This window comes from Meleagris gallopavo, chromosome 3 (assembly GCF_905368555.1).
Source record: "Meleagris gallopavo chromosome 3, MGAL_WU_HG_1.1, whole genome shotgun sequence".
Taxonomy (NCBI): domain Eukaryota; kingdom Metazoa; phylum Chordata; class Aves; order Galliformes; family Phasianidae; genus Meleagris; species Meleagris gallopavo.
In genome coordinates, this window is record NC_139406.1 from 56,008,727 (window position 1) to 56,230,426 (window position 221,700).

The window sequence follows — 221,700 nt, forward strand, 5'->3', positions numbered from 1 at the left end:
TGGCAGTTTAGGGCCATGACTGCTGCCCTGAGGAGCCTGTTCCAGATCCCAACCTCTCTCTGGTGACGAATCTTTCCCTAACACCCAACCTGACTCTTACCTGGTGCTATTCCATGCTGTTCATTCACCGGCAGCCATCATTAGTCTCAGATACTCTTTATCTTCCCAAGAACACCTGTACAGGAGCAGGCACCTGCCCTTGCTAGTGGTAGAGAAGGAGCTGTGCAGTTCATGTGGTGATGGATAATTTGGTGGAAATCAGTTTGATAAATTGCTCCTAAAGTATTTCACAAAGATAGCCATGTGATGTTTAATCACTGTCTTTTCATCCTGTAACATACTTTCCATTACTCCATGTTATAATAGCATTTTCATTATTGTTAATATTTTGATATTAATATTTTAATTTGAAGAATCATGCATACAGGGCCACATCTTGTCCTCAAGGCATGCATAAATTCAACCATCTCTGTCGTGTGTAGTTAGAAAGCTAAACTCATGTACTGCACAATCTTTTTTTGCTAATTTAGAGTGACAATTTTTCTAAAGCAAAGATTTAGTTTTAATCACAGGATCATTAAGGTTGGAAAAGACCATTAAGATCATCTTGTACAACCACTGAGCAAGTACAGCAACTGCAAAATTGTCAAAAAAAAAAAGGCTTGGATTTTACATTTCCATTATATAACATATCTAATGGTTTGAAAATTGTCTGCATTGTGATTCTGTAACAAAGCAATGGCTCCATACCAGATACTGTAGATACACAATATAAGAGTACCTCACTTGGCGTTAAGAGGCCAGCTGTAACAGATGACTGAAATATGAGTGTCAATGAAGCTTAGAGGTTTAAGTGAAAGAGAAATAATACTCAGTTCATAGTTAGTGAAGAGGAGGAGTGAGATTTGGAATCATTTATAGAGCAAAACAAAGTGTCTCGAGTTTTGTCTGTGCATCATGATGATAAGGAGTGTGTTTAAAAACCATTTTAAAAAAGTATCTTTCATATATATAAAATTGTGAATGACAGGGGTAAATATGATGGTTCTAGTCCACTGCCGTTAACTGCCCATCTAGGATGTTTTTCTTTACTCTGCAGTGCCATGTGTCTGTGAATTTTTTTTGATAGTCATGCTTAGTGAATAGATTGAGAAACTGAGGTCACTTACTGTATTTTATTCAGTTGATTATATGTCACAACAGGAGATCTCACCTTGCCTTGTAAACTCTACTATAAAGTATAATTATAGCTGTAGGTGAGCATGCAGGCAGCAATCATTGGAAATCAGATGGCTGTGCACTATTTTGTGACATGAGAAAAGGAATGTGGAAAAGCTGTACTTGGGCTGTGCAAAATCCTCCTGTCTACTGAAGGTGATGGTATTACCGTGAGCAGAACTAATCCTAAAAGCATACACAGACCTGATAATCCGTGTGCACCTCAGACAAGGAAGGAAGATCTTAAGTGGTGAGAAAATAGAAGAAAATGTAATTAGCTTGCCTCAAGATTTACTTGTTTCCACTACTAAAAACTCTCAAATTTTTTATTTGAACACTCAGGACATCAGGTTACCATGTTATGTTCCTGGTTGCCAACTTCACTGCAGTAGTGAGCAAGTCTCTGAATCAAACAGGGCAATTGATTCATACTAGAAAACTATGATGTAATCAAGTATTTGGCATGACCAATTGCAATTGAATACTGAAGTTGGAGACAGTGCAAATCAAAAGTACGCTTCCTTAAGTGTAACTCAAATATTTCAGATTGAATTAGTTCAGCTCTTTTCATCACAGATACTTTGGCAGAAATATGCAGAGATTTATGTAGTGAGGATTACTTCAGTTAGAAACAGGACTTTGCAATATCTGACTCCATTTAAAAGCAAAACAAAATTTTTTTTGCCTTTCTTTTTTTCTTTTAAATAAAAAAGAATACTATTTTCTGGAAGTTATTATTTAAAACAATATAATCTGCAAATAGCAGATCTTGTGCTAAAAAGCTTCACTGAAAACTAACCTTCTAATTAAAGCCTATTAAGAAGAATTAGGAGGTAAAACTTCTATTAATTTTCAAGTATTCTCACCTACATTTAGGCCATAAATATGTGGAAATGATTTTGATTAGTTCTTTTCAAAAATAAATGCTTGGTCTCTTGAAAGTGAAACACTAAATTGATACAACTAACCTAAAAATTGCCAGTCAGTTTTGAAAGCTTTGGTCTATGTGTAACTATTTTCACATGGACATACATATTTAATTATAATACCATATCTTTAAAAAGCTTTATAATGCTTATGCTAAATCCAAATCTGGCAAAATACATTTTGTATTATTTGAAATACAGTAAGAGTAAATGCTTATCTTGTATACCTTCATTTATTTTCTGTTATCCAGCCAACCTTCTGTAATGTTCTTCATTTGAATAGTGGCCACCTGTGGTGTCTATTTGTCCTGATGTGTACACCCATATGTAGGCAGTGTCAGTCTGTAATCCAAACAGAAATTTCATTTGACCAAACCCAAGTCTGCTGATCCTATCTCAGTAGGTGTAAATTAAGAAACTTGTGGAGCTAATGATGGCTTGGGCTCACAGACTCCAGAGCTAAAATGCTTGGCAAGACTGTATTACAGAGCTATTTTAATTAACAAGGGATATGGTAGCCCAATATAAGGGTGTAATTGATGACAAATCATATTTAATTGGTTTGAAAACATATTTCAAGATGATAGCATAATGTAAAATAGGACACCAATACATAGTACCACAAATCTAGAATCACTGCACAACCTGTTGATTATTGGAACTGTTACTTCTACTTTAAAGAGGAGATGAGATGTTTGTGCAGAGTGTGTGTGTAGGGCCACTGGGAGGAGACACAGCAAAAATTATTCAGCATTTATGAATCAAATTATGGTTCTTAAGTTTATAAAGTTTGTCTTCCTCCTCCGCCAGACATCTTAGAGAGCAAATGTGACTGTTCATGCTTTGCAAGCCCTGTCCCTAAATACCACAATTGTGTCTGCCTTTAATAAGGTAACAGTTGAAAAGAGTATTACTGTGTTCAAAATGGGAAATTTTTCAGTGAGTTAACTCCTCTGTGTTGTATCTTTGACAGTATTTCTTCCTTTTGGTTTGAGCTCAGTACAGTTAAGCAAGATAAAGCCTGTTAGTTTGGTCTGTAAATCCTTACCTTCAGAGGAAATTTTTCTGATGCCTTCAGCCGAATATGGCAACCAAATCAAGACCTTCAGTACAATGGACAGCTGGCATGGAAAAGAAGGAGCACGTGTGCTACTGGTCCACCACATTTGGGAGTTCCTTAGTATTCAGTTGTGTTTTAGGGAAACCCCATGCACACTCTGAGCTGATGCTGGAGCAGTGCAGTTGGCCATGGTTGTGGTTGGCTTTCATTGTTAAAGCTGACTCAACATTATGACTTAAGAACAGTACTTTCTGCTGCTCTGCATCCTTTCATTAAAGTTAGGGGCAAGAGAGTGTTTCTGCAATGTAATTTGGGTCATACTGACACCAAACATTGTGTTGCATATTACATTCCTAGTTCATGCCTAAATGAGGAAGCTGAGAGAATTAGATGCAATCTAGGCACAGTAGCTGCACGTAGATTGATGTTACCTGTTTCTGCTACTATCCCAGGTTCCAGATAACTCCCACAGACTTAGGTGACCTATCTCCACGCTATCTTGCCTGCACAAGGACAAACTGTGCTTTGTTTGCAGAATCACTCCACCTTATCAGGATACAAGGAGCGTGGCATTAAGTACCGGCAACCTCCTGGAGGTGGCTGACATGCTGGAGAGTCCCAGACTTTGGTTTATGGCTGCCTGGGGACAGTATTGGCATGCACAGCACATGCATTGAGCCAGATGGTGATGTACAGAGCTCATAGTTAACGGCTTGTTAGTGAATGAAAAGAGTGATACTTAATGGAAGATTAACTAAAGCAGTTACATTATTATTGATAGCTTAATAGGACGAAGAGAGGACTGGTGTGTCTTAAGTATGCTAAAAACATGTAAGGACAAACAGTGTTTGTGTGGTCAGTAGGGATGCCTGAATAAACATACATTCCTCATTTCCTTGTGTAACTTCCTGGGAGAGGAGCTTTGGGAAACGGTGAATGTGCTGCCTGTCTCTGTCAGGAAGAAGAGCTGCTCTGCAAGAAAGCTTTTCTGATCAGTGTTTCCCTATCCTGTTGCACAGCTGTTTTTGTAGCTTTAATAAAATAGGGTAAAGTGAGAAAATACTCTGATTCCTCATGATCTTCTACAAAATACTAAAAAAAAAAAAAAAAAAAAATGTTTAGGTTTCAGGCTTCTGCTAGGCCACCTGTCTTGGTTTCCTAGCCTTCTGGCCTCTGTCTGCCCTTTAGATGACAGATTAGCTGTGAACATCCTCTATAAAAGGAAATAGTGTTCTATAAAATTCACACCAGGGTTTCCAATTTAGTATCAGAGTCAGGACGTCCTAAAATAAGATTCGTTTCAAAAATAGGTCAGGGGGATGTCAGGGTTAAAAGCAAACAATCTACTGATGTCAGATTATTCTGTGAGAAAACATGCATGGAAAAGGGGTTTAGAGTCTTGTTCAGGTGCAGTAGTTTTTTTGCTGATGGGGAGTAAAGCAAAGCAAAACAATAATAGCGTGTTCCTTGAATCAAGTGTGATAAAGAAGAGTTCCTATATAGCAAAACAGGAAGTTTAAAAAAGGCCAAACAATTGATCTTTGAGGACAGGAATGATATTTTAATTTTAACTTTTTTGTTTTGACTTTAATTTAGTTTACAAAGTGGTGCAGATCAATGTCAGTAAACAAGTATATATGCTTAGACATGAAGAGATATTAAAATATCTTTCTACAGAAGAAATACTGAGAACTTCAACTGTCTGAGGTGTGTAAATCACATTGTTTATCTACTTACATGACTTGCTATCTCCCCAACATGTTTTTTGTGTGAGTAGTGCAGCAAACCCTTTATCTGAGCTTTCCCAAGAATATAATTCTAAGGATCTTTTCTCCCTTCCTTTGTTTAAATATATATTTTGGAGGTACTATATTGCAGATCCTGTTTGTGATTGAGAATGTTTTGTTTTGAAAGTCTAAGAAAAAAAACTATCAACTCTCTAACATGTATAACTTTTGGCCCAAAATCAAACTCTATCTTAACAGAGACCTGACTTAAGCATTTGCATCTTTAATCCATTAAAAAAAAACAAACAAATTTTATTACTTGGTTTGCATTTTAATAAAATAGGCCAGATTTATGTACTTAGTAATTATTTATAATAAAATCTGATGATGTTAATCTAATCTGAGGGGATTTAAAAATAGTCCTATTGTGAATTCTTTTTACTAATATAATTGAATGATACAAGGACAAACCTAATATTTTTTTTGTGTGTGTGCATCAGTTTTGATATTCAGAATAAGCTTAGGTGTTAACTATTAAATATTGGGGGAAAAAATAACAAATTGGTAAACACTGCTATTATTAAAGTTTGTGTCCTATCTTTTCTAAATTTCTGGCTTCAACTTCTAACCATTGAGTTTTGCTTTATCTTTGCTCCTGAAGTGAAGAACATTGTAGTCCCAGCACTCTGTGTCTGGGTACTTAAAGAATGTGATCAAGTCATTGCTTCAGTTTTTCCTTTGTTAAGCTAAGAAGATTGAATTTCTGGAGTCCTGCACCATCAAATGTCTGAATCATTCCTGTACTCATTTTTGATGTCGCTGTAGTTTGTCTATGTTCGTCTTAACATAGTACCTTGAGATCTGGCTATGCCTTTCTACAAGAAAATGCAGCATTGCCAAAAACAGATTATAAGAGAGCAGAGCTTCTGTTATATCTTTTCCTGCTTCATATTGCTCCTCTTAAACACCCCAGATTCACATAAGCCTCTCTGGGCACACAATTCTCAAGAACCCATGTTCAGTTGGTTATCCTTTCCTGGTTACCAGAACAGAAGTCGTCTTTGTTCCTGTGCATGACTTTACATTTTCTTATCTTCAAATACACTGGGATTGCTTGTGTCCACATCACCATGCAACTTAGATTGCTCTGCAACAGTGAACTCTACCCTTCTTGTTATTTGCCTCTTCCCTAACATTTGTCTTCTGTCAAGACTTTATTTTCTTCCAGAAGTGTTATATTGAAGGAGATAAGAACTGATTCTATGGATTCCCATTAAAAATACGTGATTTCTTGTCAGCTTATGTCCAATATTACGTGACCATGTTAGTCCCATGCTGAGCAGCATCCTGCCTGTAATGACGTGCTATAGCTTTTGGACTGGAATTGCACAGTAAATTCAACTGTAGTTGACCAGCACAGAGTATGGATGGCACAGGACTTGAAGCCTTCATTTGTTGATGTGAATGTGATTAGCATATATTGCATTGACACTGTTTATTATTATCAGCCAGACTTGTAATACCATCAGAAATTTTACTGTTGGTTGCCATTATCTAATGTAAGTGCACTCATTAAAGTTAATATTATCAATGTTTTATTGACTGAATCCTGCGGTAGGCAGTTTTGTTTTATCTAGCACTCTTATGTGGTTGGCAGGCCCTATAAGATGGAAGTTTGCCCATTTACACATTCTAATTGTGATGCAGACTGACTTTCATTTATTGTCCTAACTCTTCCAGAGTACTCTGATCTTCTGGAAATTCTTCAGAGTTCTTCTGCCACTTGTTTTTCAAGTTGATAGGTCAAATTTCTTGATTTAAAAAATATCAAACTTCAGTAAGTTCCTTATAGGATTCTCCTTACTTACTGCTGAAATAAAGTAGAATTTCATCAACCTTATTGTCTGTCTGCACCTGATTATCCATGCGTAAAACAGTTAAATGAACTGCTCATTGAACACTTCTGCTGTGCCCTCATTATTTCTGAGGATTTAATAGTGATACAGTTATACTGTTTTTATTAGTTACTTAAACTCTTTCCTCATAGCTGTTCTACAATGCTTTTATTCCTGGTTCTTACAGCTGTCATAAGCGTTCTTCTGTGTAATTTTGCTTACTTCTTAAATTACTTTTCTCTCAGATTGCAGCTTCTTGAGCAAGTGGCTTATCTCCTAAGCATTACATGTTTTATTTAAATATTTCTTTTCCTTAGCTTTCTGTTCCTCTAAAATAGCTGATACGTCTATATACCTCTATACGGATATATATATTGATATGTGTACATAAGTATGTATATTTTTGCAGATGACTGTATTATGTTGCCTCTGGCAGCATAAAATATGAAGTTTCCAACCAGCTTCATCTGTACTTGATGTATGGTCTTTAATTTATGAAAATAAATTTCATAGCATTATTTATATTTATTATCACTGAAGGCAATGTGGTGAATATAACATTTCTAAGCTGAAAGCTTTTGTTTTCAGGGTCTAGAAAAAACAAAGCCAATATTGGTAATACTTGCTAGTCAGATTTAAGGTTTCTAAACACTCTTGCAAGATTTTGTAAACCATCATTTCCTAACTTTAGGAGAAATTTTTACAATCTTCCTGCCTCTTGATGATGTGTGGGATTTGGAGGAGAGTGGATAAATAGAAGAAGACCTGTAGCCTCTTCATTTGCATCCTTGACCTGCTCAAGGCTTGGGCAGTACCTTGGTGAAGGACTGTTGGTGGTGGTCTCAGAGGAACAACCAGTTAAGAAGTATACTGGAGTTTTGAAAGAACTACATGGACTGAAGTGAAGATCATGTTCCCAAACTTCTGATTCAATGGAAAGCATCCTTTAGCTTGATACAGAGCTATACACTGTCAAAAGGCTTTTTCACATCTCTTTGGGAGACAGATTCAGCCACATGCTCTCGTCATTCACAGTGGAACTTCTGAAGTTCCATGGGTAGGCAGAGGACCTCTCCCTCCGGGCTGATCTGGATGGGGAATGCCCACGGTACCTGGCACCTGGTCTGAGGCTGCTGGGGGACATGGGGATTTGGTAATGCTCAGCTGGTTTAGCATGACAGAATATGTGATATTCTCATTTAAGCCTCCGTCTGAGCTGAACAAGAAAGACAAAGGAGGATATATTTCTACTTGCCTTATTAAGGCACTTATCAATCCAGAACAGCAAAAAAGGCAGAAGACTTTTAGATTCAAGTAGTGCAAATCCTCTGTAAAAAGAAAAGACCTTGTAGAGAAGACCTTATTAAAAGAAAAATATTGGGAAATACTCAATCTCTTTGTATCTTTTTTTAATCAGCTGGCTGCATTTTCACCTTTGTTGGTTTACTTAATGCACTTAGACAAGTAGAAGGGAATCTTGATTTTTTTCTTTTTTCTTTTTTTTTGTTTTCATCGCAGATATTTGTTACATCTGTTTCCTCTTAAGGAGAGTTAATGCTGCCTTTTGTCCAGCAGGTGGAAGACTTGCTGCAGTGTATATAGCTCAGCAGCCTGTCTATATAGAAACGTTTTAGAAAGAAATCAGGTTTTTTAGGCTGCCACAGCAAACAGATGTTGTTAAACACAGTTCTTAATTGATGTGTTATTTGCAATGACTCTATTAGTCAAGGAAACATAATGGTAAGTAAAAGAGAAGGCTATCTCTGTGCTACAAAATTTAAAACCATAGCAACTGAATCTGGGAGATGCCACTAGGGTAAATCCCAGCTCTAAAAATAGCTGCACTAGGCCTGCTGGGTTTTGTTCTATATTCACATTATCATCATATCTGTAAAAAGTATTTCCTCTTGAGTTCAAGGCACACGCTTCCCTAAAGCTCTGCATCTGGGATATTCAGAAAGACTTAAAGTTTGGTGGGACAGTGGTATTAATGTTTGCCTTTTTCATCAGGGAAATTTATTTCAAGGAGCCATGAGTTACAGTAAATCATGTGTAATATACATTGTACATATTACAGTAAATGAATGTTTGGAGAGGTGAAATAGAGCCTGGAGTGATTTATTGACAGTGTACGTGTTAAGCATTCTTATGTGATTGGTATGAGTTACAGTAAGAGAAAAGGACACTGGATAGAGTGATGTTAAAATTGCCTGTGCTAACTAGGCAGTTATTTTGCTGAAGCATGCCTTAGGATTTTACACAAACAGGCTTGTCTTTGCCAAGCATAACCTGTGAAAAAAATGAAATTGAATACATTTCAGAATTACTGTATTGTGGTTTTGAAGTGCACAGATACGTTGATGGATGTAATCCTAGCACAAGCACAGAGTTGTCTTTTACTTTCATACTACTGCTGTAATGCTTAAGTGTTTCTCCTCCTGCCCACGTGTGTCTGCTATTGCCAAACACAGCTGACTTTTTTTTAAAATCCCCAAACCCTAAGTATCTGCTCAGCTCATGTCTCTGTTGAAGAGAAAATCTTACCATCTTTCACTTGTCACTGAAGTGGTCAAAGGTTGGTCTTGGGCATCCCAGGGAAGTCCTTGGTGTTATGTGGAGTACAGTAATGAGAATGAAGAAATAATTAATGGACTTACTAATGTATGCAAATTTTGGAGAACCAAAACAGAGGAATATACTAAAAGCTGTAATCTTCATATGACTTCAGAGCTCAGTGCCTTTCTGTGTTTCATTGACTTGTTGATTTGTCCTAGAAATAACAACGACAGACAGAGATTTTCTTATGATAGTTAGGGTATGGTTTAGAAGATGAGAATGGTAGGGTTGATTTCAGGTGTACTGTAACAGTTACTACATAGGAACAGGATTGTGGCCACCAGTGATGTTTGAAAGGCTCTTTTCAAGAAAGCAAAAAAACAAGGATATATTTCCATTAAACTGAAGAGCTTGGATGAAATCATATGACTGAATCTGTCAAACAGTAGGTTGTGAAATTCTATCATAACTCAACAAAGCATATTTGTTTGCTGAGCCTGGATCTTTTTATCAAATTATTCCTGAGGAACTTCAGAAGTAGGACTAATAAATTTCCCTACTGAACGTCCTGGCTGCAAGCTAGATGTTTTTCAGCTTATGCTGGTTATACAGAAGTGCTATCTAAATCATCAGTGGTAGTGTGTCTAAAATTATAACATCAATTTTGTGCTGCCAATGCTACTATTCCCTCCCCGCCATCAAAACAAACAAACCAACAACCAAACAAAACAATTTTTGCCCTTTAGATTCTGCTTTCCTGACGTAGCAAAAATGATGAAATTATATGTAATAGAAAAAGAAATGTTATGAGGAGAATTCATAAGAGATGCTCCTAGCATTTATTGCAATTCATTATGTAAATGTTGACTCTTGTCAAATTCTCAACGTTATTAATTCAGATGAATTACTGTTAATTTTTAAATGTAGTTGCTGTTAGACTTTAAAATTTTGCTTAGTTGCTGTTTTTGATGCGGTGATAACATCCTGCAGCTGACCAAGCTATTGTGCTCGGGCAGGCCCGCTACTCACAGGGTCATAGAGTCTTACAATAGAATGACTTAGGTTGGAGGCCCATCCAGTTCCAACCCTTTGCTATGGGCAGGGCTGCCCTCCAGCTGCTCGGCTGCCCAGGGCCATCCAACCTGGCTTTGAGCTCCTCCAGGAATGGGGCTCCCACAGCTTCTCTGTGCAGCCTGTGCTAGGGCCTCACCACTCTTAGTAAAGAATTTCCTCCTAGTATCTACAATAAATCACCCTTCTTTTAGTTTCAAACCTTTCCCCCTTGTCCTGTCACTGTAAGACAGTGTAAAAAGTCAGTCTTCCTCCTGTATGTAAGTTCCTTTTAAGTTTGGAAAGGCCGCAGTGAGCTCTCCCTGAAGCCTTCTCTTCTCCATGGTCACAACGGTGAGGCTGTGTATACACGAAGGCTCAGTGATTCTCAGAGCATTGAGTATTGCTGCTATTAGTTTTGTTTAAAAGGGGAAAATTGTAAAGGTCTGCCCTGCTGTGGTCAAACGTAGTCACAGAAACTTTCACTTTTTGCTTGCTGTATCTGATGGCAGCTGTTCAGCTGTGCTCAGATGACTTGCAGCATGTTCCAATACAAGGAGATGTAAACAGTCACTGCAAATAACTGTGCTAAAGTGATATGTACACCTTTAATAACAGCACAGTGTAGCAGCTGTTAGTGATTTCATCTAACTGCATCACAGCTGAACTCCATGAGGCAGAAGGTGCTGTAATGCAAAGAACAAAACTGGATGGTAGTTGCCTGTGGAAGCTTTGTGAGCTAATCTATAGCTATGGAAGACAATTGTTGTTTCTCAGAAAAAGTTTCTGTTCAGTGGTAGTTCTGCCTTTTCTGAAATGAATAAGCAGAATCTCATACTAGATTTTGAGAATCATGCAATGGGATTTTAGAGTTGGAACATAATTTTTCCTTTGCTTGTCTTGGCATTAAGCTCTAAGGATGTATGATTGATATCTGTGATACGGATTTCTTCTAAAGAGAAAAAAAGAGGCATTCAGATTGGCATTTTTATCCAACCCAATGTTTTCTCTGAAACAAAGATATTTAAGAAGAGGAAGCATTTGTACTTCCCCCACACCTTCACCTTAAAACAGTGCTAATATAGCAGTGTATTGTTCCTCTGGCAGTGAAGGGAGATGTTTTTTCTTTGCCTGCTCTATGCTCTAGAGATCAGTGTGATGGAGGAGAGGCTTTGGAAGAGCTATAAGGAATTCTGTGTGGTTCTGCTGTGTGGAGCTGAGTTAAGCATCCTTACAGAGCTTAGCATTCCCTAGATGGTTAGATCTGTTCTAAAAATTGAAATAGGAGGATGGGACCTCTATAGAAATAGGTAGGGAGTAACAAAGTATTTGGAAGCAGGTTTTTCAGAATGCTACATTCTCCCTTCTCTCTTATTTATTCTTCTATTAATCCAGTATACTCTGCTCCTTCTATTTTATTCATCAGCAATAAGAGAGAAAAGGAATAATTTTCTTTCGTGGAACAGAAAGCCTGGGGTTGCAGAATTTGCTATTTCCATTCATTGTGTCACTGGACACATATCTGCAACTGCAGATTTCAAATGGCACGTTGCTGATCTTACTACTTAAAAAGGGGAAATAGCATTAATGCTTACTACAGAGGTGATGCTAATGTAAATTTTGAAATCTTTGTAAATCTGCACTTTGTAGTGACAAAGAAGAGATGTTTTAAAGCCATATAAAACAAATCTGGTTTGGTGGGACTTGAGACTGTGAATTTAAATATTTTTGGTTTAGGTCTAATGCTCTTTTAGAAGTAGATTTCTCCCACTGCTCTGGAAGTCTGTACCGTATGGGCCCATCTTAGTTTTTCTCTTTTTTTATACTTTCTTTGTGATGTAGGAGGACCTTCAGAACATAATTAACACGTTTATTTTTGGTGGTGTACTTGCACAGGATTGTAGAAACAGGCTGTCTTATAGAGCTGCCTACACTGCAGGGTGAGCCAGAAAACTTTTTCAGTAAACAACTGTAGGGTTCAAGAGAATATCTGTAAAGATTAAATAGTATTGTAAACAAATAATTTTCCCTCCATCTAGCCTACTTTTGTGGGTTTGAGATTTGTCTCTTGATGCATAATCATGCATTATATATTATGCTTAAGTATCAAAGTGCTGAGTTTTCTGGGAGTTCAGAACTTGGATCTGGGAGAAGATGGAAGAAAGGTGGTCAGAGACAGTGAGATCTGTTAGTCCCCTCAGTGCCCGGACATCAAAAGGCTTGGCAATCATTTTCTTTTTTCCTATTTTTTTGTGAAGTTTTGTACTGTTGCAGTTCACAGGGTAAGCTTGTTAAAAATACATGGGAAGAATTAGATTTAGAAATCACTTTCAAAACCATCTGGAAGTTTTGGAACATGGGAGAAAGAACAATTCACTGCATTTTTTGGTAACATACTGAAAATGCAGGTTGTTTCTTTTATAAGTGTAAAGTCTTGCACCTGAGAAGGAATAACAGCATTTATCAGTACAGGTTGGGACATGACGTACTGGAGAGGAGCTCTGCATTGGAGGACCTGGGTGTCCTGGTGGAAGACAGGTTGGCCATGAACCAGCAGTGTGCCCTGGTGGCCAAGAAGGCTGAGGGGATGGTGGGGTGCATTAAAAGGAGTGTGGCCACCAGGTCAAGGGAAGTGATCCTACCCCTCTACTCTGCCCTGGTCAGGCCTCACCTGGAGTACTGTATCCACTTCTGGTACAAAAAAAGACAGAGATCTCCTGGAGACAGTCCAGCAGTGGACCACAAAGATGATGAAGGGCCTGGAGCATCTTTCCTGTGAGGAAAGGCTAAGTGACCTGGGCTTGTTCAGCCTTGAGAGAAGATGACGCAGAGGGGTTCTTATTAATGTTTATAAATATCTTAAGTGTGGGAGTCAAAGAGACATAGCCAACCTCTTCTCAGCGGTCTTTGGGGACAGGACAAGGGGAAACGGCCATAAACTGGAGTGTAGGAAGGAACTTGTGTTAAATGTGTGTCCAGATACCCATTCATAGGGTGTAATTCCTTTACAGGCTTTGAACCCAATTTGTTGTGTCACCATATTACTCAGTATGTACACACTCTGTCCTTTCTCCTGTATGCTCATTAAAGGGACTCTAATACAAGAGTGATATCAGTAAACTGGTGTGTGTTCAGTGGAGGTTCATTAAGGCAGTTTGGGGACTTTATATGGACAGAGTGCTTGAATGGTGGGCTTTCTGTAGTACAGCACAAATGCATGCTCTCCACCAGAGCACAGGGATTTATGCCATGGGTGGCTTGCTGAAACCTGTGAGATGTTGCCCTTACCATAGCTGTGGGACCTGTAAAGATGCAGCTCTGTACTTGGGAGATGGCTCAGTGCCGCACACCTCTCCTCATACCACTAGCTGGATGCTTGGAAGGGCTAGATCCATTACAGGGCTCTAAGACCGCTAAGGGACCACTGGGCAAAGCTCTCAGTTATACAGTCTTATTTTTGGGAGGTCTTATGTGGAGCCAGAAGTTGAACTCAGTGATTCATGTATGTCCCTTCCAACTTGGGATATTCTGTGATCTAGGACTTCTGCATAGCTACAGCTGGTGTAAAAGGCAGAAGTCAGATGTGACGTCAAGCTTGTCTTGCAAATATGGGAGATGAAAATCTCTCTTCCACCTCCGGGTGGCACTGCTGAAAAACAGCTTTATGTGCTTTCAGGGTCTTTGCTACAGAAGGTCGCTTTTAACTCCAGCATTGTGCTTCAGTGCTGGTAGTCTGGTCAGCAAGGGAAGCACAGCCTTTTCGTGGAGGGCTCTGCTCACTCCTCAGGGCAGTGGTCACAGCCCTAAGCTGCCGGAGTTCAAGGAGTGCTTGCATAATCCTCTCAGACATAGAATTTGATTTTTTGGGTGCTCTTGGGTGGATCCAGGAGTTGGACTCAATAATCCTTATGGATCCCTTCTAACTTGGGGCATTCTATGGTTCTATGAAATCAGCACCTTAAAATCTTGATATTAGAAAGAAGGTTAATTTATTCTTGTTTGAAATAGTCTGTTTCTGACCTCTGGATGGGATGCAGATGTAGGATGTAGTGGAGAAGATCAGAAACACAGTGTGAGAAGAATCCTTTTTTTAGAGATAAATTTTTATGAGCAGAGTCTCCTAACTGTCATCCTACTTATTTATTTTCACAGTTGATCATTGTTAATTCTGGAATTCATTTTTACATTTTTCATATAGTTTTAATTTACTTTCTGCTGCTCTGAATTATGTATTACGGGGCTGAGAAGTCCAGCAAAGTATGCTGAAGAGAAGAAAAAAAAAAAAAACCCTCATAATTTGGCCAGGATATATGCTTCAGTGTTTTCGTTTCAAAATCACTTTCTATTTCAGACAAATATTTCTTTTTTCATATACACACTGAAATATGAATATATTATGTGTTGTATTTTAGGCATTGTGTTATGTCCTGATTCGCAAGAGCATTATTCCATTTTCGTATAACTGCAGCAATTTAAATGAAACAATATTCTAAACTGCAGTGTTTCTCAGTAAGGTTCCCTGTAATATGTTACTGCATCTGTCATGTAATTTAAAATGAGTAATATAACACAGTTTTTCATTACATAATTTGATAATTTGCATAGAATTTTGGCCTGGGAACGGAATTTGGAACTACTCCTAAACTCTCCTAAATCTAGTGCTGGATTTCCACGGTTTCTGAACATTAAGCAAGTCCTGTATTATTGAAACAACAAAACCCTTTACCTGGTATCTAACTTAAGCAAATGAATTGGTGACCCCGTTTCAGGGATTACTTTGCCTCTCTGGTGCATTAATCTCTGCCTTTCTTTTGCCCTGTTTAATACACCTAACATAGTGATTTCTTGAGAAAATGTTTGCATAATAATGTTTGCACAATGTTTTGCATGCTGTCTTTGCTACTGTAGTTGATCCCTAAATTACCCTAAAAGGTAACTTCAGATTCCAAGAGGTGACCAACTTGTGATACACATAAGCTATTATGTGGGCATTGGAGACATAAAATGAGATCTTAAATACACTTTTTTTTTTTTAAAGCTTATATAAAATGTTTCTCTGCAGTGTTGAACTGTCTTATGAATGAAAATGTTTCTACCGGGGGAAGTTTGCCATATGGAAGATGCTACAGAATATCTGTACATACAGTTCAAAGAGACTGAGACTGTGGTAAGGGAGTGGTCAGCCTGTTGCTGAAGTTCTACAGTGTGTTTGCTGTTGCTATAGGTACAATAGAAAATGGTATTACACTAACATCAGTGTTTGCTTTAAGCTTGGGCCATAGTGACTGAAGCAAACTGTAGCTGGAACACGTTTCAGCTGAAAGAAGCAGTAACCGTCACCTAAGTATCATCTATGTGGCTCTGATTTTTCTTTCACGTACTGTTTTAGCCCTTCAAAGGTTTTGGATCAGGTAAAACAGCTTTTATTTCTGTCCTGATAATTCTTTCTATACAGTGATGATATAAAAGAATGAAATCATCTTCTGATTACACTGCAGCATATTATATTTCGTTTTAATTTTAGTTTGAGCCAAAAATATTTGTTTGCGGCGTTTTAACAAATATCGAATTTTTCTTTTTGTTTATTTGAAATCTTGTCTTTGTGCCAATTGTAAACATTTTCTAGAAAAGTTAATCACATTTCCTTATACATGTGCTTATTGCTAGTTAATTCCTTCTACTTTTAATTTTTTTCTTTTTTTTACTAAGAAGCTTAATATCAAACCTCTGTATTTGGGGAAAAAAAGTGATTATGAATACATGTTCAAAATAGATCATATTAAGAGATACCACTTTTAAAAGTTATGGTGCATGCTTAGGAGTAGCACAATCTGTTGGAGTATAAAATTGTGAAAAATACGCAGATGAGAATGAAGAGCTTCATAATTCCCTTTGTAACTGTCAGCTGCAGTCCTCCCTGCTCTTTGTGCTTTTAATCCAGATGGAAAAATTTGTGCTTGTGAAAAATATTTTTTCTGAGTTGTTACCAACTTCACTGCTTGCACAACTCAGGTGAAGTTGAAAGGATTTAGCTGACAGAAATCTTGATTTTTAAACTCTTGAAAAAGCCCATAAATCACATTGAGATAGAGAAACCAAAACCACTTACCAGTTTACATGATCTGTCTTGTAAATTTTCTCCCAGTTAATGAAAAGCACCATTTCTTGTATTTATGGTGCTGGCCATGAGCCCAAGCACAGTCATTGTCAACTTTGCCATCTACTACTCTTGCCTCTTGGCTGAATGTGCGGTATACATTACCAAGCAGTTTTAGTATATATATTTATATAATATATAAATATTGTATGCTTTCTGTACTTTAAGTTCAGGTTCATGGATTTTTCCATAGTGGCAGAATATATGAAGAGCACTCTGTCCAGAGTCTATGAAAAAGGGCACTAGAGTGTTGTTGGATGGCCAAATACATCTTCAAAACGTTGCTTGTGACATTAGAGAAAAAGTGCTTGGCATCTCTTTCTTTCTAAAAAGAGATCAAAATATTCCACTTCTAAAGCTCCTAAGCTCTAATTCTGGATGACTGTTACCTGCGGCTATGCAGATCTTCTAGGAATAAGAGGGACAAAAAAGGTTGTGGCTGTTGTGATGGGTGGAGAAAAAGCCATGAAGCTCTTGAGATGCAAAATTTTTGGTTCATAAACTTCTGAGTTCAAACACCATGTTTAGCCTGCTGTACTGGTTAGCCTTCATCATCTATCTCCAGTGGTTTCCTGAAGGTGTTCTGTATTAAGCAGCAGCAGTCGCATTCTTTCCATAAAAAATCAAATTATACAGTTCAAACTTCCAAATGTTCCCAGCAAAACCTATGCATTACCAGTGAAAACAGAATCTTACCGTTCTTAGGACTGTATGAACAAGTTGTTGAACATGGTTTCTGCCTTAGTACCTGCTGTTTTTATATAGAGTGGCAAAATGCAGTGAGGGAATTGAACCTTTTTATCTGTCATACCCTCTGTATCCCACCTTTCTGCCTAAGTGACATAGTATAGAAAAAGCTTCAGTTATAAGATTAAGGATTAAGGCTGCAGTGGATGCTAGCTCATGCAGTCTGGAACATCTTCAGGCAGTTTCTCTAGTTTTGTTTCATAGTTTCTCAAGTCAGTTCACCTTAAATCTGTGAAGTATCAACTCATAGCTAGTAGAGTTACTTCTCAAGATGAAAGACATTTGATTGAGTTTTTTTTAATAAAAACGTTGCTAATTTTAATGTGGCCAAATGTTGCAATGAATTCTCATATACCAGCCTATAAAGTCTAAGCCTGGGAAAACTATGACTTTCTATACATTAAGATGCGTTCAGATCACTCTTTCATGAAGATATTTCTGTATCGTTATTCGCAACGTTGAAGAGCAAAGATGAAAGGACGTGCTTGGATGATGTGATCATTGCTCTGTCTTTTAGATTCAGTAAATTAAAGTGAAAATCAACACACAAATATTCTATTTTTTTCATATTGTTTTTGGTAGTCAGGAACCAGACTTGAATTTAGTTTGAAAGTCTGAGAAGCTGATAACTGCTCCAGAATAAGCAGTAGTGAATGTATCTTATTGGGATGTAGGATGGCCTGGAGCTGCCTTATTGAAGAAGTGAGCTTGATGCTACATTGTTTTTGAACTGTTCTCAAACTGTGCTTTGCAGACATACTGGGCTGAGTTGGGTCTGAAAGCTGAGCATGTAAACACAGCAAGTTTGTGTTTATTTCTAAAGAAAAAAAAAACAAAAAAACAAAAAAAAAAAGAACAGCAAACCTACAGATAATTCTGGAAATGCTAAACTCTCTCATGGGGTTCTTTGATGGAGTTCCTTGAACTAAGTCAGAACTGCAGAGTCAGTGGCTGGTTGGATTTAACTTATCAATGTGCTTCTGAGGGAAATATATTCTACTTTTCTTCTTTGTGTCTGCGGGTAATTGCTAGTGCTAAGGGGAATTACATAGCTATATCAATATTTATTGCACTGACATTAACTTAATTATCCTATGGTAGCATAACACGCAAATGTTGGTTATCTGATACTAATTTTATTTGCACATTAAAAAACGAGTTATTTGTCTAGTTATACTCTTTTGAATGTTTTAATGTGCTTCTCCCTGTTGAAGTGAATGTTCAATATGTTTACTCTTTGTGCCATGGCAATACATGTTTTTTGTTTGTTTGTGTGCTCTCTACTGCCTTGGTATCACTTTTATCAGAAGATCATGTAAAATAAACAGTATCCTTAGTAACTGCAAACTAAACATGGGAATTGTTGCCAATTGAACAATTGCTGCCATATAGTTTGTGATTGCATTTAGCATTTTGAAATATGATAAAGATCACTTGGGAATGACTTTCAAGTCATAGCTGTACAATACTTGGTGATAAAAATTGCCATCTGTGAGATCTTACCTGAATGATGAAACAGCACAGGAAAAGTATTTGCTGTTGTGCAAGGAACCAAGTGTGTTGTGCCAAGTGGCATATGAGGAAAATATAGTTATGATATAGGCTGTAAGATCGGGCTCTGTTTCCTTGACTTCAAAAGAGTAAATGGCTGTAGAATGTCCTTTTCTTTCCTTCTAACATGCACATTTTGTATGGACAGTTCAAAGAGAGATCTCAAACCAAAGCAGACAAAACTTGAGGTAACTTGTGATGACTCAGAAGAGATTTTGTAAAATAGAAACTGAAGATATGCACTGCATCTTCATTGAAGAAGTGTATTTTAGAGCATAAAGTATTTAATAACTTTGACCTCACAATTCCTTTCTGTTTGTCTGTTCTGTTCTGCAGAATTGTGCTGGTTACACTTCTCCAGTGATTAAATTTAGAGATGTATTTCAGGAATTCTTTTCTTGTTCATTTAATGCATTCATTTTTCACTGTACTGGAGAGTAGTAGGTGATCTGTGCATCACTTCAGTCTGTCTTCAGCTCCACTGATATTATTTAGTAGAAAGCAAATAAGAACAAAAAGAATGAAATAGGAAATTCTACGCAATCAGGAATGATGATTAATTGCTGTTTCTCGTTACTAATACAGTTTCTTATTACTAATGTAGGTCAGTATAGTTTTAGGGAAGTAGATTTGAAAGAGGAAAGGACAAAATCAGAAATGGTTGAAATCTTTATCATAGGTTGTCATGGTAAAAAGTATTAACACGCTAAGGAAGGAACAGAAATAGCTAAGGGGGAATAAACTTATCAACAGCTGTTGAATTGTATGGTCTGAAAGCAACCTCAAGTTCAGGATACCACTCACTGATGAGATTTGGTGAGTGAACCAGAGAAAGGAGCTATAGAAACAGTGTTTATGTACTTTCTCTCTAAATTCTACTGCTGACTGTGGTCAGAGATTCTGGCTAAGTTGATATTTGCTTGGATTAGCCCAAGAGTTCTTAAGTTCAGGTATTTTTCTTCACAATGATGAAAATCCTGTATTTGCTGTCCTGGTATAGAAGGATAGTAATGCACAAAATTGTGACTGTGGGGATCTAACTCAGTCATGGCAATTTTATCATGCTGACTTAAAGCATACTCTCCTTCCTCCATCTCCAGTTCTCTTGCTGACAGATTACCCAACAGGAATGTTTTATTCCATCCACATACCCGAAGTTTCTGCTGCAGGATTAATGAAGACTATATGTCAAAGCAGGGCTGTCTAGTGGATATGTTCTACCACAAGTTGTCAGAGTGAGTTCTTTGAGACACAAGGCAGCGGAAGACTTTGAGAATTACATTTCAAGAAGCAATACTTTCTGCATAATTTCTGTTCTCTACCAAATTCCTCTGCCTCTTCACCAAAGTGTATTCTTCTGTACTTTGCGGCATTGTTGTTCACTGTCGTGACTAAACTTCAGATTTTTAATCTTATTAATCACTTGTGCATTTATCTCCCATCGGTTTTGACTACAAAAGTCCTGTAGCAAGCCAGGCTATTACCTACAAGATAATTAAGTGTTTATTCCACTGAATGTTCTAACAGAAGTTAAACTATTCAGATCATAGAATTCTTAAGGCTGGAAAAGAGCCTTAAGATTATCTAGTCCAACAGTCAACCCATCACTACCTTGCCCACTAACCATGTCCATCAGTGCTACATCTACATGTTTCTTATAATAGGATCATTTAAGTCGAAAGGGACCCTTAAAGATCATCTGGTCCAGCTGCCCTGCAGTGAACGGAGATGCCTACAGCTACATCAGATTGCTCAGAGCCCTGTCCTTCCTGACCTGGAGTGTCTCCAGGAATGGGGTGTCCACTGCCTCTCTGGGCAACCAGTTCCTGTTCCTCACCTCCCTTAATTATATATATTAAAAAAAAAAAAAAAAAAAAGCCCTTTTCCTTATATCAGAAATAATTGTTCTTGAATGACTCTAGGGATGGTGACTCCACCACTTCCCTGGGAAGCCTGTTCCAATGACTACCACTTTTTCTGAGAACAAAGTTGTCTTAACATCCAACCTGAATCTGCCCTGGTACAACTTAAGGCCTCTTATCTGAATGAGAAATGCTAGGAGCTAGCAACTTTTGGCATAGTTCCATGTGTTTTGGTCATTTACAACTGTACAGTTATTACCACTTTGCCCCAGAAGACTTTAGATAAATTGAAAAGACTTTAGACAAGCCATCTCTAGACAAACCAAAATATATTTGGGACTTAGAATGTGATTTTAAGCAGTTGGCCTCTGTTCTACAGAAAAAAAATTAAAGAAATAAGACTGTTTCATTACAAGGAAAAGTGTCCAGATGGCTTACTGAGGTTATCAATAGAACACTACAGCACCAATGGAGAGAGAATCTCTCCTCACTTTGCACTTCAGGCAGATCTGACTCTTTGCTTGTTTCTGTTATCCTGGAACCTTGACCCTGACCTGATGATATATCTGCAGCAGCAAAGGACAAGTAAATGTATTACCTCCCTTCTAAACTGTTGCCTGGACACAGATGAACAAGAGAATGGCTTAAAGCAGTGTGCTCTGCTGTATTGTTGTGATTACTTCAATATTTTTTGTTTCCTTTCAGTTACTTCCTGGGATAAAATTCTACCAGCTATCTCGCCAAGAGCTTTTATCTTTTGTAGCCTAAGGGGGTAAAAACCTTAGGAGCAAAGTTTACTCTGCTGTATTTTGTATGAGATACATCTTTCTAAATATAAAAGTACAAGGCAAAAAGTACAAGAAGAAGAACAATTCCCAGCACGAGTGAGGCATGAATGTCCTGGAGTCACTCCAGCAGAGAAGGGTCACTAAGGTGATTAAAGGATTGGAGTATCTAACATACAAGGAGAGGTAGAGAGACAGCTGGGATTGTTTAGCCTTGAGAAAACTCAGGAGGGATGTTGTCACTGCATATAAGTAGCTGATGGGATGAAGATGATGGTTAGACTCTGCTGAGCATATCTAGTGAAATGGCAATAGGTAATGGGTATAAATGAAAATGCAGGAAATTCTACTGGAACAGAAGAGAAAATATTTTATTTTTCCTCTGGGAATGAACAAGTAATGGTGGGGGTTGCCCAGAGGCGGCTCCTTGGAGATCTCCAAAAGCTGTCTGGATTTGGGCCTGGGCGCCCTGCCCTGGGTGGACCAGAGGATCTCGAGATGTCTTTTAATTTAGCTGTTATGTGATTCTAAGCCAAAATCCTTATAAACTATGCCTTAAAAGTCTATTTATAATGATCTCCAGAGTTGTTCAAGAACCATGTGGATATGGCACTGAGGGACACGGTTAGTGGGCATGGTGGGGATGGGATCACAGCTGCACTTAGTGATCTCAGCTGTCTTTTCCAGCCTTAATGGTTCTATGATTCTTTCTCGACCATTGTTCACAAATGTACATACTGACAAAAAATGATGACGTGAATAAGATGTGGCTGTGAAGTGAAGGGTATTTATCTCTGGTAAGAGACGGGTTATGAAATTCTGGGAAAGAGACATGATCAGGTTTTTGAGTTGAATATGTGTATGCAATTCTATACATTCAATTTGAAAAATGTGCAGATCATGTATACGTGGAGTCTGCATGTATGTGCAATGTCTATTTATAATGATCTGATATCTGCTTGTTCTCAAGATACACTTGTAATGAATAAATGAATTTTTACTGGACAGAAAATTTAGTCAGATATAAAGGAATTAATTGACACTCTCTATTGAAAATAAGAGCAATATTCTTGTATTGATAAAGTAAATATATATAGAAGAAGTGTATTCTATCTATATTCATTATGTATAATTTAGAACATTTGACTGTTGCCTCTAGTTTAACTTTTAGCATCTATTTTTGAACAGTGAACTCTTAAAAAATGAAGGACAATGACCTTTAAAATTCAAGAATTTGCACAGCTTTCACTGAAGTAGAGAAAGATATCTGCACTGGAACCCTGGGAGTTAGAGAGCTGGAATATTTCTAGAGGTTTGTGGAATTTGTGTTTGTAGTATAATATTCACACATAGAATCATATATGTACATTTACAACTTTGCAGTACAAACAGTTATCATTTAAACTTAAACTGTTGGTTTAGTCTGAACACATGCATGTCTTTTCTTCCTTTTTGTCTGGTTCAAAAAAAAATAATTAATTAAAAACTTGTGAAACAAGTAAACAATTATTTGCTTATAAAAAATACAAAACAAGTAATAGTTGCTACTTTATTCACATGCTGTTAAAGAGTAATGCTACCAATTGCTGGTTTTAAGTTTATATCAGGCAAGTGTTAGTTATCTTGAAACTCACATTGCTTTATAGATCTAGTCAGAGTAAAAGATCTCGTATGTTAAAGTCTGCAAGTAAAAACACAGGGAAGTGATTTATCTCAGCAGGGAGGGAGCTAATCTTTTTCCAGATTTTTGTCCGGAAACTGATGGGTTTGTTTCGTAGATAAGGCTCTGCTACCAAAGCCAAACTGATATGAGGCATTGCAAAAAAACCTATGGGTGGGGGACGGCATTAGTCAGTTGCACATGAGCAACTTTGTCATCAGTTATAAATATCTTACTTGATGAAGTGATATGAATGATTTTATATGGCATTTCAAAAGTGCCTATTTGCAGCTGTTCTGTCAATCTGATATTAAAAAATGAGCAAATACAGAATCCCAAATGACTGTGAAATGAAACTGATCAGATTTGTGTTTTAAAGTGCCTTTTTGTCAGAGGTTGGGGACTAAGAGCACTGTGAAATAGAATGTATCCCAGAAATATTGCAGGCTTTATGCTTTACGAATCACTTTGCTTCTTAGACGTTAACAGAGAGCTCTTGGAAGCACTAAGCCAAATTCAGCTGTGGTACCTCAACTGATTTTTGTAAAGGAACAGTGGAAATTGGAGATAAACTCAATTGACTAATTTTACTTATACAGATTTTATATCGAAAATTTATTTTCCTTGAAGTGAATTTTCTTTAGCTTTATCTTCCTAGTATGGATGTGATCACTCCCTCATGTCACATCTCTCAGGGCTTTGTGGTCTTTTCTGTCCCATGGAGCAGCGTGTTCTGATATAACCCTCTCTTTTGTGAATAGTTATGTCATAGGAATTTCTACATTAGAATACTAATGATGGGACAAAAGCTTAGGAAATATGATGTTACGACTTTATAAAAAACATTAGCGCAAAGACTTTCTGCTCTGTACTTGTCCATTGAGCTCACACGAGGATTCTGGACTGAGAAGTTGTTCTTATTGCACATCTTCTCATTTATTTCTTTGTGGGAGATAATGATTTGAGTAGAATACACCACCTATAAATAAAGAATGAACGAACTCTTTAATGATTTAGAATTACCATTTTTAAAAATATAAAATGATTTAAACCATTTGTGATCAAAATATAATATTAAGTAGACTGGATTTTTCATTAAATTGGTGTTTTGGTTTATAAAGATTTTGGACATAGCTATGATTACTTTAAAGCAAATGTAACAGCTAAATTTTATTCTTAGGTGGATACTTACTGGTTACGCACTGGTTTCATGTGGCCTTGAAATCAATTTACTTTAAATATCAGGGGAGTCCTTTTTTAATTGCAATATGTTGTCTAATTACTTACATTGTTGCAAAGAGAATAGGATTGAAGAAGTGCTTTGACAGGCACTTTTTTCATACAAGAGACATTCTTGTTTGCCAACATAAAGATGTTAATCTGTCATTCAACAATGCAGTAAGTTTTTCATGAGAGTACTTTCAATACTGATTGGCACTTGCTTATTTTCTTTTGAGCATCTCTGTTACTATAAGTATGTGCTTTTAAAATCATGTTTGAGTTATTTATGCATCAGTACTATTGAACTGTATGTAGACTTTAATTGAATGACATGGTTATAATATCATTGGAAAATGCACTTCATCTACTGCTGGAGCAATTTGCCATGAGGCCCCAGGCATTAGGACAGCAATGTCAATCATCTGGCATGTGGCAGTCTACCAGTTAGTCAGTTGCTATATTCTGGTTTCTGATGTTATAAAAACAGAAGTAATCATTATGCTGACTGCCTAAAATTCTAAACACAGCTTTTTCCCATTCTTTTTCCATCTTGAGATTTCATCTTTTTTTCTCATTTTCGGTGAAGCCAGAGCTAAAATCACAAAGGAATTTAAAAGGAAGCTGAGATCAGATCAAGAGGAAAAAGCTCTGATGGGTTTGAAATATTTTACTTGAATGATTTGGTGTGTTTTCTTATTGCGATATTTTATTTTTACTATCTTAAAAATGTTAATTTTCTAAAGCAAAAAAAATATCTTCAAAGCAGTAAACTGAAATTTCATTTAGAAAATATAAGAATAAGATGTTTGATGGTTGAGCTGGATGATCTTGCAGGTCTTTTCCAACCTTGGTGATTCTTTTTGTTTGTGAGTTTCAGATTCTGAAATGCACTGAACGGTTTCTTTCCTTTAAATGGCTTCACTTCAGACAGTTTTCAACTTCAGCTATGTGGCCTGAGGTTATAAACTCTTGGTCCCACTATTAGCTCTACTTACTTGAATGAGCTTACTTGGCTGAAGTACACAGTTTGTGTCAGTTTGCAGGTTGATTTCTGAACTCTGACAGTACTGGGGGAAATATCACCATGACTAAAAACTTGCAGTTAAAAGAATGAGGATTTCAGCTCTAATCCCTTGAAGGTAACCAAGGCAAAAAGTATTTTCAACCTTATTTTCTCTTATCTACACCTGCTGCTATCAGGCAGGGTGTTTTGAAAAGGAATATTTATGAGACAGTAGTTAATATGGAACATTTTGATTTTGCCTAGACTGATTGCAGGAATGAGAGGCTGCAGTTTCTGAAGGTAAGGGTCTGTGTTTCTCTGGGTGAGCTGTGGTGAAGGGCCAAGAGCCTGCTCCCCTCCTTGGAAGGACAGGTGGAGGAAATAGGATGAGAAAACTTGTGGTTTGAGGTAAAAACAACAAAGCTGCATACTGATTATTATTTTGGGCAAAGCTCTGTTGACTTGGGAAAAACTAATTTAATTCGTTGCCAGCTAAAATAGATTTGAATAGCGATAAACACACTAGAACAACAGCTCGGAGTCTACAACGGCTCCTCTCTGCCTCTCTTTCCACCTTGCACCTCCCCTCCACTCCATTGTGGGGGTCTGTCCATGTGTTGCAGCACCACAGAAGATTCTGTTCCAGCAAGGGGTGTGCCGTGAGCTGCTGGACATCCGCTTGGCAGCCTGTGGCACCACCTCCTCCTTCTCTGCCCTTGGTGCTCACAGTGCTGTCTCTTTCTCTGCTTGCCCATCCTTCTTCACCTGTCCAGCATTTTTTCCTTTTTTCCAATATACGATCCCAGAGGCACCACAGGCATGGCTCCTGAGACAACTGGAGCCAGCTGGAAGCACTCCAGCCTCTCTTCACAGAAGCCACCCCTGTAGCACTCCCCTGCCAAGACCTTGTCACTGATACCCGATGCGTGAGCTCACCTATCTTCAGTGTTAAAGAGAGCACTTAGTAAAGGGACTATATCTTTGTCATACACCATAAAATATAGCACTGTCTAAACTACTGCAAATGAAGTAGCAAACCTTAGGACTTGGCAGCATATAAAAGCTGTTTCATTCTCTAACAACATTCATTTATGTAGCTTATCCGAATATATATATATATATATATATATATGTATAAACAATTTGGTGCCTTTAAAAGATAGCCTTTAATATTAATTGTTAACCATGCTTTAATTTGAATTCAGAAGACTACTTGTGAATCCTCATTATCCCTTGCACGATCCCATTCTTCAACTTTAAGATATTAAGGGGTATATCTTACATATTAGTAGTGCATGTAATGTGGATGGGAGCCTATGGACTATGGATGAAGTTGAATTATTGAAGATTGAAGATAAATCAAAGTTCAACAGAACTCTGATGTATGCAGAATTAAGAAAATTCACAACCACAGTAGGGAAGAGTGGCTAATGGTGGTGAAATTTCAAAAAGAATGTTAGGAAATAAGAGTCAAAGGGCGCTGATAGAAGAAATAAAATAAATTGACTACCTATTTAAAGAGTCTACGAATGATTGAAAATTAAACAGTGACTCTACTTGAAAAGTGGAGAAGAAAAAACTTTTTTCTTCCAAGGAGATATCCAAAATTTCTGACTTAATCTTCAATCTTTATAAATACTGATCTAAAAATAGGGTGACTTGGCAGACCCCTAATTTTCAGAAAGCGTACACTGTGGAAGAGGAAAGAAAACTTGTGATCTGACTAGCTGGAGGTATTTGTGACTGCTGCATGTAATGTGGCTCTATATTTGTGTAGGCATTTACACTGTACTTGCTCTTCTGTGTAAAGAAGGACTTATGCCTGTATTTAATTAACTGAATAAACTGATAGTATACTTAAGAGCGTGTTGATTTCCTTTATCAAAATTTTGTAATTTTGCAACAGGATATAAATTTAGTTATTGTTAGGATGTGCAGAGCACGTAAATATGATTCTTTTTCTCAGTGAGTACATTAATCTCTTTCAAAGTGCATTAATTTAAGGAATCACTTTTTTCACTTTTAGATTTCAGCATCTGGGAGGTGGCGTTGCTCTGCCAGAGGGTAGGAAGGCCCTACGGATGGATCAGGGTAGGGCTGGATTGGTGGACTGAGGCTAATTGTTCAAGATTCAGTGAGACCAAGTGCCAGGTCCTGCACTTTAATCACAAGAACACCATGTGATGCTACATACAGGCCTGGGGCAAAGTGGCTGGAAAGCTGTGTAGAGGAAAAGAATCTGGGAGTGTTTGTTGACAGCCTGCTAAACATGAGCCAACAGTGTGCCCAGGTGGCCAAGAAGGCCAATGGCATTCTATCTGGTATCAGAAATAGTGCAGCCAGCAGGAGCAAGGAAGCGATTGTCCCTCCATAACTGAATTGATGAGTCCGCACCTTGAGTACTGTGTTCAGATTTGGTTCCCTCACTAGAAGAAAGGCATCGAGGTCCTGGAGTGTGTCCAGAGAAGGGCAATGAAGCAGTGAAGGATCTCAAGTACAGGTCTTGTGGGGAGCGGCTTGAGAGAGCTGGGATCTTTCAGTCTGGAGAAGAGGAGGCTCTTCATTATCATTCTCTACAACTCCCTGAAAGGAAATTGTAGTGAGGTGGGGGGTCAGCCTCTTCTGCCAGATAACAGCAATAGGATGAGAGGCAGCAGCCCTAAACTGTGCCAGAAGTGGTTCATGTTGGATATGAGGAAGAATTTCTTCTCAGAAAGAGTGGTGAGGCATTGGAACAGGCTGCCCAGAGGAGTGGTCTCAGTCTCTGGAAGTGTTTAATAAATATGAACATGTGGCATTGAGGGACATGGTTATTGGATATGGATGATGGGTTGACAGTTGGACTAGATGATCTTAGAGATCTCTTCCAGCTTTTCTGTTGTACTGTGTGTGCATGTGTGCATGCAGCATTGGGTATGGCTTTTGTCTAGCCTGTCAGGTTGCCAAGCTGATAGAAGTGGTTCTCACAGAAGAAGACAACTGGTTTTGAATCGGATTCTTTTGTATAATATACACATATTGCTGTTAAATAGTACTGTCTCCTCCTTGCCTCTGTGACTCTGTGTTTGGTGTACTGATGGACAGTCGGCTGAATATGAGCCAGCATTGTGCCAAAGTGGCCAAGAAGGCCAATGGCATCCTGGCTTGTATCAGGAATGGTGAGGTGAGCAGGACTAGGGAAGTCATCCTGCCCCTGTACTCCGCATTGGTGAGGCTTCACCTTGAGTACTGTGTTCAGTTTTGGGCACCTCAGTACAGAAAGGACATTGAGGTGCTGGAGCAGGTCCAAGGGTCAACAAGGCTGGTGAAAGCTTGGAGAATATGCACCATGAGGAATGACTAAAGTAACTGAGTCTATTTTGACTGGGGAAGAGGAGATTGAGGGGAGACTTATTGCTCTCTTCAAATACCTGAAAAGTGAACGCAGTGAGAGTGGGGCTGGTCTCCTCGTACTGGTGATGGGTGACAGGATGAGGGGAAATGGCCTCAAGTTGTGCCAGGGGAGGTTTAGGTTGGATATCAGGAACAACTTCTTTACAGAAAGGGTTGTTAAGCTCCCCAGGGAGGTGGTTGAGTCATCATCCCTGGACGGTGACCACTTGGATGTGGTGCTCAGGGACATGATTTAGCAAAGGGCTGTTAGGGTAGTTTGGTTAGGTTGTGGTTGGACTTGATGATCTTTAAGGACTTTTCCAACCTGAATTATTCTATGATTATTTTATGTTTTGCTAAATATACTTCTTTTCACTGCAAATAATTTTGTCGTTATTTACTGCAGTATAAATAAATCTTGGTATGTTAAAAATTATCTGACAATATAAATTACTTGAAAAAAGCCTGTGAAAATTTGTAATTTGAAAAGCATCAAAGGCAGTAAAAAGAAAGATATACATCTAAACGAAATGAAAATTTGCTTTTTAGACCTGAAATGAAGCCACACAAAACTAATTTTTCCTGCTGTCTTTCTGAAAGGAGATAAATGTTACAGATTAGTATCTGGAAAACATACTGAACAATGCCTATAATATTTTTTTTTCTATGTGGTTCTAAAAGTGTGCTGAGTACCTCAGTTCATTTTGAGGTTATATATCTTAGATAAATTTTATGGTAACTACAGTAAGCTGTGATACCATGATAAATAGATGTACAACTTTGCATAATACATACAGTATTTTTCAAGGATCAAGTCTAATTCCCAAAAGCAAAAATAAACCTAAAATAGCATTAAACCAATAAGACAGTCTAATTGCTTAGAGACAGTTTGCGTGACCAGATTATACTATGTCACTTCTTTTTAGATCAGGCTCTTCTAAGTAAACAGACATTGTTCAGCATCTGAGTATTTCCCTGTGGCAGTCTGCTAAGAAAAACATGAGAGGAGATCTATCCGACATCCTTCTTTCCGCTAACTGTTGCCAGTGATTTATTTGAAGTCCCAAGAATTGCTTATCTGTTGAGATAGAAGCAGAGCCCCAGTGCCTAGTTTGCTCTGTGCAGCAGGTCTATTGTTCTGTCACCATTCCTGAGTGATTGCTGTGGTTGACCTTGGCTGGTGACCCAATCAGGGGATATTTTGCAAATACTGGTTTATTTCAGCAGTATTCCATTGACTTTTTATAAGTTGCTTTCCTAATACAGAGAGTATTGAGAGTAACAGTGGCAAGGACTTTGATTCTAACTAGAGCTTGCTCTGGAATAGGCTCTGTTTTTCTACATTAGCTTTTTACTCTCCAAAGCCTTATGCTGTCTTCTGCATCCCTAAAGACACAGATGGCTGTAATTGCAAAAAGAAGGAATGACTGCTGCTCTTCCTCATTGTCCTTCTCACAAAATCTGAAGACAGTAGTCAAGGATAACTGGTCCTCTTGCACTGGTTTATTTTGTAATACTGATGGGTTTATTTCCTGATTTACAGGCACTAGACCAGGCTATGCCATTCAGTCAGTCCTTTACACAGGAAAGGGTAGGTCAGTATTATCTCATGGAGATGTTATGAGGATAAAATCCACCAGTGATTGCTAGCTGCTAGAAATATGCGATGATGAGAGCAGTATAAATACTAACTAGAGTGGAACTGGACTCAAGAGAAACGTAGCTCCAAAATCATGATGTTTAGGAGGTGTTTAAAACAGATAGTACAAGGTAGAAGAAAAATATAAAGGAAGGCAAGAGACTAGCGTGGCTGAACTAGGACCTGCTGGTCAAACTACAGAGCAAGAAGAAAATGTACTGGCAGTGGAAGCAGAGACAGGTACTGATGAAGTATAATGAAGCTGCTAGGCTTTGTAGGGGGGAGGTCAGGAAAGCCAAGGTACAGCTTGAATTAAACTTGGCAAGGAGTGACAAGAAAAGTAATAAATGCTTCTACAGATACCTCAACCAGAAAAGGAAAGTTGAAGAGAGGGTGTACCCCACCTAGTGAGTGACGCAAGCAAGCTGGTAACAACAGACAAGGAGAAAGCTGAGGTATTCAACAATATTTTTGCCTCAGTCTTCTCTGATAACTACTTGTCACACAGCCCTCAAAAAAAATATTTGGTAGGAGGGGACTGGGGAAGCAATGCCCCTCCCAGCATTAGCAAAAGTTAGGTTCATGACCACCTGAAAAACCTGAACATCCACAGATCTATGGGTCCTGATGAAATGCATCCCAGAGTCTTGAGGGAATTGGCTGATGTAGTTGCCAAGCCACTCTCAATGATATGTGAAAAGTCATGGCAGTCAGGTGAAATCATTGGTGACTGGAAAAAAGGTAACATGACATCCATTTTTAAGAAAGGTATAAAGGATGATCTCGGGAGCTACTGACCTGTCAATCTCATCTCTGTGCCAGGGAAGATCATGGAAGAGATCCTTCTGGAAGTTATGATAAGGCACATGGAAGGCAGGGAGGGGACACCGGAGAACCAACATGACTTCACCAAGGGTAAATCCTGCTTGACCAATTAAGTGGCTTTCTGTGATGGTGCAACTGCATCAATGAACAAGGGAAGAGCTACTGATGTCAACTGCGTGGGCTTTAGTAAGGGGCCTTTGACACAGTACTCCACAAAATCCTTCTTTCCAAATAGGAAAGATATGGATTTTATGGGTGGAATATTTGTGGATGAAGAACTTACTGAAGGATTGGGTCCAGAAAGTGGTGGTCAATGGCTCAGTGTCTGGATGGAGATCAGTGACAAATGGTATCCCACAGGTGTCAATGCTGGGACCAGTACTTCTTTATATCTTAATCACTGACATTGACAGTGGGATTGAGTGCACCCTTATCAAGTTTGCTGATGACACTAAGCTGTGGGGTGCAGTAGATGCATAGTGAGGATGGGATGCCACCCAGAGGGATCTAGATGGGCTTGAGCAGTGGGCCCAGGAGAACTTCATGAGATGCAACAAAGCTAAGTGCAAGGTCTTGCACCTGGGTGGAGGGAACCCCCACTAACAAAGCAAGCCAGGGAATGAGAAGATTGATCTATGTAGAGTTTGTGTATTGCTGCAAGTAAGACAGTCAAATATAATTCTGTATTTTGCCTCACAATGCTCTGTACCTGTATTTTCTCTGTACTTTTTGCTTATACCTGTGTTTAGCCAAACTGAGTAAGCTAGACTCATCAAGGATACTGGCACAGGGATGCAATACTAGAGTTGGTCAGCTTGTTTTCTTTGGGAATTCCTAGCTTTGAGTTGGATAAGTTGGCTTGAATCATGGTGAGTTGCAGTCTTCAGATTAGTATTCATATTCATATTTTTCCATGGTTGACAAATCAATGGGTATCTAAGCCCAGGTTTGGAGTTCTCTCTCACTATGGGATGTTTGTAGTTGGGAAGTCTGTTGTAGAACTAGAAGCTCTATGCAGGTTGGGCTTTTTCTCATACAAAGCTTAGCTTCGTGCTCCTGCTGTGTGTCTTGAAAACTGATATGCATGCACTTAAATCCCTGCTCTAAATCAGACAGTGAACCAGCCCTTCAGAGTTGTAAGAGTGATAGTAGCCAGAGGATGTGAGGAGGGTGACAGCTTGCTGCGTGTACTGTTGCAAGAGGTGGTCAGGTTTCTTCAGGCAAGATGGGCAAAACAGTGACAAGCTGTGCACTGCACCAAGGCTAAGATGTTAAGTGGCTTAGTGCTGTCAGAGCTGGTAAGGTTGTACACGTGCTCAGCAGTAGAACTGTACTGTTAAAAATTCAGGAGCCTCAGCATCAGATCTGAGCAAGTATTTGAAGATATAAATTTTGATCAGAGTTTTACAGGAGGCAAACCTGAATAAAATGTCTAAGCCTTGTCTTTTTCCTTCTTATCCTCAGTTTATGAACTTACACAATCTTTGAACTCCATCAAGGAAATAACACCAGAGCCTGGAAAGAACTTTATGTTGCCCTCCAGAGGAACAGCAGATCTGTCCCTCTCAGTCACTTGCCCTGATGGAGTTTCATGAGATTTCTTTAGTTGATGCTTCACAATGTCTCTATGAAATATGAAGGTTGACAAGGGTCTTTGCAGCCAATGTCAGACACGCAAACTGAGGCACATAGGGTTAATATTCAAAATAAACTGTTAAGAGCTTGGCCAAGGAACTCATGCTTAACCCTTTGCTTTGGCCGTATTCTTTGAAAGATGCAGAAATTATAATAATAAATTGATTGATAATAAATGCACTGAAATAATAGAAGAACATACAAGAGGAACATGTTGCAAGCCTACATTGTCTTAATAAGTAAAAATTTCAATAAAACTTTACACAGAGGAGCTTTCTAACCAGTCGGGGGAAAGGTCAATATTGAATGAACTGACAGCACTAATTAGACCTGCGGTTAGTCGAAATGTTACTTATTCCTTGTGTGCTAAGGTTGCTTTTATTAATTTGATGAAAGAGCTGGAGTGGGTCATGAAGGCTGGTGTTCAATGGAAAAAAAAAAAAAATTAAATGTAGGATAAGAAACGAGGGACAGAAAAAAAAGAAGAAAATTTAGTCATGATTTATCCTGTTCAAAGAATTTTACATACTCTGTAAGCATACACATATCAGTGCAAGGAATTATGTTGAACATAAAATAAGTATAGCAAAATGTAGTCTGTGGTGGCTTTTTTCAGAGGCTTAACCTTAGAAAATATGCAGAGAGATGACCTATCCCTTTTCAGTTGTATTTTACAAAAGCAAGGCAAAGTAGATAGCTAAAATAAAGAAAACTAAGTAGAGAATGTTTATATGCTTAGTTCTGAGACAAGCTCCCCATGGAGATGGTTGAGTCACCATCCATGCATGTGTTTAAAAACCATTTGGATGTGATACTCAGGGACACGATGTAGCAGTGAATTGTTAGTGTTAGGGTAGTATGGTAGTTAGGCTGCGGTTGGACTTGATGATCTTGAAGGTCTTTTCCAATCTGAGTTATTCTATGATTCTATGCACTGTCATAGACAAGCTTACAATTTGCTTCTATGATTCTAAGCCACATGCTCCAGAATGAAATTCTAGCCCACTAGAAGTTGATGGGAGAATTTGCACAATCAGGCCAGAAATTTCCCACAGGAGGCTATTTTCTGAGCACAACCAATTCAGATTTAGGTAAAATTTAGTGAGATTCGGTGGTCAAAATCCAGAACAGCTAATAGGAGTTTTCAGACCTTGAATTGTAATCCATCTAACCAGTTAGAATTCTATTAAGAGCAGGGTGCTGATTTCATTTTGATTTGCTTGCCTACCCGGAGACACTTTTTTTTTCTCAGTCTGCATTCATAGCTGTTGGTTATCAAATCTCTGTTGGAGATGAATAAGAGTCTGTAGAGATTAACTTGATAAGAAGTTCATGTATATCAAGCACTAAAATGCTGTTGTAATGCAGTAGCTTGAAATCTTATCAGTAGTAACGTATTAATAATGGCACATTTTTCCTTTCAAGGATGTAAAAATTAGGCACACCACAGGGAACTTAACCTGGGCCTCTGTCTCCAATTCTCTAATGTGATAATTTCCTTTTTAGTTTGATAGCAGTTTTCTTATTCCATACCTTTCTGAGCAGTCCAATTAGGGGAAAAAAAAAAAAAAAAAGTGTAAGAGATTGAAGGGAGTTGGAAATATAAAGTGTATTATTGGCTTTTTCTTGGGGCAGGAGGTCAATAATAATAGTTTAAGTGGCATAGCTACTGCCCTTTTTAATTGAGTGACTCATACTGGAATGATAAAAATACTCTGGTGCTAAGTGTTCCATATGGCTCAAGCTTAAACAAAAGATGTCATTCAAAGGCCATAGGATTGCCAGTCAGGGAGGGCCACGGTGTACACAGTTCTGACCCTGCTCTGATTCAGGATAATCCTGTAAAAAGACTGCTTACATTTCTCATCCTGGGATGCTAGTTGTGTGCTAGAAAAAAAGAATGTATCAGCAAATGTGATAATGTAATTGCTAACACAATTTTTTTTTTTCTTGCACATCAGTTTCCTGCATATGATTCTGATCTTGAGAAACAGTGAAGACTTATAAAACAAAGCTTAAAATATTGGGTTATATTTAGGTGCTTGTACCATTTAATCAGTTTGGTTACTAAAGTAAAGTCCTAAGATGAGAAGGAGTAATAAATCAAAATCAGAAAGTGTAAGGATAAAAAAATTAAAAAAATTTATTTGGATGTCATACTTTCCTGGGCTGATCCAAAGAATTCTGGAGTTGGGAGTGTTCTCTTGGCTTTGAAATTTTTCTCTTCAGTTTTATTTTAGCCCAAGGATTATAGTCCATGTATTTGATTTCAGTATTTGACCTGGACCTTTTTGATGTACATCAAATAGCTTTGCAGGCAAACTGCAGATGTGGGAACTTGAATTGGTCATCCCTGTGCTACTGTCTTGAGAACTCCCTTTGAAAAAAGAAATTATTGATACCTGTGGTCACTGAAGTAGGTCCTTTGTATGTGTTGATCTCTATGTTCAGAAAGAACAAAAGAAATAAATCCAAATACTATTCACTTTCCTCTTCTTTCATTGAAAGGCAAGAGTTGTAGTTAACGACTGCCTCCAAATGTAATCTCAGCTGTTAACCGGCAACACTTGGAAGTGTGGTGGTCTTCCTTGAGGTACACATAGCATAGCGTATTTTATTTCTTATTTATTTCCTGCGTCTGAATGTGTAGTGTACTGCTTTTTAATAAATAAATTAGCCTTTGTTGCTACATTGTGCCATTAATACTCTAATTGTCCGTGTTTCATTTGCATTAGGTCTTATTACTATTTTACCTGTTCCTCAAGTTTTGATATAATCACTGAATTTGATTGCAACAGTTATCTCACAGAAGCAGTGAATTTCCCCTATAAATACTTGAAGAGCTTCCCATTTCTGTACAGTAACTCAAGGAAGCACACAGTTAAAATCTGGTTGGGGAGTATACGTGTACATTTAAAATGCTTTAAGATGGCAGTATAGCAGAGTCCATGGAGGATTCAGCTAAAATCTCAGCCAAAGGCAGTGAGTCCCTATGGGCCTGGCTGCAATGCTCCTAGAGAGCTGCCAGCCCCTCTGTTGCCTGGGATTCTTTTTACTATGTATACTTCAGATGGTGAGCTTGTGTTAGTCTGCACATCTACTATGAATGGTTTAAGTGTACCATTTAATAATATTGAGAAGGTACCTCAGAGCTAAGGAAAGAAGTTCAACAGCAAGATTTATTTCAAATCCAGTAAAGTTTAATTATCAACTTCATAAACTGATTTTTAAAGTAAAATAGTTATACACTAGCAGTTGAGTTCATGTACTCAGATACAGTTCCTTATGCACAACTGTCTCAATTATGTGTCAATTTATGTGTAAATTATATTTATATTTTAGTCCGTAGATGATTTAGTTAAAATAAAATTTACAACAAAATTCTGTAATTGTTAAACATTTCACAATGAAAGAAATAAATGTTTCTTAAAAAGTAGGAGCAAAATTGTAGCCTTATCAATAAAACAAACTATTGACTGGTCAATAACTCCTATAAAATAGTAAGAGCAAGGGGGATATTTAAGTTAGATGTAATGTTTAGTATCAGAACTGAGATCCAAAGATGTTCTGGAGATTTAAAAGTGAAAAAGGGAACAACGACACAGAAAACTTCAATCCCAGTTGCAATTGCAGTTTCTGTCACTGAAATCATTTCTCATGTGGCCACATTTTGCATTGTTACGTTTTCAAAACTAATTTTATATTCCCTGATTTTTGTTTACAAAATATAGAAAGAGCATATTTTCTCCAAATATTATGACAAAATTCTTTTCACATCATTTCAGTAGTTCCATGAATGCCAGTCAAGCTGCCCGTGTGTACAAATGAAAAGTGCTTTTGTGTGGATATTGTGAGTTACAGGACTGTGATAATCTGTGTTAGCTCTCATAATAGCTATAGAATAGAATAGAAAGCAAGTCCTATTAATGCTATTTTTACTATAAAGTCGATGATTCCTTCTTTTTTTTTCTGAGTAAGTGGAGTGTTTGTAGTATAAGAAGGAATGCAGTGGATCTTTTAAGTCACGCGTCTGAACATTTTTTGGTGATTTTTTTTTTTTTACTATTATTATTTTATAAATTTATTTATTTTTATTTATTTATTTATTTTGCAAGCCCTTTGAAGCCTTATAAAGACTTACAGGGCTCTCATACCATCAAATGGTAGCACTTGTTTATCGTCCCCACCAGGCCCAAGAAGTATCATTCTGTGGGTCCAGATTCCAATGGTGCTCAGAAGCAACTGATGGATTAGTAAGTTATGAAAAGTGGCATTGCATGCACTGGAAGGCTAATGAGAGTAGCAATGATATTTTATATCATGCACTTCAAAAAAAACAACTCAATGAAAAATTCTAAAAGTGTGATATCAGAAAGTTCCACAACTTAGAATTCATGAACGTTTAGGTGTTGTTTGTGCTGATAAATATATTTGCTAACCTGGCAGCCAGTGTAAGCTATTGGAGAAGAGTAACAAGAATAAAAAACAAAATACTGGCTGGAATATAAGCGTCACATTCAGAAAGATGTAGACAAGATCAGAGATATCCACGACTTAAATAGCTGTAATAATATAAGAAAGTGATGTTTATAGTCAAATCTTTTAATATTCATTCCCTTATGTCTTACAAAAACAGAACTGAATCAGCGTTTTAAAATTTATGGGTATTGAAGTAAAACAGTTAAAAAGTAATGTGGCCTGCAATGGTCCTGTGTACTGAGAAGTGTTTTTGTTACTGTTATACGCTGTTAGTTTTGAGAGCTTGCTATAATCCTGATTAAGTAAAGAGATTATGATTAAGTAAACCAGATTATACATCTGGTAGTAATTAGATGGAACAGTTACCATCTGAGGACATAGTGTTTCTACTGGAAAAAGAAAAAAATCACCAACAGTCAGTGGTCTAACTAAACTACAGTCGGATGTATTTTCCCTCTCTCTTCACAAACTATATCACCATTGCATCACCTTTTTTTTCTCCCGAAAGTAGAACTGAAGAATGCCTCATAGAGGGGAAACACCATCAGACTGTGAAATACTTTATTGAGTATTGTGGAAAAAAAAAATCTGTGGGATTATTTTCAGTGTGATATTTGAACAGATAAAATATCAGAGAATCTTCATGGCAGAGATCATCATCTTTACCAGATGATTGAACAGAAGAAAGAATTAATGCCAAGGGACAGTTTAATAGTTTCAAAAAGTCGTTGCTAGAAACACCAACTCTGAAAGCATTTAATATTTATATTATTACAAGATTTAATTTGGAGGGTAACTCTATACAGATAAAAAGGTAGATCAGATGACCTATGTTATCTACTCCCATTTTTATTTTATGTGGTTCTTTTGAGAGATTTAAGTAAAAAGCAAATTATATACATGAAATATTTAAAAGAAAAATAAGGTTTAAAAATAATAGAAGAGAACTTGCTGAATGAGTTGTTAGACAGCCTGCTCTGAACAATGGCTACCTAAAGTGAACCTAGTCTGGTGATTAACATTAGCCAAGATTAAGCAGATGGATTATGATGTCTTTTCGAGCTGAGCACGCTTAGAATAACACTGAGGATGTTCAGTTCATTTGCCATAGATAATCACACGTACAATTTATGAATCTCTGAAAAGAAACTAACTACAATTTTATTTACATAGGATGTGACAGTGGGTGAGTACAATGAAATTACATGCAATAGTTAACAACTATAAGGCAGTGGATATATCCTTATAGTCTAGAATAAACTGTTCCTTTTAGTGTCTTTATTAAACTGAAAGACTGATTTGGTTTGCGAGAATGCAGGCAATGAGATTCAGTTCTGAATTCTATTCCAGTCTCTTGAAGAATCAAATTCTCAGCGTTGTAATTATAAAATTATCTTAACAGATGTTGTGATTCATATTAAGAACATCTAACTATAGCTTAATTTTAGGAGAAAATGTGATCACCTGTAGAATGAAACAGCGACTTATACAATACGTTAATTATTAATTTGTTAAATATTTGTTATTTGTAAGTTATAAGATATCTGAAAGATGCATAAAAATTTTCCATGGTTAAAATTAATACTAGAATGTGTTCATACGTGGTGTGCTATGGAGCCATCCCTGTTAAAACTGTCTATCATTCATTTTATGGGTAAAGAAGACTTCTTGGTTACTTTTGTACATTCACAATTTATTTCATGTTTTCTAATTCAAATTATTTCATGTTATTATATTCAAGTTATGTTCATGTTATCATTTTACTTTCTTTACTTTTCAGTGTAATAATTATTTCCATGTAAAATATATTGTTTCTATCCTAAATATTGATGCTTGCATAACTGAATATTTAACACCAGTACAAATATCCTGAACAACTTCTGAGATTCTAATTCAAAAGTGATTTTTATCAGCAGTCGCAGGAGAAAATCTACCTTAAAAAGCTTATTGTATGAATGAATATTTGTATTGTTAGATGAATTTTTATGAAGAGTGAGACATCATTGTATAAATTAGCTGAGAAGCTGAGTCGTTCCCTGGCTACAGAATGTCACAATGGTTTGCTCACAGATACCAGTCTGAACTATTTTAGCTAGCTGAAGTCATCTTGGTCAGGTGAATGGGGTAATTTGGCATGCAGATCACTGAAGAACATTTCTGCTGTTATTGATGTCTTTGTAGTAGAACATTTCCTGTGCAGAATAGGTTCACTTTGTAGCTGGCAATACAAGTGTCCTGTAAGAATTTCCTCTAGGAACTTCACTACGCGTAGAGAGGCATGAGACTTAAAATGGCTGATCTACATTGTGTTAAGCCTAGGGACACATCTGCCAATACTTCTGTTTAGAACTGCAGTGAAAATTGAGGCAGCTAATGAGTAGGTGTGTAAAAAATGCCCAACTCTGTCTCTCCAACTGTATCTGTAACTGTATCCAACTGTATCTCTCTGTGATCTCAGTAGAAATGGAGCTCTGCCCTATCACTGGTAAAAGCAGTTTTTCTAGCCATCATGGATTGGCTTGTGTAACTTACTGCTCCCAAGCTTGGAAATTTCTCCCTGCATATTCCTTCCATTTTTTTTTGTTGTTGTTTTGTTATTTTAAATGGAGATTTGATAGCCTAAATATATGTGTATACGTGTACTTCATTCTGTACAGATCTGTTTTTTTTTTTTCAGTCATATCACTTAAAATGAATATGATTTGCCATATATACAGTATATTAAAAGATGGTGTTTCTTCCTGTGCTCTGATCGTTGTCCAAAAAAAAAAAAAAAAAGAACTAACCAAACAAACTTATAATTTTTGTAGTGAGAGCAACATTTAAAAAGATGTTAACTCTCCATAAAGGGAAAACACACAAACTGAAAACAGTTTTGTTTTTTTTTTCTTTGAAAAAGACTAAGAACATAATAAGAGAAAATAATTTTATCAAATCTGGCTTTATTTGAACTTTGACTATCCTGAGAATTGGCAACATTTTCTTATCAGTTTTGAAAGTGAAACGTAGTAAATAGTAAAATATATCAGGAGACTGTTTGCCATAGTTTTATTAAGAAAAACACAGTAGCCAGAAGAGATTGTTCCATTAGTCAATATGGCAGCTGCATCAAGGTGACACTGTCAAAGCATTTTTCTATTATTTTGATGATTAATATTCCCCAAGGCTGCTACACAGCTTTTTAGTAGGACTGTGCTAAAATTCCTTCTTCAAGGCTGATTAGATGACTAGTCATATCTATCCTACATTCTAGACAAGGTAAACTAATTATTCAGACAAAGCAATTTTATTCAATTAAGGGATTCCCATTAAAGTATCTGTATGTAGATCAGATTGACATGGAAAGACTGTAGTGAGAGTGGTCCACTCTCAAGCATGAAAACTATCTATATATTTGTCAGAAACAATCTGACATCTATTTAAAAGACCAGTATTTAAGTTCATCACTTACAGAAAACTGCTACTTCTGCTGAAGAATACCTGAAGTTGTTGCATTCATAAGGACTTTAAAGACTTCTCTTATAAAAAAAAAAATAATCATATTTATTTGTAGTTTTTCAGTTAGTTTAAAATATTAAAGTTATTTATCATGAAATATAAGACACTATAGAAAAGCAAGTGATATGTTGATTTATGATGTACCATAACTTTAAAACAAGCTTTGGGCCTAATTCTCATATAATTTATACTGTAGTAAACCAGGAGTCATTTCTCTGAATCCAATGGACTTGCCTTGGTGTAAAACTAACATATGAGATCAGAATAAATTGTATTGTTTTAGTTTTTTATTTTGTACTAAATATGGACTGAGCCAAGGCACAAATTGCACTCTTCTCATAAAGATTTTACTAAAGTATTAAATCTGAAATGTTGTCATTAGCTTCTTTCTCAAGAAAGAAAACATCTACTTATCATTCCAGATTGACAAAGTGCCTTCTTCTAAGGAAAGGTCTCTTGTACCAAAATGATAAGAGATTTGAAATTACATTGGAGAGTGCTTGGAAATACTTACAAGTAGAGCTATGCTAACTTAATCCAACAGTACTGGAGTCTTTGTGGAATTTAGAGATAACAGCTTGGATCCATTTAAATCCAATGATTTAACAGCAGCACTACTAGCTGCTGTTCATTTCTTATAAATTCATCCCCACCCCCCACCCCCCCCAAAATTAAGACTGTAGTATTTCTAATCGTAAGAAACATTCATCTCTCTCTTTTTTTTTTGTCTTTTTTTTTTTTTTTTTTTCCAGAGTGCTGCCAAAATGAGTGAATCTCTTTCAAGCAGTTACTCCATGAATCAGCCAAACTCCTCTGAGAGTGAACAGAGTTTATCTACACGCCATTTCAATGTTACTGAACCTGTAGTGGCCAAAAGGATCTGTTTTTATAAAAGCGGAGATCCTCAGTTTAATGGAATCAAAATGGTCATTAACAACCGGTCTTACAAAACGTTTGATGCCTTGCTGGATAGCTTATCTAAACGGGTCCCATTACCTTTTGGAGTAAGGAATATCAGTACACCAAAAGGAAGACACAGCATCACCAGTCTGGACGATCTTGAAGATGGAAAATCTTATATTTGCTCCCATCAGAGGAAAATGAAGCCTATCAACCTAGAACGGGCTAGCAGAAAGCCACTGCCCTGGCAGATCAGTAGGCCTGTCAGTGCTCGTCGTCGAGCTGTGCAATTAGCAAAGGAGAATGAAGATGGATTTGGCCATCGAGAAAGCAAAATAACAACTCCCAAAAAGATGCTTGTTTTCAAAAACGGGGATGTAAGGCTCAGACGCACGATAGTTCTGGGAAAGAAAAATACACAAACCTTTGAGGCCTTGTTGGATTACATGAGTGAATTAATGCAGTATCCAGTTGCAAAACTTTATACCACTGATGGCAGAAAGGTGAGAATGAAAATGCGCATTGATGATTGCTTTATGTTTGCTTCTAGAATATTTTTTTAAAAAACAGATGATTATATCACTTGGGACCCTGACATGGTATAGTCTAATGTGCTGAATTTCAGCTGTCTTCCCTCAGTAAGTCTACTAGCTTGGAGGAAATAATTACATACAAATCTTGTAATCAGAGAGAAGCAAGCGGGAACATTTTATTTCAAGTCATCAAGAGAAGTAACTTTTCTTTTTCTTACTTAAGCCTCTTCCAATTATGATCTCAGTATATATATATATATATATATATTTTTGCCTCATTACACAGATACTTCCCTTAGTATTTATGCCATTTTTCTGTTTTTAAATGTTTTATAAATACTATAGGTAGTACCTAATAGGCATAGATATTTTATCATTATACAAATGGGGAGTGGTTTGCTAGTAATTACTTGAAATTAGGAGATCTCATTTTGTCTTACAGTTTCTGAACAACAGATCAAGTTTTGTACCTTAAACCAAGATGTTGCAGCAATAATAATTCTGGTTTTCATTTCACACATTGTTCTATATGACTTCATATCAGTATTTAACAACAGAGAGGTCTTGTGGTTATACCTGAAGACTTGAATCTGGAAATTCCATGCAGAATGTCTGTTGAGGGCAAATCTTTGGTTAAATTCTACATCAGGGTGGGAAACTCTCCATATGTCTGTGAAGTGTAGTTTGCAAGCCTCATTTTGCAGTATATCTTGGAATATAAATTCAAAGATTTTAGACGGGGCCCGGAACAACTTGATCTGAAGTTACACCTTGTTTGAGCTGCGAGTTACAGTAGGTGATCTCCAGATGTCTTTTCCAACAGAAATTGTTCCAGGATTCTGTCCTGTTCCTCTGTGGTAGTACATGTGAAGTATGTAGTCTGTGCAGTTTGTGATGTAGTCTGAATTTTTCATTTCTTCCTCTGTGTTCATATGTATACCTAGCTACAAATGCACATTCTTTTTCCATGGCTGTATATTACAAGGCATTTTTTATCTGTATCCAAGTCGTCTTAAACACTTTTTCTAGTATACTTATATAACAAGACATACCCTCACAGAGATAGGAATTTCCTTATAGAATTGAAAAATTAATTGTGCTTTGTGATACATATTTAATAGCCAGCTGTAAAATAATGTAGAGACTAAGAAGTGAAGATATTAAAGCATGAAAAAGATAAATCTCTTACATTATTTTTTGTGGTTGCTAAGGCGGAGAAATTAATGTTATGTGTTTTTTTTTTTTTTTTTTTTTTTTTTTTTTTGTAGGTTCCTAATCTTCAGGCTCTGATATTGTGCTCTGGAGCTGTAGTTGCAGCAGGGAGAGAGCCTTTTAAGCCAAGTAATTATGAATCTCTTGGATATTCACGGCCTGCCAGATTACTTGGAATTGCAAATCGCGTGTACCCCAAAGCAAATTTGAAGTCAGAAAGTGAAAACAGTAAGTTCTTTGAATTAATTTATATTTTACTAATTGGTTCATCTCTAGCAGCATAAGATATAAACCATGACAATCTTACTGGGATCAAGGATATTCAAAAAGACCAACTTAAACTGTTTATTTTTGTTCCAACTCATCTGTAGGAATTAGAAAGATAAAATTAAGTTTTTTTAATGTTAATTTTCCTTTTAAAATATAAGTTTCTGCTAAGAACTCAGTATGCCTACTTTTTCTCAAACTGGCTGATTTAGAACAAGGATTCAAACCAAGATGTATATTATATTTCAGTGAACTTGATTGTTACTGTTATGTTAATGCACTTAATTTTCTTTCTTTTTTTTTTTTTTTTTTTGGTATTACATTTAATAATAGCAGAGGTAAAATAGACCCCAAAGTTCAGAATCCTTAACTAGCTAAATTGATTGAGGAAAAACTTTTGTGCCATTTTCAAGATTTAGCAAATGGGAATTTGACTTCTTATCGTGACTTTCACATTTTCCTATGTCACATGGTCAGCATAGACATGAAATTCATTATAGCACTCATCCACTTACAAACTCAAACTCTTTTTGTGAAGCCTACAGAGATTGTCACTCCTATATCCTCATACCCATGATATATGCTTTTCTTTTGACTACTCAAGAAATTATGCCACTGAGAAATTTCAGTGAACGTGAGATGGCTAGATCAAGAATATGAGGAGAGAAGCCAGGCCAGCTGAAAAGCCTCAGGCTATGGGGAACAAAATGATGCAGCAGTAGGACTTCAGGACATTCACGAATCCTTAGCCTTAGAGTATGCTTTAGGGCAGAAGTGCTGTCTCAGAGGAAGTTGTTTAATCCAGAGGTACTTTGCGCTCATGATATAGTTGTATGCTGTACTGTAGAGCTCAGGGTACGCTGTAAGTTTTTCTATACTGAGATTTTCCATAGCAATCTTCACTGTGTAATGGAGCACCCTGCTATATAAGACACTAAGCTTCCATTTACTTGAAGAGATTTACTACATATCCCTCACAGTTTGTAATGTGTCTACCAAACTATTCATTTCAGTTTTTCTCAGTCTTCACAGCCTTCGTGTCCTTTGGCTTTCATAGCTTGAGAGCTGTATGCAAGGCATCAGTAACAAGTCAAGGGAAAATGAACTGGAACATTTTCTGAATGAAAATTCTGGAGTTCAAAATTCCTGTTGAAATTCTGCTTTGAGTCAGAAATCCAGGCTTGCAGTGGTGTTAAAAATAAATAAATAATAATAATAATAATTAAAAAAAAAGTGAATAGTTTAGAATCTGATAATCTAGAGAATCTTCGTCTAATCCTTAGTTAACAGCAATAAGAGAGAAAAAATAGATTCTTTAACTAAGACAAAACAACAACAAAAACCTCATATCCCACGTGGTGATTAGCACAGTAATGATAATGGCTGAATTATTAAATTTCGGTCACTTTTTGTTCCGGTTCCATTTTCTCAAAATAGAGGTCGAGATTTTACTTCGGAAAACACTGGGTTTGGTCCTTGTTAGAGGAATTAGTAAAAATTTTTATTTCTGATTCATGGGAATGATATTGATACAGACACTTGTCTGTATCAGTAATATTTCGATCATTAAAGTCTTTATATAAAACTGCTTGTTATTCACACAAGCAAAAAATTAAAGAAATATAGTTAAGTTAATATTACTTGTGTTAAAATACCTTCCTACAAGAAAAGCAGTTCTATTAAATGAAGGCTTCTGCAACTTTAGGTATTAGTAACAGTTGTAGATGTCTTTGTGTGGATATTCATGCACCATTTCACTCACACAGGAATAACTGCTTGAAAGACAGCAATGTTTTTTTTTTATCCCAAGTTCTTTATCTCTCACCTTGTCATGGTTACAACAAGAAGTGAGATGAGATGTGCTTTTTTTAAAAACCAAGTTATTACAGATTAATCAAATTATATTTTAGGAGTATTTAATGTGCATGCAAGCTCATGTTGGCCTATGCTCATAACTTATTGAAGTCTAGCACTATGCTCATTCGCTTCACTGGGTTTTAAACCATCATCTAGTATACTGTAGCACAAAATGTGGAATATCCTGATTTAAACTCAGATTTTATAAGCTGTTCAAATGCTTCAAAAATGGAGAAGATTACTTCTCCATAGAAGGTCAGTCTAGGGGACTGAATCTGAAACCTTTAGTCGCGTATGTCAATAACACTGCTCATAGTAATGACTCATATCTTGCAGATTATTGGATTAAGACCCGGGGAGATGTATTTACCTGTTGACTGACACATTTTAGCACTCACTGTGATGACTAATAGGAGATTATATGCAAGTGATTGTTAATGAAAAAATATAATGGAAATATAATTAAAAAAATATAAAGTTAGCTTAAAGCTCCAACAAATGCAGGCCTGTGAAACTCTTGAAAAGTTTCACACTCCCAGATGAGTAGACAATGAGAACATGTATTACGTTTTCAGGCTTTGGAGCTTGAAGTAGAAATATAGCTCTGGCATTTCAGTGTCTTTAAAAAACATGGAAGTAAAAGTAGTTAAAACTTCAGTATTTTGTTAAAAATTTGTTGCATTTTGTTCTCTAAGAATTTCTGGAAGTTAAGAGCAAAATTTTTAATGCTTTTTCTCTTTACTTTCTAATACTCTAGGAAATAAATTCTTTTGTACTAATTTTTCTCATTTCTTCTCTCTTTTTTTTTTTTTTTTCCTTTGCTGCCTGTCTGCTGTCTGACCATCTGGATCCTTATCCATTTTATCTGTCTGCTCTACTCTCCATCTACTGAATGAACTTGGGTTCTTTAAATGTAATTGTTGGTAGCGAGAGCTGAAGTGATCTCTAGCTCAAGATCTCAAATATTCTCCGTTTCTTCTGGTAAAGGGTCCAGCAATGATAACAATTTAAATGATAACAACTCAGATTCTTCCTATCTTCCTGACAATCATAAAGGCATAGGAGGAAATCAGATAGTTAATGGGGAAGACTTACCTGTGACACAGTTTGAAGATGACATTGAGAAGTCTGTTCACCTTAATCAAGATGGCAGTATGACAGTGGAAATGAAAGTTCGATTCAAAATTAAGGAGGAAGAAACTATTAAATGGACAACGACTGTAAGTCGTGCTGGCTTTTCTGGTGAAAAAAATGCCACCATTTGCAATTCTGTGATGGATGCAGAAGACTGCTTATCCAGTGTAAATGCATCAGAATGTATAAAACAAAAGGATGCTCCATTTTTGGACAGCTATGGTAAAGAACAAGAGTCATTAAAGCAACTGCATACAGAAGTCTCAGATAAAGAATCAAAGTCTGATTTAAAAATGGATGTTTATAATATCTGTCAGAGGAACAGTTCTGCAGATCTAGATGTAAGCGATGTTCCTGAGGAAAATATCAGACCTCATTTTTATAGGCCTCCCACCCCTGGGCCAAGACGTGTTAGAAAAAAGAAAGCAGTAGTTGAAAGTGTCACCGTAGTTTCTGAGAAAGAGGTTCAGGAGAAGACAATGGGACAGTTTTCCTACAGTGAAGAAATAGAGAATGGAGAAAATAAATCTGAGTATTGTATGGTAGCACAATCAAGCACAAAAAAATCAAGTGTCAGTAATCCAAAGATTAGTGAGATGAGTGACAATGACTTATTAAAACTTTCTTCAGAGAATAAAAAAGAAGAAATGCTTTTTAAAGTAAGGCACAAAAGTCATGATTTAATTGGGACCACAGATAGGGAGACATTAGATGTACCTGATGAGCCTGAATTGTTACAGAATGTATTAGAGAAATCAGTTATGGAACAAGGTACATGTAATAGTTTAGTATCAACTTGCAAAGCCAAAATTAGTGGTTTTATGCCATCACCAAAAATATGCAAGGCAGCCAGGCCAGTTTCAGCAGACCATATTCATGAGTTATGTAATATAAAACAAATAAGAAGATTTCTCAGCTCTTACATTAGATATTCAGAATTTTCTCAGTCACAAAATGAAAAAATAAAATGCAAAACTTCTGACTTATTAACTTTTTCTCAAGATTCATCGCATTCAGCCTGTCATGGACATAATCAGATGGAGAAGGTGGCACCTGCATGTAGTAAAGCACCTACTGAGAAAATAAATCCAACAACTGGATTCTTTTCTACTGTTAATGAAACTGAGAATCAAATCAATATCTGCTCTGAATCTGTGATGGCATCACATCTGACTGGCGAAAGCCAATCTGCATCTTCTCTCACCAACAAGAAGAAAAAATCCTGGTCCAATTTTCTAGAGCAAGAGATATACGAAAATCAAAAAGATACAGAATTTTCAGGGATAATTAGAAGTGAGGGAACGCTTATCACAAGCAAAACAACACAAGTTTCTGCAACCCAAACTACAGATAACTGTTCTGACATGCTTCAGAAAAATAGAAATGGATTACTTGTAAAAAACAATGATGGGTCTGCTAAGTCAGACAAAAGCAGATTTCCTGAAGATGAGATATATCACCCTGATTCAGTGGAACAAAATGGAATATCATCATCTAACAAGAAACCAAGAGCTAATAGACAGTTGACTGAGGTAAAATTGAAGTCAGGCAAAAAAAGTAGTTCCATTTTATCTGCAAAAAGTGAAGATGGCGTAATGTCAGTTGATTCAAGAACTGAAACTGAAAACAGCCAGGATGAATTGAGTCCTGCAAAAGAAGGCAAACATCTCATGACTAATTTCTTTGAACAGGCATCTAACTCAGCAACAATATCAAATCTATTGTCAGAAGTGCCTAAGGATCATAATGTAGAAAAAGAAAGGGAGAATGTTTTAGAAAATTTAGCATCAAAGAAAGAGAAAAAACAAAAGAAGAAGAAAAATCTAAGTAAAAATAAAAATAAATTAAGCATGTCAGACAGCGCTATCACACTAGAGGCTCTGAAACAGGAGTATTTTAAAGAGGATGTTGTTGAGCATTCACTTGAAAACTATGTCCAAAGTTGGCTGAAAAACCTGTCACCAAATGCTGTCTTGCCCCCTATAAACAAAAAAGATGGGAATGCAAATAATGGTGACAACTGTCATTTTTCTAAAGAAAAGATTGATGCTTTTATAGATCAAGAAGATAGATATATTACCAATAAAGTACATATGATTGGAAAGAAACACCTTTTTGAACATAATCTAACTAAAAAACAACTAAAGCCTCTTTTTGAATTGGGAACTCTAGAAAAGTCAGCCAAACAGTCAAGTGGAAAGCAAACTGACTCTTTGATTCATGATAACACAACAGTAGTAGAAGAAGCCAAGTATTTACTACAGTCGGAATTTCATCATGCTAGTAAGCTACACTTGTTTCATGAAACACATGTCAATAAAAAGGTGTCAGAGGGTGATATTCAAAACATCAGTCAGTGTCAGAGAAAAAGATCGGAAGTTGCTGTTCAAGTTGATTGTACAACTGGCAATGAGAAAATGGGAACTGATGTTCAGAATAATTGCGTGTCTAGTATTTTGCTTCATGAGTTGCAGTCAACTTTGCTTGGTCTCCAGAAAGAACATAGTGGATGTATAGAAAAAACATGCAATCTTCCAGATCTTTCTCTGCCAGTTTTTGGTTCTTCCTCCAACCTCCTCCTAGCATGGCTACTAATACTGAGTCTGAGAGAGAATTTGATTGGCACAATCAAAGATGATATTCAAAAAGCTACTTGTAGCTGTTCTGAAATCTTAACGCAACTACAATTCCTGAAACAAGCAACAGTATTAGAAAAAGTTGATGAACTGAAGGCTGCTTTCTCCCATTTTCAACAATCAACAGAAAATAACTTATTACACACTGGGAAGGAACACAGAAAGCAGGATGTCACATGTTGCCATGAAAATATGCCTATATCTGAAATTCATAATGTTATACATTTGTATGAAGATGAAAAATCAGATAAACCTTGTATTGCAAAGGACAGTTTGTATACTGAAGAAGCATTAAAATTGTCTGGTGATTTAGAAAGCTGTCCTGATATACAGGAAGAGGTTTGTAGAGCAACAGAGGTTTCAGAATTGAGTGCTCCCAGAACAGAGCTAGATGATCAGTATACCAATACTAATTCAACTAAACATAGCCTTCCATCAGCTATAGAGCTACCTGAAGCAAATGAAGAAATGGCTTATAGCCTGCATAAAAAACCTCAAGATAATACTGATGCATCATTCATTAACGAGGAGTCAGATACTTCAATAGAACCTAATTCAACAGTTCACAGTGTAACTTCTAATGATAAAAATTTTGTTTTAGATAAGGATACCTCTGAGATAGAATGTGATGAAGATATTACACATATTACTACTGATAATAGGAAAGATGAGATAGTTGATCCAAATTTGAATGACAAAAAAGCAAATAACCAACTTAAACAAGGTGCTGACACACATGTAGAATATAGTTACAAGGATGATTCTGTACAGGAAGGGAAGGAAGACACAGAAACTTGTGAAGAATCCTCTGAGAGGTTATCTACAAACTCTCCATTATCTTTTTGTTATGAATCTAAGCAAATTACAGAATATGATATGAGTGAAGGAGAACAGAAATTGCATGTAGAAGAACAGGAGAATAGAACATGTTCAGAACCTTCTCAATTAAAAAGATGTTTAAAAAGCCCTGCTACTTCAGATTGGTCAGATTACAGACCAGATACTGAAGAGAGCGATTATAACTTTAAAGCATCCAGTGATTTGACCAATGAAAGTGGGGAGGAAGCAGTACTTGAAAAACATTATAATACTGGGTATGTACAAAGAACTATTGAACGACTTTATGGTAAGACAGAAGCTGCATTTAAGCCTGACTTTCAGAAAGGATATCCTTATATGTCCAAAGTACTACAGAAAGATACTCAAGAATTCTACTCTGCAGTGGTGACAAAAAACACTATTTTTTTCCAAGAACCTAGGCCTCTTTCTGCAGATAACTTTTCACATTCTTCACTGCAATCACAAGAATTTCCAGAAATCATTAACAAAGATGACACTGTATGGAAAGGAGAAAATATTTCTTCACCAACAGAGCAACCTACACTTAATGGAGAAGAGAAAAATTTTGCTGATAACTATTCAGGAGAATTTCCAAAGAAACATCACTCTAGTGCACATTCTAAAGAAGATGAAGGAGTATTGATTGATAAAGGCAAATGGCTTCTCAAAGAAAATCATTTGATAAGAAGATCACCACCTGAGCAGACTGGAATGTATGGCAATTTGGATACAACATCAACAGACACAGTCCTTGATACTAATGGTGATGATGCTCCATACTCACATTTTGGCAATCTGAATCAGTACCCAGTCCTCAATGAAATCTCTTCTTCAGAGCTTGAAGACATGGTAAGACCCTCTAAAAATTTTTGCAACTACTTCAATATACCTCACAGCAGTGATTCAGACCCTTTAGAGGATGACTTATGTACAAAAAGCAAACCTACCCTCAGTGGTAAAACCGCCTCTCTTTCTATAGGAAACAAAGAAAAGATCAAACCTTCAGCCACAGAGGTTGATACCAATTTTTCAGCTTTTGCATCTGTAGAATTTAGATTGCCTGATAATAAGGTGCATCCATTGGAGCAGCCTTCGAATGATGAACCCATACAATCTCAGCCAACTGATGATAGTAATGCTAACAGAAGTGCTCTTCAGGAAGAAGATTCTCTGGATAAGCTCCATGCTATATGTGGCCAACATTGTCCAATACTGATGGTGATGGTAACACCAATTAATGAGGAACAAAGAGGATATGCTTACCAAAAAGCGTCTGATATCGAGAACCAGCTAGGTCTATGTTTGTTGACCAAAAATATCAAACATTTGCAATGGTCAGGCAAAAATTTAGTAACAAGTGAAAATAATTGTGTGAACCTGAAGAACAACTTAATCAATAAGATTGCCAATAGTATTTTTAATAGGTTTAATGCTAGTAACACCCTAGATTTTATTAGTAATGCTAGGATACTGACATCTTCAACTCTGAAAAATGAGATAAATTTAGAGACGTCAGATAGCACAGGGGATGTGAAAGCAAAGCCTATGGTAATTAGCAATTGTCAAAACAGTGTATCCAAGCACATACCCAGTGATCATACTGTAGGCACAAATAATGAGCCATCCAATACGTGCCAAGCATTAAAGATAAACAGAAATTATGTTGTTGGAGAATTAGAGGATCCCACATTAGAGGATTCAGTAGAAACTTGTCAATCTGAAAAACTTCTGAAGTGTGACACTTCTTTAAATAATATTGAGCATAATGCCTCTGAAAATATAAAAAATGAAAATGCCTTTCCTACAGAAGGTAAAGAAGAGGAGGAAGAAGTTTTCATCTGTGCAATTGAGAATGGATGCAGCAAATGTAAGACAAGTAATAGTGATCTTGGAAGTTCTGTAACATCAGATCAGTGACGACGTCTTCCGTAAAAATATTCAGGAATTGAACCACTAAATGTCACATCCAATGAAACTCCCAGTGAGAATACACACAGATAAATATGAATCACAATTGTATATAATTGCTGAAATACAGATAATTATTTAGATTTTTTTTTTTGTGGGGAACATTATAGAAAATAAAAAGAAACTGTTCTAAGATGACAATTTCTTAGTTAAAAAACTGCTGTCCCCTAAATGTTGCTTGTATTAGTAGTATACCAAGCTCTTTAGAGAAGCAACTATTGCTTGTTAGAGCAAAGAGTTAACATTTTAAATATCTTCTTAAGTTTTAAGTAAGATGTCTGTATTTTGTGAAATTTGAGAAATGGTTTGATAATTATCATTCAGTATAAATGCTTAGTCCAGAACTAAATCAACTGTAATGTTTACTTTGAAAAGTAGGAAATACTTTTCAAATACTGTATTGCAATGAAAAGCAGGAATCAGTAGTCATATTAGTTCTATATAGTTTAACATTATCAAACAGCTATTTCAGTTTTTAAGGCCAAATTCGGAGTAATTAGGTGAATAAAGAAGTCTTTCAGTCTATTTATAGGAAGGTCCAGACTCCAAGTGAAATTTGCCTCTTTTATCCTATCTAGTAGAATACTAGAAAAGGATCATACTGATTCATTACACAGGATTGCACAAGAACTGTGAAAGGGAAACCGTGCATCAATGGTCTTCTTGATTGCCATTGCCATATTCCCTTCAGAGGCGGCATCACTTACTCCTAAAACTGTTCTACATACTTTACAAGTGTTAACTGTGTGTTCTTTTTTTAACCTATGTATTATGTTATCTATTATGTCTTCTTCTTTTTTTCTTCTTTGTACAAATGTGAAGTACTGTGAGAATCTTTGGAATATTTAATATTACTGTTAATATTTTTAATAATATTTAACATGTTTCAGAGTCAATTTGTTATCAAATTATTTTAGATACTTGTTTATAGTATTTCTTAATATCCTGTGTATGTAGTATGCATTTATATGTGGTTTACAATTTTCAGTAAGTGATTTTAAATATAAAATTGGAAAAAATGTATATATTGTGATTTGTAAGAGTATTTCATTCTTATTTGTTTTTGCTTTAATTTGTTTAGACTTTAATCCTTAATACTGCACATTTAATAAATGTCAATACAGTCGGAGGCATACCTGAAGAAGGAAGGTGTTATTTTTTCAGTTAAAGAATGTGAATTTGGTATTCTGTACTCTTGGAGGCTGGGACTAGACTAACTGGCAGGTCTGTGCTGCCGCATACTGGACTGTGGTCATTCAGTTATCCAGACTCGGGACCTATCCAAAGCCTGACACAAATATCTTTTGGCTCATGGGCCTTGATTGTCTCCCTTTGGCAAACATGGTACAGGGAGGAGAAGCAGAATCAAGATCTGGAGCAAAAAAGAGGTTTGTAGCACAGGTAGGGAAACAAATAGCTCTTCAGTTCTTTTTAGGAGCCTTGTGGCAGGTATATTTCCTCATAAATAGCTGATACATTTCTGTCTTTTGAAGCAGTATTATATACTTGTAATAAACAGATGTTACGACTCTGATGCAATGTTGTGATACTGACTAACAAATTACATGCCAAGCAGCTGTGTGTTTATCTGAGGGCACTGGTCGTGATTCTGATTTTCTTCCTCCCATCTCCACACTTCTGGGTATATTCCTTGGCATGTTTTAGAACTGCTTCCAAATGGAGAGTCTCAGTGGTATTTTTTCATCCTTTTACATATCAGTGCAGAAGTAAAACCTATGGATGGAAAAATAAAGCTTAAAATCACTCAAATCTGTCTAAATGCCATATGAGGCATAGGTTCCATAGACAGTTTTATACATGACTTCATCACTTGCAGTTTTTATGCTGGATTTACAGCACCCTATGTGGCATTCATAACACCTTAATTTATTCTGATGTTCCAGAGCCTTTAATCAGATGCTTATTGCAGTGTTACTGAGCAAATTGAGGCTGAGATGTGGGGCATGGCCTTAGTTACAATCAAGAGAGACCACAGCAAGTAGGAAAATTATTGTTATATTCACTGAAGATATCTTCATTTCCGTACATTAATCAGAAGAGAAGAAATAAAATGGTCAGCTCAGAGCAGGACAAAAGCTCACAGAGATGTTCCATAGGGCTTATATATTCATTAATGATTCAGGGAAGGTCTAGAATATTAAGTAGCTGAAATATGCAGAGAAAAATAAAATTGGTTTTATTAGGTAAGATTGGAGAAGACTGAAGAGAGACCTTCAAAATTCTGGTGACAAGAAGTAAGTGATTGAAAGAGGAAAAAACACCATGAGGAGTAATACGAACTACTTATATATAGCTAAATTCTGTAAATTAACTGCAAAAGCCATAGAGAGTCTTTCTGAATGAGTCAGGATGAAATACACTTGGAAGTTACAAGCATATCAAATAATGTGTTAACAAAAGAATAGAAGAAAATTCAGCAGGCATTTAAAAGCTTTATATAGATTATGTCATTCTTCTGGCAGGAATGTAGTTTTTGTCTTATTATTAAAAAGAGAAATATCAGATATCTCTTGTCTTTTCCTTCTACATAAGACAGTCTCTCCATTTTCTCTAATTATAATGTTTGTCTTTCCTGGGAGCTATTCTAGTTTCAAATTTATTTATTTATTATTATCATTTTGAATGGCATTGCCAGAATTTATTGCAGCATTTAGAAGATTGTATCTCTGAACTCTTGGAAACCAATTAGAAGTTTTCCCTATTTAAAAATCTTTCTCCTAGTGCATCTTATAGTCAAGTTGATGCAACATGTTAGTGATTTGCTTTCTCTTTTTTTTTTTTTTCCTAATCGATAAATTTACTGTTCATAACATTATGCCTTAATTGTATTTTTAAAATGCATTTCCTTACATTTTATGCTGTTGTATGTTCCTTTTTTTTGGTATAACTCTGGATTTTCTTATCCTTCAACCATATTACAGAAGCTATGCTATGGAGTATATCGATGAAAATATGAAATCCAAATAATTCTCAGTACAGACTCCTGAGTAATTTCCTAGTATCTATATAAATGAGTACCCCCATTTCACTACAAATTTATAATCTCCCATTTAGTTAGTTAGTTACTCTGCATTTTTGCACTGATTCACCTTTCCATTTTAAAATACTAATTTCTTATATCATATTCAGATATTTTAGAACTATTGTAATTTTTCTTGTATACAAAGATTAATTATTTTGTCTCGTGGCATCCTTGATCTAAATTGAAGAGACATGAATTTAATGCGTGGATCACTTAGTGATCAAGGAATTGGCTGGATGGTTGAACTTGAGTTCTGAGTTCTCACATTCAGTGTGTAGTGTATGCAGACTTTCTCTGCTTATTCTCTTTTTATTTGTACAGCTATATAATATTTTTGTGATTTTGTTTTAATTTCTTTTGTTACATTTTGCTTTTCAGTACATTTGACTTAATTAACTCGTTCCTTTATATTTTTAATTTGCCATTTAAAAATCAAAACCTAGTGATGTGTTTTTTCCCTTTTAACTTAAAATGAACCAGCTTATGATTTCTTATCTTAGGGATATTTTTTAAATCTCTTTCTAAATAGTCTAATTAAAAAAATATATATTCCCCAGTAGCTGATTATTTGAGGAAAAAATGTATTGATATACTGATTCTGTCACTTAGAAATAAGTGTTTTCTACAATTTAGTAGAAATAGTAGATAGTAGTTATGAGTATTATTTATTTATTATTTATGAGTAGTATTTATTCTCATAAATTAAGTAGTGTCTTAATAATACACTTTTGATTTTGACTTCATTGTCTATCCCGTTCCAAAGTAAATGTGATCCAAACAGATTCTGTTTCATTTCTTATCATCCATGTATACTCTTGTAGCTTTCCTGAAGGCTACATACCTCACTTATCTTTTGAGAACCATGGTCCAGGTGTGCTTGCTTCTTCAGAGTTTCACTGTTATCTGTGAATATGCAAATCCATGTTTTGTGCTAGTAATAATTGCATTTCTTGACTTGTGCCCTCATCAATATTACATCTTTCCTTCGTTTTACTGCTCAACATCCTATATTCATTACTTTTTCTACATTTATCAGATGTTCTGTTTATGTGCATTAAAACTGCCTGTAGGGAATGAGCAAGTTTCATTACATAATACTTGAAACCATGTTTGCTAGCCCATTATGGTACGTTCATTTGCCAGTCTGGCAAAAGGAGAATGTTTTCCATGAATATGTTCCAAGATATCAAACCCTTCTTCACATCACATGGAGGTAATCAGTTGATTTTTTTATCATTTTACTTTACCTTTCACGTCTATTTTGGAATTTCAGATAATTCAGTTTTCCTCTAGTTGATTATTGTCTTCAGCCTGTTAGTGGTATTTATTCATTCAAGCAGTAGTTTTAGCAGTTGGTGAATGTACTATTTTCTAAAGATCCTCATGTTTTGTAAATTACCTTCTAGCAACTAGCGTATTCTTTTGTGGGTTTTGTATTTTTATTTATTATTATCATTTTTTATTTATTTATTTATTTTTGACCTGGTAATATGTTTTTCTGTGTCATCTGTTTCCATTTGGACTCCAATCAAACAACCATCATTTCTTCATTCTGTAAGACTGACTTTCCAAATTTTTCTCTTAGACATCATGTAGTGGAATAATGAATACCTGCTTTTCTCCATTATTTTCTTTGTTGTTACAGGATTTCATTTGCTTCATCCAGTTTCCAGGTTGTATCTTTAGCAGGTTTCTGCAAAGCCGTGCAATTCTTGTTATACAAATACACTTGCATAGAGGGACTTTGATGGTGTACGCTTATCCAAGGTTGTCAATTATAAGTGAGATTAACATGCCTGTCATACCTCACAGGAAGCTCAGTGAAGTGAACAACTGCCTTGCTAATAGAAACAGTAAGCTAAATTCAGCTGTGAACAAAGGAGATTACAGCAACTTTTAAGAAGGGTCTTTAACAAGAGCTGTTGGAAAATGTGATTCTGTGAATTGTTTCTCTTCCTAAGGCCTAGCAGTTAGCACTTATGTACTTCTAGTTTAATGTGTTCAAGCTGTGGCAATTCTTGTAAGAATGAATTTTAATCTAATAGTAACTGTTTGGCAGTTCATTATTTAATAATGACAAAATAATTACTTATAACTGTATATACAATATCTGTGTACTCAGTATTTTTCAGAGAAGTGCTACAAGGTCCCGTCTTCAAAGTTGGGTAGTGGTGTACTCTCCAAATTTATGGTAATAATAACATATTTCAGATTCCTGCACATAAATAATACAATTTCTTTCATATTCTGTCTCCATCTTTAAAATTTTTACTTTCTACTTAGACCATTTTAGGTCATAAACCTACAAGCATTTTTCAAACAAGTAACTAAATACCAGAACACTACTCTAGGACAGATTAAGTGAAAGAGAAAAATAGCAAATTTTAAGTAAATAGGTCATAGATCAGAATTAGTCCCCAGGGTAAAATTTTAAGGACACAGTTGACCTTCAGAACCATTCTGTTGTCAGTGCTAGTCTTCTGCTAAAAGGAAGTGTTGTAGAACATGTGTAGAGAAATGCTATTTGGAAAAAGAGAATTATAGGAAAGAAAGTAGTTTTGTGCTTATGAGAGCTGACAGTTAACAAACTTCTCTGTATGGTAAGACTGACCTGCTACAGATGTTGCTACAGCAGTATTACTATGATGAAGCTGAATAATCAGTGTCTTGTATCCAGTAGTACTGGAACACCTCTGTTTGCAAAGACCATATTACATATTTCGAATGATCATAATTTATGTAGTGAATATAATTTTTTTTATCTTAGTGCCTTGGGATACTAGAAAATGTACTGGTTGCTCAAGATGTTGAAAGTAGTTTTTTGTGTCATAAATCCCAGCTGATACTACAGTCTACAAACTCACTGATCTTCAGGGATACTACTATCATTTCAAGATAATGGGCTATTCAGACAGAGAATCAACATCCAATGTTACAGTACTATACAGTATTTCTGTATTTACAGTATTTCACTCTGCTACTACAGGAGTGGGAGTTTTGTCCTCAAAGATGAACCAAAGACTCTGCTAATGACTTCCTGACTCTTCACTCAGTCTGGGGAACAGTATCTATTCTAATGGTTTCTAATTCTACTGCAATTCCCAGAGAAAGTTTTATTTATGTACTAGTATAATGGCCACACAGAACAAAACGCTTATAGCAAAAGCTTGACTACAAGCAGGACTCTTAGATTCTATCATCAAACCTCATTAGAGGTTAGAATTTATAATGTGTCTTTACGGAGCATTTTCTTCTGCCTTTTATTAAAAGCAGTATTAATAATTTAAACATAGCCACTAAGTGGTATGGAGGACGTAGATTCTCAACTCATTTACTTCCCAGACAGAAATTTATTGACACACACACCTAGACTAGGTCAGCCTAATCTATTTCTAAAACAACTTTTCTTTTAGATATGGCTAAACATGAGCTAATAAAGGTACAAATCCTACCTTATTTTTTCTTGAATGCCATAGAAAACTAAATGCAAATTCCTCAAATCAGGCTTTTCATTGGTCCTCAAGTAATAGCCTGCTATAGTTTTATCCTGTGTATGTATCAGGATGTATCAGGATGTGTATGTCTGTTAAATTATTTAAGAAAGCGTGCATGGCTAACACTGAAAACAGTGATACTCAAAACAAAATTGGTTTCGCTGAATCTTGCAACAGAGTTGTAGGAATTCTTATTGCCTGGAGTTTAAGACACACAGATCTATTTTAGGCATCTCAGTCAAGAAAAAAAAAATCATTATGTCATGCCCTTTCTATCTTATTTCTCAGTGTTTTAGCTAGAATGAATATGATGAGAATGCTGTGATGGATGGAAGAGTAAGTAACATCAGTAAAATGTAGTGTAGGCAGCACAGGCCTTCCATAATTAGTAAAGCTCTTCAATGCTACTGTTGTGTTTTAAAGAATGTTCTCTTTCAAGAAACATTTATATTAATCAGCTTGAGAGGTGCTTAAATGTTCATCCTTTGAGATGGGAATCAGCTGTACTGGGGGTGAGAATGTCTTCTTAATAATCCTTCCTAATATCCCTGTTAGTATGTTGTCAGCCACCCCTCAGGGATATCATTTCTCTTATCTCTATGCTCTTGATACTCAGCTTCCACTAAACCAAAGCCTAAATCCATATACTTGGTCTTGTTAAAATGAAATTAACCTGCAGAAAGAGTACTGATATCTCAGAGTATAATGCCAACACTGCAATGCAAGGATGTATTGGGCAATTTTGTCTGAACTGTTACATCTGCATGGCTTTGCAGACATACAGGTCCATTCTTAAAAGAGGTATCTTAAGAATCCTTAATGCTTGAAGCAATGAGTTTTGTCATTCCAGAGGTAACTTGTTGAGAGCCTGCAAGGGTGCCGTTACACAGCACTGCACTGAGTAGAGCTGACATATCCTAAACAAACAGGAAGACCTATTTCATGCAATTTAGTACAACATTTCAAATATTGTGTTTGAAAACTGATATGCAGTCATGCAATTTGAGTTTGTCATATAGCATATGCGTACAGAAAAGATGTAAATGCAAGCTGACATTTCTTGATTTTCACGCGCACAACTTAGCACAGTCAATATTTGCTGTATCTTTGTGAAATACATATTTTTATATTTGGCATGATATTATTTAGAATTCTGATTACTGAAATTCACTTTACTTAGGAATCGAGCTTAAGTAATTCAGCAAGTCTTTTTATCTTTTGATAGCTAGGAAATGGAAGGTGTCAGTCCTCACCAGCGATATGCCATCTGCAGGAACAAGCTCAAAGGTTTATATCATATTGTATGGGGATCACGGCAGTTCAGGACCTATTTTTCTTGATGGAGAGAAGGGAAAATTATTTCAGAGAGGCAGTGAAGATGTCTTCACAGTAAGTAGTATATACTCATTGTGTTACTTTCTTTTGTCCGGCTAGATTTTAAAAAACATGAAATTTCAAAATCTATGCAATAAAAAGACAGTCCGTTTTTGTACTACACATATATCTGTAAGCAAGAAGCAGGACATAAATGGAAAAATAAATGTAGTATCCTTTTCCCCTAACCCATCGAAAAACTGATTTGATTCAACATATTTCGTCTGCTTAAGAAGAACTACTGATTACCTTACATAGCGCCCAAAAAAATTGAAAAGAAGACACTTCTGTAAAGAGGATACTTCTGTAGCTTTAATACTTGAAGTGGAGCAACAATATTAAAAATGAAATGAGAAGTGGAAAATTAGGGGATGGAATAAATTTTTAACTTTGTTAAATAGTTGCTGTCTGATTTCAATTAATAGCTCCCAGTTACACATGTAAATTCCTCCTCCATCAGTCTTGTTCCTGATGACTTAAATAAGCCCAAATAGGGTCTCTTATCAAGAACTGCAGAGTTTAATTGTATATGTGGGACTGTCAATGTGGAGTCTAGCAGGTATCTGCTATAAAACCATGTAACAAATAACTATTTCCATCCTTAGCATCCAGGGTAGCAAGCACTTTTCTGACAAAAGATACTGAATGGCAGTATTGATCAGGAACTCATCTATTTCTGCAATGGTCTCACAGCTGTCTGGGATGTAGGAAATGAAGTACTTAGGTCTCATCAGCTGATGGACTTTCTAAGGAGAATCCAGCACCTCTGATATTTGTGCCATTCTCCATGTGTGATATAAAAACAAAACCGAAACAAGATTGAAAGGAATAGATAAAATAAGTAATCGGGGTTAAAAATACTGTCTTCATAAGAAATGAAGAAGCTCTGCTTTCTGCTCCCACTACTGCCATTCATTTCATCCTGAATGACTCTTAAATACAAAATGTGGAGACAGTCCCTGGTTTGGAAACTCAAATTCTCCTCTTAGGTGAGTTTCCATGGCGCTAATATAATTAAGGAGGGTGTACTCTAAAATGCATAGGAGTAAAGCCTCTCTGCTTGCTCTTTGTGCTAAATCCAAGTTAACTATGGTCTGTTCTCAATACAGAGAATTTGGTCCACACCCATCTTTATATCATAAATGAAAACATGGAAATAAATTCTGTAGAAAGTGTCAAAAGGACAGCAAATCGGACTACATCATAAAAAAAAAAATAAAAAAAAATATATATATATGTATGTATATATATAAAAATAAATGCAGCAATGAAGAGAGGCACTCACATTATATTTCCAGCACCTTGAAGATAATCTTTCTAACTCTACACTTAATTTCATGACTATTTGTTTGAATAACCTTCACATAAAGTGATTCCCTCAGCACCCTATTATCTGTACTGGCTGTACTCATCCAGTCTGCCCAAGAGCTAATCTTTCAAGTACAGTTTTTAAAGTTGATTTAATTGAAACCATTTGTAAAAAGAAATGTCAAAGATGAACACCATTGGTCCAAAATTGTAAAGCATGCCATCCGAGAGGGGCAGGGAGAAACTCAGAGGTAGTGGGAGGTGCCAGGGATACAGAATTCATTTTTTAGCAGGTCAGTGGTACAGATGCTAAACTGAGACATCCTTTAGGGTCAAGCTATATTTTTTAGTGATGCCTACAATCTATATTCCTCTCACACTGAGACTAGTATTCACTGGGGAACAAAATAGTGGCAGCAGCATCTTGAATCATTTAGATGGGGCTAGCAGGCCACAGGATTTGTCATGGGGTTTTTCTTTAAATGAGGAAGCATCCAGTAATACTCTGGAGCAAAATATTTTAGAATCACTAGTTTAAATATCAGAGCAGTTAATTCATCTAAACTAAAATTTTACTGATAGTTACTAAATGAATTTTTGTTGTATGTCTTCTAAGCAATGTACTGTATTTCATCAGTGGCATTCCTTTTACAGGTTCATACAGGAAACATAGGACGTCTCTACAAAATACGCATTGGACATACTAATGCAGGAAGTTGCCCTGCCTGGCATTGTGAAGAGGTAAGTAAGAGAAGCGAGAAGGAATTTTATCCTTCCAAAAGCAGTCACTATGACAATAATGTCAAAATATGAGTTGGAAAATTTCTTCTGGAGAAGTATGATAGCCTCATCAAATACTGTAGCTTTGTTTAAGAGATTATTTATTTTGGAGTGTTTGTTTTTATGAAGAATGAGAGGCAATCTATCATCTTTGTTTGATTGCTGTTTAGTGAGAACTGTATATTATATTTCTTTAAAAGTGCATGAATGAACAGTAAGGAAAACAGAGAATTGCTCTACTGTAGTCTCAGTCTACTATAGCCTTTGTGTGCTACAGAGTGCCCAGAGTTTGTTGAAACCTAGAAAATCACTGAACTCAGTCTTGCCAAGTTCTCTTCAAATCTGTAACTGACTCCATGTTCTTATGTACAGCATCAGAGCTATATTGTGTTTGTAATTCTGTGACTCTGAGGAGACAAAGATAATGACAGATTGTTTTCCCTCCTCACTTAAAAAAGATCTCAATGCAGGTAAAGCAAAGTTGCTAGGTTATGTAGCAAGAAAATTAGAAACCAGGATGAGTTCATGAAAGGCAGTTCCTGCTTGACCAACCTGATCTCCTATGATTAAGTGATCTGCCTGGTGGATGAGGGAAAAGCTATTGATATAGACTACCTAGACTTCAGCAAAATCTTTGACACTGTCTCCCACAGTATTCTCCTAAAGAAGCTGTCAGCCTGTGGCTTGGACAGGTACACTCCTTGCTGGGTAAATAACTGGTTGGATGGCCGGGCCCAAAGAGGGGCCGTGAATGGAATTAAATCCAGCTGGCGACTGGTCATAAGTGATGCTCCCCAGGGGTTGGTATTAAGGCCTGTTCTATTTAGTATCTTTATTGATGATTTGGATCATCAGGGCATTGGGCACACCCTCAGTAAGTTTGCAGATGGCACCAAGCTGGGAAGAAGGATTGATCTGCCTGGGGGTTTGAAGGCCCTGCTGAAGGATCTAGACAGGCCAGATTGCTGAGAAAAGGCCAATGGGCTGAAGTTCCACAAGACCAAGTGCTGTGTCCTGCATTTTGGCCATAACAGCCCCAGATATCTATTTGGGGCAGAGTGGCTGAAAGACTGTGTGGAAGAAATGGTCCTGTGGCTGTTGGTTGACACTTGGCTGAACATGAGCCAGCAGTGTGCCCTGGTGGTCAAGAGGGCCAATGGCGTCCTAGCTTGTATCAGTATTGCTGGCAGGTTCAGGGAAGTGATTATCCCCTTGTACTCAGCACTGTTGAGGCCACACTTTGAGTACTGTGTTCAGTTTTGGGCCCCTCCTTACAACAAAGACATTGAGGCCACAGAATGTGTCCAGAGGAGTGCAGTGAAGCTGTGAGGGGGGGACTGGAGCACAAGTCTTATAGGGAGTGACTGAGGGAACTGGGATTGTTCAGTACGGAGAAGAGGAGGGGACACCTTATCACTCTCTACAGCTCCAGGAAAGGAGGTTGTGGTGAGGTGACAATCAGCCTCTTCTCCTGGGTAACAGTGAAGTGACAAGGAGGAATGGCTTCTGGTTGGATATGATGAAAAATTTCTTCTCTCAAAGAGTGTTGAAGCAGTGGAACAGTCTGCCCAGGAAGGTGGTTGAGTCAATATCCCTGGAGGTTTTAAAGAAACATAGAGATGTGATACTAAGGAACATGGCTTAGTAGGCAACACTGGGAATAGGTGGATGGTTGGACTAGCTGATCTTTCCAACTTTAATGATTCTATGATTCTATAAAGAGAAGTGAATCAGCAAGTTCTGTTGCTAGTTTCAGTTGTTACACACGGTACATAGATAATTGGATGGGAATGAAAATATCTGGATTTTATCCTTGATGTTAGTCATGTACTATGTGTGCCAATGATAGGCTATTCATGCCTGAAACTTTTCTCTGTTTGTGCCAGAGTTTCTCATCCTTTAGTTAGGAAAAAGCAGTGATAAAGAACTTTAGAAGCTTCTGATAAACTCAACATTATAATCACACTTCAGAGCTAATTTACATCTGTCTAATACAGGATGCCCGTTAATGTTAAATATTCACTGTTTTGAATTCTGTGATTATTTGGTGTTTTAATCAGTTGTTTTCATTTGGGGCTGAAACTCAGTTAGAAGCCAAAGAATGGTCTGTGTATAATATACGTAGATTGTGTATGTATATCACATATATATACTGTGTATATGTATAATATGATATATAATTGATATATATATATATGTTCTGTATATGTAATATGATATGTATATGCATAACATTGTATGACACATCCTTTTAAAATGAGAGGTTAAGGAATGCTGACAAAAATTAAAAGAATAAAAAACGTATTTTTCACCCTTCTCCCTTCCCAGCTAGGAAATTGAAATCAACAGTAAAATTTTAAAAGAAGGAAAGAGTCAACATGGTACTTTACCATGTTCCATAAATTCTTGGCTTACAAATTTTGTTTTATCTTCTTACTGAACCTCTGCCAATCGGCTACAGTTTTAAGACAGCAGTGCGTCATCCAGGGTTAGGTCATTTAGTCTTAGTAATTTCAGGCACACAGTCAAAAAGAAATACATTCAAATAAATGAATTCTACAAGTAAACTAGCATTTTGTTAGGTAGAGAGCCAAAGGAGTACAACTACTCATTTCTAGACTTCATAGGAGTGAAACAAAATACAGAAGGATGGCCAGACACTCACGTTATTGTTCTTTAGGAAATATATGTTTTTCTAGAAGATCTAAAATTGAGTAATCTATAACAGCAGAATTTTTATGGTAGTTAGGCATGTTACTTCCCCCTCAGTATCCCATGGTCTCTTCAACTGTATCTGTACTGAGATGGTTTCAGGACTGCAAATGATCATGATACTGCTTCATTAACTTCAAGTTCCCTTTCAAGATCCCTCAGCAGATATTGACAGGCTGAAGTGTGCCAAGGTTTTCAGATAGCATGAATTTATTTCTTTAACTTTAGTATTAAAGCAGTAAAAATAAAGTGTTTCAGATAATACAGAATTAATTCAATATTCTAATTAAGAAGATTGGGCTCTACAAAGCATGGAGCAGGAATGAAGTTACAGGTAGAAGCAAGAAGTTTTTCTTCTCTCTGCAGTCTGAAATTCTAATTTAGCTACTAGTATAAATTAGCATAATCACATACTATTCTACTACATAACAATCAATGAAATTCTTACTACAGTATGCTTTGAAGTACATAACTGGATCTCCTTTGATTCTTTAGCCGATGTGCATATGGTCCTTTTACTGCTGTGTATTGGAAGTTGAATATGGAAGAAAGTTTTATGGGGCAGACTAGTACTGTAGCCAGCACTTTCAAAGACTGCTTATGTCAGAAGCAGTTTTGAAGGATCGTAACCTCTTCCTTTAATTCTTGTTCTAACAGTAAATTAAACAAAAGGAATAGATTAGCAAGCATTGCTGAACTTCCCAGTGAGAACTTCCCCATTAGTTAAGCTATGCCACCTAGTGCCTGCCTACCTGGATATATCAGCTGCAGCAACAAGGCTGGATTTTGTCAAACTACACTTGAGCAGATAAACCCTGTTTCTTGTCTATGCTTTAGTTACTCTGCCCTGTCTTCCTGAATTTGATTGAGTGAAAAGTCAAATTGGGTGCAGTTGTATCGATGGAGCAGACGTGTCCCAGATGTGTGCTTTTGTGATTATGGCACAAAGCTTAACCTGCCCAGGTTTCAACAACATTCTACAGCTGTCAAGTTCTATTCTGTCTATTTGGACACAGATCAGTAACTTAAATTGCAGTTTCTTTTTCTGCTTTAGGTGCAGTTGCTGAATCTTTTCTCAGGGGAGCAGTTTTCTTTCCCTGCAAATCGATGGCTTGCCTGGGACCAGGCTGATGGAGAAATATCCATGGAGCTTCCTGTATTACATCAGGGTCAGCCTGTTCTTCCAGGTAAGCACAATACCACATCAGCTAAGTCAGACCGCAAGGAGATGCTGCTAGAGATTATGTTATTTCTTTTCATCAGTCCCTCTATCACTTTTTTTTGCAGCCACGTGTTTTCTGTGCTGTTTTCCTGTGGTTATTCGGCACGGTCAGATAAAAGGTTAGGAATCACCAGAGAAGAGTTAGGAGAGTCTTTAATGCTTTGATTTCACAGATCCTTCAGAAAGATTCCTGATTTGACAGGATTTTAACCATCTGTGCTTTAAAATAGAGGCAATAGTAAAGAGATCTCACAGTTATTGGTTTATATTTTTATTTAAAAAAAACCACAACAGTAAACAAAAGAAAAAATTGTCATGAGGTCATTGTGAGTAAAGCCAAAGACTACTTTCAGCAACTGAGAATTATAGCACTACTATGACTATTTTAGATACTGCTTTATTTTCTTTCGTAAAAATAGCTGAGACAGGTTTCCAGAATATTTATAATTTTGGGGTTTGGAACAAAGTAATATTCCAGAAAATTATATATGAAAAAACTCCATCAGTGATTTACTAACATCGTGACTGTACTATAATTCTGAAGGTCGATGATGCCAAACACTACCAAAATTATCCAGCATTGCTGCTATTTACACTGCTTGAATGCTCTGTTTTACCACACTAATCCCTGTTACCCATGCTGGTTCTTTCTATTTTTTCTCTTTTCTTCAGTGGTGGTAAGGGTATAGAAGAAGTCTGTGCTTTCTCTTCCCATCGCTTCATCTGGCATTGCTCTTTCTTAAAGAAAGTACAAGAGAAGAACAAGATTGGTATATCCTATGAGGGTATGGATGAGAGATCAAGAATGTGAGGGCAGATTACGATCTTATAGCGTGTGAAGATGGAAAACTCATACTATCATTGATATTACTTGTGCTGAAGCTTTCACTTGAGAAAGATTCACATGAGACATGCTCTGGGCCCTCCACTCCTCCCTTACCCAAAAGATCAGATCAACTGAAGATCTGAAGGACTATTGGATGAGAGAAGCCCTCATTCAGAGTTATCTAAAAACTGTGGAACTCCTCCCTCTGTCCTCCCTCTGCCCCTCCCTTTTTTCTTACCAGAATGTTTAATACTATATCAGTTTCTGGTGATATTACAGTACCTTTTATTGATCATGAAAAATTGAAATGGAGCAGCCATTGCTGTTGGATTGCAGAACAGAGGAAGAGGCTATAAATGAAATTGAGGGGCAGAAGTTCAGGAAATGACAGATGAATGTTGGCAAACATATCTCTCAACAGTAACCCTAGTAATAAAGAGTTAGGTGACTTGGAGCTCTACTTATACTTGTGATGGCTGATCATGGAGATTAAGACCCTGGAAAGAAGACCAGAAGAAAAGGTCTGTGCCTCACTAATATGTTTTCAAGAGAAAGAGAATAGAAGGAAAGATTCCCTCCCCGTGATCTAGTTAGCAGCTGTAAATGTTTCATGAAATACTGTAGAGTGGTGCTGGGCAGACCTAAACATGCTAATCTTTGATCCCGAGTGCTTATGATTTTCATATCTTTGAGGGCACGAAAAGCCTCTGATGCAGTCAACCTTTGTCCTCAGATTTGATCTCTTTGGGAGACTTTGATATTAATATTGTAGAGGGACATACAAATGCATCAATCAACACAAAACACCAATCTTTTAAATAAATGTTAATTGACATCGATTAAAATGTTAAACTGAATATGCTCAGCTTCCCTACGTGCAATATTTGTTCTTTCCCACTGTTCTCTTACTTAATACTCAGAAACCTTGGCCTTTTCCATCTTACAATTTTCGAATCCTACTTTCTGAGTAAGTTGTTCCTTGTTTCTGAAAGAAAAATATAATGAAAGAGTTTCTTTATCATGTACTCTTGATGCATTATAATGCACAACAGCATGCTTAAACCATCCTCTCAATCTGCATTTTGCAGTTAATAATTTCTCTCACACAGGAAAAGAAGAAAAGAACCATGTATTTTCTCAGTATAAGAAGGGTCATGCTGAAGGCTTTGGACAAGAGAGTTTCATCTCTAGCTTAGTAATTGAAAGACAGCTTCTGTGTCTTTTTGCCAATATTATATATCTGCAAAAGACAGCGAAAAGAGAAAACAGCTTTTAACTTCAGAGAAGATAGTTTGATAACAGAACAAGAGAATAGGTCTGGATTCAGGCTGAAAGAGATGATGAGAGGCCCTTTAAAACCGATTTCTGAATAAAAAGAGACTGAAGCACTTTCTGATTTAACAGAGTTTTGTGTTCAAAGAGAAAACATCTGAATTAAGCTGTTAAGAAATATTACATAGTGACATCACGTCTCTAATTCTGAGCAACTGAGCACCATTTGTTTGACATTTTATCCTCTGCCATCCTACTTTTTTTCCCTTCTGCTCATGACTTATGACACAACCTTTGATTGTATGAACTACTTGAGAGGGTAAATCAGAGTTACAGTGTTTGGTGACTGGCAACCCTCTGCTTTTCTTGAAGTAGAAACTGTACAGTGGATTATTTAAAGAAGTTGTAGGACTGGGGAGGATTGTTGATCTGGAGAAGCAAATTCTCTTTCCTGCTTCTCCATAAAGTTCATGTGGGTACTGCAAGGAAAAATTTGGAGAAGTAATTAGATCGGGTGATGACATGGTGAAAGATGAAGATAAAAGGCAACATTAAGTGACAGTTGTTGATACTCAAACATTTGAGGCAGGTGTACTCTGGAAAAAAATAGTACATGACTGCTGTTGAAGACTGTCAAAAGCTTCTGTGGCCTAAATGAAGTTGTTTTTTGTCCAAATGATAATAGTTGATCTGTAATGAGGAAAGTATTCTACCTCTTTGTTCTGTCTTTCCTTAGGTGTAGGGGAAAGAACAAGTTTTGCAAATAATCTTATTCCTGAAATTCTCAAATTTCAGACTACCATCTTTATGCATTTAATTTTTTGCACTTATAGGCAAAAGTATGTGCAAAGAATACAATTCCTTTTTCTTAATCTCCATTCTGCACTTTGTTCTGTGAAATGTCTAAAGGAAAGGTGAGTCGCCTATCTACGTCTTAGGATGTAAGAACTATGAATACTTAAAAATGCTTATTAAAATCAGGGATTCTCCCCAGGTTTATAAGAGCTAAAGAGGAGTGCCAAAAATTAGGAACATTCCTTGCTTTTTTTTATTTAGCTATTTTAGCTATTTTAAACTTCTACCCTGAGTTTATTAATATTATATATCTGTAGAACAATACTCCAAAGGAATGCAGTGGTACCTTGTGAGTATTTCTAAGCATTTAGTTCTGATACTAGAAGCAAGTTAACTCTGTACCACACAGCTCTGTGTGGGCACGTAAACACCGTCTGTGGAGAGAGTCTACTGTTTTAGCTAGATTGGTACCTTTATCAAGGCTGAATTATTTTAAGTCAGCTTGTGTAGTCAGCTAAGCACAAGTGCCATGTGAATAAATGTGAGATAGTCATAAAAAAAAAGAAAGAACACCAAAAACAAGCATTAAGGGAAAAGCTGTAAATTATTGCAGATAAGGACTGATTATGAATAAATGCCCACTGCTTATTAAAAGAAGGTGTTGGTCCATCAGCAGAATGAGATGTGGGAGTGACCTCCTTCAGGTAAATTGCAGGAAAACTTCTTAACATATTGGAAGTGGGAACTGATAATTGAGTGCTGTTAATGATGTTGTTGTTCTGGATCCAATTGCCTAGGAACATTTTTCTTCTTGTAAGACAAAATAGCACAAGGGCACCTATATCAGGAGGAAGAGCTTGTGTTCCAGAATATGAGTTTCTTTCCTCATTTCATTCTCTGTATCTCATTTGGTCTAGTTAATATTGTCACTATATGTTGGCAAAAACTTTGCCCTTCCTGTGTTTGTTTATCATTACATGCTTTTATTTAAGTTTTCTGGAGTTCTAATATCCACATTCTAAAAATCACTGCTTTCTATTTATATATATATTTTAATGTGTCATAGCCTTTATTCCAAATTTGTGGGATTTAGACTCAAATGTTATTTTGTCTTTTTGTATTTGGGTTATTTATTTCTTTTAAATAGCCTCTTTAATAAACTTAATCCCATTTTTTTTTTCTCTCACATATCTACAGACTTAAAAGAATTTCCGTATGGAATGTCATAGAGGAAGTCTGTATTAACCTTTTGCAGGACGCATAAACTATTAAATCAGTACATCTTTCTGAATTCTGAGGTCTGAGAAAAGTAAAATTTTGGTGCTGGATTTTTGTTTGTTTGTTGAACCAGTGCATTCAAAATGTTAATGTATCCTGCCACTTGCTATAGTTTGATGCCACTAGTTATGGTAAGCCTAATCTTGGGCTTTTGCTATTTACTTTTCAGCTTGGTGGAGATTTCAGATGCTGCAGCAGGACAAAATCATACTATTGTGTATTGGAAGTTCTTTTTGCGTTCTGGGATTTTAAAAAAAAGCAACAACAAATCCAAACAAACGAACAAAAATCCCTCATAAATATAACATCAAACAAGGTTATACATTTTTTTCATTATTTTACTTGAATAGGATTTTGGAGGTTTTATAAACTAACTGCTCTTGACACAAATGTATTTGGAGTCTACAGGCACATTTGCAGTTAGATGCTATTCTAAATATAATAATGTTTGTAATATGAAAAGTTGTCGTCTTCTATTGTCAGTGACTGTCTATGAAGTGCATGTGACAACAGGAGATCTGTGGAATGCTGGAACTGAAGCTGATGTGTATATTTCTATCTATGGAGAAAAAGGTGACACAGGATCAAGACTGCTCAGGTCACAGAAACCCAAGAAATTTTTGAAAGGACAAGTGAGTACAAGAGCTTTTTCTGATGTGTTTGTCTGGCTTTTCCCTCTCCAGTAGTCAGTAATGCTGCAGTTATGGGAGATAATTACTACATTCCTATGTTACTTCAAAATTCCATAATTAAGCCAAGATTACTTTCTAATGGTACATCAATGGTTTTAAAAGATGAGTAGAATTGTCATTTATAAAACACGTAAACTGTTCACTTTCATATTTAATATTTAATTCCTTTATGATAGAATTGCTTGGGTTGGAAGGGACCTCAAGGATTGTCAAGTAATTCAATTTGAGTTGATTTAACAAATTAAGAGAAAATTAAACTTTAGATTTTATGTCTGCATTCCTAGTGTTGAAATCTACTGTGGTTTGTAAAAATTTATTCCAAATCAAGCTTTGAACAGGTTTTTATTCTGACTCTCATCCCATTCGTCTGAGTGGAATGCTCCCATTAACAAAGTGATGAGACTTATTTTGTTTCAGGAAAACTGTCCCTGATTTATTCTGAAATTGTCATTAACTGATATTTCAAAGGGTGTCTTTGAATGAAGAGTTTTCTGGGCTTAAGTAGGACATTGGGTTCTGTGGCTGAAGAGTGTTTTGCTTTTCAGATCTTACTGAAAATGTGTTGATTGATTACAGACTGACATCTTTCTTGTGGAAGCTGTGCACCTTGGCCATTTGTATAAGATCGTTATAGGACACAATGGTCTTGGATCAGGTCAGAATTATCTCTGCTTAGTCTCTGAATACTATCTGTGAAGTTATTCACCTTTTCATTGAAACAATATATATAAAATAGAATGCATGGACAATGTTCTAGAAGTGAGAGACAAAGATTTCTAGTGGAATTTTTCAAGTGACCTTATTATATGAATATCAGATATTTTGTTTTCACTTTCAGTATTCTGTCATGTATTATGTTAAGTATACCATCAGCAACTGCTTTTGCAATTTTTGACTAATCTTCATCAAAAAATGTAAAGAGGAGGAGTGTCTGCATAAGACACTGAACGTATCTCATACAATCGAAGTTATAATAAAATAGCCTAGTATTGTTTTAGCATTACCAGTTATATCCTAAAGATGCAATTGGAGATTTTGATTATAGTATCTGGTCATTGGACAAACAGTTAATAAGAATAATAATAATAAAAATCAAGCTGCTTGCAGTCACAAGATTTGTTTTGTAAAGTGTTGTACCTAAATATTGTACAACACAGCACGTTTTTTGAGCCACTTATCAGGGAGGCAATGTAAAATATGTTGTAGGATAGTTCTCTACCTGACTTTCTCTCTTATGCACAGTCATGCTCTACTCTTCCCATATTTACAGATAGAACATCTAAGCTTTTTCCTCCATTTGTTACAGAAATATCACATTGTTTTGTAGTCTTTTTCCGTGAGTGCCCATAGCTGGGTACCTGTAATCAGAGGCGGTGCTCAGATACCTCTGAGAATGAAGAAATAAAGACAAGGTTTTCTCTTAGCAGTACTCTTTGCTGCCCTACTTCCAGATGAAGAGTTGTTGCAGATTTTGTTTACTTGCTTTGTCACTTTTTGTGGCTGCTAATTGATATAGAGTGCAATTAATGAATAAGGGTTTCCTTTTGAATAAGATGACTATTAGAAAATAGTCATCCCTAGAGATTCTCGGGAGTTCTTTTTCATAAGATTACATATATCTAGAAAAGAAAACAGCTTTGAGGAAAATCTTCACATGAAGAAGATCTTGCTTTTATTCTTCACCCCCAGTGCCATGTAGTATGAATTTTTCAGTGAAAATCTGCCTTTGATTATCAACCTTCTACTTTAAGGATCCAACCTACCATCCCCTTTGTTCTGGGCTCATTTGAATGATGCTTTTGAAAATTTGGGCAAACTGAGGCTTCTCATGAAGCTAATTCTAAGCTACTAATTCTAGAATTTATTATTTAAAAGGCACATGAAATGCTGGTATTGTGATAAGCTGCCATCTAATCTTGGTGATATTTCAATCAGTAAAACAAAATAGTTTAATACAATGAGTAAATGAGGGGAGATGTGATCTTAGAGCCACAATAGCCAGGTAGAGAGCTATCAGATTTGCTGGCCCACCTCCAAGTTCTACGGTATAGCATGTAAGATCTTTAGTTCTCCCTGTAAGTGCGGCCATGACTATAGCAATGGAGCTGCAGATTTTTCAGTTTCAGTAGAATCAATCATAGAATCAATCAATCATAGAATTAACAAAGTTGGAAAAAGCCTCGAAGTCCAACTGTCCACCTATTAACAGTACTTCCCTACTGCACCATGTCACTTGGTACAGCATCTAAATATTTCTTGAACACCTCCATAGATCGTGACTCTCTGGGCAGCTCATTCCAGCACCCGACCACTCTTTTGGAAAAGAAATTTTTCCTAACTCCCAATCTGTGAAGGGAGAAAGTCATAGGAAATAAGATTCCACCAAATCTGCTTTTCATGAATTAACTTTTTATTTTTTTCTTTAAACCTAAGGAAATGGATGGTATCTGGACAAAGTTGTAATCAAGGATCCTGTAACAGATCTGGATTATACTTTTCTTTGCCACAGGTTAGTGGTATTTGATTTTTGATATGTTTCTAATTGCCCATAGATTTTCTTCTTAGATGCGCTGTCAGATGAAACACTTTTCCTAAAAAAATGAACTGAAATTATTAGGTTCTTCTCATAGCTCTCTGAGTTGCACCTGTCCCAAACTTCTGGTGTGTTATAGTTAATGAAAAAGCAATAAAAAATTCTGCCTTGGAACATTTCACTCTTTTACCTAGTGAACTATCTAAGAGATGCTTTTTTGGCATTTTCTTTGTATTGAGTACTTTGGATCTTACACCTGTGGATGCATTCTTCTGCACTGTGAGGTGGAAAGCTTTCTCAGCACAGAGGCTTACCTGGGGTTTGATGAACTTGGAGATCTTGTGGAATGGCTATCACAAAAGTAACTATCATACCACACCTCTTTTTCTTATTCACCTTGCAGTCTTGGGTTGCAATATAACTTGAAGCAATCCTACCTTCCCTACCTTTTGCTCTGCAGATACTTCTGCTCTGAATCTTCTGCTCTGTAGCTAGCTTATTTCTAATTTTATGTGCTCCTGGTAAAGTCCCAACACCTTATGGAATAATTATAAATGATAAAGCACAAATACTAAGAATGGCACAGTCCAGTCATGTGTGAGTCTAGCTACAGCTTGCCAGTTGCACCTTCAATTCTATTTTTTTTCTCACTTCTCCAAGTGAATAAATAACTGCCTGAGACAGCTCAGAGTGAATGATGTACACACTGAAACTGATTTATGTGTGAGTACGGGCTTTCTGCCTATCAGACACAGCACTTCATCTTTGCCTGACCTAATTTTTATTCTGTATTGTAGATGAGATGAACTGCTATGAGGAGATCTATAATGCTAGTTTCATACATAATTTAGAGAGAGTTCAAACTCATTTCAGGCAGAAAAATACAGAGTATGTGCTAGTTATTGTTAGAGTCTGATGCCATTCTTGCTGATGCTGCTCCTATAGTGTGTGAATCCTTCAGGCTCAAATGGAGTTAGAGTTATGTAAGAGGATGTGAAGTTAGTACAATAGCATGGTTCAGATGTGATAAGGGTGTTGTCTGTGTGTGGAACATGTAACAATTCGCATCCTTCTTTAGCCTTCTTACAGAGAGGACGAGCAAGCATTTTGATCACTGCAAGTTTAATTATTGGTGAGATCAATATGACATCTCTAATCTGTAGTAACCGCCTTACGCCCTTCTATCTCTTTCTGTTTAATCAAAAAAGAAATAAACCAACAACAACAAAATTCAGTATCAATATTCAAATACCATGTATACAGTATTGTAAAAGTTGCCTGTTATAGTTACATTACTGAAAAGTGTTCTGTTTTTCAGATGGCTGGACAATGGGCAGGATGACGGCAATATTGCGAGAGGTCTGACTGTGACAGATGCCAGCACATTTCCAGGAAGTAAGTGAAAATCGGTGGGGAGGAGGATCCAGGCTCACAACAACTGTGTCAAATGGAATGAGGATGCTTTGTAAATTAATCATATGCTTTTTATCTATATAGGGAAAGAGCTGGAGCTGAAGAGAGAAGAAACTGTAAGGAATTACTTTTATTTTTATTTAGAGAATTCTAACTGTACTTTGGGTGAAGCTATATCAGTTGTTCTCAAGTATGTCAAACTTGTATATCATCTTCTCATAAGTCTTTTCTGCTTGTTGTTTATAAAACCAGTGGGCTGCTGAAAAGTGGAAATTTCAGAAAGGCAATACACTTCAGCTTTACAACAGGCTCACCCATGGTTTCATATGCCTCTATCCAGACAGCAGCGTTGATGCTCTTGGTGACAAGAAGAATAAATACGGTAAAGTATTTTTCATGTGGGTGTATGCATAAAGATAAGGAAAAGAGGACGTCATATTTCACTATGTCTCATGTTGTGATTCCTGTCAGTATAATACAATGTTCTAAGGAAGAAAATTTTTACATATACTCTAAGACACAAATAATATGCTTTGCTTTAATATAAAGCATGAAATAATCTGATATCTTGTCTTGCCATTGTCTGTCCCTTACAAAATATAAACTTCTAGTCATCTGCAGTTTGAGTAATCCCATAAAATGTCAGGCAGAGACACGCATAATCTGTTGTTAGCTTGGATGGATCTATTTACAAGTTCAACTTTCTAGGTATATTGTATTTGTACAGGGTGTATATATGTGAGTGTATGTATATTACGTGTATTTATATAAGTGTGTATTATGTGTATATATATACACACACATGCACGTATGTACACATATGCACATATGCATATATGTACATATACACACACACATATCCTTTTGTTTCCATCCTTGTCATCAGTTGTAATGGCACTCTTCCTGTTCCTCCTCTTTATCGGTTTCTACCTTACATGTTACTAAAATTTATTAGAGCTAGTGTCATATTAGGCACATTTTTTTGATCTTTGTACTGATGGAGTTGTTCAGCCTTTCTCACAACTTCCTAGGGACATTACATACATCTTTTTGTAAGGGGTAGAACAGAATCCTGCAGGACACACCAAAGATTACATGGAGAGTAGGGGAATACTCTTTAACATAACCTATAGAAGCACTTCAAAAAAGCTACATTGGAAGTGGCTTTTACTATCTTATAGCAAAACTCCTTTTGTTAGCAGTTTTGGTCCTTTAGTTCAAACACCGGTGATTCAAACACTGACTAACTCAAATCTTCTCTCTAAACCTTTAGGATTAGAGAATGTCTGAAATACTTGAAAATACTGGCAAAAGAAAGGAGGAGTGTCCTTTCTTTTAGAAGCTCCATTTAGGATCACAAAGTGGGGGTTATCTGGTGATAGACCATACTGTCTGCTCGTAGGAATTTGTAATCTTTCTAATTCTCCTTTGTTGTTTTTTAATGCTATGTCTTCAAGTGATGTGTTGTGCCAGATTTGATTTCACAGAATGCCACAGAGTTCACAGTCTCCTAATGTGAGGAGTTCAAGTTTGTACTCCAGACTGTTTCATCCCCTTCTATAAATTATTGTTTCATTATGCCTGCATTTTCAGACATAAATGTGTGAGATTTTTATTGCATTCCATACTGTTCTAGTACAGTTTCACCTGCTGGATATACATCAGTGTGTGTAAAACTTTGCAAATATCAAATCTGTTACGCAACTGTCAAATATCATCAGTATAATTGATATAATTAAATATATTAGAAAGACAATTAGATCAAAACCAAACTGGTATCTATCTATCTAAACTATCAAATTATCTAGACAGGAAGTCAGAAGAGCAGACACTGTCACCGTATGTTCCCATTTTTATAGTTCAGAGTACAGTATCAACACTAGTACAAAATGAATACAAGCACTTATCATGTCAGCCTTCTTCCTCCAGAATAAGATCTTTCTCTGACAATTTCTTTCAGATTTATTTGAGTTACTTAAATGCGCAGTAGGCAACAGAGTGGCTAGATTGGTCATGTGCAACAGAAATCCATAAATGCTGTCTTGGGAACTGTTGTTGAAATTTTCATTTAGAATCCCTGCTTCTTTTTGTATGCTTTGGAGTAAAGTCTTCCAATCTAAGCTATCTACTTCTCTTTTCAAATAAAAAAAAATGTGTTTCAGATACTGGTAGGACTGCTTACTTGTCTTTAGCACATCTAAAGAAGTATAATATAATAGCATAAAAAGCATTGATGGAAAATTTCGTAGGTGGAGATCTGGTCTAGTGTTTTTTAATTTCTCAGGAAGCTTTATCTCTATTGTAAAGTGGAGAGCTCATTTGTGATTGTTATGTGTCCTCCATCTCTTGCCCCAGGGGCTGGAAAACCCACCTATGTCATATAATTTGTGACATCATTCCTAGGGCACAGTGATCATTGACTATATAATCCCAATTATCCTGATGAGAACCTGAAAATCTTATGTCATGGGTACCACAGGGGTCCTCCAGAGACAGCTGCAGTGTGCAGATTGGGCAGCATAATGTCGTGGTACATCAATTTAAAAAAATCATCTGTTGCTGCTGGGAGCACTAAAACTGGAACAGCTTTATCTTTCATCAGTATTTCTTAGCTATAAGGTAATTCTTTGGAATACTGATTAGGGTATCAGATTTGAAATTTTCAAAGCCATGAGCTATTCTGCAAGGTTTACTTTAAAAAATCTAGTATGAATACATAGAAAAAAAAATTCTGCTCTCCTACCTAAGAGCTTCATGTTACTTGCATGATTTGTTATTTACCAAGTCATTCATTGCTATAGTCTGGTTCATTACATCATAGACCTCAACTTCTTTTTACAGATTTTTTAAAGCACGTATGCTCACCAAGAGACATTTTTTCTTTGTCATTAACTTCTAGAACTTTTTCCTCAAGGCAGAAAATTAGATAGTTGTCTCAAGGCACCCTCTCCTAAAGGAATGAGGAGGGGGATTAATTGATCAGCAAGGTCAAACTATTAATACAATTGAAAATGATACACGATTGGTTGTAAATAAATGAAAATATGAAATAATATACTTTCATGCTCCAATGTCTTTTATTTTTTTCTTTCATTTAACTCTAAGGACTTTTCAATGTAATTGTCAAGAAAGGAAATATTTCCATATTCAGAAGTCATCAGATACCACATCTTGCTCTCGCTCTTGTCAATGGCTATGCAACTGGAAAGGTAGGAAATACTACTTCTGGTTTCCGCTTCATAATAACATTTCATTGTCTGATTAAAAACAGTACTGCTTTTATTCTGCCTAATACATAATCAGACTTTTAGGCAGTTAACGATCTACAAAGTGCAGAACTGAACCCAAGAAATTGTCATTAGATAGGCAAATTTAGCTATAGGGCCTTGTCTCTTTTCTCACAGTTTACTTTTTACTTCTTGGTAGAATTTTTAATAGCATACATAACTTAGTGCAGGAATAAAGAATCATTCCATGCCAGTTTATATCAGTTTACTATATACTGCTGAGATACCTGGAATATCCTAACATTACCTCTTTTTGGATAAGAATCAATTCTAATACTAATTTTAATTGGCATTGTGTTTTGTTGTTGTTGCTGTTGTTGTTGTTTGTCTTTTTATGAACCTGCCTGTCGTAAATCAGCTGGAGAATTCCATATTTATTTTGATCCATACTGCTTCTTCCCATCTTCATAGTCATACTATTGTCTTTCTTTCTCAGCACTTGGAGCATGCAAGTAAGCTGTAGAATTTAGTACTTTCTGATGAAACTTTTTTTCTATTGAAGAAAGAAGGTGTTGATTTTTTTTTTTATTATTTATTCAGGGAATAATCTCATAGGCAAACCTGGTCCTGTTCTTTTCTTACATTATGTGAATTAGTATTAGAGGGAATCAAGTACTCTCAGTAGAGCTAGATCTCCCAATGGGAGCATCAGCCTGCCAGGCAAACTGTCAGACCTCCTTGCAGGACTTTCTAGCACTCATGTTCATTACTGTAATTCCATACAGGGAACACCTTGCAGTCTGTCATATTACAGTATACCTTACTACAAAGAGAGTATTAATTGGACACTTAAATTTAAGCCTTTTCTCTCTTTCTCTCTTTCTCTCTTTATCTTTCTCTCTTTCTCTTTTTCTCTCTTTCTCTCTTTCTCTTTTTCTCTCTTTCTCTCTTTCTCTTTTTCTCTCTTTCTCTCTTTCTCTTTCTCTGTCTCTCTCTCTGCTAATGAGTATTTTATGACTTTGAGCAGCCTAATGAAAATCTGGATCTCTATATTCTCGTTTTCAGTCTTGCATGATTCTTGTCTTCTCAGATAATATGAGAACTGTTGTTATGTGAAAACTTTTGAGGTCCTTGAAATGCCAGCAGGTAAATGTAAAGCAAAACGTCAATACAAAAATTACAGTTGACCTTAAAATACACATTTAATTACATTTTTGAGGGGCAAGCTAGCTCAATTCTTTAACAATCACTTCAAAAATCCAGCCAGTTTGTCCTTTACTTTTGAAAGTAGATTGAAGTTGATAGGCAGGTTTTTTGAGCATGAAGTTTTTTTTTCAGAAGGAAACGCCTTGCAAATGATTTTTTTTTTTGTTTGCTTTTGTTTTTGTTTTAGAAAGTGTGATTCTTTGATTATTGATTTCAGTAATATTGAATCAGAGAGTCATAGAGAACCATAAAATTATTTGGGATGGAAGTGACTTTGATCATCTAATTCCACTCACACCTGCCGTGGGCAGGGCTGCCCCCACTGGCTAAGCTGCCCAGGGCCCCATCCAGTGTGGCCTTGAATGCCTCCAGGGATGAGGCACTACAGTTTCTCTGTCCTAGGGGCCTCTCTTGGTGAACAGTTCCTTCCTAAGGTCTAATCTAAACCTATCTTCTGTGAGTTTTAAGCCATTACCTCTTGTCAGGGAATGTACTGATAAGAAAGAGTATATCCATTTGTCACCCATTATGTTCTGATGTTTGAAAAAATGTGAGATTATGTAAGCCAGAGGACTTTTAAGTTTGAAGAGTTTGAGCTGATTACTATCACTTTTACATTTATTAAAAAAATAGTTTTCTTAAATATATGAATGATGATGGAGTTGTTGTTTAAACACGTGTTTTGTATGTTGTCTTTCATACAGTGAAGTACAGACAGTCTTCAAATCTGAATAGACAGCCATGAATATTGAGATGCTTTATACTTTCGTATAAAACCTGAGTCTTTGTTTTCTGTGAGACGAGTATAAACTACCGAGGACAATCACTATTTGCCACCATCATGCAAATTAGAGTAGCAAAAAGTTCATTTTTGATCTATGTCAGTTTTAAATTCCATCCTCCTTTGCCAGGTTTGTCAGCTGTGACTCGACTCTCTCTGCAGTTGAGGTATCTCTGGTATCTTTCAGGTTATTCTCACATTTGTTTCATTTTAAGATGAACTGTTTCTGTGCTTAGAAATACAACATTTTAGAACTTCAGTATTAAGACTGCAAATCTGGAAAATATGGAGAAATTTTCCTTCTAGACTGGTAGTGTCATAGAAAATCAAACAGTACGGAAACCATGTCATGATACTCTCTGCTTTGGATTTTGCTATGTCTAACAGTTAATATAATTTATTATTCCTACTTTGTCAATGTTAGAGCAAAGACAAGTCTTGCTGTGAGCTTTGCATTCACCTTCAACCAAATGGTTGTGCCATTCTTGAGTCAGCAAGGAACCCAGGTCACACTGTAATGTTCAATCTTCAAGGCAAAGTAGCTGATGAAAAAACAGGATATGCTGGAATTTCCAAGGAATTTGTAGTGCATGTCAAGGTAAGGTTTGGGGAGATAAATTAAGTAGACTTTTCTAAAATTTACTATTATGAAGTAGGTCATATCTTATAGGATCTGAGAGGTGTAAACTGAAAGAATGATCCTCCTCCACCAGATGGAGCAAAGCCACAAATTAATAGATTGAAATTTTCATTTTCTGCCCTTCTTGGGCAAACGATGGTGATAATGTAGCTGATATATGCAAATAAGAAGGGCTTCAATTTAGAGAAATAAATATCTCTCTAAAATGTTTACTAAACCTTCAAAAAATCGGAGTGTGGGTACATACAAGATGGCTGCTTGGGAAGCTATTCAATTTTAAAGGAAAACAAGTTCCTTAGCTTGCCACACTGCATGAGCTCTGAATGTTGCTCTATGCTACTGAGTGATAAAGAGTAGGGAAGATGCAGAATAGTGAGAAGTGTCCGCTGTTCAGGTTGGTGTCTGCAAAGAAGGCAGCTGGGTGCATACTTTAATTACTTTGGAAATTCATTTATGCATGGGAAATATGTAAGTACTTAAAATAAGCCAGTATGAACAGTATCAATATCAAAGATTATCGTGGAGGAAAGCTGCACTATTGACAAAGGACTTGCTATCTTTATTTGAAGGGTGTATTTCACCATGGTGCCATCATTCTGCTCAACACAAATCGCTGCCAGGCTCTGACTCTCAGATCTGATGGGGTCTGTAGTGGAGCAGGACAGCAGCAACAGGAATCCTACTGGAGGGTGCATAAAACTGGCTCTGGAGTCTGCATGTTTGAGAGTGTGAGAAACCCAGGAATGTACCTGAAGATCAAAGATGGCCAGTGTAATGGAACAGTAAGCACTTCTTGTTTGTATTTTCATCTGTAGATAATTTGAGTAGATTGTCAGTGACAGGAGAAAATCTTCTTTGTATTGCTTGGATAAAAATTTGATGAAAGCATTGTCTGGATTTAAGGTTTTTCAGAACATTTCTTTCATTTGTCAAGGAAAGACAGGGGAATATGGCAGGACAAGCTGTCATGCCTATTTGGCACTTAATTATAAAAATATACTCAATATTTTAAAAAATAATCACATGTATATGGTTAAAATTTATTTGTGAGATGATTCTGTGTCAAGTTTCTGTTGCATTAATTTGAGATTTTAAACAACTATAGTTCTACTGGTATGCACTTGTTTCAGAAGATGTTGGAGCCATGTTGGCATCCCATCTTTTACTGAATTCTATTTTGTCCAAAATGAGGAACATGATTTTTTTCTTTATCAACCAGCCATGCAGAGTTTCTTTCTAAAATACTTCATCATTTATGAGCAGCCTTTATATGTAGGAAAAAAAATTTTTTTGGAGAATATGGCTGAAATATTCTGATTCTTAGACCCATATTCTTCTTCACCTGATTGGAATTTAAGCAATGCATTTTTACACCTGAGAGGGGAAAAAAAAAAAAAAAAAAAAAAGAGAGAGAGAAATAAACATTACAAACATTATTATTTGTTCATTAAACTTGTTGTTTGCTAATTCTTTGTCAGTTTGCTGATAAGAACTGATATAATTGTTTGGAAAGTGACAGAATACAAACGTTCAGGGATTTAAACTGGTATTAAATCTAAATAGATTGATGATAAAAAGGACTAATGAATAATTAAATGTAAGGAATTTCATGCTGAATTGACTTTTGCAATGTAGTTCTATTAAAATGAACTAAAATTCACAGATCTACTCATGGTTTTTACTTGGGAGTTTAACTCAGTTGTGTATGAAATAGAATCAGAACTGAGATCCTCAACAGTTTTGCCCTTGCTATCAATATACTCTGATCAGAGATAAAAAAATAAAATAAAATAAATGGATCCACTGTTTGAATGCAGACTTTCTTGCAATGACTTGCTTTTTTAGCAGCGCCCTCACCACTGCATGGAAAGGAATCTCATGTAGTCTGGATGCTTATTTTGAGAAGTTACTGTATTTTAAGGTATTTAAAATTACAACATATGACAGGGTGCTCTTCTTTCTGAGACATGTTAAACTGGGATTTTTGTAACCTGTTTCTGGTTACTGGCCACAAGGAAGTAGTCGTATTATGAAAACTAATTGAACCAAATGCAGTTTGTTACAGTGGCTACTGAGTTCATGTGCATAGTGCTTTTAAATCCACAAACGTATTCACTTATCACTGTTAGAGGGCCAGATCATTGGAGTACTACACTGAGGTTTTGGTTGACTAGGACATTGAAATTGATGCTATACGTGTTGTGAAATGAAGACAAAAAATGTTTTCACATTCCTTAGCCTTCTAAAGGCTTACTAAATGGGGAATACCTCTGAATATATCCTGGACTTTGCCTAAACCCTAACATGATTCAGAATATTTTTACTCTTTCTCATTTGCTTATGTTATTGATTGGCCTTTCTGGTCACGGAGGACTACACAGAACCAAGATGTGGGTAATAATGTAGCACATTACCAAGACCCTAAAGTTAATTTGAAATGTCACTAGAGAATAGTAATGTATAAGTCTTAAGAAAAATTCAGCTTACCTAGATACATCAGTGCAATCGCTGATTTCAGATTTCTGTTTTTAATTTCTTAGGGCACGGGTGATGAATATTGTCACTTTAAAATTGAGAAGAATTGGGAAGCTGGATCTGTAAGTCTGGAATCAGTGCGGAACAAAGGGATATATGTTGGTCTCCTGCCAGACGGTCAGACCAAGCCAGTCATTAACATTGGAGAGAGCAACATTTTTTTCTACCCACAGGTCATCAAATGTATGTGATTTCTTACTATTGCTGTTTGCCTAAGTGATTAGTGTTTCTGACAGACAAAGTTCAAAACAAAAACATGTAAGATAGATTATTTGCTTTTGCATTGTTGTTTTTAGTAATTTTAAAAACGAGAAGTTTTATCATACAGTTTGTCCTGGGCTGCTAGTTAATTTTGCTCTATTTATTTACTTTAATAAAAATAAAGGGTGCAGAAGATTTTGGAGCATGAGAATCAAAACAGATGACAGGATAGACATGGAGTTGACTCCCCATTCTGGCTACAGATTCTAGAACCCGGGGAGATACTATCTTGCTTTCAAGTACACTACGCTTTCCTATTTTTAGAGGGAAAGCTCTAAAATTTAGAGAGGGCGTATGTAGCAGAAATGCTAAGTCACGGCCTGAACCAGTGATTGAGCACCTGGTGGGAAGGCAGTGACAACCCAGAGAAGCTCAGGTGCATGCAGTGCCCCTGAGTGACTGGAATGGGTGGAGCCAGGGTCCACCCCTTCCCAGACTTCACTTAGGGGGTGGCAGTGGAGGTTATCTGTGGTGGTTATCTTGCTGGAAATCCTTGGATTACTGTTTGCTTGTCTCATCTCTTTTTGGAGAATCAAGTTTTTAATTTGGTGAGCAATTTGGAGCCAGCTGGCTGGGATCATTATTATGGAAAATAAAACTATATTTGTAGTCTTATCTGAAGGACATAGACCAGAGAACAAGAAATGCAATTTCTAATGGCAATGCTAAAGTGGCCATCAGTTGAAAATTAAGAATTCTGTCAGGTTTTTGTCAGACAAATGAAGAACAACCTCAACTCGAGGGCTTCAAACAACAAAAGGAAAATATGAAAACATATACCCTGTTAATTCTGTTTCATGTATTGTGTCACCAAGACATACAGAAGTATTTTCAAAGTCACTGTGATGGCATTGTTACCATTCACTTCAGACTTGCGGGAAGGTGCTGAGAATATTTCAGTCTCTGTGTCCTTATAGATTAAAGCAAAGCTTTTTTCCTTGCAACCTTTTGGAAGACCATGGTCATCAATGGAAATTCTCAAAAAAGCAGGGCTTACTGATGCTGTTAAAGTAAAGTGAACTGTTACCTTGTTACAGGCTGGAGTTCTCCTGAGTCCTTGTTACTCAGTAAAAGGAAGAAAACAGTAGTTAATATTTTCTATTAAAGCAAGAAAGATTTGTCTGTTTGCTATTTCATTTTATCAGAAATGGCCTCTAGCAGTTTTCATTTCAGCAATCCTACTCTTTAAGAAAGGAAATACCATGAAGAAATTGATCTTGTGGAAAACCACATTGGAGCAGGTCATTTCATTCATGCCTTGATGTTAAACTGCAACTTAGATTTTCAAAGCACTAAATGGATATTTATTAGTACATCATATTTATTCTCTACTTTTTGTGACATGTTGCTAACAACAGAAGCCTATTACTAGCAGTTTTATGATAGATAGAGAAAAGATTTTGGTGTCCGTCATGTTGAATTATCAGTCGGTCTGGTATTAGTGTTTGTCATGTATGGACATATGGAAAACTTCTGAGGAAAAAAAAGAAAAGAAAGAAGTAGCAAAATATTTGTGGCTAGTGACAGAAATTACAGAAATTTACATTTGATTGTTCCAGTTGGCTGGGAAAATCCCACAGAAACTCCTGCAGAAACCAATCAAGAGAAGAAAGACTTCAGAGAATCTGAGCGCCCACCAAGAAAAGCCCAGTGGCAAACATCTCAAAGACCTTTGGTTTTTCCACCCTCAGGTAAGAAACAGTCAACAAATCAATTCTGGTACAACATTAAAGTATGTCTGTCTTCCATGCATATTTGCAGTTACTTATCTCAGGAAGGAAAATGTATGTATGTACGTATAGGTCAAAATCTAAAAAAGCCATACAACATAAAACTCATTCTTTGTTATTTAAAAGGGGCATTGAAAGGTGATTCATTGATTAGGCAGTGATTATAATATATCTGTTAAATAATTTCACATTGGTATTTTTTGAATATGTAATCATCTATGGCAAGGATTGCTTCTGTGGAATTTAAGAGGCTGATATCACCAAGAGCCCAATCCAAAGCTTTTGGAAAGTCCTGGAATATTTCTCTCACATTTTCTGCTTTATAATTCAGTGGGGGAAAGAGTAAGGTTTCAATGTGTTGAATATTAGTTTGGTTTCTCTGTAGCTAAGCAGGTAAGAATAGTTAGTTAATGTTGTTCAGAATGCAATTTCAAAGTGTTCCCAACAAGTTTGTTTGTTTGTGAAACAGATGCCAATGGGATAATCATTCATAGGGTAAAATATTGGGAAGGATTTTAATTAAATTCAGTTGGAACAAAACATTCTGTTTGAATTCAAAGCATAGGTGTGGATTATTATTAATTACCGTTAATTTATTCTGACAATGTTTCGATTCTTAGCTTAAAATGTTCACTTTCTGCTTCAAATCTATCAGTCCTCATGTTATATTATTGTGTTACAGAGTCTTCCCAAATTGTTGTGGGTTGTTGGCAAGTATCATGATATACTATGCATTTAAAAGCCATGGCAACAGCTTGCAAACCATCAAGCCTGTTTTCAAAGGAGTAGGATGTTTTTAGGACTGGATACAAATGATTCCTTTGTAGAAATAGTACCTCCATAAAATTGGTTAAGTAGGTCTATTAGCACTTTTAAGTGTTTCTGACATTCATATGTCTGGTCTTTCCTTACACAAAAGGAACAGAAATATCAGGTACTCTGCCATTCAAAAAAAATACTCATATTGAGTAAGAGATTGTCACTTAGGTTACTTCAAAAGGTATCTGATCTTTGATATTCAAAGTTTTATTTTTAATGGATATTTATTAAATACTCCCTTGCTTTTTTTTAAACAGAGTTAATATTAGAAAAAAGGTGATGTTTGGAATTAAAATACAGTACAGCAGTAGACTTACTATTTGAACTCAAAACAGATTAGCCGTCTACTGCATCTACTAGCCAATATATATGTTTTGGTTCTTAATTTCACAAATAATAATTGATTTGGAATTAATCATAGAAGAACAGAAACATAGAGTCATAGAATGGTTTGGATTGGAAGGGTCATTAAAGCCGACCCCGTTCCAACTCCATAATGTGGGCAGGGCTGCCTCCCACTTGTGGAAACTGCTGCAACAGTAGGTATTTCTGTTGCAATGTGAGTTCTTTGTTCCTTGAGACATTTCTGCTACGGAAGGTGATGTCAGGTTTCAATATCTACTTAATAGCTCACAGAATGGAGAATTACAGTGACTGTCAGAGATATGTCAGCAAAAATACATGAGACCATGTTATAGACTTAAGGTCGAATGTTCTGCATGAGCTAGAAGGGAAGGAATATATATATAGTTAGAGGATCATAGAATGAATAGGGATAAAGAAACTGAATCAGAAGACAAGAATATCTCAAACCAAGGATTTTTAAATCTTCTATTATCAGAAACAAAATAAAACAAAAGTCAACAGACTTACTGAGAGCACATACTTGTGTCAACTGCTGTATCAATCAGTAAGCATGAAATGGTACTGAGCATTTCTTCTTTGTTTGTTCCTTATGTTTCTGAAGTCATGTTGAAATTTGAATGGCAAAAACATATCTGCATCTACAAGTCAAAGTGAGGAGATTGATGCCATTAGCTACCAAGAAGTAGGCTAGCTTGTAACATGGAGAAAAATGTTGTGGTTCAGTATTAACAAACTGTATCTCCAAGAAACAATTTCTATACATTGCACATGGCTTTCCCATATGTCTGGCATATTATTAGTTACTATCAGTTTTTAACACATTTTATTTATAAAGCTAAATAAGATACAAGTAAAATCTGATCTAATTTCCTTTAGGTTTACATTGGAAATGGTGATACACAGGAGTGCAATAAAATACATCATGTCTATTGTACAAGCTTCTGCTGTAGACATTAATTTTTCTGATGGTTCACTTCAAAATTGTCACTCAATCATACGATGTTTGGGGAACCAAATTACTCTCATTTTGCTTTAGATTTAAGATAAGTAAATAAAAAAGCAAAATAATCTTTATGAAACTGTGTGAAGGATTGTGGCTTCTCCAAAATTTTCATGCAGGACTATCAGAATGAATTTTTCTCGCAATGGATTTACATCATGGTGCCATGAAGTGTATAAAATCCCATGACTAATCCAGAGTAACCATCAAATCCTCTTTTCAGATTGGAATATTTTTAGCCTGCAGCAAATCAGTGTGACTGATTTCCATTTGTAAGAAGTGCCAGTAAATTATGATGCAAAAAGCATTCAAAATCTGTGAATTGTTTGTGCATTATAATTTTTTTTCAGGATGCAGTACTTTGTGCTTGCAGTAAGCGTTTTGGGCAGCAACAACCCAAGAAGGGAATTCTTATACTAAGTATAAAGAGCAGCATAGATTTCCTCATACTTCTTAAAACCTGTGCATTTCTTGGATCTTTTAATGCATTTGCTAGTGAGTGCTTGTGGGTCATGTCACCCAAACAAGTAGGATGTGTTGTCAGATAGCTTAAGTAAGTCTGTTTTGTTACAGGTGAGGAACTACTTAGTTCTGGTTAGAGAAAATAATGTTGCTCTAAGAATGTTAAGAAGTCACACTATCAAAAAAGCTTACTGGGTTGAAGCAACTATTTAGTTATACTTACTGAAAATGAAAGATGAAAATGAAGAATTCATTGGTCACAAAAGTTTTGTAAGAAGGAAGTCCCAGGGATTCATGCTACGTTTTTTACATTGTATTCATACTTTTACTTAATTGATGACAAGGTACAGCTCAGTGAGTTTTACAAATTTGTCATAGATTTTTATTTTTTTTTTTAGTATTTATATTGAGTTTGGCTAGAGTGATATTAATTTTCTTCCCGGCAGCCAGATTGGTGCTGTATTTCAGATTGATGTTATCAGTTTTGATAACACATTGATGTTTTATATATTTTGGGTAGTGCTTGTCATAGATTAGGAATTCTTTACAAATCAATATTAGTGTCAATTTATGAATTCAGCAATATTTTAAGTGATTTTATGCACCTGGAACTTGTGGCCTCTAAAAGTGTACTTCATTAAATATAACTTAATGGATGAGAAATGAGCTGTGGGATACAAAAGGCTGAAAGAGCTGAGCCTTTCTGTCTGTAGAAGGGAAGGCTCCAGGGACACGTGGGAGTGGCATTTGTGTCTAAAGGGGAGTTATAAGAAGAAGGGGACAGACTCTTTAGTAGGGACTGTTCTGGTTTCAAAATAAAATAGGGGTGATTTAGACTAGGTATAAGAAGTTTTTCTTTACAATAAGGTGAGGCACTGGCACAGGCTGCCCAGAGATGTGTCTCTGGAGACACTCAAAGTCAGGCTGGATGGGGCTCTTAGCAACGTGATGTAGCAGTAGGTGTCCCTGCTCATTGTGAGGAGTTGAACCCAATGATCTTTAAGGGTTCCTTCCAATTAAAAAAGTTATAGGTTTTTATGAAAAGAACATTAATCTGCAGTGCAGATAATGTTCCTCTTATTTAACACATTAACAAGTCTATTTGCAGCTTTTTGAAGAACCGTTTAGGAACTCTTGCAGGACACAGTATATAGGCACAGTGGTTTGTTTTTTTTTTTTTTGTCTTTGCAAAGTGAGGGATTAAATCTGCCTTTTGTGTTTGAGCATATTGTAAATCTGGGGGAGATAGGACCTCTCTGTTCCATGGAGGATTCATGGAGAGGAGTGCATAGAGGTGAAATTATGGTTGTGCCATTACTGAAAAGTAGTGCTTCAGACACCTGATGTTTGCAAACTCCGTTTTTTGTTTTGTTTAGTTTTCTCATAAAGTAGTACTGCACTGCTGTTATCTTATTCATACAGATCGTCCCTTAGCCTAAACACTGGCACTTTGATGCTTAAGTATGATTGGGGAAGGGTTTTTTCCTTTTCTAGTTGAATCTTGTAGCTAATCTGAACAAGACGTTTTCCTCATTTGTCACTGAAAAAATACAGTCCCCTCTTCTGTTATGGTCTCCTTATCCCAGAATCACAGAATTGCAGGAATTGGAAGGGACCTCTAGAGATCATTGAGAATTATTGAGGTTATGTGCTGATGTTACAACAGTGACTGGCAATTTCATGTCAATTTTCATCTCCCTCTTAATGTTCTGTATTTCACAGAGGAAATGAGAAATCCCCAAGTTGGTGAGTGTTCCCTTCCTTCATCTGATGACTGGAAAGTGTCAGTGCTGACAGGAAGTGCAGGAGCTCGAGCAAATGTCACTCTCTGGATATATGGAGATGGAGGAGCAGACGGACCAATAACTCTCGGCAAGGAGAACAGAAAGCAGCTCTTCCTTCCTAGGCAAGAGGATGAATTTCAGGTAGTTAATGAAGGCTAAGAACATTATTTTACTGTGTTTCTTTCCAAAGATTATCCTGTCATGTGAAAAGAAAAAATAGTTTTCCCTTCTGTTTACACATAAAACAAATCTCTCTAATCTCTGTGTATTCTGCATTAAATCAGCTTAGTGCAAATAGTTAGCAGTGGAAGAGCCATTCTTTCTTTCAATTTCCTCTCTCAGACATTTATTTCTCTAAGACCACTGATTTGAAACTAGCTTTAGAAACTGTCCACTCCAAAACAAATCACGTATAATGCAAGGCTTGTATATAATTCAGGTATCTTTAGTAATGAAATGCTCTTGTGCACAGTCTTCATGGCATACTTTAAAGTGATTATCATGTAACTGGTTCAGTTCAAGTTGATAACTGAGACATTTTTCAGCCACCATATAATAAATACCTGGAATACCAGAAGTTTTATTGCTAAGAGACCAATAACTGAAATATTATCATGGTCATTAAAACACAGAGTTTCACTATATTATTTAAGAAGAATCCCACTTTCACTGTGGCAAGATTATTTCTAGACGGTCTGAGAGTAAATTATTGAAGGAGCTAATATTTCTGTTTTGCTGAAATCTTTGTGTCTGAGATGTATGTGATACACTGCTGTCTTCAGATAACTGAAGCAGAAGTTGTACTTTTCACATTTATTTCTGTACTCGTCAATTCTTCCAATGTGGTCTTGGCACAAATCAAAACTAATTCTGTCAACAATATTAATAATAATCTTCTTGAATGTGACATAGACACATAGGAAGGTAAAAAAAACTGAGCATTGCACTTGGTTAAGCATGTTGTCTGTATATTCTGATCCATGGGGAATCCTGTTCTTTTAATTAGTGAATAATTCATAAGCAGCATTGAATAATGACATGCTTGCGATGTTAATCTGTATGTTCCGAAGAGATGGACAAGTTTCTTTTTTCTAAAATGAATATTGCCCCTTATAGCTCTGTGCTCTATGTAACAATATTGCGAGCATGCAGGGTCTATCAGCACCTGGGGCTACTACTATGATTCTTTTACATCATGCTGACAGTATTGCTTTCAGACAAAAAACAACAAATATCACCAAAGTGCTTTTCAATCTTTAGTGTGAAATAGGCGAAGAAACTCTCTGAGTAAGAGCTTTTTCTTTCTTTCTTTTTTTTTTTTTTTTTCATTTAAACTTTATCCTGTACTTGTTTAGCAAGGTATGTCTTGAAATGAGGATAGGATTACAAGACTTTTAAAAGTACATCTTCTTTTTACCTTTTGCATCTTTGATCTTGGTATGTTTTCACTGCTATTTTCTACATCAGACTGTATTAAATTTTATTTTTAAAGAAATAAATTCAATCACAGCTCTGACCAGCAGTTCATGGAGCAAAACAGCCTGTGATGGTCAGGCAGTTTGGATTTACTTTTCTTTAACCTTTTACTTTATCAGCAGTATGCATGTCTATGAAAAGTTCAAAAATTATCTGGAAAGGTGAAAGCCATTCATACATGGCCTTTCCTACCTTACTCATCTTGTACATTTATGTTTTGTAATATACTTAAAATAATCAGACAGCCATTAATCAGAAAGGCTAATAAAAGATTCACTAGAAAAGGTAGAAACCATGAGAGCAAAGTATATTCAGTCAACAGCTGCAATTTCAGGCATAAAATACATAGGCCTATGCTAGCCATTAGGCTACTACTTCTTCCATGTGTATGAGAGACTGAAATATTTTTTGGTCATTAATTGGACACAGTGTTATATAGCAAGATATGTCCTTCCTTAATCAGTATGTAGCCTCTTCTGCACAAAATTAATTTATGCTACATACATTTTTGTCTGTAGTTATATGTTGTATTATTTTTGTTTTAATTCAGGTTAAATTAAAAAGCATTGGGAATATCTACAAGATAAGAATTGAACTTAGTGAATTACTGAATAAGCAGTCAGAGTGGAACATACAAAGGGTAAGATTTTTGTGATAAATTCTTTTCTGCTTCATTAATTTCTGTACGGAGTAAAAACCCATCTTTTCATGAAGCTGTAGCTTCATGAATCAAAAAATACTTTTTGTGGTACATTTTTATTGTCTTGTCTTTGGTTGCTTGTGAGATGACAGAAGCACTGACACAGTCTCCCGAAATGAACTTCTGAACATTGTTTGCAATAATTCTTTTAGTGTATTCCAATTTTAGTGTATAGGTGGCTTATGCAGTTTTACTTTCTACAAGTTCACCTGTACTCTTAGATGTTTGCATCTATAGCTACTTCACAGCTGCAAATTCAACTATGAAAAACTGACAGTGATTGAGCAACAATTATTTCATGACAAGTGCATGCAAAGAGTGATCAAAGTTTAAGTATAGACTTGTTATAATTGGTGCAAACGTAATTCACAATTATTTTCAATGAAAAAGAAACTGCTGCTTTTAATTCAGAGTTGTTTCTTCTTTTCTGCTTCTATTCTAGCTCTACTGTTCCCATGATAGGAACATTTGTCAGATTAAATTAATACTAATTCCTGAAAACACTGACCTCCATGCAGGATGTCTTTCATAATTGCGGATAAATAATTGTCTTCTGTTTCTTATTTTGAACCTGTAAAAGACATAATCTTATTCTTTGGCTTTTCACTTATCTTAAAAAAAGACTGATTTATAAAGTCAGTATTACAGAGTAATAAGAGACTTTGACTTTCATCCAAAGCCCTTAACTGTAACCACATCATAACTATGTAAGTGTAAATATTTCAGTTGCTGAAATGATTGCAGGAATCTTAATTTCCATCGTGGTGGTTACAGCATATTTCTTAAACGTTTGGTTTAAATTTCATAGGGTGACTCTGGCATTATTTATGGAAGATGAAATAAATTCTGTTGAAAGCTGTGTTATCTGACCAAGCAGTTAATATTCGCTATTGTTATGAATCAGCAGAGGGAGCTCTGCCAATAAACATTAGAGATTATGAATCTGCTGCAGAAGTATTTATTGTTAGAATAAATACATGCTTTGGATTAAAGGAAGTGTTCATTTTACTGAATATTTTACTGTAAAAAAAAAATGATGGAAAAAGCATTATCCTGATATCTTAAGTATTGGAATGTGAACACGAATACTTATTTTAATAACTGTTCACAAAGCTTATGTCTGCTATATCCATGTTAAAAAGAGAACTGCAGAGACAGTTTTCTGCTACTGATTTCCTTTTGCTCATGAAGGCCTATGGAAAACTGCAGTAGGTACTACTAATACCAACAGAAACTACTCCCACCAAAGAAAAAGAAAAATTGCTTTAGTTATAGAAACTAAATAAGACAGCCGTCACAATGTACTGTGGATAATAACTAGAGAATTTAAATTTTTCCTAGGAATAGAAAGGGTGTTGGTACTATGATTTTTTTTTTTTTTTTCTGTTCCACTGTAAAAGCCAAATACAATGTGAATTGATTTAATATTTCAATATATCTTTCTGCACCTTGGTAAAGAGAAAATAGGTGATGACTTCCATTTCCATTTTAATATGAAGGCATTAATCTTTTTATGTCTTCCAAATACATGGTCTGCTTTAAGTTCACTATTAGAAGAGCTCTAGACAGTGATATGCATAGAGGGGGGCCACTGACAGAAATTACAATAACTGACATTCCTTATGGCAAAAATTTTACTTACAATTTTAAACTTTTATTTACAGATTTGTTTGCCCCAATATTAAGTTGACTTTAAAGTTCAAGACATTACAAAGAATATAATCTGGCAGTTTTATTTGAGATATGAATATGGATCCTCCATTGTGATGAGTAAAGTAGCAAAATAGTAGCTAAAATAAAACATGTTTTTGTACTGCAATTTTGTATGTCATATTTACTGATCATGTTATTTTTTTCTGAAATAGAAAAAAATACATAGAAGATACATTTTGCAGTGGAGAAGCAAAACACTGGAAAGAGTCATAGTTAATCTGTTTCTTCCCTAGGTGACTCTGCAACATGTGATGAGCAAGAAAACTCTGAATTTTCCAGCAAACACGTGGTTGTCAAAGAGTGATGATGATAGGGATTTTGTCTGTGAACTTCCATTAGTGGAAGCTGGAAAACCTATTTATCCAAGTATGTGTGTACATCACAGTTACATATGTATTGGTTACTTGGTTTTCAGTATTACTGTCATCTAAATTATATTCCATCTGCTATATGTCCATAAATGTGGTTTTAGCAACCTTGGAAACAAGCAGATTGAGTTCTGGAGAATATATTCCAGAAAAGTAATTACAAATCATACTTAGCAGTATTGTTTCCATTAAGCTGGAATGGTGAGTAAAATGAATTGTGATCACACTTAACATATTTTTTTCTTTTGGTTAATTTGGAAGTTATTTTATATCGTGTTTATGTCTACACTGGTGACTTGGAGCAAGCTGACACGGATTCTCCAGTTTATCTATGTATCTATGGAAAAAGAGGAGATTCTGGTCAAAGACTTCTGCAGAAATCTGGTATCCCAGTGAAATTTTTGAGAGGAAAGGTAAGTTTGAAACAATTTTTTCTGCCATATACGTATAATTAAGATCTTATTGATCTTAAATGTTCCTAATAAAGAAAAGATCATAGAATCATAGAATCACGAGGTTGGAAAGGACCTGGAAGATCATCTAGTCCAACCGTCCTCCCATCACCATTACTACCACAAGCTACTAAACCATATCTCATAGCTCCTCTTATCTCATCCAGACGCCTCTTGAACACTACCATCAGTGTCAGGTCATATAGGGTTAGCAAAATAATACCTAATAGCTAAGCAAAATTTTTATGAATCCAGGAGTGATTAGAATGAGTAAAAGCACAGGCAAGCAACGGGGAAGAAAAATTAAATGAAGAATTCCAACTGATGAGAAGAGCTTCCTGTGAACATAAAACATTCTATCAAGGTATAATGAGTTACAGCTGGAAACAAATGAGCATGCAGAAATCACTCCATGATTTCGGATCTTGGTAGATCTGGTGGCTGTTTCTTTTATTTCATGATAGTTTAACATTGAGATTAATTCGAGACAGATTTGAAGTCATTTCATCTTCCAGTTGCAGCTGATCTCCTTCATAAATAAAATACTTGTTGTCCTGAATTTCTGTAGCAGTGTATGTTTGAATGTGAGGAACTACTGAGTTTATTCTTAGCTCTGTCACTAGCCTTCTTTCAACCTCCCAAGAAAGAAGTCTGGTTCTTCACTTGAACGTCTAACTCATGGTATCAAGCTTTTAGTGAACACTTACAAAAGAGTAAAGCAGTACATAAAATGCTAAACACAGCAATAACTTGTCAGGAAACTTCAGAACTATCTATACTATTTTAGATTTTTTTTTTTTTTTTTAATATACCATTACTATTGTGTTAGATAGAAAGTTCTATCCACTCTGAAGTTGTTCAGAATTTAAGTGGAGTTGTTCAGGGATTATTCTAGCTGATTTGATAGTAAATTCCCCATGTTTTTAATACATGGTTCAGAGAGAGGGGGCTGTTCAAAGTGCTGCATATGATAGAAATGGGGGTGGGTAAGGGAGTGGATTGAAGGAGGAGGGGTAGAGCAGGGCCTGGGATATACCTTTTTGTGTCAAAGGTAGTTGAATGCTGACTTGAACAATATGTTTTAATCCCTCCCACAGGTATTTGCCCAATATCATAGAGAATAAAGAAAACCTTTCCTTAATGCCCACTTCCTGTAAGCATCTGCTTTGCTGCACAACCAGTTAAAATTTTCAGAGCAGCTACAGCTGTAACAGAGGTTGAAGTGCATTCTGCTCTGTACATAGCAGGTTCTTTCAAGTGCTAAATATGCTGATAAATTAACCCCTCTGTTTCTCAGTTGAGCACCCAAACTCATTTGTGTCTTAGATGTTAATGCCAAAAGCTGTGAATGTTTTAACTCTGTAGGTAAAACAAAATATTACACGGATGTGTTTTGTGGAAAAATAGATGCCAGTGTTAGCAGAAAACACCTAGGTACTATAAGTAAATCACTAGGGAAATCAGTTCTGCTTCAGTGGACTCTTTGGTGGTTGCTGTAAATAATGCATAGAGCCGTAAAGATAATGAAGATAAAAAGAAATATTGAAAAGCTGCAGCTCTGCCTTTGTACAATTTAAGGCAGGGATCCTTCAGAAAGTATGGCTTGTGATCATATATTACAGATACACAGGGGAGAAGTGAAGCTGCACAGTCTTAATTCTGCCATCTGCCAAGGACTGAGAACTATGCAGATATGAATTTTCTGATGTAGTTCATTCCTTCATTTTGCTTTTACTGAGAAGTGTGATTTGGACAGTTGCATTCTGAGAGACAAAGGCATATGCTGCTTATTGTGACAAAAATTACCAACCAGAACCTTTCACTTGCTCAGCTTCATGCTCTTATTATAACCACCTTTGTCAACTGTAAGCACAAGTCTAAGAGATTAACAAGGGCAAAGTGGTATATCAGATTCCAGTTTCGCTGAGCAAAATAGAATGTAAATAGCAAAGATGGTCTCAAAAAAGAGCAAAGGATGAAAATGACTGTATTTAAAATAAGCATTAACAAGGGAAATAATTGCCTGAAGGAGTTCTTACCTCAACAAGAATTATTGTAAACTGTGATGTACTGAGATAATAGTGCAGAGCTGTGGGCAGCATTCTGGATGATGGATGAAAAATCCCCACAGTTTATTTGGGATTATTTTTGCATTCTGATTTTTAGTTATATTTTCTCATTTGGTCTGATATGTAACCGAAAGACATTTATCTTTACAATACAACCCCTTTGATACAGTTCGACTACCTATAAAACCATTGGGGCATCATAAGAGTCAGATCAGGCTTTTAAATGCTGATACTTCCAGATTGTTTTAATGTTGGCAAATTATGGAGTGCTCTCTTCTCCTCTGTCTCCTAGGTCAATGCTTTTGAAGTGAAAGCTGTATCTCTTGGAAAGCTGCAGAAGGTGCTGTTGCGCTGTGAGGCTAATTCAAAGTCTCAGTATTGGTACTGCGATAAAGTCATTGTCAGAGAAGATGAGAATAACTCAGAATATGTTTTCAATTGTGAAAGGTAGTTTTTACAAGAACTATCTTAAATATAGGATAGATTCCCAGGGGTGTCTGTCATTTCAGTAACAATATTTTGCCAATAAGGAATACTAAATATGATTTTTTCTTCCAGGAAAAGACAGAATTGGACTAATTTGCAGTTTTATAAAATCCACAAAGTATGTTGCTTCAGAATAAACTGCTTGAGTTCATAAGATTAAATTATTACAGTGTGATATGGTTACTAGATTATACAATGTATCTCATCATACAAGAATCAGTGCTATAAATGTGGCTTACATATTCAGAATGCATTTTAAACTAAAATGTATTTCTAAATAGGAAAGAAAACAGAATTGAAATTCTGAAGTAGCATTCATTCTCAGCTCAGAGTAACATCTGTCCTTGCATGGGTAGCATGGCCTTAGAATAATGCATGCCAAGGCACTTTGCTATATTAATTCTGCAATAATTACCCTGCTAGATGTTGATCAGTAAAAATTATTCAGTGGCAGGGAGAGAAAAATTTTAATTCACGGCTTTTCTACAAGGAAGCTCTGCCTCTGAAAAAGGATTAAAGTAAAGCAGTGGGGCCCAAATGTAAAACAGAAATACTGTGCTCTGTTCAAGGAGGGGAGTAGCTTTGTGTCTCAGAAATCTCCCTGATGCATCAGACCTGTGCTCAGGTTTTAGCAGAAGTGGTACAGATAAGCTGTCATCTAGGAAGACAAAAATTATTTCTTAGGGACTACTTCTTACACAAACTGTCAAATTTTCAAGTCAAAAATAAGGAACCTGAAAAATTTACAGAATTCCATCAAATAGTTATGTGATTTAAGCTACATGTGCCTGTGTCCTTCATCCAGGATTTCTTTGCACCTAAGTATTAGTTGTGATACAATAATACAGAGAAATATGTTTGTAGCTTTTACAGCAATTTTAATATGAGAATTTTCTTTTGGGGAAGTTAGAAAAGAGGGAATTAATAAACATGTAGAGGAAGCAACTGAAAAGCAATAAACTTAATAGGATTGTTCTGAAGTTTATCTTGGGTTTTATTTGTCAGCAAAATAAGCCTTTAGAAAATAGTGATAATTCCACTCTGTTCTAAGGATTCTATTTCTTTTTTTCTTTTCCTGGAGATAAAATTGCTGGAACATTGGCATTGCACTGATTGGCATTGCACTGATCCCTTCCCTGAATGGTGTCACAGCCATCTTTGTTTTTTTTTTTTTTTTGTTTTTTTTTTTTGTTTTTTTTTTTTTTTGAGTCTGTTCCTGAAGTGGCAGATATCTCTTTGTTCCTGTGCCAGTTTCATGCTATTTGTTGGTGTGAACTTGTCAGGTAGGGGCAGTGGGAAAGAGCAGGAGGAGCATCCAGGGACAGAAGTCTGACACTGTCTAGGGATACACAAGGCTTCAGAAATTTAGCACTTGTTACAGAACCACTTCTCAGCAGCTGCTGAAAAGGCAAATTTTGGTTTGCACCTTTGATGCACATAGACCACCTGATAAGCAGCAGAACTGCACAGAACCTGGGGGCTGGGTACGGAGAGCAAGGTAAGGGGAGCTTCTGCAGAAGGGATGGATGAGCATGTGCTGAATGGCATTTTACCCTTGTTTAGGGAAATGAGGAACAATACATACCAGCTTGGTATCTTCTTTATCCTCTACTGAGGCTCTTTTGGCCCTGAGGCTTCAACTTTGGAGTGAATTATGCAGCTCTTCCTCATTCTGGGGGCAGCTCTTTTTTCCTCTTGGCCTCTCTACACTCATTCTCTTCAGCTTACGCTGGATTGCAGAGAGCCTTCATAGGAGACTCAGTGATTTCAGTTGTTCATGGAGAGTCTGTGGAGTGTACCCAGTAAATAAAACCCAGCAGCCCAGAAGCTTAATGAATATATTTTTGTTCTGTAGAAATTGAAGGTTTTGTTTGTTTGTGTCTTTGTTTATGAAGCAGGAGGGAACTACGAGAGTTAGTAACACGTGTTCTGAATAGAAAGTTTTCAAAATAATCATAGCCTAGTGTAACACAGCTAAGAGGCCTAGATAACGTTTACCTTCATCCAGTCTTCAAACTCATCTGTCAGTCCTCAGCTGTTAGGGAGAACAAGGAAGCACAGAATTTGATTCCATCTCTGTTTTTAAGAACGAGCTTTGAACTTAAGAAATAGTGAAATAGATACACATGAATTATAAAGGGCGCTTAGTCTGTAGAACTGAAATATTTTTCTGCTCCATTTTAGCTATACAAATAATTATGGTTGTGTTATGGTTGTGCCACATGAATCTCTTAAAGGACATGGGTATATTTCATTCATACACATATTTCATTCATACTCTTACATTTGCAAAAGTATAATTTCAATTATTGGGTCAAACCCTTAATTCTCACTTTAACATCTATCAAATAAAATACTAACATTTTTGTATTTGCTGTCATATATATTTGTTATGAAAGTGAGATGCCAGTAATTCAATTATATTGTCTTGTAGAGGAAAAAATCTTATTCCTACATATATATCTATATCTATCTATCTATCTATCTATCTATCTATCTATCTATATTTGTTATTTTCAGGTGGCTTCCTTTTATGTCCGGAGGTGTAATTCATTCAGAAATGGAGCTGTACCCTCAAGGTAAGTTTTAACATTATTCTATGGAAGCGTGATCAATAAATAAGTTGTACTGAAGAACTTCAGGCTGAAATTATACATCAAATATTAGGGTTAACCATTTTGCTGCTTCATTTTGGTATTTCTAAAAGAATATAGTTTGTATTTATGTTGCAAGATGGGTATAAGTATTACTTGAAGATTAGTGAGGGAAGGATTGAGATGGAAAATTCTCTCATATTGGCATGAAGATTAGAATCACAAAATGTCCTTTTCATCTTTTGTTTCAAGTCTTTTATTTAATGTTGAAGGATAGACCCTTTATCAACTGCATTTTTGTTGTTTTTTTTTTTGGCAGAATTTCAAACAACTCAACAGCTGAAAAGGCAAGAAGAAGCTAGTGGTAAATGCTCTAGTCTTCTGGTTTTAATGTAGAGTATTTGTTTCAGAACTAACTGCTTTATGTGTTTCTTGCTGCTTTTATTTATTTTAAAACATTAATTACAGTACTTTGAGTATTTTGGTAATTTCATATTTTAATTTAAACAATAAATCACTTTGTTTTTCTTTTCCTTGTCATTTTTCTTTCCAGTGATGTTAATTTTCTTTCTGTTCACTTGAAAATTTATTTTTTTTTTTAGGGCTTATTTGTTATCTATCTTAATTTCTGCTCTTTTATTTAAAATTTAAAAGATATATATATATATATATTTTTCTCCCAGGCTATACGTAGGTTTGTATTCATGGCTGGCTTTATATTTTCTGATTTTTACCAGAGATTTCATATTTGTTAAGCTTGACTTTTCTGTCAACCTGGCTTCCTTGTAACCAGTGCAGATTAAATTACGAATCTTAATAACACATAACATTTTCTCACTTGTGAGAAGTACTGCAGGTTGAATAACAATTTAGAAGCTGTCAGAAGGAAATTTAAATATATTTATTCATAATTTATTGTATCAATCAAGATATTTGGAGAGACCAAATGATTTGTTTTAAATAGCATCTCCATGGAAATTCATTTAACTATAAAGCCTGTTAACAATTACTTTACAAATTGTATTCAAATTCTATTCTTCTTTAAAGCTTTTTTCTTTGAATGAAAAGTATCTTTGTTCTAGTTCCTTTCCATGCCTCTTTCAGAAAGTGTTCATTTTTAATTTGTTCATCAGTCTTTTTCTTACCTGTTTTGCCTGCCTCGCTTATGCAAGGTCTGCGCCTACAGATCTGCCTGTACACAGTTAAATGAGTCTTCTTAGTGCTTCCTTAATTTACAGGTATCTGATTTGTTTCATTTAAGTTTTACTTCTACGATGCATATTAAAATCTGTAACAGGCTAAAACTGCCCTGTAAAACTAATGAAAGATGATAATGAGATGGAATAAAATAAATATTTATTCAGTTGGCTTCTCTCTAGTGGAGATGGGCTTGGACTTGCAACAAACATTTTGATCATAGCACTCCCATCCTGACTTACTGAGAGAAATGCCTTTGTCTGGTCTAGAAGACTTGGACAGCTTTGTCATTAATAAAACTTGTCCATTGTCAAAACAGACCTGTTTTATAGAAACAGAAGGTGTATTTGTTGCAAATGCCCTCAGTCTGAGTTGGGTAGCCAAAACTGTATGCACCAAAAGGCCTTGTATTTGAGTGTATGGGGCATTCCTGAATTATGGAACACCAGGAAGGAGACTGAAAGAGAAGACTGTGAGTACTGGAGGAATGGGTGATCTGTTATTTTGTTTTTTCTTGTTTGTTAAATCAAATTATGATTATACAGTTTTTATCCTTTTTTCTTTTTTCAATTTAATTTTTTTTCCCCTAAAACAAAATTGTTTTCCAGGCTGTAATGAAATAACTTTCTAGTTATTTCACTGTATTTTCAATATAAGAAACTTGGAGAGGCTAACAGAATAGAAAAGGCCATTAAAAACATTTGAGGTATAATAAATTAAAAAGTGAGCAGGTCCAAAACAATATTCATTTTGCCCCTTTAAAATTATTATTTGTTTCTGAATGAAATTTTGAATTTTTCATTGGACTGGAGAAGTAGAGGGTCATATTTTACCCTTTGTTTGTGCTTCATACTTGTTCTTCATAAACATGTGTATATTGAGTTGTCCTTATATTCCAGCCATATGTTCCAAAGATACTTTATTTTTAAGAAATTGATATTATAGTGTTTGAAAAGAATATAGTCTGACTTTTGTGGTAGTGCACTCTTGAAAGAGGCAAGGAGCCTTCTACTTTATGCTCTTTGTGTCTACCTCCTGTACATACAGGTTGTCCACCCTTCCTTCCTGGTTCTTGTATCCTGGTACTTATCTCCTGCTTATTTTGTTAAGACAATAGATCTGTAGAAAAAGTCATGAGGATGTAAATTATCTATAGGCACAGAAGGAATAGAGTTTGTTACATGCTGGAGACTGACAGCTTTCAGTGGAAATCGGATGGTTCATTTCCTTTATGAGTATCTAAAAATTTTCCATCGCTTTTCAGGATGAGGGTTTGGCCAGACCTCAAAAATTTGGAAAATAAATAAAAGTTCATTGCTTCAGATCAATCTTCATGAGGCAAATTGCTAACAGATAATGGGGTTTGCTCAAGATAAATACTTCTGTCAGACAGCAGATTTAATTCATGCAGGTTTTACTAGTCATCTTTTTATTAATAAAACTGCAGTGCAGATTGTGGCATTTCTTTATATGACTGTGGGTCTGTACTTCATTTGTTGTTTGCCTTGCACAATATTAATTTAAGTAACCAAGTGGAACTTGTTTCACACAGACAACAGCTGAAATCAAAAGAAGTGTGGAGATCATCCAGCCCTAGCTTTTCAAATGCAGAAATGCATTTTCCAATAATGAATGATTCTTTTTAAAAGTAGATTTATATTAAGCTCCTTTCAGATATTTACATAACTTGTTTGCATCTTCTGGGGGCAAAGAAGCAATTTCAATATCAGGGAAGCTTTATATAAAATTATTTTTTAGAGTCCTCTAGTTTCAGAATGTTCTCTAAAATCACTTATTTCAAGCCAGTCTCAATGTCTTGGCTCAGTCCAAGAAAACAGAGCTCTATATGTGACATGTACATAAAATGAGAAGGAATTGTATGCAGTAGATTACTTTGACAGGTTTTCTTTTTGCATTTCTTGTTTATGTATTTTTGTCATAAACCAAATTCTGGAGGACGAGCTTTTTCTGTGGCAAGGGTGCTGCTAAAAATCTTGCCAGTTACTGTCTTTGTATTTCCAGCTTTAAGGACTGAGGAAGTTGGCAACGTACTAAGTTTGCACACCTTATCCAAGTTTGAATGATGCAGAATTTATCCAGCCTTCCATTGCCACTCCCAACCCCATAACTTTTTAGATGTATATTAGTTATAGTTCCTGAGCTAAAATATTACTTTATGTAATCTGAATAACTTGCTACATATCACTAACAGTTATAGATGTGTTTTGATTTTACTTTTCCACTTTGCAGAAGGAGACTGGAAGATTACTGTAGTCACTGGGGATTTTGAAGCAGCTGGCACAACAGCAACAGTATCCCTTTATGTTTATGGAGAAAACAAAGCTTCTGGCCCTATTATTTTGGGATCTGGGAAACACCAGCTGTTTAATCCCAATAGTGAAGATATATTTAAGGTACAGTATGGTTTTTACATAGACACTGGAGAATTCAAAACATGCAAAACAGCTCTCCTCAAAACTGGATAATAACGATAACCGAAGGGACTCGAAGCAATATGTATATAAAAGGATCATTTAGCATTTCTAAGAGAGTGGTGGGCTTTTATGATAGTAAGATTTGAATCAGTAAATGTATTCAAAACTGCTTCAAGCAGACATCCATCTCTTAGAATGTTTAATACTTGCATCTGCTTGATGTGCTACTTTTAACAAAACACTTCATTTGCAGAAACAGAAGGAAGTATATTTGCTTGTTCTTTGCACTGAAATAGTAAGATAGTCCTAGCTATTGCTTGTATTGCATATCCATTCTTGCAAGCTTCCATTGTTGTAAATTCCTCCATGAGATTCTTCTGGTTTCCACCCACATACTGTCATGAGAACCTTCTGTTGAATCAGATAAGAAGGAAGGAGAGGATTGATAGACATTAGAATCAAGTCATAATTGATTGGCTAACTCAGGAGATTTAGACTACAGATGTCCTACTTCTGAAAGAAAAATTAAAGGGTTGCAACTCTGAGAGATGCTTCAGAAATGTGAAATTTCCTAGGGATTTTCTAATTTCCTAATAGTTCCTCCAGTTCCAGTATTTCCTTACGATCCTGCCTCCTGCACTTGTTAAATCTTTAACATGTTATTTAGATTGAAATAATGTATGCATAATAAACAGACGGAGATTCATTGACAGATGTGACAAGAATTTTTTCAGATCTTTTTTATTTTTGTTTGTGAGTTTGAAGTGTAAACATGTAAGTTCTGGCAGAGGGAAGTTAAAGATGGCCTTTCCCTTACATTTATTTAAGTTGTTAATGGCTTGGTTAAAATTTCCAGGTAACGATGGGTTAAGAATATCTGATATCAAAACAGGGAAGTGTAATCAGTGTACATCTGCCCTTCTGAGAAATATTTCTGTGGATATTCATTTGACAGCAATGCCACTCTCTGTGGTCAGAGGCTTTTTTTATGAAATCTATCTTCCCATATATGACTTCTTGGAAGTATATGGTATGATGAAGCACATGCCAAATACATTTGAGAAACTATCTGTCTTTCATTAGCATTCTGCAGAAGATTAGGGAGACAGTTAGCAGTGAGTGGGGAGAAACCAAGCGCATGACATCTAATGCCAGGAAGAGGCACAGCAGCTGCTCGAACTCTCCTTCTCCTGGATCCTGTGTCTACAGCACAGTTATTTCTCAGTGTAGGGATTTCTGGCACTGTGAAGCAAGTGCCTGCCTTTCTGACATTACGCTCAATGCACCCACTGGAGCAGATATATTTTTAGCCCTAGTGAGGAGATGATCCTATACACTTCACATTCACTTTAGAAATGAGCTTCATACATAATATACACAGTATTTGTGTCACAGTATTTGTGGAGATGATGTCTCTCCTGTTTCTGTTTTCACCATAACTCCTCCCTCTGCGAAAGGCTGAGCAGAGAGGATAGAAAAAAATATTTCTGCTTGATGCTCCATGCTCCACTGATGATTTGCTGCTCTGAATGCAGCTCTAGATAGCAGACAAAACTTCACTGGAATAATCTTAACAAATAATAAATAATAGGAGTTGCATAGAAAAAACAGTTAATTGCATAGTAATTGGGTTTCCTAGAAGTAAGTCATGAATATTCAGCAATCTAAAAAATCATGAGAAAAGAATTGTTAAAATTTGAGTAAATCCAAGTGTATTCCTCTATATACTCCTGAGATTGTGTTACTCATCTAGAACCTGATTTTCATGTTGCTTGCATTACTGTATAAATAAAATGTAACTTGATTAGGTTCGTTTACCTCTGATTGTTGTTTAAGTTATCTTAAAAACTGCTTCACCTTCAGTGTAACATATATTTATATATAACACTATTGCCTGTAGAGACTCCTGTATGATTGTAGCATATGACCTTTGCTGAAGGTAATTTAAATGGGGAGAGTTCTTGTTTCCAATTGGAGACCTAGATTCTAGGTTCTTTCAAGATAGTTCCATGTAAACTGCCCTATATTTGTTCTCGTGGCTTAGGGATTTCCAAACAGATGGGAAAGTCACAGATGATTATGGAGTGGGGAAAGAAAAGGAATTTAAATTTGATGGGTTTTCCCTTTTGCTCAATAACTGTTCCTGCATGTTGAAAGAATCTACTTCTAAGCTAAGGTTTTCTGCTTCTGTTACTTTTGAGGCATAATTTTTAGGGAATAATTTTTCTGTTGAGAATCATTTCTCCTCCAACAGAGGGATATCAATCTACTATAAGTTGCAGCATCCATCAGAACTGTGTTTCCAGTGCGTTTCTCAGTATTTCAAAAATACTGATTTTGGCAGTATGTTAAGTTGCTTTGGTCACTGAAGCTTTAATTATACTGTAAATTACATTTTCCAGAGCTGTGCATTCTGTGTCATCATTCTTTGAGGCATGGTGAATTATCTTTTATGACTATACACACAGTTTGATAAAGAAATACTTTTTCCATGCTTTAAGTTTAATGTGTGGTTATGCCACACATTCCCTTCTTTGTCCCAAAGAGAACTAAGCAGTAGCATGTAAGCCCATTATCTTCCAAAAAGTCAGATTGCAATGTCTCAATTTTTATTACTTTCATAGAGAAGAATTCCCTACCTTTGGGTACAAGTTCTGCTTTTCTAGAAAAAACGAAGTCAGTAAAAACATGGCTGGTTTAGTACTTCTGCTTTCAAACTAATGTATGCTAGCCTTGCTGAGAGTGGCAGGATTTTGCTCCTCCTTAACAAGGATCTTCCCATGCTTTGATTTGAGCCATTTAGTTATCCTCTTTGCTATCTCTTTAGAGCAGTGGTGGCCCTGTTGTTACTAACATATTGTCAAATTTGTCTTAAATGACACTGTAATAAGCTATTGAGAGAGCTGGATTTTTCCAAAGAAATCTTAAAAATTTTCACTCTGTTATAATTTACAGTCAGTAGCTATCTTTTAAACACAGAACAACCATTCTCCTTAAGTTTGTGACATGAATGATATTTCAGGAGGATTGGACATTGAAATCCATCACAGAAATGAATTGCACTGCATGAGTATGCTTCTGTAGGCTATGAAGCTGCCTCATTGTCAGTTAAACTAGTTAGTTTCTTCATTCTTTTTATGAACTATCTTTTCAACACTGACATAGTTTATTTACTCTGTTAGAGAAAAAAATGGCAGAGAATGATATAGATAGATGAAAAGCATGATTCGTGCTAATATTTGTAGAGACACCCTACTCATTAAATTTAATAAATACAGTGTTCCTGTGTTGAGGTTGCTACAAGTATTAATACCAGTCACATGTGTATTATTCATAACGAATTGTGCTTTTCAAGTGTACTTTATACTGCATAGCATCACATGATGTTTTTATACTTAGAAGTTTATTTCATGTTTTTCCTTTTGGTTTCCTCCAGTTTTGATTAAAAATTATTACTTGTTTCAAGTAGCCTGTACAGTAATAGCCAACATTCCTTCCTTTAGAATCAGCCTTACAGGTTGCAAGGATCTGACGTTCCATGCATGTCTTTCATTCATTCCTGTACCCTAGATCCATATTCATTGTTTCATCAATCAGAAGGGAGATGTCTAAAGTAAAATAAGAAGCAGTGCAGAGAAAACCAAATATTATAAAATAGTTTGAAGCAAATCCATTTTCATGCTTTTCTTCCCATTGTTGAAATAAAAGAGACTGCAAAGAGCTCAGTGAGAATTGTTCTCAAATGGAAGATAGTAAAAGCGACTGCAAGCACTAATGTGGCTATTTGGTCTCTTAACCATGGGGCTGCCGGTGCCTAGAATTTAGGCATAGCTTGCATCCTGCTCTTTTCCAGCTGTCCCCGTTTGCCATCATGGCCATCATTCGGTCTCAAAACAGTTGAATAAAACTTGGAGAAATCCAGGTTTCAGTAAGATATGCTTAAGGCACATAAAAAAGACATATTATTGGCCTTAATTCCACTTGGAACTATTTGTCTCTCTACTAAATCTATATGATAACATGAACCTTGTTCCTTACTGAGATAAAAGGGAGAAGTATCTCTATCAACTACATGCTGTGTACAAAGCAAAAATTATCTGGTTCCAAGAAAACAACAAAGAAGGATTTTAAAGGGCTCACAGACAACATTGGAAAAAAACAAAATTCAACTCATTTTCAGAAGATGAAAGTGAGTTAACATGATGTTGCTTCCTCATTAATTCTGCAGTAAAGGGTACTACAGTATGATGTGCTGTTCCAGTATTTGACCACTTGTACATTTTTTTCACTATGTATTTAAGTGAAATTTTATTGTATTTCAACACTTAAATTGTCATTTCAGCTTGTGCCCATTGCCTCTTGTCCTGGTTATAACTGAGAAGATCTTAGCTCTGTCCTCTTTGTAACTTCCTTTCTGGTATTTAAAGTATCTAACAGGGAGCTAAAAGAAAGAAGGGGACAGACTCTTTAGCAGAACTTGTAGTAATAAGACAAGGGGAAATGGTTTCAAACTAAAAGAGGGTAGATTTAGGTTGGATATAAGGAAAAAGTCTTTTACAGTGAGGGTGGTTAGACACTGGAATGGATTGCCCAGGGATGTGGTCCTGGAGACTTTCAAGGCCAGGGTAGATCAGGCTCTTAGCAACCTGATGTAGCTGTAGGTGTTCCTGTTCGAGTTGGACCAGGAGATCTTTAAAGGTCCCTTCCAGCTTTAAGGATTCTATTCTATGATTTATAGACATTGATGAGATCACTCTGAGCCTTCTCTTCTCCAGGCAGAACAGCCCCAGCCTTTCCTCATAGAAGAGATGCTTCAGTCCCTTTGACATCTTCATGTCCTTTCACTGGATTCTTCAGTTGTACTGTGAGGCCCAGAATTGTGAGCACTTAGATTTGTGTCATCAGGGATAAGTAGATGGGAAGGACCACCTGCTAGCTATGCTCTTCCTTCTGCAGCACAGGAGTCTGTTGGCCTTCTTTAGAATAGGATTAAAAAATCCTTTACTCTCTAGGAATGGAATGCAGAAAGTTTAAGTCCGACATGCTCACAGTAACCTATGGTGTTGAATGGTTACTGCATCCATCTGTTATAGGTAATATTCAGATCTGAGTGATAAATATTGCTGTAAATCCATCAAGGAATGACACGCATATTGCTGAGGTCAGTTCATGGTCTACCAGGTTGCTACAGAATCAACAGTCAGAAGGAGAGTAAATGAGAAATCCAGTCCTAGTCTGAGGTTTTGGATTGAAGTGACTACTCTGTATGTAGCTTTTATTAAATGAATCCCAATGCATCTTCAGACTGTTAGAAGCACTGTTTTGTGCCTACCGCTGTTATTCTTTCTTCAGCTGCATCAGCTCTTCATGCATAAGGTGCTCTTGTCTAACCACATCATCGTTCTTTTAGCATGAACCTTCATAGTGAAGGCTAAGTAGAGCTTTTATTTACGTGGCGAGACCTTGCTTGAGCTTTTTTACAGACAATACTGGATTATATTTCAGTTCACACCCTTTGATAGGCAATGTTTTGATTCCCATTTTGGAAAGCTTCACATCCAGTAAAACATACTTGGGCTAACCTGGAAAAGTGCCATCCTCTCAGAGAAACCTCAGCTATGTAAGTAGCTACATTCTAATGAGGGGATTTTGTGCTTGTTTTGAAGAACTGACACCTTGATGTTGTAAATGCATGGAGCAAGCATAACTAACAAAACTGAGAAAGAAAAGATTTTTTTACAGCTTTAATGTAATTATTTAGTCCTACTCCTTAGATGTCTATACACATTTTTTTTTTTTTTTTTAAATAAGACCATACATTTCTATTTGGGCAGCAGTGATGTATTCTGATTCTCGAGTTAATGCATAACTGACAAGTTCATTGACCATGATTCATGAATAGGCTAAATTCAGACAGCCAGAAATTTCAAAAAACATGCATTGAGCATGGGTACTTTGTTGGTAGATCAGTTATGATATTTTTGGAAACACCAGCTGCATCCTCGCAGAGTAAAAATGTTTCCTACTTTCAAAGATTTCTCCATTACATGCAGATGCTGTAGGAGTTACACAAAAAAGTCAGTGATTTCTCTTTATTTTAGGAATCCAGATGCTGCACATGACTTTTCAGAAATTCTGTTAATGAATTGCCTTACATGAAATTATTAATTGTCTGTCAAGCATAGCCTTTAGCAATTGTGTTAGACACTGGGACTTTGGTGTTGCTGCTCCTAAAGTGCTGACTTATCCAAATCATTTTCATTCTAGCCTGAGTTTATTTTAAAGAGTTTGCAGAATACAGTCTGCACAACAGAAATACAGTGACTTTTGTACTACCGTGTAGAAGAGAAATACAGTCATTACATACAGTCTTTCTGCCATTAAACTGAAGTTTCTTTCCACTCAACGGTCTCTTGTTAATATATCACTTCACATTTCACTTAGATAAACATCTCAAGTACTTGAAAATAGGTCATACTGACTTCACTCAAAATATCATACTTATTCTAGAGACTAAAAAAATCTGTTTGCTTAGCTCATTTAGAAGCAAATTCTAGTCGTTGTAGAATAGAATTACTACTATCACTGTATTCACAAAGATATTATTATGGATATTAAGTGATGGAACGAAAGATATTTATGAGATTGAACTGTTCATTTCCTTTAGAGCTCAACACAGAATTTAGCACAAATCAGTTAATACAGCAGGAGGGGTTTCACAGTCAGTCAAGAAGTGAACTGTAAAAGATGCCATCCCTGAAGGTGCTCAAAGCCAGGTTGGATGGGATAGTCTGACCCACTGGTGGCAACCCTGCCCATGGAAGAGGGTTGGACATACATGTTCTTTAGTGTTCCTTCTGACCCAAGCCATTCTTTGATTTTATGATTTAGTCAATACTGGAAATAAAGAAACAACCTCATGATATGGTACTTGTTTTGGAAGAAGAGTAACTTTAGCTCTACCATGTATAAGAGTATTTCAGTCTGCAGTTCACTGCAAGAACAAAATTGACATACATATAATACTGTTCCAGGTGGTAAAAGGTAACTTGAAAGTAAGTCAGTGTGAGTGAGATAGCAATGTGATATCTGATCTTACCCCAAGATAATTTTTTCCCACCCTCAAATTTACAACTAAAGCTGAAACTGTTATTGACATCCTTGCCTTAATTTCCATCCAAGAATTAGCATGATATCTTTTGGCCTGAGATTGTCCTTAATCAGTCAGAAACAGAAGTATTATTAAACATATTTTCAGTTTGACAATTTACTATATTTTAAATTAATTTGAAGAGAACTTTCATTCACAAAAATGTTCCCTTATCTGTAAATGTTCTATGTCCTCCACAAGTTACAATTCCAAAAATCTTATAATTTGAGAATTTAAGAGAAAAGGATGCCTCATTCTTTTCCTTTCTGTAGTCAAAAGCAAACACACATTTGGCTTGGCATTTTGGACGAATTTGCACTTAGCACATAGTCATAACTTCATTAATATTGTTACACTGTGTCCTCTTTCAGAGCAAGAATGCTACAGAGGGATAGGAATTACAGAAAAGATGCAAGCACAGGAATATTTAGAGATGCTAAACAGGAAGCTAGTGAATGCAGTCAAACTGTTTGCAACCAGGAGCAACCAAGATAACTGTACCTGTTAAAAGGGCTTTTTGTTCTGTACCAGTTTTTCTGTAAACTCTATCAGTTTTGGTGAATTACTGTGTCAATTATCCAGTAACAGGAGGTCCTTGCATGGTGATGAATGTTATTTTGCTTTTCCCTCTCTTTATATTTCAAATTATTAGTTTTTTTCCTTTGGTCAATTGACACATTGCTTATTTTGGTGAGCTTTCTTCTCTCCTGTTGTATCAGTGGTTTGTCAAACATCTACCACATCCCATCTTAGATTTCTCTCCAAAAAATAAAAGTTTGTTAGCATAATAGATTAAATAAAATTAATATAGTTGAGGAAGATATGGCTTTATGGCTTCACTTCTCAGCTGACCCACATAATGCCCAATAAATATATATATGCAAGATTTTTGTCATCACTAATGTTTCAGTTTGTTTCATAGCTAAATGAGTGATTAGATGCTTCAGAAGACAAAAGAGGCCCTTTCAGAGTAATTGTAAGAACAGCCTATGCAAAGATGCCTCTGACACTCCTCTTTCAGCAAGGGCTATGCCAAAATTTCATCGTGAGCATGAGGTTTCAATTTTTCTTTTACTAAATTGCCCTATAAAACAACAAATAACAGTCAGTGTCTCAGTATCATGGGAATACCACTTCTGGTTTTTACCAATACTACATTTCATTCAATTTTCAATAAAGCAGAAAAGTTCTAATATACTGTTGCAAAGTAACCTTAGTAGTCACTTCCCCTCTGCAAGGGTCTCTGCTTTATGGCCATATGAGAGGGTTATTGTGGCAAATTAGCCTACATCTTGGCTACATAAATGATTAGTTTCAGAGAGCTTTCACCTGGTCTTGGAACTACTGTATTAGAAGCATGTTTTTAATGTGTGTGGTTTCATTACAACAGTTAAAATCATATGCTCAGTTATCACTACTTTAACATACTGTTTTAATATAGGAAAACCTACTACTTTATTCATAAGTGTGACTCTATTCTGATTTTATACCATTAGCACAGTTGTCTTGATATTATCTTACAAGCCTGAATTGTGCCAGGTTTGTTTCAGAGAAACAAGGAAATGTTGATCATCTAAGAATACAAGACTCTCTTTTGTGATGATTCTTAGGGGCAAGAAATGTCAGAGTGACATGTCTCTGTATCATTGCACAGGAAAACTTTTCAACAAGAGTGAAAGAAATATGTCTCTAGTGTCCCAGTGTTCCCCAGCTCCACAGGGCCAAACCATATGAACCAAAGAGAAAACACTGACTTCAGTGTTGCTTTACAAAAAACCATCAAAGAGGAAGCTCTCATTCTCGGTCAGACATTAATATTGCCTTCCAGAAGTGAGCCAGAGAACTTTCAAACACAAAACTTACTTCATCATTTTTGATTATTCTGATTATTGGAGCAATGCTGGTGTTATCTGTTTGTCTGTCTGTGCCCTTCCTTTCTCAACACTCTTCCCCAATGTTTTTAATGTCAAACAGTAGTAAATAGGTAAAATAAATATATTGAATTTTTTTTTTTTATTATTTTTATTTTCCCCTTCTGTGATTATTTTCCCCTTTCCATGAGCTTTTGAAAACATCAATGGAATGAGAGAAGTTAACCTTACTTTTGTGCTTAGGTTCCTGCCATCATCACTGCTCAAAAAAACTTCTGCAGACCAAAAGGAAGTAGTTCTTATTTCAGGGCTGCAGTATTCTATGTGACATAGCCATGTTTTATTGTTCAAATTTGCTGCACTCTGGCATCAGCACTTACAGAAACAGTTAACCCTGACATCAATACACATAAACGTAGGAGGCAAAGTGTGCCACAGCAGACTGATAAGTGATAGGAATAGTTAATGGAGCTCTGCTCACAGTAATTCTGTGGACTGTAAAATATATAATTGCATGCAGCATTTACTGAAGGTACTTCTGTTTATTAAAATATTTGTATAGAATTAGAAGTTTTCATTACCACGCTACTAAAAGGATTCTGTCAAGAGATCTTAAAAGGAACTGAATTGTTTTGAGCCCTTTTGTCACTTCAAATAATACAGTAATCAAGTCAATTAAATTACTCTTAGACTACTTCATATGCTTTTGCTTGATTGCTCTCACATTCATTGTGTATTAAAGCATCATTTTCTGAAGAACAGAACTTTAGTTATGTGTTAGTTGCATACTTAGTTTGCATCCCAGTCTAAGAAGGATTGTTAAAAGATAACAGGATTAATTTTTTAATTCAAATTTGTGATTTTTTTTTTCTTGTTACAGATTAATCTCGGGGATCTTGGGCAGCTATATAAAATCCGCATTGGCCATGACAACACTGGTAATGATCCCAGCTGGTATGTGGAAGAAGTCAGACTTGAAAGACTGTCGCCTCTTTCTCAAGAAGAGATTTGTCTGCCCATAGAGTGCTGGCTTGCAGAAGACAAGGGTGAAGGTGATACGTGGAGAGAAGTGGCAATAAGAAACTCTACAAAGGAAATTTTGCCATGTACGTGCTCAGTATGTTAGATTACATGTTCACTAGCCTCATTCTGTGAGTACATGACAGCTTTTCATATTTCTTCCAGGAAAAGTTGTTGAAAAGTTAACATAATCGTGAAACAAACCTTTCTACTACAAGATGCTTTCTAGTTTGAAAGAAGTGGAAAGCGATCACCCTGCCCCACTCCCTCCCTTCTCACCATTAGAATATAGCTATGGCCAGGGTATCTTACTGCTCTTAACATTCTTGGTGTGTTGAAGTGCTCCTAAATCACTGACAAGTGCTTCTCTTTAGAGTAACTAGCCTATTTACATATGGCAGGAAATTAAGGTGTACCAAGGTTTGTAACGTAATCTAGCATCATGGTCCATTTAGTAAGCTCGATATTATCCTTTCTTGTGTTGCAAAATATATTCTTTACCAGGAATCAGTGATCTGAATCATCATATGTACATTTTCAAATCAAACTCAAGTCTCAGCCACTAACATAGAAATGGTTGACTACAGAGTGGCACTTCTGTACCTGAAAGTTTATCCACAGCTTCATTGCACTTCGCTCTCTTCAAGCGAAGCAGTAGATAGCCCATCATATAAAGTTATTATTCAAATAGTCCTAGGATTTTACAGAAGAATAAGGAGCTAGTGTAATCATGCAGCACAATGTTTTTTTTTTTTTTAATGTAATGCTTTTGAAATTAACAGAATGATAATGATGCAGCTGGTAGAAAATACTGTCCATCAGTGATAAGCCGTGCAGAGATAGGTGCTATCATTTAGGCAAACTGTTTTCGAAATTAAGTAGTGACCACTGCAAGGATTCAGTGGCTCAGCATAAAAATGGATCATCATGTAGTTCATGAGGTAAAATCATTTCAGTTGAAAATATTTAACAAGTGGAAAATCTTAAGAGAATATAATTCTCTGGTTAAGCAGTAAAGGCTGGTGACATTTGAATGTTTTCATGGGTTTTGAGGTTAATGAAGGCTACTGATCTTTGTTAAAGATGGTAGAAGATACTGAGATACACATGTACCAGCTCACCTTTCCTTTCTGCTCTTCTTTTTTAACTATTCTACAGAATATTTAGTGACTTTAATAGGAAATTTCTGGAACCAAGAGTGATCAGGATGAGCAGGGCCCTATGGTGTGTATACCACAATATATGCAGTTGTGGCAGTGACATAAAAGTCTATGTAGTTCCAGCAGAAAAATAATGGAAAAGTCACTTACGTTATATAAACCATTAGTTCAACATGATGAAAGGTGAAAAGTCAGGTCACTGCTGTCAAAATCTAGGAATATTTTTAAAACAGCAAATTTATTTAGTCTTTCTAATCATTCAATTACTGCTTCTTTCATTGCTTTAGCAAAAACGTTAACTTCATTAAAATATTTGTCTCAAGATTGTATGCAAAGATATATTAGAAAGGATTTAGAAATTTCCTGAAATTGTAAGGTTTACAAATTACTTATTGATTTCAGGCACATTTAAATTGAATATCAAATTAAACTCAGCAAGGCCTCCCAAGGATTTCCTATTTAGTTTCTAGAGAACAAGCAAATGAAATACTATCCATCTGTATTTCCCATTTGAAAGCTAATTGCCTACAAGTACTGAGCAAACCACATCAAGTCATTTTCTCCAGCAGAACAAATGATGTACTACTTATTGCTTAATGATAATCTGATATGATTTAGTAATTTATGTCCCGTACTTTCAAATCAATTTAATATCTTCTAGTAGTAATACATTTACTTAACTATGAAAATCTTGTGCTAAAAATTTTAAATAAAGTGAATAAATATAAATTTAGCTCAGCTTTTTTTTTTTTTCTAAATTTACTGTTCTTTAACTTGTTATTGCTCAGTTTATTCCTTAGAAGAAAGTGTAATTTTTCCCTTATCCATTTCTTTTTTTTTTTTTTGCCTACTTCAACCAACCAAACTCTACTACCTACCTTACGAAGTCCTAAAACTATGGAGCTGATTTTTGATTCATTGTTTTTGTGCTTTTTTTTTTTTCCTTTTTTTTTCCCCTAGCTTATTTCCTTCAACTTCTGATTTACTTCCTGATTCTGAGACCTTTTATTTAACTGACTGGAGCATGCTCTTGAACTAGGTGATCCTTGGAAGTCTACTCCATCATAATTCTTTTGGTTATTTCTCCACCTAGTTTCACTTTTTCTAGCAGTTCCAGACATTGGTTTTTGGTTTACCAAACTAAGCAAAAACTGTTCAACAGTTTTCCAAGTTATGGGCATTGGAATTTGGTCATCGTGTTCAGAACTTTGTAAACAGCTTAAGTGTCACTCTATGAAAATAAATTGAAAGGTTTATATTGGATGCTTTTGGTTTAGCTTTATAGCATCATGGCAACATAAGAGTGTTAGGGAAATCCCTGCAACCCGTATTTTGCCCCACACCCAGCAGTCTCATCTTTCTCTCCCAGAAAGATGCTCTGGCATTGACTCATCATCATGGGTTTCACACCTGGACACTGGGGCTGAGGCTGTCCTGGGACAGCCCTGAGAGGGGATCAGACAGGGTGTCAATTGGTCTGAGTCCTTAATATGAGTTCTCACCTGCACTTGTGCCCCCGTGCTTGTGCAGATGGGCTGATGGCTTTTGTGATAGGCCTGGGAGAAGTCAGAGTAGGATGCTATTTGGGATCCAACTGCCTGCACTCCTGTGTGTGTGCAGATGGCCTTTACACCCAACCTAACATGGAGAATTGGTTGTCTTCAGATAGGGCTGAACTTTTGATGTTAGGGGACGCATGATACAAGACATTTTGAGTTTTCTTACTGTTTGTGTGACTATAAACTTCAAATGGGAATCTTTGCATAGATGAAGGAATACTGTACTGATTTGAAAGAGAAAACAAGTATTGAGGTGAGGCAGGAAAAATTCCAGCTTAGAAGATTTAGACTTATTTTCCACTTAGGAAAATATGCACGCAAATACAGAAAGAGGTTAGGATGTGCTGACTGCCTGACATAGTGCAAAAGATGACTGAAGCAAATAGTAATGACTTGAGCATTATCTCTACAAAATTTGTATCCGTGTTTAATCACTCAGGGGGCATTGACTGCTTAGTAAATAGCTAATAGTAAACTACTTAGTAAATACCTAAGCTTCTCTTTCCTATTGTAAAACTGATTTGTAAATGTGCTTTTTTTGAAGTTGAAATGCTCTGAAGAATATTATCTTCTCTGTGCTCCTCAAGATGAAAATTGCTGGGGCTGTAAAATCCTGACAATAGTTCAGAAATCTTCTTCTGTTAAGTTCTTTTATCTGCATCACACAGCTTGCTAGTTTTCTTCTTCTTTCTTTTTCTTCCTTCCTCTGAATCAGCTGATCTTATACAGCGGTGGAAGCAAAATAACTGACTAGAAAGATCTGATCATTGGTCTACTTGAGTAGTTTGAGAATCTATGTCTGCGACTATTATTTGAGGCTCTGGCACTTCAGTATTACAGCTGACAGCTCACTGCAGACATTATCCCACCTGTGTTAACCTACTCTAGGGATGTGCTGTAACTGTTGTGCAAAAGCCTAGGACGGTGGCTGGGAGTGAGGCCAGAGACTCCAAACACCTTTTCTCCTTCTTCCTCCTGCTCAAAAACCAGCAAAAGGAAAACATCGCTGGCATATTTTCTCATCCCCAAAACTTGAGAATAATTTACGTTCAAACAAAAAATTTCAATTTGCATTTCTCCTGCATTGCCATGAGCAGCTTCTGAAAAGCTTTCCCTTTCCCTACATATATCTTATGTTTATATACCTAAGTACTGAGGCTGAACATGGACAGACCTTATTCACATGCAAGAACCTAGCTTGAATTTCCAGTGCTAGATCCTTAGAATAATTACAGCTATCAAAACTCAAAATTTTCCATATGTGGTTTTTACAATATTGCTCTAAATACCAGGAGTAAATGAAAGCAGATATTAGAAACTCTGATTCTGTAATTGTAATTGAAATGTCTTCAGGTGATAGGGTTTTGTATTTACAACTCCTCAAAAAGTCTATGCTTCACTTCTGGGGAAGACAGTACCTCTCAAACGCTATCAGCCATTAAGAATTTGTACTATTTTAAACTTAATGCTGTGCCAATCCACATTTTACCCTCCTGTCATGGCAAAATGCCAAATATTATTTCTGCAGATCAAGTGGCGAGTACTAAATGATAAAATTCTATGACAGAGCTTCAGTCTTTCTGTTTAATGAATCAAAGTAAAATGATAATTTCATTAAAGCAAGAAGCAAAGAGCCTGGAGCATTACCCTGTTGCATTGTCCTGATATACTGGATCACCATTCTTAGATGAGGACTGGATAGCAACAGTCTGACAATTTTAACGTTGTATAGCAATTACTGTCTCTCTGCGTTTTGTGTTCTTTGGCCAGTTTGTCTGTTTGTACTGGCAGACTGACAGGAGTGGATTCGTGCAGTGAAGCAGTACGTGTTAAAAACTCAGTTGAGCTAAGAAACCAGTGGCCTCATCATGTGCTTTAAAGGGGAAGTAAGTGTGGACTCATTCTGATTGCCAATTGGACATATTGCCATTTTCTGGCAAGATCATCTTAATTGTTTTCCTGGAATGTATCCTCTGGTTTCATCCAAAAAGAATCTATTATTTTGCTCTAAAATCAGCAAGCAAGAAAACAAGAATTCCCTGAGCCTATCAGGGAATTCAGTTTCTTGACTCAAACTAGTATGCACACCAGTGTCATTAGGCTCAGCTGCAATATGGAGGAAACCTATTTAATGTATGAATAATGTGATATTTCTATATATCTGGAATTCCTCTACTCTTAAATGGAATTCTAAATTAATGATTCCTTTATTAAAATTATTGTGGAAAGAACTAGCAGTAGGTCAGTAACATGTACTAAGTTATCATGAAAAGACAAATATTTCTGCCATGAAAGCTTTTCTGTTATTCTCACTGATAAATTCTTCTTCAACCCTATTATGATTATTATTTTCTCTTCTCAAAACATACCAAAATATTTATTTAGTCTTTAATGCAGAACAAATTTTGCGGCTTGTGACTGAATTCTGCACATCACTTCTTCAGAAGGAAATGAGAGATATATTCTGTGCTTACAGGGTGGGGGTCAAACTAACTCTTGCCATTGGTGAATGATCAGAAATATACCTTATCTTCTGCACTGGAAACCCTGATTCAGGTGCCTAGAATTAGAAATCTGAAAAAAAAGGGTTCTTTAATTTGTATTTTGTTGCCCTCATATGCCCTTAGTTCATATTTACTTCATGACTGCAGAAACAGAACTTCCTTTCTTTCTCACTTTTCTCCAGTTGGTTCATATTCATGAAAACATTATTGATAGAAGCCAGAAGCTGGAATTGAGACATAACGAAGCACTAGAAGTCTCAAGATAATAAACAGTAACAGTAGTGTGTTTTTACAGACTAAGAGAATACGGATTTGAAATTTATACACTGACTGCACAGTAACTTTTATACTCCTTTTGGTATTAAGCACCTGTACCATTTTTAAGCATAGTTGTTATACTGATTTGGTTGTCTGAAAACGGAGGTGGTGAGCTTCAAAATGGTTGTACAAAGGACCGACACCAAATCTCCCTTCTTTCAACCATTTCAAAATGGTTGTACAAAGGACCGACACCATCTCTCCCTTCTTTCAACTTTTTCATCCATGCATCCATGTCTCAGAGTTGTCTGATTATTAAGCTTATCTTAATCAACCATTTTAGGAACTTGTAAATCTCAATCTCTTACTTTCCAGAAGGTCACTTCATTTTCTAGTGAGTGCTACCTGAGATTTATTCCAGCCATTCTGTGTTAATTAATCCTCTTATATCCTTTATCAAACTTATTGCATTTTTCAGGATGTTTGTTCTATCACTCTGATGTGCCCCGCATTAGATAGAGCTGCCTAAGTGTGAGTCTAACAGGTCCCTTTGAATGCTGAAGTAGTATTTCATGACTTCTGTTCAATAGTTGTCTTTATATTTTTTAACTTTTTATTTCTTTTTTTCTTTTTTGCCTATTTTTATATCCTTTTTTTCTATCTCTATTTTTTTTGCCATCTCAGTTTTCTGTTGATGTAGTTTCATTAAATCAGGAGTATATCGTATAACGAAAATGCTGCTGCAGAGAAGTGGATCGGGCCATAGAGCTGTAATTCTCAAAGTTGTGTGATTGCTTTTTCTTACTGCTGTGAAGCATGTCTCTATTTCAGCTGTTGCAACAGTGAAGGCCTCAGAGTAGATCAGTTTCTCAAAGGAAATGAAACCAGACACAGAGGCTGAACATACTTTCTAAGATCTTGTTTTACCATACACACACAACAAATAATGAACAGAAAACTACAAACAAGCAAATTTCACGTATGGTGAGTCTTGATATCTCAGCAGCGTATTCAGCTGATAGGTTTGTTCTCCAATCTTGGTTGTATCTGTCTCAAGTGTTCGTCAAACTGCTGGTATGCCTTGCCTTATCTGTTATATAGTGGCATATATTGTCATTATATTTAAGCAATCCCTAGCTCAGTAGCCATTAAAACTAACATCTTTTGTAGCTATTCTGCAATGCAGAGGAACTACTTGACAGTTAGAAAAAATTGCATCTGGTTGAGTTGCTCTGTAACCTAGATTGCCATTTGCAGAGAAAATATCTAACCTATGCGATCTATTTAGTGAAAGCTTATTTTATGTCCAAACACTTTTCTGTAGTGGAATGTACAGGACATTTTTGGAGAATATTTTCCTTACCTTTTATTATTATTATTATTATTTTAACTGCGAGTTTTGTATAAAATGTGTTAGAACATACAAAAAAGCTAAGGTAAAGGAGAATTACATTTATTATCCTAATACAGCAGACTAATTCATAGAGTATTGTTAATTTATATAAGAAATCGAAGTATAATCTGGTCTTTTTGCTAAGAAGATTCTTTCTAAATAATACAGATTGTGTAGCCTAAATAAATGTCAAATCTAACATTCTCCATATGGTGAGAGATGTATAGATCCATAAGAAAAATGGAAAATATTTTTCTGTTCTTTACATTTCAACATGTACATGTTTTCTACTTCAGACTGAATTATTTAGGCTTGTGGCAATAGAATGTACTTGATTAGATCATTATCATTTCTCTTGTTACCAAAGAGAAGTGCAGAGCTACAAAAGGATCTGTCATTTATTTAGCTTCTAGTATCTTTGTGTTGTGTTCCAATTGTCTCTTCTGTTCTGATATTTCCTGTACTTAATCCATTTGGTTTGATGTCCCTCCAGAAAGGAAAAAAATCATTTGTATTCTCTTCTAGTAATCATTTATTGTTAAGGGGTTTCTTGAAATAGCCTTGACTATGCTTTAAAGTAGTAGTTACCATTATGGAAATTTTACGGTTTTGATCATGGGAATTATTTGTAGGTATAAATAATACAGAAACCAATTTTTGTGTATAAACAGTCATAGCATAGTCAGTCTTTCCTTAGCTAAACCCTTTTACTTGGCTCCCACTGATACTTTCCTTTTTCAGAATGACAATGTAAGAAGGTAAAAGCATGAAGGAGACTTCAATTGATCCACAGTGCCTTCCTCTGCAGGTAGTCTAGCTCTGTTAGTAAAATGGATGGCAATAATGAATATAATCTTCAGGGGTTTTTTTGGAAATGTGATCGATCTCTCACCTTTCCCACTCCCTGAAAAGACTTTGTCCCATTCATGATCAGTGTGACTCTTGGCTTTCTAGAAGGTTTCCTTTCATTGCATATTGTCACTCATTGTCCTCTGTCCTTTGAATAATGTCTTAATCGTCCTGTTATTAAACTATATGCAGTATGAATATAGCAAAAGTAATGATAAAGTGTTATGAGGACTTGGCATCACCTTGAGCACTGTGTGTAGTTTCGGGCACCTCGACATAAGAAAGACATAAAGCTATTTAAGAGTCACCAGAGGAGGGCTGTGAACATGAGGAAGAGTCTTGAGGTTGAGGTGTATGAGAAGCGTCTGAGGTCTCTGAGGTCCCTGGGTTTGCTCAGCCCAGAGCAGAGGAGCCGAGGGGAGGCCTGATGGCGACTGCAGCTCCTCACAGGGAGCGGAGGGCAGCACTGTGCTCTTCTCTGTGTGACAGCAACGGGGCCTGAAGGAATGGCATGGAGCTGTGTGAGGAGAGGGACAGCTGGGGGTTAGGGAAAGGGTCTGCACCAGAGGGTGGTGGGATGGAGCAGGCTACCCAGGCAGTCGGCACAGCCCCGAGCTGCTGGAGGTCCAGGAGTGTTTGGGCAATAGTTTCACATATAGGGCTTGAATTTTATGTGATTCTGTGTGGAGCCAGGAGTTGAATTCAATGATTCTTGTGAGCCCCTTCAAAATTGAGTTATTCTGTAGTTTTATGAGTCAAAAACTGTTATTCAAATATAAAGTGACATTTGAATATATAACTTAACTATGCAAATTAATAGATCAATTTCTTTTTGTTACTTGCTAGCCATACCTCCCATTTTTTTTTTAACACCATTTGTTCCGTAAGAAACCTTAAGACTGTTTTTTGAAAACGTGTATTGTGGAGATTATTCATATCTCAGGCTATCTGGTGATATAGTAATGCAGGGATGTGAGAGCTACAGTCAATGGTTGGAAGGTAGAAAATAATAAAATTGATCAGGACACTTTACTGCAATTTTGAGTCAGAGTTGTAATGGTGGTATTGAGTTGGAGACAGTGTCCTTTCTGGTTCAGGATTATTTCATATGAATTAAAAGTTTTCTGATTTCTTAAGCATACTATCTATCATCAACATTTCCTACCTACTTTTGAATACGTGTGGGGATATTTTCTGCCCTTAAGTGCTTGCCATATTATTTTACTACCTCTTTAAATACTCTGCTGGGAATCAGAAATTACTCGTTCAGTGGTATGATGTTTAAGTCTTATAAGTTGCCTTGGGGTTCAGTGAATGAAAAATTTATAGAAATGCATGATTCTACTATTTGGTAGTGTAAGAGTAATACAACTTAAATATTTGTAGGATTTTTTTCCAATATCAAGCTTCTTCTGTTTTCAACCTAATTTCATTTTAAAGGTAGTGTTGTTAGGACTGTCACTACCTTTCTTTATTTCAAAAGTGCTATAAAATTTTCCGTTATTGAAACAATAATCTCCTCTATGATCTACTAGATAGAAGCAAAAGTGACCAGCTGTGAATAGAACAGACACATTGCGTGGAAAAATTGCCATTAAAATGTAAATTGTAACTTTTTTGTAAGTCAGAATGAGAAAAAAATGCATGAAATATAATAGTATTTAATTATTACAAATAGTTATTTTTAATGTAAGTATGCTTATTTGGTAAACAGTTATATTATTGTGGTGAAAAATATGTTAATATGGTAACTCTGAATTATATTCCTTAATTCCTTGAAGATGTATATTTTTTTATCTGTAAGACTTTTTTTCTAGACTAGAACAAGAGAAATTAAAAAGTTGTAAATATCTTTTAATTCAAAGCTTTCTTTAAAAGAGTTAGCATCCACTAGTGATAAATGATGAAACATTCAAAAGCAGGTTGGGTGTCCACCTTTTATAGATGAGGAAATCCATTCATGTTCTTGCTCACCATTGTGTGTGAGGTGAAAATCTAAAATTACTGAGATTCATGATATTACTATTCTTGTTATAAAATCATATTAAGGTTACGCATCACAAAATTCTGTTTTGCACAAATCTGGAGGTTGGCAGTGTCTTGGTACCAGTGAAATATAACCATTGTCTCAGACAATGCCTGAGGAACAGGTCTCCAGATAACCTGTCAAGAATGATTTTGCAAATTATATCCTGAAATCATGAATACTAAACATAGAACGAGAAAAGGAAATGGAGCACAAGGGAACTTTTACTAGATAGACTGCTTTGAGGGGATGGATTGCTATACTCAGCATAAATGCAAAGTTTAGTATTTTCAGTTTTTTTGTGCGTCGAGAATTACGAGGCTTGAATCTACAGAGGACAGACATATGGATAGCTGTTACTATTTACAAACTTGTGGTCTTCTGGCCAAATTTTGATGAGAAAGATTTGGAATCTTATATGAACTATAAGGATAATTTCAAGCTTTTTCTTCTTCTAGTGCTTGTGTATGAGATCCGTGTACACACAGGTGCTAAACTTGGTGCTGAAACAGATTTTAATGTTTATATCAATCTTATTGGGACAAGAGGAGATGCTGGCAAAAGGAAGCTCCATAGATCTAAGAACAATAATGTAAAGTTTCAACACGGACAGGTGAAGTAAAATCATGCTAGTTCTGATCAATAAGAGTAAATTTTGGCTTGCAAATTGTTTCTTCAACATATGTAAACATACTTTTACTTATTTTATTATAAGTAGCTTGCTGCTTTCTCATAGATTTTCTTTATTCCAAGCTATATACAGAATTACATAATGTGAATAATATTTATCTGTTGATTTTGGAATAATTCTTTTCTGGAAGCACTGAATAGTAGAATTTATGTAGTGCTGATTATTTATATTAGACATACACATAAAATAGTAATAATACCATTTTTGTTCTCCTGAACACATCATTATGAATTTTAGAATCAACCCTTAAATCCTTATTCCTGAGAGTTTTTCCAGTCTTGGTGAGGCAGAAAGAGCTGTAAAGATAACCAAAACATTCTTTGCATTTAATCACTGTGTCATGCCAAAGGAATTGAGTGCTATCCTGTGGAATATTTTTTAAGGTGCTCTTCACCTTGGAAAATTTTCTTACATTTGTCCTGTCTGGCCTAGACCAATATAAGAAACCCATATTTATTTTGCAAAAGGAAAAAAAAAACAAACTATACTCTTAAAATGATAGCTGTGGTTATGACCTTTGTTATTTTCCTTGTATGTTTCCACAGATGGATATTTTCTTCATAAAAGCTGTCTCACTTGGAAACTTGGAGAAAGTTCTGATTAGCCATGATGGAACTGGTCCAGGTAGGATTTAACTTCCTAGAGACCAATCTCTTTTCAAGTCCTTTTTAAACGTAATGCATGTTATTTATATTGCATCCTTCATTCAGATTGGGACAGAAGGTCTTACAGTGATAAAAAGTCTTCCTGCAGAGCAATCACAGTGATGGGACGGTGAAAAACAGTGGCAATAGTCAGTAAAGAGGAAACAGATATAATGTCAAATAATCCACTCCATTTTCAAGTTTATTTATAACAGAACACCATTCATTTGCATACTAAAAATTCATGAAAATGTTGCTTACAAAAGTGAAATAATCTTTCATTAGACAGAGTAAAGACCAAATGGAATAGAAATAAAGATGTTCAACATCTGCTTCACTACCAATCAAATTTTGAATAGCTATAGCCCTATTTCTTTGCTACTTTGGGCAGTGGGAGAAGATGTTATTAATTTAATCTGCGTAAGTCATTGTGGACCTATTCCATTATGTGGCATTGCATTCATCTTGTAGTGTTTTCAGAAAAAACAATTTTGCATAGAGAAGAATTTTTGATATAGGCCCTTGAGTTGCACCTCTCTGGAATGATGTCATTGAAGAGAAGACTGGTATTTAAAAGTATTGGAGATGTAAATACTGCAAAAATGTTTGCAGATTAGTAGCTACAAAGAGATTCTTTTTATAGAATCAAAGAATGACCTGGGTTGAAAAGGACCTCTAAGATCATATATTTTCAACCCCCCTGCTATGTGCAGGCTTGCCAAACACCAGACCAGGCTACCCAGAGCCACATCGAGCCTGGTGCCTCCAGGGATGGCGCATCCACAACATCCTTGGGCAACCTGTTCCAATGTGTCACCACCTTCTGTGTGAAAAACTTCCTCCTAATAGCTAACCTAAATCTCCCGTCTTAGTTTAAAATCCTTAAATTCCCCCTTAAAATCATTTCACCCTTTTTTAAAAATACAGAAATGTTTTTAAAGCTGCTCAAGGCTATGTTTGATACTAGATCAGGAAAAGACCTTCCCTCTTTTCTGAAATGACCTCAGGCAATGCCCAATGTGATGACTTTGCTGTCCAAGGCACTGAGCAGACTTGTGACTATTATAGAAGTAGCCTTACTGTTTGGCGTTGGTGCAGGATGTAAATCTGATTCTTAATCTTTGTAATTCTCTAGAGTTTACTGTCTTCAGCAATACAGATGATTGTACCTGAGAGTTCCATATCCTAGAATGCTAGTACATAACTGAAAAGGCAGTGTGACAGAGTCTACCTTCACTCTGTTCTCCAGTACACATAGTATATTCTCCATCTCTTCCCTCACTTCTCCCATAATAGGCATCACTGCTATATCACAGGATCATATTACAAATCTAGATTTCAGACGGATTTCAAAATCTCTCTAATTGAAGAATAATCTAAGCAGAAGCATGGATTGAATTCCCTGTTTGATAGCATTTATGCCTAGGTAATCAAAATTGTTGATTGTACTCAGTACAGACAGATTTCACAAGTTTCTTTTGAACTCCGTCCCATACTAATCTGAAATAAGCCTTAGGTGAGTGGAAGTGGGGTAAGGCAAAGGATGAGAGCTAGTATACTCTAGTAATTCAGGAGAGAGGCCATCTACAGAAACAGTCATTTGTAGGTGAGAAGGAGGAATGAGTATTCCATTAGAGATGGGGCTATCCACTCTTCTAATCATATCACCTGTTTGAATTATAGGGCAGAAGGTCTTTAATCTGAATTTGGGAACTGTCCTGGAAGGATCATGAAAGATATGCTTTCATTAGGATAGGAGAGAGAGAGAGGCCTCTGTAAGGTTTAGGATCAGGGTCATAGTCATTTTTTTGTAGGTTTCTTCTCATGGCTGGCAAATGTTCTTGTAATCATCTGGTTTATGTGCCTTTGGGAACATGGCTTTCGCAGTGTCAGAGTATTTGGACCCTACCACAGTGCAGTGTTCTTCAATGTTGTTCAGCTTCAATATGCTAACAATGGTATAACTCAGGCTATACCTTGTAAAACAAATGGTAAGTTTTGAGCAGTGTAGACACTGTGAAAACAGGGTATTTGAAAACAGCTTTCAAGGAGAACTGTATCAGTCACTAGGATAGTTATTGGAAGTGGTCTAAAAGAACAACATGAACTTGGATGTTGTTACCACTGTCCTGTTATTAGCAAAACTCAGTTCATATTCCGATGTCCAGCCATAGTAGTGCAGACAGAGACTCAGAACTCACACGGGCATAAACAGGACCAATGGCCTCAGCCCATTCCCTTCTCCAACTGATCAGAATGGCAATCTGTAAATACATATATATATATATATATATATATACACATATATACATATATTATATATATGTATATTTAAGGCACCTAGTAACTGGACTTAGACGCTCAGTCTGCCCAATAGTGACTCTGAATCATCACTCTCCTCAGCTGCTGGCATCTTGACCAGCCAGACTCTGAGACTCACACACCCAAATCCAGCTGCAGATACAGATCCAGATCCCCAAGCACACACCACTCTAGATCCATGGACTCTGGATCCCTCCAGTAAATAGAAACACACGTAGACACACACACGTCTCTCAGGCAATCCCTTACATTCAGCAGACTCACTGTCAGTTGGCACAGACTTCCTGGTTCCCAGGAGGTCATCAATTCACATCCCTGGTCTCCAGGCCACTTCACCTACTCTCTGGATAGTCCATCTTGATGCTTGCAAGATAACACACCCTGACCTACAAGTGCTCACTCCTTCATTTAGGATACTACATGGACTCCTGCAACCTGTTGTGTGAATCCATTTGCTACTGCTGAGACCTACACATGCACATGGGATAGGCTCCTTTCTTGGAGTCCCATGGTAAGCCCAGTACATCTGTAGACAGAAGTGCCTGTCAGTCTAAAAGGTGCTCTGGGCAGCTGTGCCTCTCCCACCGACTCATTGAATGGGTTTCATATCAGGAAACTGAGGCTGATAGTTCTCCTGACACAGCCCTGTGAGGAACCATGTCAGAATAAGTACTTGTATTCCAATATGTGAACTTCTTCTTCTGTGTTCCTATGAGAAGAGATGAGTCTTTGATCACACAGAGTCAGGGAATCATAGAATCATTTCTAATGATGATCATTAAGAGAAACCAATATACATATATATGTATAACCAGTGTATGAGTCTACATATGTACACTGTAGATTCAAAAATCAGTGCTACAGAATATGGAAAAGAAAGGGAAAACTGATATAATAACAAGATTATTAATAATTTTCTTGCACAGTTTTTCTGAGTTTGCTAATATGTGCTTTTTATCAATGAAAATTTTAAACACTTTGCTTGCCAGTCCTATTTTTTTCTCTATCTGGCAGAGATAAAGCTCTGTGAAAAAGAAAACAAACAAGCAAGCAAAACCAAGACTAGAACAATGTCCTGTCTATTAATTAATGGGAAATGCTATTTCATTGGTAAAATCAAGTTCTTAAACATTTTTTCTTATCAGTATAGTAGGCCAGTAGCAGTCATACCCCAGTCTTACTCTTTTGCTGATGAATGTATTTATAACTCGAAAAATAGCCTAGGAATTTCTGTTTTGTTTTGTTTTTCTCTATTTAAAATACTAATATTTACAGATTTTATAGAACCTAAAATTGTGTTAAAACTTATTTAGCTTCATTGATAAAAGAGACTTTTCTGACCTCAGAAAGTTTTGAGTAGAAGGTGATTAAATTAGATGGGAAGACTATAAAGTGCTTAGATGCCTTGTAATTTAAATACTATATAAATTTAAAATGTTGCTGTTGCAAGATCAAAAGAAATTTCTTCATTCTATTTCCTTGGGCAGGAGGGCAAAAAGAGACTTCAATGATGATTATTATATTACATATTAAAAAAAAAAAAAGTTCTGTAAATAAGGCTCTTTCTTTACAGAGGACTAAAATAAACAAAAGTATACCCTTGAAATATAGACTTTTAAAATGGAAATTTGAAAAGCTTTTTGAGGAGGCTTGACATATATTCAGTAGAACACCTTCTGTTTGCTTTTAACATTTTTTTATAACAGAATTGTTAATCGAATGTTCATGCAGACTTATGTATATTTTGACTTTGTAGTTTATGCAAATAAACATATATTGTAAAATCTAAGGCATACAATTTTCAGAAGCTAAGTAAGAGCACATGCAAATGGAAACAGTAGATATGAATGATCTTTTAATTAATACTGTTATGTAGAATAACTTCACTCACAAAGGACCAAATAATCTAGCAGTCATGCAGATCTCTCATAACTGCATAAGCAGATTTGTCCTAACATTCTTGTACCTGATCACAAAGAATAAAAAGGTGTAGGCTGGGATGTGAATGGTGTTGGCAGTTCACAGACATATGCGTATGTTTGTCTACAGGCAAAAAAAAATCCCACTCCCCCTTAAAATTACAACAGTGCAAGATGGAGAAGAGTCAATATTGTAGATCTTGCAATAGGCAGAGAATAATAGAGCTTTCATTGTGTTAATTTACTCATTTAGTTACTCTGTCCTAATGGGAACTGTTTTTCTGATGGAAAATATCATGGCCATTTTGTTTTCTATATTATTATTATTGTTATTTAAACAAGTTACATTATTTCAGATAATAAACCTTTGTTATTTCAACACAGGTAATGGATGGTTCTTGGATAAGATTGTCATTAACTATAAAGAAGGAAAGGAAGGGAAAGAGGTTGTATTTCCTTGTAACAGGTATGTCATTCATGGCAAAACAGAATTAGTTCATTATACTCTTGGCAACCTGGGGAAAAATTCTTCAGAGCAGGCACAATCACACAGCCTAGATATATGAGCAATGCACTGGAGTTTCTCAAAGGACTAGTGATGCAAAATTTTGCTGGTGAAGCCGAAATTTGCTGGATTAGTAGGGGAAGGAGAATGCAAAGAATTCACTAATGCAAAGAAGCCCAAAACAGGCAAAAAGGTGCATTAATATTTCCTTTATTTCAATTATACAGAGACACATGAAAATAACTGAGGTTTCAGTTCTTGCCTTTATAAAAACTATTATGTGAAAAGATCTAGATGTATTGATTTTGGTTAGTGCATCTCCCTCGGTTGCTTAAAACCTTGTATGCATTTCACAAATCTTTAGAAAGCCTTTAACCTTTCTCCTAGAGAAGAGGTAAAATATTTCCTTTCATTTAATAAATCTCTATTTCTGTGTATAACTAGGTCTAGAATTTTGCTGTCGTGTGCAAGATTGGAAAATGCCTGACTCTCAGTTCTAACAATTACTTAATAGCCTGTTCTAAATATTTTATTACCTGAGCCAACTGCAACCTGAACTCTCAGCTGTTGTCAGTATGTTGAATCACATGACTAAAATAGAAAAAAATATTAAATAGATCAGTATACAAAAGTAAGAATTTGTATGTGTTACCTCTGCATTTGTATATTTAATACAATAGAAATCATGTGAAGAATTATAATTTAAATCTAGCTATTTCTGGCATATGTGATTTCCAGAACTTGTGAGTTTAGGCTACATTGCTGAAGTGATTTCCATGTTATTTTGGGAACTGTACATTATAGTTGTGAAAGTCTTTAGCAGTTCAATACAGATGCCTCTTTAAGAATGCTTCCTGTTTACAAAATAATACCAAAAAGGAAAAGTCTCTGTTTGCAAAGTTCCTAGAAATTATTAGCTAATAACCATTTTCTCCGGTTGAGTATTATTCTGATGATCAGGTTCTTGTCTTAGTATGTCTTTTGGTATGCTCTGAAGATGGCTATTGGAAGGAGATTCAAATGAGGCAATTGTTTCCTTAATGTCAGGGAATTTTTGTAAGACTTCTCTTAAGAAACTTAAAGAGCAAATCAGAGCTGTATAAAACTGCTATGTCAAAAGAGAATCATTAAGCTCTTAGAAAAAAATAAATTAAGATTATTAAATAGAGAACTAAAGGAATGTCATTGTTTGTGCAATGTGAGTGTGCTGCCAAAGTGTCAAAATCTGCTTTCTATTTTTAGAAAATGCTAGTGGTCTTTTTTTCCTTCTTAGGAGTGAATGTGGAAAGAGTTTACAAAAGTTAATTGAGCTATTTATTGCAAGCATAGTTGAAATACAGTGGAGTCTAGACTTCATGCGTTACATATTATTACATATTTTTGTTACATACAAGAAGTGAAATATATTGTGGATCTGTGGGTTTAAACAAAGGCCACATCTATATGGACCCAATAGAATAGAAAATGATAATGATCACACACACTTTTTTATTAAAAAAAATAAGATGTTAATGGCTGCAAAGTGTTATTATATGAATGACAACTGTAAGAATATGGATGAGTTTTTGCAGGTAAATAATTTTACAGGACAGCTCCTTAAATTCATCCGTATGAAAGAAAAGATAAAAGACAAATTCAGTTCATTGCTGCACCTCTATAGAATTTCTATAAACTTCCTGACTTGGTTTTATATATCATTTTAAGTACAATTAATCTAACTGACCACTGCAGGTGGTACTTGAATGTACAATTTAAAGTCTGATACTGAAAATACTTATTATGTCTATAGTGTATTTCATCCAAGGTGCTATATTGCTTCATCAAACTATCATGACATTTCCAATTTTTGGTTGGTAGCAGAGTAAAGTAGATTCTCCCAGCACAAATAATGTTAACTCTGATGAAGGTATTCAAGAAAATTAGGTTTAGGAGGCATTTTAAAGGCATAGTTTGATAGAAAAGAGAGAGAAGGTATCGTCTGATTGCTTGCTGATAATCATCAATACTGATAGTTGTTATTAATCTCATTCTTTTTGTCTATGCAATGAAAGGTGGTTAGATGAATATCAAGATGATGGGAAAACTGTGACGGAGTTAACTGTTGAAAGTGAGTATTTTGTTACAGATTATCTTTTTTGTTATAACAATAGAGTGTTATTTACTTCCTAGTTATTACTAAAGATCCTTTTTGAATATAATCATAACATATGAAGAAAAGTGATAATTAAGCTTGCTCACATGGATTTTTTCTGCTAATATTTTAGAAGCTGTCAATCCAGAGAAGGCATTCCTTAATGGTAAGAGTTGTTTTCTAGAACATTGTCTTTGCTATTTGAATTCAATCTCCAAATCAGTAGTAGGTAGCAAATATATGTGACCTCATCATGTAAGTAAACTATCAACTGTGAGAGAAAAAGAATACAAATTGGCTAACAGTGATCTACAGCAATGACAAACTCTTCAGAAGTAACTGATGAAATATGCTGCTCATAAACCATTTCAGTTGTCTTCACATTTCTACTATTCTGTCCTGGAATCAGACAAGAACATCTCTGAGAAAAGAGTCTAGTGTTATTTTGTATATCTCAGTGCCACTGTCACGTAAAATATACATATGGATCCACTAGCAAACATCAGTTTGTTGAAAAATGTCCTGTGGAGTGATTGTGCAAGCATTTTCAGGTCAAGGTAGATCAGGATACACTTAAAGTAGCCATAAGCAAATAATATTAAACTCCAAATGTTTAAGTGAAGAAAGAAGTAGTTGACTAAATCTGCTTGGATTATTATGTAGATTTTTATAAAAAACCACCCACCTAGTTGTCTGTTGATATACCTACAAAAACAGTCTCATCACTGTAATGTGTTAAGACCTTGCAAGTGTTCAGAACATGAGACACAATCTCTATGTTTCTCTCATACCAGAAAAAAGAAACAGAATACAAATTTTCTTATTAACATTTAACTGTAAATGCGTATTCCATATAGCTGCGTCCGAGTATGGGAGAAACTAGAGTAAACAAAGTAATGTCTACATTTAGCTCTGAAAACAGTGGCTTGCCTTCTGTAGCATGAGTGCTGATCTCCCAATCTAGTTACAGCTTCAGAGAAAATATAATCATTTACATTCAATCAACAGTTTAGCCAACACTTTTATTGTTCCATGGCAAGATAACTTTTTTACAAAAGGAGACTGATTAACTCAGGTAAATAAAGATTTTCCCACAGAGAGATTTGATTGTCACAAGACAATTTGGAATTGGATTCTACATTCCACTCAACAAACATTTCTGAAATGCAGCCATAATATTGATTTCACCTTCTGTTCATAAACCATATTTTAGTATGAATTTAATTTTTTTCCAGCGCATCTTTGCTTTTTAAAAAAGCAGACAGATGCAAAGACTGCTGAGAGTTTGTGCATGTTAGTAACAATAAGACACAATATTGATTATAAGGAGGTTATTCTTAATTAGTTTGGGAAATGTCACACTGTTAAGATGTCCAGGAGGACCTAGAGGATGTATGCTGGTTTATTAGAATGAAATCAGAGGTTCTGAGAAATGAAGATGCAAAAAAGAAGAGCATTTTTAGAGGGTCTTCTGCTAATTAGCTATGCATCAGCATAACTTGAGCTTCTTTTTAGTCTTTTTTCTTTGCCTTGGAGATCATTTCAGTGAGGAACTGAGATAAATGAAAGATTGTTCTTTTTGTGTGTTATGTCAAAGAGATGATGAGCAAGGCGGATCTCAGTATAGTTTACTTTTAAATTTTTAAGTTTTTTTCCTAATAGTGATACCATAGGTATTGCAAGTGAAAAGAATGAGGTTTTTAGGATGATAACAAACATGAGAGGTTTGAAGAGCTGTCTTTTATTCAGTTCTGCATGTACGGTACTAGTACTGATTTGAGAAAATTCTGGAGATGTACAGTATTGGAAGAGAAAGCAATTGCATCAGATTCAAGCATCTGGAGCACTGATGACCTCATATTGCAGAGAATATAGCAATATAGCAGTGATAAGCAGCCCCACTCACAGTGGAAGTACAAACATTCCATATAAAATACATTTCCTTCAAGTAGCAGTGTTAATGCTCAGAAGCCAAATGTTTTATGCATTTCTGTCATCATACAGTATGTAAGCTGCCCTCTGCAAGTGGGTTTCAAGCAAAGTTACAAAGAATTGATTGGCACAATCCAGTTTGGTGGTTGTTTGGTGATTCCCAGAATAAATGATCAATATGCTTAGGTCAGGTCTAAAGCAAAGGTTACAAAATCAAAGACTTAATAAGTCACTCTGAAGGTCAGAAATCTCATTCTCTTTGAAGAAGGTTAATAAGCTAATAACTACCAAGTCAAGGAAGAGAGTTTGGAAGTTGTCACTGCTGAGCAGTTCTTTTTCACCTAGGCTCCCATTATGCCAGCTTTAATGAAGCATTTATTCCAGGTCCCTGTGAACGCTGCTGGTGGCAATGGATTTTGATGAGATAGAGAAAGCACATATCAAAATGCAACATTTGTATATATGTAGATTATCAAGACAAATCAAGTAGAGGAAAACATTTATTCATCCTCTGGTGACTTCCTCATGTATGTCTGAGGCAAGAGAAAAAAGATCACATTAGCAGAGAAGATGGATAGCTGCTTTCACCCCTCAAATGAAATTATTTTGAGAGATAATGAATCTTTTCATCGCTCTCTAGAAGTTTCCTGAACTGTGGGGAAATTTTGCTGCTGCCTTCTCATGTTTTCTCTTTTCTGCTTCGAAATAAGGAGATTGTCATTATAAGACTACTAAAAAAATTCTCTCAAAGCAAAACTACAAACATGGTATATCCCAGTGTTGTCTATCCTACAATCAATTAAAATGTGCTGAATTCCTGTGGTGTGGTTTGCATGGTGCTCTGTGATATTGTGATCTTTTGTGACTGGTGTATAAAATGCAACAAACAATTCAGCATCATTGAACACAGTGCAGTTAACAAATACTTCTAGGTTAGATTTTTTTATGTTGGGAAAGGTTGTTAGTATTAAGGTACTCAGAAAATTCATAAGAAAACAGAAAATAATGAGTAAATTTTCCCACGAGTTCCTTTGTTTTGAAATTATTCGCTACCTTTCAGGTTTATGCTAATGGAGTAAGAATAAACACAGAATTCCTAAATTACAGGCAGATTTGTCCTGCTTCACTTGAGTAAAAAAGAACTTAGGGCAGTAACATGCCTTAAGAACAATGGTAGTAATCCTCTAACAATACATAAATTTTCAATATTTCAAAAGCAGAAATAACCTTATTTGTCCAGTTTTCTGAATTGTATAATAAATGTTGTCTTTATATCTTATCTTGCCCAGTTTGTTGTGTGCAGAAGTCACTACAGGTTTGGTTTTCACAATTTTTTTGAAAGAATTTTACAGGATCCAAACTAGTGGTTAAAAGAATTTCTGGGAAGATATTATTATGATTGATTTCATTTAATTTTTTTAAAGTCAACAAATGCTTCTGATGTATCTTTGGATACATCTGTATAATATGAAATGAGATCTGTGGTCATAGTATTTCAAAAAAGAAAAATTTGGAGTTTCTTTCATTGAAGTTTCTTTCCAATCCACTATTCATTTTAGCAATTTCATACTGGTGTCTCAAAGAAAAGGGCATGGATTTGCACATAACCTGAAATACAATGAAGAACTAATCAATTTGAAAGGAAGCTGATGCTGTTCAGTGGTATCAGGGAGCAGTTATCTTTTTTGTGTGACATGCTCAGATATCTTATTTTCAGAAGTTACTGAAGAGTTTAGTATTTCCTGGAAAGAGATATAGAAGTCATTGGACCCAGTATGTGTTTGCAATCAGCCTCCTGTCTGGTGTATCCATCCTTATCAGTCTCCATCTAAGAGAATATACTATACAGAAAACTTTTTTCTTACTCTTGGTATGAGCAGGTTAAATGAATTTTCTGAACTGAGAAAATGTAGTCAGTCTGGGTTAGCTCTGTTACCAAGCTGTAGAAGCAGCACTCAAAGCAAATGTAGGAGTACAAGCAGTCACAGATGCTAAGGGGCTTTAAATCTGTTAACTACTGATTTATTTCCTGGAAAACTCCCAGCTGGTATCTTAGCCTTACTTCTGAAATAATAATTAAGAACACAATCATGGATATTAGTTACAATAAATCACCTTGCCTGAAATACCTTCTCTGTGCATGCTGCCTCTTGGAGCAGGAACAGGTATGTGTCCTTGTTTTCTCTTCACTTAGGGCTTCCTTTCTCCTAAAGCAGAAGAGAAAAGAAAGGAGAAGGCTCTCTTGAAAAACACATTAATGCAAAATTATCTTAATTTCCCTTCTGCCATGTTCCAGGGAGATCCTTCAAAATGAGACATGAGTGGATGTGATGTTCAGGGCTATGTTGGGAGTCTTTGTAAAAATTGGATCTGTTCATAAATAGAGAGTGCTCAGGAACAGCAGAAGCTCAAACGATGCTTGACTTCACCAAGTGTGACACCCTGAAGGGTACCACATGCCAACCTGGCACAAAGAGATAAAATTCAAAGCTGGCATATATATCAAACAACAAACGTTCCTCATTAGGCAAAGTCTGTGTCTTCTATAATACTATGTCTGACTCATTCTTGGAATTGACCTCAAAAAAAGAGTTCAGATGGAAGGACCCTTTCAGCTTCTGTTTTACTCAGCAGACTGACTGCGAGATGTGTATTTGCCTGCTGTTTTGTAGCTGAGCTCAGAAGAGGCAGGAAGCAGTCAGATGAAATGAGAAAAAAGCTTCTACAGCAAGGGGGAAAGCAGCCTTAGCTAAAGAAGACAAAGCAAAAATCAAGGGAAAAATCCTAAGTCAAAAAAGCCAGAGAAAGTTTTCACTCAATCATTGCCTCCAGACAGGTGGAGGAAAACAAACGGTATGAAGAAAACCAAACACATAATGCTTTAAGAAAGAGAATCACATACATACAATTTATTTCAGAACTATTCTATGAGTTATTTTGTCAGCACATTGCAATGTAGGCTTACGTGTAGTCATGAAATAGTTCTCTTTTATCTCATTGGCAAATTATCTTATTATCACAGTATTAGCCACAGTCTAAACATGGAGTTTTGATTTCCTTCCACTGTTAAGTTCCCTTTGCCATGCAGGATCAATCAACCAGGCAAACAATAGTTTTCTGTAGCTTCTGAGTTGCGTTCTAGACTTTCAAATGTTGCTACTAATGTAATCTATCAAAAAGAATGTCTGAAAGCCTCATCCATGAGTTGATGTCACTTCAGAATTCCCTAGATTTTCAGTTCGGCCCTAATGAATGATCTGATATGACACGAGCACACTGAACATGATCAATTAGGTTATGAAAGTGGTTTAGTTTTCACTATTTGAGTGGCTGTATATTAGTCAGCAGTTCTTGCAAATAAATCACATAAAATTTCATATGAATATTTTAAGAACCCAAACTTGATAAATGAATTACTGCAATTTAAACAATTAATTTGTCATAAGGAATGCAAAAACTTACCCAAAGATTTATTTACTTTCTTTCTTTGGATTTCTTTCTGCTTGCATACTCATTTTTACTGTTGGCTTTTTTTGTAAAGTCTTATTTAACTTATAACTATCTTCAAGAGAAGGCACACCTGTCTATTTTTATAATGAATATCTTTGTTGTAATAACAACAAAGGCTTCCATTTCTCTCTTCCACTGATACTAAAAATTTGCCATTTCTATGTTGTTTAGCACAACAGTGGAGAGTGCAGGTGAAAACAGATGGAGATTCCCCAGAGCCACATGATTGCAAAAGGACCCTTGTGATTTATGGCTCAAAGGGCAAAAGCGATGAGCTACTGCTTTCACCACAAGACCCAGGACATGTATGTTTTCTACCCAGAGCAACAGATGAATTCATTGTAAGTCATAATATATTTACACACAGTACAACTTTCTGTGTTACTACAGTACTATATTTATAATGACATTTCTCTCCAGCACAAAGATATATATTTATGGAATGCTAGCTTGGTTGCTACATATAACATATTTATTGCTAAAGATGGAATTATGTGACTTTACATCTTTGGTCATCTTCTGCTTCTGGACCTGTTTGACAACAGGCAGGTGAAGTATTCTCTTTGAATTTTCAGTATTTATCAGGGAGATAAATGGTCCCTTTCATGTAATTTATAGCATTCACCAGCTCATCTTCTGTGTTGCTTTGTTTTTAATTCTCTAAAGAATCCTGAGTTCCAGTTTATACAAAACCAATATGCAATTATTTGAGAAAGAAGGATTATATGTTATTCCCAGAGGACATCTGTGGCTTTTTCTTTCCTTCATTTCAGTCTTCATAAAACAGTCTCCACTTTCCTCCCAAATGCCTCTCTTTCAGGCCACCAGGCAGTGAGTTTTCCTGGATAATCATAGCATACCAAAGCGTAATGAGCCCTCAGGCAACAGCATATACTTGTTCACTATTAAAATCAACCTCAGCACAGTCCTGACTACCTGTATACCTCACATACATCCTGCTGCTTTGAGAGCATTCAGCTGAGGCATCTTTTTAGTGTTCAAATTATGTCCTGGCTTGCTAGGGTATATCATTGCAAATTCTGTTCATTGGCCTGAAGTACAGCTTCTAGTTAGCCAGATGAGAGAACTAGCTTGCAATTCGTGGTAGTTTTATAAAGCTCAGAAATGCTTTTCAGTGGCTGCAATAAATATTCTGAAAATAATGACAAAGCTACATTTAGAAAATGTTGTGAAGGCTTCCTTAAAATGAGCAGATCCAAGCTGATTTTTTTGAATTTAAATAACAAGATAAAGCAATTTAGAAATTTTGCAGAGAGTAAATGAAAAGAAAAATAGCACTTGTTAAAGACAAGAAAGCTATTGCTTATCAGAAAGCAAGAAATTCACCAAACAACAAAAGAAGCTTCACGAGCTATTGGTGCAGACTGAAGGTCAATAGAAGCATTCTATGGAGGTACCCCACCAGCTGGCTGAGTTTTGGAAAGCATCACTGCATAAAGCAGATCTCTGCTGCATTCAACTTGTCAGTAATTTCCCAAAAGGCATGTAGTGCTTGTTAAGATTGCCTAATTTCACTGACTGAGTGCTGTGCTAGGAGGAACCAGTATTGTTATGCGACTGTTTTGATTGTCCCTGCTACTCTTCTGTTTTTGGTACCATAACACCATATCTATCATGCTGGAATTCCAATCTAATGTCTTTCTAAATGCTTCATCATACTTTGGATTGGATTTGGGTTTGTGTCTGTATATTTCCCTTAGCTATTTATGCCCTGATTGTGTTGCTTTGTATGAAAGTGTTTGAGCATTGTTTATTGGATGTGAAAATTTCTCTTTTTCACGTTGCTTACAGTGTTTTCCAGTTTTTGTGGCATTCTAAGGAAGTCAAAGTAGTCGGTTTGATGTATCCAGGTATTCAGATAACTTCATAAATATCTTCTCCATGTTTATCAGCTAATAAATCCAGTTTCTTTTTCCTCTCCTTTCCTTTGTTCTTACTAAGGCTTTCAGAAGCTTTGCTCGTGTTCTCCCATTGTAACAGCAGGCAGGAGGCATGAGCATGATACCTCCAGGAGGACAAGCTGTGAATTCATTTTTCCAACAACCAGCAGTAAACAAACTTTTCAACCTCCCCAGGAACCCGGTCTTAGAGAAATATCCTTAGTGCAGTAAGAAGAATAACAGGTTACGTTCTATATGCAGCTCATGCTTGTTTTGAAACAATAGGCATCATTTTGATCTCAGAGATTCATTTACTGCTCGCAGAGGACAGGAAGGCATGTAAATTCCTGATTTTCCAGGTGCTCTCATGCAAATATATGCAGATGTGTATCATATTCAAAATGATTATTTGATCCAAAATTTTTCATCCCAACTCCTGTGAAAGAACAGGTGTAGTTTAATTGCATGTAGCAGGAGCAAAGAATAATTTGTTAAAAGAGATAAAATAGCAGCATGGTAGTATGTGCAGTTGTTGAGTTTCGGTGACCTCAGATAGCAGCAGTTAGCATGGGTGATCTGCTTAAATAAGAATAAATGTAAATAGAACAAAATAGTTATAATAAATTAATTGAGAAATATGTGAGTCTGTCTATGTTATTGAATTGTTTGGATGTTCTGGCACTGAAGACGTGGCAAGAAACCTTGCCAGCTGCAATGAACAAATGTATCAAAAAATAATTGGCAAAATGTAAGTAAATTGACAGTAGAAACCCAGATTTATACTTTCCTTGATATTTCAGTGTTGACAGAAATCAGTTGTTGATCTCTAATGGAATGAAAAAATCTGTGAAGTATGTATATATATATTTCCCCCAGTCCTCAGCATGGTTCTTGGTTGCTCACAGAACAAGCTTGTCAGAGCATGCCTTTGGAGAGTGCTGCTGTACTCTGCAGTAATCATAAAATGCAAAGTTACACTGACTGACAGATCATGGGATTTGGATCCTTAAAACTATTCAGTAATTCTCCAAAGCACTTGCACATGCAGTATGGGATGAGTGACAGTGCTGTAAGCAGAAAGCTCTGCAAGGAGGACTGTTCATAAATACACAATGAATGGGGAATGCGTTTTCGTTTAATGACTATGAGGATGATAGAAAATTTTAGATCACATAATGCTATGTGTTGTGTTTTCTCCACAGCGTGGGATGATGCTCTAGACAACCAGTAGCAGGACTTCTGGAGTTTCTGACAGAAAACTGTTCAGCTGAATTTAGGGTGCTTTGACAACAAACCCTATAACTGTAACTAGAATCATTTATGCGCAGATTTTTCTTTTTCTTCTCTTTTCTTCTTTTTTTCTTTTTTTTTTAATTATTATTATTATTTATTTTTTTACAGAGAAGCAATAAAGAATTTAATTTAAGTGTGCACCCAAACAGTAAATTTTACATAACTTTAATTACTTTAGGAATTATGACTTTGGACAAGCTTGTTTGATTCAAAAAGGAAAAGTTTTAAAATATTATGAAATTTTTATAATCATTTTCATCAATTAACTTTCTCTGAGAGCTTTAAATCCCCAGTGGCTTTCCAAAGGCATCCTCATGAGTGTAAGAACTATTCTCCTTCAAAAGTGCAATGAAAAAACACTGCTATTTAGTATATGACAAATCACATTCAACTCAGCTCAGATTTCAAGTAGGGAGTATTCTGTAAAACTGTCCAGAAGGAATAAATGTGGATAAATTAATTAGGAAATTTTAATCATGAATAAAAATGAGGTTAATGTCCTCTTGCAAACATTTGGCCAGCTCAAAAAGAGGAAATTCATTGATATATACTTTGTGATGGATTCTCTTTCTGTCTCTGCATTGAAGGTCATTTTGCATCAAGTAATAGGCATTGATGGAAGGAAAAGCCAATTATGGGATCAAAGATAGTATATCATATTCCATATTCCACTGACCGTATTAAATTGCTCAGAAAAGGACCGTGATTATTATGATATAATAACAATGATCTGAAAATGATGGAGCAAAAACAGAAAGGATAGTGTAGCCAGAGCCATGGAAAAAAATCCCTAACAAATAAATGTGAAAAGAGGAGGAATACCTAGTAAGTTCAATTGAAAATATTTGATGCTTTTTGTCTCAACAGATGATCATAGACATTATGACTGCTAGTGCTTTCTGCTTCAAAAACATGGAGTGGTTTGTAGCATTTAGAGTATCTGTATCATGCAGTCATGAGATCCATCTGCAAGAAAGAAAATCTGCAGACAATCATTTTACAAATCAGTCTGATTCTGAAAGAGCAGAAGCAATAATTTTGTTGCCTGTGAAGGGACCACAGTTTAGATGGGTGAAGAAGCTGTGCACTGTCATCTTGATAATCCTAGATAGTACCCATTAGGTTTAATAAGAAATGAATGTATATTTTAAGAGGAATTAGGCCACTTACCATGCCATAGCTAATGATATAATCTGCAGTATATATAGCATGATTGAAAAACTCTTGATAAAATATTCTGCCCACATATTTCCCTGTTTCTGGAGCAATGACGGAGATCAAGCCAGGATGTAAAGATATGGTAAGTCCTTTATGCATAACTCCTCATATGTACACATCAGCAAAGGACGTCCTTCAATTCTTAAATATTTATGACAGCATACAAGCAAGCAGGGCAAGCCAGGCTCTGAGAGAGGACAAATCTGGTGCCCTTTTTGATGCAAAATTACTGCTGTGGTGGCTATCGTGTATGCTATGGAGTTTGAGAGCTGAGAGATTCCCTGCAGCACTGGGGATGCTGGACCATTACAGAGTTATGCTACTGGTCCTTATAGAACAGTGCCTCGAATCTTCACCTTCTGGGATGACATAGTAAAATCTTATAATACTTGCCTTAAGAAATTGAGATTGGAAGGGATCTTTTAAGTTTTCAAGTGCAATTCTTTACCACATCTCTTAAGTTCTACTTCATAAACTGTTCAAGCTTCTGTAAAATGATTTTGGCAGGTTGCTATTTCTTTTTAATTGACTGTTCCTCTTCATACACTGCTGTTTTACCCTTTTTTCTATTCATAACATTTATTAATGAGGGTGGCCAATGCTCTCCTAGAAAGACAAGACCATGCCTTTTAACTGTTCTTCCCCGATAAGAATAATGTAACGAATATTTCCCTACATGTGTGTCTCCAGTGAGCAAAGTCAGATGAACTAGCTTTAGGAAAGGTGGGTCAACAGTGACGAACTGTCAAGAACAGAGCTATGCTGAGTAGCAGAATTAATTAAGCTGTTAAGAGCTCCGTGCTGTGTATTAGGGATCAGTTGGTTGGTGGTTCGATAGCACAGTTGTATAAGGCTAACTCTAATTCTAATGTGATGCATAAATTCTACTGTACACATAAAGAACTTACTTCCTGGCAACAGTCACCAAAGCTTATATTGTAACTGATCTGGGAAAATAAAATGCAGGAAGAACAAAAAGAAAGAACAAGGCTACAATTTCAGTTTTGATCCCTTTAAAGTAAATAAATAAATAAATGTCTTTTCAGAATAGTTCTGTCTTTTGTTTTACTTGAAATTCATTCCCTGCCATATCTTTCTTGCAGTTGCCTGGTGAAAGGCTGCAGCACTCTACTTCCTGGGGCTAAAAAGTCTTATTGTACAGTTGCTAATGTCATGCAGATCATTAGATCATTTGATGCAGTTTGCAAATCCCAATTCCCATAGTGCTATTTTGGATGGTTTAAACAGATTTCACAGAAGCCCAGAGCCTGCAACGAGATACTGGTTTTCCCACAGGTTGTATAGGAGCAATGGCTGTGATATTCTACAGGTTTATTTCTGCATGATTCGTGATTTAAGTTTATGCAGAAATATGCCTTTTTTCCTCAGAAGTGGTTATAAAATAATTTCATGTTTTAAATCCAATCGTTTTGCAAGTTAGAATTCAGTTAAAATGTTCTCAGCTTGTGATAATGATCATTAATTTTAATATCTAATATGACTTCTGATATTAGGAACTTTAATTGTAAGTTAACACTCTCCTTATCCAGGAGGGTCATATCCTGACATGTTACATTTGCTTTATGAGCTTGAATGTGTATATGATAATAATTTTAATCTCAACTTACCATAGTGTTTAAGTATTATACATTACTGGAAAGAAAATAGAATAAAATAAAGGAGGCAGTCTCATCCATGGAGAAGAGAAGGAGAGATTCCCTTATTACTCTCATCTTACCTTCTAACACAGTTTCTCCATTGGTTAATGTTAAGTTGAAGGATTCCACGCTGCTGAGGAAATTGCTGTGAGTGAAGCGGTCCTGACAGTATGCACTTCCTCTTGATGTTTTTTTGCAGGTTGAGACTGGAGATGTGGGAGATGTGTATAAGATTCGGGTCAGCTGTGATGATGTGCCAGGCTTTGAGGGTTGGCACTTGAAGTCTTTCCACTTAGAAGAGCTACATACAAAACAAGAGTTGAACTTTGACTGCAACTGCTGGCTGTCTCTTAGCAGAGAAGACAAGGAGCTGGTGAAAGAATTCCCTGTAGTCAGTGAGGACCAGAAAACTTTACCAGGTGAAAACACTGAGCAGATACAAACACTGCAAACCTCTTGAAAATAAATAAATGTCATATATAGAATATAACATTTGTTGAGCATTTGATACCTTCAGTGGATCAGTGCCAACAGATCCTTCATACATACACTGCAAAAATGTTGACCATTTAAGAAATTTTAATTTTCCAGTTAAGTGACAGATTGGGCTTCACAGTTGCTAAATCTTCTGCATGATTCTGTGTACAAAACTGAAGAAAATAATTATACTTTTTAGAGTTAAAGCACATGTTAAAAAGCTATGGAAACGATCTATTGTACATTTGCTATTGAATTACTTGGTTTATAATAAGTTCAGTTACCAATGGAAAGAATTGTATTGTACAAAAAAGTTTTGTATTGTTTTTCCCTAAGGCATTTTTTCTGACATGCTGAGAGTTTCAGAGAATATTCAGAAATGCTCTTGGAGTGTGAAGGTCTGCAGAAGCACTGCATTTGTTCGGAAAAGTTGGAAGTTACACATGAGATGAAAGTAATATGAGACATGACTGCTTTTCAAAACTGAAGTTCCAGAAATTCTAGTTCCTGAATATCTCAAACCTTTTCACAACCTTAAAAGAAACCATGGCATTACATTAGTTGAATGTTAGCTTGGGAGGACAGTATGTTAAAAATGACATTTGAAAAATTTTAGTTATTCTCTTTGTTGAAGTATGAATACATCTGCAACTCAGTGATATTTCTCAGAAGAAAATCCATTCTAGCTGTATCAATTGAAATAAGAAAATGTGTTTATACAGGAGCACTACAGAGGCAAAAACGTTTTGCTGTTGCTGTCATACACCTTACATTAATATGTGCATTTGATAAATTTTTATACTTATATCTCATATCATGCATCGAGAGGTTATGCTACATCAGTCACTGTTACCTAATTTGAATAAACTTTACATAGCAGTTTATTCTTTGACCCATGATGATTATTAACTATTGCGAAGATTATGCAGTTTTTAACAGTAAAAGAAAAACCTCAGATGACTTCTTATTTTTCAAGACTTGGGCCGTAAAATAGATTTAGATAGAATTTGTCTGGATATTAGTAAGTCTAAGTTGCAGAGGCCTAAGTTGCCTGAATCCAATTTCACTGGATTTCTAAGGAAGTAATGTAAAGACTTCATTTCTCTTTGCTTGAAGAGATCACATTCACAAAGAGTAACCCATTTTAATCACTATACAGCAGATTTTTTGGCAGTTCCAGAAGTGAAAACAAACAGTAATCTTACTAAACAATATATACTGATTTTTTTTCTTTAAGAACACTTTTGTAAGTCACGTGTTTCATTTGTACTTTTTTTTTTTTTTTTTTTTTTTTTTTTTTGTACAGTCCATAAATACTTTGTCTCTGTTCATACTGGTGACCGCTGGGGAGCAGAAACCTTTGCAAATGTTTATATCACCCTTTATGGCAAAAGAGGTGACACAGGTGTAAGGAATCTTCATACACCTTTAACAACAGAAAGGAAATTCCAAAGGAATAAGGTAATGGCACAAAAATGCTGTCTTACTTATGCAGGACCTACCATTGACTCTACTGCATCTCTTAATGCCTGCTCAAGTTAGTCTCCTTCCTGTTTGTAATCTCCCTTTAAATATGGAAGGCTGCAATGAGGTCCTCCTGGAGCCTTCTCTTCTCCAGGCTGAACAAGCCCAGTTCCTTCAGCCTTTCTTCTTAGAAGAGGTGCTTCAACCCTTTGATCATCTGCTACATCAATTCCACATCTTTCTTGTGCTGGGGACCCCAGGCCTGGTCTCAGTGTGGGGCCTCACAAGGGCTGACCAGAAGGAGATAATCACCTCACCCTCCCTGCTGCCAACCCCCCCTCCCTTTTTGGATCAGCCCAGGATGTAGTTGGCCTTCTGATCTGTAAGCGAACACTGCAAGTTCATGTTGAGCTTTTCATCTGACAAGACTTCAAAATTCTTCTTTGCAGGGCTACTTTCAGTGAGTTCTTCTCCCAGTCTGTACACCTATCTGGGATTGCCCTGACCTGGGTGCAACACCTTGGCCTTGCTGAACCTCAGTACGTTCACGTGGGCACACTTCTCAAGCTTGTCCTTGTCCCTCCAGATAGCATCCCTTCCTTCTTATTGTATCAACTGCACCACTCGGCCTGGTGTCATCCACAAATGCTGTCACTCCTTTGTAAAAGGCCACCAGATGGAAATAGAATTTATTATCCAACTATTCACAGCAGACCAATGTCAGTGTTATTTCCTTTCTGGACAAGTACATTTCCAGTGCTGTATGAGCAAACACAAAGCAGATTCCTGAGGACAAACTGTGATGACACTCCGTAGTTCTTCTATTCCAAATTTAGGACAGCATGAGTAGCAAAGAATTAAAAATTATGGATAGAAAAATAGTTAAGGAAATTGCTGTGAGACTTGCAAGTTCAGTGCTTTCAGTGTTTAAAACACATTAAACACTAACTTAAGTTTACTTAGTGACTTCAGACAAGAGAAAAGAAGAGAATGCACATAACAATTTTGCTTCTAGAGAGTCTTAGATTTCTGTGGAATTATTTGATAAGGTGAGGAAAAACTGGATTCAATATAAATTGAGAGAATCTCTAAAAATAATTTTTTGTAACATATCAGAGCTATGGCTATGTACAGAAATAGCACTCTACAACAGTTATTTTATTTTACCTTCATTCTCTGATTTATTTCCTAAAATGTATTAATTAAAAAATTTAATGATTTCCATTTACAATCTGGTTGTCAAGTCTTGACTATTTTTGTCACGCAAAGGTAATTTTAATGTTAGTAACAGAAAAGCTATTTCTCCAATATTTTTATTTTAAAAGTAGCACAAGCAACATAGAGGACTTTTGAAAGTACTACGCTTTTTTAGAGATCAATTTGCAATTACCTTCTTTTTAATTGCCGTTACATCTGGCTTAGTAAGTTCCTGCTATTAAGTCAATGTTTATTGGGATGATGGTGTTAATTATAATTCTAGATGTTGTTTAAATTCCAGTTATTCATAACCTTGCTGACCATTAGAAGTTGCAATCAAGTCCACCTGACCCTAGGCTGGACTGTGTACAGAAAACCTGTTTTGTTTCACATTTATCCTGTTTTTCATCCCCTGATGCCCTTTTTCTTATTCTATCTTCTCCATTCTGCTTCAGTTCCTGTTTATGGTCTTTTACTCAACTCTCTCCATGTTGTCTTGCTTAATCTTTCAGTTTTCTGTTACTGCAGTAATTTTCATTTTGTAAGAAAAACAAAAAGACAACAAAATGTTTAGATTACATTTTCTTTAGGACTGTTAACATAAGTAAATTCTAAATGATCCTTAAAATCTAAATTTATATGTTATACTTTTGATACTGGAAGTGTCCTGAAAATAATTTGATTATAACCAAAAATAATTTTTAGCCTGCCAGAATGTTGATGTATATGTTTTTTAAAGGTAAAATGATTGATAAAGTACGTATTTTCCAAAGATCCGATGAGATTGCAATACATCGTTAATTATGAATGTGGGATTTAAGGTTAGATATAATTAGTGTGTGCTTTCTTAGATTCAGAGGGGAGATGTTATGTTAAATGTTACCGAAATAACCCCCCCATACAAAACAGACAAACATATAACCTCTGCTGAATCTGGGTTGTTTTCCCTTGAGTTCAAGCACATTCAGGTCCAAGATGTCTTACTATTTTCAATTTTCTTTGCAGGTGGATTCATTTTTGGTGGAAGCTGTTTCTCTGAGTCATTTGCAAAAAGTGATCATAGAACATGATGGGCAAGGATATGGGGCTGGAATGTACCTCAAGATGATAACAGTTAGGGAATCACAAGACTCAGACAATGAGTGGGTCTTTCCATGCTGGAACTGGCTTGATACTCATCTAGGATTATGTGAGACTGTTTGTGAGATACTTACAGTTGGTAAGCTCTTCTGTAATCTGGCCTGGCTCTCTGCATCTTTTGAATTTGCCTTCAGGTTTCTAAAGTGATTTTTTAAATTGAAAATGTGAATTTTCAGTTTAATTTGGTTATTATAGCAATACCACATCTGGTAATGTCAAAGTTAATAAAATTCCATCTTGTAAATATCTTGTGTATAAAATTCTCACCATCTAAATTAAAATTTATCACATTACAGTAAAAGATTTAAAGTAGATAAAGAGTTTGAAATGTATGCCTTGTGGGGATAAATAGCTTAAGTCTTATGCATTACTTTTAGGTTGGTTAGGATCTAATTTGAAATCCAGAGAAAAGTTACTTTAGTCAATCTGTGTATTAACTCAACTGTGGTATTATTCCACTGTGGAAAGAATTACAATTCTTCTGTGCTTTGTTTATATGTACTCATTCCAAGCCTACTATACCACAAGTTGTTCAAATCCAAATGGAAATGAAAGATAGTGGCAATTAATGGAGAAAAAGAGAAAGAGAAGGTGATATTGATTTACTGAGGATCTGGCAAATATTTTTGTGTGTTTACTATATGTCATTCTAACTCTATTATACCATATAATATAGCTAAATATGATATAGTGTCATGTGAAGTTCATTGTTATTAATTTTATATTAGATGTCTACAGGCTACAGGTGTGTCTGGTGCTTCTGAATGATAAAGTGGTTTTAGTAACATTGATTTTTTTTTGATTAGACCTCTAAAAAGTGACTAGATGCTCTCTTAGTAATTTCTTCCAAACATGACAAGAACATTTTATTAAGAAAATACCAGTGAAACTAAAATTTAAACACAGAAGGAACATTTAGCTGTTAAATTCTTGGCAAAAAAAAGTAATAAAAGTATTGATGTGTTATTCTTAGTGAACTGTTGCCATAGATACAACATAACCTGCAAATAGAGCTTGCTTTGTGTATTGTAAAGGCTGTGGTCCTGTTATATTATGCCAGTCTGTCATACTGTCGTCTTTCCTCTTTCTCTTTCATCATTTTTAAAGGTAGAAGGTTGATTTCTCGTCCTAAACTGCCTAAAGTCATCATGCAGTCATCTGGTCTCTGGATAATGGACATCACTGGATCTGACTGGAGCAATGAAGAGGATCCATTACACCTCTCTTTCATCTTTTTTGGCAACCAGAATCATAAGAAGTTGCCACTTCAAGTTACAGGAAAAGAAATTCAAATCAAAGTACTTCAATCTTTATCTATTGGAAAAAAAAAAAATCTAAGAATCATGTACCTGATAACCCTCTTAATTCTGAAATGATAAATTGTTTCTTTAAACTACTAAATTGATTTTTAAGTTCTCTGTGTAGTTTGGCATGGATTATAATTTTCTTCCTTTGTATACAGTAAGGCTATTACTTAAGCAGCAGCTTTTGAATGAACAGAAGTGAACCTTCTCCCAAGGTTTCATTCTGAGAATGTTTAAATAAGCAAATTAGTCCCTAGGTGCATATCACAAGATATACCAGTCTGCAGGTAGTGATTTACAGTTCTTGTTGATCTCACAAAAGTAAGTAATTTGTAAACATACAATTTGTGGGATACTATAGAGATTTGTGGGCAGATGATGGAGAAGGAAGAAACATAAATGAGATAAAACTTACAGAGTTTATTTTCTATTTAATTTAATTTGTTCATCTCTGCCACCATATTTTTTCCAGGATAATTACATTTTCTTACACTCTTTTATTTCTGTTTGTCATTATCACTTTCTTTTCTCTCTTTTACTCCCTAAGTTTACTCGTTTGTTCTTTGTTGTTAGTTTCTCCAGTTACTTATCAATTGAAATATTAAGAGGCTTTTCGGATAAATGAATGAAATTTAGTTTATCAAAAGGTGCCCTGCTTCTACTCCCATGGCTCTTCCCTCTTACAACTACAATCAGTGCTGTGGTACTTTTACGCTTTTCCAATTTTGCTCTCTCTGAATGACCAATACAGCAGAATTTGGAACTGACCTGAAGGCAAATGCTTCAGACCCCTCCTCTATCTTAAGAAATCCCTAATCATGAAGTGCAGAGAAGTAGGAGAATATTCAAGGGAATCATGACAATTACTTGTTCATTTCTTCTAATTTTTGTTCCGTCTTACCGTTGGCCTTTGGGGTTTTGAGGAAATTATTAATCCCTATGAGAAAAGTGGTTGCATTATCTCCAGCTAGTTCATTAGCTTAAATTTGACCTTGATCAGTTACTCTTTCATTTGTAAAAACATCTGTATGGCAGGACTAAGTGAACAAGAAGTGGGCAGACAAGGCCGTGAAAGTTTCTAAGCCAGCATTACAATGTGGAAGTGTGTCTGTGAAGCTATGTCCTAGAAGAGGTTTCTTAAGGTTTGATTGCTGGAACTGCAGAAGGAGGTAGCAGGGGCAAATCAGGAAAATAGGGATGAAAAGAGTCCTGGCACAAAGCCCAAAGAATGAATGAAAATATGTTTCTTTTGATTCTGAGTTTCATCAGAAAGCAGCCTTGGAGTTGTGAGTAAAGAAACTGTTCCTGGTTCTTACTTCTACTAGTCGTGTAAAGAACAGTTAATCATTACACTAAACAAATAATTGGCTTTTTTTTTTTTTTTTTTTTTTTTTTAATTCTTTAATGGAAGAGAAACTAAACACACTAAGTTAGGTAATAAGCAGTATAAAAAATAAATAGTCCTTAGGAAGTTTCCCTGTGCTAAAGAATCTATGCTAAGTATGAAGAATAGTATGAAAATGGAACTATTTGCAATGAGAGCAAAGGAAATAATATGATTAGAAAATAGAAAAATAATAATTGTTATAAACCTGCTCCACTTCTTCACCTATTAAAGTTCGTTCAACTGTTGCATAGAGCTGTCAACTATGTATGCACTGGAACAATTAGTAAGAGATCCATTCATCTTTTTCTTGCATAGGATGAACTGTCAGATATTGGCTCACTATACAAAGTTCAGGTAACTGGCCCACATAGCGAGCTAAAACAGCCGTGGCACTTAGATTTACTGCATATGAAGCACACGGGCACAAAAGAAGAGATGTATTTAGCTTTTGACTGCTTGTTCAACCCTAATGAAGACAAATGTGTGGAACTGCCAGCTCTCTATGCAGATCAGGAGCCTTTGCCTGGTAAGCTAAGTCTGTTTTTTGTTACTGGGGTCAGGATTGGTGTCACTGGAATACTAGTATCTCTCCTGGGCTGAATATTGAGAAATGCGATGTTTTGTGCATGCATTTATCACTAAAGAAAGCTGAGGAAAGAGAAATCACCAGTATTAAGATTATGACAGATGTTGTAACTGCTGATACCAAACGTAGAATGCAACTTCTTTTATGTGAGGCAGTTTTCTAGTTTTAGTTCTTGATTATTTGCTATATCTTCACATTAATGCCATGTCAGCTGAAGACATGCACAAAATATTATCTAGTGCAATATCACCCGAATCTTCCTATTCATAAAGAAATGTGTGTGACCTAGAAAAGTAGTCAGTGTTTTAAGGAAGACAGAATTGCAAAGACTCCCTACAAAACAGATATATAATTTAAAAAACACAAAATGTGTTACATTAGCAAAGGGATAGATGAGAATTTCAATTGCTGTAGAGTTTTATTGATATTGATGAGAAATTTATAGTAGAGCAAGTATTATTCCAGCAAAATAGATTAAGTTGCACTTTTTTCGGCTTCTAGTAACACATGTGAATTGTGTATATGACGATGACAGAAATATAATAAAGTGATAACCCCCAGTCCCCCAGGAATATGGCAAACAACAACTGCATGTTGATGACTTGATCACTAGCTATTTAAGAACAGACTTCCCATCTATCCAGCTCATTAGAATAAGGAAGATTGATGGGGATAGTAAAGATCATGTATTGGAGCTTTTGGTGACAGTTAAGAGGTTTATTGCCAGAGGCTATAGTACAAAGAGTATTCTGCTTCAGCAGAAACTAGTAGAAAAAGATGGAAGCTGCCCAGAAAAAGAAATAAAATATTCCATGTGAACTTTTGCACGCTGCTCTCTAGAGGGATTTTCCTAACTATTTTATTCCATTTAAATTGAAATCTGAACAAATTAAACAATGAAGACCTTTTAAATATCTGGTTTTATGTGGGTTTTCATAGCTTTACGAAATTAGTAGCCTTGTAATCATTTACTGAAAAAAATCTTATGATTTTACATTTTTGATCCATCAGGTTCAAAATAACATCAGATGTTGCATGTAATATATGCAGGATATACAATGCTAAGTATAATAACTCTAGAGTTTGTTAAAATCTCTGTTACCTCTCTATTAGTAATTACCTTTATTAGTGTTTATTTTCAGAATTTGTAATTGCTAAATGTTTAAGTATTAAAGTTCAATTCTAGAATATGTCCTACAAAGTCTTAGTTAGGCTAAGAAACAGCGGTGGTGTCCAAGAGCATTATCCTGATTAGTAGAGCAATTAATTTGAGGTAAAATAAGAAGTCTGAGACAGTATCCTTGGAAAATTTCTTGGAAGATACATGCATAGTTTCTGCTCCAAATTATACCATACTTGTGTAATATCTACCAAACTAGAAAGTTGCACATAAACCATTTTGTGGACATCTAACTAAGGGAAATATAATGCTCTTTCTTCCAGATGTAACTCATTTTGAGTCTGTGAGCTGTCCTTTTGAAACTCAGATATATATCCACAGATGACATAATGACATTTATGATATTTAAAGATGCACTGAAGGAGCAATCTGCAGTCAAAAGTGTTAATATCAGTTTTGTTCTTTGTGGATCCAACGCTAATTCAGTCTAAAATTTCTAAGCGTCAGCTTCTTCCTTGAATTCTAATTTTCTTACAGTTTTAGGCATTTGCACTCATTATTGCTTCAAAAGAAATATCAGTTTTTGGAGATGTCTTTAATAAATCTCTTGGTAATATAGATTTAAATAAAGACAAAAGAAAAATGTTGAAAGTTATCAATCACTGCTATCTCCAGACAAATCAAACAAGTAGATAACTCTATAGGGAGCAAAGTAAAAGTAAAAATTATTGAAATAAATAGTATCTTTCATTAGTTATGTGAACTGCTTGATTGTAACAAAGGCTACATTAATGTAACTACTGATCTTCTAAACTAAGTGATCCTTATTATATTATTATTATATTATTATTATATAAAAAATGAGATTTATATAGCAAAAATATGTATCTGTGTTCCTTTATGATCTTCAGGAAAATCATAATTTCTTCTTTAAAACCAGTGGTCACTCCCAGTTTTTTTCCTGCATCTACAAGGCCTTTACAAAAATAGTTTTGTACCTCTTTCTGAGCATGTGAGAAACTCATGTATTCTGTCAATGTATCCTCCATATCCAACCTTGCCCAACGGGAGGTGAGGATAACTTTATGCCCAGTAAACCAGAGATATCAACTGCATTTGGATATATTGTTAGTAATGTAAAAAACAAAACAAAACAAAACGCAACACACTAACAAAATTGAATATTGATTCTCTGAAATTACTTTTCTTCCATCTATAAAAATACCTTTTTCTTAGAAGTCTGCACCCAAGATCACCATACAAGTAGCTCCCTAGGTACAATTATATTACATAAACAAGATCAAATGATTCTTTTGCATAATTTCATTGGATTCTGCGGCAGTACTTTAGAGCTGAATTTGCCTTCTGGATATTACCTAGTATCCAAAAAGCTACTACTTTGTCTGTTTTACTTATTTTCACATATTATCCTAGTATTTATAAGTGTAATTTTACTCAAGTATCACAGTCCAAATTACTACTCATGAATCTCTGTGGCTTTCAGAATAAAAGATACTGATTGATTTTTTGTTGTCCTTCTAAATTCTGTGACAATTCTGCGAAGAGCATTAATGTGCATGTTAACACGGTGAAACAAATTCATTACATAATTAAATTGTATTACTTTTGAAGAAAATATTTTCAGTTACAATTAAAATTTTAGTATTTTTGGTTCTTAGCTTCTGTATTTCTTGAAGCTTTCTAGATCATTGCTAGATGATTTTTAAAATGTCATTTTTAGTGACTGCAGTTGAAGGCATGTACCAGAAGTTATATAGCAATATATACCACAACCTCAACGTTTTCTGAAATTAGAATTTTGCAATATGTGATTTTCAAAGTAACTATTGAAAATGAGTGTTACCAATCTTTATGCGAATATTTTTAACACCAGTTATGGTCTGGGTTCGTCTGGCTCGCATCAGACTTCTGTGATGTAAACAGTGCATTTTTGTCACAACGTGAACCCAAATTCCAAGCCACACACCAAGCTTGTTAACACAAGAGCATGAAGAGTTTAAGTGCTTAGTGTACGTTAATATGTTTTAACAAACATATGTCTTTATTAAAAAATTACCCAGCTTTAAATTTTTACAGTTTATAGATAAAGGATAACTTTTCTACTTCTTTTTTTAACAGTAGGTCTTTGTCTTGGAGTAGTGTAATATGATATATTCGTGTATGGATAAGAATTAGCTTTCTACTTGCTTCTTCATTCATCTAGACACAATTTAAGTCCAGTAGCTTATGTTTATCAAATGATTACATTATTATTAGAAGCAATAGTAAGTCCTACATTAATTTCCAAAATGAAAGTACTTCAGAAATATTCCAGCTAATGTATTTTTATTAGGCTTATTAGTTAAGGCTTGTTAATTCAAGCATAGCACCAATCTAACATGAATCAGTTTGGTTTGGGCATTTTGCTGGTGAAATGAATCATACTATTCTGCTTACTGTGGCTGATTCCTATTCTGGCTAACTCAGTCCTCTTTTACCATCCACTGCTGAGTAAGATAGGTAAACCATGTATCTTGGACTAGATTCTTAAAATCCTTTATTGAACCTGTACAAGATGATTTGCTCCATTATCTTGAGCAAATTAACTGTGTGGCTACAGAAACTGTGGATCTGTGGATCTTAATCTTGTTCCCAGCCTTTAATTCCACCAGAAGGTTGATTTAAGTTTTTGAGATTTCCTATGAAATTATCAGGGTTAGGCCTCAACTTTTTTTTTTTTTTTTTTTTTTTTTTTTATAATACAAAATGAACTTTAAAAAATATCCCTGTCTGCTAAATTATCTTTGATTTTTAGTTGCCTAACATATCACTTTAAACTCACAATTTTCATCTGGGAATTCATCTGACAATAACCTCTGGAATACTCATTCCCCATATTGACAACTTCTATTTATTATACTAATTTGTACAGCAGAATTTTTGCAGAAGCCTATTGAAAATTGTTGCTGTCAGAGATCTCCAGCACCTTTGAAATTCAGCACCTTACCCTGCCCCTTCCACATTAACATCACTGTTTTGGTGGAGAGCTTGCTAATCTGCAGAGGAAAGGAGCATGAGAAAAGATTTTTAGATCTGTAACAGAAGAAAAGGATTCATTTAATGATCCACTTCCACTTTACCAGCCTCAGTACATTACCTGCATCACTTGATTTCATTGCAAAGCTAAGAACCTAATGGTGGAAAGGGTTTAACAGTACTTCTGATATTAGGGTAGGGTATGGTTTTGTCATTTAAACTCTTTACTCGGAGAGGATATTGAGTTTCCTTTGGGCAAATGTTACTGAATTTTTATATAAATAATCCTTGAATAAATTCTGTTTCTTAGTAAATTAAACAAAAACAACAACAACATTCAAAGCAACAGCTTCTGTCCTATCTCTAATTCATGGTTGTTCTTTTTCTCCTTTTTAATGAACACTAGGTGATCACTTTCGGATCTCAACTATGTTGGCTTACATCTGAAACAGAGCTTTTATAAATAGGATTTGGCAGAGGCCAAAGGTGCCAAGGTTGAACAGAACATTTTATTTTAGTAGAGTATTTTAGTAGATTATTGCTAGAGGAATGTGATTCATTTCATTGTGAGAATGGTCCCAAAATTTTCATTCATAAGGGTTGCTTTGTATATTTTTGTTTCACTTACATAGCAGGAGTCCTTCCTCTGATTCAAAATCTTTGAAAATTAATGGGAAATATTTGCTGTGACTACAGTGATCTTTGAATTATGCATTAACAGATTCAGCAGATTCACAAGGAAATTCTGACTCAGCAAAAGCATTAGAAATGTTTCTACTTTTCAGTATGTATCTCATTTGAATCCAGATATTATGAAGTAACTAGCTGTGTGACTAGAGTTGAGATCATTATTAAGTATATTAATGATCACAGAGCAAAGCAGTAAAGGTCATTATAAGCCCTCTGATTTCTAATCACCTCTACACGAGTGATCAGGTCTGCAGCCCAAGCTCTTATTCACACAAGCAGCCTTTTGACTTCAATGGATCTGCTCATATGACCAGTACAGAGTACACAAGTCTCAGAGCCACCAGTCTGGATGCACACATACTATTAATATCTGGATTTCCATCAGAAGCAACTTTATGTGCCTACAGTCATTTGCGGCTATGTTGTCATTCATCTGACAATGCATATTTACCTGCCTTTAAGTAAAACCTGACATAAATTAAAGTGTCAGTCTAGGAAAACTCTTTATCTACTACTTACCATCAAACATGAGTGATGTCATTGATTACAAGCACTTTCTCAGACCATGGTTTAAATATTTAAGAAAGCAAATTCCCAAGGGAAGTCCTGAAGTAAATAATGATACAGTGAAATAAAATTACTTTTCAGAAAACTCATTTTCTCAGTTGTCATCCCCACATGGTATAAAGTTTAAAAGAAACAAAAACATTTCGGTGTAGTGCAAAGAATGCACCTTTATAGCAGACTGATGGAGCCCTTATTATTTAATGAATCATTTTAGATATTTATTTTTCAATCAGTATGCAAAACCACCCAGTAAGCAAAAGCTCTCTCATTCCACTGATGTGACCTTTTTATTTTAGACATATAAAGAAATAGCTACATAATATGTCACAATATTTGAAGTCAGGCCTTTTGATTATAACACTCAATATGAATAGCACCAACTTGTGAAAAGAGCTGTAAGAAAAGCTTAAAAATAAATATCCTCAGAACACATATTTTTTTTTCTCCCTGTTTTCTTATCACCTACGCATGAAAATAAATGACAGACTTAGCTTCTGGGATCTTAACAATCACTCTCAAACCTACCAAAAATTTCTCCTAATTTTATCTTTTTAAAGGCTGTAGTTTGGTTAAATAGGGCCATTTCTGTCTTGGAGTAAATTTGATTCAAGAAGTAAACTGTAGTGAAAATATCAGAAGTTTCCAGGATTTATACTGAGATATTTCTGTATCCTGTGATGTATTTCAGACTTGACTTGAATAATGAGAATTTCAGTGCCTTCTGGCTTGAATTATGAGTTGTGAGACTGAAAATGCACCTTGGTTCAGTGTCTGTCTAAAACACTATTTCTTTTCTTTGTACAAACACGTTTCCTGGGAAAGCAGATGTTGTGCAACCACACTGGTCTCAGGTATGGGCAAGTAGCAGAGTCAGGCCAGAAGAGGTTTCTGCACTCTACTGCTATCATGGCCTGGGCATTGTTGAGATCTGCTTCACAGCATCAGAGTTGAAGTCATGAAAACCATTAAAGCTGGTGCCAAATAGTTTGGGGTAGCCAAATATAGCTCAGTGCATGTTAAATGTTGTGTTTTAAGAGTGTTCAGGCCTTCAACGTATCAGTCTTAAAATCTCTGATCAAAAAATTCACGAGATAATATATGCATTCTTGAATATATTTATGGTGTGCGTATATTTTTTATTACCCATATCCTAAAAGTGACTTTTACAGTGGCAATTTTGTGTGACTTCTTTTCCTTAGGCTAAAGTAATAATGCTTGTGGTTGGAAGCAGAACATTCAGACCATCTAACTCTAAACTCTTTGACTTTTAGTGTATGTCCCCAGAATATGTCCCCAGAACACCTCAGACATGTTCATATCCCTAACATAGCCACTGAAGTTAGATATCTACTGTGGCAGCATCTCCAGTATACCAGTGAGCACATATTTATTATTGTAATTTAAATAAAAGCAAGTTTTACACAGTATACCACAAGCAAACAAAAGAACTTCTCATTTTTTTCATGACATCCTTTTTGTTATGGTGTTGCAAATAACCATGAATAACATTGTGACCTTATTCTGTTTGTTTCCTTGTTCCTTACTTCCATTATAAACTGTATTTATGTGTTAAAGTTGATATTGAAAGGATTTTTAGTTCATTATTCATTATTAACTTGTTTTAGCTCCAAATTCATTCTGTTTATGGGCTTAGAAGTGAGAAAGATTGATAGTCCTGATCTGTTCAGTCACAGGAAGGTAATTACACAAGTTTAAATCTTAAGACAATCAAATTCCAGCTTTCTTTTAAACAGTTTTGTTTGTGATAAGCTCTAGTTTCATTTAAAGAAGAAAATATTGAAACAGTTTGCCCAGAGAAGCTATGGAGGCTCCACCCTTGGAGGCATTCAAGAGCAGGTTGGATGGGGCTCTGGGCAGCCTGACTGAGTGGGTGGCAACCCTTGTCCATGGTAGGGGAGTTGGAACTATATGATCTTTAAGGTCCCTTCCAACCCAAGCTATCCTATGGCTCTATGATATTGCACACTCAGAGAGAAGGAGCAAAGAAATATGAGTGAATTGTCTTAAAGAACAGAATTTAGACTTTCCAAAGTAAATATTTTTAGGGATTTGCTTTTAAGGAGGAGGAGGAATTATTTTTGAGACTCTTTGCCTCAAGCAGCAGCCAGTAGTGCTGATTTTGTGGGAGTGGTGTCTAAGTAAAACAAAATTGTATTCTGTGAATTGCCAGACAGAGAGTTATGCTGTAGTAATGTGTTTTAGTTAGAGGATATTACCAGGAAACAGATCTGTGCTACTTGTACTGTGGCACTGAATGAGGTTCAGATGGAGTCTGCAATAGTTTCTTCTAGGAATTATTAGATAATGTAGGTGTTACGTGAGTAGACAAGTACAATTTTCTCATGATGACATTTTTTGTAAATTCATTTTTTTTCTGAAGTTGTGGAATATTCAATCAATTTGCACACGGGAGACTTGAAGAAAGCAGATGCCACTGGTGAGGCTTATCTGTGTATTCAAGGAGAAAGGACTGACTCAGGGAAACGATGGCTTAACCCAAGAAACAGCCTGATTACTTTTGCAAGAGGGCAGGTAAAACAATGAGGAAAAACATAACTGAATCTGCAAGTATGTTTTTGTTATTTCTTAGGTTGATATAGAACTTTTCATGTACAAAGCATCAAAAACACTTCACTAACTTTTTCATTCTGTGTGGGTATAATTTTTTCTATTAGCTAAAATGTAATTTTCATAGGTAACGTATTAAGCATCATTAGCATTAAACAATAGTAAAGCAATTAAGTTAATGAAGTAATTTTGAGTTGAACTAAATATACTGTGAAATTTCTTCTTTAATATTCCAGACTTTTAAGGCCATGGAGTTATCTTTGTTTAGATATACCTGGTAGATCTGATAAAATTTCTGTAGAATAACTTGCCTTTATAACACAACTTTCTCTCGATTAACCTTCCTGTATAGTAATAACTGCAGTAATTTACTTTTTCATGTTTCCATTATTCTTTTTCCTAATACTTTTTTGCATTTTGAGGATTCGAGAGCTTTTCCTAGTAGAGTAATTCCTTACGTAGTTGTGGGCACAAAAATGAAGTAGCTGAAACAAATTTCAGATCAAAGAGAAATATCTGTTTCAGATTGAAAGGGAATATCCTGCTGACACTTTATTAGACTCCCATTGTGTTCAGATTTTGGAATATTTTTTTTGTTTGTTTGTCTTAAGCAAATAATAAAATCATTGCAAATATTTGCTGAAGGGAAGAAGGGAAGATTCCATCGAGTCTGATCATCATGGAAGAGAGAAACATCTATCATAAAAATGGCTTCCACAAAAAATCCTTATTCCAATAGAATCACAGAATCACCAAGGTTGTAAAAGTCATACATGGTCATCGAGTCTAACCATCTGCCAATCACAAATAGTTCTCACTAAACCCTCATGTTCTCACATGTTCCTCAACATAATGTCTAAATGTTCCTTGAACATCTCCATGGTTGGTGACTCCACCACCTTCTTGGGCAGTCCATTCCAGTGTCTGACCACTCTTTCTGAGAAGTAGTATTTCCTAACATCCAACCTGAATCTCCCTTGGTGCAACTTGAGGCCATTCCTTCTAGTTCTATCACTAGTTACATGACTGAAGAGGCTGATCCCCAGCTCACTACAACCTCTCTTCAGGTAGTTCCATCCCTTCCATCAGAAGAAGGGTGGCCAGCAGGGACAGGGAGGTGATTGTCCCCCTCTACTCTGCTCTTGTGAGGCCCCATCTGGAGCACTGTGTCCAGGTCTGGAGTCCCCAGTACAAGAAAGACAGGGAGCTGTTGGAGAGTGTTCAGAGGAGGTCCACGAAGATGACCAGGGGACTGGAGCAGCTCCCCTACGAAGACAGGCTGAGGAAGCCGGGCTTGTTCAGCCTGGAGAAAAGAAGGCTGCGAGGTGACCTCACTGCAGCCTTTCAGTACGTAAAGGGAGCCTACAAACAGGAGGGGAATCAACTCTTGGAAAGGGTTAATAACAGCAGGACAAGGGGAAATGGTTTTATGTTGAGGGAGGGGAGATTTAGGTTGGATGTCAGGGGGAAGTTCTTTACAGAGAGAGTGGTGAGGTGCTGGAACAGGCTGCCCAGAGAGGTTGTGGATGCCTCATCCCTGGAGGTGTCCAAGGCCAGATTGGATGGGGCCCTGGGCAGCCTGGTTTAGTATGAAATGGGGAGGTTGGTGGCCCTGCATGTGGCAAGGGGGTTGAAGATTCATGATCCTTGAGGTCCCTTCCAACCCTGTCCATTCTGTGATTCTGTGATTCTGTAGTTACAGAGAGCAACAAGGTCTCCCTTGAGCCTCCTCTTCTCCAGACTGAACAATCCCAGCTCCCTCAGCTGCTCTCCATAGTACTTGTGCTCCAGACCCCTCACAGCTTTGTTGACTTCTCTGGACATGTTCCAGGACCTCAATGTCATTCTTGCAGTGAGGGGCCCAAAACTGAACGGAGTACTTGAGGTGTGGCCTCACCAGTGCTGAGTACAGAGGGACGATTGCTTCCCTGCTCCTGATAGCAACACTATTTCTGATACAAGCCAGGTTGCCATTGGCCTTCTTGGCCACCTGGGCACACTGCTGGCTTATGTTCAGCTGAGATATATAGCAGGATGGTTGAAATCTTCCCAAATGCTATTCATTTGATTCTCATTTACCTGCCTAATTCCCACTTAGTTAACTGTGATTCTTAGTGAAAATGAAATTGCTTCAAGTTTTCAGAATAATTAGATATCTGCAAGTTCTATTGAGAGTTAGGTTCTCATTCAAAATAACTTTCAACACAAGTAGATATTGTGATTTGGTTATTTATGAACATACAAGACATGAGGAGTTTCTTGCTATCCATTACTTGTAAAATTACATCCTGTTATGTACAGCAATTTTTTGATATTCATAATATTCTCTGGAACAGAAAATATGTTATCACATTTACTGTTTAATTATAAACTCTAAGACAATGGAATAGTGTGAATGAGACAAATTTACCTCCATTAAGATATAGAGCAATGTCCAGATGCACGAAGCTAAATTGTTAAATATAATTTTAATTATTTTCACATTACAGGTGGATGTTTTCAAAATCAAAGCAGTATACCTTGGCAAGTTGAAACAAGTTCTCATTGGATTTAAGAGTACAAAAAAAGGTCAGCATTTTTTTTTTTCTCCACTTCAGTCATAGATTTGAGATTAAAATTCATTTTTATTTTTTAATTTGAAATTGTTCTCAACTTTCTGTTGTTATTTCTATTGGATTATACTTCTCAAGTATCTAGCTTTGCTAAAATTCACTGCAGGATATTATTTGTGCCCTCCCTCCAGCTCAGCAGAAGCTCATGGTGTTAAAGAAAACTGTTCAGCTCTGAAACAGTAACAGCAGGGATCATCATAAACTGGTATTTCGTTCAATAATTTGGATAAAATTTTGGCCCAGCAGTGTTCAGAGGCAAGAGATTAAAGCTTTTACAAGTTTGCCACTTGTGCAGATAATGTTGATATTGGAGATGAGACCATTCCTGTGCATGATAAACTGAGTCTCTTGTTATTTTTATCAAAAAGCAAGACTATAAGATGGCTCTGTATATTGAACTTAAAGATGTGCATATAGAAACTGATTAGGGGACTACTTCTGATTTATTTCTTATTTGATTACACCGAAATGGGTGATCAGACTTTCATTAATTTCACCAAAACTTAGAGTATAGACAAGTTTATCAAAACTCTAGGGTCCGAGCTTTGTTTCCAGAGAATAACTTAAAAGCTTCCTTCAAAAGAAAACCTTCAGCTAAGTTTGTGTCTTATTAGATTGCATAGATACTTGCCATAGAGAAAATTCTGTTGAGAAGATGTTCTGGTGGCTTATCTGGTAGAAATCCTGATATGCTGTTTTCCATTGGGATATTTATAATAGGATTTTGTATATGAGATCTCTTGTGTAGAGATCTCTTAGAAGCTTTTCCATCCTTTGGGGCACTGATAGATCAAATCTATTGATGCACTTATTTTTTCACTAGGTCTAGATACATTTTCTTTAAGAATTTTTCACTGTATGAAATATACTAGAGAGTAGGGGAACAGACAGAAATGTACATGCACAGTCACAATATTTTCAGAAGTCTCATTTCCTTAAGAAGTCAGACAGAAGAAAACATTGCACTGATTTTGTAAAGATAGAAACTTATGACTGCATACCAAGAATATTTTGTAGCTTAAAAAGTTTAAATTAATAATGTTCTATTTATTTTCATATAGATGAGTGGTTCTTGGAAAAAATTGTTATAAAAGAAGTCAGCTACCCTTTTTCTTCACATGTCTTTGTTCATAATGACTGGATCAATAAACGCCCTAAGAAAGATTTTGTGGAAGTGATGATTCCTCTCAAAGGTAATACCAGAAGAAATGCTCTTTATTTGCGTGAATTACTATTGCATGGCAAAGCATAATGAAGTTAGCACAGGGCTACTCCATGGCTACTCACCTACAGTGTAGGCAAAACCAAACACTGGTTCCTGATCCAAGGTGCCTTCTTTAAAAAAAAGAGGCAGTCATGCTTGGGATGAAAATGGTGGGAATGGCAATGCTGAACTTCTTGCTGCTGCTGGAGGAGATGGTAATGCATAGTCTAGTCTTATAAAAGTTGGCATATACTCTCAGAACTTTGGTGAGTAGTTGCAGGTGTTGGCAGCATGTACAAAGCAGAGAAGATGGGCATGTCACTTGTGTAAATGTCACAAATGGATTTATGAAGCAGCTAGCCTGGTTTTATACACCTTCATAGGACTAGAATGAGCAATGGGGCTTTTGTGACTGCTGCCTGACTTTCTGTAGCAGATCCAGTCATAGTAGGCAAAATAATTTTATGTCGTGGTTCATACTGTCTTATAATTTAGATATCTGCTCTGAATATGTCTTTGTTTCTAATACAGAAATGTCTGTGACATCTCCTCTTACAAAACAAATTAATACTAAAAGCAGAGGACGATGGCAAATGTGGGTACACGGTGTGCAAGTTCCAGAAGATACACCTGATGTTCAAGTTGTTGTATTTGGAACAGAAGGGAAATCTTCTTCGCAGAAAGTTCAGAATCTGAATGATAATCCATTTCTGGTTGGTTTCTTCTTTCTTTCACGCAAGTTTTACCGGAGTGTTACAGTAAAGTAAGATTTGCAGCTTATGAATGTGAAGTTCCGTGTACTGATTTTTTTTTGTTTGCTAGAGTTAATGTTTACACCTCCATATCTTAATTAAGCAGTTGAAGAAGTTCTTACGTGTGGGCTGATGCATATGACTTACAGAACTCTTTTACTGAGCAAATGACAACTTTGGCATGAAAAACCTCACTAACTTGCATTAAGTCTAGTAGTCCTTAACAATAAGGTTTTAACTAAAGAAGTTACTTCACAGTTCCTTTACTTTTTATTTCTCAAACCTCATCTAATCTGTTTTCACTGTTTAGAAGCTATATTCCTTTACCACGAACCCAGAAAAATACTTATTCTGAAATGTGCACATGAAATTAATGGCAGTTTCTGGGCAGGTATTTGAACCTGAGCAATACTTTCTCTAAGCTTTTTTATTCTTAAACGTGAAAAAAACCACAATAATTACTTATTGTTTGTAACTTTTTTCATTTATTTTTCTAACAGTTGACTGTTGGACATGTTGGAGATATAACAAAACTTTCATTTTTGTTATCCAGTCCATGTTTGGAAAGAGGAATTAAGCTTCAAAAGGTATTCCAGTATATTCTACATAGAAACAAAGTATTCTGCTTAATACTTTATAAGTAGCTTTTGTTGAAAAACATATTGTTATCTTTGGTTTTGTACTGCATCAACTGGACCACACATCTTGTGGCTCAGTCACCTTTTGTCTATAGATGATTTCCTACAACTTCTGGATCTTTTTGAGAGCAGAGCCACCTGTTTCTGCCCACTGAAGTGCGTACATTCATACCCACTCACTTCTGTGCAGATCCATATGGCACCATGGTATGGAGGGCAGCATTTTTTCCTGGTGGTAGGAGATGCTAATCCCTGCGTGGAAATATTGATAGTCCCCAGATACAACGTGACCTAGTTGTGGAAAGCTATTAAGCTGACATTTTTTATTTATTCAATACAAAGTATTCATTAATGGACATTAAACATCTGATTGATCTTTACTATGTATTTAAAGCCTCTCATGAAAAATGGTGGTGAAATTATTTAATTCTGTCAGTGTTACGATGCAAACAGATTTTTAAGGTATACTTTTCTGCATAGGGTAGTAAGATTGAGTAGAAGGGTATTGGTCATATAAACTCAGGCTTTGTTGAAAAATCTCAAGCTTGGAGATTAAAGCTAAGCAAAGTTGTATTAATAAACTAGTCTTGGAGACAAGTGTCCATAAGAATAATAGACGTAGCACTGAATTATTCTCAGGACAGTAAAAGAATAATATTCTGAACTGGGTCACACAGTTCCTTCTCACTACAGCAAATTTAAATGAGTATAAAGTGGTTCTTTAAATGAATAAACAGTCCAGAAACCATCCTGATGGAAAACACTAGAGATAGCGGCATTCTAGGGTAAAATCTGAATTGGCTTATGATACTCAAGGGGAGATATCCTCCACTGAGGATAGAGAAGAAGTTTATCTTCTGAAACATGTTCATCAGTTAACTTTGTGGTCTTAATTCAGGATATAATAATGGAAAAAAAGTAGGATGGAAAAAAAACACAGATTTCTCATTTTAAATACACTTCTCTTGGCCATTTGATAAAAATTCTTAAGACTGACTCTAACCTTTATGATACCTGCTACACCTGAATAGGTGGCTTCAAACATGGCAGAAAATTAATAAAAATCAGATTGCTTTTTTGCTGCACCATTATGTTTTTTCTTCAAACACAACCTCTGCAAATTGGTGAGTTAATTTTTGTGATGCTTTTAAATTCTTCAATAGTTTTTTGTTGTTGTTGTTGTTGTTGTTGTTGCTTTTTTTTTAATAAATAGCTTACTAGTAGCTATAAATTTTTGCAGTCTACAAGAAGTCAATGGATTGCTATAGATCTGTGTAGTCTCTTCTGCTGGTGCACTTACAACCCACAATATAAGCAACAGTAACATATACTGTGCCAGTAATATGTTTATAACATCTATTACTCATTTAGCAGTTTATTTATAAATTATTTATGTGGAATCTTAATCTAAAATGTAGTAATGTGTTTCAGTTTTAATAGAATTCTTGCAGTGCAGAAAAAAAAAACAGAAATGCTGTACAGAAATAGAAAGACTATAGGAGTCAGTCAGTACGTGCAAGTTCACTATGAATCAGTGATCAAACCAAATCCTAGTTGAAAGGAAAAAAGAATCATTTTTATTAACTTCTCATTAAATGAAAGGAATAATAATGAAAATTTCAGGAATTTCACACACACACACACATAAAAAACAAAACAGATTACAGATGCATCTGTGAAGTATAAAACAGAGATAAAATCCCTGTGTTCCTTTTGCTACTCTATCTTTTGTCTCTTCTGATTTTTACAACAGTTTTAAGTACAAGTACTTCTTTTTTTTTTAATGGATCCAATTTCTGAAAGATATTTGCTTAGATATTCAGTTAACCCTTAGTATAATTTTATTACTGATAGGAATCTATGAGGCTCATTGATTTTCAGTTAAAGATGTTTCTACAAGTAGTAGTTAGGGAGAATATCTTTGTATGAAAAAAGTTAGACATTATTGCAGGTACAAAAATGGGTACAGAACATGCTGCAATTTTAATGGAAGATGATAGCGCCTTTAAAAAACAGTATTCAATTTGCTAGCAGTTTGATTCTAGAAATTCTTGTGGGCTTACATCCATTTGGAAGCTTTTTGTCTGATCTTGTGAGCATGTGGCATAAGCAGGAATGGAAAGTCCTCAATAATTATATTTCTGAAAATGGGCTGTTAATTTTTTTTTTTTAAATTGAAATTCTCAACTTCCTAATAACTTCAATGATACAATGCAGTGATAAAATTATTTATGCATTTTAAAGCTTACGTTTGAAGTTTATGTAGGGAAATCTGTACTCAAAAGTCAGATTTTCCATGCAGTGGTATGTGTATACTGCATGAAAAGACACAGGCTTTTGTTGCAGATAAAAGTGTTAGCAGTGGAAGTAAATTTGGGAATCTCTGCCTAAGGGTTTCAATTGCAGGTGACATTAAATTTTCCCTCTTCCCTTTTCCTTTTCCATCTCTTCCTGATAATAATATTTCCATACAAAGAGAAGTCTCACAAAGTCTCAATAAGCCATTTCCAATGCTTGCAGTTCTTAGCTATTAATGAGGTTGAGTCCTGAATATTATAGTTACCTGAAATGTTCCTGCATATGCTTGTTACATTTTTATTCTGTACTTGACCTAGAATAAAGTTCACAACCCGGATTGTGCTCTTGTGAACCAGATCTCTGCATTGACTACAACAGGAGCTAAAAAAGAGGGCTCCCAAAGCTATTCTTCCTTTGTTGCTTTGGAGGTTCTAAGTACACAAACTTGGAGCCTAATTTGCCAGTGTCCATGAAGTATTTCCTCCTATTGGAATTCACTCTTCAAATGCCATAATTACCACAGGGAACTCCAAAGCCATTGGATACCTAATTCCTGCCTACTTTGAAGATCCTAGCTTTAATACTGCAAGTCACATCTAAACAAATAAAATTGGGTAAAACAAATGGATATATGATATATAATATATAATGTATAATGTATAATATAATGGTGCTTTAAGTGTAGTTATCATTTGAAATTCTGAAATTGCAAGTATATACAAGACAATTCAATCCATATCCTTCACTTGTTTCCTAGCTTTGTCTAAGATAGAGTTAACAGTAGATGTTATGATACCATGTTTTGGATTTAAGAGAGCACACTGATGGCTTAGTTGCTGCTGAGTAGTGCATACATTAATCAAGAACTTTTCAGTTTCTTTTACTGTCCTGCCAAGGAGGAGGCTGGTGGGGCACAAAGAGCTGGCAGGGGTCAAGTCAGCTGACTCAGTCTAGCCAAAGGGATATCCCATATCATATGGTGTCTTGCTGAGCAATAAAGCTGGGAGACTTGGATGTGAGGGGGCAGCTGCTGCTTGGGAACCGGTTGGGAATCATCAGCAGGTGATGAGCAATGTGCATCTATTGTTTTGTATATTATTATTATTTTCTCTTTCATTTCTGTCCTATTAAACTGTCTTTAGCTCAACCCATGAATTTTACCTTTATCAGATTTTCTATCCCATCCCACCAGGGTGGGAGTGAGCAAATATCTTATGGAGCTGAGCTTCTCCTTGGTTAAACTGCAACTTGGTTTCCAACAAGTGTTCCCAGTATCTGTGCCATGAAAAATACAGATATAAACAGGCTGCAGAATCAGGGACTGGCACTATTGTAGCTCTCCTTATGCGGAATGAGGTATCTTTACAAAGAGTGTGAGTTAAAAATAGGAAGAATGATGGTTTCTTTGGGAGTGGAAATAAAAAGCAAAATATTTCAGAGAAGCAGATGTGTTTCTACTTTCTCCTGCAGCTTAGGCTGAAAGATCTGGACACTAAGCAGGAGCTGAGCTTTCCCACTGAAGCTCAGTGTCTGTTTGGAGAAGATGGATCTGAGACTGTGACAGAGCTAGCAGCAGTCAGACCAGACAAAGCACCACTCAGAGGTATGCTGCTGAACGAAGAATAAATATGTAAAGAAATACATAAACACACTCATACAAAGTTGTGAACTATTTAATGGAATGAGCACAATGAGCAAGAATATAAAGCATGTTATTATAAAACAAATCGCTCAAAATTATTTTTAAATATTTATTCAGAATGATAGAGTCTTTAGTAATATGTATTTAGTAATATGTTTTTTATCTGTTTTAAAGCAACTGACATTTTGTTTCCACTAGTCTAAGCACTAATCTGAAATTCTGAAAACTGTAAAACCCAATTAGTATGTATATCTAGTGAAATGTTCAGAAAAAGACTGATTTACAGAAAGTGAGGGACAAAATCATGGATTTAAAAAAAAAGCATGTGTATAGACATAATGGCATGATTCACAGAAAGAAAAAAAAGGTTGCTGCAGTTTTCTTCAAACTCCTTTTCTGCTCCAGTAGGTCTCTGTTTCATTTAATCATTGAATTTGAAAATATGATAAAATTTTCCTTTGTTCTGAGTACATTGCAAACAATATTTAGCAAAAAACCCTCATTCATTATACTCCATCTTCTTAGTTAAAATACTTCAAACTTTTTTGCATTTGCCATCTAACTAACTTGATCATAATAGTCTATTATAACATTAAAATCTTCACACTGTTCACAGAAACCTTATAGAAAAAAATCCTTTGTCCTACTGTTTCAAGCAATACGTACTACATAACTCATCAGCAAGTCGTGGCAAGCTGTCCTTTGTGTTGAATAATAATAATGCATAGCCAAATAAATAGCTGAACGTTAACAAATTAATTGATGGTCACTGTTTCTCCTGAACAATTAATGGTGGACATAATTATCAAAGTGCCAGACTAAAACATAATGCAACTGATCCAAAACAAATAGTGTATTTCATCTATGTTGTATCTGTGTTTATTCTACGGTACAATGTCATTACATTAGTTTAGCCTATCTCAATTTAAGAATGCCAATCTGCAAGGATTCAAGGCTTGTTAAAAGCCTCACATAATGAATAGTGTTCTTTCTGTTGACAACTGTGACAACTGGATGAAAAATTGTTTTCTTCATTTATAATAGCAAGCATGGAATATTGTATTGATTCATGAAGGACATATCATCTCCAATGGTGTACTGTGTTGTGAGATAGTTAGCAAAGTTAGAAACACACAAAACATTAATGTCAAGTACAAAAACTTCAGTTCCTGATCTTGAATATCCTGTTTCATAATGATCACTAATTACATTGCTAAAAATGCTGATTTGGTAATGTTTTTGTGTCTCTGATTTTTCATTACAGAAGTTCTTTACTCAGTCAGTGTTCATACAGGAACATTGCCTGCATCAGGAACTGATGCAGACATATTTATAACTATATTTGGAGAGCAGGGAGATTCCTGCAAAAGGAGACTAAGACACTCATATTTTGAAAAAGGACAGGTTAGTAGTTAGCTATATTCCTTAACTGGTTTTTAAAATGTTTCATTTTATTGCTTTTTTTCACAGACATATTTTTTTTTCTGTTGTCAAGTACAAGCACTGATGTTACGCTATGGTATAACCTTAGGAAAATATATATCACTTACCAAATATGGGTACTTTTTTTGAATTCAGATTGTAGTGTAAGAATAGTTCAAGATGCAATAAATTGAAAAGCCATAAACCATCAGTAACTGTTCTTAGTAAACTGTTCATTTTATTCTATCTGATAGTGATAAGACAAGGGGGGGATGGTTTTAAACAAAAAGAGGGGAGATTTAGGTTAGATGTTGGGGGAAATTCTTTACTTAGGGCGGTGAGGCATTGGCACAGGCTGCTCAGAGAAGCTGTGGGGGCCCCATCGCTAGAGGTGTTCAAAGCCAGGTTGGATGGGTTGCCCTGGATAACCTGTTCTGACAGGTGGCAATCCTGCCCATGGCAGGAGTTTGGAACTGGATGATCTTTAAGGTCCCTTCCAACCCAAATAATTCTATGATTTTATTATTCTATGATTTTATGATTAGAAGCTGAAATTAGATCCAGTTATATATAAAGTTCTGTGGCTTAGTTTTTCAGTCATTTATGAAAGTTATATTGGAATATTAGGGCTCTTTCTTGTAAATCTTTAAAATCTACTTTGTAAAAACATGTCCTGGTATTGGTGAAAAAGAGATTTTAAATGTGTTAACTTTCATATATTAAATAACCAATTTATAAATAGAATGATAAACAAGCGAAACTGCTTGTGAAGTTACTGTTATTGCTCAAGATAAATACTAGGAGAGAGTTTCTAGTTAGTCTTTGCCAATTTTACAATATTAATTGTCAAATAATGTCAATTGCCAATGTTAATATCTATCTACATAGCATGTTAAAACATACTCTGGAATCAATGTCGATATGACTAGATAGGCTCTTAAATACAGCTTTCAGTTATCTCTGTACAATAAAACAGAATCCTCTATACAGTGAAATAGGATCCTTTATGCTTGTTTCATACCTTTTCTTGAGATCTCTAATGGCTGAGATGACATAACATACCTAGGCAGTCTGTTCCACTGCTTTGCTAGCTTGACCCTTAAAATTTTTTTCCTTTATTTGTGTTAGTATCTCAAAATATTTTCTCAAGACTAAAATAATCGTAGATTGACCATAGTGATTTAGCACAAAAATCTCCCCAGTCCAGGCTCTTGTTTCTGCTGGCAGCCAGATGCTGATTTCCAGGTAAGAATATATAAACAGGAGAAAAATAGCATACACTCACCAGGCTGCTCTCCCAGCCTGTAGTGATTGTCAGCTAAATATATAATATTTGGAAGAACATGTGTTTATCATCCTAATTACACTTGCATCTATATTTATTCTGACTCCTCTTTTTTCTTCTTTGTCAGGGATCTGTTAGATCAGCTCTAGGTTCTATATTCAGATGATTCTTGCTGTGAATGGTTTGTGTGATATAATATAGCATTCAATCCCATACAGAACACCTACATACTAGTCTACCTGTTTTGTTCTGTTTTGTTTTGTTTTTTGTTACTTTTTTAATTCACTATTTGCAGTATACTGCTGCCTTAGTACAAACTGTGTTATTAAAATACAGGAAAAGGTTTTTGGTCTTAATTAAGTGGGTGATAGTACTATAGACAATGAGAAGAATTAATAAAGGACAAAAAGGTACATATTCTGTGACATATCCTGGAAAAGATATCTTTAAGGAAGCAATTTACATAGCAATTTCAAACTGAATGTTAATAGAGAGTATTAAGCTGTAGGCTGTCACGAGGCCTCCTGTCAACATCCTCTTCTCTGGGTTGGACAAACCAGGGGACTTCAGCCACTCCTCATACATCGTCCTCTCTAGGCCTTTCACCACCTCTGTAGCCTTGCTCTGTAATAGTTTTACATTCTTCTCATATTGTGGTATCCAAACCTGTATCCAGTGCTTAAGGTGAGAGAGCACAGTGCAGAGCAGGGCAGGACAATCCTTTCCCTCACCAACTGGCGGTGCTGGGTCTGACACACTCTGGCCCTTTTGGTTGCCAGGGCACAGTGATGACTCAGATTCTACTTTCAGTCAAACAGAAGTTCTCTTTCCGCAGTACTGCTCTCCAACCTCTCTTTCCACTGTCTGCACACATATTTCCTGGATTGTCCCATTACAGATGTAGAATCCAGCACTTGGTCTTGTTAAGTTTCATGCTGTTGGTGATTGCCTAGCTCTCTGATTTGCCTACAAAGCCTCTCAACAGCTCCTCCCAATTTGATATCTTCTACACAAACTTACTTAGTATGCATTTGAGCACAGCATCAAGATAATTTATAAAAATACTAAAGAAAACTGGCCTCAAAATGGAGCCCTGGGGAACACAACTGTGAGTTGTTGCCAGCCCGATGTAACCCCATTTACTATATCCCTTTGAACCCAACCCCCATCTCCCTCTGACAAAGTAGAATATACAGTAAAGCCTCGGGTAAGTTCTCTTGTGTGGATGCATAATAAACGCTGTGCCTTCTACTGATTCATTTGCTTAAGATGTACAAAAAGAAAAGTGATACAATGCTGAGCGATGGAGGGAAGGGAAGCCATACAGGGGGACCTGGACAGGCTGGAGAAGTGAGCCTAAGCGAATTTAATGAGGTTCAACAAGGCGAAGTGCAAGGTGCTGCACTTGGGTTGGGGCAATCCCAGGTATTTATACAGACTGGGTGAAGAACTCCTTGAGAGCAGCCCTGCAGAGAAGGACTTGGGGGTCTTGGTGGATGAGAAGCTGGACATGAGCCAGCAGTGTGTGCTTGCAGCCCGGAAGGCCAACTGTGTTCTGGGCTGCATTAAAAGACGAGTGGCCAGTGGGGTGAGGGTGGTGACTGTCCCCCTCTACTCGGCTCTTGTGAGGCCCTATCTGGAGTACAGTGTCCAGGCCCGGGGCTCCTGGCACAAGAAAGATCCGGAGCTCTTGGAATGGGTCCAGAGGATGGCCACTAAGATGATCAGAGGGCTGGAGCACCTCTCCTATGAAGGAAGGTTGAGGGAACTGGGCTTGTTTAGCTTGAAGAAGAGAAGGCTCTGGGAAGACCTCATTGCGGCCTTCCAGTACTTGAAGGGAGAATATAAACAGGAGGGGGAACAGCTGTTTACGAGGGTGGATAGTGATAGGACAAGGGGGAATGGTTTTAAACTAAGATGGGGACAGATTCAGGTTAGCTATTAGGAGGAAGTTTTTTAGTCAGAGGGTGGTGACACACCGGAACTGGTTGCCCGAAGGAGGTTGTAGATGCGCCATCCCTGGAGGCATTCACAGCAAGGCTGGATGTGGCTCTGGGCAGCCTTGTCTAGTGTTTGGCAACCCTGTCCATGGCAGGGGGCTTGAAACTCGATGATCATTGTGGTGCTTTTCAACCCAGGCCATTCTATGATTCTATGAAAGCATCTTTTATATGAGGAATGATTAAACAAGCAAGTACTTGTTTAGCCTGGAAAAGGGAAGTCAAGAAAAATGAAATGAGAAAATGAGTAATCCTACTTTCTCATGAAATATGAGAGCTCAAGAACATTAAATGAAAACTGCAGATAACAAGTTCAAAACAAAAAGAGGTGGATTTTTACACAGTATATCATTATTCTGTCTTAATTTCTGCCACAAGATGTTGCAGATGCTAAAATGCATGTTGATGCAAAGAGATACTGCACATATGAACATAGGAAAAAGTTTACTATGAGAATGACAGAGCACTGGAACAGGCTGCCCAGGGAGGTTGAGGAGTCTCCTCTGGAAATATTCTAAATCTGTGTGGATGTTTTCCTGTACAACGTACTGTAGGCAACCTTTAACAGGAAGGTTGAATTAGATGATCTCCAGAGGTCCCTTTCAACCCCTATGATTCTATGATTTTAATGGAAAACAATTGTTAAGTGCAAACGCACAACATCTGGCTCAGGAAATCTCTGAACCACAAAGTGGTAAAGCCTGAGAGAGTTTATATTTAAGAATCCTCGCTCTATATCTGCCCTCTTTCTCAGCTCTTCCCTAGGAAAATATTACTGGCAACTGTTAGTAACAGTACTAGATGCCTCTGTGATCTGACATACTACTAGCAATATTATGTTCTTTTTATAGGAAGTACGTTAATAAAAATGTTGGAATGAGGATTTAGTGGCAGTATCTAAGAGGTGGAAGGAAGAGATGTTAAGAGCAAACTGTACTTACAGACAATATCCCTGAAAAATATTGAGTGGACAGGCAAAGAAGACAAAGTTAAGGAAAATTGAGATATAAGAGAAAGAGTTTCTCTTGACTGATAAAGACTGGAATATAATGAAAAACTAGTAAGACAGAAAAATATCACAAAGTATAAGTAAATATATGACTGTGGAAAGGACAACTAGTTTGTATTCATTCAAGTAATCATGTCTTAACTTTTTCACCCGTTTAATGGGTTAAATAAGTGGGCATTGTAATTTTGCCTAGCTAACTCTCCATCTAAAATAAGTCAATTTAAATAAAATCCTGTTGGCATTCATTAATTACATTCTCAGTAGTGTGTTTAATACAGTTCCAATGCCTTTATACTGAGTAGAAAAAAGAAAAAGAAATATAATGGCATCAACCAAAAGTAAATTCTTGCTAATACTGAAGGAGTAGGCAATTTAATGTATTATTACAAAAATTCACTGATAACAATGAGTGATTATGACCACAATTAGACAATGACTGTTAATTATTATCACAAACAATGAGACTAATTATATGTTCCTTTTTCAGACAGAGTTAGCTGTGAGAGAACATGGATATTAGCAATACAGGCTATTTCCTCTGAGTCAAGGGTCATGTAGACTGACACAAAAATTATATTTGGCTTGGAATTATAAAGAATAAAATTAAAAAGCAATGAGTGTTACCAAAAAGTTATTTACAAGATGTTTCTCACAGCTATATCTTATTTTGGGCTGTATATGCATTCAAGGATATAACGAGGTAATGATAGAAGCTCTAAGGCTGTGATATGAAGAATAACTGATGTTTTCTTTTTCTGAGCACACTGTAGAAAGTAGTTCCACACTGCCAAGGGAATGGATCAGATGACACGATAATTTTTAAAAATCATCTCTTTCTTGTTGCTTTCTGGTTGTCGTGCTTTTTCCTGCCTGGTGGCAAATTGGTTGGCAACAAATAAAAATTACAGCATCTGTTTCTACTATCCATCTGCATTTTTTTTAATGTCACCCACACTCATACCCATGTATCTACCCACCCACTTGTATTATTTCTTGCACAGAACACATTCATTCTCTCACTCATATAATTTATTCATCCCAAAATGCACTAGTGCAGTTGCCATTTAGCTTTTGTTTGCTACTAGCTGTAGCAATATTTAAACAGATGTCTATTTACATCCAAAGAGCACATAAATTCTTGCTTGTATGCGTGCACAGCCTTGCTTATAGTTTCTAATGGCAGTATCATCCTTTTGTTTGCATAGTCATCAACGCTGTCAGTATTTCAGTTCAGACTTGAATAGTACAGCATTTTTTCAAATGGAATAACTTAGAATATAAAGTAATTTGACATTTTGTGTTTAATAAAATCCCTTGTTTAAACCAAGTTCAATTTACAAGACCAATCCTGAAGTTCCAAGGACTCCCTTTGATTCAGTTACAAGGAACAGGTTGAAGTTCTGTGAGATCTTACGGAAGATCTGAGATTTCTTTCCAATGAGTGTACTAGTGGGATACTTTTCCTAATATAGCCTGGGATGCAGTAATCATGAAAAAGGAAATAATGCATACATTCAAGGATCCACATATTTTCTTTAGGTCTCCAAATATAAATATCAAAATATCAGAATACTTTTCCGTCAGAAATCAAAACATATTTCAGTATTGAAAAGAGTATGTCGTTCCAAACATGCTCTTATATATAAAAGATGAAATATGTGGTTTAATCAGTTTAATACAGTTCATTTTATCTTTACCTTTTCAGGTCAGTATTTCCGAGGTGAGAGCAGTAGACCTTGGACAATTAAGCAAAGTGCTTGTTGAGCACAGTAATGTCGGTTATGGAGCTGGATGGTACTTGGACCGAATTGTCATCCATGAATCAGGCAAGAATGATAGCCAATATATATTTCTCTGCCAGCAATGGTTAGACAGTGGAGTTGGTGATGCACAGATGGAACGAATGTTGAGACTACTCGGAAAAGTCAGGAATGAAATGCTGACAGAAAAGATTCACGGTAAGACTCAAAATCATCAAATTTCCTTCTGGTTTTTGTTTTAATGATAATTCATATTATTTTTCAGGTTATTTTACAGACTAAAACCAAAATAGAAAAATAACATAGCTTAAATATAAGTTGTATCTCTCAAACTCTCTCTCCAAACACTTCCCAGACCTGGTAGGTAGAATTATAATTAGCAGAAGGGAGAGATGAAGTGAATGGGAGCAATGAAGTGTTTAGTTGAGGCTTGAAAAAAGCTGAAGCAGAAAGAGGTAGGTTGTTCCATATGGCAATCAGAGCAGAGCAGAAGGCTCCTACAACAGTGGTGAAATCTCAGGAAGAGATACAGAAACTCACATAGCAGAATGAGATTTTCCTGTGTGTTCATATGTTTGCAAAAAGCTTTTGCTTTTTTTTGCAGTTTTCGTTTTTACTTAAGTGGCACGAGTTTTTGCAAAGTTAGTTGACCTGGACCCAATATCCTTTTCAATTTAATGAAAAAAGGATTGAAATTCAGAAATAATGTAAACACCAAAAACCTGATAAGTGTTTTACATTTTGCCACAGGACTGGATTTCTTGGCTCTCTGACACATCTTGTCATTTTTTGAGGAGGTGTTAAATGTTGGTTTGGTCCATTTATGCAGTTTGACTCAGAAGTGCTAGACCAAATTATGTAAAGTTTAACTAATTTGAACATGTGAATTTGTATTCTATATCAATAATTTTGTAGATTGACCATTATTGATTTCTATATTCATGGTTATTCCATTTTATGTTTAGAGTTCTATATTGTTGCAGACATGGCTGTATTATATATTTTTATATTGAGCTGCCTGTACCTTGTGCAGTAACAGATATTTTATATCATTTTAGGAAATACAAAAATACTATTACTGAGACAAAAGGACAGAATAATGTGAAAAGTTGAGCTAGATGAACAGCTACAGTAATATCTATTTCAAAATAAGAAATTACTCTACTACAATACTGCAAGAATTCCATAGCTGCCCTACATAATCCACAGAGTGAAGCAGGCTTCTCCTAAGGATTATTTAGAGCAGAAGCCCAGGACTGATTAGGGTCTGTCAGCTCTCTCTTCACTGACAATTTAAAAGGTTGAGAAATCTTGCACCCTTTTCTAGTGTCTGAATGTAGGTATGTAAAAAGCTTCCACCATCCTATGCTTCTCATACAGCCAGTCTTCAAAAATTTGAGTTTAGATTGACTAATATTTTTTAGTCTATCATTATTTACATACAACTGTGAATCTATTCAACATCAGTTCTGGTCAGTGTGTATAATACTTCTAGGAAGAATATTACAGATAAGCAGAGAGCCTTCAAGGAATTTAGAAATAAGGCTGATCAGCAAAGAGCACTATGCCTTAGGGGTCAGAAAGTATATGGCTACAACAGAACTTAACTAAATGTCATACTGAGACAGATTTTATAAAGGACTTAAAACAAATAGTAAGGGTTCTTCAACCATTTACTTTAAAAAAAAAAAAAAAAAAGGAAAGATAGATGAGTATGCAGGAACAATAAAGTGGAACTAAAAATGATGTAGGTAGAATCCCTAAACAAATTGAATATTTTATGTCTGTTTTCATTAATAACCCATAGTGTGCGGAAGGGAAGCAAAATCAAAAATTACTAGTGGGAATGAAATTATTGCAAATCACCAAATGTGAAATGCAAATATAGTTTGAGTTTCATGCAGTCAATGACAACATAAGCAGTCTGAAATACTGAAAGAAAAGGAAAAAGAAGAGGCAGAAGTAGGAGGTTATAAAATAATTCTATGGCAGTGAGCAGTACAACTTGTAAATAACAAAGGTAATATCTCCATCTGAAAAACAATAAGTAGTTAGGATAGCAGAGGCAAATAGGAAATAAAAGAAATGAGTTAACAAATGATAAATTGTAAGACAAAGTTGATACTTTTAAGAAATCTTCCCCAATAAGAGAAATATAATGACATTTAATCTGTGTAAATGTCAGTACTGAATTGTATTTGCTTTGTGAGAAATTATTAGGTAATTAGAAATTAGAAAGTGGAAAGAAGTAGTAAAAGAAATAATTGTAAAGAGCTGGATAAGGGAGAGTAAATATGCTAATAATACCTGTTCATACTATAAAGCTGTTAGTGTTGACAGGAGGATGAAGAGGCTGAAGGGTAAACTTTGAGGACTGGAGGAAAGCAATGGAATGAAATAACACAGATCTTGAGCACAATTAGGTTCAAATCCAACTAAGTATTTAAGCTCTTAATTCCGGTACAGATTCCTAATTTCCATTAATTTTATTGGGAAATTATGAAGTGTTTAATAGCTAAGAGTGCGAAAACTGTATCAGATTGGTACATCTTGTAATTATTTTTGCTATAAGAGTACTTCAATGGAACATCAATAGGGGAAATACCTGGCTTCATTATATGATCACAGAATAATTTTGAGAAAACAATATGACATGGCTCTGAGTGTAGTCATTGTAACCTTATAATGTATGGGAGCATCAATAAAGGCAAGGAAGAATTAATGCCACTGTACAATGGAGCAGTGATGTTTCTTCTTGGAATGCCATGTACAGTTATGCCCACCTATCTCCAGAAAAAATTGAACAGATGTAAAGATGTCTAGGGATATGGCAAGGCTTTGTTGTGACAGGGTACTGAAAAAAAACTTGATGTATTCAGACTAGCAAATTTAAGGTTGAAAATGGACGAAGTTGTGATCTATCATATTAATAAGGGCTTTCGTATCAAGATGGGAAAAAGAGTTATTTAAACTAAGGGATAAAGTTATCGTAAAAATAAATCATAGAATCATAGAATCACTAAGGTTGGAAAAGACGTACAAGATCATCCAGTCCAAGAATCCACCTAGCACCTGTATTTCCCGGCTAAACCACATCCCTTAGTACAACATCAAAACATTTATTGAACACCTCCAGAGATAGTGACTGCACCACCTCCCTGAGGAGCCCGTTCCAGTGCCTGATCACTCTTTTGGAGAAGAGATGTTTTAGCTTAGTTCTCTTTTAGATTTAACTACTGAGAATAAAAAAAGCTTAATGAAGCTGTTGACAAATTTATCGGGGAGATAAATTTTACAATAGAGTTGTAATAGCAGAGTAAGGTGTATGATCCAATAGAGATAGGCGTTCTGCTCATTGTTCATAGGCAGCTATATAATGATCGCTTAAAGTCTTAATATTTCAGTGCTCCAGGGCTAAAAATTTTCAGGGCTCCAAGACTGCAAGTTATGTCACAGGTGATATTGTAAATTTTCATTTCACTTTCATTTTTTTTCATATATGTTCCTGTTTCCATTTGTATTTAATGTTCACAAACCTGAAGCTGGTAGCTTTTTAAGATTAACATTAAAATCATAATTTCTGAAGTTATTTTAGATGAGTGCTGTTTTTCTAACTTCACAGTGTCTTGAATTCATGGCATAGATTCTCATCTGCTGTAAATTAACAGTTTTATTTAAATTAATTTGTACTAGGAGAGATAATGTTTTGCCGTCTCTGGTTAGAAAGCAAGACTTTATAGGACAATGAAAATCACGGTTTCCATTGCTCAAAATAAAATATCCCCAGTTTATAAAATATTTATAAACATTTGTAAATATTAAAATCCGTACTTTGGCTCACTTTGCATAAACAGATCACGGTGAATTCTACACCAGCCCAGGTGACCAAAGCCCTTCTGCAGAAGTCGGGATTTCTTTAAAAATGTAAAACATGTTTTTGATAACACTGATTTTTCCATATAAGCTATTAACATTAAGAGCATTTTAAAGCTAGAGTGATTTTTTTAGAGTGTAAGTATCTGATCCTGATGTTCATGAGTCTACCTGCTATCAGCCTGCGGTATTTATGCACCACCACGTGCAGTTAATTCATATGGAATATTTAAAATACTAAATGCTTCAAACCTGACTTTTAGTTTGAACATGAGTTATTATTTTCTTTTCAATAATATCCACTGACAAGACAAGAGACAATGAACAGAAACTGTTGAATATGAGTTAGTGATGTGCCCTTTCTGCTTAGAAGGCTAACAATATTCTTGGCTGCATTAGACAAAGAATAGCAGGTAGGTCAAGAGAGGTGATTCTTCCTGTCGACTTAGTGTCGGTGAGGCTGCACCTGGAGTACTGGGTCCAGTTCTGCTCTACCCTGGAGTACAAGAGAGATTCTGAGATACTGGAAAAAGTCCAACATAGGGCCATCAAGATGATCAAGGGAATGGAGCTCTCCTTCTATGAAGATAAACTGGGAGAGTTGGAGTTGTTTAACCTGGAGAAGAGGTGCTTGGGGGAATCTTATCAAGGTATATAAATACCTCAAAGAGAGTGCAAAGATGATGGAACCATTCTGTTCTCAGTGATGCCCTGTGTCAGTAGAAGAAGAAATGGGCACAAACTGAAACACAAGAGTTTCCCCCTGAGCATCAGGAAGCACTTCTTTTCTGTATAGGCACAGGTCGCCCAGAGAGGCTGTGGAATCACCTTGTTGGTGATCTTCACAAGGTGCCTAGACACGGGCCAGGCACCCTGCTCTGAGTGTCCCTGCTTGAGCAGAGGTTCTACCAGATGAACTTCAGAGATTCCTTCTAATCTTAAATATTTTTTGTTTCTGTTAAGATAATTTTTCAATATTTTTCCTAATGTAAAATTACTAGGTTTGAGTGTTTTCTGTGTACCTAAAGATGGCAAAGCCCTATACTGTTACATGGGACTATTTTTAGTCTAAGCAAACATCACTTCTTTAAAAAGTAAATCTATAAGGTTTTATGCTTTGTTGTCATGATAACTTTAATATCAAATTTCAAGCTCTGAACCAGTTTATCTTATCAGCATCTTGTTTATATGTAGCAAATTTTAATAATCTAGTTTAAGTAGCTCCTCAAAGTTTGAATGCAAACAGTTACTATCCTGGATCAAAGGCAAACCTGATATCCAGTACTATGTAGTAGTAAATATGCTGCTTTTGAGTGGCAGTTAGTGAGAAAAAGATTAAAATTATCAGAGGAAACAATTACAGGCTGAAAAATGTCAATGAACTGGCAAAGCTCTTCAGTCTCTAATAGGAAGCTGGCAGCTTTATTTGCCTAGTTCTGCTGGATTGTTCCACCTCTAAAGAATCAACTATCACTGTAGAAAGGCTGATTTGTTTCTTGGTATGTACAATATATCGATGATAATAACTGAATCTGTTATGTTTCACCACTAGCTCAGTGCAAAGATGAGAATGATTTGCTAGTCATTCACAAGCAGCCTGTTACAAATTGATGTAATATTTTTGATATTCAGCAAACCTATTAATTATTTTTTAATGTTTTTCTTCAACAGGGACTTGGGATGTCTTCGTCACAACTAGTGATATTTCTAGTTCCACAAATCCTAAAATGTCTCTAACTGTTTGTGGCGGAAAAGGTGTCTGTACTTCAATCATACTCCCAAAAGGATCCCTTAAAAAAAAGCAAGTTTATGAGACTTCAATTGAATTAAATAAGAAATTCACTACTATATTTAAAGTTCGCCTAGAAATTGAAGAAGCTGGAGAAGGACAGTCTTGGCATTGCCATGAGGTAAAAAGTAAAAACTAAAGCAAAAATAGAATCACAGAGTGGCTTCAGTTGGAAGGGACCTCAAGGATCATAAAGTTCCAAAACTCTGCCACAGGCAGGGCCAGTAGTAGTTCAGATATTTGTTGTAGGATTTTTTATTTTTTATTTTTTTTTTATCCTGTGGTTAGTACTTATTCCAGTTTCCAGTTCCTTTTGAACTTACTTTTTTTTTTTTTTTAATCAAAAGAATAAGTAGATCTGGTAACATTTAATTCTTGTAGAGTGATAAATTCACAGAATGTTCAAAATATTTATTAGAAAAACTTTGGATAACAAAAAGCTTGTAAACTTAAGAGGATTTCTGGATGATACATATACAGATTTGCCATTACCACATCTTGCAGTCTCACTTTTGAACTGGAGCCACTGGCATGCATTGTAGTGTTTACGTAATTCCAAACTGAGTGTTACATGTTGTGAACCCAGTGATCCAAAGCAAACAATTAAGCGAGACACCAGAAATGCCTTTTGATGAAAACATCTGCCATTTATGTTGACATGTAGAAAAAGAGAAGTGAATAGCAAAAAGTGACAATCTTTCTTCTGATGTCTAGGATGCTGAAGCTAAAATCTGACATCATACTAAAATTACTGTGGCATTTTCCTATGCAAGAAGTATCTTTATCCTCTTAAACTGGGAAACTAGATACAAGTTTAAGGGAAGAAGTCATCCTTCAAACTGCAGCCACACTTTATCCCATTAATACTTGCATTTTGTTCTCATTCAAAAATGGAGAAAAAAAGAGATTTTAATCTTGATTACATGCTATTAAATAGAGAACTGATCCCCCTGACATTTAACCAGTAGTCAGGTAGTTAATTTCATATTCATAGCCAGATGAAATAATTATCTAACAAATACATCTATAAAATTAAAACTACTTCTTGGAGATGGTGGATCACTGAAAAAAAAAATCAGAACAGAAATTTTGCAGTTGTAATGATATCTATTAATTTCCTTTACTTCATTAGTTCATAACAAGGGCTCAAAGAAGAGTTAGAAAAAAATATCAACATAATTTATACAGAAAAAGAAAATAGCTGAATTTTTATCAGATAGGACAAGAAAGAGAAAGAAAATATAAGCTTACAGGAGTTTTAGGAAGGCATTTCCTGTTTTTCCATGGATTCCTTTGCAGAACAGGTTCAATCCTTGTATGAAATCACTAGGTACCACCTATAAGAGATTGCAAATAATAATTAGTATTAAAGACAAGTTATCAATCTATTTGCACTGTCAGTTAGATTTACACTGCAGGATGGTCATTTCTATGCCATTTTATTTTGATTATACAAGTCTTTTCTCACAGAGAGGCTGAGATTTCCACCTTCTATCACAAGCAGGTGCTTCAGATGATTGAATTCCATATTTAGAATCAGCATTCAAATTAGAACCATATCTGCAAAGTAATTCCCTTGAATTTTTGGAGGAAGATAAAATCATTATAAAATAATGTCTGGGAAATAAATAAATAAATAATAAACAAAAAGATATCCTTTGCTTCTGAAGAAATGCATCTTTATTCTTGCCTTTCAACTCTTGAAGAAATAAAGCACAGTAAAGGAAACTTGATTTTTGAGAAACTGCTCAGGAATATAAATGTTAATATAAAAGGAATATAGTTATATTTTACATTTCATTCAAAAAAAAACATCAATGAGTGAATTTTCTGTGTTCTGTTCAAAATCAGGTTACTATCTGAGACATATTTACAGATATTTTCTTGGTTCTATCTTTAAATAGTTTAGAATAATGAACTTTTATCTGTTTGTGTCACTCATAGTGTAATAGCACAAGAAGCCTCATTATTAAAATCTCTTTGCTTGTAATAGCCTAGCTCAGTATCACCCTCTGATTTCTTTATATACACTTGCACATATTTCACAGACATTCAGAATATTCAGTAATATATATTTCATATGATGCATATATACAGACATATGCAGGCCATAAAAGTGCTTGATTTCATTTTTTCAGCTTTTCCCAGAAACACATTTTCTTTCTCCAATTGCTCAGAATGAGAAAACATTCTGCCATAAAAACATGTTAGAACTTATTGACATTTATCACAAACTGAAATGGGCATAACAATACTTATTTTCTTCCATGTGCTGTGTGAATGGATACATAAAGGAAGCTTTTTGAACTAATCCAAATCATTTTGTTTTTCCTGTAGTACCACAAACTCTACAGCAAGAATGCTGACAAAGTCTTAATTATTTTTAATTGGGAAAAATCTTTTTCTTCTCTTTTAAAAGGTTGCTTGGGGGAAAAAAAAAAAAAATTAGAAAATTTATTTCCTCTTCTTTAGAATTGAGACTGCATGTTTGTTCTCCATACTTTACAGTAGTATGTGTTGCTACAGTTTGCTCTAGAGCAAGAGAAATATTGAATTGATTTCTTCTTCTTTTTTGTTAAGGTAAAGCTTCAACACAGAGTAAGTAAAAATCTTCTGGAATTTCCATTTTGCCGCAACTTCGCAGATGACAAAGGGGAAAGAGTGGCTGAGCTTCCAGTTCTCATAGTCAATTCTCCTTTTGCACCAGGTTTGTTACAAATCAGAAACACTGGGAAAGATATGGCCAGTTATGGTGGCTAAGATTTTCAATGCAGGCCAAAGGATTTAGCAGATAATTTGTATTCACTTTTTAAGAAGAATCTGAGTTCCCATAGTTAGATGTGCTTTTTGCATTCCAAGACTGAGATCAGTTTGGACATGTAAAAGAGAAAGTATGCAGCATTAAAAACTTTAAATGTTTTGAACAGTGCACGGGGGTCTGCTTTTTCTCAGTAATGTTATCTCGTGTTCTCTCAAAGAAAGTACAGGAAATCCAGAGAAAATAACTCTTATACTGTAATGTCAGATAAGGAAGTCATTGCCCCTTACAGCAGAAGTTGATCACGCAGTCTTCTGTGACCTTCTATTTATACATTGTGAAATTCCTTTATGTGCATTATGCCTTGATTATCTCAAGACCAGATTGCTTTCATTAGTTCTGTGTTTCTGTGGGGATTTGATGCCAAAGTTAGTGAAGAATGCATAAGCTCTTGTTCTGAATGGATATTCTACCATGAGAATATTGCAATCACCTCTATGCATTTCCCATGAGGTAAATGGATTAGATCGGTATCCCAAGCAGTGTATTCCTTGCCTTTTTTCTTTTTTTTTTTCTTTCCCTCCTGTTTTTTTAAAGCTAGTCTGAAGAAAAGCACTTAAACAGAAGCTCCTTGAATTTGAATTTGAGAAGAGTCCTACTGGAGTATTCCCTGGATAGGCACTTTGCCTTTTAAATATTTGCACTTTTTTTTTCTTTTTTTCTGAAAATGTGTAACGAATATGTAAGCCTTCACAGATACTGCTTTTCTTTCTCATAAGTATTAAAAATTAGGAAAGTTGCTGTTTTCTTACTTTTCCCTTTTTTCTCTTTTTCATTCAGAAGTTTTGGTCATGTTCTTTCTATTTTGGGGGCCAAATCACCAGTGTGCTATGCGTTTCTCTGAGTGTACAACCAAGAAATTAACATGGTCAGCCAAGAAATGCCCAACTGACCAGTTGTTAGATATATCAGAGAACATATAGTATTTCTTGAAAATGTCTGCTGGGGTCAATAAGTGCAACTGGTACTGTAGTAGAACAGCCAACTATGAGCTGGACTATGATCCACAGAGAATGCAAAAGTTGTCATCCTTCTGATGGAGTTCAGCTTCATTTGAATTCAGTGAGACTTGGAGAAGAGATGTGCTTTTCAGTAATTTATTGTTGTCTGCAGCCTAGGAACTGTTACATGAAGGAGTATTATTTATCAATACATATAAGCATGTGGTAGAGTATTATTTATTTATATTATTTAATATTTAATAATATTTATATTATTTACATTGTTACTTTAAAAAAAAAAGTCAGATGTGTTTATTTTTTCTTTCTCTCAGAAACTTTTTACTTGTTATTAAAGTAGTAAATAATTTTTTTATTACAATTCTTCGTTATTTTTCAAACATTGTAATACTGTTTGACCTCTTGATCACTTTGAATAGGACGAGAAATTAGGGATAAAATAGCAATTTATTAAATAGCATATTTTAAAAACTGATTACATTTTGTTAAACCTTTGATCTCTTTTTCCAAATAGTGAAAAGCTATGTTCTCTATATCACCACGGGAGCATCCCCTGGGTCAGGAACTGATGCAGATGTGTATGTCATGCTGCAAGGCATTTTGGGAGATACTGGTAAACGAAAATTAATCAGAAAGGGAGATGACAACTTCACTGAAGGAAAGGTATGTTTACCATTTCTCTATGATATTTTGTACTTTTATAGTCCAGTCTGATTTACATGGACTTGATGGGGGTAGGATAGAATCTACAAAGAGCAGGTTGCAATACTCTAAGATTGTGTCTGTGATTATATCTGTCTTCAAAAGAAGTCACTGATACTTACTTAACTGATACTAACAATGCTGAAAAGCAGTCAAGTGATTTTAAGTTCAATTTTGCAAATTGAATGTCTTTGGTTACATGCCAGTGTTTTTTACTGACTATTTTTTTGACAGTAAAGTGAAAGAAACTACATTTCACAGAATCACAGAATCGTAGGGGTTGGAAGGGACCTCTGGAGGTCATCTACTCCAACACCTCTGCTAAACCACGTTCCTTGGTGCAGCTGAAAGGAGACAAGCTGGCAATGCTAGCAGTTGCTTGAAACACCCCAGACCTGTCTATACAATCCTTGCCCAAGAATACCTATAGCCAGCATGTTGAAAAATCTTTTCTTTTACAGTGTCTTGGTCTCACTTCTGTGTGTTTTTGCCAGGTAAAGTAGAAGTGCATTCTGTGCTGTGCATGCAGGGGTGGGTTGTCACTGGAGTTTAAACCAAAGTAAACAAGGAATGTTTTCTTTGATAACTCTTTTCTTCCCTTGCCTGTCTTCATGTTGAGGCTCCTTTCCGTGAAGGACCTATGGAAAAGCTTGTTCACTGCCAGCTTACCTCTTAGTCTGGCTCTTGCTCCTTCTGCAGATGGTTAACTACTGCCCTCCATAGGTTACTTAGGCCGTAAAAAGAGTCATGTTTTCACTGTACAGCTCATAGATACAGACCAAAGACAAGAATAGCTGTTGGAGATGCATTTCCCTGTAGCACTGTCAGCACAAACAGAAATTAGAGAGAGCTTACCTATTAACCTTTCTGTAGAAATGCAGGTGACAGAGTTTAAATCTTTATTTGTAAGAGATTAAATATCTGTGGATGAGGGTGCTCAGTATTTAAAAGGCACATTTATCTTCCCTAATTTTGAAATTCCGATTATGGTTTATTGAAAAGCTTTATCTGAGTCATTGGATTTTAGAGCTGCAATCCTTTTTGCTCTCCTCAAGTACTTAGTTTAATGCAAGTTTTATTGGATTTCTCCTTAAATCTTAACTCCACAAGTGAGCAGTGAAATTTTTAAAGAAGAGGACCAGAAATGCTTATGTAGAAATCCTACCCAGAAATTAACTACAAAGAGAACCTGAAAGGTACTCTTGCAGTATTTGCTTATACTTTTGAATGACATAAAATTTTTCTTTTACAGATTAAGAAGCTGAATTGGCATATAGCCAATACTCTTCTTTCCTTATTTGACATTTCATATGAGCAGTATGTAAATGCAACATGGTATTTTATTTATAAGTAGATATTAACACAGTAATATTTTATGGACTGAAAAGAAATTGCTTGTAGATATTTAATAGAGAAAACAGAATTCTAAATCTAAAGGTATTTGTCTAATTGAGAAAGAATAAATTGTTTCTGCAAGCAAGACTCCTGCCTTTGCAGCAACATTTTGTTCATGGCAGTTCTTGGAAATTTCCCAATGTTTTCTTCCCGTTATAAGTAATCTCCAAAAAGACTCTCAAGTGTAGAATGTCTCTTTCTGTACCAGCCCAATCACATATTGTGCTGAGCACCCCTGCAGTCAGAGAATCTGGACTTGGTGGTTTGGGGGATTTTGGCATATAACAGACATGGAATTTGCATTCTGAATCTTAACAGTTGTTCTGACATTTTAAAATGTGCTTTTCTTTGCAATAATTTTTCCCCTGACTATACAGTAACAGCTAGTGAACTGGAACAGTGTTTCTGTTAGAAATCACATCAAAATATGGTGTTAGTCTCATAGAATGTCAGCGCTTCTACAAACAACAGCTTAACAATGCAGAAATGCAAAGAAACATTTAAATATGGAGAGGACTTTGCAGAGAATTGAAGATATACTTATCTCATTTAGCAGGTCTTTTATTTACATGAGCTGAGTTACAAGACAGTAAAAGGCTCTATTTGCTTTCTATATCTGAAAAGTTGCTTTGTATCTTAACAAAATGCACACATCTGTAAAAACACTGGAGAACTGTTAGATTAAGTACTGTGCTTGAAATTTTTCATTCACCAGGAAACTCCCTGTGGTTCACCCCAGGTCTGAGAGACTAACTCCATCACCAAGATGGCTGAGCTTCCAGTGATCTACTCAGGCAAATGCTCCAGTGAGGACAAATGCTTTGAGAGCTGTATTCTTTCAAATTGCTGTAACATTGATGCCTTTTTTGATGTTCTCCAAAAAAACTACAAGGACAGGCAAAGCAATCTTGGCACGTTTCTTCATGCAGTTCAGGTTTCATGAATTCCTAACACTATTTATTCATACATCATGAGTCAGTTCAATTCTGATAAATGTTACTGGCTACAAACACTTTCCTGAACCAAGTATTCTCAGTGCAGGCGTTTTGTAAAAATCAAGTCCCACTGTGAAATCATCTCAGTCTTACTGTATTTCCCCACTGCTTCTGCTACCCAGTGTTTTGCAGCTAATGAAATTCTTCACACTTCTTTTAGGTGGTCTTTGTTAAACTTGCTGTATGTACTATCCTATGGCTTTGAGTTATCCATATATTCCCTCTCTCAGAATGTGGGGTTTTTTTCAGTTCAGTTCCATCAAAACAGTAAACTACGTTGAATATGTAATGACTGATGTTTAAGTATTTTAATATCTGTGTAAGGGAAGTGGCCAGTATTACATATTCTGTGTTACTGAAACTGTAAAATCTCTATGAGTTTTTACTTCATTCTTTTAGTTGTTGAAGAGATATATCCTTTATTCTGCCCTATATTTAGACATCAACTGCTCAGGTTGGTACCATGGTAACTGCAGCACATACAAAAATTGTCAGAGAGAGGTGACTGTTGGTGTTCCATTTCCATACTCACAGATTAAATATTGGCAATTTATAAAAAAGACTTCAGGAAAAAAATCTGTGTAAAAGAATACACTGAAAAAGGTCATGAATGGGGGACAGAATACTGTGGCCACTAAGAAGAAGTTGAAATTGGTCTGAAGTGTCCACACTGTGTCAAGAATACCACTATTGTATAAATGCAGATAAACCATTCTCTTATAAAAAAACATACCTGACATGATGATTAAATAATTGCAAAATGCCATTGGCCCAAATGTATTAATCATAGTGACAGGCTTCTGGCCAACATATTGTAGTACAGAGGTGAACAGTAAAACAATCTGCTCATAGAGCAGAAGTATTATTGAGATAGAAACTAGGAAAATACAGAATACCATCAAGCTAAAGGAAAGACTGGTGGAGATTTTCAGAAATAGTGAGGAGAAAAGCATAAACCATGCTCTGGAGGCCCATCACTGCCAGCTGGATGAAGGAAGGGATTGTCTGCTCTGTGCTATGTGGCCTCCTCTTGTGCACTGGCTGCAGGTTCGGGCACCGCAACGTAAGGACATAAAAGTATTAGAGAGTGTTCAAAGCAGGGCTACAAAGATGTTGAAGGTCTTAGAGGGCAAGATGGATGAAGAGCAGCTGAAGTCCATCGATTTGTTCAGCCCAGAGTACAGAAGCCTGCTCATGGCGGCTGCTCATGGCGGCTGCAGCTCCTCACAGGGAGCGAGGGGCAGCGCTGAGCTCTGCTTTGTGTGGCAGCGACAGGGCCCGAGGGAACGGCATGGAGCTGTGTCAGGGGAGGACAGCTGGGGGTTAGGGAAAGGGTCTGCACCAGAGGGCAGTGGGCATGGAGCAGGCTGCCCAGGGCAGTGGGCACAGCCCCGAGCTGCTGGAGTTCAAGGAGGATTTGGGCAGTGTTCTCACACAGAGTTTGAATTTTGTGTGGTTCTATGAGAAGTTGGGAGTTGGACTCTATGATGCTGTGGGTCTCTTCCAATTCAGGGTATTCTAAGTAACACAGAGCATTGGGTTAGAGATGTGTAAATAAGTATTTTATATATATATATAAAATAGTAATTAATTACTTGGGGGGGCTGTTCTCTGTCTTCATAGAGCTCAAAAATAAATGTTACTTTTCTAAAAATGAAATACATATCACAGTTTTTTGTTGCCTGTAATGTGCACATTTATTCTAACGTGATGATTTGAGTTTCTTCTGGAAATGGAGGAAAGCAGGAGCTTCCAGGAGGTGGTTACATTCTTTATTTTTGGCGGGGATACTTGTCTTAAAAATTAAGTGAATTATCCTCAGATGATGCCTGATGCTTTCCCTAAATAACAGTGAAATTAACAAATTGGCTTACATAGATTTGTTTTTAGCTAGACAGAATTATGTGAATGAGTTCTATGCAACATTATTTCACTGATATTTAATGAAAAAGGTAATTTTGAAATAAAATGTAGCTGACTATTAACTTGATTTATCATAAATTTCAGAAGAATTGGAATGGAATGGAAGCCTGCATTTTTCAGCAGTCAGTTTATTTGGCCACTTTTCCTATGCGCAGCACTAACTAAATTAGCTTTATTGAAAATTAATGGTTTAAAAACATACCCAGTTCAGGTTTTCAGATTTAACACCTTCTGGTGATGAAGAGCTTGTCTAGCTGAAAAGTTGTTTCAGAGGTTAGATATTCTTAGATAGATTCACACTATTTTGTATCTGCATCAGTCCATCTTTAACTTCTTAAGCACTGGATTTTGTTGCATTTTTTAACTCAGCTTGCAAAGTCCTCTTGCAGCAAATTTCTTCCATCTTTGACAGTATTTAGGACAATAATCAAAGCTCTATGCTTGTTTTTGACAACTTAAATAGATTAGTCATTTAAATACTTATGTCACTTAGGCTTTCCAGTGGTTTATTAACTCCCACAAATCTTTTCATAGGACTCTTTAATTTAGCACCCTCCTTCTTCAAGTGTCATAATTAGCAGGTGTTTTTACATCTCTAAAATCTTGTTTTCCTCCAGCAAACTCATAAAAACATTAAAGAGCACAGGCTTATGAACTTGCCTTACTTCAAAATCTGCTTGAAAATGTTCTCTGTATACAGCTGCAGTTGCAGACTTACTTAATTAGACACTCTGTTTTCCCTTTATCAGTCAGCTTGAGCCCAACCAGATTGAGTCATCTGAATGTTAGGTTACAGTGTCTTAATCAAAGCATTGTACAATCAAATGGGTTCATGAGGCTGAAGAAAATTATATCAACTCTTTTTTACTTACTTGTCAAACCAGATCTCAAACTTGGACTGTTACTGAGTCCAAAAATCAGGCTGCATCAGATCCTGAAGGATTTGAATTTGCTCAGTGAACCTTTTAAATTCTCTATGTGTGTTGTCTTTTATATATATATATATATATACATATATATATATATATATGATATTATTTATATGATTTATATGATATTATTTATATGATTTATATGAGATATATTTATATGTGATATGATGTATGTTTACAAATCAAGATGTGGCTGATAACACTGCTCTCTGTTAAGTCATGATGCATTTTATTAAGCATATTTTACCAGTAGTCTGGATGAAATGCCTTTTACAACTTAGTTGAATTGTTAGATCTGCTGATTATTATACTATTTTTCCTTATTCCTGTTACCTGCATACAGATACTGTTTCACAAAGATTTTGTTTCAGATATAATAAACAAATAAGGTCAGTTTTTGTATGGTTATTTTTATCTATTTATCGATCCTTCTATTTTTTATCTACTTATTTATTTAATTATTTTTACTATACCTATTCTTTCATTTACTTTTAACTGATCTTTTTGAAAATGGATAAATCATGATAGCTGTGGGATATCTGAAACCTCAGATTATGCATTCATTGTAATTTGAAGATTTAATTTTTTTCACAAAAAGATTTTCAATGAATTTCCAAATGAGAATTTTGCATAAAAGAAAAAAATTGCTTGCAAAAATGTTTGAATTTATGAGTAAGTTCAGATTTGGCTTTTTATATTTGTACAGAACACAGACTGCAAGATGCTGAGGTCACAGTCAGATGTATTGTTTATTTTTTCACAAAGCTTACTACAATCAGTGTTTGCTATTTCAACTGTTCACCCAATGTTCCCATCTCTAAAGTTTGCGGGTATAGTGGCGTGCATTCAAACACTTTTTTTAGTTTAAACAATGAATGTTATTAATAGTTTCGGATTTTCTACTTGCTTTCTTGATAAAATTTGACTGGAGACAAGCTGATTTTGTGGTTATGGTGGTAAGCTGAACTGGTGATAATCTCCATTTAAGCGGAGGTAGGAATAAGCAAACATTTGAGACAGGCTAGTGCAGTTCTGTTTAGCATAACTGGAAGAGCACATGTAACCTGAGTCTGAAAAGGGAAAATCAGCAAAATACATTTTTTTCTCATTTTTTTCCTTCTACAGGAATGTTCAGACATTTTTCAGACACTTTTCATGCTCTTTCTGATTCAGGTTCAGTGTTACTGGGGCTTTTATTTTGCCTCTCAGTTCTAAAACTGTTATGACTTCAGTGGAATTTCTCCAGATTAACAAGGGAGATCAAAACAATCAGGCAGAAAATCACTAAGTTTTCTAAGCTTAATAGAAATGGTTCTTTATCTAGACACTAACTTCTTTTCCAATAAAATGCTGTTAAAATGATAGTAACATTAGCAATACAGCAAATCACTTGTGCATAAAGGTTGATGAAATTAAGCATATGGTGTGTCTTGACTTGCCATTTTCAGTTCTGCTGGGAATATTATCATTAACCAACCATCGGCTCTCAGTACTGAGTCTATAAAATGATTGGCATTTTTAAAGGTAAATATTGCATAGTGTTTGTTGAAATGTTTCTTCTGTTACAAGAGCTGTTGCAACTGCTACAGACCGATGTGTTGCTAGCACTGACACTGAAAAGTGCTAAATAAAGCCAAACTGGGTTATAGATTACAAGGAAATGTTCAGAACGCAGGTCCAGGGGTGAAAAGAAACAATCAGAGACAATCTGAAAGGAAGTTAGCGACAATTAAACTTCCAGTAGTTTGAAAATGTTGCTGGCACGATTGTTTTTATTCGATGTTTATCTTCCTACCTGAAAAATATGAAAAGCATCAGTTCAGGTTTTGCAAGAGGAACTCTCCTAGGTATGATGCAGGCTCTCACATTGCCTGTCTCAACTTCTCAATCTTGGGGAGTATCTTTCTCCAGGAAGTGTTAGTTAAGAACACTTAGTGGGCTATACATATACAAATAATTTTAAGACTATTCTGAGCAAATTCCACGTAAGACCATCTGAATTAGAAAATATATATTATTATCAATATTTAACATGACATTTCTTCATTCAAATGCAACTTGCTAGTAGTAACTAAAACAAATATTAACATTGTTTTCCCTAAGGTGAGTTTTTAAAGCTTTAATATCCTGTAGGATTATCTATCTTCTGTGTTTTCTCCTCTCTTTTTGCAAAAGAATTAAGCCTGCAGTGACTTAAAAAGTCCTCATTTGTAAATCATGTAAGAGAGAAAGTATTTTCTGACATCCAAGACCTGTTAGTGCAATGCTATGCAAACTGTTGGGCTTGCGTATTCTGATTTGCAAGTAGTTCATCATCTGAAATGAGTCCAGAAATATATTAAATTATTAATAATAATTAAATTAGTTAAAATTATATTGAAATCTCTGTATTTGCAGGTAGCTTGTGAAACGTGGATTAGATTTGGCAACTAAATTCTCTTTGCAAATCAGTCATCTATCTCTAACAATTATAGTTGCTGCTTTTTCCTCTTTTTTCTTTTTGGCTCTTAGCTATAATAAAGCTCATTACATTTTGTATATGTACACAGCAAGACAAAATGTAAACTTTTCTGTGAGATGTGTTTACCTCAGTTGTCACAATTCCCAGTCTAATTAATAGTTTTGTTTTTTTTTTTCAATTTTTAATTTATGACATGGCTGAATTTTCTGCAGATTTTAGCATGAATTTCTGAGTTTTTATATGCTCTAAAATGGGCACATTGACATTGTATGTTGAAAAATGCTGAGGTAGTATGCCTATTGCAAAACAAACTTTGAAATTTTCATGTTTATTCAGCTAAAATATACATCTTTTCCAAGGAAAAATGATGTTTCAAATTTTAACAATATGTAGAAACTGTTATCTGTGGGTGGATTATCCAGGTTAGTAACCCAAAGTATGTACTGTACCTGAGTTACTATCTGCTTTTGGATGGACACTAGGGAGAATGGTGCACAAATTCTCTAGCTGATGCTGTGTGAAGAAATTTCTAGTTTAATAGAATTTAGTAACTGTCAAACTTAGTGCAAATCAGACCCAACTAGGCTACTTTTGGAGACAGCACAAGTTTAAAAATCTGCAGAATATTCTGTGTATATTTCTTCATTTGTAAGCTTCTCTCCTTTCCAAAAGTGGTTCATTGACAGCAGATTTTTTTGGAAGTGGTGGTGGTAGTGTCATTAAATTAGCCATCCTTTGGAGAACTCTCTTGTCTTAAAAAGAATTCTAGTTTAACAAGGATTATAATTTGACAAGAACTTCTTTATCTGCTTCCAATTAAATTATTTTGTATTAATATAAGCATAACTGTTTTCAAGAAGAAATTAGTATTTTTTAAGATAAATTTTCAGACTGTGGGGACTTAGAATGCTTTACTAGCTGAGACAAGAGTCTGTATGCTTCTTTGTCAAGTTTGTCTGTGTTTTTCACTTGTGTTCCGTCTCTGTATATTTTAATACAGTTAATAAGCATTTATATGCTTATATGAGCCTAATGCTGTGTCTTTATCAATACAGATAAAGACAGAATAAAGAAGTGATTGAGCTTATATCACAGTTAAAGAAAATTAACAGTTCAAATTAGTGCTGTTCAGTCATCAAATAAATCCAATAAGTAATAAAATATAATTATGATCTTGACATTTAACTTTACTTTTTTTTTACTTAACTACGAAAAATATAACGAGGAGGTTCTTTTCTTGCAGTTCTGCAGTCCACCAAGAATTTCAGTCCTTGCAGTGTATGTGCTTTGCTGCTGGAGTACATCCTTATCCTGAAAACTTTAATTTCCTTCTTATGTATTTGCTAATCTAAATTCACCAAGTAGCTGAAGACCTCATCATAAGGCAGAATAGCAATTCAAGTGTTTAACACTTTTTTTCTTAAGATTATTGTCAGCTTGCTGTTCTCATTTTCCTCTTTCATACGACAACACAGCCTGATGGTTAGGCGATGCAGTGTAGTTGTTTTTGAATAACACTGTTTTTCAGTCTAGAAGAAGCTGCTGAGTAATTCAACAACAGGTTGGCAATTATTTTTTAGGGAACTATTAAAGCACACACACACACACACATAAATGAAAAATGAGGAAAATAGTTAAAGGTATCTCACTAAAAATGGATCAAGAGAAGAAAAAGGCTGAAGTTATTTTGTTGCTTGGGGATCTTTTTTTAAATATGTGCAATATTTTATCTCATGGTGGGTCTCATTCTTGGCAACATTAGGCAAATTATCACAAGCAATTATCACCAAGAGTGGTGAACTTTCTATTTAACATTCATGAGGCTATACCTCATGAACTGGGTACAGTCCTGCCTGGCTCTCCTCCTCCACTCCCCCCCCCACACAGATACAAGACAGACATAGACATACTGGAAAAAGTTCAGTGTGGGGCCACCAATATGATCAAGATACTGCACTGCCTCTCCTGTGAGAAGAAGCTAAGACACCTGGGACTGTTTGGCATGGAAGCGAGGATGCTCACAGGGATCTCAACAATGCCTGTAAATACCTGAAGGAACAGTGCAAAGAATATGGAGCCAGGCTTTTCTCAGGGCGCCCCGTGTCAGAAGAGGCAATAGGCACAAACTGGGACACAGGGGGATTGAGACTATATGATCATTGTGGTCCTTTTCAACCCAGGCCATTCTATGATTCTATGATTCTGTGTTATGAGGGTGATAGACCATTGGCATGGGTTGCCCAGAGAGGTTGTAGAGTCTCCTTTGAGATCTTCACAAGGTGTTTGAATGTGGCTCTGAGCAACATGCTCTGCGTGAGTAAGGGATGGGACCAGATAGACCCAGAGGTCTCACCAGTCTTCTACCAGTCTGTGCGGCTGTGATTAATTTGCAAGCTGGTATTGTTGGTGCCCCAAATCTTTCATCAGTTCTTTACCTGGAACACCTGACCAGGGAACACAGATATATAGTGCAAAGCAAGAGGTCTGCTTTTCTCTCTTGTCTCTCTGAGATCCTTTGAATAATTATTTTTGCCATCTTGTCCTGGCTAAGCAACTTCAAAGTGCATTAGGCTGCAAAGACTTCTCATGATTCAATTAACATTACTGTCATCCAATCACCTTGAGAAAAAGCTTTATATCTTTAAATAGTACTACATATTCCATTGCAAATAACATTCGATTCTACAAGTTATGAACCCTTATAGGAATGCAATGGTCTTTCATAAATGTATAAAGCAAAACATATGAAAGGTTTCTATGCCAAGAAATTAATCTCTTCTTTCCAGCTAAGTAAGTAGATATTAGACCCATAATTAGCCAAAATCACATTGAAAAAATTTAATATATAACATCTCTCAATTTTCTTTAGGGATCCTACTTGAGCGTTCTCAATATTTACAAAATTTTGTGGACTTTGTAATCTACAGTGAATGTTAGAACTAATTTAAACTCTTAACTTTCTCTAGCATTTTACTTAAGTTCAATTAATTTTGTTATAACTAGTCTTAAAAATATTAATTCAAATTCGGGACTGTGTTTGCCATTCTTTCTAAAGAGAATAACATGCAATTTCTGAATTCTTCTCATTCCCTGCATTTCATTCCTCAAAAAAGTGCCTTAGGAGGTAGGTATATTTTGCTGAAAATAAGAAGTGTTTATGATGGTTTCGCTGTAAACTTTGAAATGTAAAATTTGGTAATGAAAATCTCTCTGGAAGTGAGCATGAGGAATGGATCGATCCATCTGGGGAGATGGAGGTGTTGTAGCAATAAATTGCAGAGCCACAAATGGAGTCCTGCTTGATGCAGGAGCTTTGAATGCGTCTTTAAACTTGTCATCTCTGGTTCTAGTGGTATTTACTAAACTACTGAAGAAAATAATCCTGATTTTTCTCTCACCTTCGTATTTCAAAATATACTGTTGACTTAGTTTGGTTCTGTTTCAATAGTCATGTCTTTTTTATTCTGAATTTTCCAGGTAGATGTTTTTCAGTTGGAGGCAGTAGATATCGGGACTCTGCAAGATATAGTGGTTGAGAAAGGGAAAGGCTCTGACTGGCTTCTGGAGAAGATTATTGTGAAAGAATTAGCAACTGCTGGGACAGAAACATTGTTTATGGCCCAAACATGGCTAAAAGACAGATGTGATGGGAAAAGATCTGCCTCAGTAACTCTGAATGCCACAGGTTAATACAATCCTCAAACTATCCTTTGCTAAAAAATTCATTCCAAACAGCAGAATGCAGCTATGTGATTTGCTTCTACAAACAAGTTATGGTTTAAAATATTGCACAATAGAGCATTGTCATTATATAGGAAACATTGGGTTTTTTTTGGTACTTTTTAATAACCGCTATTTGCCAGAGGAGAATTTCTGCATTGTTAACCCAGATTTACAGTGGAGTAAATGGCAATAAATTTGGCCTATTCTTTTTACAAAAGGCTGCCTCTCCAAGTTTCACTTCTACTTCACCACTTTCAAAAACTTTTTTCACCTTCGAATACTTCCGCCCTCCACTTGCTAGACATAATAAAAGTGAGGTAAATAGTAGGGCAAACTATGTATAAAGAATGGAGAAAAGAGTGTTTTACATTATCTGTGCCACAGTGTTAAGGTAGTTTTTGTCAGAAACAGAACATACTTTGGGCTGCTGTCAAGTGGGACCAGCCAGAGGAGATTGCCCAGAACATGTCTAGACAACCACTGAAAGTCTCCAAGGAGGAAGACAACACTATGCTATGGGTATCTGTTCTAGTGCCCAATCAACTTAACAGTAAAGAAGAGTTTCCTAATGTTTAGATACAACCCCTTGTGTTCCCACTGTGTATATGTAACACATATCTAGTTTATATAAGATAATATAATATGGTTTTACTCAAAATTTAAAACAAACAACAAAAAAACTGAACTTTTTTTACTATTTCTACAAGAATACATTGATTTGAGTCTGGTCTTATTGGACATCTTCTTCAATGACCTGGATGAAAGAATAACATGGATCCTCAACAAGCTGATGATAGAAAGCTGGAAAGAGTTGTCAAAGCACCAGAAGGCCATGCTGCCATCCAGCAAGACCGAGATAGGCTGGAGAGTTGGGTGGAGGAGAACCTTATGATGTTCAACAAGAGCTAGTGTAGAGTCCTACACCTGGGGAGGAATAACCACACGCACAGTACAGGTTAGGGGCTGACTTGCTGGAAAGGAGCTATGCAGAGATGGACCTGGGTGTCCTAGTGGACAGCCAACAGTTTACCCTCTTGGCCAAGAAGATCTGTGGCATCCTCGGCCAGCAGGTCAAGGAAGGTGATCCTTCCCCTCTATTCTGTCCTGGTGAGGCCACATCTGGAGTACTGTGTCCAGTTCTGGGCTCCTCAGTTAAAGAAAGATGGAACTACTGGAGACAGTCCAGCAGAGGGATATAGAGATGACTGGGGGGCCTGGAGCATCTCCCTTATGGGGAAAGGCTGGGAGATCAGGGTTTGTTCAGGCTGGAGCAGAAAAGACTGAGAGAAGATCTTATCAATGCTTGTAAATATCTAAATGGAGAGTGCCCAGTGCCAAGTGAGTGAGGCTAGGCTCTCTTTGATCGTGTCCAGCAACAAGACAAGGAGCAACAGGAACAAACTGGAACCCAGCCCTATACAAACACGAGGAAGAACTTCTTTACTGTGAGAGTGACAGAGCAATGGAACAGGTTGTCCAGAGGGGTTGTGGAGTCTCATCTCTGGAGATATTCAAAAACCTCCTGGAACTGTACTGTGCAACCTCAACCTCAAAAGGGAATCTGCTTTAGCAGGAGGTTGGACTAGATATTCTCCAGTCATACCTTCCAACCTCTGTGCTCCAGTAATTCTGTGATTTGGTAGAAGAAAGTTTTCAAGTTTTTTTTTGTTTTGTTTTGTTTGTTTTATTTAATTATATATAATAAATGGCAAATTCAAACCTAGTTGAAAAAAAACTTTCCATCTTTGGTTCAGGCCTCTATCTAATGCGTACAAGCAGTTTTGATCTATACCAAGACCCGCTGAAACCAACAGGAGGAATATCAACCCTGGAAAAGGACAGTACAAATATCCCATTAGTTCTGATTTGTCTGCAGCATGAACTGTATAAATGTTTCAAGTGAAAAACACTTGAATCTTCAGGTTACAACCACTTCACGGTAAAGAGATAACTCTAGAGTCACTTCATTAAGTAGGTGATGTATAGATGTTACTTAGATAGAAAATCACACTGTACACTTCCTATTAAATCTTTAATCTAAATGATGCAATACTTAGTCAATTGCCTCACAAGACATGAATGCACACATTTATTATTATTTGGATACTGTTTTACAAAATTATTAATTTGGTCTTCTATCTTTTTTTTTTTAATTAGAAATTCAAGAGCGGAAGAGCACTTCTATCTATCCTTTAGGAAAAGAGCAAATGAATTCAGGTACAGCTTCCAGGATTGCATCCGCTGTCTTATTCATCAGTTTTGAAGTAATAATGGGAGAATGTTTTCATCACAATATGGCATTATATTTAATGATAGTGACAGTATTTGCCCTTTTGTAGTAGTGGGAAATACCAATATATTAGGAAGCTGATTTGCATACAAATGAAATGCTTATGTAATAACGCTTATATAATAATGTACACTAAGATACATCTTATGAATTTTATTTCAAGTTCTTTGATTAACATATGAAATCAGGAATACCTTTTAATCTTTATTTTCCCATTTTATTTTCTCTATTTTAATTGTTCAGAAGGCAGATGGAGGATTTACTTAACAAAACATCAAGATGAAACAAAAAAAGACTTTGAAAAGTTGTCAGAAAATATATCCAAGTTGGTTATGGTTTTTTATGGAAGCAACGGCAAGTCAAATCCAGTTTCCATGGAAAACAAACTGGAACATCAAGCTAAGAACCAAATAACATATGATGTAAAATAGTGCATAGGCTTGTCTGTATTTGCATTTTCTTTAAGTTTCCTCATGCAGAGAGATAATAATGTATATAATGTAAATATTGCAGATTTAAATATTCAAATATATGGAATTTTGAATTGCATTCCAGATTTTTTTTTTTTTTCAAGTTCACATTGGTCAAGTATATATTTTTTTTTCTGTCAACAAATACTCATAGTTAATAATGCATCTCAATTTACATGACATTAAGTATTTACATGTAAAAATCTCTGCATGATGTAATTTGAATTTGATAGAATAATTACAATGAATGCCCCTGGAGTACAAAGATGGTTTTTCTGTAAGTGTCCACAGTCAGCCAGGTTCTACTGCGTTTGAACCCATTGAATTTTTGCATCAGGACTGATGCTAATGGGGCTATAAAGTGACTGAAGGAACTGGGGCTGTTTAGTCTGGGAAAAGGAGGCTGAGGGGAGAACTTATTGCTCTCCTCCAGTATCTGAAAGGTGCTTACAGCGAGAGCAGGGTTGGTCTCTTTGCACTGGTGACAGGTGACAGGACGAGGGGAAATGGCCTCAAGTTGCACCAGGGTAAGTTTAGGTTGGATATCAGGAAACACTTCTTTACAGAAAGGGTTGTTAAGCACTGGAATAGGCTCCTCAGGGATGTGGTTGAGTCACCATCTCTGGATGTGTTTAAAAACCATTTGGATGTGGTGCTCAGGGATATGATTTAGCAGAGGGCTGTTAGAGTTAGGGTAGTATGGTTAGGTTGTCGTTGGACTCAATGATCTTTAAGGTCTTTTCCAACTTGAGCAATTCTATGATTCTATGATTCTACGTCATTGCTGATCCCTTAGGAGAAACTTTCCCTCTTCCTTAAAATTGATTATGCTTGTGTCTGTGTATCTTCATTTGTAACTTACAGGGTTTTTTTTTTTAAATTCCTAGATAAATTTACCATCTGATTTGGGTATGGTTTATAAAGTCAGACTTGGACTACAGAGTTTGGAAAGCAGCATATCACAGTTGTCTCTTCATCACTTTAAAATGCAGAACACATCAACCCTGGATACCTTTAGTCTCACTATAAATAAAACACTTCCTCTTTCTCTTAATGGAGACAGATGGATTGAATTCCCTGTAGAGTGGCCATTAAAAGAAGCACTTTCTGGTAGGTAAGAACATACATAAAGGAGGTAGAGTGGTCCCGGAAGTTAACATGTCTTGATATTACAGTCTATCAAAACAGAAAATTTTATTGAGTTTATTTAATGATTCATAAGGTCTGGATAAGAATTTAAAATGTGTTAAGGAAAATATTATCAATTCAGCTTAATTCCTGTGTATCTTAAAGTGTGAAGTGCAATACTTACTTTCTTGTACAGAACTTTTATTAAAAGCTATACAGAATAATGTTAAGGTATATTTGTTTCTTGTAGCATCATAATATTTCTATTCTGTGTTTAGTCCTCTGCTGTTCATAGTACTGACATTAACAGCATGATTTTTATAGCATTACTATTTTTATATCTTCCTATTAAGTGATTTTTTGTTTGTTTTGTATGTTCCAACCAATATTCTTGCAGAAATAATTAAAGAAAGCCAGCTCAAAATGACATATAAACATAAGTTTTATCATTACTCTTACGCACTCCAAATACTTATATCTGTTAAAATTAGCCCAACAATTGTCTTTCTTGTTATCTTTATTAAGCAATATAAAAGAAATCCTTTCACCTAAAAACTACCATATCTTCCATACTTTTCTAATGTGATTCTCATTAAATGCTACCACTGGAGAGAATAATTCTCAATAAACATATCAAATACTGATATTTAATGTTAAAATAATTTATGTCTGAGTTTCATGCAGAAAACAAATGAGTAAAGAATAAGTCAGTTATTCTGACTTATTCAGTGATATGGATAAGGTGTTAAATGAATGACTCCAGTACACTATGGACAGACTTATGACCCAATTTTAATGAGATCTTCATAAATGTCTAGCTATAAGCATACAAATAGTAGAATGAATGGTGATTCTTTTCTTTTTTCATATTATTAATGCAAATGAAAATATAAATTTCATATTTTGTGATTTTCACTTGAAGAAAAGACTTGCACGGTATAGATACAAAGTAGGGTGTTATGGCTTTTGTCTCCAATAAGCAGGTTTGAAAAAAAAATATCCTTCAGATTAGCACAAGCAGAAGACTACCCCTTGCAAAAGACAGATCACTCTCATGCAGCTGTATTGAAGGTAGATGTGGATGCACACAGAAACACAGGCAGTAAGATGCAGTATGGAGGAGAAATAGGCAGAGAGACTGGAGCCCTAATTACTTTAGTTCTTACTCTGGCTCCATCACTGACTTGGTTGAAAAAAACTCACTTCCCTATTTTCTGTGGGTTGGTAAAAAAAACAACACAGGGAAGGTATAGGTATTATATGATCTATGTGTTTAAGTAAAAGAGAAAACAAATTAAAAGTTCATTGTTGTTGCGTGTGTTTCTTTCCACATATGCTTTAAAAGTCGTCATTGAGGGATTTGTAACCACAAGAAAGAAAAAACTAGGACAATGTGAAACACATTCCCCCAGATCTTTGCCATTTTATGTCCAAGAGCCTTAAGCAGCTCCACAGCAGGTGGCCTGCATGGAGTTCAAAGGAATCTTTTAGAAACAAACCTACTTGAAATTTATGGTGCAAAACAGATATGCTTCTCTGCCAGATTTCTAAATCTAATTTATTTTCTCCTTGGTTTTCTTTTTGTCAGCTGAAAGAAAACCAGTAATGCATTAATTGTAATGAAAAGCAGCTGATCATAATCACCTTAACTAAAAGCTCTGTGCTGTTTAATTTCAGATGCAGTTCAGTATACCATCATTCTTAAAGTGCCTTAGAATTTCATTTCTTGGTGGTTCTTTTTTTTTTTATTCTGTACTTGAGACTGTGATGAAGGATATTCCAATGGCTAATTTTAAGCTATCAAAACGCAGCTGATAAAACACAGTGCAAATCCTTGAGAACTGGTGGTGTACCAGCTCACGTGCGCCTTTTGGGTGCATTAATGGGAAGAGGCCTCCAACTGAGTATATACAAAATAGTTCCTCTGTAGCGTACCCTCCTTTGAGATTGCTTACACCTCAACAATCTCTAGAGATGAAGACATGCTCTCACCTTCACTCATGTGGTTGTACAGAAGGTGAATGAACTTTGCAATTCTGTAGCTTTTAAGGCAAAACAATAAACTAATGAAAAGATTAAATAAAAACATATTCTGCTACTTAGAAATAGCAGATTTTTTTCCACAAAATTAAAATAGAGCTATAGTTCACACAGAGATGAAATCATCAGAAATTTATAAAATTAATTTGTCCCACTGAATGTAATTTCTTTTCAGAGATTTCCTCTCATTTTTCCTCCTTCCAGTCTATTATATTCACTACAGATATAAAATCTCATTTGCCCACTTATATGATTGTTTGACCCCACTACCTGAACAAAGACACTTTTAAAGCATTTTAGCCTTCTACCCTTTCCTTCATTGGTTTCCTTCCCTTGTCCTTCTTTGTACAATTTATCCATCAGTTCTATCCATTCTTTAGTTTTGTTAGTCTGGTTCAACTCAAACTTCAGTCAGCTACAGACTGTCAAGGCCATCATAAGCTAATAGATCTTATTTGCCCTGAGCAGCCTCGTCTGAGGCCTCCAGCCACCTCCTTCTGCACATGAGCACAGGACAATCACTTAAAGTCATACCTGAGCTATGCTAGGCGTACACTTGCTTTTATTCCTGTCTCTGGCTCTGTATTCTGAATGGATTTAAAACTTATGTTATGGCCTTGTGTTCAGTTCTGTCTCTGGCCCTTTCTCTGTCCCTTTCTCCTATTGTTCCAAATTGGACCATCAGGATAATTTCTGGGTTCTGTTTCATCTTCTGCCATGTTTGGAACTGTTAATGGCACTGACTGCCATGTACAGACATTGCAGGACTGTTTCCTGGACACGAAGGGCACTGCTTAGCTGGGGTCACTCCTGGATCCAGTCCCATCCTCCCTAATGGAGCAGTCTCACTTGGTTGTCCCTAACTCTGACCCTCAAAGTGAGTCTCCTGAATGCCATCCTAGCTTCACATCTCAGGTTTGAGATCTGGGAGTTTGTGTCAAAGCAGAGGTCAAGTATAATAAAATTAGATCACTTATAAAATCAGAGATACAGCCAAAAATAACATTATCCAGATTTCTTTCTTCTGTGTAGTGACCTAGTGATTGCATTGCATTGTTTCCCTGACCAAGCATAGTTTTTCTTCTCCTCATTCTTTATCTTGTTTGAAACAGTACCATATCCCATTCAGTCATTGTATTTCATCTTTTCTCCAATATCCTACCATGTCATGATTTATTATCACTTAGGCAGCATCAATTTTTTATTTCCATTTTAAACTTAGCTCTATCCTGGGCTTTTTGTAAGCTTTACCTTTCCAGATAAAACTGTATACCTCTCTGGCACTTAGGATTTATTTCCATGCACTTGCTCAATTACAGTATGCATGCATCAAGAGTCTGTTCTCTCCCTATTACTGATGCTGGGGAATCAAGACAAGTGCTGGTTCTTGTTCTGTACTCAGTATTTAGATGATCATTAGGTCTGAAAGCTGATAACAACATCCTGCTATTTGCTATATCTGTACTTTGTCTTCTTGACTTCCAAATGGTGCAAATAGTCTGCAAATACTCACTGCCCTTATCTTAGCTTTTAGCCATTTTCTGCAGAAACCTCTGCAAGGCCAAGATTCATCTCCTTCCACTAAGGTGTCTATAGGAATACAAAGGAGAAGATAGATATATGATTAAAAGATTCAGAATGCTCACATAATTTGATGCTGTGAATAAAATGCAAACAAATGAACACAAACAGATGCTCTGTGAATGTATTTGCTTCAACGGTGTTCAGATGTTCTTATCTTGTCCTCAATTAAGTAAATGTTATAACCACTGTGTAAATCATGATCTGCCCAAACTTATGAGTGCCAACTTCTGTCAGGATAGATTTGTCTTCTTGGGCTCTATCTGTTGTCAGAGGATGTATTCCTCTACAATGAAATTCAAAATAGGAATTCAGATGTTGTGAACTATATCCAAGAAGCTTTTCTCCTCATCTCTTAGGTGATGAAATCTGAAGAACTTATCTCCCCAGCTAAATTTTGTCTTTGCAAAGATCCCCAAAGTGATTTTTATGTTTGGAACTCATTAAGATTTTATCTATTAGGCATTTGCCATTTAAAAGAAACAGGTAAATAACTGTGGTAATTTATCCTTTGTCTCTCATTTAAAGATGTTAGAACACTAGTGTTCAAGATATTTAAAGGACAAAATTACGGAAAAATATGGAAAAAAATGAATTTTATTATAATTGTCAAGTGTCATTTTTTATTTAACCTGACTGCACATTGCGATGTTGTAAAATAGCTGGGCAAGATTGTGGAATGGTATTAACATGACTCTTTCTGCTTAATATTGCAGTGGTTACGTATCATCTAACAGTATTTTCTAGAAATATACTGACTGACAGAAGCGTAGTGCATATGACTGCGTGTATATATGGTACTTATGGTGACACAGGGGACAGATCCCTTCTCTGGTCATTGCAGAATGTCCAGCAGGGAGATGACAATGAGGTACTCTACCTTAAATTACTCTAAAATTTAGCATTTAATTTGTTCTTGTACTTCCTATACATGTTTTTCAGGTCTTATACACTTAGTACAATATGGTTTAAGATTGTAACATTGAATGCTTTTATTTTAGTCATTTCTTGTTATCATGGATGCTGTTGAACTGGGAGAAGTGGACAAAGTTGTTCTCGTAATCAGCAGTAAGAAAGGTAACGTACTTTTGCTCTCTGAAGCTAGTGACGTGAATCACACAGTTTACCTCCTGTTAAAGGCAACACAATCACTGTGATTAGTTTACTTTTGCTATGTTTTAAAAATAATAATATTTTATAATGAAAAATCTTACATTTTGATGCATTAAAATCCTTGGTTCTGAAACCTGTATCATTAGTCATTAAGAAAGTAAACTATTCCTTTACGTACAAGAAAGAAAAACAGAAGATAAATAATTATATTCTTCTATTAATACATGGTATAAGAAAATAATTCTGACTTAAGAAACTGGTATTGTTCAGTTGTCCTGCGATAGTTATTTTTGTTGTTTTCCTCGCCTGTTCTATTTTCTTGCTGTAACATCATGAAGGGGTTTTTACCTCTTTTAGGCAAACAGTAGTTTTGCCATCAGATTCCTTTAAAATTACCAAAACTTTCACTCTTCTGTGCCTCATTTGTAGGATGGCAATCATACCATTAAGGAGTATTTTCTATAAATGTTTTCAAGTATTTCTGTAAAATATTTTCAAGTCCATTAATGAAAATTGCTATATAATTGCAAATTGTTACTTACTATGTATTACAGTGGACCATTTTCAGACGGCTTTCCTGAAAAGCAAGGGTTATACACTTCTATTTTCTCTGTCTTGTTAGCCTATCTGTTGGCTCCTCATAGTAATATTTTAACACCACCCAGTTTCAGCCAAATTTGAAAAATGTATATAATCATCAAAGAGATTTGGGCAGTAAGCATGTACATACTGACTGGGTAGCCAACATGATCTGCTCAGCTTCTGGATGCTTCAGTAGAGGCATGATGCGAAGCTAGTATATTATAGTGGGAAAGGGGAGGATGGGGATAGCCCCTTTGAACAAAAAATCCTCAAGATCAAAAGCTCTTTAGTGAATGAATTCAGGTGTGACCAGTGTGGTCAGCTCAGATGGTGTGTTTTTTTTTTTATTTATTTATGCCACTTTCACAATCTGAGCTAATTTTTCAGATCAGATGGCTCTTTCCTCGCTACATGCATGGTCTGAGATCCCTGAGCTTCTGATCATCTCCATGATCTATCTGGGCAGGTCATGAGTGCTACACCATGTCCTGAATTCCTCTCCAAGAGCCTGATACTATTAGACTCCTACTGATATAATTAAAGGGACTTGGACCACACCAGAAGACATTGGGATTCAGTTTGCTTAAGAGTGCTGCGTGGACAAATAATACCAAAAAAAAAAAAAAGAGAAAGCAAGTAGTCTTCACAACTATCCCCCAACAGAAAATTCAAAATATCAATTCAAACAGCAGTTTTTCTCATATAGCAGAGATATACAAAAAGTTGAACTTCCTTCATACTTACCATTCAGTAAATCTTTGTGCTGTTGTGGTACAGAGTTCTAACTCTTGTCAAACAAGGAGGAAATATCAGACACATATTCCTGCTCTCCCTCTTCTAATGAACCTGAGTCATGCTGAATCTGTTCTTCCAAGTGTGGTAAAGACATCAATCCTTTACTTCACAAAGACAAAGAAAATGCTTACTCTTAAGTTTCTAAGTAGAGGTTTTAAATAGGAACAAAATAATGGATGTTGGGACAGTACCAGGATCTTATAGACAATTGTTATTATAAATAAATTAACAAATTATATTTTAATGTAGTATGAAACACACTGTTACATAATTATCAGACTCTATCTAATTCCAAGATGTGCAGTAAAACATTATAGCTATATTTTATTTGCTTCTTTGTAGACTGCAAACTGGACATTAAAAAATTGCAATTGAAAGAATCTGTAAGAGATCATCCTATCTATGTATTTGAAGTGAATGAGTAAGTATCATATGTAAAGCTAATCATTTTATAGCATAATATTTGAAAACAGTAAGGAGGCACTGGATTAAACTGACCATCATGAAGTGAGTGAGTCAGTGTATAGTATTTTGAAAGTCCATCTTCAACTGTTCCATATAAACTCATAGGGTTTTTTATTTAACATATGGTTTACTTACTACAAAAAATTATGGGTTTTGTTTTGCAGAGCATTTTCTGTGGATCCAAATAAGCCAGAAATACAGAGAGAAATCCCAGTATCTTTTGTCATTGGAGGAGACAAACAAAAGAATGGTATAAATGACTTAAATAAAGAAGGAAGTCAAGAAGGAAATCAGACAGAGTATACTATCAAAGTATACACAGGTCACAAAATGGGGGCAGGAACTGATGCCAATGTGCATATTGTTTTATTTGGGAATGAAGACAAATCTGAAGTGTTTCACCTCTCTCAGTCACTGGAGCATCAAGATCCCTTTGAAAAAGGAATGGTGAGCATAAAGGTTTCTATCAATTTCTAGATTGAGAAAGTAAATATGAAATCTGTGCATGAGCTTATAAAACTTCAAGCATTTATCCTGATTTTCTCATCACTACATGAGATATGGTCTCAGCTATCTCTATGTTTAGCCTTTTCTCCAGAGTAACCAAGGAACACTTCACTCTGTTGTGTCTAGCTGACTGTATTGCTGTTCTCATAGTCTTATACACGTCCTTATATTGATTACACTTATCTGCCCGGTCACATTTCCTTGTTCTGAAATGCACAACATGCACTGCCTGTGCATGTGCAAATATATGTGTAATATTCCTTGCTGTTACACAAACTTTGAATATTATGCTTGAGAATATATCAGTCTCTTGCATCCCATCATTTTACTTTGCCATGGAAACTAATGCAGAGAGCCTCGCTGAATGCATAAGCCTACAGCCAGACAAAATGGAACCACGCATGCCAACCTGATGTTGATATCCATCATACTTAGAATATTCAGAGACTTATAGTTCAGATCCAAATATATTCACAAGAGTGCTGATTCTCTGCAAGACATCCTAGTTCCTCAACAGAATGCTCTCATCTTTGTAATAAACATGTTAATTTGGCAGAGGAATTCCTCCATTTCCTTATCATCTGTGCAATGCAGTATAATGATGGTTACCCTTACGTAGCAAGAAACAAATACATTTCCCATACCTTTCTTCTTTAAAACTTCCATTACAATATATTCCTTGTTAGATCTACTTCGTTATTTCCAGCAATACTGAGCATCTTTTTATGTGCAATTTATTTCAAGTTTTTTTTCAGCTAGGATGTCTGTGGATATCTTCTAAAAGGTCTTTATCATGTATTGTTTTTCATACTGAGAAGATTATGAAGCTACTTAGCTCCCCCTCTACTCTGCTCTTGTGAGGCCCCATCTGGAGTACTGTGTCCAGGTCTAGAGCCCCCAGTGCAAAAAAGACAGGGAGCTGTTGGAGAGTGTCCAGAGGAGGGCCACGAAGATGATCAGGGGACTGGAGCACCTGTCCTATGAAGACAGGCTGAGGGAGCTGGGCTTGTTCAGCCTGGAGAAAAGAAGGCTGTGAGGTGACCTCATTGCAGCCTTTCAGTACCTAAAGAGAGTACCTAAACAGGAGGGGAATCAACTCTTTGAAAGGGTTGATAACTGCAGGACAAGGGGAAATGGTTTTAAGTTGAAGTAGGGGAAATTCTTTACAGGGAGAGTAGTGAGGTGCTGGAAAAGGCTGCCCAGAGGTTGTGGATGCCCCATCTCTGGAGGTATTCAAGGCCAGGTTGGATGGGGCCCTGGGCAGCCTGGTCTAGTATTAAACATGGAGCTTGGTGGCCCTGCATGTGGCAGGGCAGTTGGAGCTTCATGATCCTTGAGGTCCCTTCCAACCCTGTCCATTCTGTGATTCTGTGATACTTACCTGTAGGTAGGAGTGAGCAAAAGAGCATCTTGTCTAGTAGCACACTGGAGGTATCACTGTTCTTTGAAAAAAAGATTAGATACACAGAAATTGCATTGTTAGCTAATTAGCAATTTAGCTAAGTCAATGTGAGCCAGTGACATTTTTAAGGAATGCCTTATGAAAAAGGGATCTTATTATTTTTCTTTTTTAAAATCTGTAGTATGAAACAAGGGAATATTTTAAATGAAATATCTGGTAGATATAATGCTACATTGTGTAAAAGCCTTTATTTTTTGCATTCTTGAACATATATTTATGTACTGTAAACTGACAAGATTATAGAAGACATTGCATCAATTGAAAATTCATGATATCTAGCAAAAATACTTTTCTGTTATATGAAAGTCAGGAAAGAGATAATGATTCTCCTACTTAAGTTCAAAAGCAGATCTTTCAGGTTTAAACTGAGAACTAGTAGGAGCAAATCTCTGCCAAAAGTCTAAGGAAAATAAATCATGCCAGATGTCATCCATCTATTTTGAACTGATATTTTTGCATTTGATTTAGATTTGAAGCTGACCTAAATTAAAGTATAAATTTCCAAAAATTTATGTATTATTTCTAGTAACTGTTTTTCAATATTAAAGGTTGATACTTTCAAGATTAAGACTAAAAAATTAGGAAGCCTACGTTCGATTGAAATTGGTCATGATGGAAAAGGATTTGGTAAGTATACTACATGTGTTCTCTAAGCTTGTAAAAATCTTCTGCTTGAAGACTTGCCTGACATTTGGACAGGCCTTTGAAGTCATGCTACTGCTACTGCTAGTTAATATGAATCTGTATACAAACAAGGTCAGTTTGACTTCTCTTGCTTACACTACCTCTGTTCCTATCAGATTTCCCTTGATTTTATCTTTGCTTTTTTCTATCAGAGATCTAGTTAGTACATAACTCTGAAGGTTTTATACTTCAATCATTGCTCAGCCAAAGTTTTTATTAGATGTATTGAATAACATAAGACTGCCTTGACACATGGCTTTTCTTCTTGTAAAAGTTAAACTATAAGGAAAACACTGTAGTGCATCAGATCAAACAATGTACAAATCAAATCACGATGACAAAAACTGTTTCCTGATGCATTGCATTCCATATAATATCTAATGCTGAATTTTATCAAAACATGAGATAGGACATCACAGCATGAAATATTTTAAACACTTAGTGGCTTTATGGAAAACAAACAAACAAACAGACAAACAAAAAACAATGAACAAACTTTGGAGATACAAGTATTTGAGTAGAATTTCCAGTTAGTGTACAGCTTGAGTCAAAAAGGTCTCATTGTATTGAGATATTCTAGTCAAATGAACTAAACTTATCTGATAAAAAAGAAATGTATTTAGGTTTTAAAAAAATCAACACCCTTATTTATGGAATGGCAAGAGTTTATCATACCTAGAACGAACCAAGCAAAATTCTGTTAGTGGCAAATGTAGGCAAAAGTTGAACAGGATTTTTCTAACTACCCAATCATGTCAAACATGTGATGGTACTGAAAACTCAAAAAGTATATAATCCATTGAAATAAGATAGGCCTGCTGACTTTCATTTTATTACTATTAGCTGCTGTATACAAATCAGTTTAACACCAGGGAATTCTACATCAGCAGGCTTTTGGTGCTCTGAGAGTTGCACAGAAGTCTGTAGAGTAAATGCAGGTTAAACTCTATTTCCTGGATCCCAAACCATCAATATTACCTTTCCTCCCTATATCTTGATAAACATAGTATAGTTGTAAAGACTGCCTTCCTAGCAGGTGTGTGGTAATTCATGTTAAATCCATTTCTTCCTTCCTCTGTTTTCTTCTCTGAAATTGTCTCCAAATATCCTTTGTCACATCAGCTGTTATCTGCACAAGCTTCCACAAAAGTAGCAATTCTTTGAAATGTTATGTGTGTTTGCTAATCTTTCCTATCTGTTTCTGGATTTCTTCATACCTGGAGCTTTCAGTGAGGTCTGCTGGAGTTTTGTCAATACAGGGTAAAGCATAAGCTTATAAACTTTTCAAGAGAGCAAACATAGCTTAATATTTGTTTATAAAGTGCTGTGTAAATCTGAGAGACTGTAAAATTTTATTGCTAATAATCTTGACTCTGAATTACGGAGATTTCATGAAAGGTCATATATTCCAAGTAGAGTCTATGATATATTAAAGCATTCACAAAATTTCATTAAAGAAGTTCCGAAAATACTTTGCAATTTCAATAAATGACTCCTGTGAATTGAAGATAAAAAACCTGGGCACCTTTACGACCTAGTTATTCTAGATAGTTGTTTGAAAAAGTCCATGGAAATTGAGAAATGTTGCTAAGCCTTTACGTTTATCTAAGTTGGTACAGTATGAAAATATTTTTACGTTATATTTTTAGCTTACTTAGAAATAAAATTATTTTGGTTGTTAGCCTATATGAATTTTTCTCTAAATATGTGAATATGAAAATCTCTACGATATGCAAAGAATACCAAAATGTTTTCAGCTGCTAGCAATTTCAGTGTGATTCTAATTACTTTTTAAATGTTGTTATTAAGCATTTGCATTGGCAAACACAACGAAAGACATCAGCATAATCTCTGCATTTCAGTATAATAAAACTTTATTTAAAAAAAAATCATATTTAAATGTTGCATGAAATAAAAAGCTTTAGCACAAGAATGATGGCATTTTTTCAACCAACAAAATAGTTGGCTGTACTAGAGTGTTAAATACTTTCTTAAAGCCAGAACAGATAGAAACGTTGGCCTTAATGGAGATGCTCTTCTGAATCACTGCTACCCAAGAAATGTGAACTTGAGAATCATTCTACAACAGATACAAAGAGCACAATTACACTATTTGATAGAGCAAATTCTCAGATACAAAAGACTAGTTTTTAACATTGTCATCACGGTCAGCTATGCATTTTCACCAGCAATGAACAAGAATCTGAATGCTGTGCTCATAAAAATCTGCACCAGTGGAGGTGACCCACTGTCACTGTCCCCACTCCTGAAACACACCACCCACTGCTTCACCATGCTCACATCCACTGCTTGGTCTCCATAAATGTTCAACAAGTGTCGATGAATGTCAGTGGGTGCCATTTTTTCCACACGGAAGAATTCAATGACACATCTTTGCTTCACACACACTTCCATGTCTTGACACCATTTTGCCAATCTGCCCTTCTATTTCAGACTATAGAAAAAGGTAAAATGGGATTTCAAGAATGTATCCAATATTGCCATGCACTGTTTCATTTGTCTTATACTGTCTCCATTCAGTGTGGAAAAATGAGTTAAGTTGTAACAAAAAATTTCCTTTATGTTTTCTGTCAAAATCATCACAGACTTCCTCTGTAAAACTGTAAGAATTTGTTTTTCATTTGAATTATCCACATTTCAGTTGTATTACTGATAATGGGTACATTCAAAAGTATTGAACCACACAGATTTGGAAATGAAATGAGAAACCTTCCTTCTGCTTTATTTGTGTTTTAGATATATTTTGTATATATAAATATATGTATATATATATATGTATTTCTTTTTTCTTTGCTTCAAAGCAAGTGGCTGGTTTCTGGAAAAAGTAGAAATCATGGATGCATCCAGGAATTCAGTGTATTGCTTCAACTGTAACAGGTCAGTAGATCAGTTCACTGTTACTCCGTAGGTGCTGTTTTCTTCATCATAATAACAACTACCAGACTTTTTAGTCTCTCAGTTGTCTCTTTTCAGATTTCTAAAGCAGTAAGATTTTTTGAAACTATGCTGTGTTTCTGTCAGTCCATCCTCAGTAACTTTTGAACTTTTTGTTTCATTTAAATTTGTCAGAATATACAGAGGAAGACATTATGTTTTTCCAAGTTATTAAAGCTGGGTGGCTGTATAGGAGTGAGGCACAATTTTTGCTGAGAGAATAGCATGCCATTTTCAAGAGGTAAAAGCTGTCTGGAGAACCATTACATAAGCATTGGCACACATGTAGCCTATCATGTCATATGTACATAAACATGAGATGGAATTAGAAATACGAGCTGGTGGATAGATGATAAGCTGTGGCAGATAACAAATCTAGAGAAAAAGCAGTGGATTTTAGGTTGTTGGGGTTTTCTTTTTGCACAAAAGCGACACTAAAATCCTTCTGTTTCAATATCAATATGGGTCTAAGATATAATAGACCATCGGCTATCTAAGTGGAACATGATTAAGATTTACAAAAAAAAAAAAAAAAAAAGAACTTTTAAAAATGTATTAATAATCTAAATACAGGAATTTATTCAGATAAAGAGTTGTTAGTGTAAAGAGATTCTAATATACAAAAAGAAAATCCACTTTGGTTTCTAGTGTCAAACTGAAACAATACACTTTCAGAACTTAGAGATCAAACTGAAAGGTATATTTGGAGAGACTATCCACTAGAGTATACAGTTTACAGCTTAAAACATTTCAGAGTAAACAACAGAAGCAAAGGCATTTATGTCTTTCTAAGTGTAAAATAAAATTTTAATTCATCTTGAGAGCAGACAAGTATTGAGACTTACAAAACCTTTATACTTAGGTTAAGAGATGTTGCCTGATGATCTGAAAACAAAAATAGTAGGCAAGAATATTTAATTTAATGGTTCTGAAGTTCTACAATCTTGGCAATTCCTGGAAGTCAAATCCAACCCTGAATATTTCTTTTTGTTTACAGTAGCTGCAAACTCTCGGTACCTGAGAGTGCCTGGACTGCAGCTCACAAGGGCCAGCTTTACGAAAATGATTAATGTCACACAGTATCTCAAAGCATATCTGTGTACAGCACTGCACTAAAATTTGCGTGTATGTTCCATAAATCTTCTTCCAAAAACATGTTCTACTACTATCTAATCTTCTAGATACATAAATTTAGGCAAGTGAACATGAGCAGAATTTCTTAGATTGCAATATCAGTTGTGCAATAATCTGTGAAGAGAATTTACAGTTGATTTCACAGAAACATGAATGGTTGGTAGGGACCTTGGAAGGTCATCTTTAACAACCAGTGTTGAATGGAGGTGAAGACTCACCTCCTGCAACCTACCAACTTACTTACCCTTACAACGCAGCCCAAGATGCTGTTGGGTTTTTTTTTGTTTGTTTGTTTGTTTTCTGCAAGAGTACATTATTGTCTCATGTTCCACCATGTCATCTAGAACTGCTATTAGAACTGCTATTCTTTGCATTCCAGATAGAAAACTGGGATTGACAGACACAGACTGACTATACAGGCTACTGAATAGGACATTTACCTGGAACCTTTGTGGGTTAGAGTCCAGTTCTCACCTTAATGAATCCATACTTATTCAAAATAAATAAAACAATTTCTGTAGAAGTTAGAAGACCCGATGTAGAGTGTTCACTGGCCCAGAAGCTATGGTCCACTCCTAGGATATAGAAAGCTATAAGTACATGTCCCTGTACCAGCTCACACAAGATGCTTCTCATGTCAAAGCCTACTGGGTTAAAAAAAAAAGAAAAAAAGAAAAAAAGACAACTCTGGTATAAATGCTGACTCCAAAATGTATTCATACTGAGAATTCTGAAAGGAGCTGTGCATCCTTTCCTAACTTGGGATTTTATCTGCCAAGATTAGTTGCGTTGCAGCCTGGAACTGTTTGGTTTCAAATGTATTTCCCAGCTGTTCAATTGTGCAACTTCAGATGTGAGCTATGTTAATGCTATACCAGCTGGGAATCCCTCCCATTCTCACTACTTGATCGTAATGACATCAGCTAGTCTGGCACAAGCCTTGCAAAAGTGCTAGAAGCATAAAAATGTTTGGAAAACCTCTTTGGAAATGAGTACAATTGCCTTCATGGTTCCAGTTAACCAGTCTGCCTGAGCTCAGGTCTGTTTCTCATACAGTCAGTGGTAAAAATTACGTACTCTTATGGAGAAAGAATCCACTGTAAGTCCCAGTATTTTCTTAGCCAACCAGGAGGCATTAGAAATATGGAGTATACAGACAATAACTTGCTAAAACAGGACATATTTCCTTACTCTAAAATATCCTAATTTTCCCTACTCCGTGAAAAAATTTACTTGTCACCTGTTGTTAAGCAACATAGATATTAAATATAGGTATCTTTGCTTAATATATTTATACAGTTCCTTTTAAACCATGCATGTATGGATACTAAAATGATCACTCTCTTCATCATGTTGGTTACTCCTTATAAGTCAGTGTTGAAACTCTTAATCCAAAAGTGAAAAAGCAGGCTTTTATTATTTGTTTCTTTGATAAGTTTTGTGTATACTGTATCTATACAGTATAGATAAAGTGGAAGCTATCAGCTCCAGTCCAGAATATGCATATTCTGGAACAGAATGGGGGATCATGCTGTGCAGGAGAGTTCCTGCATGGAGTAACCCAAGAGAGAGCTGCCAGGAGCCAGCAACCCTCACCAGAGAGATTGAAAGGATGTAGGCAGAGCCCAGACCCCGAATTACGGAGATCTCCAGAGCCTGGAAGACTCTCCAGGGTCTGAGGGCAGAGGTGGGTGTTTGTCACAGTTGCATGTGTGCCCAGCTAGTGCACTTTCTGAGCAAGTTGCCGTGTTGTGAGAGGAGCTCACCAGGCAGTATACTATCCAGGAATCCAAGTGAGAGATTGATGCATGGTATCATGGTATTGTTCACTGACATGTACTGAGTGACAGCCCTATATTTAAGTCCCTGCAAGGGAAAGGTAAGCTGGCTTACAGCCCTGAGATGGTAAATTTGACTGACTTGTTAGACAAGAGAGACAGGAGCTTTGTTTCTGTTCAAAGCAGAAGGAGGAGTCTCCCCCCTAGCTCCCCCAAGTGCTCCTACACAGCAGTTGGTCCAACCAACCAGTACTACCAAAAAAGGTGATTGGTGTTAGTAATTGGAAATTCCTTGCTGAGAAGCACATTTGCCATCTGTACAATCTAGTGTGCTGCCTGCTAGGGGGCCTGCATTCATGATATCACAAGAAGACTACTGTCCCTGGTCAAGCTGTAGAACTGCTATCCATTCCTACTCTTTTGAGTCAGATTGGATGAGATTGCTTAGAGGAGATGACAAAATATCTAAAGGGACTTTAAGTCCCTCAGAATGGTGGTGAAGGAATCAGGAGCACAGACAGTGCTCTTCTCTATCCTCTCAGTTGGAGACTGGGACACATGCAGAAGGGTACAAGCGGGTCTTATGAATGATTGGCTCTATGGATTGTGTCATACTCAGGGTTTTGGGTTCTAAGATCTCAAACTCACCCTCAAGGAACTGGGAATGCTGATGTTGGATGAGAAGCAGCTGACCAGAAGGGGCAAGAACACTTTCATCAGCAAGCTGGCTTGGACTGTTAGCAGAGCTTTAAACTAGATTCAGCAGAGGAAGGAGATGTACTTCTCAGTGACAAAGAAGAAAAAGGGAGTATTGTCACTTCAAGAAGCAACAGGGAAATGCCTGTGAATTGTCTCAGAGGGATAAAGGAGGACTCCTCTAGGAAGGCAATGTGGTCAATAGCTCTGCTGAAGCTATTGTCTTTACACCAATATACACAGCTAGGAAAACAACCAGGAGAAGCTGGAAACCATGGTGCAATACAAAATCTGTCACTTAATCACTATCAAGGAAACATGATGGGATGAGTCACACAACTGGAACACTGCTATCAAGGGCTACAAGCTTTTTAGAGGAAACAGGCAGGGAAGAAGGGGCAGAGGTGTTGCCTTATATGTTAAGAAATGGATAGGTTGCAAAGAGCTGTCTATGAGAAACAGCCATGATCAGGCTAAAAGCTTGTGAGTTAAAATTAGAGATTGGTCTAATAAAGGGCATCTGGTAGTTAATGTCTTCTACAGACTGCCTGATCGAGGGGAGCTTGTTGATGAGGACTTCTTGCTTCAGCTACAAGAAGCATCACACTCTCAGGCACTCACCCTGATGAAAGTTTTCAACCATCCATATACCTGCTGGGAAAGAAATACAGTGGGTTGTAAGCAATCCAGGAGACTCCTGGAGCGCACTGAGGATAACTTCCAGGTATTAGACAAACCATCCAGAAGAGAAGCATTACTGGACCTGGTGCTCACCAATGCAGAGATCATTAAAGATCTTAAGACTGGTGGCAGTCTGGGTTGTAGCAGTCATCCTCTGGTGAAGTTCATGATCTCAAGGATTATGGACTGGCAAGGAGCAAAGTCAAGATCTTGAACTTCAGAAGAGCAAACTTCTGTTTAAGAAATTAGTGGGAGAGATCCCCTAGGAAGCTGTCTTTAGGGACAAAGGAACAGGTCAGGGACAAAAGAATGGAGCAGAGCTGGCAACTCTTTAGGGATATTTTTCTTAGAGCACAAGAGCTCTCCATGCCCATACGTAAGAAATATAGAAGGAAGGCAGGAAAATGGCATGGCTGAGTAATGACGTACTGGCCGAACTCCATAAATGTTCAGGCAGTGAAAGAAGAAATTGGTGGCATGGGAAGAATATAGGGATTCTGTCTGGAAGAGTAGAGCGATGGAGCACTTCTCTTACGAAGAAAGGCTGAGGAAGTTGGGTTTTTTCAGTCTACAGAAGAGAAGGCTCCAGTGAGAGCTCAGTACTTAAAGGTCTTTCAGTACTTAAAGGGAACTTATAAAAAAGGCAGAGGCTCACACTTTACATAGTCTGATAGGACAAGGGGGAACAGTTTTAAACTAAAATATGGGAGATTTAGGTTAGAGAAAATTCTTAGGCATTCTGGCATAGGCTGCCCAGAGAGTTGTGGGTGCTCCATCCCTGGAGACATTCAAGGCCAGGTTGGATGGGGCTCTAGGCAGCCCACTCTAGCAGGTGGCAGCCCAACCCACATTAGTGGAGTAGAACTGGATGAGCTTTAATGTCCATTCCAATCCAAGACATTCTGTGTTTCTTTGGTTCTATGATTGTATGACAAGTTTTAACATTTTTTGCCTTGTAGGTGGCTTGCTGGGGATGGAAGCGATGGTAGCAACGTAGTGCAACTTTACCCATAGCTGCTCATTTTCTAATTTTTTCATAGTGTGCTGCTTCTCCAAATTCTTGCTTGTTTGATTTACTTGTATGTTATTATTCTGAAGGTATTGTAATTACTGTAAAGGAATGTCAAAACAATGCATTGAAAACATCACAGTAAATTAAACATGTCTAATGTGAACACTGTGTTCCAATTCTACCAGAGTTGCTCAAAATCTTTGCATGGCTGAAATTTAGAAAACATAAATTTTAATCTGTAACATGGCTCTGTAGACTTGAGCTGAGCATTCATAATAGTAGACATATTTAGTAACACATTTTTATTTCATTAATAATTTGTGAGTAAGTTGAAGTTAGCTCTTGGGTCAAATCTGCCAATTTTTATTAAACTGATAAATTGTTTCAATTTCTACATTTATTAAAACCAATATTTCCTCAAAATCATTTTCCAAACAAGCTGCACAACTCTTTGGCCTTACCATATGCTACTTCCTTTTTTCATAAGACCAGGTATGTAACAGAGGAATAAAGAATTTGTTATTCAGGCATTCAGCCTGTGGCAGTAAGCTTCACACTGGCATTTAACTGCAAAATCTTGTAGCTGAGCCAGAACTTCAGCTGAGATCCTTTAGATCCATAGGGTCTCTTAAGAGAGACTTTTCCATCATCTCTTATCACTAGCACTGCAATAGCTCACTGGTTAACTTAGACAGCTCTGTGCTCAGCTTGCATATTTTTGCAGCGCCCATTCTTAGGCATCTATCTGCCTCTCTAGTACTGTATGTGCAAATGTCATTACTTCAAAAAATGGCAATTATTATTGAAAACGCACCATAAATAGAAACATTTAGCAATAAATAGATAAAATAATAAGTGAATAATAAGTGGCTAGATGTTTATTTTGGTATTGCCACAGTTGCCAGTTGACTGAATGTCATGGTTTTATGTTTTTTGTTTTTGGTTCTCAGTATTCCTTCATCATTCCATCATTGATGCGGAATACTGAGAACCAAAAACAAAAAACATAAAACCATGACACTGAGGAAGAATTTAGAATAAAGGCAATTCTGAAATGGAAGCATGAGTTGCACACCACCAGAAGTTTGATGTCTGTGATCAGAATACAAATACTGTGTATTGACTACACAGGGCGTCCCTCTGTTTAATCAAAGACTCCACCTTTAGTACCTCCAAAACTCAAAATCTGTATAAAGATCTGAATTTTAGACCTGTTTCACCTCCAAGGCACTACCATGTTTTGTAGCAGCAATGTACTTTCTATAATCACAAGAATTAAACAAATCTGTACTCGATGATACCTTGTGTCCGGCTTTTCAGTACATTTAGTGTTTATTTACTCACATTATTCTTTGAAATGAATGTTGTCAGATACCTGCACAGATTATGAGATTTCAGTTGTTATTATAAGTAATAAATATAACAGGTCTTGGCAGGTAATTTCATTTTTATCTACTTTATACGTCATCACAGGGAGAGCTGGTGTAAGATGTGGATGTGATCGAGTGAGCAATGGAACAGAGTCAATTTCTTCTAAAAGTGCTCTTTTTGCTTACGCTGCTACCACGTGCACTGGAATGGATTTGAAATTGTATCCCCAGAGTGCACAGTTCACTTACTTAGTATCAGTATTCATTACACTGAATCACTTCGTTGTGATCTATTATGTGATTTGTTTCATTATTATGTCTTTCATTAATAGTTTGTAATACTAGCTCTCTTTGATGCCATCTCTGATTTATCAAGTGTAAATAATGCCTTCCTAATCTGTTTTTTATTACTAGCAGTGAATACCTCTTTCAGCAGCTGGTGTCCTTACTTGAAAATTATTTCCTCTGAACATACAGAGTATAAATAAGGTGTTGGATTCACTCCCCTAGATCCAGCGTCATGTAAACATTTCTACCCTTCTACTACTGGAAAACTGTCACAGCAGAGGGTTTCATTTCGTTTCAAGTGCATTGCAAGTGCTTGCAGAACATATTGCTGGAGGATTACTTTGATAAGAAAGCTTGAAATACCATAACTTCCTTATCAATTCTCGCTTCAAAGACGTGCCACTTAGCATATCGAGATTGTGACTGGAGCCAAACCCCAAACCTGCTTCTTCTGCATGGTAAACAGTGATGTCTGTTGTGTTTGGCACATGTCACTTAATCCATGTCCCTTGGAAGGGACAAGAGCACTGGCCAAAGGCAGAGACATTGCAGAAGTGCCACCTCGTGTGCACTCAGCTGCTGTTGCACAGGCCAGATGCCTTGCTCTTGTTGCTGCCAGCACCCACAGTGTGTATGAAGACCCTGGGCAGATATTGACACCAGTGGTGCCTCTGCAGGAAACAGAGATGTGGCGTGGAAATGAGACCTCCTGTGTCAGTAAGAGACCCAGGCATTTGGCACCTGTGGAAGGAGCAGTGAGATAAATCAAGATTCAAGGCTGTAGTGGAGAGAAGTGTTTGTCTTCTGCTTCCTCTCCCTGCTGCCTCCTGTCCTTACAGATCTGTGTGAGGGCAATGGCTGCAGGATTTTATTATTCTTATCCTTGCTATTACTACAATGAATCAGTAACATTGAATTTTGCACTGTAGAGAAAGCTTCAAGCGGAAGGTGGATGCTAGAATATAGCCTAAAAACATAGCATAGGCTCTTAAACATAAGCTCTTAAACATGACACTCTAAAGGTGATAAGAGGCCATTATTAGTTAACTCTATTTTTTTTCCTTATCTACTCCTGTGTGCTTTTATAAATAAATGTTGAATTGTTCTAGATGACATCTTTCTGCCTGTTTAAGCCCTATGAGTCTCAGTTTCTTCTGTTAATGATTTGAAAAAAAAAATATTGCCAAGTTCTGACTGATTCATTGAACCATTTAATCTCCAAGCAATTCCAAGTACGTACTGAAGAAAGGATTCTTTCCTCCTAAGTATATATGAGCAGCTTTATTATATCTATCTATTCTGTAGCTTGTCAGTGGGGGAAATAGAGTCAAAGTAAGAAAAAAAGGCCATTCCAAGAGTTATCTTAGAAGTCTTGGGTGAGTCCTGGAGTGGTTAATATTAGTATCTATAGACCTGCTTGCAAGAGTAAACATCCTCTGCTCACACATCAATTTAAAATGTTCTCTTGGACTCCTTTCCCATAAGGAACAAGCTTGAAAAGTCCATGAACACCTCTGTGCTAAGCAGTGATGTGCTGTGCCTGAATCTTCCTATTACAACTCTTTTGTTTGGCATGAACTCATTTTAAACAGCTGTAGCAAAAAGGGGGGAAAAAATGGAACTGTTCATTCTCTCCTTCAAACTTTTGGAAATTCTTAATTGTGTATTAAATATGATGTCATAGGAGATCTTAATATCCCACTAGGCATTCCATAATGCTTTTTGCATTTATAATAAAGTGTGATTTGCTTGGTGTCTTGTTGGCAACTGAATGCAGAATGGCAGTGGAAGAGTTGTGCACCTTGTACAAAGCTTGGCTGCAGGCTCGCTTCCCATGAGGTCTTCCCATATATCTTCTGCCTTCACTCATTATACATTGACATTCATCTTTGGTTATATTTTAAAATATATGATATGAAACAACATAAAAGGTAACTGACATCCCATTTCTGATTAATAAATGTAAATGTAAGAAATCTTCAGTCAATTTAAAAAAAAAATCTAAGAAATCATTTCTTCTTTCATGCAAACATTAAAGTCAGTATGGTGTCACCAAGGGAAGCTGCTCTCAGTTATTCTGGCTTCATAAACTTGGACTTTTTTGTTGTTAAGTGAGCAGTGGAAAGTATTGGCATGTATTTAATGCCTAA

The 221,700-nt window shown here is 36.0% G+C and overlaps 1 protein-coding gene across 12 annotated transcripts; it reads left to right on the forward strand.

Moving 5' to 3' along the window:
• The first annotated feature begins 15,680 nt into the window (after positions 1–15,680).
• RP1 (RP1 axonemal microtubule associated) lies at positions 15,681–220,665 on the forward strand. 12 transcript variants are annotated; one of them, XM_085221109.1, is made up of 62 exons: positions 15,681–15,843; positions 22,723–22,846; positions 31,252–31,344; positions 41,619–42,269; positions 43,568–43,739; positions 59,976–60,139; positions 62,087–62,173; positions 65,979–66,111; positions 70,801–70,949; positions 71,586–71,664; positions 73,443–73,518; positions 74,861–74,937; positions 75,040–75,071; positions 75,208–75,337; positions 78,061–78,164; positions 80,594–80,767; positions 81,379–81,591; positions 83,350–83,527; positions 85,165–85,296; positions 89,705–89,907; positions 91,793–91,882; positions 93,889–94,021; positions 94,285–94,436; positions 96,837–96,991; positions 99,551–99,609; positions 99,944–99,988; positions 103,072–103,235; positions 113,158–113,383; positions 123,505–123,659; positions 124,283–124,361; positions 129,007–129,088; positions 131,179–131,234; positions 131,392–131,424; positions 136,872–137,041; positions 142,970–143,189; positions 144,554–144,708; positions 146,914–147,127; positions 148,156–148,346; positions 150,055–150,265; positions 158,140–158,291; positions 160,817–160,895; positions 162,001–162,132; positions 162,675–162,856; positions 163,396–163,482; positions 167,302–167,434; positions 168,738–168,877; positions 174,895–175,147; positions 180,494–180,732; positions 183,192–183,318; positions 184,903–185,051; positions 196,274–196,481; positions 198,677–198,736; positions 199,053–199,231; positions 200,167–200,389; positions 204,745–204,899; positions 205,030–205,105; positions 206,111–206,185; positions 206,861–206,939; positions 207,148–207,430; positions 209,501–209,579; positions 212,459–212,534; positions 219,677–220,665. In XM_085221109.1, the coding sequence occupies exons 3-62, from the start codon at positions 31,330–31,332 to the stop codon at positions 219,729–219,731; spliced, it is 8,580 nt and encodes a 2,859-aa protein (XP_085077235.1). In that variant the 5' UTR covers positions 15,681–15,843; positions 22,723–22,846; positions 31,252–31,329; the 3' UTR covers positions 219,732–220,665. The 12 variants fall into 12 exon arrangements, with proteins under 12 accessions (XP_085077235.1, XP_085077236.1, XP_085077232.1 ...); XM_085221110.1 differs by having other exon boundaries at positions 219,680–220,665; XM_085221106.1 differs by lacking the exon at positions 219,677–220,665 and adding an exon at positions 213,589–219,190.
• Positions 220,666–221,700: the final 1,035 nt, after the last annotated feature.

Excerpts from the sequence above, each read along its gene's own strand:
- RP1 (XM_085221106.1), top strand. Across the intron at positions 43,740-59,975 it reads GAAGTCAGAAAGTGAAAACA|CTAGGAAATGGAAGGTGTCA; the intron begins GTAAGTTCTTTG and ends ATCTTTTGATAG. Across the intron at positions 131,425-136,871 it reads AGAGAAGGCATTCCTTAATG|CACAACAGTGGAGAGTGCAG; the intron begins GTAAGAGTTGTT and ends TATGTTGTTTAG.